This window comes from Thunnus albacares, chromosome 13 (assembly GCF_914725855.1).
Source record: "Thunnus albacares chromosome 13, fThuAlb1.1, whole genome shotgun sequence".
NCBI classification, from domain to species: Eukaryota; Metazoa; Chordata; class Actinopteri; order Scombriformes; family Scombridae; genus Thunnus; species Thunnus albacares.
In genome coordinates this window covers 15,647,370-15,852,987 of record NC_058118.1, presented here as the reverse complement: position 1 = coordinate 15,852,987, position 205,618 = coordinate 15,647,370, and the positions used below count along the sequence as shown (strand labels likewise).

The 205,618-nt window shown below is 39.9% G+C and overlaps 7 protein-coding genes across 13 annotated transcripts; 5 read left to right on the top strand and 2 right to left on the bottom strand.

Annotated features, from left to right (window-relative positions):
* The first annotated feature begins 11,608 nt into the window (after positions 1-11,608).
* On the top strand, positions 11,609-64,843 carry rxfp2a (relaxin family peptide receptor 2a). Of its 3 annotated transcripts, none has more exons than XR_006406914.1 (21): positions 11,609-11,898; positions 25,498-25,641; positions 30,362-30,439; positions 31,745-31,850; positions 36,227-36,298; positions 40,379-40,450; positions 41,380-41,451; positions 42,725-42,796; positions 45,016-45,090; positions 45,898-45,969; positions 48,782-48,853; positions 49,868-49,942; positions 54,174-54,245; positions 54,348-54,419; positions 54,546-54,775; positions 56,683-56,828; positions 58,464-58,559; positions 60,178-60,346; positions 61,243-61,461; positions 61,676-62,327; positions 62,529-64,843. XR_006406914.1 is itself a non-coding variant. In XM_044371545.1 (21 exons), the coding sequence occupies exons 1-20, from the start codon at positions 11,814-11,816 to the stop codon at positions 61,939-61,941; spliced, it is 2,265 nt and encodes a 754-aa protein (XP_044227480.1). In that variant the 5' UTR covers positions 11,609-11,813; the 3' UTR covers positions 61,942-61,960; positions 62,529-64,843. The 3 variants fall into 3 exon arrangements, 2 of the variants coding, with proteins under 2 accessions (XP_044227480.1, XP_044227479.1); XM_044371545.1 differs by having other exon boundaries at positions 61,676-61,960; XM_044371544.1 differs by having other exon boundaries at positions 61,676-64,843.
* A 10,593-nt stretch (positions 64,844-75,436) lies between these two features.
* fryb (furry homolog b (Drosophila)) lies at positions 75,437-126,765 on the top strand. Of its 4 annotated transcripts, none has more exons than XM_044370615.1 (67): positions 75,437-76,151; positions 88,639-88,832; positions 91,083-91,136; positions 91,285-91,424; positions 91,899-91,989; positions 92,576-92,655; positions 92,759-92,839; positions 94,413-94,581; positions 94,927-95,019; positions 95,125-95,223; positions 97,952-98,053; positions 98,638-98,741; positions 99,202-99,310; positions 99,920-100,006; positions 100,603-100,774; positions 100,884-101,016; positions 101,220-101,327; positions 101,491-101,617; positions 102,297-102,410; positions 102,572-102,736; positions 103,002-103,088; positions 103,205-103,464; positions 103,676-103,865; positions 104,257-104,381; positions 105,161-105,218; positions 105,617-105,708; positions 105,986-106,158; positions 106,362-106,522; positions 106,628-106,738; positions 106,878-107,032; positions 107,349-107,448; positions 107,589-107,760; positions 108,309-108,565; positions 108,659-108,805; positions 109,118-109,286; positions 109,440-109,530; positions 109,669-109,742; positions 111,029-111,179; positions 111,908-112,011; positions 113,210-113,301; positions 113,432-113,525; positions 113,681-113,900; positions 114,129-114,250; positions 114,545-114,732; positions 114,867-114,961; positions 115,086-115,284; positions 115,376-115,597; positions 115,781-115,979; positions 116,119-116,216; positions 116,477-116,647; positions 117,092-117,232; positions 117,355-117,540; positions 117,691-117,855; positions 118,219-118,293; positions 118,405-118,575; positions 118,808-118,816; positions 119,239-119,433; positions 119,648-119,785; positions 119,874-120,088; positions 121,236-121,440; positions 121,599-121,748; positions 121,876-121,974; positions 122,100-122,183; positions 122,530-122,547; positions 122,781-122,891; positions 123,251-123,486; positions 123,873-126,765. In XM_044370615.1, exons 1-67 carry the CDS (start codon positions 75,905-75,907, stop codon positions 124,129-124,131), a joined length of 9,303 nt encoding a protein of 3,100 aa, XP_044226550.1. In that variant the 5' UTR covers positions 75,437-75,904; the 3' UTR covers positions 124,132-126,765. The 4 variants fall into 4 exon arrangements, with proteins under 4 accessions (XP_044226550.1, XP_044226549.1, XP_044226551.1 ...); XM_044370614.1 differs by having other exon boundaries at positions 114,099-114,250; XM_044370616.1 differs by lacking the exon at positions 118,808-118,816.
* A 228-nt stretch (positions 126,766-126,993) lies between these two features.
* Positions 126,994-128,798, bottom strand: zar1l (zygote arrest 1-like). The gene is made up of 4 exons (XM_044370613.1): positions 128,193-128,798; positions 127,991-128,083; positions 127,815-127,889; positions 126,994-127,449 (listed from the first exon to the last, which is right to left on the bottom strand). Exons 1-4 carry the CDS (start codon positions 128,772-128,774, stop codon positions 127,306-127,308), a joined length of 894 nt encoding a protein of 297 aa, XP_044226548.1. The 5' UTR covers positions 128,775-128,798; the 3' UTR covers positions 126,994-127,305.
* Positions 128,799-130,399: 1,601 nt separating this feature from the next.
* Positions 130,400-167,709, top strand: pds5b (PDS5 cohesin associated factor B). The gene is made up of 35 exons (XM_044370610.1): positions 130,400-130,505; positions 143,689-143,816; positions 144,276-144,479; positions 144,891-144,977; positions 148,681-148,778; positions 149,747-149,873; positions 150,247-150,327; positions 151,045-151,185; positions 152,090-152,205; positions 152,612-152,706; positions 153,819-153,964; positions 154,625-154,776; positions 157,605-157,718; positions 157,891-157,972; positions 158,072-158,120; positions 158,263-158,402; positions 158,794-158,909; positions 159,113-159,218; positions 159,669-159,829; positions 160,029-160,152; positions 160,445-160,603; positions 160,789-160,857; positions 161,116-161,252; positions 161,503-161,626; positions 161,769-161,973; positions 162,906-163,020; positions 163,379-163,511; positions 163,611-163,730; positions 164,137-164,199; positions 164,306-164,451; positions 164,764-164,836; positions 165,873-166,291; positions 166,448-166,528; positions 167,423-167,519; positions 167,643-167,709. Exons 2-35 carry the CDS (start codon positions 143,709-143,711, stop codon positions 167,673-167,675), a joined length of 4,221 nt encoding a protein of 1,406 aa, XP_044226545.1. The 5' UTR covers positions 130,400-130,505; positions 143,689-143,708; the 3' UTR covers positions 167,676-167,709.
* A 4,161-nt stretch (positions 167,710-171,870) lies between these two features.
* On the top strand, positions 171,871-182,078 carry kl (klotho). Its single transcript, XM_044369669.1, has 13 exons — positions 171,871-172,705; positions 173,708-174,138; positions 174,254-174,333; positions 174,451-174,613; positions 175,215-175,320; positions 175,883-176,032; positions 176,557-176,792; positions 177,342-177,537; positions 178,023-178,201; positions 178,897-179,004; positions 180,015-180,120; positions 180,301-180,427; positions 181,339-182,078. Exons 1-13 carry the CDS (start codon positions 171,989-171,991, stop codon positions 181,671-181,673), a joined length of 2,934 nt encoding a protein of 977 aa, XP_044225604.1. The 5' UTR covers positions 171,871-171,988; the 3' UTR covers positions 181,674-182,078.
* A 1,031-nt stretch (positions 182,079-183,109) lies between these two features.
* Positions 183,110-186,890, bottom strand: rfc3 (replication factor C (activator 1) 3). The gene is made up of 9 exons (XM_044369673.1): positions 186,700-186,890; positions 185,439-185,576; positions 185,049-185,116; positions 184,729-184,826; positions 184,333-184,514; positions 184,104-184,240; positions 183,910-184,008; positions 183,752-183,821; positions 183,110-183,632 (listed from the first exon to the last, which is right to left on the bottom strand). Exons 1-9 carry the CDS (start codon positions 186,784-186,786, stop codon positions 183,441-183,443), a joined length of 1,071 nt encoding a protein of 356 aa, XP_044225608.1. The 5' UTR covers positions 186,787-186,890; the 3' UTR covers positions 183,110-183,440.
* A 96-nt stretch (positions 186,891-186,986) lies between these two features.
* On the top strand, positions 186,987-205,052 carry LOC122994904. Of its 2 annotated transcripts, XM_044369671.1 has the most exons (6): positions 186,987-190,156; positions 191,044-192,137; positions 195,386-195,520; positions 199,614-199,793; positions 203,210-203,240; positions 203,851-205,052. In XM_044369671.1, the coding sequence occupies exons 2-6, from the start codon at positions 191,199-191,201 to the stop codon at positions 203,868-203,870; spliced, it is 1,305 nt and encodes a 434-aa protein (XP_044225606.1). In that variant the 5' UTR covers positions 186,987-190,156; positions 191,044-191,198; the 3' UTR covers positions 203,871-205,052. The 2 variants fall into 2 exon arrangements, with proteins under 2 accessions (XP_044225606.1, XP_044225607.1); XM_044369672.1 differs by lacking the exons at positions 203,210-203,240; positions 203,851-205,052 and adding an exon at positions 198,522-198,581 and having other exon boundaries at positions 199,614-199,701.
* The last annotated feature ends 566 nt before the right edge of the window (positions 205,053-205,618 follow it).

Below are 205,618 nucleotides of genomic sequence, written 5' to 3'. Positions count from 1 at the left end.
CTTGACATAGCAGAGGACGATTACGCTATAGACCAACGAAAACCTGGTCTGTCAATGGTGCAATGTTTCACTGTTATTTTAAGGGGGCATTATCAAGACAGTAATATGCAGCTACATAGGCGGGTGCACAACGCGCGTGCACTCTGCTTTTTACACACACACGGATGTGCAGCAGTGCACAAACATGCAAAAGATGACAAATAAAAGGATTACAATGTAAAAGATTATTATTGTATACATCAACATATTTTAAAAAATACATGTTATAATGCTTAGCCATAATATTTATCAGAATTAGCAAATCGCAATAATGATTGATAAAATTGTCTAATCATTTGACCAAATCGTGGCAATAACCGTAGATATTTAGACAGATGGACAACAACGGATCAGACAGAGATTAACTTTCCTGCTACATTAATACATGATGACATGAGGAACACATGAGGAAATAAATGAGGTGAAAACAATGATTAAACAAAAGAAAGAAAGAAATCTGGACGGCTTCTAGATCAGGGGTCACCAACGCAGTGCCCGCGGGCACAAGGTCGCCCGCAAGGACCACGAGGCATGTTCTAAAAATAGCACTGGTCACAATGGAGCTCTGTCTAAAACATTTTTGTTGCTTTACTTTTTGAATCAGAATCGCTTAATGCAGATCTTAAAATGACGATATTTAATATCAAAATTTTAAAACAAAAATGTTTTATGTGTATAACGAACTCTGGCCTTTTCTGGAGTCAAAGGTCAATATTGCGCGCATGTCAACGGTCAACACACCTCTTTCCTGACACAGTGACGCGGTGCAGCGACGATGAGGAGTTACTTGTGCTTTAGCCCCAAAAAACATGGCAGAAAAGCGACAGAGGACATTGTGATTGGGAGGAAGAGTTCTTTTTTTACGTCAGTCAAAGAAAAATGTGTGTGTCTTATTTGCGGGACGACTATTGCACAACAGCAAAGCGGCACAATGTGGGTAGACACTTCAGTACGTGTCGCGAAAGCTTTAATGCTAACTACCCACCCGGCAGCGCATTAAGGACACTGAAGCTTTGGACAAACAACAGTCTTTTTTCACGAGGCCGGTGAAAAAAATCACAAAAAGCAACCGAAGCTTCGTTTCGAGCTGCACATTTTTTGATAAAGAACAAGAAAGGAGGTTTGTAAAGAAGCTATGATGATTGTTGCTAACACAGTCTTCAAAGATGAGAAGCATGGTCCCGATGTCATCTCTGCCCTCTCCGATGTCCAACTTGGAGCAAGTACGATGGCTAGACGAGTGTCATCTATGTCCGAGAACTTAACAGAGCAAATGGACCAGGATCTCGCTACGTGCAGGTGGTTTAGCATCCAGTGTGACGAGTCGGTCGACAGCACCAGCACAGCTCAGCTGATGATATCTCTACAAAAGAAGACACTTCTGCCCCTGAAGACAACAACGAGGGGAATTGACATCTACAACGCGGTGAAAAGCTTCTTCGTGGAGAAAAAGGTGCCATAAGAGAAGCTGGTGGTGACAACAGACGAGGCCTCCGCCATGACGGGCCGGTATGCAGGCTTCATTGCGCAATGCAAAGGTTTGATTAATGATTTCCTTGGCTTAAAAATATTAGAAGTGATCATTTGCACTACAAATATAGCAGGTGTGACCCCTGACTTTCAAATGTTGGAGCAGATACACATAAATAAATGTTGCATGTTTAAACACATGTTTTTCTTATTGTTGTGTAAATCATTGTGAATAATTGTGGGGAATAATTACCATTGACATGTGAGCAGTCTCTTCACATAGTATTATTATTATTATTATTATTACTACTATTATTATTATCATTATTATTATTACTAAACAGTGACCCATGCAGTTTTGTTATTTAGAAAGTTTGTATCAAACAGGTCCTGTTCGCCCTTCACACTACTCATTGCCCATGAAGAAGCCCTCTGTCTCAAAAAGGTTGGCGACCCCTGTTCTAGATGCTGCCAGCAGCACGATCAGCACCTTGGAGAGCTGATCAAGTCCTGATAACTGTGTTAATGATTCTTTACATGATTAAAATTAATGATTTAATTTCTGAACAATATTTAACAAATATTCTTTAACAGTTTTGAGAGTACAGTGATCAGGTTTCCATACTTTCAGCAACTAAAACCCAGCTGATTTGACCTGTTACTCCATGACTGAACAAAATGATTTTAAAGAAACCAAAGCTGTAATTAAAAAAATAAACCTTTTCCAAAAAACCAAACGAAGATAAATTTGCAACAAATTAATGAACAGGATCTTAAACTGGTGGTCTGTGGCTGACCACAGGGGGGTCCAGGAGCAGCCGTGGCTAGTGTGCTCGTTATGGATCGTGCACTTTCCCTTTGCGCACGAGCAGATCTGTTGCCTCTAGTGCTCCTTCTCACTACTTGGCAAATGCACCGTCATAATAGCAATATGCGAAGGTGCAAGCGCACCTGGCTCTTAAAGGGAATGGGAGATGACACTGTGATTGATTTATTGCATGTTACGCCGAAAACACACCCATGATTAATAAGGAGACTATGGACAACCCCTTTCGACCATTTTTCCGCCGTTAAAATAGCAACAGTGGATTTAGACACATCCTAAATGCAATTGCACCATGCGCTTCAGACCATGCGCTTTAGATCGTTAAAATAGGGCCCAAGAGATCAGAATTATTTCTGTTTTCAGCTCTCAGAAGTTCATAAATGTTGATCAATGCAACAGAAAACCAAAAGCATTCCCTTTCCAGCTGTTCACAAATTTCTCATGAATAAACATTGGCTTACATGTTTGTTCTTTTTATCTTTAACCACAAGATCAGACACACCTTTGCGATGCATTGAGTGCAATGAACCAGTTTAGTCTCTGTGTGCACATTTATCCTTCCAAATGTAATCTATTGCAGATGGCGAGGGTTGATCCCTGGTAAAAGTTAATGTTGCTGTTTTCACTCACTATGGTAATTGTGAGCAGACAGACAGGGGTTTTTTTTGTTGTGTCTCTGGTCTCTTTGGAGGCTTTAGAGCCATCTGAGTCCTCCACTGACACTGACCAGATGCAATGGGAGTTTCTAATATATGCGTTGTATGAACCCATCCAGTTTTCTGCCACCAAGAGGCTTCGCTACAGCTGTATAGCCACAAGGGCTCCACATATTTCAAACTGAATGTAATGAAATATGCGACATATTCTGAGGTATGGGTGAAAATGGGAATTTAGGTTTTGTCTTGCCAAAAGGCTGAAGTAAAGGTTAATGACTGTAAGTGAGTAGTTTTTTGTGCAGTGTTACTTTTTGGGAAGTTTTAAAAATTATTATTTAGTTTTACTGTGATATACAGAACTTGAATTGAGCTTCAACTCGTCAACAGACATTTTAACCATGGCTTGTTTTTGAATTGAAATGGGATGATAAAGCACAGCTACAGTTGTTAAGTGTTTTATTATTGGTTTATTCAAAGTACTTTCTTCCTACTAACATGCACTAACACTAGTTTCTTTCTTTCTTTATTTCTCACATTGAATCTTTGTACATCATAAGCACTGCAGGATGGTGCTTTTCTGTATTTTAGGATGTTAGGATGTATGCCATGTGTGGACTATGTCTTGCTACTGATTGTTTCTCTTTCTTCCTCAGTGTGTACTTTTTAACTGTGTATGTTAAAGTTTGTGCTCACACTGAAAACCAGTTTCCCTCTAGGATAATACAAAAGTTAATCATAGTACCTGATGTGCTTTCCTGAACGTCTGTCAGTCCCCCTTTAAAAAATAAGCACTAAAACTTAATAGTTAATAGTTAAACAGTTTTGTTAAATAATCGTTTGCATTTTCTACATCAATAAGCATCACAAAAGCAACTAGTCATTTTATGTGTGACGGCTGAGCCAAGTCATACGACCTCATCTGTGGTGTGGGCTGTTTTAGACTTTCAATTCAGACCATATGAAATGAATGGATGTACAAAGTAATACTCCAATCCCAAAGAGATGGAGCAAGCACCCCTGATCAAATACTTTTCTAAGGGCACTTCAGAGCCTCCTTGGCAAAAAAAAGAGTCCCTATCGTCCATGAAATCACACATGAAAAGCACTGTTATCCTTTTGGAACAGATTTGCATTGAAATGCTATCATTTTGGCTGATTCTATCAGGCGCATCACAAAATGATTACATCTGTCAGTGAAACACTTTATTACCCCCCCCCCCCCCCAAATTTACATCTAATCTAAATGTAAACTAGATCTTTGGGGTGCATATATTGACAACTATTAGAATATGATTAAATTGAGAATGGCTATTCAGGCTCCTCAGAGGGTGACTCCTTGTGGTTTTGATGACTTGAAGTAATGGCCAAAATAAACTTATGGATCAATTATAACTTTGACTTTGTATCTTGTGCCATTATCATGCTGGAAAACAGATATCAACAGACAGCCATGAAATGTATCGAGCACATTCATGCTCCCTATGAGATTGAGTATTTTGCATTTAATAACTACATGAGTGTTCTTTTTGGACGAAATGTGACATTTTTGCTTTGCTGTTTTTGTTATTTTTAACTCAAGCAAAAAACAAACTCATAATACAAAAATGTCTGTAATGATCAAAGACGAGGGGATGGTGCAGGTGGTGCATTTTGTGTATGTGTGTTGGTTGTTGTTTTCAGGGTAGTTACATGGTCAACACAAAGCACCCAATTCCTGGTATACATATTGATCTTCTTTGTGAATCAAATAATTTTTCTACCAACAACTTAACTGGTAAGTCAACTGTTAAGTCAACGTTCATGACTTACTAGGTTTAAAGCTGCACTTATCAATATTTTATATTATTAAAAATGACTGTGTAAATGTGAAATGTGTCACTCATGACAAACTCACAGAGAATTATCACTCTACTCTGTTCACCTATGTTCTACAGAGCTTTATAGAGTCTTTCAGCTAATTGTTTTGGTTTTATGACGCACAACTTTAATGTTTTGTTTCACTCTCTCAGCTCTCATCAGTTTTGTTTCCAGAAAGTAGCTGGTGAACATAGTGGAGCATTTGGCAGCTTAATAGCCAGATATTTCTCTCAGGAGATGCTGGAGACCAAAACAGAGGAGAATGTATAATATGTACTCAAAGGACACTAAATATTCATTCATTCATTTATTTATACTGCAGAGAGAGAGAGAGAGACCCTCATTTACAATGATTTCGAGTCAAATTACATAAATAAAGAAAAGGAAAAGAAAAACAAGGAGATAAACCAACAGAGAAAAGGCAATACCACAGTTAACTGAAAAGAAACCATTAAAATGTGCAGATAGATAAAGATAATTAAAATAAAATTCAGTTATGTAAAAAAATCTCTAAAAAAAACATTTCAAATAGATTAAAATAATTTGAAATGCAAAATAAAATACATTTTTGTAAAACAATTGTTAATAGAGGTTGGGAGGTTTAAGACCAAGTTTCTAAAATGTCCAAAAGATATGAATGTGATTTTGAGGAGGTGCTATAATTTGCTCCAGGAATCACTAAAGTGCACCAAAGTTAAAAGCAGCCTTTCCAAGTTCAGACCCGACTCGTGGAACATGAAGCAAGAGCCCATCTGAGCAACAAAGTAATTCTGAAAGGTAATATGGTAGTTTTCCAATAAGGGCTTTATAAATAAAAAGACATCAGTGAGTATCATGTCTCTCTTGGAGAGAGGACCACCCAACCACCAGTCACCAGTAATAAATCTCAAAGCAGAGTGACAGACTGAATCCTGAGTTTTAAGAGTGGAAGAGGATGCATGTCTATAAATCACATCACTGTAGTCCAAGACTGACATGAAAACTGCTTTAACAACTCTTTTTCTACAGAATGTGGGAAAGATGGTTTTATTTCTGTAGAAATAGCTGACCTTTTGCTATTGGTTGGTACACAAGATTATCTGTATGAAATTTGAAAGATGCCAAGATAATTATATTCTGTGACTCTCTCAATCATAAGTCCATTTGAAGTAGCAATATGAAGGTCATCATAGTCTATAGCTCTGGCTCTGGAAAATATTGGACTCACATTCATCAGGTGTCCAGAGACACAACTCCAAATTAATGATAATGTCGCTCTGTAACTGCTGCTAATGAGTTCACCCTATCACCTTTATGTCAATGTTGTATTTAAAGCAAGCGGGTAGTTCCAGGTCTGAAAAATGAATTGACAAGTTGCTACCACGGCGACAACGTTGATTACGTAACTTAACCATGACGTAACCCCAGATTCACAGAGTATAGGCGTAGCCATAGCCGTTGCTATTTCAGTGTGTTTTCAGTTCATGAAAGTTAATTGTAACATTTTGGTCACCTAAAAAACTCTTGTTCAGCGTTTGGTTGTAATTAAAGACCCTCCAGGGAGTCGGATGTTCAGTTTTTCTGGTAAGTACATTTTGTTTTAATGGTTTAAACCTGTTTTTTGCTAGCAAAAATTAGCATTAGCATTAGCTTTATCACATTTAACCATACACTGCAAATGCACCATGCTAACCAAACTAGCAGATAACGTTCCAAAATGGCTCCAAAAATCCAAGATGGCAGTCAAAATGTAAACCTTGAAGCTTCTAAACCCAAGTCCACAGACCAATGGGTGACATCACGGTGGCTACATCCATTATTTTTATACAGTCTACGGTTTACAGCTTGTTGCACTGCCCAAAGTGACCAAAAACAATCTCATCATGCAAAGCCATTATCGTTTGAATCTTGATCACACAGCCTGCATTCTTCTTCTACGCTAGATGTAGCAAATTGTTCTTTCTGTGATATCAGTGGGAAAAAACAGATGTAATGGGGTACATTTCCATCTCTAGGCCAATAACAAGAACAACTGTTGCTCTAGAGTGTCATCTCCCAAGGAACATGCTGGGAAATGTTGCTCTATGCCAGCTCCTTTTTCTTAAATTGGGTAATTTTGCAACTCAGTCCTGCCGCCCAACATCATGCAGAGATCACAGAAGTCTGTCCCAAGGCTGGCTTATCCACAGAAGTGACACTGACAGCTAAATTACAAGATTCTTTTTTTCTGCCCTTTGTTGACATCTCCCTGCTAAAAAAAGTTTTAAGTTTATATATTTAAAAGGGCAAGTCTCTCTTCATCGCGCTATTATCTGATCCCCTGGGTGACTCGATGACCAGTGAACCAGCCAAGTTTCTTTCATCTTTTTTTTCACGCACGCACACACAGAGAAAGAGAGAGTAAAAGTAACTTGAAGGCTTTTCTTTCAGCTACATTAAAATTTCTTCCTCTACATTCTGCATTTCTTGGGACTTGGTTTCGTTTTGTTTACTAACTGTAATTTAGATAACTTAAATGAGAATAACAATTAAATTCAATGTCGCCCTGTGAGTTAAGTGTAGAGTAATCTGCCATGTGATCTGATGAAACAACATAACGTATCCTAGAAAAAGCCTCATCAAAGGATGAAACAACCTTTGTGTTGCAGAAAGACCTTCAGAGTGTGTGTGACCTCAGTTTGTGTGAGCCTTTGAAAAGAAATAATGCATTTCACAAAATCACTAATTCAATCCAGGCTTATAAAATTCACACACACAGCAACGTGCAGTAGAATTTTTAAATTATTTTTTCACAAACAGAACATGAAAACAAGAAGGGTAAATGGACAAGGCCAGAAAATTGAAAAAATGACTCACAGATTGAGTCTATTAATCTCTATTTCCATCATATCATGCTGGTGTAACGGGGGACTATATTAGCCTCACAGTTTATAACGCCCCCGTTAACTTTCCTTTATACCGCTGATAATAGTGACAGCCTACAGTCTCTGCGTTGTGTTGTGATGATGATGGTGGACTAATGGCTGACAGTTAGTTACATCAGTTGACTCCAAGAAGACACCCAGACAGCTCCGATGTCGATTCAATGATGTCTGTTTATTGCTTACAAGTACTTTGGGATCTGGGGGATACAAGCCTTGTTCCCCTGGTGATGGGCTTTATAGCTGCATTGTTAGCTTGGATACAATGTAGCCAAGTATTAAATATTAAATATAAGATAACAGCATAAAATAATGAAAATAACACAAATATGTACACCTTACAACTATTAAATAAAGGTAAAATTACTGACATATTCTATATTAAAAGATTTTGTGACCATTTAAAGCGCAACTAATGTATTTAATGTAACATGCAAGAGGCACATGTTACACTGGGAGGAATTTTTGGTTGAGGTCAAATATTTAGACTTTACAGTTATAACAAATAATAACTGGCAAGTATCACAGCACAGGTAGTTCCGGTAAAATGATTATTGTTTAGTCCAGGGAAATAAATTACCATCGAGTCCGAGGCAAAGCTACTACCAGGCCTCAATTGCCATCAAACAAGAAAAAGTGTGGGCCTCACCTGGACCATGATGAGTTCAACTGCTTTGCTCTCTGCAAACACTTCACTCCCCCGCAGCATTGCTTACAGGTTATCATTTAATGTCCATCACGGATTGAACATAAACTTCCTCGCCATTACCCTCTCTCTTCTTCCTCTTCCTCCTCTTCTTGATATTTGACGACCAATCAAGAAAAATTACAAATTGTTGAGGACATTCATGAGAGGCCATTTTTATATGCAACTTGCTTTTAATATCAGTCACACTAAGTCAACAAGTAAAGCAAAAACATGGAAAAGTATCTGTGAAAAGATCTTGAGATAGAAGAAATATTGAGGTAATTAAGAAGACGGTATCTACTCAAGGAAATGATGCCAGCTGATGTCCTTAGAGTATGTACCTGCATGTATGTCTTTGATTGTGGCCTTGCTTTAATGGTGCCAGAGTGATTTATTTATTTTGAATGTCTTTTTATGTATTGTATATGTTTCATTTAGTGCTTGACATCAACAACATTAATATTCTCCATTTTATTGCTTTGCATGCTATCTATTGTGTTTCTGTGTTGTATGTTTTAATTAGTACCTGACAATGTAGCATTAATATACATCACATTAATATTATTTTTTCATCATTGCTTTGCATGTTTTTGATCTATTTCAATAACCGTTTGAGTTTTTTTTAGAGTGACCATGTAGCATCAGTCCAGGGACCACAGATGAAAGAAAACCTTTTGGGTAATTGTGGCACCTTTAATATGTTTGTTCACATGCACTGTCCTAAAATAAACCAATAATAAAAGCTGGTGATCCATCCCAAACTGAGACAACCTAACCAGAGGTAGAGGGGGTTTAAAGGGACAGTCTGTCCAAACAAAACAAAGTTGCTCATATACAATATGTACAGTAGTATACAAAAGAAAGATATTATAGTCTTACATATATGTTGTGTGTTAAAATAAAACATTTAAAAAGCTTTTGCTTACTTGCCAAGTAAGCAAAAGAGTCACTCCCTCTTGGTTCAAATCTGCCACAGGAAGCTTGCAATTCACTAAGTATATCAAAGGGGCATGTTGCCTAAAGGCCATGGCTCAGAGTCTGATTTTGTTAACATTCCCATAAGCCCAACGGCAGCTCTGGATCCTCCGAGCAAAACAATTCGCAGCACTGAAACACGTTTGCAGTGAGCACAGTTAAAACCCTGCTGCTGCTGCTGATGCTGCTGCCAGCCTGTAAGACTAACTTCTTTGTGTCATATTTTGTGAGAGTATTCATAAAAACTTTTGGTGAGTACACTTTGTACAAAAACTCTCTCCCTGCTCCTTTGGATGACCCCATGTTCACATCAATGATCTCTCTCTTATAAGCTTTGAAAGCTATGAAACTCAATCGAATCTGCATATAATACCACCCAAAACAAACATGGCAACACAATACGGTGATGAAACTTTGATTAACATTAATACTAAAATCTATAATTGAAAAACAAAATGTATTAAACCTATCTCAGCCAAAAAGTTGCTAGTTTTAATTTAAAGTGGCGATGACATTTCATACGTACTGGTTATGATATTAACATTTATAAGCATTTGAAAGGAAAATGTCTCCAATTAAATATAATAAAGCTCAATTTTGGTAGGTTTTCCAAAGCGACTGAATTTCACTTTGGAAAGTTGTGCTCATGTGGCCCAACTTTATCTCCAAACTGAACTGTGCTAAGGGCACAGTTGTGTTTGTGGTAAATTGTAAAATATCTGGGCAGCTTCCCCATTTTCTTTTTGGCTTACAGTACATTTTTCCCCCTAAAGAATTGTTATTTTCTGTTCTGTAATTAATCAAGATATTTCATGCTCTGTGGGTGTAATTTGGCAGTTGTTTACTAGCTAAATTGCTTAATGAATAATCCCTCTGACAGGAATTGCACCTCATTGGACATTAAATGGACTAGTTCAACTTTTTGGGGAATGCACTTTTTTGTCAAGAGTCAGAAGAGGAAATCAATACCACTCTCACATCTGTCCATAAATATGAAGCCACAGACAGGGGGTGGTCAGCTTTGCTCAACATGAAGACTGGAAGTAGAGGAAACAGCTTAACTGGCTCTCACTTAAGGCAAAAGAGTACCTCTAAAGCTCACCAATTAACACGCTATATTGCAGGGTTTTTTAAAAAAAAAAATCCATATAAAGACCAAAGTCTAAAATTGAAATCTCGGGATTTTATGGAAAATAAAATAAACCATAAACCACAGTGTTCAATAACTAAATAAATATAACCATTACTTTTGACACTTTGGTTTAGAGGAGCTGGTTTGTTTTTTGCCTTTGGACAGAGTGAGGCTAGCTGTTGCCAATGTTTCCAGTCTTCATGTTAAGCCAAGCTAGCAAACTACTAAACTATCTGTCTCCCGCTGCTTCCTGACCTTATACTAAGCTAACTGCCTCATATTTTTATATTTAACAGATATAGTCAATTTTATTTGTATAACCCAATATCACAAATCATAAATTTGCCTCAGGGGGCTTTACAATCTGCACAGCAATAGCCTACAACATCCTCTGTCCTTAGACTCTTGATTCAAATAAGGAAAAACTCCCTAAAAAAAAAACCCTTTAAAGTGATTTTAATGTTCTCACCTCTCTAATAAGCACATTTCCAAAAATGTCAATCTGTTTCTTTAAAAATGAAAAATATAATAGGCTACCTTTTTTAAGATCACAATAAACATTGTTGAATACAGAAATATCCTCTGCTTGTGGTCCTAATTTGCAAAACAAAAACCTGCTCGTGCAGTGAAAAAAAAAATGAAGATGTTAGATTGGAAAATGCAACATCAGAAGCAAAGGAGTGTCTTCCTCCGTGCTGCTGTCATCTCCTCTGACCACACAGCAGGCTCCCCTCAGGCTGGAGGAGCCAGCAGGGCTGCAGTCCAGCAGGTAGCCTACTACTATAAATCCACTTCTTCACTGATTTCACACTTTGAGCTGCTTGGGGCAAGTGACTGAGCCTCTGTTAGTGTTTAATAATGTACAAAAACTAAAAGAAGAAGCTTTATAATAGATAATAGATATTTATAATAGAGAGGAAGACAAGAGGCGGCGGACGCGTTTATCTTGTGTGCGTGCATGCGCGCGCGTGTGTGTGTGAGAGAGAGAGAGAGAGAGAGAGAGAGAGAGCGGAAAAGTAGGTGGCTTCACCTGAGTCTTGACAGTGTGGAGAGGATGTGGCTGTTTTTGCGCACCAACTCGGTTTTACTTTCTGCGCTGCTGCTTCAGCTGATTCACCCGTTTCCGTAGTTTGGGCTCATTTTTGTGTGGTATACTCTAACATATCGGACCGACTGGGACTTATCCTGACTTATCTGTGGTGTGGCTCGGGGTTTTCACTGGGGGAAACCTGTACCTGGATTGATCTGAAGCGTGAACAGCCGGAGCGACATGAGCGCAGGAAAACTTCTGAGCCTCAGGATGGACGTGCCTGTCATCATTTTGCTCATCCAGTTGACCCATACTGAGATTATAGGTAAGAAAATTGAGTGGGATACGGGTGATTAAGATCCACAAGAAATTCTTTTATAGAGTTGGCTTCCTTCATGATATGTTTAGTGCTTTTGCATCACTGGAGTCATTCTGTTATATTGTCCATTTCGTTATTTTGGATTGGATTATTATTTATCTTCTCATAGGTCATTTCCCATATTTTTATCACAAGGTTTCTATCACAAGGTGTTTGCCAGTCTTCTTACCGCACAATATTTGCTGTGCCAAAGCAAAAATGATTAAAGTATTTCATTTTAACTCATGTTACACGTTTAGAGAGAAAGAGTCAGAAGTGATAATGAATCACACAGTGAGCCAAGGGCTCTCCGGGATCCCAAGTAGCCCTGTTGAAAAGAAAACTATTGTGGAAACACTAAAATACAGGTACTGATATGAGATGGACAGCAATTTTATTTATTTGGAGAATTGTGCAGCAAAAGGTGAAAAGGCATGATTTTTTTTGTTTTTGCAATTCTGGATAACCACTGTCCTCTCAAGGATAAAGAGGAAAAACCCTGAAGTTGAGGATAAATCCTGACTTCCCTTTGAGGTGCTTATTAAGGTCTGGATTAGGTTTAATACGTCAATAGTAAATATCCAATAAATATGAAAATATAATAAATGTCATATACTGATATTTGCTTTGTTCTCTGGTCTCATCTTAATCTGTAAATTGTTGTTCATTGTTGGGGGGGTTTGACCATCATTGGGGCAGTTGAGCTGGTAAATATCACAAATATCCAATTCACGCCTTGTTCTTTAACATCAAAAATTCCCACTCAGACGTTCTCCACCTCCCTGTCTGTGACTCATCTCCAGGTCTGCTATTGTGTTTTGGATAAGATCTTTTGTGCACATATTTCTTTGGCGCTCACAGAGGGATAATGAGACCGAGAGGACGGATACGTCAGTGTTGTTCTGTTCCAAACTGTGTTTCAGTTTCTGCTTTTGTACAATTTACAGCTTACACAGCTACTCAATCATGAGTGGAGGACTCTCTCAGGAATTTCTAAGGAATTAGTTGTGATTGGTAGTACATTAGGATGCCAGAAAAAAGGAACACTCCTCCTGTTGATGTTACAAATAGCTCAAAACACCAGTCTTTGATTTTGTTCAGTTTGGTAATTATCTGACTGATCTGATTTAATCGCTTCTTCACATCCTCTCATTCAAAATGTTTTTTGTTTTTTGTACCACCACAAGATCAAAGATGATAATTAGAAAAGTAAAAAAGGTAAAAACGGATAAGCAGCAGAGCAAAAATCAACTATGTATCGATAAATAGTGAAAAATGTCGAAAATAGGGATGACACAGTGTCCTAAAACGGTAAATACATACAAATGGAAATCAAAAACTAAGTCACAAATGTTTTAATATATTTTAAGAACAGACTCCATATTTTTCTGAGTGAGTTTGAGGAGCTATGTACAATAAACGGGTGACAGAGGAAATCTTTGACTGAGTGTCAGGGATGTTGTGGAGTTTATCTCATTAATCAGGATGCTTTGACGTTCTCTGGGACTATACTGTAGGGGAGGAATGGCAGTGAAGAAGGGGACCTCCAGTCATTCAATTCAGTCTTTCCAGAAAAATGTGAGATAACAAGCATGAGAAAAGCAAAAAAACATTTGATGTTAGATGCGGAGAGATCTGCATCTAACAGTCTTTTCTGTCTTTAAGGATACAGATGAGAGGTTGACTTGCAGTTCATATGGAAGATCATTAAAACCAACTTATTTCCAAATATTTCTAATTTTTATCTTTACAGAGTAACCTTGCAAAGGAAATAGTTAATTGACATAACATTTGACTTGCAGTTTAATTTATGATTTTAGAGATAATTATATAAAATCTTTATCAGTATGCTGCATTTTTAGGAAAAAAGGGGAAATGTATTTTTAAAAAGCAGTTTTAAAGATTGTGATAATGGAAAATAATTATCCACATACAGTGGAAGCATCCTCCGGATTGGATGGCTATCGAGGATGTCAGTCTGCGTCATTTCTTGCCTCAGGTGTGAGAAGGTTCTCTGCCTGAGAGGGAGGTGTTGTGTCGAAGTGAATCTGCTCCTCAAGGATGGGAAGACTCCTGAGAGGCTGGTAGTCTGACTGAAACAGTCTTTTCTATTTTGGTGTCGGTGTAGGCGGAAGCTTTGTCGGATGGCCTTAATAATTGTTATATATATTTCCTTTGCTCAGTTGAGAGATGGGGGTATAACTATAAATGAATTTGCATCTGTTTAGAATCATTCTCAGAAAGGAAACAGAATATAAAACACCTGATGGAAGTGAAACTCTCTCACAAAGCCACTTATTTACTTTTAGTGGGCTGCTTTCTATATGAGGGGGTATTATTCTAACATTGTCAGACCAGTTCTACGCATCCCAACCTGCAACATCTACTATAGCAAAGTTACAGCAGCAGATAAATTAGATCTGCAGATGTAGACGTGGCAATGTTGCCGCGAAGAAGCAACAAGGAAATTAGCAGCTGCAATTTGAACACTTTCATCACTTGCAGGTAATGAGTACAGCAGCAACTGATATTAAACTGCATTTTTTTTCGCACCAGCATATTTATCTGTTCTATAAATCACTTGTGTTCTCCTTTGAGGTAAAAAAAAAAAAAAAGGAGACATTTATATATTATATTTTTTTGTTTTATGATGGTGCTCCATATACTTTAATTTGTCAGAATACCATTTGCTCTCTGTCTACATAAATGAAGAACTTGTTTCCATTCACACAAACACGTCACTGCTACACAACACAAGAGCCACGGATTCTGAACAAGAACCCACATCAGCTTTCCTGCTAAAGTCTCCTTATAAAACCTACAAACATGAGCACACAACTTGACCTGCACCTTAGCTTGTTGAACTTAGCTTGTTCACAGAGTGCAGGCTAGATAGTTAATTAGCTGTTAATTTAGATGCTGGTGTTGTCCTTATTCTTCAACACCACTGCTGACAAACTGCTGTCTGCTCTTGACTTGTAAGCTACAGTGAAAGTTTATTTACTTTTTCTCTCGTTCCCCTACTAGAGCTCATCCCTGCCAGCTGCTGTCATTCATGAACATTTCTGATCTTGCCGCCAAAGACATTTTTTTTTTTTTTCCTTTTAACAATTTAAAAAAAAAAACAGTTAAAAACATACTGACGTTATTTTTGACTGCAGAAATGTGATTTCAGTTGGGCTTAAAGATCAGGATCTTTGACTTTTAACACGTACAAGCTGTTAACTGTTCAACAATTAAACTGTTAAAATAAGATAATTAGTAAAAACAACCATGACATCCCTGCCAGGGACCATTGTTGCATGTCAAACTAATCTCCCTCTCCCCTTGTCCCCTTCTGCCTCCTCACTAGCCCCTGTCCAGTACAGGCAAAACTGCCAAAAAAACCAAAATAAAAACCCAAATACTTAAATTAGAATATAATTCAGCTTCTGGTTGTAACACATCAAATGTTAATATTTGAAGATTTTGTAAATGGATTATTTCTTTTGGGTTGTGTAGTATTAACTGGACTAACAGGTAGTTTTTTCCATTAGACTGAGCTTAAGGATGAGTATTCAGACTGGCATTAACACTGCATTTTTGTTGCTCAGTTCTCCAGCACACTGGATTTTGAAATAAATAGTGACAGTGAGGGTAAAGTGCTGTTTTTCTGTTCTGAGCATGTTTATAGTCATATTGGATGAGCAGTGAATTTCAGCCCTATCACTCAAAGTGAAAGGCAGCACTTAAACCTTATAGTGGGTGTTTTATTTCAAATCCAATGTGCAAAAGCAAAAACAAAAATGATCACTGTCCATGCACTTATATTGCTTTCAATCCCAACTTAAGTATATGTTGAGAGAGAGAGAGAAGCAAATGCACTCTGAAAATTAAGTTGCAGAATAGTCGTGAACTGCTTTGATGTAATATTTTCCGTTACAGCATTTTTAGTGTCCAATTTTCTCCTAAAAGATCAAATGGGATTCAACCTGGACTGATCCTTCTCTTAACTTTGAAGCTATTTCTGTTTAGAAATCTGGAGTCACTCACTATAAAATAAAAAAAAAGTAACATTACAGTGATTATGAAGCTTTACATGTTAGTGCCTGGATATGTACTGTACATTTCAACAAAAAGATTAAACTTTAAAAAAAGCATGCAGGCATACAGCTGAATAATATGTTCATTTAATCCTGAAAGTAAAAAAAATTGTTGGATCACATTTCGTATAAGGGAAAAGTATCAAACTGCACAAACCGGTGTTTCTTTGTTGTAGACTGCCTCAGTGCTCAGTGTACTTTTCCTGTCTGTTTTGATACATGGCATCGTTGTAACTCGTTTTACAGCTGAGGTCCTTGTAAGGGATTTATTGTGTCAAAGTATGTGCCTTAACTTCTGTAGACTGCAAAAGGACATCTGCTTGTTGAAGCTTGTTGATACCTGGTAGGAGAATTCACTGTGTCCAATTTGGTAGGAGGTCATCAACGAGTTTAGCAGTGTAAGGCTATGTGCTTTATTATTTTACAATGTTGTTACTTTCTCACTTTATTACTTTATTACCCTCTCTCTGTCAAATTCCTATTAGGACATGCTGTATTTAAGCTGAGACTGTTTGGTTGTTCGGCAGAACGGCTGTGTGCCCTTCTCCATGCTGGCATGTTCGAGTAAAGAGAGAAAGATTCATCACTCTGTGTTTTTAATTCTTCAAAGAACTTCAATTTTTAAGAAATTCTCCTACATCCTGCAGCCACATCTGTGCGCTGGCCCGTGCATGGAATAAACGGTTACATTGCGGATGCCATAGGACTGTGGTCACTGCGCTGTGAAAATCTAGATAGTGATTCATTTCTGCTGCTGTCTTCCCATATTAGAGAATGTGTAGAGAATAAAACAAAACTGTTTTATTTTAAGTCCGATAAAGAGTTACTGTGAAAAGTGATTAAAAAAAGACACGAGCCACAGATAAAAGCAGAACAAGGAGTTTCTGGTGTTTGTTTGTTTCTGATGTTGCAACTTACCACAGGCCTACTTTGACTAATCAAGAGTAGCTGTTTGGAAAATCATGAGGACTTTGTGTTCAAGGGAACATTGGCTGCGTACTATGGTCAACACATTACAGTAGGTACTGTAATAACCACTGAGGTCACATTAATCGCAGACAAAAGCATTTGTTACACATGAAAGAGGAACATTGCAGACTTTAAATATCTTTGTAAGGTAGCTGTTTCTGACATTCACTCATTAGTCTGCCAACCATTCAGTTGTGTGTTGATTTGTCACAAATGATATGCATTTGGGCAGTCAGCTTTCTCTGTGAAAGCCACAACTCAGTGAAATGTCCTACCTGATGATATGAAGATGAGCTGCACTTCCATCAGTACGTTCAAAACCAAATTAAAAAATCAGCTAAAAACTACTTAGCTCTATAACCACTGACTCTAAATTTCATCTCATGGTCTTCTCATGAACGCAAATAATCTTGCTTTTAATTTGACAAGCTTACATTATTAATTTCTAGTTGACATTGTGAGTGTTTGTGATGTGCTATTGTGTGTAGCTTTGTATTTTGTATCATGTATCCTGTGTGCTTTTTGCTTTGTACTGTTTGTTATTGTGCTGTTATATGTTTTAATTGTAAGGGACTGCAGATGAAAATTAGTTTAAGCTAACTCTGGTGCAGTATATCAAATGTTGACATTTATGTTTAAAACTGTACATTGTCCCAATAAATACAATACACATACATTTTGACTTGTGAAAGCAGAGTGAGCACAGCTGTAAATAATAACATTACATGCCATTGAGTGAGTATCCACGAAACCAGAGCCCTGGAACTGGCTCGACTAAACGTAGTGTAGCTGTCACTGATGTTATTAATTCTACGTGTGCTTTTCCTGCTTTGACAAGTCAAAATTTCTGCTGTGAAAAGGGTCTATTACAGCACTGCTGGAGAATGATGATGAGATTGAAAATCACATTAAGGAACAAGAGCGTCCCAGTTCTCTTTTAAACCTTTTCCACAGCTTAATTCTGGACCATCAGAAGCAGCTGGGCTTTGCTTTAATAAACCAACAGCCCTCCAGTAAATTTCATCATCAGTTAGATGAGACTATAAATTTTGATGCCTATTTTACACTCTGATATGCTGCTACAGTTTAAAAATTAACAATAAAGTTGTTTAATTCCTGTTTTGCTGTTATTTTGTTGGTGGGAAGGATTTTGATCTTGTAAGTTGTTGACATCAATGAAAGATGACAAAATTAAGAGCTACTTTTAGGGACTAATGATTTAACTAATTCGATTTTCTGTATGCTCACTTTACGAGAAAAACATTAACCATACATACCAGTACAGTACGTAATCGACACAAGCAATGAAAATCTTTGAGTGAAAGTTAGAATTTAAGTACGCACTTGTCCACACAATCCTTCGCTTTTATGACTAAAACACTTTTTTCCTAAGGATGAAGCAGACAAGTCATTGAGGAGATAATGTTATTTGCTGGTTAAAGAACGCCAGCAGTTCAAGAAAAAGTTTTAAAGATTGTTTTTATTATATGTCAACTGAAAGAAGGCAACAAGAAGGGAGTAGTGCTGCATGTTCCTCTCGCAGATGTGAGAAGGCCCTTTGTGTTAGTTGGTGAGCAATAATGAGGGATTTTATGTTTGGCTTGTTTTACAGACCAGAGAAACAACAGACTGCAGTAAACACACAGCCAAAATAACTGTCATGCCAGCTAAAGAGTCTTGTGAAGGACTCATGTTTTGAACACGAGTTGTGAAGCGTTTCTGCTGTCACACCAACCACCTGGATGTCCTGCCTCACCAAATCCATAAACCTCCTCTTTGGCCTTCCTCTTTTCCTCTTGCCTGGCAGCTCCATCTTAAAGGTTTATGTGAAGCCTCATTAAAACCAGATGAGTATAGTTATGACAGATAAATGAATTCTCTGCCCAGTCACACTAGTTTACAAGCTTTGCATGCATTAAAACATGGGATGCAGATTACTGGTGGCACAGAGGTAAAAGTAAAGATGGTGAACTATCAGATAAATCCAGATCCTGTTTTGATCATTTTAGGAAGGAACAAATCACTTTGGTCGAACTTTAGGTGACAGCTTTGATGGACTCTCTTCATTGAAGAGGACTAGGTACATTTGAAAGTCAAGCTTAATGGATTTCAGAAAAAAAAACCCTAATTTTTCTCATCTGGTCGTGTGCGACGTGCTTTGTAGGCTGTGTGACTCAAACAGCTCTCCCAGGGAGGGACGGGAGGAAACTTGGGTTCTGTTTTTGACAGAAACACAGATGTTGTCTGTGATTGTTTTTGTTTTTGTTTATATATTCATTTATGGAGCATAGCACTAGTTCAGACAGAGCACTGAAGTTACGCTTGTTTCAGCTGATTGACCTCAGCTGATTTCATTATGCTGTGAATGCGTAGATTCTGTTGACACTATCAGACATTCAAACTGGAATGTGCTGACAGTGACCTGAACTGACACGAGTTCCTTGTTAAGAAACTAGTGAACCAATTAGACAATTTTTCACATTGTAGGCTGTTAATTCTCATGAAATAAACACTAGCTAACCAAATTTCTGGCACAAGTTGTTGTTTGTTGCTATCATAATGATTTAGCTGCTGAAATGTTGTCGTAAACGTAGACGTAATTAAGCTAAGTGAATGCTTGCAGTTAAAACAAGAATAACTGCAATTTTATTGTTGTATTTTTTGTACTATGTTGTGTTGTAGCTAACTCTAAAGAGTAAACTGATGACAGACACATTGTAGTGCAGCAGTACTGAAATAAGGAGCTAGATAGAAATGTGTTAACAACATAGCTATGTCATGTTATGTTGCAATATTTTTGCAGAACAAAAAAAAAATTATAGTTAATTAATACAGTTTGATTACGAACAAATACTGCATCCCTGTGTTTTTCAAACTCAGAAAAACACTAAGACAGACACTGGTCCACCCAAAAGACAAGAAAAGCAATCTAGTGTATGCAGTCCAGTGCATTGAAGAATGCACAGATTTGTATATCGGGGAAACTAAACAACCATTAAACAAACACATGGTTCAATACAGAAGGGCCATCTCCTCAGTGTTAAGGGAGTAAGAGGAGATGGACCCAAATGCAGGAAGCAGGCAGTACGAACTGAAGAATAATTACTTTATTTTAGCTCAAGCCAAACTGTGTGCTGTAACCGGCCTGAAATAGACAATGCTGATCTAGCCCTAATGTCAATGAGGTCCACACCCTTCAGGAATGGGTAGACCAATGACAATACCAAGTAATTCAATACTAGGAACTTGTGCTGTCTTTGGAACTGAATGCTGTACATTACACCTGATGACAATGCTACCATACAAGAAATGACTAACCATTTGAATAATATTGCTAAGACATTACAAAACCCTGTCACCACTGGTTTATTTGACTGGCTTAGGAAAAGTTAAAGGCATTGTCTGATCACTGCCTTCCCCTTTGATTACTACCTTATTTACACACACTCTGGGTCAGCTCATCGGCTCAGATCCTCTTTGTGTCGGTCAGTTCACCAGTGTGCCAGCATGCTTCAATAAACTCACAACACTACAGCAAACCTCTGAACTGGAATTAAATTATTTCTTCAACAATTTCGTGCCATGACACAGATGGCAACATGCTTCGACAGAGACTCCTTTTTCCAGACCAAGGACACACCAGTGACCTGAGAATCCAAATCACACTTAAAGGGGTCCTTTTGAAAATCCAACTATTGTTGCTGTGTGTTGTTGGAGGTCTGTGAAGCTGCAGTCCCAAAGAAGTAGACACCATCCCGGATGTTTAAGTAAGTTTGCTGTGAGGTTGTGAAAGGGGGTTGATGAAGAGGTTAAGAGGTTTACTCTATAGAGATGTTTAGGGATGCTTGCATTTTTTTATAACCTTGGAATTACTTGGTTATAAGCTTTGCTTGTCTCTTCTTAGATATGAATCTCTCTTCTCAAGGTTTTAACATTTCAGGTAACAGAGATAGAAAATAGAAAATGGGCAATGAGAAATAAAAAAGACCAGGCAGTAGAGTCCTGTGATTCTGATTTAGAAAAGACTAGTCCACAGTGTTTGGAACACTGAGTGAAAATTGGCCTATGCAGGATTGGTTGGGGTATTAGGGATGATTTACTCTCCCGGTACTTAAGGATATATTTCATTTTTGTAGGGATGTCATTTATTCTCCTTACATAAACGGAAATGACTTGTATCTTCTGAGTGGATTAGAAAGTGAACTGTGGAAAAGTGTAAATGAAAGTTTTTTTGAAGGGACTTTACAGAAAGATAATGGAAAGTCATTTGTAGAGGGTCAGAATGAGTTAACCAATCCTGTAAAATACATGTATGATAGTTGGTACCAAGAGCATAAAATTTGTTGCAACACAAAAATAAAAAAGTAAAATGTGATAAACAAAAAAAACATTACAGGGAAATAAATGCTTACTTAAAGCCTAGTTAATTTCACAAATAAGAAAGAGAAGAAAACACAACACAGAGTTAAACTAGTGCAACAACTAGAACAAAACAACACAGTGCAGAGCATAAAAAACCTCATTGTATGAGTCCAAAAACACCAAAACAAACATGAATTATTAAATCGAAAGAGTGTTACTTAATGAAGAAAGATATGGTGATCTGAGACTACAGCAAAAACTGCAAAATGTTTGTGGATCAAAATGTTAATGGTTTTCCAAGTATCTCACTACATAAGCAGAGCAAGGAGGAGAAAAATGGCAGGAAGGAAGTTAAGACAAAGCTTTTGGAATAAAGGTCATTCACACCTGGACAAAGTCACCTCCTGGGACAAAGGCATTGGGAATTCCTTCCATTGTGGTGAGCCAAAGAACACCAGACGGCATCTATTAGAGACCAACCAAGATGACACAACAGCTGTGTTAGCAGCCCTAATAGACCAAAATCGACCCACGAGTGCAGAAAAGGGGAATGTGCATGATGGAACAGTGTGTCCCCGTCAGGATGGGCTTCCTCCTCTAATGACACTGGTTTAATTAGAATTGCTGAGCTAAAACATAATGCCTCCCTGCCAAGGATTTCACATCATCCTTTTTATCAGGAAAAGAGAGAAGGCATTTGACCTGTAATTCAATCTCTGCTAAACCAAGGCATAATAGTCTATGCAACAACTGACAACTTGAGTGACTACACTATAATTGACCTTTGCAGTGCATTCTTCTCTGTTCCTCTACATAAAGACAGTCAGTATTTGTTTGCATTCACCTTTGACGGACAGCAATATACATTCACAAGATTACCCCAAAGGTACACTGAGTCACCCACAGTCTTCTCTTGTGCCTTACACAGTGATCTCAAAGATCTTTTTAGTTTCCAGGAGGTTCTGTCCTTATACAATACATAAATGGCTTACCTTTCACCTCTCCCTCTGCCTCTGCTTGTGAGACTGACACAGTGGTCCCTCTCAAGGCTTTGGCTGTGAAGGGACACAGAGCTTCACTTAAGAAGAGTATCTGGCTCTACAATGGTCCTCACTCCCTCCAGAGTAAAAGCCATATTAGGGGTGCCCGAACCCACAAATATGTCACAGATGAAGACGTTTTTAGGAATTGTAGACAATGGATAATGGATTATGCATCACTTGCAGCACCACTCTAAGACATATCCGAACCATCAGCCTGTACTCAGCGCCATAACTGGTCACAACAAGCTGATGAGTCATTTAACAACTTGAAACAGGCATTGTTGTGAGTTCCCGTTCTAGGGTTTCATGACTATAGCCAATCTTTCATACTCTTTTCACATGGTAAATGTGGATTTGTGCAATCTGTTCTGACTCAGCACCATAACTCTTCAGCTGCACTTCCAATTAACTAATTTGCTGATATTGTCTTAGGTTCTCTACTCACAGTCATGGTCCCACATGATGCGCTCACCCTGATTACCAGAGAGGCACACAGACATTTAACAGGGACCAGAGAGGCGAACTTCATACTAACACTCACTGCTCCACACATTACACTTAAAAGATGTTCTATTCTTGAGAATGCTACACTATCACCTACAGAAGATGCTGGTGATCCCCATAAGTGCGTAGATGTCATTTCATATTCATCTAAACCTCGTCTTGACCTTTCAGAAACTCCTCTCTCCAACTCTGATGTTCTTTTCTACACTGATGGCTCTGCTTATAGAGAAATTGAAGTGCCATACGCAGGGTTTGTGATAATTTTTCAGTTATTTAAAGCACCGCCCAGCCACCCTCAAGCTCCACCCAAGTAGCTGAGTTATATGCATGGTGAGAGCTTGTCACCTAGCAAAAGGTGAAACTGTTACCATTTACACAGACTCCAAATATGCCTTTGAATGTTGGCATGACTTTGACATACTGTTGGCGAGGATTCATTACATTCTCAGGGACAACTGTTAAATATTGAAAATTGTTTGGTGAATTGTTAAATGCATGCCAAGTACCCATCTATTGCTGTGAAGCCCACACAAAACCTGATGATCCTGTTTTATGATACAATGGTTTGGCTGAAATGCAGCCAAAGCAGCTGCCAAAAATAGCATTCCTGTCCATGTACAACCCTGTCCTCCCATACCTGCCAACAATCTTGATAGTGATGTAGCCCTCATACAAGAGAGCACTGATGTGGAGAAACATAGATTATCACTTTCTCATGGATGTAAATATGTAAATGACTGTGAATCCACAATGACGTGGCCATGTTGTGGCTTCCACACCTCTATGCCTGTGGTTAACTCACATGTCACCTGGCCTGTCACATGTGGGCAAAGGAAGCATGTGTCAGATAATCCTAAAAGGTTGATATGTTTTAGTGCCCGTCTTGGTAAAAACAAATGAAAAGGGTGACACATCCTTCCCCACATGGACTCTTAAAAGCCTAAGTGTGAAAAAATTGTGAATGTTTTCTATATGTGTGATGATGTAAATGGATTCTCAAGTTGGCCAGGAGCCTGAACTTGCAGAAACAGCCATCTCGGCCTCCCTCTGTGCCAGATATCCCAAAATTGTGATTTGAATGAGAAAACGATCTTTTTCTACTGTGACCTAACTTCAGCTGTTCAGCCAACCTATTCTTAGGTAGAGACCATCCAGTTTCCACCAAGGGACAAACCATGCCATAACATCCAACTAGGAGACTGGGTCTGCATCAGAGAGCTGCACCAACAAACGCCCTTAAAACCCTGCTGGTCCAAACTGCAACACGTCCTGCTTACCACCAACACAACAGTCAAGTGTGAGAGTTGTCCCACTTGGGTCCACGCATCCCACTGTAAGTAGATACCTCCTCTGTCAGGCACCAGAAATCGACAGGATCCTTCCTCATCACCTATAGAGCCACAGAATGTGGGCTGCTTCCCTGAAAAGGACCTCATCCTCTGAAGGACAACACAGGCCCCGGAGTCCTAGAAGAAGCCGTAAGACACCCACAGCCATCAGAGGAATAGAGGAGCAACACAGGCATCAGAGTCCCAGACAAGGCGCTACACACCTGATTAAGGCATGGAGAATTCACACCAGAGAGAACAAAGGACCAGCAAAAAGCCTGAGTGGATTATACATAATGAACAGAGAAATCCACAGACACCACAAACGGGACCTTTTCAAGAGAGACACTAATGCATATAAACAACAACCCTCAACAAACACATACCTCCAAATGGCAAAAATGGTAGCTGATAATAGTCCAAACTCTAAGAATTGTGTGATTGTTTGATTGTTGGATTTGCTTATTACTACATGGGACACTTGTAACATGCTACACCTATGAACACTGTGCGACAACACAACCCTGGAAAAACAGTACAGACCATGTTGACACATCCTCACCCTTGGGGACCCTTTGAAGTTCTGCAAATAGACCTTATTCATACGCCAAAATGTGATGAATATAACAGTATTCTTGTATGTGTGGATATGTCCTCAAACTGCTTGCAAGAAGGCTGACTCTGCTTCTGTAGCGAAATGCCTGCTGAAAGACATTGTTCCAAGATACAGCATTACACCGAGCATCAATTCAGACAAAAGTCATCATTTCACTGGACAAATAATGACTGAACTCTGTAAATCACTGGGGATTAAACAAAGATTACATTGTCCAAACCTCCCATAGTCAGGAGGGCTGGTTGAAAGACAAAATGGTATGAAAAACAAGCTAGCCAAACTGTGTGCTGAAACAGGCCTAAAATGGACAATGCCCCCTGCAGATTTGAATGCAAATTCCACCCCCTCCTGCCTTTTGTTTCCATTTATAATTGTATCCCTTCCCTTACCCTTTGATTACTACCTATTTACATACTGTCTGTCACTGCTGTTACTGTATAACAGTGCTTCTCTGTCATTGTTCATGTGTCGATCAGTTCACCAGTGTGCCGGTATGCTTCAATAAACTCATAACACCACAGCATACCTCTGAACTGGACTTGAATGATTTCTTCAACATTGCCAAGTCACACTTTTCCCTCATATTTCTAAGAATAAAAACCTTTGACTTCTGAAATTTTTTGCTAACTGTAAGTGTAACTTTTTTTCTGTTTCTCCCTCAGCGCTGTTGGCCAGCAGGGCAGAAGTAGAAGTTGAATGCCCCCTCGGCCAGTTCCCATGTGGGAACATGAGTGAGTGTCTCCCTCAGGCTCTGCACTGTAACGGATATAAAGACTGTCCGAATGGAGCGGACGAACGGCGCTGTGGTAAGTGTGTGTATATTAAGTAGAATATGGATTGTAAACTTTAGAACTGGGGCTGACAAGGAGCCCTCAGAGAACGTTTACAGTGATTGAGAAATACTGACAGCAAGAAATAAATAATGTTTATTTTTTACTTAATAGTCTTGTCATCCTAATACCCAATATCTTATCAGTCTTATCAATTTTCCATTAAAAAGGCTTACTACATTCCTTCCCTCTGGCACACACATAATCTAGTGCCAACTTGTGCCAATTTGCTCAAACCAGATATTAGTGTGGTCCCAACAAGAACATCTGTGAAATGTTATAATTTTGAAGCCTCAAGTCAGAAAAACAAAACAAAACAAAATCTACATTGATTGCACAGAAAGAGTAAAACTAAAGGTCACTGCAGTATAATTTTACAAATATGCCTTTTCATAGTACACAGAATGGGAAAGTTTGATTTTATGCATCCGTACAAGTGAGAGCCAGAGAAATCATCCAGTCTACAACGAATGTCATGATGCAGCGAAGCCATGAAGTAATCTGCCCCATTTAGTACACATACACATTTATGTGAAGCTGGCTTCTGAACCATGACAGCTTAAATGTGAAACAAGATTAGGAACTGAGCTGATGATACGCTTGTTGCGATGAAACAGTTATCAGGCGCTCAGAGCAGTCTTTGAGTCATAGTAGATTTAGCAAATGAGGAAAGGAAAAAGTTTCAGATTTTGACTTGGTTTCATATTAATCAGGAATGCCTTTGTATCGAGTTTTGAAAAGCAACAGTAACCAGTAATTTCCCCATTTATTCATTTTGAATCACAAAGGCAGTCTGTTTCTCTTCACTCTGATGTTACCACATTTTGAAAGTTAAGTTAAGCAATACTTAACATAACACACTGGAAATCTTGCTCTCCTGCAACCTCTCAGGATCCTTGGCCATCTTTCTAGAGTATGAGCCACTGAAAAAACCTCCTCACTGCACTCTCTACTCTCTACAAACTAACTGAACTGAAGAAGAGGAAGCTGGGCGTGTAACACTGACAGCCAATGGAGCATAAAAAAGACTGTTTACACAAGAGCCAATTAGTCTTCAAAATCTACAAAAATCTACAAATATAGTCCACAATCCATCATTGAACCTTTTGTCTTTTCTCACGCTTTTTCTTTTGCAAAGACTGGAAAACATTTAGGTATATCAGCATCATATCAGCTGAAATTAAAAGTTTGGCTGATCTCTGGTTAATGTGCTCTGTGTGCTGTTTTCAGCCAAAGATTATTTTAAAATGAAAAGATACATCACTCTGTAACACCACTGTATGACTGCCAGTGGACTGTGTGTGTAGTTTCACACAGTGGAGAGAAATGATCCCACAGATCAGCTCATGTCAATTAAGGAAGTTCCCGGTTAAACTTAGATTCATATCAGCATGTTAATCTAATCAGTGTAATATTTCCTAATCAGGACATTCAGTATTTGGAGTAAGTAGTTTGCCAAGAACAGCAGGCTACAGCAGTTAATTGAATGCGTCAGATACATGTATTTAACATTTCATTTGTCATATTTCTCATCTCATTTTCAGGTTGTAGATACAGGTTGTGAACATTAATTAGGCTGCCTGTTTTTCTGTCTTCTCAGCCAACAAAAAGTGATTTGTCATCTTTTTGTTGTAGTTATTTTAGTCTTTAGTTATTTGCAAATGTTGAAAAGAAATGTTGAAAAGAAATGTTGAAAGAGATTTTAAAGGATTCAAATTTGATAGAATACCACCCTTGTCATTTTCTGTTCTTGTTTGAGACCAAACTCTGATATTGACTGATATATCAACCATTATTGTGTTAAATATCTATTAAACTTCAAAAAATTGTTTTTATGTTTTGGAAAATAGAAAATATTTGTTAACTTTTGGAGAGTTAGATGAGAAGAATTATACAGCTCTCATCTGTCTGCTAGCTTGACAGAGATTGAGAATGAGCCATTGATAATTAATATAACTTCTTACTCTGTGTGCATCTTCATCTTCACTGGAGGCCTAGACCAGACTGATTTTTATTAATTTAATATTATATTGTAAATGTTTGTAACTATCTCAAGGATACTCATACATTTTTTTCCTGTGCTTCCTTTTTAAATAACACATCAATAGGATCAATATTCAATGTGCTACTTAAATAAACATTTCTTTGTAAAACACACTTAACGTATTTTAAAAAACGTTGTTTTGCAGAGTTAGGGCATATTTTTCATATCAGCCACATCAAAATTAGTCTCAGTCTGGTGATGGTAGTGCCTTCCTGCCAGTAGCCGGGAACCTATTCTATGCTTCATTACTTCTCCTCTTCACTGTCCTCCTCATTGGGCAGCCTGTCCTCACTGGTGTGTTGTGCAACACAAAAAGGATTTGAGAAAAAAAGCTCAGCAATAATGGGTGCCAGGCCCTTTCACAGTATGCAATACATCATCTCAACCCTCAGTAAATGTTGGCTCTGCTGAACACTTTGATCAGAGTGCTGCAGGGTCTCTGACATTCGGACTTGGAATCCTTGTTTAATTTTGGCTATTTCTGCATATACCGCAGGGGATCTCATGTAATTGCATATGTTAGTTAAAAAAGCAACTTGCTCAGCACGTCTCTGTCTCTTTGAACTGCAGAGCAACTGGCAGCTACATCTGCTAAATACCTGTTTTTTAAGCCAAGCTCGCTCATACAAGATAAAAGATCAAAGGTCCAATAAAGATGCATTACATGATGATATGTCAGTAAAAAAACATCCAGAAATCTGTACATGAACAACATTTCTGTATTAATGGCAGATGTGACACCTTCCTTAAGTCCTTAAACTTGAGCATAAAAAGGTGTGATGTTCAGGCGGAGACACTAGTGTAAGTGTTCATCAATGAGTCTGCTGCGGTGAGTCCTACACTGCATTCATTGTTGAAAATGTTCGATTTAACAATTATACTCTTGATATCACGACTTCAACTGGTTTAGTTTTATGGTTCTTACCTCTGTGTTTGTGGGATTGTTTTGTTTAAAACAAACAAGGCTTGTTTGGTGTCATACTAGCGTTTTGCTTTCCCATTTCTCATTATGGCCGCTGTTTCATTGCAGATCAAGCACAATGGTCTTGTACTTCTTTCAGGAAAAATGAATACTTATTTCTCAGTCCAGTCTTTCTTAAATGAATGCTTTTCACTGTGAACCTTTCTTCTTTTGTATCATCTAGTTTGAACACGCCATTTTACTTTTTTTTAGATTTTACTCAACCGAAGCACCTACATCCGACAACAACATTGCTAATTGTGGTGACTAGTGGGCGGCTGAATGATAAGAGCTTGTAGATATACAGGTATATGACAGCTGAGGTGATAGTCATAGTTGTGTGTCATTCAAAAGCAGTTTGGGTGAAGTTGTGATTTGAAGTGAGTGAGTGACGAGTGAACAATCCTGTCGGTGGGAGTGAAAAGTAGAGGACAAGTATCAGATGATAGATGTGGGTTGTTTATTTGGTAACTTATCTCAGTCTGATACAAATTAAAGCAGCAATACACAAAAGGGAGTGCCATAGCATAGTATTGTTTCTTGAACACCAGTGTGATCAGGTTGGATATGATGTAGCATGACGATGTTGTATTATTGCTATTATACCACTGTCATAGTTAACATAATGATTAGCCGTTCAGACAACTACGACACAAAAAGCTTAGTCAGAGTTTATTTACTGGAGATTACAGAGGGGGAAATGGTTCCATAAGAAAAGATGAGAAAAATATAATAGAAAAATAGAACAATATCCATGAATTACGTCTGCTCATCTTCACCAGTGACTCTTCAAAGCTGGTTTTTTATCTGTGTTCACTTACAGCCTTCAGTGCAGCATTACAGAGGCTCACAGAATGTGCTGGCTTCCTCTCAGAGACAACATGTTTGACAGGATGTTTGACAGCTCCAATTAGCTCACCATTATGAAAGCGATGCAAAATCTCTTTCATTATTTAATCATTGTTTAATCAGACGGTCTCATTAAACGACATCTACGCCTGATTGGAGGCTCGTTCAGATTTTCAAAGCCAATTAGTCTGAGAAAGTTGCTTTTTGCTCAGTAGAAAATAAGAGTGTGTGTAGTCTTGCTCATGGCTGTTGATAGGTTGCTTGGTTACAAGCATAAAAGGTAAATGCTGGACGGATGCTTAAACAAATGTGGTGGGAGTGCTTAAGTTTGACTAATTGACACTGATTAGAATATAAACCAAGCACAATGTGAGGTCTGACCTTACTCTGGTGTAATTATGTGTGACAGTTGCTTAGACAGACTTTTGTAAGTAGTAGTGATTTAACCAGATCAACAACTTTGTATAATTGATCCCAGTAACATAACAGGTAGATTATTACATTCAACAATATTTATAATCAAACCAAGTCCGTGCAGAATTTTTTTAGTGTATTTGTGTATAGTCTCTTTTAGTGTATTTGAAATGACATCAAAATAAATGTATTAAAACTTCAGAAAATCACACCAAAGCAGCAGCGCTTCACGCTTTAATTAAAAGATGATATCTGACTGGCCTCTATGCTGTGTGATGACAGTTGAAATTTCTCAAGATTATCTTCCACATTTCCTCAGCCTATCATTTTTCCATTGGAATCAACATCATCCAGATGATTGTTAGACTCTCTGGATTTTATCTTTCTCCAGTGTTCAGATAATTACTGTTTCTTGTTTGACTTTTCAGGGGACAATATTGGTTGGGCGGACTTATTTGGCCGAACACTACAGAATCCCAGTCCTGTGGACTTCCTGGATGAGTGCTGTAAGTGTGTGTGTGTGTGTGTGTTTATGCACATCGGAGTGTATATGTCTTAGGGCTGCAACAATTATTTTCATTATAGATTATGTTCTTGATTAATCAATTGATGGTTTGGCCTAAAAAAATGTCATAAAATAGTGAAAAATTCCAAAAACAATATCCATAAGTCCAAGATGACGTCTACAAGCCAGTTTTCACATTTGAAGAGCTGAAACTAGACTGAACTTTGCTTGAACTTTTAATCAATTATCAAAATATTTACAGATTAATTTTCTGACCATCAATTTATCAATTAAAAAATAATCATTTCAGCTCTAATCTGCTTGAAATTGTGTAAGTACTTACTTTTTGCATGTGTGTATGTCTGTGTGTTCAGATTTATCAGATTATTACATAATCTTTTATGTTTAACAATGTATAGGGACAAACAACAAAAGATGCGATTCTAACTTCATTGCCTCTCACTCCCTATCTTTGTGCACCTCTTACAACATAACCTACTACAAATAATAACGAGCTTCTGCCATGGGAAAAGGTATTAACATCATGTCAGCTTCATCTAATATTTATACTGGTTATCTTGTCTTGTGGTGAAGCTTCAGACAAACTGGTGGACGATAAAGCTGAAATGATTAGTCAATTAATCAAATGTTGATTGATCAAAGATTAATCCACAAGAATTTTGATTAAGGATGCACCAATCCAATGTTTTCTTTCCCAGTGGAGATTCTGATACCTCAGCACAGTGTATCTACCTATACTGATACCAGTATACCAGTCCGATGCCAGTATTCTCCTTTTCCCACAACAAAAAAGCTGAATACCACACTGCAAAGAACTCACGGGGATTATTTTTATGAAAGGTAACATGATACCAGAGATTCCTGAGAACTGGTGGCCTCCCTTAACGTAATTCATATATCTGACAAATGACAAAGAATCTGTATTTAATTTGGGTCACTCACAATACCCATTATGATTAATATGGTCCATATCAGTACCGAATACTGATCTAGCAGATCAGATTGGTGAATCCCTAATTTTTAATTATATAATGTTTGTCATATACTGAGCAAAAATGCCAAACATTCGTTGGTTTCAGCTTCTCAAATGTGAGGATCATTGTAAATTGGATCACATTGGCCTTTTGGGAAATTACAACTGGCACAATAGGTTCAATGTTGTGCCCTATACAATCAATTCCTTAATAGTGAAAATCCATGAATGCAATTATAAAATGTTTGTGTGTGTGTGTGTGTGTGTGTGTGTGTGTGTGTGTGTGTGTGTGTGTGTGTGTGTTGTGTGCAGTCTTGCAGGAGTATCCAGAGAGTTGTGACTGCGTACTGACAGATGTTGAGTGTGTGGAGGTCAACCTGCAGGATGTTCCACCACTCTCTCCAAATGTTACCTGGCTGTAAGTTTCCTCTGATTGTTTTGACGGTGTGTGTGTGTGTGTTTGTGTGTGTGTGTGTTTGTGCTTCTTTTTTTTTGTGACAACCAATTTGAGTTCAAAGTGAGAAGTATCCATAGTCCTCATGTCCTCAAGGCTATTATAGGTCAAAAACCTGGCTTCAGTTTAGATTAGAATTGACAGCGCTGTTGTCAGGTTGTTGTTTCTGATCTTGGAGATGTAGTAACATCAGGAGAGTTGATAATGAAAACATTTAATCTTCTTGGGCAAATAGACAATTTTAAAACAAATCAGTACAAGTCTAAATTGCAAAGTTGATGTCTGTGATTGGATCATTTTGAAGTGAATGAAAGTTATCATTTAATTCACAACAGGAATTCTGACAAAAGGATCTCGTTGAACAGAGAAATGACCTGAAAAATGAAAATGAAAAGCCAAATACCACAACTCTCAGATGAATAAAGATTATCGAAATGTGCTCTTTGTTGGATTTTGCTCTCAGCTATCTTTGCATTCTTCGCAATTGTTGCTGCACACCATGCTCCTGTTTTTTGACCTTTCTGTGGTATCCTTCTTTGTTATCACCTCTCTCAACAAAATGTCAAGTCTGAACCCCAGACGTAATGTCCCTGGTCTTGTTTGTGCTGAAAATTAGTTTTTTATCACAAATTTTTAGCCAGGGCAGTTATTAAAAAGAAAGTCCCTGCATGTGAGTGCTCATCAGTGTTTTGGCAGCTGTAAACTCAGTTGGACTGATTCCAGTGTGGTGTTGTAGCCATCACAACCTCAGAGCAAAGCCAGCGAGCAGAGGTCACACTTGGTGACACGGTCTCCATGGAAATCTGCCTCCTTCTGAGCCCACTCCACCAGCAGGGGAATCCTCAGACCAGCACCCAGGACCAGCAGGACCGTCCACAGAGCAAGAAGCTTAAAAATATATATTATTTTGTGCTGAAAAATCAAACATAGAGTTTCGCTTTTTAGTAATTTGGTTAGGGAAGAGCAGTTTGGTTATTTGTCCCACACCCTCTTTTTAAAGGAATAATTCAATATTTTAGAAAATACGCTTATCCACTGGTTACATTGCAACCCCTTTGTGACAACAAGTTTCCCACATACTCCCAGTCTTTATACAATTCTAAACTAATTGACAACTTGACCTAGCCCTCAGCTTCTCTGCATATGAAAATTCATTCTAGTTTGAGGCCTTATTGCTGAATCATCCATTCTTTTTCAATTTGATCTCCCATTAAGATGCCTCGCACTATAGATTTCTCTGTTTCCTGAGAACTATGAAAAACACTTAAATTACCTACTGAGCTCCTAAATGTCAGCTCTCTAAATCAAGGTGTTTATTTTGAAGGATTTTATTAATTGTAGCTTCATTAATTTCCTCAAATTGGCTGAAAATGTGTTACGCACAGATTATTATGCCTCATTTATGCCTCATTTAATGAAGCCACCCTGTTTCTCCTCAATAACTATAAACTGGGATGGTCAATAAAATTTCTTGTCTGCTTCATCTTTACTGTCAGTTAGCAGCTTCTTGTTCTCTCTGTACTGATTTATCTGCCTGTGCTCCCAGAGCACACTGACAAACTCTACAGACTTTGTTTGGTTTGTTTGATCGTCTACAGCAAATTTGTAATTTATAATGACTCACACAATACAAGCTAACACTAGGATCTTTGGGGACTTTTGTACTTTCTTCCAGAGGTCATACCTGACCTTTGTACGTTATTTCAGTTTGTTTGTTTGTTTTTTTGGCCTTTTGGCCTATTTCTCATTGATATGTCAGTTTTGTCTAAAACTGATACCTTCTTACTTTAATTTGTTTGGGATTGTTAAGAGTAAAAACATATGTTTCTCTCTGTTTTGATGCAAACCCTTAGTTTCATGTTTAGTGTGTTACTGTTGTATAAGGTTTTACTGCAACTTTCTCAGTCAGAAATCGATGTTCATGCTCCAGTAAGTAAAGGACTGGATGCTGCTGACAGTATCACCTTGCTGCTGTTTTATCTTCTTTGCTGCTTTAGTAGTTAAACTGAATATCTTTGGGTTTTGGACTGTTGATCTTTCAAAACAAGATTATAACAGGCTTTATTCACTATTCTCTGATGATTAATCAAAAAAATAATTGGCAGATTACTCGATAATGAAAATGACCTTTAGTTTCAGTCCTAAAAATCTGTTTATTACTCATCTGCGTCACTGGAGGAGCTTTGTCGAGTCTGACAGCCATCAATCATCAGAGTAACCTCAGATTGAGCTTGTAGAGGACAAAGTTTAAAAGAAAAGCCCTGGAGGTGTGATCTTAAACTCACTAGAGACTAAAAGTGCGGATATCTTGGCCCCTGCTGCATCAATTTTTATTATTCTTCCTAAATTTGTGTCTCTCCCCCCCCCCCCCCAAGATTATAGGATTACAATAAAAAATTGCTTTAATGCCCTTTTAGGTAAGTCAACTATTTCAGTATTTGTGGATGATTGTGCTGAAAGCATGAAGTGCTGACATTTTTGCAAATATACAACAGTTAATCAAAGGTGGACCCAATTTTCATTTTAGCGCTTCTTTAATTTTTGCAAAAATGTGCTTACACTCGTCTGAGTCATAGGCCTTGATATCATATATTATGATATCATATTTTAAAAAAACATGAATAGAAAGTCTACATCAGTTCAGATATTTTCCTAAACCAAATCTCCTACTTTAATGGTTAGAAGAAACAGACAATGGATAGATGATCTTAGCTGTATGGCCTCTTTGTTTTTATAGTGTAAGCTTTTTACGGCTGTGTATAATGGCTGCTGCGTCAGAAGCCTGAGCTCAATCTGACCTTCAGCAACATGATGATGGCAGTCTGTTCGAATGTCTTATTTGATGGAAACGCATCACAAGCAGTTGTCTCTCTGCCTGGGACTTTCTTACCCCTCATTAAGTCTCTTTTGAAATGTAGTATTCAGCAGGGCTTTATTCTCAGTCTCTAATTCAAGTTGCTCCCTGTCAGCAGTTTAGAAGGTGACCACCTTTTACACAATGAAAGTTAATCTTAGTTTTCTTCAAATGAACTCAATTTAGAATAAAGTTATATCATTCTGACCATGACAGAAACCTGATTTGGAAAAACTTGTCAGCAATTACAATCTGAGATTTGAGAAGAAGACAAAGAGCAGTTATAGGCAGAATAGATGATGATGACGATGATGATGATGATGATGATGACTGTAAATCATCAGAAATGTCTGTTTCTCTCCCACTCAAGCTGTTTCTTGCTTAGTCTGAAGATTTAAATTGTTTAAAGGAACAAGCTACATGTAAGAAAAAACATTTTACTACGTTTTCAGCAGGAATATTATTGTATATCATCAAGCCATAAAATGTTTCCTCTGAAAAGGAGGTGTTTCATTTGTGAAAGTACTGCATATATAAAATGTATGATTAGTGTCGTACTGGACTTATCAGCATTTAAATGCTTTTTGCAGTTAAGTTTTTTAAGTCTTATTACAGAACACATTTTGATTTATTTTGCAAAATCAATGTGTGTGAATGTGGAAGTCCATTGTCGTATTTACAGTGCATTGATGCTGTCGTTGTGGTCTTTGCTGACAGTTTGTTCCCATTTGCTGGAGATTTGTTGCTCTCTTTATCTGTAGTGTGCATAATGAATGGTGCATTTGATTTTATTACCACTTTGTTTTATTGTTCATCAAATCGATTTTGGTGGGGTTTTTTTTTTTACAATATTTGTTAATAGGTAACTATATCTATATATTTTTGTGGATATGTGTGTGTGTGTGTGTGTGTGTACAATGAATATGTGTGTGTGCATTGTATTAATTTTAAATAGGATATTTTGGTTAAATAAGAATGAAACAGCTCTTTTTTTTCCCTTTGTGCCACTAATGTTGTGACCTGCTGCACAAATAAGTTCAATCTTATTAGAGATTCAAACAAAGATGATTTACTTGATTTTCAGTGTAACTTCTGGGCTCATCCACCGAGACCTTACTCTCCTTTGAGAAGTCTGGTGAAAGCTTCAGTTTGTGCGTTCGTATGTTTGTGGGTGGGTGGGACGTAAATAAGTTTCAGCTATGCCGATATTATGTTCTGTCCTTGTAGTAACCTTTTCATTTTCCAAGACAGTGAACCTTTTCAAGTCTTTGCTGCGCCCTCTCAGACAGATGATGCCTCTATTATTGTGGACATTTGAAAGCTCTTACAGGCCATTTCTGAATAAAATATCAGTAGTTTAGACTCTCATGAATGTTTATTGCACATTCAGACCTTTTGTCTTTTTTCTCTCTCTGCCTCTTTGTCTGTTTATGAGAAATATGCAATGTGTTTTGCTAACTGTGACATTTCATGGCTTCTGTTACAGGTCGCTGAGGAGCAATGAGATCCGAGTGTTGTCTGATTATGTCTTCTCAGAGTATCCTGCCCTGGAGAGACTGTTAGTATATATTTTGCTGCTTTCCATATCTTCATAATATACACTATTGGTTGGTTAAGTCACTGTTCATGTGTGTCTACATTCAGTGTGTATTTTGTGGCTACTTCAGGATCTGTTGTTCAGTTATTTCAAGACATTTTATTCATCATTCCAACTCCAAAGACACAGTTTATAACCATTAAACTGTGTTTTTATTGCTTCTGTGTGATTTACCAGTTTGACAAATTGAGCGCTGAAATCAAAAACAAAAATTAGACACATTAAAATGTATAATGTGCTGCCACATCAACATGATCTGGCTTTATTGTTATTCCAGCTATTCTCTCTGTTGGCAAATCTGACTAATTGACGGTTTTAATGCTTTGACATGATTTTATTGAGATGCATTAACTCTGTGCAAGTCAGACATTTGTGTCTTTTGAAAAATAGTTGTTTTCTTGTATAAGTGACTGGCTTTCTCTGCAGACTGAACCAGACAAACTGCTATGATTATATTGATTAAGTTATATTATAGTGATTATATTATATGAGACAAATTTGTAGTCTAAGCAAATATAAAATGTACATTTAAACTTTGCTCATAAGTCTAATTGATAATGTCGTGCTGTTAACTGATGAGGGAACCAGAGGGGCAATTACTGGTCTTTCTGGCATCTTCAGATTTTATTAACTGTTTTAATGTGCAAATAATCATTTAATAAATATATTTAATAAATATAATTGATGCACATGCACATTGTGATTGTAATGACCACTGTATAAAATTCACAGTACCCCTTTGCTAATGCAGTTTTTATTGTTATCTCTTAATCATCCTGGGTTCCGTATTTTACTCCTGTGAGTTGCATCATGTCGCCTTTAAAAATGCACCGAGAAAACTTTCATAAATCATGCTGACAAACACTAAGCACAGGCAAACTATAAAACAGCAACTGCAAAAAGCGGAAGCGCAGTTGTCACAGTTAACTCTGACATAAAGACATCTAACATGATGCTTGATTAACAGAACTACAAACTACAGCTGTTGAGTTAAAACCTGTGACAGTCCTAAACAGAAATGAAATGCATTGCACAGCTTGTTATTTTGTTCACCCCTGTTGGGTCATCCTGCTTCATGTCTGACGTGGATCAGTTCATCTAACTTTAACAGCATCCTGTGTATTGATTCAGATGTCAGAATATCTTGTTCCTGTCACCCATTTTAACTCCACCCACACAAGCTAAAATTCACAAAAACAAAGACATTTTAACTTTCAGTAACAGATGGTAGGATGTCTGCCAGAAGAATATTTAATAGAGTTTCAAACTATTTGGTAATCTATCAATTACTTTTCATAATGTCCCATCTCTGTGTGAATGTACGTGTTTGTGAGGCATGTTGGATTAGTGTTGGTGAAGAAACAGAACTGGTTAGATTTCTACACGCTATCAATAAAAAATCAAATATTTCACATGTACAGTTGCTGATAATACTGACAAAGCTGTCAAGCTTTCAGCACATTTACCATGATCATATTACATTTCCCCATATACTGTAGTTCACCCACACACTGGTATTATGTTCTTTTTGAAATTTGTGGCAAGTCAGGAGATTTATTTTGGTGCTTAACTTTCAGGGAGAATATCAGCAGAAAGGAAGATCAGCACATAAGCATTATTCCCATTCTGTTGCTTGATGTGCAATAAAACTCTTCTTCATGGTTTTTATTACCTTAGCTATATTTTTCTCATTGTTATAAATTGATCCGAGGTAACATCAATCAGTTTGTATGTTAAACCACCCAATATCACACAGTATAACATGTCATCATTAATGAAGACTTACTGGCTGCTTAAAACCCTAAATGGATCAAAGAGTTGCAACTGTGTTTTTGGTTTTAACTGGCTTTTGAGCAACACAAGAGTAAGTGTACTAAACAAAAATGAAACTGACAGGATTTCTGTAGTGGCGTTTTTGTGCACTAAGTGTCCTCGTCCCTAATTACACCACTCATACACTTGCGAGTTTATTTCCTTCTTTAGGTAGCATTAAAAAGCTTAGAACTTGAATGAACCATTAATCTGGGAAGGTTTCTCAAAACGTCCAGTCAACTTTTACTCACAGTGACACTTTTAGCAAGGATCCGTGTGTGCTCTTCATCTCGGTTGGTCTCATCCAATTTTTCTGACAGTTATTTTGTTCAGGTGTTTCTACAGACCCATCTGCTCTCCTCAGATTGCCTCTCTTTGTTGGCAACCTTGTTTTCCTTCCTTAAAATAAGTTTTTACCTTTCTAGATTTATAGTGACTTGGCATAAAATTGGGTACCTGGATGTAAACGGCATAAACATAAACGATTTATCTTAATTAATCTTCCATTTTCTTTTGCTGCATAAGAAGAACTTTGCATTATACAGTAGTAAATGAGTGGCTCCTAAATGATTTATCCTTAAACACACATCTAGATTCGACAACAGCGTAAGTCTGCAATACTCCCAATGTCATAACTCTCTACATAAAAAAGTGAATGTTAACGTTTCTAAGGTCTAGATCTAAAAACTGATGCTGATTTTGCTTTTGCTGTTATGATTATTCAACTTAAACTTTGCAAGTGTCAAAAACTGTGCAAGTGAAAAGAAAGCAGACATCTTAAATCCATTTGTTTTCTATAGAATTTTTAAAGTCTGATTAAATATTTTTGTCGTCTATGTACAGTTGACCTACTGTTGTATGAGCTTTAAAACTTTTTCTGGATGGTGTGATTCTCAAATAGAAATAATACAAGATAGAAATGAAAGCACTTGCACTCCATCAAATAGGATATTATGAACTATAGAGACACATCATTGCAAACTGTAAGAAAATGACTGAAACAAGATGATCTTAAACAGTCTTGCAGCATTTCACTACTGATAAAAAGAAAGAACTTAACTAAAAAGGTGTACTGTTATGATTTAATTCACTTATATGCAAATATTCCACAAAAAGACAACAATCCTACATTTGTAAGTATCTCATTTCTGCTCCTTATCTGACACACAATTAGCTAAAACCTCCTTTAAACAATCAGAACTTAACAATGGAACCAAATCTTTTATACTCTCACAGAAAAACTCAACACATGTGGAAAACAAATCCCAGACACTCCACAAACTGAGCAGAAAACTGCATATTGTTACCTCTCAACATGATTGGCAGTTGCCTGATCAGCCAACGGAACTGAAGCCACAAACTAACACTATTACTTTTCTAAAAAAGACTGTAACTAAAGAAACATTTATCTTGCCAGTGGAACATTAGTCTTCCTCACACTGTAGAAGAATAATAAAAGTCAACTGGACAGCACTTTATACAGCTACAATTCTGCACCTTCTCTTGTCAATGTTCATACTCTTCACATTTGTACTCTTTAAAACTCTTGCATGTTTAGATGGTGACCATGAACAACAACGTCCCTGGTTTGAGTCTGATCAGGGACCTTTGACGCATGTCCTCCCCATGTCTCTCTCTCTTTCTCTCTCCTTTGTTTCCTGTCATCTCCCTACTGCCGCTATCTAATAAAAGCATGAAATGTACCACTTATTTTTTTCAGGGTTTCGTCCTTGTGCTGCATGGGTCATTTAGCAAGAAGATGTCCAATGACATTGTCAGTGATAAGTTGTTTTCATTAAGTAAGAACATTCAAAAACTTTTTCACTTGCCTGAAGGTCATGAAAAGTAGCACATTTCTGAACTATCATCACCGCGATCAAACATCAATCATTTCTGGCTTCTGGTTATTAGTGTCTTTTTAAGTGTTGTTATATGCAGGTGAGCAACAAATTGCCATCCACTGTGTGTTGATGTGGAGAATTTGCTGATGACTGTATTATCCTGTCATTCTTACTGAAGTGCAAAGAGGAAAAGAAATGGCTGCGCAGTGGATGATAATGATGATATTACTCTTACAACAGCGTATTAATCACTTTGACATTCGATGTAAGTGTGCCTAAATGATGTTTATATGCATGAGAGAGATCAAGAGCTCGAGTGGTTAGAGTTTCAGATGAAAGAGCAAAGGGAATAGTTTTCCCCAATGGTGATTCTTTTCTCTGTTCCCAGGTTTCTGCAAAACAACAGCCTCCAGTTCATATCCAAACATGCCTTCAGCGGCCTGTACAATCTAAAGAGGTTGTGAGTATCTGCTTACTTCATCAATGAAGCTGCACTGTACTAGTCTCTGTTGAAGTACTTGCATGGATTTTATTTCCCTTTTGCCCTTTTTAGAAAAAAAAACAGAGGCACATCATCAGCTCATGTGTTTTGAAAACGCAGCAAAGTTGTTTCACCTCTATCATTTTGGTTTTTGTGTGCCATGAACATATTAAGGAGAACAAGTGTGTTTTCTACCTAAACTTTATTCAAAAACTGCACTTATGAAATGTCGTGCCAGCCAGTGTATTCTGTGTCACTTCATGTCTATTCTGATTGGTTTGTTTGTATACGTGCTTCGTAGCAGCAGTCACATTGTGAGAATCTGGTGTTAAATTTCTGACACTGTCAGAATTTTGCCTCAGGTGGTCTTTGGTCACCAAAGCTCCATATACAGCTCCAGTTTGATCTAGGACACTGTTTTGGATTAAGTTCCAAAGATTTTACCACGTTTCTCTCACGGTTGTCATCTCTCATCTTAGAAAGCCCAAAATCACACAGTGTGAAGGGGCCTTTACACAGAGAAAAGAGGCCTCATTGCAAAATGCTTTCCACTATCATATTCTTCAACCCCAGGCTTTCCTTTTGACACTGTGCAAATCTTAAATAGCGAACACAGAAGAAAACAAAAGTGAAAGGAATAATATGTTTACTGCAGGCCACCTGCTCAAAGTCAGAGGAGTTGTTGAGAGTAAATAAGTTACTCAAATCAACTCAGGGTGTCAAAATCAGAAAAAAAAAAGCTGCAAAGGAAGTTCAAAAAGTTTTATCCGCAGTTAGAAAATTCTTTATGTTGGTGTCTGTAACTACTGCTTTAAAACATAAGGACTAAATATGTTTTTGTGCACTGTATATATCACAGAATATCTTCATGCATCCTCTCTCTCTCTGCTTCTCACTCTTTCTCTCAGGTTTCTCAGTGAGAACTTGATATCCTCGCTTAGTCCTGGTGTGTTCAGGGACCTCCATCAGTTACAGTGGCTGTGAGTAATACACACACACACACACACACACACAAACATAGATGTCTACAGTATATGTATATGTGAGAAAGTTATTGCGCTGTGCACGCCACTGTGCTCATATATAAATGGACATGGAAGGACACTGTGTGGCTGTTAAAATAGACAAGAGCACAGTCAGAGACACACAGAGTAGTTTGGCAGTCATTATGCGTCTGTAAGGGGAAGTCATCCTCAGTGTTGTGCTGTCTGGTTTCATTTTGAAAGATTGACATATACGTGCCTGTTGTGTCCATACTCGGGTATCCTTGTAGGCATGTGGAATTTCACTTTTGATGTGTAGTTTAGGGTCCCTCCTGGAAAGAAATCCCTATTGATGTGCTTAAAATCATCTGGCTTATCATCTAAGGTGGAGAGCTGAGAGAGCTGCATTTACTTGAACCCATAATGAGTCAGAAATCATATTTAGCTGGATTGAGTCTTATTTTACCTGTGAAGTCACATTAGAGTCAAGTGTAGGCTTCTATATAACAAAGATGCTTTTGTGTTCATCTAATGAAGTAAAGAGCTCAGAGATGTGAGTTATTTTTTTAGTGGGCCAGATGTTTTTGCTGTCTTTAAGTCTGTAGCAAAGTAACGGACTGCGCTGCACTGGTATCTGTATTTAACAAGTTCAGCTCATCTAGTCTTTCTACAAATGTGTCAACCAGCTTCCAAATAGTAGAGCTAATGGTACAGTATAAAACTGATATAAAATATCTGAAGATCTGTATGACTTTTGTGAGTCATAGAGATCTAGCAGCATTTCACATCCAGCCAGAGAGTAAGCGATCACCAGAAATCACCAGAAAAAGGAGGCAGAGTGCAATAATGACAGGGTCGGCAATTCAATACCCAGTTCCCATCTTGGCCAGTGTCCTTGGGCAAGATTCATCCTGACAGCACCTTATATGGTAGCTTTTGTTGTTGCTGTGTGTGTGTGTGTGTGTGTGTGTGTGTGTGTGTGTGTGTGACTGGAGGAATGAGCAATAAAACAATATATATAATTGGCCATTTACCTTGGATTTCTGGATCTGTGCTCCTGTTTGGTGATGGATTTATTATAGATGACGTTACCTTAGAAGGATCTGTTTAACTTCAGACTTGACCATACATGATATGAAACAGTAGTAGATGGTATCTGTGTTTATTTGTGATATACTGTATATCAAACAATTCTTTTTAATAACAATAAAAACAAATAAGTCAGTGATTCAAATGACTGAATGATTTAAAAGGGGTTTTTTTGTGCCAGGATGTTGGATCATAACCCACTAAGCAGCTTGTCCCAGGACACCTTCATTGGGCTCCAGTCTCTCATGTACCTGTGAGTTGCATCATTTTTCTGAAAAATCTCCAGTATTCACTGATTTCTAATGTCAAATGGATCCCAATATTTTCAGTGAGATTTCACTGAGATTAGGAATTTATCACATATCAGTAGTGCATATGTATATATATGTATATCAGTATAGTGTGAAGAAAACCAATACCTACTTTTCATGAATAATTGCTAACCTGAAAGTACTCAATAAAGGAAAATAGTCACAGAAAGGCTGTTTGAAGAGATCAGACCACAAATATATGTGTCTATTAGTTTTAAGATATACTGAATGTCAGACGTCAAACAAAGGTCAGACAGTAATTCCATGTTATAAAACTATTCCATTATTGTGCTTAGTTCACCAAAAATAGGCTTGGATAAGTTGTCTGTGTTTTTTTGAGGCATGAAGCAAACTGGACCTTTTTTTCAGTTCTCTCTAATCAAGTTTCCTCCAAACTCTCAGAGGAGATCAATAATCAGTCAGTGGAGTCTTATGATATCAAAATAGCAATTAAGTTTTGTTTCATTACATTTCATAAGTCAGTAAGTCTTAAAGCAGTGGACCCTAATAGTTTTGATGTTGTTTAGCAGTCTTTGCTCTTTCTGTTTTCCTCAAAAATTCACATCCATCTTTGATTTCCATCCTTGGACACCAAATCACACTTCTGTCTCTGTCTTCATCTGTTTATTCTCTTTATCTCTTGCCACTATTGTCATTTTCCTCCTCTCCATCCAGTATCTACTTCTCTGACCAAGCCTGGATCAGCCCTTATATTGTTGTTTATACAATAGTGAGATTACTGTATTGTTCTCCCAGTCTTTCTTTGTGTCTCTTCCCTTTAAACTGTCATCTGCTTTCCATCTGCCCACAACTCTCTACTTAACTGTTTTTTTTCTCGCTCTATTCAATAGGTATCAATTTCAATAAATGTCTTTTTAATGTTTATGCTTAAAAGATAAAAGCCTTGTAAATGTGCTCCCACTCTGTCTGCTTCTTTAAAGAGTGTTTATACTTCTCAGGAGTGACTGTTAAGACAGAAGTATCCATATTATCTCTCTTTTGATTTCTCCGTTCATCAGAGGAGAGTCCCTGGTATCTGGTTCGTCTCTCCCCACATTTGTCTCAAGTTTTACCACCCGAAATATTAAACTGTTTTAAAATCTGAAAACCACTGCAATTTTTCAACATCTAGGGACATTTTACTCCATTTCATTTTATACTTAGGTTTATTGCCAACCATTTTTCAAACAAGGCATTTAGACTGATTCACTACCTCCTGGACAAACATTTCTCTTCATTTCAGCGCCTGCAGAGACTTGAAAAGAGATTTGAAAATAATTGGGATATGTAATCCATTACCCTGAACAATTTGGGAATTATTATTTTGTGTATTTCATTACTGTTTGGTAATGCAGTTGAAATTCTTCATGGTTTGGCTGCTGATGAACCCAACGGGAAGAATTTTCAAAACAGTTCCTGCTGGGAAACTGCTATATGCCAAGATAACACGGAGAACTTCGACATGGAATAAAGTTGACAAAATATGGTAATGGATCACTTATCTCAAGCACATTTGAAGTCTGTCAAAGTTGATTTATTTTCATACTGCAGTGAAATTAAGGGAAACCATCAGCTGCCTGGAAGGAAGGAAATCAATCCAAAAATAGTTAACGTTTAAATCATTTAATGTAAAAATTTTGTAATGTTAAGTATGATTTTTAGTAAAAATTAGCTTAATTATACATTAGTACTGTTAGATATTTAGATGCTTTAGATACATAAATCATTAAATGTTGTTATTGTCGTTGCATTAGCAGAAATGGGATTCCTTTGCCTACAGGACAATGATCGAATGACATTATTTATTCATATTGTTGCAGCGCTACTGTTTGTTAATAACTTAGACATCAGTCAAAATGTTCATGTAGTTAGATCAGCCATTTGTTTGACTGACATTTAATTTCCTGCTATCTAACAAATTAGTCACTGCATTGTTTTTAATTTAGCTGTAGCGCTCTATTTCCTCATTTATTCTCGTCGGCCGTTTCTCTCTTTTTGTAAACAGGTCACAGATGCTTTGCTTATAGGTATACTGTACAAACTGTTCATGAGAGTTCAAATACCACAATGTATCATCTCTGCTCTGTCATGGTGAGAACTCTTGCAGTGCAGAGTTTCACCTTTCTTTTGTTTTTGTCACATGTTTTTCTTCTTTCTTCAGATCCATGGTGGACACCTCGCTGCAGCAGCTTCCTTACCCGAGTTTCTGTCAACACATGCCTGCCTTGGACTGGCTGTGAGTCTGCTCTGACAGTGTGCTTGTGTGTGTGCAGGTGTGTAGCGAATGTGTGTGGTTCAGTAGAAGTCTGTGCTCTAAAGAATTTACCAGATGGACGGATGTGTGTTTGTACTTGTGTGCATACTTAAAAGCAAATGAGGCTGGTAAATAGAGGTGACAGAAGGTTGCTTAGCTGTAAGTATGAGGATCAGATGAATATTCCTCTCGAGAAGTGTAGCGTCCTCAGCTGATGTCGCCGTGGTCGGTCAGCTCGACCAACTATTTTTGGCCAGTGAGACTGGAGACCACCAGCCAGATGAGCCTGACACTAATAATGACCTCATGCTTTCTGTTCTCACGTCTGTTGGCAGCATGTTGCTGATCAGTGTTTATATCCACTTATTTAAATTCCAAAGCAATGTCTGTCACTGTGTTGCTTTTTCTTTACCTGTTTGCTCTCATTCAAACACAAACAGCAGAAAAATATTACACTGTAAGTGCAACAGCTTAAAAATCTATCAGAATTAATCAATGTTTTTATTCATTAATAGAATTTAACTTGCATTAAATTCACCTTGGGGTACCACCCTTCAAAAAAGAGAAAATTGATAGCCAATTAATCAATTTTGTTTCATCAAATATGTTAAACTATCAATTTGGAACTCTGATTAATAATTAAATAGCTAAATTAGCTAATTAAATAGCTGGTAAAGGTTGAAGTAAAAGTTCAGTTTGACAAAATGAAATGGACTCATTCAGTACTATGCATATATGTGATCATAAATACACATGCAAAATAAACATGCTATGTTTTCCTTCTTTCAGGGATCTTGAGGGAAATCTGATTCAAACTCTCAACTACTCAATCTTGAAGACATGTAGCAAGCTTGAAGTACTGTGAGTATCCTACTTACAAACATCTTCATAAAAATTCAAGTGCTTGAAACTGAGTCGCTTTTAGGTGTTTACAAGTGTCATAGTATGTTTCCATACTATTTTTACTACTCTGCATGTTTGCAGAGTCATTACAGTTAATTATTCTGCAAAATGATTATTAATTTAGATAAAATAAATGTTTCCCTTTTGGTAAGTTATTGAAAAGTTGGGTATGTCAGACCTCTGGCAGACTGTGAATCTTGCAACTTTAATATTAAAATCATTACATCTTCAGGACCATGAATAAACAAACTGTTGGAGCCACACTTATTCTATTATTCAATTATCATTGTAAGTAAATAGAATTTAATGTGCAAAAAATATGAAATTATAGACTTTTCTTACTTTTCATCAACTGTTTCATCATGCAGAGTTTGGTGCAGCTACTGTAGATATTGTAGATAATGTCTTTTTTACTGTATTATCAACTGAATCATAATGTTCATGTAAAATTTTCATATGAAGCCCTACAAATTACTTTGCATTTTATGTCACTCTCTCTCTCTCTCTCTCTCTCTCTCTTTCTCTCTCTCTCTCTCTCTCTCTCTCTCTCTCTCTCTCTCTCTCTCACAGACACACACACACACTTGTCTACTTTTATTCATTTCATCAATTAACATAATCAACAGCAAACACTCAGCAGCGTGCCCTGTTCAAATTCATTACTAAGAAATGGGTCAAACAAGGACAACAAATAACTGCAGGCACAGCAGAGACCTGCAACCCTTTCACCATCAATCAGTGATTAATGTAATAATATTTATTTATGTAGCAACAAAGTTTAAAAGTTTGCTTTGCAAGGACAGAGGTTAAGTCGGGTCTAACAGGATAAACAGGATTAATAAACAATTTCAACAAATACTATCATTTTAATTAAAATAATGAACTGAGTTTTAATGTGCGATTGAATAGAAGATGCTGACTTGGCAAGCCTGAGGTGATGAGCCGAGAGGCCTTTTAACCAGAAAGGAAAACCTTTACAGGTGCTGATTCAAAAAACAAACAGTTCTGCTTTGTTATGTTTATTTGACAATGCCTGACAACGATTCTTATTAGAGTGAAATTGTTAAATTAGATTTGTTGGGAGTGCTATCAGTACAGCGTGCAGATCTTTTGTCTGACTTTTTCCTCTCACCAGACGTGCCCTGCCAGAAGAGCAGTGATGAGGCTCAGTGGGCGTTTAAGCTGAGATGTGCCAGTAGACAGGAGCACAGTCACTTTTAAAGATTACAGGCAAACACTGAGGGGTAACGAGGGCTGGTGCACTGGCAGCAGCATTTTGCACTAAATCCCAGCATAAAGGGAATTACAGTAACCGAAGTGTGTTCCAGATAAATGCATGAGTGACATTTTCAAGCTCCTAAATTGACAAAAGAACCTCAACATGATTGTACAACCTTGTCACAGTGAACATCAAAGGAAAAGCCAGAATCAAAAACTACACATAAATTATAGTGATCAGACAGAGAGTAAGGTATCCAGACTAGACCTGAGACTTTTTATAGTTATGCAAGGAAAAAACAGGAGGATTCCACATTTGGCATCATCCAACTGAAGGACATTCATAGACATCCAACACTTGATGTGTGACAGACACGACAAGATGGAGGACACACTGTCAGCCTCGCTAACAAACATAAATACAAGCTGTCTGTGTGATGTTCAATCTGTGCGACAGCGTGAATGACAAATTGGTACTTAAAAACCTTTTGTGTGGAATGTTTCCACCAAGCTATAAAGTGCTTCCCAGTTCTAAAACATTAATTTCTCTTGGATAAAAAACAGAGACGTTGAGTCTTGGAATAAGGATCTGCAGTCTGCATGTAGTTGTTTGATGCCATCTGGTGCTATTTTTATTTTTATGAATGTAGGAGCTCCCTCACGCAAGCTGGTGTTGCTTGATGTTCAGTGTAATCATGAGTGACAGTTGCCTTCACAAGGGTGAGTGAGTCAGTTACTTGTAATGTCTCAGAAACATATACTGCCATAGTTTAAAAGCCTTGCTGTCTTTTGTCTATTTGTAAGTTTTTTTCATTAGTGTGGTAGCAGAGAAATGGGTCTGTGTGTGTGTGTGTGTGTGTGTGTGTGTGTGTGTGTGTGTGTGTGTGTGTGTATGTGTGTGTTCCTGCCACACTGTTTTTTCATTTTAAAGCTAGACCAATGTGACGTGTCCCTCCATTGAACACATTTCTGATCATTTGTGACGCCTCTCTTCAACATGTTCAAACTCAACAAGAATTTGTGATCATAATATAACAGAAAGTCATAAGAAATCTGTGTTCAGATGTCATGTTGACAAGTGAAGGTCGTCAATGTGGCTGACATGGTGATCCATCAAAAGGAGTCTGAAAGTGGACATACGAGAAGAAAGTCGACAGTTTGGCCCAGGGCGATGAAGTGAAAGAGCAGTGCTTGTTTCTGTTTTATTGGCACTCTTAAGATGTTTTGAGTATAGCACTTATCTGACATGTGCTCCAGTGCTGCTCACTGCACAACAAGTAGGCCAAATAGTACTGAGTTTGAATATGTGAATGTGTACGGGCAAAAGAAGGTGAAAAAAGTTTTATATATGATGCAGAGGCTTTTTTTTTCAGGCAGAGCTGTTTGAGTCAGCACTGAGTCAATGTTACTGGAAGGAGCACTGTGGGAACTGGTAGCCATTTATTGCAACAAATGAGATTGCATCCAGGCCCAGCAGGGATCCACCACAGGGGTTTTACACACCACTTTGCACCACTCGGTATTGTTCTTACAGCACATCTGTCCTGTTCAGATTACTGATGGACAACAGGATCAGAAGAGTTCCTGAAAACACCTTCCAGTCTCTGTTGAAACTGGCTGAACTGTGAGTAACTGCATCTTTGTTTGAACTTTTTTTCATTCAGTTTATATAATCAATACAGTTTACACCTACTGAAATGAATTAATAAGTGGTTTGTCTAATCAATCACTTGTTTTCAGTGGAGATTAAAATGTCTATTTAAAGGTCTTAAACTGCTCTGGTGGTGTCGGCACCTTATTGCTGATTGAAGATGGATTTTTCGCAGCCTGACTCAAATTTAATGAATTTTCTGAACCAGCAGCAGATCTTTGTCAATTCTGCACATTTTATTTAAAAGGCTCAATCATAAAAACATGAAACAGTGAACATTTCCAGCTCATTTATTAAACTATGGGAACTGCTGTTCAGTATCACAAAGTGTTTAAGATGAAACAATTCCCCAAATTTAATTTTTATTTAACCATTCAATAAAATTCACTGGCATTCTGAAGCTGATAGTTGATAAAGTTAATCCTTGTTCAAGGAACAAAGGTAGTTTTTGTTTTAATGTACATCAAAGTTTGGACTGTAAATTACTTGCAGAACAACAAGCAGGATGAATTAACAAGTGAAGTGAAAAATAACACAATAGAATTGCATAAAAAGTAAACTGAAAAAATGGATTATATTATAATGACACTACAAATATTATGAGTATTTAAATGATAAAAAGGAAATAAAACATTATCAGGCATGTTAATGCAACCTATAAAAAGTAACAGATGGATGTTCAGTGGTGTTAGAGGAAATGTAGGCTTGTGCTGCTGAGATATATATTGTATATGTTTGTGATGGATAAATCAGTTTTGACAAAATGCTCTTATCCATCAGCTATGATGGCCAAAGGCGTTTATTAATTTGATTCTGCCGGGTTATTGCTTTGGTTTAATAAGTGTATTGTACCCATGCCTCCCACTACCCACGTTTGATCATGAATGAGTAAACTATGGATGTAAATGAATCTGCACGTGTCTCGTCTTGTTTTTGGCTGTAGAACTACCATTTCCTCTTTTTTTTCTTCCTTTTTTCCTTTTTTAGGAATCTGTCCAGCAACAAGATCAGGGAGCTGCCGAAAAACACCTTTAAGAGCCTTTCCAAGTCGCTCCTCAAACTGTGAGTCACTGACAGTCTTGCTCCCATGGAGACAAGCTTTTCATTATGTGAGGATTATAAAACGAGGGGATTAGGGGGAAATGGAGAATATTAATTATAAAGACACCTCATGAATCTCCAGTTTAATACTGGATTCAGAGAACGTTATTTTATTTTTAAGGTCTCACACAGGAAAGAAACTCAGACAATTTAAGGGAGTATTCTACAAAACAAAAAATCAGTGTTTTGCTGGACCTAGCTGTCAGAGATGTTATGGTGGTGCTGTGAAAGCATGGAATTGGTACACACAAGTGCTCCACCAAGTTTGTAGTAAAAGCCATGAAGAATTGGTCTTCAGAGTCATGTCATACTTGGATGAAATAATGAGTGCAAGTATTATATTTGTTCCATTTTGGAGTCAGAATCAGGTTTTCTGTGTCTAGCTGTGTCTGAATTCTACAAAGTCCATAAATGCTGCAATGATGCAAAAATGCAAAAAAGCATGTGAAAAGTATGAATAGCCATGAACAGAAATATCAAAAATGGAGAAGGTCCCCACATGACCGAACCTGTCTTGTAGTTCTGTGCATCTTATTGTTAAAAATATAATATTAGGGACTAGAGTGGAGTAATAGAGTGGAAGAATATTCTCCATGTGATGGAAAATTCAGTCTCCTATAAATGTTTATGGACACACTAATAAGAAATGTGTTTTTATGATGACTAAACATATCAGCTGCCTCCATTGTCAGTTTGCTATCCTCACAAAAGTGTAAAAAAGATACTTTTGAATCTGAACAAACCTTGGACATTTTGAAAAAGTGTATTTAATAACATAATGACAGATCTGTTTTGTTAAACTGTCCCTGCAGGCCTTGCATGCACAATACCAGGGACCAGGAGGTAGCAAAGCTGAGATAAATGCAGCGATTAGTAATGTTATTACTTAACAAGCCCCCCAGGATCATCGCCAGGCTGTGCACAGATTTTGGTGTGGCTGCCGCAGTCAAAATTGCAAGTCACCCGAAATACTTTTTCGAAGACACTATCGAAGAAACGGCTGTAATAAAAAAAAGAACATTTACTGAGCAACACAAACATTGATAAAATTGCAATCACAGTTTGTGCTGCTGAGCTGAATAAAAATTAAAAAGTCCAGAAGAGTTTTATGGATTTATTGTTTTCGTGCCATTTATGTGGGAAGGGAGTCATCATTTGGAAGCTGTTGGGACTTTTTTATGTACACAGTGAGTAACGTTTACTGGAATAAATGGGAGCTATCTTGAAACACAGTATCCATTTCTTTTGCTTTGTGTTTACTTTGTGTGTTTTATAGACATAGAGTGGTTATACTCGTTTGTCATAAAAGTAGGTAAGCTCCCCCAATTAAAGTGGAGTCTGACGTCTCACACAGAGTTTTTCTTTTTGTTTGCATGGTCTGCTCAGCTGTTGCATGGGGCTAAAGAGTAATTGGTGGATTGGATTTGTGGTCCCTGGTTGGCTGCTGCCCAGAGTTACCAAAGTGTGCAGCAGTCTGCTTCAGCCTATCTAAAATTTCACAGGAATAAAAGTATGCAACAATCTGGCAAGCTCATCATTAGACAATGTGAATCTTTATTTTACCATCAATTGAACACATCCTTCAACATTTCTTTCTGAAAGATATGTTTTAAACAAAAAAAATATGATGTGGAATCTACAAAAACATTTATATTCAAATGTAGCGTTTCATCTCAGTCTGATCACTTTGTTTCATATCAGGATGTCAGTTTTGAGCAGGAATCAGCATTATATTCATCAGCTTTTTCTCTTTCTCTCTTGAGTTAAGCAGCTTTGTCAAAACTTTTTAACCGAATTGAAGTGAAATTTTGTTCAGCATGACAAAGGCAAAATACCCACAGAGAGACAAAACATGTAAAATTCACATCAGAATATAATGTTCCGGCAGTGATTATGACGATGACGATGGTCCCTCCCTTCCTCCCTGCCTCAACACATTCACACATACAAACAATATTAAACACAGAAATGAAGAAACACAGAAAGAGTTTGTTTGCCACTTGCTTTATTGATCCATAAGTCCACTGAAATTTTGCCCACCAGTGTCAGGTCCATCCCCTCTCTTGCTAAGAGATTCTTTTGGATTTTCCATGACTCAGACTGAACTGCTACAACATCGAGACAATTATCAACGACAGCCTGCACCTTCAATTTCTTTAAATGATGCCTAAATTTGATGTGATTTTATATTATTTGCGCCCGGTTGTAGGTAACCAGAAATGTAAGTCTGGCAACAAGCACATCACCATTACAAAGTCAGCATGGTGCATTGAATCTTCCTCTCCTTTTCCTTTCTCTGTGTTGACTTCCCATAAGTGTTAAGCTATCAAAATAAAGTGAGAATCTATTGACAGCACAGGCCTTTGTGTCATATTGTGAGAATAATTTGACATCAGTCTAGTCTGCAGGAGTGATATCTGTGCCAGCAGCACTTTAGAGGTTTGCGGGTTGAATGTCCCTGAAGTCACATTCAGAGAAACAATAGTCTGTTCACATGGCCCCTATAAAAGGATGTTTACTCGAGCCCTATTTGTAAAAGGGAAGCTGTGTCCTTCATCTGTGGCCGAACTGAAAAACAAATCATTACTTTAGTCAAACATTCAAAGCCATTATAGAGACAAAACAAATACTGAGAGAAACCCTGTGTTACAGCCTCAGGGGTCATTTATTGCCATACAGGCCCTACATAATAGCTGATGAAGTACAAACACATGCTCTCACAGACCAATGCTATCACTTCAGACATAGTCAGATGTGAATTAATTTAGAGACTATACAAAAAAACAAAAAGCATGAAACAGCTGTGTAGGATATGAATGCAGTGTTGCAAACAGTAGCTAGTATATCAGGGAATATTCTACTATAAGCAATAAATGTAAGTAAGTAAGGAGGTACTTTTGATAGATAAGTCGAGTGCTAATTTGTTTCATCAAGGTGGAAATTCCAAACCTCAGGAAATCACTTTCTTACTTATTATATCAGATGCTTTGGCACTGAACTTTATTAAACCCACTTTTTTATTGCTTTTTGCCCTGTTAGTCTCTGTTGCGGTGTTTTTGACATTTTGGTTTCAATGCTTTGATGCATGCTGCATTAAGTTGCATTTTAGAAAATATCAGGGATAGCGGGTAAATATGCAAAAGAAAAATAATCAGAAAGTGATTAATGTCAGCAATTTTAATCAGCAACCAAAAGTATCCATGCATACTGTATATTGTAGGTTAATAAAGGCACAGTTATATACCTTTATTCTAATAAAGTGTATATAATATATACCCTATTGGACACACCTTCCCATTCAATTGAATGAGAAAATGTGTCCAAACTTTTGACTGGTACTGTATGTATAACACCATCTAGTAAATGTGATGAACAATGGAGTCTGAACATAGTGTGGACTAGGGGTGTGCCTGAATGCAAATACGTTATTCAGCAAAGCACAAATAGTTGTTTTTTTTACAAATATTTATTTCGAACAAACATTTTAAAAATTATGTGTTTTCAGGAATAAAAAAAACAAGTCAAATAGCAGGTCGGTTACATCACTATCTCAGTCTCTCTCCTCTGCTCCGCTGTTACGTCTATCAGCAGGTCTCAACGAGGGGAGTCACATCCACCTGCTACATGACGCACGAAAAGTGCAAAGCAATAATCGCCTTTGAAGTTCTTCCCTACATGTTACACGGTGTGCTGTCTCTGTGTTATAGGTGTATAAATAGGTAGAGATCTGTCTGCAATGAGGCGATGAGTAAAGTTTTAGCTCAGTAGTCAGCACAGTCGTCTTTGATCTGGGAGACTCCAGTTCAAGACTCAGTGTGGGGACCTCCTTTGTAAGGTAGTTTATTCATAAATACTTATTGTAACACTTTAATTTTCTAAAATTAAAAGCATATTGCAAACAAAAACAGGATTTTTAAACCTCTTTCCACTTTTATTCGAATACAAATACAAATGATTTTGCTGCCTCAACAAATACAAATACACATACTTGGCTCTCTGCACATCCCTAGTGTGGACTAAGTACATAATGCATTCTGTATCCAGTGTGAAGTACGATTGAACACAGGAAGTCATTGGCCTTTTTCTAGTTAAAAAAGACAAAGACCTCTGGATTTTACTGTCATTTAGCCACACGTTATGTTTCACGCCTGCAGCCTTTATTAAGTTTGTCATCATCTGTTTCTTGTTGTAGAAATATTTCCCACAATCCCCTTCTCCGCATTCACCCCAGCCACTTCAACCACCTGACACATCTTCAGTCTCTGTAAGTACACACACATACACACACACACACACACACACACACACACATACAAGCTGCTTGCTGCGGCCTGTGCGGTGGTGAAATATGTTCTGTTTTCTGTAGGGCGCTGGAAGGGCTTGAGATACCAGATATTCAGACTAAGATGTTTCTGCCTATGAAGAACCTCTCCCACATGTATGCACAATCCTATCACAATCCTCACATCTGTCATCACTGAATAACCAAACATGATGTCTCTTAATCCTTTCATCTGTGTCTGTCATTGTTTGTTTAACTCTGTCTTTCCCTCTTCTCTTCCAGCTACTTTAAGACGTTCCAGTACTGCTCCTATGCACCTCATGTCAGGTCCTGTAAGCCCAACACAGACGGTATCTCCTCTTTTGAGGACCTTCTGGCTAACATAGTGCTGCGGGTGTCTGTGTGGGTCATGGCCTTCATTACCTGCTTTGGTAACCTTTTAGTCATTGGCATGCGGTCGCTGATACGAGCTGAGAACAACCTGCATGCTGCCTGCATCAAAGTCCTCTGCTGTAAGTAAACACTCACTACAGCACAAAACCCTTCAGAAAATACAGGTTACACTATTTACAAATGCAGAAATACTTGAATAAATGTAACATCTCATGGATTCATTCTACGCTTGAATCTTTGCTATCTTTTGTCAGAGTAAATCCTGTTAGTTTTATGGAGAAGACTAACTTTCAGGGAGGAAGATGTGGTTTAAAAACACTGAACAGCATGTCAGCAGGAGAGTAAAGGACTCCTGGATCACAGCTCGGAGACCAGCAGAGTTCAGTGGCTTTAGTGGCTCGTTCAACTTCCTCTGTTGTCTTTGGCTGAAGTGCCCCTCAAACAAATCATGTAGACGATCTTACAGTCGATACAAATACCTTGGGACTTTTATGCCTTGTATGGTATGAAGATGAATTCCCCGGCAAGGACCCAAAGCAAGATAAATTTCTGTTTTGTTTTTAATATCTTAGGTGAGCTAAACTGTTAAGATATATTTATAAATTCAGATTTGAAAGGATAAAATAACAGACAATAGAAGTCTTATTCCAACACAACTGTGGATATTGATTCAGAAAACTTTCAGAGAATGTTTTCACTTGTTTATCTGGGTATGCAGTGTAGTTTATCACAGAGAGTTTGCTGAATAAATCAAAGGCAAGCATTTAAAAAGACACATCATGGATATTTATTTAAAAAGGCTTTTCTGAAAATTCCATATACCCATTTTGATTGCCTTTTTAACTCACATTTTGACTTTCCTCCCTCATTGTGCACCATTTGTTTCCTCGTAGTAAGCTCTCTTTTCTTTAGTCCTCTTGTGCCACTTTTACTTATATAACCCTCATCGTTCTCTGACTCTCTTTCTATGACTCTCCTGTTGAGCAGATTTTAATGGAGCGGAAAAATACAAAAAAAGTGTTGAAGCTTAAAATAAGTGGTGGCTTCCCTAACAGCACAATTAGTAATTGCTGTCACTGGGGGTCTCTCAATCAAAAAAACAACAGAAGACGGAGTGTGATGACGGTGTGAAGTAGTGTGGGATCATGGGACTTGTTGTCTTCATTGTTAAACACGCAGAGGTCTCCTCCTCACCAAAACAAACAGATCCGGTGATTGAACCAGGTAAAAACACCAAATAAAGCAGATTGACGTTTAAAATCAGTGTTTTTCAATGTCCGGTAGGGGCTGTGAGCCAAGCTGCTGTTAACGTTTGCTCAGCTTGTTTCTCTGATAAACTAAGATCATGACGTCCAATGACTAAAATCCTTCATCCAGTTAAAAGATACAGTTAAAAAGATCTAAAAAGTTTATCATAAAAATGTGGCTTAAAACTGAATAAAAGTCCATTTATGACAGTTTCTAGCGGGCAACCATGATGCTGACATATTGTCTTTTATGTGTACACTCTTTGGTAGAGGGCAAGTGGCGGACAACCACAGTGCTAACGCATGCATCTTGTGTGCACATACTCTTTGGTAGAGGGGGTATGACACCACTGACAGGCCACCAAATGAAACGGACCATTGCTTTGATTAAAATTACTGATTTCTCTGGGTTTGAAAATTGTTGGAAACATTTGGGATAATGAAAGTACACAACTCAACAAAACATATAACATAGGTCTAGTTGTTTTTAGACATTTTAATGCGGAATAGTTACATATTAAGCTTTAAGTCTTAAATTAAACTCAATGACTCACCTGCTTTGTCACACACATGCACACAGTGACATCCAGACGTATGTGTGTGACCCATGCCATTGATTACTCTTACCTGCTCTGGAAGTTAAAAATAATGTTCTGTGGTGTGTATTTTAACGAGAAATTTGGCGTCTGGCTGCAGGAAGTGCCAGCAGCAGAAACCCACAAATAGTGCTTCTCTCTCTATAAATGGACTCATGTATGTCACTATCTCTTATCTTTCAGGCGCAGACTGTCTCATGGGAGTTTACCTGTTTTTTGTTGGAGTGTTTGATGTGAAATTCCGCGGGCAGTACAATCGTAACGCCCTGCTCTGGATGGAGAGTGTGGCGTGTCGGACCATTGGATTCCTGGCCATGCTCTCCTCAGAGGTAACTTACTATAGATTAACACAAACAACCACAAAAAACCTACATATGCATGCAGCCACACTCTAATCTGCTCTGTGCAAATGGGAGCTGTGACACGCTGTATGCACTGCAATATTTATTCAAAAGATACTGTATCTGTGTTCTTTGTAAGCTGCCAACTGCACTTACACACTCTTAAATTCTGCTGATGCTGCTTTTTCACTGTTCCCATATCAGCCAATGCTGATATTGCTGCTCCCAACATTTTGTCAGTATCCAGATATAACATCCGATTCTAGTTTTCATTTGGGAGAATTTGATTATCGTCTGTTTCTGCTCATTATGCCTCCATGCCGGCGATGAACGCAATATCTCTAATTTCATTACATTTGCCACTAACGTCCACTGAACACTGAAGAATGAACTGATTAGAATTTGGTGGTCAAAGGTCAAGGTCACTGTGACCTCACAAAACACATTTTTGGCCATAACGCAAGAATTCATACACTAATTATTACAAAGTGTCACACAAACACTAATAGGATAAAATTAAATGATGACATTTTGTATCCAAAAAGTCAAAGGTCGACTTCACTGTGACGTCATAATGTTCTGCAAAAACACTTGTCATTATTCAACGTCATAACTCAGAAACAGAGGGGGAAATTGTGACCATATTTCACATTTGGTCGGATACTGAATTGGTGACACTAATCTTGGATGTCCATCTTGAAACTGTGGTGATTGTCTTCTGTGCTGCCGGGTTGAAGATGTGTGTGAAGCATCCATGTTTTAGAATTTGTAGTTTCTTTGCAGAAACATCCATATCTAAAGCATCGTCTGCTGTCATGGTTACAACTTTGTTCTATCAGAATCAAGCATGTGAACATATACAAGGAAAATACACTTGATGTCTTTTATTAGATTCTTTCAAAGTCTTCACTTCAAATATTATGTCTGGACAGACATGCAACTTGACTGGTTGGCAGAGGCATACAACCACAAGGCAGTATTTCTAGTTAGGCCATGTTGTATGCCTTCAGGGAGTGACAGGGTCACAGCCTGTCGATACATACCACTATTTCTTCTCAATAAATCTGTTTTACTGGTGTTGGTGTTATCTGACTGACTCCGGGGATGCATTGATCCCACTTTTTCTCTCCCTTTACCTTTTCTGATGTGTTTGCCAATACCATACGGATCTAATACCAGCACTTTTCTCCCCAAATTTTAAATCTGTTAACTTCACTACATGGAACTCATTTTCAGATCATTTTTATATAAAGATCACATGAAGTGAAGCACTGGTGTGGCAATATGAATGGATTTAACTAAAAATAGAAACACTGAATTCTATGACAATATTGACAAAAAAAACCTGTTGACTTAGTGTTGACTTTCAAGTTTTAACTCAAGCACTTGAATGCACTAACAAGGAGGAGTTTTCAATAAATCCTTGTGACAAAAATAAAACAAATTAATGGTAATAATTTATCTAAAGTAAAACTAATAGTTTATCTAAAATAAACCCATTGTCGATCTGAAAGGAAGGACATCATTCTAAAAGTTTATGGCATGCTTTTGCAAATGGTTTTCAGCAATGTTAATGAGTTAATGGATGTTCTTTTAAGACTTATAGTGAGTGTTTTCCCTCAGGTGTCTGTTCTCCTCCTGACCTACCTGACTCTGGAGAAGTTCCTGGTCATTGTCTTCCCTTTCAGCAATCTGCGCCCAGGCAAACTTCAGACTGGGGTGAGCTATCAAACTATCTACTTATAAAGAAAGGAATCTCTGCCTGTATGTCTGTATGTCTGTCTGTCTGCATGTGTGTCCTTTGTGTATCTTGACAGCCGTTCATCCAATCGACTTCACACTTGGCAAGTGTACTGCTGAGCACCCAAGGAAGTGCTCTGTAGAGTGTGAGGTTGTTTGGATGAACGGTTCTCAAGAAATATATATTTGCTTCTTCTTCTGCCTGTGGAGTCAACAAGCGGAAATACAGACTGCGCCACTCAGTCATTGCAACCCACATTGTGGCCGGAGGTGGGATTACATACATACTGTTAATGACTTGAAAAAGTTTAAGAGATTTAAGATCTACTATTGAACTGGGCTCTGACTTGCTGAGTGGGACAAAAGCACACACCCTACTCAGTTAAACTGCCAGAGAGAAAAGAACAAGCACAGACAGGAGAAAAAAACAGAAGCAGAGGCAGTAAAACTAGTCAATGGGAGCCCCAAATCAACCAATTGAAGGCCATAAACTGGTTCTATGGTTCAGCCTCAGTTTAGTCTCACTGGTGAAGTTTCTGTCTGGATTTAAACCATTTAATTGATTAATTCCTTATCATTTTAATTGATACGTTTGTCAATGGATACATACGTACGCGGTTCACGAGAAAGAATAAATAATTGGCCCGTCCTGAACAGGTACATTTTGAATGGACACTGCACTAGTATTACTAATACAGGGAAAGAATTTGTTCACTGAATTTCCTATTTTCACATAAATTTGATTGGATCCTTTTTAGTTTTTTTTATGTTGTTTTATATAGAAAATCCCCACAGAAACAGCACCAGACTTAAATACTATCCAGCTATTTGATGTGTAAAGTAATCAAGAACCATAACATGTGAAAACATTGGATTTATTCTACTGTAGTAGTTTTCTTTTGAAAAGAATGCTCTCTTCTGGTTCAAGTGTTTTGCTGAGCAATCAGTCAGTGTACTTAGGTTGAAGAACTCTGTGTCCTTTGTTGTTGCAAAGTTTAGAATGATGAGAAGTAGAAAATTATACTGCAGAGCAGATCCTAATACCAGTAAATCAGAGTCAGAAAAGCTGAGTAATGTGTGGAGGTACAGCATCTAAGCTTTGGGTCAGACAGGGTCCGCAACAGCAACTTTATTTTTAGATCACTGCAAGAATCAATGTAAATGACACTGCAGTTGACTCACCTTGTGCGTGTGAAAACATCTAATTAGGAATTCCTTATCAAGGCTGAGATTAAAAGATTTATCAAGATTTGCATCAAATCAGTAGTTAATTTTTGACAATTTTACCCTTCAGGAAGGAAACAAAACCCTGGAGCACATTTAGGGTAATATTGGTTCAGTTTCATCAAATGCTGTGTTGAAAAATTGAATGATCACATTAAGATTACAAATGATAATGTAAAATACATATACATATATACTGTATGCTTTCTCAGAGAGTCCTGATGAAGGTACCTTACAGCTCCATATACAGTTAATTAAATGACAGTGACAGTGAGGAAATCCAATGTGTCATCACCAAACTCATTTTTCATTGTGTACTTTGAAGAGCACTCTGCTAGAAATCCTAACAGCATGTTTTTCGTCCCCCTGCAAGGTGGTGCTGGCCTCTATCTGGCTACTGGGGTTCATCATTGCTGTTGTTCCCCTAATGAATGAGGACGTGTTTGGAAACTACTATGGACGTAATGGGGTCTGCTTTCCCCTGCACTCTGACAGGCAAGAAAAACCTACTGCCAAAGGATATTCCACAGGGATTTTTCTGGGTAAATTGAAGAAAAAATTGTTGTTTCCTGAAAGCTCATTTTATAGTGAATTGTGCTTTTAGGAATTAACTAAAATGTTGGTAGCATATTTGTTTGTTTTTGTAACACTTGAAGGTACCTCCAAATATCAGCAGTCTAAATTAGAGAGCAGGGTGATTTCTATACCATATATATACTGTATATACACACATATTGAGAAGGGGAAATTCTCTTACACCAATAAATAAAACTAAAGAAACTTTCATGCCCTAAAGATGAAGACTACACACTGAGATAAAATACGCATCTTTTTACTCCAGTAAGCCATGCTGTGAAATATGAAATTAAAATCTTTCTACACAGCACTAGATGAAGGTCAAATTAATTCAGTATTATTTGTATGTAAGGATATACAGGTCAATATGATGCAGCATTTCATATTTTTTTTTATCTTGAAAGCTTTAAGAGAAATCTGATGCCATTTTAGGCGCAATGTCACTGTGTGCCAACCAACTAACTAGAACAGGGAACAGCATTGCACCTCAGATAGGGATATAACACAGCAAACACCTTGGCTCCATCAACAATGCATGATTAGCCTGGCTTCTTATTACTCAGTGTTCTCACTGAGCACCGGTGGAAGTCTGGCAACAATAATGAATGAATTACGGTGATATCCTGTCTAAAAGGTTGCCAGTATTTACATCCCTAAGGTGTTAAACTAAGAATCCTGTGAATTAGTTCATGAACTGCCAGTTTGCCTTTAATCACTAGCTTTTCTTTCTAACTGTATGCATGAACATATGTAAGTCAGTGTACAGATAACTGTGTTTGAAGAAGTGTACTGTATATATTGTAGCTGCCTGCCTGTGTCGTATGCACATTTTTGTGTGTGAATAGCATGTGCGTTTCTTTAGGTCTAAACCTGGTGGCATTCCTGGTGATCGTCTTCTCCTACTCCAGCATGTTCTATTCCATCTATAAAACTGGCATCAATGCGACAGACCTGAGGAGCAGACTGCACAGGGATGTGGCTGTGGCCAACAGGTTTTTCTTCATAGTGTTCTCTGATGCCCTCTGCTGGATTCCCATATTTTTGGTGAAAGTCCTCTCACTTATGGAGGTGGAGATACCTGGTAGGAAATGAAACAGCACCCTGCGTTTTAGGTTATGTTTACATTTTAAACTTTTTTCTGTGCAACTTACAATAAGCATAATGCAATAACTTTAATATCATCAAGAATCAGCACACCTCAGTGTTCTACTGTATGAACACTTTACTTATGGAATAACATCTACAAGTATGTAATGCTTAATAATAATGACAACTTTCCTCCTGTTCATCTTTAGGCACCATTTCCAGTTGGTTAGTCATCTTCATCCTTCCCATCAACAGCGCCTTGAACCCCATCCTCTACACCTTGACCACCAGCTTCTTCAGGGAGCAGGTGGAACTTTTACTCTGTCGGTGGCAGAGGAGACACACCTTGAAAAAAGATCGGAAAAGCCTCACCTCCTCCACAATCTTCATGGAGACGTCACGGGCTCCTTGCTACCATCCACCAGCCTACCTCCAGCGTGTGTCACTGACCAGCGCAGATCCTCGCTATGCCTGAGGGAGGCAGGAATCATTTTGTAAGCTACAGGCTGAGGGCCTATTATTAGTTGCATCTTTTGACTCATACATGACAATATTGCACTGGCGCGTTTTAATAACACTGACTTTCCAAATGGACTGAGCTGTCGCATCATGCCTCTGACATGCTCCATATTTGTAAAAATGACGCTGTTGTCCAAAGCAGCTTACATATTTTTCCCCAACATGTATCCATAAGGAGCTAACTGGGGTTCAGTGTCTTGCTCAAGGACATGTGGACAGGAGGAGCCAGTGATCAACCCTACAATTAATGGATGACCCTCAGTACCACTTGTTGCCCCTAACAACAAGTAAAGCCATTTAGCCTGCATGCTTGCTTACATGGCCAAACTTTTGATGTTCCAGGTACAGTAAAATGAAAATAGGAATAACAAAGAAGAGGAGATGGGTGAAAAAATAAATGCCAGCATATACTGCACATCTCACTGCCACCCTGTGGATGATCAAAAAGGAATTAAAATGTCTCAAGTCTACCAAGAAAAGTGCTTTTCAATGTGTAATATCCCACATATGCCAAATTTTACTTTTGTGATCCCTTGTCAGCAGGAGAGGAAGCTGAGTGACAAGCAGCCAAATATCACCCAAAGACTTTTTTCTATGGAGTGACTGAAGGATGAAGCTCACCTCATCAGACGATGAACTAATAAATGGGTACAAGGATGAATTGTTTCTGTCTCAACAAATACAAACGAATGAGCCTTGTTTTGCATAAAATGAAGCACTCAAACATGGTTTTTGGAATTGTAATGCTGACATAAATCAGATGCTAATCAGCAGTTGTATTTCCGTCTCATTTAATGTGCACAAAAAACAATGCGTATTTGAAATTCAAATGCCAAAATCCTGCTTGCATTGTTTTTCATCCACCAATATTTAAATGCAGTCAATTTTAAAGCTAATTTTAACACCATATATACCAAATAATCCATGACAAATGGATGGTTTAAGAAAGTCACACATTCTGGTTAATTGTCATGTCAGTAAAACCTGGGAAAGCCCACAACCAGGGTACGAACTACAGAGGAGCCAGGGGCAGATTGGCTCATCTTAATAAGACATGAGCTCCCCTGAAAACATGATTTGTGATATTTTGGGGGGTTTTCTAAAATATTGACAATATGCTATTTTTGCCATGCATTTCTATTTTTCTGTTTCTTCATCATCATAGATCATGCATAAAATGAGGCTATTACCGATGTATGATTCATGCATGAGAGTAATTCATCACTGATTCACTTGAATAAAGATACCGGCATGCATGCTGTTCTTGCCATCACCATTGAAGTGTAGCTGCACAATATGATAAACCCCCCCCCCCAACAACTGAAGCAATGACAGAAAAGAACAAAAACAGAAAAGAAAGACAGCAAAACACTTGGAAGAACAGAGAAAGCAGAGATCCCAAAAGAAGAACATGGAGAGCAGAGAAAAAAGTGATATGTGTTATAAGTGTGTTGCACAACCAGTGTTTTAGAGGAACAACACTGGTTTTGTCAGTTAATTTTGCCAGGTTGCAGCTCTGGTACTCAGTGGTATTTGTGGCTTCTGGAAGCAGCTGTTTGTTCAAATTTCTGCTTTTTTTTGTTGTCTTTTCTGCTCATGCTGGTCATTTCTGCTACTCTGTCAATTAACAGACTTACTGACCTTTAAAATAAGCTACTGGTAAACTTTTTTTCCTGAAACACCCCATTCCTAAAGCCTCCTCTACAGAGAAATGTAGAAATGAAGCTGCAAAGGAAGGTTGACATGTGATTGTGCAAAATGATAATGTAAATATTTCTTTTAACATCTTGTAACATCTTTTTCTTTTTTTTCCTTTTCATTAAAATTTTGAAATTTGAATTTTGAAAACTGAACACAGTTTTACACTTACCACATTGAATGTGGTAAGTGTAAAAATGACGATGTAAACTGGACTTTTGCATTTGAATTATGTCAAAATGATGCATATATTGAATATAAATAAAATGTAATTGCCAATGTGAACTTAATAGTTTAAGTGTAGAATTTTAAGGCTCTGAAAATATGTGTGACACTCGACAATTGGAGAAAAATGTGAGAGAAAGAGACGTAACAATCACTGAACAATCACTGAATGTTGTGCATCAGTTGTGTGTAGCAGCAGCTATCTTCCTGTCCTCTGCTGACTGCAAACTGATGTCAGTTTTGCCATATTTTTATCTTGTTGTGATATAATGGGTGGAATCTTAAACTTAACCTGTGCCTAATGGCTCCTACTTGTTTAATACATGCAGTCTGCATGTACAGCACTATATGTGTTCTGACTCATTATGAACCTGAACCAATATGCTGCAGCATCTTTATACTGTTGAGTCATACTTTTTTGTTGTTGTTCTAACCTCCTTATTACCTGAGTGACCTGGGCTGGATTTAAACCTTTGGTTACAGCATGTCACATTATTTTAAATCACTAATCCATACACGAGGAAGTTGTTTGATTCAGTTTTGTTGTGCTTGTCAGACGTCACCTGGACTGTTTTAACTTTTATACTGATATATAATATGCTTTCATTTTTGCTGCCTTTAAACAGTTGCTTTAATTCAATGACAATCATCACACAGTAACAAATGTAATAGAGAAAGAGGATTAAGGCGAAGAAAGTTATACAGATGAAGATAAGAAGGTGGTTTAATGATTGTACAAATTTCTGGAACCCCCACTGATGAGATAAGGACTATCATGTCATATTATACTGGGCAGATGTGCAGATGTTTATTTCTGTTGAATAATATTTGGTACAGGGTATTGTCTTCTTAGTGTATGTTCTGTAAATCACTGTGTTTGTTGGAGTCAGGTTGGTGAATTTTGTGTTTCCTCACAGAAATGGCTCTGACTGAAATAAAAAAAAAGAACAAATTTGAAATACACGCGAACATTTTTCCCTTTTGAGTGAGAAAAAAGTTACCTGTGCCCTAAAAGGAACACAGCAGAAACCATACACACACACACACAATGTGATTGTGAAACAAGACGTGCTGAGTCTGCAGTTCTGTTCTAAAATTATTAAAGCTCCATAAAAGCACCCAATAGAGAACTAAAGCACTGACCAACTTCCCTGTTTCTTTCATCTGCTTTTCTTAAAAGCTGAAACATGAAACTTTTATATTTATATTCCAAATTAAATAAATATATAACAGTAGAAGAGCAGTAGTTGTAGACAGTAGGGCTGCAACTAACAGCTATTTTCATTATTGATTAATCTGTTTATTATTTTCTTGATTAGTCATTTGGTCTATAAAATGTCAGAAAAGAAAGAACCTAAAATATCTTGTTTTGTCCCGACTGACAGTCCACAACCCAGAGATATCCAGCTTACTATCATAGAAGACTAAAGAAACTATTCTAAGAAAATATTTTCATTTAAGAAATGACTCAAAGCCATTAATCGGTTATCAAAATAGTTGGCGATTAATTTTCTGTTGACTGACTAATTGTTGCAGCTCTAGTAAACAGTAAAATATTGTCATTTTAGTCGAGATAAAACTATCATTTCCCTTGAGCAGTCAAAACATAATTAGAGCTGTTAGTTTTTTAATATGAATAAAAGTTAAGCATGCAATTACAGGACTATGTTATATAGAAATGTATGAATGAAGTATATAGTCCAGTGAATTAGGGTTATGACATGTAGAGGTTTTTCAGTGACAGAAATTTTGGGTTCGGAATTTTAATAATCTCGGAATATGGGATACATATTTGACAGAAGGTGTATAAAAACACTTTATTAAATGTATAATAGGAAGGAAGTGCTCATTTGGATGTGTGCATAATAAGCCCATTAAAGAGGCTGCTTGAAAAACTCTATTTCATCTCGTCATTTGTTTATGCTGCTGCCTGTGGTAAACGTGTCTGCTATGCTACAACATGTCTACTCCATATTTTCTTCTACAGCCCTTTCATTATTTGATTTGGCTGCACCTGCGGCGCTCAGCATCCTTTCATGGCAGGTGTCCTGCCCTTGGACGAAGGTGCGCCCCTAGCGACACATTAATGGACACCGCCACCAACCAATAGAAAACGTTCCTTGCCTCAGTTTCCAGATCTTCAGCATCTGATTGGTTGCTAGGGGCGGGTCCCTGTCATCCCGAGCTGTAGTGCTGTCAGCCGGGGCGGCACGACTCCTGGAGGAGAGAGACGAGACGGATTGATGAAAACAACCCACTGAAATCACATAAACAAAGACTCCGGGCCAGGAAATGATCCAGTAGTCGCCAAGGTCGACGCAGAAAAGGTACAGTTCAGTTTAACGTCGCATTAATGCTGTGCCCGACGGTGTTTTCGTGCCACTGTGTTGACTACAAAGGCAACCGAGCAGTGTCTTGATATAACATCGATATAGCCGTTAACTACCACAGGGGCTTGTACTAGCTCGTTGGCTACCGAGTTAGCTACAGACACAGCTTGGTTATAGTGGTCGACACCCATTATGGAGAAGGTGATAAACCTAAACACGCTTCCACGTCTCCTTGGTTGCACTAATACAACGAACAACGCCGCGTTGCTTTGTGAGGAGGCAGATTAGTGAAGCAACAGTCTTTATCTTATCGGCGACGTTGGTTGTAAATACACACTTAGTGATGGCGGTTGAAGAAAATGTGCTACTCGGCATGTTAGCTTGCTAGGTAGCTTACAATAATGAAATACCAAGTTATCATTTTTAATTCCTAACGAATACAGCTTGAGGGCATGAATAAAAATGTATAGTCTCGTACTGTAACACATGAATGTCTGATACCATGTCTGACCCTCTGGACCGCTTTACTATGTGGTGTTTTTCCTCGTTGTGTAAATGAATAGAAAGTAGTGTTGTGGATTAAAACGCAACCTTCAAATGATCAAATTTAAATTGATACTGTGGCGCGCATCATCCCGCCTCAGAGTGTCTGTGCACTTTCTACAGCTGAGGTGCTCAGGATTCAGTTTGAATATGTTTTGACAGAAAGCCATTGGTTGAACATGTTTTATTTAGATGCACTCACAGCCAGACAGACAGCAGGCAGTACAATGTTGGCTCCTTCATTTCTTTTCATCTGGCAAATCAGAGTCATCAGGTATTGATTTATAGTAACCTTCTTGACATTTAGTTATGAAGAAGAGCCACATAGTAGGATCATCATACCTCTCCCCTTAGTCTGTTCATACTCCTGTTTTTTTTTTTAGGCCCATTCCTCCTTATTCCTCACCCTCCCTCCCCTCCTCCTTCTTCAATCACACTCCCTCTCCATCTCTCCAGCTGTTTGGCACAGCCAGCCAGCAATGGCGACCCAGATAACTCCATTGTTCTGGGCTTACGCTACAAGTAACACACACACAGACAGCATGTCATGTGTGTCACAGCACTGTGCTTCTTTGACACTCATCCCACTCCTTTCTTGCCCCAATTTAGAAAGACTTATCCAGAGGAAACATGCCAGATCTCTCCTCTTCACCAGTCATAGTTCTCCTCATCTTCAGCATTAGTGTTGTTATAAAGTTGATACCGACTTACAGCATTTTTGGCAGGAGACTGATAATACTAAAGAGTTTTAAAAATGAGAGCTGTAATGATTAGTGGATTAAGCAAAAATTTACTGGTTCCAGCTTCTTAAATGTGAATATTTTCTGGTTTCTTTAGTCTTCTATGATGGTAAACTGAATATCTTTTGGTTGTTTTCTGACAGTTTATAGACCAAAACGACTAATCGATTAATTGAGAAAATAATCAACAGCTCTAAATGAGGGAAATTAGTATTTCCTACTGGCTTTCTTTAGATGTACTTTAGTAAACCTCTCTTATAACATGTATGTTGGTAAGCTTGTGGAGGTGTATTATTATACAATAGGTGGACCACTTGCCCGCAATAGCTACCCTGCTCTTGTACTTCGTACAGTATGCACACCACACCACTGGAGTGTAGCAAAAATTCAGCATTCATCTCCATTCAGTTCAGTATAATGAACATCAGCGGGATTAGTCAACACTCTGCATGTTAATGCTGCGTCAAAACTTCTAGCTTCAAAATGTCAACCAAAAGACTCCATGAATGCACACCACCATGCATTTTATAGCTTATCCTGTGGGTATTTTTAAAGGGTCAGAGAGTTCACTTAACCCATATAATCCTTCAAGTGAAAACATTTCAAAATACTTGGCACCCAAGCATTAAGACTTGTTCCAGTCTGACCCAGAGGGCCTCCTTAATGCCCAGTTCAAATTGAAATGTGTCCATTCTGATCCTCAAAGCTGTATTTTTTTTGTCATGTGAGTGTAAATGGTTGAGCTCCCTCAAGCTGTACAGTGCATTTGTAGACTGTTAAGTCCCACCAATCTTAAATCTGTGCATTTCTTTCTAGAGCTGCAACGATTGATTGATTAGTAGAGTGGGAGAAAATGAATCACCAACTATTTTTATAATCAATTAATTGTGTTAGTCATTCTTTAAGCAAAAAGGCCAAATGTTTACTGGTTCCAGCTTCTCAAATGCAAAGATTTGTTGCTTTTGTGTGTTTTTAAATGATCGTAAATTGAATATTTTGGGGTTTTGAACTGTTGGTTGGACAAAATGAATCAGGGGAAACACTATATTTGTTTTCCTCATGTGATTTCCTCACTTATAAACTGTATATATTTTATGGTATAATATTATTGCATAATGGATATGCTTTCTACACCCTATCTTGGAGGTTAATTAAAGTTAGTAATTATTGCGGTACAGTGTAAATGTGATCATGCAGCGCCACTACTTAATTCTTTTTGACAGTGGTTCTCAAAGTGGGGTCTGGGGACCCCCAGGGGTCCTTAAGGAGGTTCCAGGGGTTCCCCAGCAAAAAGGCAGATAACTATTTAATTAGGCTATTTTGGTCATGGGTTTGATTCACGTTCTGTAATAAAACATCTAACATCTAGCAAAAAATCTCAATGGGGTCCCTGGGATAAAATCTTATCAAATGGGGGTCTGTGTTCTAATTTGTGTCAGTTTAGGGGTCCTTAACGTGAAACAGTTAAACCAGAAAACCACTGCTTCAAGGAAAGCCCCGTGCATTTGTCTGTGATGAAACACTGAAGTGTTTGTGCAAGATACAAATCGTCCAACCATCTAATCAGGGATGACATAACCATAACGCCCACTATAATATATTTATCTTTTTGTCATGTTGTCTTTAGTGTGACAGGAAACATGGGGTGAGAGACAGAGAAAGGGGGCTGTGGGTGTGATGTGACATGGCTCAAACCAGGAACACTGCAGTGACACAGTTTCATATGTGTCACGCCTCAAGTTCATGTTTTCTTGCATTACAGGCACATTTTTATCCAGTGACACAGTGCACTATTTTTGCTCTGTTGCTCAGCGACACGCGCAGGCCACTGGTTCGTTAGCTCACCGTGAAAATGGTCCCGAGCTTCCTCTGCATGTTGTAAAGGAGCAGAACCGTGTTTGACCCTCCCACACTCTTAACTGGTGAACCTCAGTCAGCTGGTGAACTATCTATCTTTACTTGTTCATCGTTTCCATAGATACCGCCCGGCACCTCACTCCCACTGGCTTACACAACGCGGTGTTACTGCCAGGCACACAAGTCCACACATATACTGAGGCGAACACACACACATTCCTTACTATCCCACTCCCTTTCTAACTTTGCCTCAGGTGCTGTTACAGATTAATGTTTATTTTATGAGCGAGTTCTTCTGGATATTGCTTTAAGAGTAGCATAATACTCTTAAACCGGTCCGATAAGTCTGATTGAGCCTCATGTTGACGTAATTACATATTTTTTAGTATAGAGTTAATTTATTTGTCTCGTCTTGCATATTTTTTTCTCCACATGATTGGTCAGGGAGTGTTATCTTACTGCTGTGAGATTTGATAGAGCTCTGAGGCTGTTAGCTGATGCATTAGTCTGCACAATAGGCTTTGTTCAGACTGCAGGGAAATCAGATTTGTTTCTCAAATCAGATCTTTAAGACAGACTGTCTGCACTGTTATTTGCAAGTGATCGGATTTGTGTGTCTAGACATCACCAACCTATCTGCATGGGTTGCTGTGGTAACGACGTAGGCGTCAGTAACAATGTACGCCGGTGACACGGCTTTCAGACAGTTTATTTCAGCGTCTGTCTACGGACGCTCATTGTCTGTGTTGTCATCCATATTGCTCGGCTAGTAGCAGCATCGATTCTGCTCAGCCGCTCTGATGCACTTCCGTCACTCTGTATTTGACGTCGTTGTTGTGTGTCGCATTGCGAGTGATGCAAAAGACACTTTGAAATCCGATTTGAGCGAGCTGCCAGAGCGTCCGCACTGACACGCATCTGTAGAAATCTGATTGGAATCACATTTCAAACCACCTCCAAATGTGACTTGGCATTTCATGTGGGTTTTTTTTGCTGTCCAGACTTTATGAAATCAATTTGGATACAATCTGGATATGCTAAAAATGGATTTGGGCTGGCAGTCTGAACAAGGCCTTAGAGACCGCAGTGATACAGTATCACCTAACAAAACTCTGTATATGTATGGACCCGCCGATGGGCATGCTGTAATGTGTGTTGCATATTTCCCCTCCGTCATTACGGAATCGCAATAATTGACAGGTTTTTAATGTTGCTTTGATTTTCTAAACTCTAATCCTTTAGATAAATAAATTACCAAATGAACTCAGAATGTACTTTCTCTGTTTTATCTTTTTAGAACCCTTTACCAAGTCCCAGAGAACTCTTATCTAATCTCTAATCTCTCTAATCTTTGTTGTGTGCCAGTAAATAACCAGGCCTAGAAGCTTTGTCATTGCAGTGAAGAGAGACTTAAAGCAGTCTTTGCTCAAGGACAGCCAAACAAAACAATACATACAGTAGAGTATAAAGACAAACTAGCTAAAATAATGTGTGAAAGTGTCTTCAAAACTACCCTCCTGAATCAGAAATGTGACTTTATTGCATAAGCAGTATTATATCTCCAATGGGCTCAAGGGGGCACCATTGTAGAGCCAGTGTGCTGGCTTGATGATGAAAGGACAAAGGTGAAGGGCATCTGACTGTTACTGTGGTTACTACTACTACAAACAGCTGTATCAGCAGTGGTAGTGCTCATAGTCGTAGCAGTTGTATTATCACTACAACGTGTGATAGTATGTGAATATTTAAACTTGATGAATTTCATATGAGATGCTGCAAATAATTTCAATTTAGTTTCATTACCTACTTCTCCTATTCATTCAGCAATTCAAGTGAAGGAAAAAAGGAAATGACACTGCTGCTCTGGTACCTGCTAATGATGATGACACAGCTTTTAGATTGACTCTTTAGTCCAATGGTTCTCAAAGTGGGGTCCGGGGACCCCTAGGGGTCCTTGAGGGTGCTCTAGGGAGTCCTCAGCAAAAAGGAGAATAATTTATTTTCACTATTATTCCATTCATAAGTAACACAATGACAGAATGTATCAACATGTAAAAGCATAAATCTTATTAGATGGGGGACTCTGAGACAAATCTTATCAAATGGGGGTCCGTGATCAGTTTAGGGGTCCTTAGTGTGAAAAAGTTTGAGAACCACTGCTCTAGTCTCCTCAACAAGCCGTGGCAAATAAGTGAAAGACAGAACTGCAAAGAGAAGTGAAAGTTAGTTTTACTTTCACTCTCAGAGGGCACATGTGCAGCACACTGAGTGCACTAGTCAGTCAATGCAATGCCAGAACAAACATGCAGTAAAAATAAATATATATATCAGTTACTGTGCTTGTTAAAAACTGTTTTAGGAATGCACCAATTTAATGGCCAAAAAACCCTCTAAATCATTGATTTATAATGTCAGTAATAATATAATAAATGATTAATGGATGTTAAATAAAAGGTTGCTGTTTGCACATATACAAAGACGTTGCTATGTAGTACAAGCTTTAACTGACAAATATGTCCCACTAAGAATAGTCTTATTTTTATTGGTACTGGTGTTGTCAAGTACTTAAAATATAGTATGTACTTAATGTACTCTAAATAAATCTCAGGCTCCAACTGGGAACAAAAATGTTGGGGATACAAAACTGCGTTGTTTCTAACAAAGAGATTCTTGTGGTGAGGCGCACTGGTATTAATTTTACATTTCATCCCTGTCAACCCCTGAACTGCTTGTTTGAAGTGCATAAGCCAAAAGTAAACTTGTTTATGCCCTCAGTTCTCCTGTTAGACCGGGTTGCTGAGCATCCAGGGCGGTCTGGGCAAAACTGTGAACATGACAACATATTTGAGTGACAGGGGAAATAAAAGGTCTCCGAGGGTGCAATTGAAATGATTAGTAGAGGGATGAAGACATGGTGTAGTATATTTAAAGGCACAGTTCGTGACCCAGACTTGAACCATAAGGTACCACCACCCAAATTCAAAACATAAGGTTTGAAACTCTTATCACTCTCGAATTGAAATTAAATTAAATTCATCGAGAATAGGATGAAGATAATGAAAGCAATGAAGTAGAAAAGATCAGATGAGAAAATGAAGAAGCAAAGGAGATGTTAATGATAATTATAAGCACCAAAAAGTGATCTTGGCACATTCTTCCCTTGCTTCCTTTTAGCCATTTCTGCGTGGGAGGGGAAATAGTTTTATATTTCAGACAGTATGTGAGGCTCAACTTTTGTCAAGTCACTTTTCCCCCATTACCAGCTCCATATCCCCATCAGCAGGGACATGTTTCTGTTTGAGAGAGATAGAATAGTGACTGAAATCATAATTAAGATGTTGTTGCTTTTTACTCGGCATTTCAGACTAAAAACAGGCTATGACCCTGTGGTTTGTGTGTGTGTTTGGATGTTTTTGGTTGTCCCAGCCAGCCAAATCATGTCTGTACAGTGGGCGGAAGGTGACTCTTAGCTCACAATTTATATTTAGGCTGATTTATGTGCAACATCTGCTACAAACTCATGAAAAAAATCTAATAAAAAGGGAATATTTATGATGATTAGTGTTGTATGTGGCATGATAATTGGCCTCCAGGGATTTTTGTATATTTAAATAATAAAAAAAAACCCTTTATCTGGGGGGATTTATTTAGTTTTTTATAATGATTAAGATGTATATTTGAATCTGCTGCAGCTCACACAATTGCAAACCCATGTAAAAACAATCAAGTGAGTCATTTCCACCACATTGTTATAAAAACAGAATACAAAGGGAAGAATAGATTGGATTATCTTGGGTGTATGAAGAGTGAGATTGACAGCTTTTGACTTGCTGAGTATAAACACAACTGACTAATCAGGTCAAGCAAACAAGAGCGACAAACCTGAGTGGCTTGTCAGAGAACCCCAGTGGAGTCCAATATCATCCGTCATTCACTGTGGAACCAAAGCCAGTCAAAATATCAGAGATTTTATATATTTTCAGCCAGAACATTGCAGACAGACACCAGATTCAAAAAAGGATAATAGAAAAAACATGCGGTTGAATAGATTTGTCACTGTCACTGACACCCTGCTTCTTTGTTTGCCAACACATTCCTGAAGATGATTGGTTAACACTGTGTGTTTTCTCTGATTGGTTGGCCAGAGTTGTCAGTTAATGAAAGGACAAAAACAATCTCCTGCTTGTGTGTGTGTGTGTGTGTGTGTGTGTGTGTGTGTGTGTGTGTGTGTGTGTGTGTAAGAGCGAGTGCGTCTGTCTTAATACTTGGCTGTTGTACTCCCCTAGGGGATGGCACGCCTCTGTAACTGACTTTGGCACCGTGCCTCCGTCTGCTTGTTTGCCACCTTTAACTATTTCCCTGCCGGATTTAAGTAAGCATCATCATTGTGTTTACAGCCGACTTTGCCCTTTGCCTGTCTGCATGGTTGCAGTAAAACGTGTTTTACCTGCAACCATGCAGTAAAACGTGGCAGATTGTTAAAAATGTCCCTTTTAACATCTTGCTTAAAATTATAACCATCTAGACAGAAGTGAGAAGTTATTTTCTCTCAATATCAGTGAAGTGATCTGTCTAATTTTAGATAAAGGAAATCACATTTGAAGAAAGTGAAAATACCTGATATTCTTGCCAGATTTTTTTTATAATTGATCAAATCTTGTGCTGTACACATAAAGCAGTTATGACAAATGTACAACCTAAACATCACAGCATACACATTTCCACGTGACTCATAATATTTACTTCAAATGTGTGAACTAAATTCAAAGGAGGATATGAAAGTTTGGTTGTTTTCACACCTACACACATGAGCTCTCGGGTGAGGTGCTCAATGGAGCTGATGTCATGACAATAGTGGCGTAAACAACGAGAAGTCACCTCAGGGTAGGTGTCTCCTGAGATATAACTATCCTACCAAGAGGAAACATGCACCTTGAAGAATTTATACTGCTCTAGAGTCTGTCTTGTGTGTTCAGTACAGTTACAGTTCTGTGAAGCAATTGTTTGTTAAGCATTTGAAGTGTTGGGGGGGGGGGGGGGGGGTTGGGTATGTCTCTTATGTGAGTATTGAGAGGGAAGTTTGTCCTGATTTAAAGGACCACATGCAATTAGGGCTAGACCAAAACAGTATTTCCTGTAAGATTTGTTTTTTGTAGATAAGAGTCAGTGAGGTCATTTGAGGTCTAGATTAATTCTCCCTTTTCAGATCCAGGAAGTTTTTACCATCAGAGAATGGCTTTTACTCAGCTCTTTACAACATGACATTGTATATGGAAAGCAGTTCTGTACATGCAGTTTGCACAAGCTCAGTAAGACAGATGGGGTTTTTAAATGCTCTTGAGTGCAATGCTCAGTGTTTTTACAGATAGTGCTGCCTAAAATGTATTTTTAAAATACATCTGCTCAAGTTTAACAGCTAACTTTCACAAAAAAAACATGTTCTGTCTGTCCCAGTGTTCAGGAGTCTTCCTGTTTGTGTTTGGCTTTGTTTCCCTCTTCTGTAAAGGGGTGTGTCCGCACTGAGTAATCCTACACCATTAACACATCGAGGTTACTGTAACTGGCTAAACAGCCTCGACCAGTGAGCGCAGGGACTCAAACTCTTACTCACACCCACATGCCATGTGTTGGCTGTCTGAATCGAGCAGATGCATGCCATTCTGCCGTGCTTTGCTTAAATGTGAGACGGAAAGGATGGAAGAAGAAGAAGGAAGCAGGTGTGTGTGAGAGAGAGGACGGGAGGAAGAAATAGTTTTGTTTTCATCGCCAAGTACTTCTTACTGACGGCTGGGGGGATAGTTGGGGGGAGGAAAAAAAAAAGAGAAAAAAGAAGACGGTGAGAGAGGGGATTAGAGAACCACCCAAACTTCCCAAACCACCCAATCAAGCTGCGTCTTTGGAATTGGATCCCTCCCTTGTTCACCACCTGAGAGCGGAGAAACACAGCTGTGCCTCAGAGACTCACAGGAGTGAGAAACACAGAGAGAAACAAAGAACAGGTGAGAGCAAAAACAGGACACAGAAAGAGAAGAGACTTGAACTTTTACAGAAAATAAAATCTCCTCTCAAACTAAATACAAAACAGAGATAGCTTTTTCTTTTTTTTTTAACCTTAAGCAAGAGAACGAGAAAGAGACTCGGGAGAAGAGAACCTGAACTCTCAGGAGAGCGGCGTATCTGGAACAACAAAGCAATGATCTCACTGCCTCTCTGGACTGGATAAACTTGACAAAGAGAAGAAAGCCAAGTGAGAAGACATTGGATACCAAAATGTGGACATAAAGGAGATGAAGAAAGTCAAAATAAGGATTTTAAGGACTGTCTGAACAGTCTGTTTAAATCTTTTTTTTGTCTTTCTACAACAAGACTTTTTTTAATGAATGTTTTATTTGTTTTTTTCCTGCTGAATCTACTGTTGAACCATCATGTAGCGTCTCCCTGCTAGCTCTGAGGACGACCAGGCTTTGGCAATAGACTACCGGCAGTGGGTTAAACTCTTGCAGCTCGTGGAGCCGACAGCAGAGACATGTCTCTAGAAGATGTAAGAAGCACTGCCAGCTTTGGGGCTGAGAGTATTGCTTCAGACCATGCCGATGGCCACTCTCTCAACCAAAGTCAGGACCAGGATCTGGAGAACCAGAGCCAAGGCCAGGATAAGATTGTTCTGGAGCGTATTGCCTCTCTGTCGCTGGACATGTTTGATCCCAGCGACTTCACTGGGAGGTTTACTAAGATCCAGCCTAGATCCAGAAAGAGGACAAGGATCATCAGAGGTAGGTCTTTTGTTTGTGTTTTTAGGAGGTAATATTTGAGTGGACACAAAAGTAGACAAGGAGAAAATGATCAGCCTAGGAGTCAGTGACATGCAAAAATTTGGTTTTGTAGTAATCACGGTGTGTTTTGAAGTGAGTGGATAATGCAAATTTCATATGACCCGAGGGTTTACTCAGGCTGGACATGGTAGATCCAGCTGAAATAATGATGCTCAATTCCTCCACTGGAATGTGGGCTGGGTTGAATCCACCCTGGGATTTGAAAAAGTTTGAGATCTCTTACTACCTTTCTAGACCCCCTCCGTCTCTCAGTTTTTGCCACAACAAAGGTTGTCCTTTGCTGTGACTTCAGGACTTGACAGGTGTCTCTGCTGTGGCTTTGTAGACCCTGTGAAAAGTGAGACCCTCTGGGTCTTGAGAAAACAGCAACAGATTACTCCACTAATCCTTATTCTACAGAATGAGGAAAAAGACTATGTGGTTCTGGCCTCAAATATAAGCACAGTGTTGTTTTTTTTTGCCCAAACCACTTGCCCTTTCTCAGCTTACCTTAACTTCTGGGAATTTCATGTCCAAACACTTCCAGCTGTGGGAGAACGCCAAGACCTCAAGTAGTCAGTCAAAGTATAATAGAACTGGGCGTATGCTTTCAGAATATCCATCCACAACTGCAAAAACTTGCACAAATGCAGGGTCTGCCATCAATAATCTTAGCAAGAGCACCATAATGAAGGCTTGTATTTTTGTACAATTGACACACTTATTGTATCTTGAAAAAATCTGGCCTATCTGAGTCTGAACTTGTAACCTTTTAGTTGCGAGATGATCGTTTTATCTGTGAGACTCGCCCTCTGCCCTTGTCTACTCAGTTAAAGATCACAGTAATATCAATTGATCTCTCAACGGACCAATAGGTCCACTGACCTAAAAAGAGGCATAACCCAGCATTCCTAGGTTACCCACAGGGAATAAAGAGTTCAAGGCTGAATGTGTCTTCACAATAAACTCATGACACTGAAAGGATTATGTCAGGGAGACGTGTAAGGAAAACCCAGGAGTAATGAATTTCAAGATAACAGAATGTTAAAGGGTGAAAGGGAGTCATTTCGTACCTGACTATACATTTTTCAGTGGGATTTGGCTGAACTTCAAAAGAATAATTTGAGCTTACTTGCAGTGAAGACAGAAATGTGGGCGGACAGTGAAAAGGGGAAATTTGGAGTGAGGTAGTGCCTGTGAAACAAAAGTACCACCTGCACAAACATGTCTCTCAGGAAAATGACTTCACAATAAATGAGCTCATAACTCATAAAGGTCAAATATTCAACACAAGAAATGCCACAAAATTGAACATCATGGGACTTTAATGCTGTCACCACGTGCACTACTGAGGCTATGATGTTAGAGGGGACAGGTATGCCTGGCATGAAAACTGCTGACACACACACACACACACACACACACACACACACACACACACACACACACACACACATTCTTCACAACAGTTACCTATTTGATCAACCCAGCTGTGTCAAGGAGACACCACTGTGTGAATTGTAAACCCAAAACATCTCTCTGTGGTTGTGTGTGTGTGTGTGTGTGAGTATGTGTACGCATCTGCTGCGCTATGATGGACCACTTAACACCCACAAGCACATGTCGGCTGAATATTTGAGAAAGACACATTAGTGGCTCATGTTCAGTAGCGTTACTGTTTCATAGATATACTGTGATATATGTGGTTGAGTCAGTGGAGGTAATCAGAATAAAGTGTGTCACGTTAACCCTGGATCTGAATAAACTGGCCCATAATGAATGAAAGAGGTGCTTAAAAGATGAAGTCACTCAGTCAGAGATGTTCTCCTAGGAAGAGATGCCACTTTCTTGTACTGTTTGTCATGTTCTTCTTCTTCACTTTTGTGCCTGGTGCCTATGCTCTCAGAGGAAACAATCTGTTTACTCGCGGTTCGGCAGTTAGAACACCATCTGTGTTAAAGCTGCAATGAGATGATCACCAGAAAAAATAATCGCCAATTATTTTGATAACAGATGAATCAGTTTTAGTAATTTTAAAGAAAAAAAAGTTAACATTCTCTGGTTCCAGCCTCTCAAATGAATATAAGATAATACAAATAAGTACTTTTATAATAAATATAATATAATAATAAATATGAATATTTTTAGTACTCTTTGATAGTAAACAGAACATCTTTGGATTGTTGACTGTTGGCTGGGACAAAAAAAGACATCTGAAGACGTCCCCTTGAGCTTTGGGAAACAGCGATCGACAATTTTCACCATTTTGTGACATTTTATAGACCATTGATGAATGGGGAAAATAATTGACAGATTAATTGATAATGAAAATAATCATTAGTTGCAGGCATAATCTGCATAAAAGCTCTGAGAAAACTGTTGCTTCAGTACTAAAACTCCACATTGAATCAGTAAGGATGCTAAGTGCTTGACGTCGGGCCATTAAAAAAAAAAAGATTTCTTTTTGACTGCCTGCTGTGGAGCAGGACTCTTCTGTTGTTTTATTTCAGTAATCATGTAGAGCTGCAATCATTACTCCATTAATCGATTAGACAATTGACAGAAAATTAATCGCCATATATTTTGATAATTGAGTAATCGTTTTTGAGACAATTTTTAAGAGAAAATGTCCGAATTCTCTGGTGCCAGCTTCTTAAATGTGTATATTTTCTGGTTTCTTTAGTCCTTTATAATTTTAAACTGAATATCTTTGGGTTGTGGACTGTTAGACGTTAGACTTTTGGTTGTATCTTGGTAAACAGTGATTGACATTTTTCACAATTTTCTGACATTTTATAGACCAAACAGCTAATCAATGAATCGAGAAAATAATCAACAGATTAATTGATAATGAAAATAACTGATAACGAGTGGTTGTATATTCTGATAAAACTGTTGCTTCAGTACATAACTAAGGATGCTAAACACTTGTTACCAGGTTTTTGACTATTTGAATTTTGAATTGTCAATTTGATTGATAACGTTTGTAAAGAAAGAAAATAACCCGTATCTAGAGAGGCCAGTTCAGTTCCCTGCCCTCAGTATGCATGTGTGTGTGTGTCCATCTGTGCATGTGCTTCGGTGAATACATTTTGATCTATGAAACTGCTGAGTATGACTTCAAAATTAAGACTATACACGCCTTTAATTTAAGATGACATGGAATTCAATGGAATTTATATGTTGTGCATTTGTGTGTGTGTGTATGTATGTATACATGTATGTACTGTGTGCTGTGCGTGTGGAGGAGTCACGTTCCAACAGCTGGCATGCCCAGGCCCCTGCCCAGAATGTGTGGAATCCTGGGAACTCCGCAAGTGCGTGTTTATTTTCATGATTTTTATTTGTAAGCTGAATAAATGTGCGTCGCTCGGCGGCAAATATTTCCCTGTTGTCATTGTGGGTCGTGAATTTGACTAGATTTTCATATCTCGGACATGAGCTGCACTCCAACAAACACTTTGCACTTGCACATTTCTCTGTCCAACCCAACAGCTGCTCCCTCTTCATAGAGAGAATGTTGCGTTTACATCTAGAGAAGCTGAAGACCATTTGCCAAAGAGACAAACTACATCTTAATTTGCCATTTCATCTCGCACGAAATGGCATTTTGCTCACACATAACAACTCAAACCTTCTCTTATAATCCTCACTTTCTATTGAGGATAAAGAGTGACTGTCACAGAGACGAGGTTGCAGTGGGGTTGAGATAACAAACAAAAAAATGTAGTCAAATATAATTTTGAGTTGGAATTCAGGTACTTGGTACACCAGAAAGTGGAGATACTACACAGAAAACATACACAGAAGTTTGGACATTTTGAAAACTATACATACTTGGTTTACTTTTTTGGCCTTGATTGTCTTGATTCAGTAAACCCCAGCCATCAGGAGTGCTAAGCAGGTTAACACCAAGGCTGACATTGTTATTCTCAGATACTGTTTGGCCCAGGACTTTAATAGAGTAAGCAGAAGTTGCAGACAGGAATAGGCCTGCAGTGGTCCTCTGCTATATTTCTCCTCCTTTGAGATTAGACTGTAATTGACTGTTAATGTGAACCAGGCCATCCTGTGCTCTGTAGCTCTCCTGTGAGCTGTAGCTTTGCATGATACTGTATCGCCTCCTCCCCGCAACCCTTCTCTCACCCTCATTTCCTCTCCCCCTCCCTCACCCGTTCACATGTCCTGTGGCACTTCCGCAGTTCATCCAGGGAATTACATGATGACCCTAATTATCCACTTGTACTTCCACTCTTCACTCACCCAACCATAGCGTCGTCGCCAAGATGACCATCATACCTTTCTGCTTAGAAAGGCTATTGTGAGAACAGCCAATATGTGAGTGTTTACAGTGGAGGGCAGATAATTTGTTTTCTCTAAATGTGTCTAATTGTCAGAAAATAAAGTTCAAGCTCTCTAAAAGAATTTACCATCAGCCGCAAGCAAAGTGCTGGTGAATGTTTGTGTTGGCCTTTATAGCTACTTAAGGAGGGAAGTAACTAATTAAAAATCGAGTGAAATGGTAAAGCAGTAAAAGTGTTTGGATAGAGATGTTTTTTATGTGAGCCCAGTAACAATATTTTTCAGCCCACTAAAGTCTCTAAATCTAGGATAAGAAACGGTAGCTGACTGTTTTACTTAGATTTGACTTCTTAGGCCGCAATTCACACCATGTCTCCATCTACTCTGTGACATTACACGACTCAAAACAGCAGAGATGCCGCTGCATCTGCTCTCTGCAGTTCACCGGAATTCATTTGGCACTTGACAACATTAAATATTGATTGTTTGAAAACTATATCTGCAGGATCAGCCAACGTCATGCATCATGGCACCTGAAGTGAATCCAAAACGTTAATTTACTGGGCAGGCTGTTCATTTAGATGGGCAGACTGCCCAAACAATAACATTGTATGAAAATGACTGCCAGTGGGCAAAACAAGTTAATTGGCTGTGCAGCACCACCGAGGCCCAACAGCAACAGGTCCATCTTTTCTGTCAGGTTTTATGAGACACAGAAACAGCAGTGCCTTTAAAATCTCAAAGTTGTAATGGGATGGAGGAGTTTTTAATTCACTTAGTGTTCAGGTTTCCCCAGTTTTTCAAATGTGCAACCTCCAGAACCCTCTCCTCTACCATCAACCCAAACCTAGAAAGTAGCAAATTGGTGCAACAGACACAGCAGGCCCCAGGGGGAAGTTATTGGAAGCACAGTTGTGTCTGAGTATTTGCAATCTTTTGTCTCCAAACTGCCTTTTGAATATCTTAGTTGTCTTTGTCTATGTCCCAAATACTGGATGTAAAAACTAGAGTGCAGGGTCACAGTCCACATTGCTAATTCTGCCTCTTTAATTTGTCATATTTGGTAACAAAGCTGTAATATTCCTTGAATGAACACACCTGAATTTGTGTGATTTGAGTTGCTCCAGGTTTGATGGTCTTCTGCTCAGTGGGCTGGTGGTTGCCTAGTTGGACATTTGTGAATCCCAAAATAAATTCTACATTATTAAGGGGTCTTGTTCCTTTTCATCTCCCACTTGCTTGGAGTGTTACAGGGGGGATTATAAACGCTAACTGCTGTGAGATTTTAGACTTTACCCAGTGGATGATCATACTACAAATATTCACACATGTTGGTTACAGACAAATCCATGGAATACCTCAGGAAATTATATTTCCTTTGTTGTGTGGGGGCTGCAATGTATTATTGCAGTGCCATCTTTTGACCAATAGGGGGACATTGTATATTGCTGTGTCTCACCTCCACACAATATACAAATACTATAAAGTATACACTACATACTGTACTGATCTGCATAGTATACTTTATGCTATTTTCATGGATGTAACTGTTTGGTTCTAAGAGGAAATTATACATGTTCTAAAATATTTCTGTAAAAAGGAAAGCAAGTTTTTTTTTCTTAGATTTTCAGTGTGAACACGTACATCGTCGAACGTAGGACTGAGGCAATGATGCCGCTGACCAGTTATTATTCCTGGTTATTCGTTGGTGCGTGCTGCCTGTCACTGCTTCTCTTGGCTCTCATTGGCCGGGGCGGGCCTGCAGCGTGCTCACTCAGCATTTATTGCAGACAGAGCTGGACAACAGTGATCAGCCTCTATCTGTTCTTTGTCTGTTTCATCTTAATTACTCTAATATCTCTCCTCCTAGTGTCTCTTCATTGCCCCTCTTTCAGTATTTTTCTCTCTTCCATCTTCCCTCCCTGTTTTCTGCGATCACCCTGTGCATTGCTATCTGCTGTGTTTTCTCTCCCTCCCTCTCTCTCTCTCTCTCTCTCTCTCTCTCTCTCTGTCTTTCCTCTAAGAGGATTGGCTGCTTGCATTTACCAACATCTGTGTATCACTGTCCTGAGAGAGCAAAACAGAGAGGGGATGGGGGGTGTTAGCCAGCAAGATAGCAACACAGAGTGCAGGCAAGGCTGAGTACCGCTCTCTTTTTTTCTTTCTCTCTGACACACACACACACGCACACACAATCTCTCTCGTGCTCACACACACACAAACAAACACACACACACTCAGCAGCAGACAGCCGCAACATCCGCATCGCTGGCTGCCCACCCGCATCCGTCTCTCCTTCTCTCTCGGAGCGCACTCCGCTTTCTCTCGCTTGCTCTGTCCGCAACGCCTCATCCTGCCGTCCTGTCCTCCCACTGCTGTCTGTCACCGTGGCGACATAGCCTCTGCAGCCATGGCGACCAGCCAGCAGGATTCAGGCTTCTTTGACATCAGCATCAAGTCTCTGCTCAAGTCCTTGGGAGGGAGTGAGTACACATCACAGTTCTTGTTGCCCGTACGCCAAACAAATGCGTGATATGGTCTGCACTCGTATCAGACCGACTAGTCATCAGCAGATCTCACCGTGTATGGTCTCTTTTGTTTTCGTATCTGTGTGTGTGTGCTAGGAGCAGTTGGAGTGGTTGGGATTGAAAAGCAAGAAGCATATAGCATGATCCATGCTGTCAATATTTGGCAATGTTATGTAATGGAATAATGGAAGACGAGGTAGAGAGAGAGGTTAGCTAGGGATAAATCTGACTCCTCAGCAGTTTTCTGTATTAATTATACAGCACATTACTCAGCAAAAGAACAAGTCAGTCTTTGACTTTGATATAATCTCTGTGTTTGTTTCGTTAAAAACTAAATATATAAAACAGATCTGTATGTTTACATGTTATCTTTTAATCTGGATCCACAAAGAATTTGATCAGTCACTTTGTTTCAAATATGAGATGTTTAAATGTGGATTTAACTATTTCATGTTGTGTTGACAGTTCAAAAAACTCAAAGCCCTTAATCAATGACTTGATCTGTGAGTCTGTGTTTACCAAACAGAGGGTGAACCTACTGTACGTCACACTGAGACAGTCTGGGATGGACTATTGCCAACCTGTCATACTGTACTGTACTTTCCCCCATCTTTCGGCAGTGGGCTTATTAACCTGAGAGATTACAGTTACCAGGAAGCACTGCTGTTTTATTGCACTGAGGGGACGCTAATATAATCATCACCATGTAGCTTTTAATTTACCTTTACTGTAACATCAGTGTTGTCTTGTTGATAAAGAGGATGCAGAGATTAGCCAGCAGGCTCTCCCATTGTTTCCACATATTGACTGAACACAGCCTGCGTTAGCTGTCATTTATTGAAAAATGGTCTTTGTCTCGTCTGTGGCCCTTTCATTAGATGTAATAAAAACGTTTTGCTGTGTGTGTTTTGCTGTTTGTATAACGGATGTGTGCTGAAGGTTACTGTCAGCAGGGGTTATGTTGGTGTAAGGGTTACAGAGGAACTGCAGGGGATGTGTTGATGGCTTCTTCTCAGCCATTTCTAATGATGTAATAATAAAAGAAAAGAAATCACAGGGCCCATGATGAGATGGTGTGTGCTATAGGACCAAATTCAGTCATGTGTGGGCTTGTCAAGGCTCCAAGGTCATAAGAACGATGGCAGTCAGTAGGCTAGAAAGCCAAGAAACAGGCCGATAAGTCCATGTTAGGTTTCTATTTCAAGCATAACTACTTATTGAGTAAAATCACTGGATAAATAGCTGACTTCATTTAGTTGAGCTGCTCCATCTCCTGCCAGCCTAAGTAAAATAATAATCATGTATAGGCCTACACATACACACAGACACACACACACACACAGTTGGATCAGATTTTATGACAGGATTTATCAGGATGTTTTCTATTTTCCACTTTTGAGTTTTCAATATCACATGGTATTTATAGTTAAAAGAACAACCCTCAGTCTAAATGTAAACAAAAGGGGTTGCCCCACCATCAAAATGAAAACACAGTATTATAATTTCCTGAAGCTCTAAAGGATTAACATCTGTAATATTTGTAAGCACATGAGGAGAGGAGGTCTAAATTTTGAATATTTATTGTGAAACATATATATGTCAAACTTTTCAATTGTATAAGTAAATATACCTGTAATGTATGTGTTCAAAAATGACGTATTTACTATAGTGATACAGTGTTGTTGATGTGTGCGTGTTTTCAAGAAGTACAAATCTACCCTTGCACTTAAAGTTTTCACAACAAACTGACTACAGGTCTTCAGTAAAATGCAAGCATCAATAACACAAAGAGTGTGTCAGCTGCCTGCTCTGACAGCATACAGGTTTGGTTCTGCTGGGTCTTGTCGAGGACATTGGGTGTGTGTGTGTGTGTGTGTGTGTGGCAATTGTCTAGAGACTCATCGCAATCTACCAACCTGTACAAGCAGCATGGGATTGATTTATGGTTTTCAACCTCAAAAGACTTATCTTTAACTATCTTGACCTCATTTTCAACCTCTATTTGATGTCTAATGGCGTCTGCGTTCTGGATGTGGCAGGGTGTGCACATGTGTGTTATCACTCTGCACTCACAATGCACGCAACTCGTGATTCACCACTTCAGTATGCTTGACGTGATGGACTAAGGCAACTCTGAATCTAGATGTTTTTCTTTCGTCATTGTGCTGTTTTGTCCATCTTCATGTCTCATTCTTGCTTGCACTGTATGTTAAATAAGCCTTTTAGGATACAGAATGTAATTAAACCTACATAGACTTTTATTGACTAGACATGACAGATTTCTGCTGAGTAATCTCTTAAATTGCAGAGTCATGTAGATATCTACATGGGTCCCGGGACCTGCTCTGTTGCCCCATATTGACAGCTCTATTGGACACGCTACGTCTTCATACTCTCATCTCTTCACCCCACACACACACACACACATGCATGTACTTTTCACACGAGCACACACACCTTAAATTCACTGAGAAACTGTGACGGATTATCTCTGTTTAGAGTCAACCTTATATTCACCGAATTAGATTAGTGCCATTTGCTTTGTAGTTTAACCACATTACTTAGTTTTCCTGATATATCGCTGTCTGCCATGGAAAACTGCCACGCACGTGTGTGTTTTTCTGTATGCGTGTTTGTGAGTGTGTATATTTGCGTGTGTGTGCACTTGTGTATGAGTAGGGGTCAGTGGGAGTGGTGGGTATGTAAGAGAGTGACCGCCAGGGCTCTATATATAGCGCCTCCCTCCTCCCCTCGCCTCTCTCTCGGGGCAGTGTTGAAATTCCAACCCAACACTTCTGGTCAGATCTCCACAAGGAGCAGACTTTACTTAACTGCTACTGACAACTAAAGGACAGCCACAAAACCACTCTCAAAGAAGCACTTTCTTTCAATACAACTTTCCAGTGAGCAGGCGAGGATTCCAGGGTCGCCGGAGCTGTCGCACAGAGAAGTGATGGCAGACCAGAGGCGGAGCAGAAGCCAAAGCAGAAACTGATATTTGGTCTGTAGGCTCATATAGCTCTCAAGCATGGGGCCCTGTGCAACCTCTGATCTACCCAAGCCTGTCCCGGAGCAGTACAGTGGAATATTTCTCAATCCCTGTTGGTAGAGTTCACTCTCGACGGAATAAAGCTGTTATTCTGAGAAGACACTTTTGCACTATCTCGTCCTCTGTGATTGCAACACTTTGAGCTCTGCGGCATCTATTCATCTTCACTCTTGGTTTCACGCTGGCTATGGCTCTTCCGGTCTGTGGATACAGCATATCTTCCTGTTTCATTTCGATTGAATGTAGGAAACAGCTGTGTTGCTGCTGTCATGAGAGTCTTCTCTCACACGCGCAGGCCCACTTTTTACCTGCCTATCATTTCCTGAAGGATGGAGCTTCACACTTTTAGCTTTGGTTAAAGCTGCCCAGTGCCTAAGCCAGACATTACTGTGGATGCCTGCAGTTGCTGTCATGGTGGAATAGTTGGATAATAAAGACAAACTTCTTCTGTGCCACTTCATCTCCTGCAAGGATTTACTTTTATTTGTCAATCATGGGAGCTGTATTTTACACCCTGTAGACAACTTAGCTACCTTTCCTCAGTGTCCCATTCCTCCTCCATCCCACTGTCTCTTCCCATTTCACCCACCTTTACCCACTGTATCCTCGGGTACACCGTCTGGCTGTCTGCACCATGGAAGTGCCAACTAAATGGAGCAGGGCTAGTGTCATCAGCTTCATAAAGGGTCTTGGTAAGCGTGTAAGGGGTGTGTGTTCATGTGCACGCATGTTTGTGAGTGCTCGGGTTTCATGCAAACAGGTTGCTGCGTATGAGGCCTGGGGTGCCTTGTCCTGTCCAGGAATTAGTATTTACGTCACCCCTCTAGTGAAAGAACCAGGGTCAGGTCACATGGTCATGAAAGGTCATCAGTTCATCAGACCAGACAGAGTTGTTAACTCACACATTAGCCACTTCTGGGAAGTGAATGATTGCTTTGGTTCACCTTGCGGAAAATCATGCATGTGCCATGCAGAAAAGAACATTGCCAGTAGTTGCTGTAGGAGTGGAGAATGCTCTTTGTTTTACACACCTTTTGTGTTCTCAGGATGTTCAGGGAATCAAACAGGCAAATGTGCTACAGTCACACAAGCCTTCTTTGTTGGCTGCTATTGCAGGCATTGCTAAAAGTGTATGTGTAGGTGTGTGTTTGGGTTTTTCCGTAAACTGTATCGGTTGACTATGATTCACTGTCATCAACAATAGTCCACAGTGCAACATGTATCTGTTTTCCACAAAGTCTTATAGTGCATACTGTCTGCCACCGTGGAAATGTACTGCTTCTTAAAGTGATGAGTTTGTACTATTTTAAGGACATGTCAATATTCTTAGAGACGAAACAGGAAATGCCCCCGCCCATTATATCTGTCTGTCTCTTACTTATGCCCACTCTACATTCCACACACCTCTCCTCTCCCTGTCTATTTTTCTCTCTGCCTTTTTATCATTACGTCTGGGGAGAATTTATAGTGCCCACTCGCCCTAATGATGTAATCAGAAGGAAGAAATGAAAACATGTACAGCCCAGTCGCTGTGTTTGTGTGTGAATGTCCATCTGTGTGCCTGGATAGTGTACCCAGGAAAACTTGGACACATTCAGCTTGATTTAGTCATGGCGGCAGAGTTTTAACCTCTTCCACAACATACTGTTTTTCAGAGGCTGTAGCAGGCTCAGGGGGTTTTAAGTTACAGTGAAGATATTGGTATCATATGAAACTAGATGACCTAAGGCATCCATTGGTACCAACTATGTCATGTTAGCTTGTCCAAAGTTAAGCTAAACTTTGGTGATAGAAAATCTGGCATGGCCATTTTCAAAGACGTCCATTGACCTCTCACCTCAAGATATCTGAATGAAAATGGGTTTTATGGGTACCCACGAGTCTCCTCTTTACAGACAAGCCCACTTTATGCTAATCCCATGCAGTTTTTGGTAGAAACCAATTCTTGCAGTTCTTACAGAAATCTCCAAATGTCAAGTTTTTGATACCACATCACAGCATGAATTTGTCTATGGTGTACCTTAAGGTTTTGGTGTCTTAGTGTGGTATTTTGGAAGGATTTTTGACCATTTTTATCAATTCTCGAGTGGTCAAAAATGCTTAAATTTTGCACCAAATCTGTGTAACAAATGGTATCAACCCAAAAATTTGCTGCAACAACTTATGAGACATAATTGAGCGTGGGAATAGCCATCATATACTTCCATCATAATGATGTTCTAAGCCCTTATACACTCTAAACTTTCAAAATGTGAATAGGTGCCTAACCAAAACACCTATTCATATTTTGAATTTGACCTGCTCTCTCCCCCTAAAGATCCCCTGTCCCGCCAAAAAATGGGTCTCTGGTAATGAGTGGGAGTGGAAGAAGTTAACTTAACAGACAGCTGAAGAAAAAATAGAATGACATGATTCTGACAAGGACAATTTCTGTTCGTTCTTGTACAGGGAGGATCTTGTGTGTTGAAGATAACATCACAATCACAGAGCTAGGTGTAGAATATGCACCTGTTTGTAAAAAAAAACGTGCATAACCTTAGACTGACTGACTTGTCTTGACCCCCCTCAGCCTCTCCAGTGGGACTGAAGCCACCTATCCCGCCAGTCAGTGGAACTCTGGGAGAGAGGAAGGGTCCTGTCGTCATGGCGCCCGTCAACGTGGACCCTGAGAGTAAGCCGGGCGAGTTCGTCCTAAAAAGCCTGTTCGCCAACTTCACCTTGCTCTCTGAACGCAAGATTCGCATCATCATGGCCGAACCACTGGTGAGTGACTTTGCATCAATTTCTCATCTGGTTTTGTCTCAATTTTTCCAGCCCCTTCCTCTCTCAGGTTACAACATCATTCAAGTCATTTTGGACATTTTATCTGATTGTGTTATGTGTATTGTGTGGCTTTTTACGACAGTATATGTGGACTTTTTTATGCAGAGGAAATAGTATATCCTTAGCATCCTAGCTTATTTATTATATAATCTAATTTACAACAGACTTAATGCATTTACATTATCTATTTCTCTTCAGGGTTATGGTGGGTGGAGCATATCCCAGCAAGCACTTGGCAAAAGTCAGCCTAGCACAGTACATTGCCAAAAACATTCACACTTGCAGGCAGTATTTTACCTGAGCTAAACTTTGAAGGAAACCCATGTAAAATATACAGACTCCACCTGGAAGACCAATATTTGAACCTTTTTATTCTGTAATGCCACAGAGCTAAACTCTCAAAGACTCAGTTGTCCTAAATTTGAAAAGCCTATTTTATATATCAGCAGACCTGAATGGTAAATGTTAAGACCTCAGCTTTTAGAGGGAAGTATCTCTTTAAGTTTGTATACAGTAATAGTATAGTAGTATAATACAGTACTGTATTATTTTTGCTTCAATTTGTTTGACTGCAAAAAATTGTGCTGTGACGTCACTCATTGGTTTGTGTACTGCCGTTTTGAAGCCTCGAGTTTAGCGATTTGACCATCGCAATCTTGGATTTGAGTGTCGCTATGTTTGATTTTTGGAGCCAGAAGTGACCATATTTGGATGAGAGGGTGGAGCTGACCATAGTCCTAGCTGCTAGCTTGGTCAGCATGGTGCATTTACAATCTATGGTTAACAGTGATAATGCTAATGCTAATGCTAATATCTGCTAGCAAAAAACAGGCCTATAACCATTAAAACAAAATGTACTCACCGGAAAAAACTGAACATCTGACTCCTTCGAGGGTCTTTTATCACAACCAAACTCTGAACAAGATTTTTCAGGCGACCAAAATGTTACAATTAACTTTCATGAACTGAAAACACTGTGAAATAGCAGCAGCTACACCTATACTCTGTGAATCTGGGGTTATGCCATGGTTATGTTATGTAATCATCGTTGTCGGCGTGGTAGCAACTTGTCAATCACAACATAGCCACGCCCTAAAGCATATGCTGTAACATCATGCTGTATTGAAGAAGATTTGATACTAGCGATTGAAACCATAAACTTATTAGGAAACTGTTTACTGTGGTAATAAATCAAGTGAGAAGTAGAGTTATTTTCCCATGGTCTTAAATGAAAAAAACATTCAAGATGTCCAATATTTAAATAAAATCTTAAAACGTATAAAATATTCAATACTAAATTGTTAAATTGAAGTGTAGTATGAAGTATACCTTCCTCCTTTAAACATGGTAGTGAATGAAACAATAGCCTGTGTCCATATCATCAAAACTTGATGATAACTTAAAAACATGAACACGTCTTGTCCTGCTTAGCTTACCTTGTTGAACGAACCACCAAAAAACATTCACGGGGGGAAAGTGCACCGCTAACGTCAGTTAGCAGCTAGACAGTTAATTAGCTGCTGAGTTGCAGCACATTAAACAGTGTGTAAACATACCTGCAGATGTCACTTCGGACCTTCTAGATGCTGGTTTGGTTGTTGCTCTTCAAAATCCCTGTTGGCGACACGCTGTCTGTCCATTACTTGTACTTACAGCAATTTGTTTACTTTGTCTCCAATGAGACATTAAATTTTGTGGTTAATCCGCAGTTTACATGCATGCCAAACCGTGGGGGGCGATCCGTATGTATCATGGATCAACTACGCTCCGTTACACCACTAATTCAAACACTATGTAGATGTTTTGGATTCACATATTTGCATTTTTGCTGCCTGCAGGAGTAACCATATACTGTATGTGTGATTCACTGTAACCTAACCATCAAGTTTCTCATATTACATTTTTGTTTCACTGACGAAACGTGCCAGAAACTGCTTCTTTCAGGTTACTAGTTGAATTAGGGTTTATTGGTCTCCCCAGATAAATCCACATGTCAGAGCACAACCCAAAACATATAGTGGTGTTTAGAGGTTTGGCCTTTTATGTCATAGTTTTTGTATGTTTCATGAAAGGAACGTAACAAGGTTGGCTCCTAAAGCACCTCGTGTAATGCCAGGTTTCATAATAAAATGTCTCCTTGTTCTTGTGTCTTCTAAATATTTCCCCTCTGTCTTCTTTCTTATCTAACAGGAGAAGCCGCTTAACAAATCTCTACAGAGAGGAGAGGACCCACAGTTCGACCAGGTGTGTGTACCTGACATGGACACATCATCACCAATATGTGATGCTCCTTTTTTCTCTGTTATCCAAATCTAGCTTAATTTTGGGAAGGGGATTAACGTCTCACTCTCTCTTCTCTCTTTCTTGCTCACCTCCACCTGCTCTTGTGCAGTTGATCAGCACTATGAGTTCTTTAGCAGAGTACTGCCTGCCGTCTATCCTCAAGACTCTGTTTGACTGGTACAAGAGGCAGAACGGCCTGGAAGACGAGTCTCATGAATATCGACCCCGGGCCAACACCAAGTCTAAAAAGTGAGAAAACACAAACCACACACACAGTCAAGCTTTTTTTGGCATCCGTCTGAGAAGTTTGAATAGATTTCTAAGACAAAAAAATTTATATTTACGTAGTACCCTCTGATCCTGCCACACAAACAGCTGAAAAAATAAACATAAAACTAAACTTCCATTGAAAAAATACACAATTAAACTGCACAAGCACTACAACTAATCAAGAACTGAGTGTTGCTCTCTATTCAGAAGTTTGTCCCTAAATCTGAAACAAACTGCACACTGAGTACACACAGTTACTTAGTTAGCCAGATGGTGCCTACAATTAATTTATTACTGGAAATTCAATAAAAGCAATATCTCATGTGTGACACATCTGTGAGCCGACTTCAAAGGCAAGAACAAGAGTGTGCACCTGGGCCCCAATACAGGATCCACACTGTTGACAGTGATCATAACAAATAATGCCTGTCTGTCTCTCTCTGTCTGTCTCAGTGATGAGCAACAAAAGGACTACTTGTTGGAGCGGAGGGATCTGGCAATAGACTTCATCTTCTCTCTAGTGCTTATAGAAGTTTTGAAGCAGGTGAGTTTCAGTTGACACTGTGTTTTTACCTCCTCAAACGTATTAGCATGAGTGGGTATAACCTTTAAAAGAGGAAAGTCTTCTTCTTCTTTGATTCACAACATACTTGATATCAGTCATCCAGATGCAATATTCCCCAGTTTACTGATTTGAAACTGTAACCAATTTAAAACAAATGTCATTGCCTGTGTTTGATCTAGTCATGATGAAAGAAAACACAATGCAGCTTCCCAGAGCAATGTGTGTGAGCAAAGTAGGAAGGAAGAGCACATTTTATTTGGACATACTGTTTGTTTTTTTGTTTTTTATACTCTTAACAACTTAACAGTAACTATACCTCTCCCACCCAACCCACCCCATCATCTCTGGTGGCAACAACAACTTGAGTTAGAAAAAATTAAATAAACAATTAAATGCCAAAAGGCAGGTTTGACTAGATGAATATCTGAAGGTATAAAGTTTTTATTAATGTATGATATTTATTTTTCGTATTCTCAAGCTTAGCTAAAATGTACCTAATTGATTAAATGTTTATATCCTTCATATTTTACAAAAATGCAAAATACAACTTTTTCTCTCATCCCAGATCCCCCTTCATCCTCTTTTGGATGGACTCATCCAAGAAGTTATAAACTTGGCCTTCAAGCACTTCAAATACAAGGAAGGGTAAGAATGACAACATGTAATAACACAAATAATTATTTAGTATTATTATAATATACAGCGCTAGATATGATTGATATTATTTTTGGTCTTTACTTTTCTTTAGGTATCTTGGACCCAACACAGGCAATATGCACATAGTGGCTGACCTCTATGCTGAGGTAGTGGGAGTTGTTGCTCAGTCCAGGTACTGTAGACCTCCATTAATTATGCAAATTAATGTTTTACACTGTATGTGTGTGGATGGGTGCATACACATTACATGTTTGTATATTCAAAGTGAGTTTAACGGTAGCTGTCATTTAGGGTTTTTTTTCCAAGTAGCGTGGATTGTTTGGTGTAAATTTTGGTAATCTCCAACTTGTCACATAAGTAAATTCTTGTAGAAACATGTTAACTGAAGTTCATTCACTATAAAGTCATTTTGACAAATAAAAACATAAATGATTTACAGGCCTTCAAAAACCCCCCCGCTACAATTGCTTTTATTTCAGGTGTGACCATCACTTTAATATCTTCACTGCAGTTATACATTTTTAAATATTCATTTTGGAATAAAAATTATTTTCTTGCAGTGAAGCCAGAATTGTAATCCAGGTCATGTTGCATCTGTAGGCTGTTTCATCAGGGTGGAAAATTGAATGTGTAGTTAGAGTAGCTACCTGTCCTCCCATTGACCCCATTTTCAGCAGAAATAGCAATTACAAACTCTGTCCCTCTGTTTCCAGCAGTTATGAGAAAAAGAAACAAATGTTTGCTCTTCCCAGTAGTTTGGTTGTGTTTGTTTGTGTGTGGGTGTGTGTTGGTAAATAGGTGTCTTTGTGTGTGTGTGTGTGTGTGTGTGTGTGTGTGTGTGTGTGTGTGATGGCAACTGAGGATAATAACACTCCAGAAGATGATGGTCCTCTGTCTGTGTAATGTTGTGTGTGTGATGAGAGATGAGCACTGTTCCCATTTTGCAGGAGGTTATTACTGTGATAGAGGAGATGGGGGTTCACTGGGCAGCTTTCACACACACACACACACACACACACACACACACACACCACACACACACACACACAGACCAGCTGAGCCATCACATCATTTAACACAATCATTGATCTTATAATGGATCAAAGTCAATACTCTGAGATAGTAAATCTAGTTTAGAAAATGTAGACTATCCTGTTTTTTGGATGATGGGTTTTTCCACTTGATTAAGTTTCCTTGTTGACTTCTAACTTTCTTTAAGGTCTTTGACATTTGGTTAATAAAGTACCCTTTTCAGTAATATTTATGTGTAGTGCATTATTTACACTCAGGGATATGAAAAGGTTGAACACTCACACACATAAACAGTCTGAGCACATGCTTTATCCTCGGCATCTCAGTGTATCTTATTTAAACACTCAGCATTAAACAGAAGGTTGATGACTGTTCCACTTACTTAACTGCTGCGGCAACCCCTAAAAAAAACGCAGACACATAAGAACGAGTGCATCCACACAAACACACACACATTCCCTCCGCATCACCCCTCCAGATGCCATTCTAAATATAGACCGGCAGAGCGCTGTTAGTGAAAAATCTATGTGGTTCACGGGTACGTACACAATCACACACACAAGAATACGCACATACAAAAAAAGTTATCTACACATGACACAATATTAGCCAATAATTCCAGCTGAGTCCTGGATATGAAAACATTCATTAAAACCCAGGAGAATAAGGCAACTGTTCACATCTGTTTGCCATTTTTTTTTTTTTTTTTGCAGGTTCCCGGCAGTGAGGAAGAAGTTCATCTCCGAGCTGAAGGAGCTGAGACAGAAAGAGCAGAGCCCCTATGTGATCCAGTCCACCATCAGCCTCATCATGGGACTCAAGTTCTTCCGCATCAAAATGTACCCAGTGGAAGACTTTGAAGCCTCCTTCCAGTTCATGCAGGTAGATGGAGCAGAAATCATCCGCTAGCCTCCCTGTCATTTATATGTTAATAACAATAAATGACAAGAGGGAGTGGTGTAGACAAACTCTTTCTCTGCAAACATTCATGTCTGGAAGCAGTTTAGTGCAATCATAGAGTCATCCTATTATCTACTGAGAAGTTACACGGAAGTAATTAGGGGTTAAGTGAATCATTTATTGGCCCTTTAATGGTAATTGCTGTTGTGAGAATGTTTCTCATTTCCTTCCCCCATTATGAATCGAGTATTCGAACCTGTGACTTTGTATTCACGATCATGAACATACGTTCTTTGTCTCGCTGCCTCTCTCTCCTTCTGTCTATAGGAATGTGCGCAGTATTTCTTGGAAGTGAAGGATAAAGACATTAAACACTCATTAGCTGGACTCTTCGTGGAGATACTTGTGCCTGTAGCTGCTGTAAGTGCATTTCAATGTATTGCTCAGTCTAAGTAATGTAAAGGCAAAATATATAGAGAAAATATATAGAGACCTAACTTTTGCATCATTTGTCCTCCCAACCAGACTGTGAAGAATGAGGTGAACGTACCGTGTCTACGAAATTTTGTAGAGAGTTTGTACGATACCACGCTGGACCTGTCCTCTAGGAAGAAACACTCTTTGGTAAGTTTGGTAGGAATAAAGGGAGATGTTTTATTCCGTGTTCTCCACTGCTCATATATCTTCATTTCCTTTCCATTACCAGCTATTGGTGAAAGCACTTACTGTAACTCTCCAATATGTGGGCTTTTATCTCTTCATGGGAACGAGACAGGAGTGCAGTGAGCAGTGCACAGGCTTGAAGAAGGGCCAGATGGGCAATATTTGCCCACAGCGGGGAAGCAGGGAGGGAGAAACAGCAAATTAGATGCAGTACATCTCCCTTATTAAGATAGTGGTGTCACACGAACAAGCATGCTATAAAACTACACTGTTTAATTGTCAGGTCTGGTACAAAAATGTCTCTTTACCACGGCCTACAAGTTTTAACCATGAATGTTAAGGAAATGACAGAAGCAGTTCTGAAAGAGATGCTCTCTTAGTACCAGTTTCCTCTCTATTCCTTTCTATCAAGTCACTGTAATTTAACTTAAAATATTATTTCCTTAAAGTGAGCAAAAAATTCTGCCATTTGAACAAGATTTTTAAAAATTGTTTCCAACGTATATACAGATATTTTTCAAGTGTTTATTTTTGTCTATTTTAGTAGCTTAATCTTTCTTGTTTCAAGATGCATACACTAATTTCTAGAAGATTCTTGCAACAAGTTGATTTAAATTGAAATAGTCTTATTACACTATAAGATTTTTTCACAGGTTTTAAGAAAATAAGGAAGAAAAACTGACATTTCTTGATTAAATTGAGATTTTTTTGTGGTGCGTCAGAGCTATGCTAAGCAGTGCCGTTCCCCCTTAGTTGTCTCCAAAATGTCACTGCACCTTTTGTTCTCACAGCCGGTTGACTGAACCGTTGAATAATACAAGATGACATCAGACTGCCGTGTTGCATTATTGCTGGTTGCTGTTGATGTGCAATTTGCGCTATGTGCATGGGTTCCTCAGGCTGAGACTCGTGTTCTCAGGGCTGCAGACGCGTCACTCAACCAGTATGGATGCTTCCTCCGACAATTTCCCCAAATAGTCCAGGTCACCCATGCATTCCAGACTGAAGCTTCACTAAACACTCGACACACCTCACTGCAAACATAAATTTTCTTCACTTTTTCAAAGCGAACAATGCAAAACAATAAGCTGCCATGTCAGAGCAGGATGGACAGACATGAGAAGAATGACAGTAACGTGGTGCATAATTGTTATTCTTTTACATTCTGAGTGCCTGAGTGAGAGGAGACACTGAAATGAGAGAGAGAGGCAGATAACAAATAACTGCTTTGATAAGGAGTGACAGGTAACCGATGCATTCGTCAAACCTAGCATTTCTACAACCATTCATGACAAGGGTGTACCTGAACTCACACTAATCATTAGCAAGGCATTCATGTTCAAGAATGATCTGCATGCATACTGTAAAGGGCCCTTCATAGTTCACATTAGAAACCAAGTCCACTTTCCTGTATGTGAACTTTGTACTGAAAGCTTTGATATATTTGTCTCCCCTATAAAGAAGTAAAGATAATGTAAAGATATTAACACTGCCACGAAATGAGAGTAAAAAAAATCTATTCCCAAGTGTTCCATTTGCCCATAAATTAACTTAACTTAATTTGTTTGTCTCGTGAAATCCATTAACAAGTTAAAGCGCAGAGAAAGAAGCGGTCTGTTGTTGAATTTGCTCTTTAAATTGACTTGATTCCAGAGAGGAGGATGGTGACTGAGAAACAACTGGTTAATGAGGGATTTATGTGGTCTCAAATAATTGGAACATGATTGCAGAAAAAATGTTAAGCTTAATCTAAAATAATGTAATTGCCTGTTGTTGATAAAGGACAAAGGAAGAGCTCAAAAAATAGATTTTAGCTTAAAATAAGAAATTCTCAAATGTGTTTTGATCAACCCTCTTTAAAGGGGACATATCATGTTTTTTTGCGATTTTCTCTTATTGTTACATTATTATAATTTTGGATATTAAACATGGTCAAAGTTCCAAAATTGAAGGTGAACGTTTGTAAAAATGCTCCCTGAAAGTCAAAAGCCCAGTCTTCAGCCAAGTCACCTCTACTTCCCCGTCAAACTGACATCAGATTGTTTGCGCATGCCAACAAATTGCCGTCCATTCTGTAGCCTTTGTCGCTAAGATTGTCGCTAAGGTTTTTCCATGGGTTGCACACATTGTCCACTCACATATTTTGGATCGGATTTCAGCTGTAACATATACAGATGTACTTGAGAAATTTATTTTGTCGAGTAAAGAACTGGAAAAAGAAGTGAAATCCAAATGCTACTGTTTGTTTAAGTAGCCTTCAGAGCCGGCCAATCAGAGCAGAGTGGGCTCATCAGGAAGGATTACTTAAAGAGACATGAGCTGAAACGGCCTGTTTCAAACAGAGGCTGAACTGAGAGGCTGCATAAAGAGCCAGTATAAGATAAATAAGATTTGTTTATTTTTAAACTGTAAATCATGCAAATATGTTCCAGTAGAGCCTCAGAATAGAAACATAGACCTGTAAATGTGCATGATACGTCCCCTTTAAAAGATGGTATGTCTATAGAGCAGTAAGTAACTCAAAAAAAGAAAAAACTGTTTCAAAGTAATAAGAGGTATAGTCAATATAGAAAACTGGGAAGGAAGACATTCAGTGAACGATGAACTTAAATTATCCTGATACATAACTACTTGTCTTCTAAAGCGCCTTTTACAAATGTCTCCCATCTGTCTTCTCTCTCCTCCACAGGCGCTCTATCCTCTGGTGACCTGCCTGCTGTGTGTCAGTCAGAAGCAGTTCTTCCTCAGCCGCTGGCACATTTTTCTCAACAACTGCCTGTCAAACCTCAAGGTCAGCCTTTCTTTCTATACCATACAAATGTAAGACTTACTGTAGTAGAGAGTAGGAGTGTCCGGGACCAGCCAGTTTACTTCTCTGTTGTTGATTGATGGTAATACTCACACAATAGCTATGCAGCCTGTGCAGTAAATTTCTGCCCATGGGGAATGATTTTGCCAAACAGTACACACACACAACACTGAACTTCACACAACAAACTACTGCACCAGCACTACCAACAACAGTAAAATCTTCAATCAGTATGTACTGACTTGACGGAAACACTGCAGGTAAAGAAGGCAGTGATTAATGGGGGGTTATAAACACTCCTGTTTGAAGTTTGATTCACGACCAACGCTAAGAAAGTAACGTATGTACTGGACAGAGTACATTTTCACGTGTCCATAAGGTACAGTATGTAAGGAATGTCTGGTGGAGTAGCATTGCTTTTCTCTCAGAAACCTTGTTTGTCTTTTAGGTTGAGAGTTAAACCGTGCAAAACATTTTTTTTGTCACGTGGAGCTATGTGAAAAACTGTACCTGATGAAACACAACTGTTTTGAATTAATTTTTGTCTCGCATTTGTGTGAATGCAGAATAAAGATCCCAAGATGGCACGTGTGGCTCTAGAATCACTCTACCGCCTGCTCTGGGTTTACATGATCCGGATAAAGTGCGAGAGCAACACTGGAACACAGAGGTAACAACAACATGCAGTTACAAAGTGCGAGATGTCATTTTAAACGTGTTACATTTTTAGTATCAATATGTAATTTATCACAAAATTATATTACCTTTCAATTACCATGAACAAATTACAATACAAAGAAAATCCTACCAAGAAACTCTTCACATTTTAGCTCTGTTTTTTCTTCTTCTTTTGTGCTGTAAAATTATGTCGTTGTGATGTTAATGTTTTTAGAAGATTTAAAAACAGTTCTAAAAACTGGGAAATGCTGAGTCACTCTTTTCTGTTGTGGTGTTGTTTGTTTAGTTTGGTAATTGCGCTTGTTTCTTAAAAGTGATGTGGTAACAATTTGTTATTGTCAAAGGTGACACATGTAATGATTTTACTCATGTATTTATATTGTGTCTCAACACTCCCTCCTCTCCACTCTCTGACTGTATCTCCTCTTTCCCGTCTCTCCTGTTATCTCCAGTCGTCTGACGTCAATCACCTCCACGCTGTTCCCCAAAGGGAGTCGTAGCGTTGTGCCCAGAGACATGCCACTTAATATTTTTGTCAAGATTATCCAATTTATAGCACAGGTGTGTATGACACTCACATAAATACACCAACACGCTCACAGCTTTAGAATAAATACATGAGAAATGACGTGGAGTCTGTTTTGTATACTTTTTTGCCAATATTTATTCTGTGCTAGTCTCTGCTATCACTGAGATAAACAAACATTTATTAATCTAAAATTCTTAGTTGACACAGTTGCAGAAAATGGTCAAAAGCTTATAAAAAAAGATTATTTTAATACCTACTCCCGTAGTTGCTCTGATAATACAGGATTACCAAGAATGTAGGCCATCAGGTATTTATTACATTTCACCAGTATACATTAACAAAATTGATTACATTTCATCTAGTGGCTGTATGAGAGGGTGATGTTTCAAAAGTGTATACACTCTTGACTATTTAACAGCTTGTATGTCATTTAAAACTGAGTGGACCTGTAGGGTAAATAACTCAGATAAAGATAAGTGAGACTTATTATCTCCATTCATTTTTTTCACTTTTTTTTGTGTTTTGTCTCCATATAATCAGTAAAGTGATTAAAATTTGCATAAATTGTGCATCATACCTGCTGCCTCATACTACATTAAAAAAAAAAACCTGTCACACCGGCATGTTTGTCCTCTATTCAGGAGAGACTGGATTTTGCTATGAAGGAGATCATATTTGACCTGCTGAGCGTCGGGAAACCTGCCAAAGCCTTCAGTCTCAACCCAGAGGTAACGAAAGCAGACACAGACGTTAAATCATGTGCACACAATTACGCGCAGATCAACAGTGTATCTCTTGGGTGTGTTACAAGGATGAGCATTCCAGTTTGGTTTTGTTTTTTGTTTTTTTTTAGTCAGCGAGGCAGGTAAAGAACAGTATGCTCTCTGTTGGAACGTTGAAATGAAATGCACTAGTGGACTGAATAAACAACATTTCAGCTGTAGTGAAGTGATGCACTCAGGGTTTATCTTATGCAATGTGATAACTGTGTTCTGGTTATATAAACACTCAACCAATTATTATTACTCAACTATTGCAAGTATGCTTTGGATAATTTTTATAATGAAGTCATTAGGATTGTGAGGTCATATAAACCATTCATCATACACATATTGTTGTAGTAAGTGTAGATTGTTCAACTACTTAAATTACAGATATTGTAAGATCACTTCTAATTAGGAAAAACAATTCCTGTATTGAGCAGCACTGAATAAACATTTATATAGGATGGATTCTGTCATGTAGCCTTGCCACAAATTAGCCATTGCTCTTGATAAACTTTTTGGACATGTAGTAAAGATGCTGCGCTTTATCTTTGTCCCAGCGTATGAACATAGGTCTGCGGGCGTTCCTGGTGATAGCAGATGCTCTGCAACAGAAGGACGGAGAGCCTCCGATGCCCAACACAGGAGCCACTCTGCCCTCTGGAAACTCTCTTAAGAAGAAGAAAACCTATCTCAGCAAGACCCTTACTGAAGAGGAGGCCAAACTAATAGGTTTGTGTGTGTGTGTGTGTGTGTGTGTGTGTGTCTGCAGGCATGAGAGCTAGTTTAATTTGTATGTCGTCTCTAATTCCACGTTATCGTCTCTCTCTGCTTTCCACAGGCATGTCCTTGTACTACTCCCAGGTGCGAAAGGCTCTGGACAACATCCTCAGACACTTGGACAAGGAGGTGGGTCGTTGCATGATGCTCACCAGCGTCCAGATGCTCAACAAAGAACCAGAGGACATGATCACGTATGTTAACTACAAAGTGCAGCATCTGTTTTTTCAGCCTTGATTGAAATGAGGCTGTTTTAGTGACGTGTGGCGTTTTGTACATAGCCTGACAAATTATCATTTTTGCAAAAATGAAATTAAACAGCCAACTTTCCTTGTTCAAGCAGATTGTTTTCTGAATAAGTGTTAGCATGTTTAAAGTCCCACTCCATTTCTGACAGTGGTGAAAGGAAGCCTAAAATCGACCTGTTCAGGACATGTGTGGCTGCCATTCCTCGTATCCTTCCTGATGGCATGTCCAAACCTGAGCTGATTGACCTGCTCTCACGGTGAGTTAGAGACGGGAAAACTTCATTTCTTGCTGGCTAACATGTCGTAAAATGCTAATGAAGTCGTACAACTTCATCAGTTAATTTGGTTATTTGGTTTTTATATCTGTCAGCGATATCTTATTCATTCAACTTTGTTCATATGTTGTCATCTATCCCTCAGACTTACGGTGCACATGGACGATGAGCTTCGTCTCATTTCCCAGAACTCCCTGCAGAGCCTGCTACTCGATTTCTCAGACTGGAGGGAAGATGTCCTGTTCGGTTACACACATTTCCTTTTGCGTGAGGTATAACTGACAGAGACCTGCAGCTACTTAGAGAGTACAACTGACAGTAAAAGATTATATGCAGCATTTGCATTGGTTGAACTATGCTGATTTATTGTGCACATACATAATTGATAAGCACTATTGAACAGGAAAATAGTAACACAGTTTGAGAAGATAAGCCTTAAGGTCCTTAAATCATCAAAAAGAAAAAAAAACCTCGTTTTGCTGCTGGTTTTACTACTTTTCACTGTTCACTGATTAATGCATATTCAATCACATTTTGAAATATCATAAAAAACATACATTACTAGTTTACACCAGCAAAAATTGATTCAGAATTACAGAGAATCTTCTTTTCATTCTTTTTTAATCCAGATCAAATTTACACATATGTAAATACAAAACTGTCTACCTCAAAGTAGGTTGCTACCACAGCACTTTTGTGCCTCTTTTTTATGTGCATATGAATTGTTTTAACCAGGAGACATAAAACATTGCCTCTAGTTCTCTCTCTCTCCATGGTTTATGACCTAAGTAGATTGATGTAGTTTACACTTGAAAATTATCATTTGTGCTACAGGAGGCCTATCAGTAAAAATGCCACTGGAGTGATTCATAACTGTTTTCCTTTCTGAATTAACAGCATGCACCAACATGTGCAGCCATTCTATAAATGTCCTTCTCCAAACTCTTCCAGGTCCAAGACACACATCAGGGTTTGCAGGATGCATCTGTAAAGCTTCTTCTGCAGCTGCTCACACAGTGGAGGTTAGCTCTGCAGCTCCAGGGGAAGATGCGAGGTGGAGTTGAGGTTTGTACGGTTTGTCAATTTCGCCACTTGTCCAGTACTGTAACTACACGTTTACTTACATGTCAGACAAGGTGAAATGCGGTTGTATTTGTTGCTCTTCGGGTTCTAAAATGTTTTTTCTGACTAACTTCTCTTCCCTCTTTGTCTTCCCTCTTCATCAGGCCAGCACCAGACTGCCAGATCGAAGCCCTCATTGCTCTGTACTCCATGCGGTCGAGGGCCTGGCTCTACTGCTCCTCTGCTCATGTCAGATCAGCACGAGGAAGCTGGCAGTTGGTGTGTTAAGAGAAATACGCTGCCTCTTCACAGCTCTGGGACACGCTGAGGTACAGCACAAGACAATATTCACCAGCTTTTTAAACACTCATGTAGATTTTAAGTGACTGACAAAGCAGAGTTGAAAGATAAATATTACCTAAATGAAACAAGCATTTGGTGGTAAATTTGGGAGGAAGGAACATGAAAACAGTGGGACAGAAGTAAAGCAATCTGATCGTGATTAGAGATGCAGCATATGCAGCCTGTGAATTCTCTCACATTGTATGACGCTGCTATAAAAATAGCTGCCTCTATAAATGTCTTCCCCTCTAGGATGATGACAAACCCATGATAGAGGTCATGGACCAGCTGAGCCCAGCTGTAATGGACAGCTTTGTTCATGTGGCTGTTTCTGACTCAGTAAGTATATTTGTGATAAGAGTGTTGATTTTATTCTCCACAGCACAGTACATCAGATCAATTATTTATAACACAACCTTCCAGGTCACTTCTTAAATTCTTCTTCTCTCCCTCAGTCCACCTTACCACTGAGCCACCATGTTGACCTCCAGTGGTTGGTGGAGTGGACGGCTCGACTGGTGAGCAGCTCATATGACGTGAAAAGCCCGAGCCATGTCTGGATCTTCGCCCAGTGCATGAAGGACCCCTGGGTGCTCTGTCTGCACATCTTCTTGCGGCAGGAGCATCTGCCCAAACACTGCCCCATCGCTCTGGGATATGCCTGGCCCTACGCTTTCACACGGCTACAGCTGCTACTGCCACTGGTTGACCCCAAGTACATGAACACATATTCATTTTATTGTATTTTTTAGGCATTTAAATGTTAATTTAATAACCAAAATAATAACCAAAACCAAATAATCCTCTGAAAAATGTTTATGGCAATAGAATTGATCATGTATCTCATACAACAAATTATACGAGTCTATGAAAGATTAAAATATCTGACCACCTACCCCTTCTCCTTTTCACCTGTCTTTCTACAGCAGCCCAGTAAATGCTAAGAAGACCAGCACAGCTGGCTCCAGCGACAGCTACATCTCTCTGTGGCGCAACTACCTGATCCTATGTCTTGGTGTGGCTAAGCCAAGCATCATGTCCCCCGGTCACCTCAGAGCTTCAACTCCAGAGATCACTGCCACCACGCCTGACGGCAGCGTCACCTACGACAACAAGGTGTGTGTTTGTTTGTGTGAGAGTAGGGTTCATATAAGATATAGGGAACTAGAAATGTACTGCATGGGATTAGTTAATAGTTACCAGGTCCTTAAAGTGTTGGAATGGCACAAATAGTCAGGGAAAATATTCTATATATTGCTGCTCTGTCCCGATGCATGATGAATAGGGTCTAAATTATGAAGAATAATCCTCAGGTAGAGATTCATATTGACACTGTCATAGCATAAAGCCTATCAAATATTGACCAACCCAGTAGAAGAAAAAAAAGACTTTTGTAAATTTTGGATCAGTTTAAGGCTGTTAAATGTTGCCCCCAAGTATGAATATGTATGGTTTTGATATGTTTCATTCTTATTAATTTGTGTTTTTGTATTTTTTTATCGCACAGGTGATAGGCACTCCCTCAGTAGCTTGGCTTTTAAAACAGCTGGTCCCACTGATGAGAGCTGAGAGTCTGGAGATCACAGAGTCTCTGGTGTTGGGCTTTGGATGCACAAATGCTCTGGTCTTCAGGTACTGAAACAGGAACATTTATAAATACAATGTTACACACAGCTCACATCATTAAACTCCGACTTGAGTCAAGTGCTAAATATTGTTTTTACCAACTATGGGTGCCACATAATTCTCAGATGACTGTTCAAGAATCATAAAAGATGTGAGCTTTTGCTTCGGTAGAGAATAAACACACAAAGCCTGAGTGACAACTGTATAGATTTAGATTACAATAGAAAATGGATGATGTGCTAGATTTGGTTCTTATCTCTTACATAAGAAAGACGGGATTCATTAGTCTTTTTACGCTCCCCTCTCCCATTACTTATTCCCATGTATCTGTACATTCTCTTCATAACTGAGATGAGCCGCATGCCTCTCTGACATTCTGAGAAGAAAAACAAAACGGCGTCACTGATGTAGGAAAGGAATTCTTAGAGGGACAGAGATGTATCGCATTTTTTAAAGGACAGAGGTTCCATTGTGAACAGGAGGTATTTCATTTTGAAGAGATTAACTATTTTTAACCTGAAATGTTTTTCAAAAGGGTGCTCATTGTTATTAAAGAGATTAAGGTCTCCCCAGACAAATTTGTCTAACATTACTGTGTTTGAGGATTAGTGGTTTTAGGACATGTGACATTCGGGTTGCACAAGATAGATATCTGTTACAAACCATTCTATTTTCTCATGTCAGTCCGTCATTTATCTACAAGGAAGGAAGATCAGTCTCATTCAGCAATGAAGAAATCAGTTGTTTTTTTGGTTTTTACCCCTTTTTATCCTGTGTTTCTACAGGGAGCTAGTGGAAGAACTCCATCCATTGATGAAGGAAGCACTGGAACGTAGGCCTGAGGTAACACACACAAACACAAAGAGGGAAAGTGAGAGCAGCACTGAAACAGGATGAGCTTAACTTTATTGATCCCAGATAGGAAATTGGGTAAATTCAGTATAATGTTAATCCAGAGTCACCAGTTAACACAGTGTAGAAGTATATCTTTCATGTTACATGTAGTGTACACTCATACATAGTAATTATTATTTATTACAATGAATGAAATGTTCATGTAAAACTCCTAATGGAAATACTAAAGTTGTACAGGTATAAACAAAACTGCATATGTATATTTAACTAATTTAAGTAACAACACTGTTTAAATTACAACAGCAGAATTTACTGTGTTTATTTAAGAACTTAAGGAAAATGTAATAGCAGTAAATTGAAGACCTGTTTGTGTTGTTTGCCTCCAGAACAAGAAACGCAGAGAGAGGAGGGATCTTCTCCGGCTGCAGCTGCTGAGGATCTTTGAACTGCTGGCGAATGCAGGAGTTATCAGTGACAGGTAGCATACATTTAATCTATGTAGTGCCTTCTAGTTGTTTTGGTTTTGGTCTTCTTTATGCTATATACAGCAACTCTGCTACTGCTGTTTGCTTATGCAACATAATGCTTCATGTTTGTCCCTGTTGATATATACACATATTTGTTGAGGGAGCTACAAGCCATCAGTCATTTTATTGTTACAACTTTTTCTCACAAGTTTCTTTCTGTAATTTCTCAACTGCTGAAAAAAAAAGATCTCTATGATTACTAAAGTTAGATTTCCTTCTCTTCCGTAGCACTAATGGAGCACTGGAGCGTGATTCCCTGGCATTGGGTGCCTTGTTCCTTGAGTATGTGGACCTAACCCGGATGCTTCTGGAGGCTGAGAATGAAAAGGAGCTGGATGTGCTTAAAGACATCAGAGCCCACTTCAGTGGGATGGTGGCCAATCTCATCCAGTGTGTTCCTGGTAAATCATTTTGTTACTTTTTCATGATATTATTTTTTATTTATAATACATTTGTCTTTCATTAGTAGCAGATTTAGCAGTCTTCTGCTGCCACAAACTAAATTTACACACCTCTCAGAACAAATACTCATGTTCAAATGTTCATATGAACGTCTGTCTCCTATTTTGACCCTTCATGTCTCTCTCTCACACTCAATCTGCAGTCCACCACAGGCGCTTCCTCTTCCCTCAGCAGTCACTGAGACACCATCTCTTCATCCTCTTCAGCCAATGGGCCGGACCCTTCAGTGTCATGTTTACTCCCCTTGATCGTTACAGTGACCGCAACCACCAGATCACTCGCTACCAGTACTGCGCTCTCAAGGTAAGCAGTACCCTCTGTGTTTTTTTATTCCTTTTATTGTATTCTACAGAAACATTAGTGGAAACTTTAATTATCTCTTGTTATATTTTGAACTTTGTCACCTAGGCTATGTCAGCAGTTCTGTGCTGTGGTCCGGTTTTTGACAATGTGGGACTCTCTACTGATGGCTATCTCTACAAATGGCTTGACAACATCTTGGCCTGCCATGACATACGGGTACGTCAGGTTTGAAATTTTCTAACATGAACATGCATATTTTTCTTAGCGCAATAAGTTATTTGAATCTCAGTTTGCTTATTCTGTTATGCTTCTTTTTTGCTGTTTCCTAATTGTGGATAAAACGTGTTTGCCCTAGGTGCACCGTCTGGGGTGTGAGGTGGTCATCCTGCTCTTGGAACTGAACCCAGACCAAATCAATCTGTTCAACTGGGCTGTGGACCGCTGCTTCACTGGATCGTACCAGCTGGCATCTGGCTGCTTCAAGGCCATCGCCACTGTCTGCGGTAACAGGTAGGGAATCATGCATTTGTCAAAATCTGCTCTGTTGAAGATCCACCTGCTCCAATAACTGCGTATAGCTTCTGACCTCCATGCTTGAGAGTTTAGGTGCAAATAAAATTTCAATAAATAAATTGTCACATTATTATTATTAAAATAACATATTGAGAATGACTTATGCAGCATGCTGAAAATGTTTTTTTTCATAATGTACTTACAAAAGAACTGTACATACATGGTATTCTTTTTGTTAAAATGTGATTCCCTGCATACTGTCCACTCTGCTTTTGTCCAAATGTCAATTAACCATTTCTCCTTTTTTTGCCAGGAATTACCCATGTGACCTAGTCACGTTGCTCAATCTGGTGCTATTCAAGGCTTCAGACACTAGTAGGGAAATATATGAGATCTCCATGCAGTTGATGCAGGTACATACACTCATACAGCACACAGAAGACAAAAACACAGCTCAAATGATAAATATGTATTCATCAAAAATAGAACACAAGCATGAAGCCGAATCATGACAATGCATTTTGACTGTAAAGAATATATAATATGTCTGCAGGTGCTGGAGTCTAAGCTGTGTGCATACTCTAAGCGAATGGTGGAGCAAAAGCCTGGTAACATTCTGTATGGCACACACGGCCCCCTGCCTCCCCTGTACAGCGTCAACTTATCTCAACTCTCCATCCAGCTGGCCAGCATGTACCCGGAGCTCACTCTGCCTCTCTTCTCAGGTAAATACTTTACTTCAGGGTGAATCTGTACACAGGTTATGTAGTCAGTTCTTTTGTAGAACTCTGTGTCGGAAAGGATAATGAAAAAAAAGATCTATACAGGGAAAGTGAAAACAAGATACAGAAGTACTTCACCCAAAGTGCAGGAAACAGCGCCAAGAATAGAAACCCATTAGATGTGTTTTGTTGAAAGTAGTACATCCTAACTGCTGACCCAGATGTAAATAGAGGCTCCAACACCCTCCCCACTCTATCATATTTTAACAGCAAACACTGGATATCAAATTAAGGAAGCAAACGTGCTCCCAAAATGCTGTTCTTTTGTGACATTAGTGTCAGCTGTGCTTCAAGAGTGCCCATTAACCATTGAAGCAGACAAGATGATCTTTGAACCCTCATAGCCAAAACCCCCAAAAGATCATTTTTCTCCCTGAGTCAGTTACATTTGCTGGATTTCTGATTTTACTGAACACCTTTTAAAGAATGCTCAGCACTCAGGGCACTTACAATTGATTTGATTTCCTTTGACTTTGTTTTTGCCCGAGCAGAGGTGAGCCAGCGTTTCCCAACCACCCACTCCAACGGCAGACAGATCATGCTGTCCTACCTGCTACCGTGGCTCAGTAACATTGAGCTAGTGGACACGGGGCTCCTCCCCCCTGCTTCAAGCCCCTGCACACCAGAGGAAGAACCTCGTGGGCAGGCACACAGCATGGGTCTGTGCCCCAGTCTGAGAGGTAACGGCTGGGGCTCCCTGCAGGCGACCTCGCTGGTGCTCAACAACCTCATGTTCATGACAGCTAAGGTGGGAAGCAGTGTTTGTGCATGTATTTGAAATCACTCTTTCTTTCCCAATGAACTCTGCCTTTAAACTGAATTTTCCTTGTTGCATCACCAGTATGGAGATGAGGTTCCTGGTCCAGAGATTGAGAGCGCCTGGAACGCTCTGGTGTCCAACGAGAGGTGGAGCAACAACTTGCGGATCACCCTGCAGTTCCTAATTAGCCTGTGTGGAGTCAGCAGTGATACCACACTGCTGCCTTATGTAAGTATAGTCTGCACACACCAACACACTGCTCTATAGTCATAATCATGAAAACTGAAAGCTGTTTCACTCTAGAATTGAATTTGGATGACCCTTGTAGAAGATCCTTGTTTTCTTAGTGATTTACTGGTAAAGTAATGTAATATACAGTATAATGATATTTCAGTGACTGCTATAAAGATACTGGGTCATGCATGTCATGATGAGGCACAACAAAAAATAAATAAATCTTAATAAAAAATATTGTAAAAATATGCAGAGATAATGTGAAGTACACGGTATCTCCAGTTGATATATATGTATCTGTTTTAGATCAAGAAGGTGGTGATCTACCTGTGTCGCAACAACACCATCCAGACTATGGAGGAGCTTCTGTTTGAGCTGCAGCAGACTGACCCAGTCAACCCTGTGGTCTTGCACTGTGACAACCCTCCCTTCTACCGTTTCGCTGCCAGCAACAAAGCATCGACCTCACAGACAGGTGGGAGGAGAGGTCCCTGTTATACTCTGTGATATCAGTTGATAATTTAATCTCAACATTGACTTTTAGTTTGAACTCGACAGATTTTTTTACAGAAGGATGGTTGACTGTTCTGTATTTCTGAAGATTATCTTTGAAATGTCTCATGTGTAGGCACCACCTCCAGCAGTAATACTGTGGTGGCTGGTCAGGACAACCTGGCAGACACAGATGAGAACAAGCTGGTTAGAGAGAGTGAAGAGCGGTAAGTATTAATACATTTTTATATTTGTGTTGACTGGAGTTTGGCAAAAAGATATCTTTTTATGCAGACTTTTCAGTCATGGAATACAACTGTGTAAATCTAGAAATTTAACTTGTAATATCATGCATTTTGTTTCAGCAGGGCCAGGGCTCACAACAGACTGGAGTCTCGCTACAGCAACAGCTCTGGAGGCTCCTACGAGGATGAAAAGAGTAAGTTGTCTTGGTTCTCATGAGAATGAATGCACGAACTTGCTGGACTTGTACAGTGTGTACTCACAAACAGCACAGAGGGATTCACAGCCGTCTGTTATTTGGAAAGAGCTCCAGGACACGGATTCTTCTTGTCAGTACATAATGTTCACCACTTTAACCTAAGACTCTTATGATAATCATCTCTAATTCCCTCCATACAGACATAAATATACAGATTGACAGTTTTTAGAGTGAAGAAACTAACAGGGATTCTAGACCATGAAACAAAAACTGTCCACATAGTAGTAAGTGTATATCAAATATGTTATTTGGACTCGAGCCAAGGCCCACCACTGTCCCTTATGACACGGATACAACCTCAACCACAGTGATGGTCTATCTTTAGCAAGCATCTGTGTTAGGGGGATTCCAGGCGTGAGTCTGCCACTCTTGTCCTCATGTGACTAAGCAGGGCTGTACCCAGCCAAGTACAAGGGTGGGTCTATTTCTCAAAAAGCGGACTTGTCTTTTCTGAGCAGGGGATATAATCACTTAACCAAGCCAGCGTCTGACCTGATACAAATATTTTACTCTTGTAAAGTCATGATAATTACATATTGTTTTATGTTATCAAGGACTTTACGTAGAATGTCATTATGTGACTCAGGATATACATTGTTGTTTTTAAAGGAAACATTTTAAGACATTTTGGGAAATCTGAATCTATTTCCGAAAATGTCGAACTTTTCCTGTAAACTGCATATGAAACATAACATCAACACACATAGACAAAACACCATTGACATAATATGAAATCTTTAGTTTAATCGTTACTTTTATTTGTCATTACAGTAAGTACGTTTCAATAGGTTCTGCTTCCCTTCTGATTCCCTCACTCTGTTTCCTATGTTTAGACAAAAAGGTGCTTTTTGTTTATACTTACCAAATGAAAATAAAATATAGTATTGTATTAGTTAAGTGTATTTGAAAACTATAGTGTCAACAGCTACTATCATGCTGAAGAACCACATTGTTGTTGAAATACCTGGACTGTGACATAACTCGTGTTTGGAATAACACAGGTTTTTAATTAGCTGTTGTGGTGTGGTTAAGTAATCTGTAACATGAGCTGTTTGGGGACTTTTTTGTACTAACAGTCTATGGTCTGAGTATTTTAAATTGATTTTAAATAGATATCAGTTTAGCGAGAGATGGCTGCATGTCCTGCATTTATGTGATAGATGTTTAATCAGGTTTAAGTATATTTTTATTGACTAAATCTTGGGATTGTTTTGTTTTTATAGATGACCCACTCCCACCATATGCCGGTTGGCTGCTGGGCGTTCTGGAGACCAACCATCCTCAGCCGTTACCCATGCCCGTTAACGGAGGCTGCTGGGCTCCTCTGGTTGACTACCTGCCTGAAACCATCACACCTAGGGGACCACTGCACAGGTACACACAAACAGACTCACAGTAAGAGCGATGATAGTAGTTTTTACTATCAGCAGTGTAGCCGCAGAGTCAGCAGAGCAAGGTATTCTCTCACACATACCCATCACACCTCCTCACAGATGGTCTGATAAACTTCAGCACGGAATGAAACTGAGCCAGCTTACTCCGTCTCTAGTATGTAAAGAATGAATATTAAAAGGGGTTTGCTGTTTTATCTTCCACATCTCTCTCAACACTTCAAAAACCATTACTTCAAATGAGATTATATATGTCTGTCTTGGAATTACAGGTTAGATTTATGAGGCATATACGAGAGTTTCTAAAGTCAATGATGTATCTGCAGTTCTCACAATTCCAGCAAGATATACACAAAAACTGTTTCTAGTATAAGACTAGAATGAATTAATGGAAACCACTTTTTTTCCACAATTCATGTGTTAATTGTCTCAAGCACCTCCTTTAACCTGCTAATACAGATCTTCTTTATGACTTCAGTAAATTTAAGAGGTAAAACCAGTTAGGAAAACAAGTTTTCTTTTGAGTGTACTTGTATTTTTCTTTCACTGATTTGATTAAAGTTAACCTATAATTACATCTTTATACTGAACTATCAGAGAACAGAACCAGCCACTGAAAAGGATTCACATCTGACAGGTATTACTCCTCCTGGACACTCTAGCAAGTATTGTTGATTGTGTTGTGAACTTTGTGTGTCTATTGATCCTCAGGTGTAACATTGCAGTGATCTTTATGACTGAAATGGTGGTGGACCACAGCGTGAGAGAAGATTGGGCTTTACACCTGCCTCTGCTACTACATGCCCTCTTCTTGGGTAGGAGTACAGAACATACACATATTACACATAACTCAGTTTTGGTATGCCTCTAGCCTGTAACTGATTAAGCGTGAAAATTTGGCAGAGGAAAGAAGAGTGAGAAAAAAGAAAACAAACAGCCTAAATGTACCTGTCATGTGAATTTTGACCAGCTGTATGTGATATTATATTTTTGAGAGTGATATACCTTTATGAAAAACTGGACTAGCTCGCTGATCAGCTGTTTGAACTCTCCCGCCAGTTTTATCTCCCATTGAGGGAGCATGTGGTGAATTTAAAGGAACTTGAACTAAAAAGATAAGATCTAAAATCATCTTTCTGTGTCTTTCCAAAGTGGGTGTTAAAACACAAACACACACACAAAAATAATCTTGAGGTGTGTAGGTATTTTTCTGTGACGTCCAATAAGCTCATAGCGTGACAGCTTGAGGTTTTATCTCCATCCCACACAGAGGCGCAGTTCAGGACAGACCGTTCTTTTGTGTCACCGCAGACACAGACATTCCCCAGGGCCTGCATTACGACTTTATTATCTAACATGTGGACACATGCCTAGCCTGTCAGCTGTGCAGAAATATTTTATTACTTACTCTGCATATTCAACATACTTAACCTCAAGTTAAGGCTGCTCATTATCATCAAAGCAGCTGTGTCACTGTGCACATGATGCTGTTGAAGAATTCAATGCTGTTGAAGATGTGTTGTTTTCTGATTTTTTTACTGGTTGTGTATCGGCATAATTGCCTGCATCCAGACCTTTGAAATCCGCCCACTCCACCAAGCCGAGTTGACTGATTCTGTAACGAGTTGACAATTATGTCTGATATCAGGCAATCGGCATAAATGTTCTATTCATAGTAACATGCATACTGTACTTACAAAACAGGAGATACTAGCTATCTGGTTTGGATTTATCATAGCAACCACTGAAGCACATCAAGCTGATGCACTCGTAGACATTTAAGAGACTGTAAACCAACATTTCTGGGTACAGCAACAGTATCTAGCAATATTAAAATGATCTTAATATATCTATATATATATCAAATGTACAAATGTCAGCATCATTACAAGCTAAAATCTAAAAGGTATTTATTTATTTTGCTTTATTATACATCTGCACCTGCCTGTCACTACACAGTATTCTCTGTCTAATCCTGTCCTTGTCTTACTGAATATGTATTTTATTGGCCAGGTCTGGACCACTACAGACCAGAGGTCTATGAACACAGCAAGCGTCTCCTTCTCCACCTTCTCATTGCCCTCTCCTGCAACAACAACTTCCAGGTTAGAGCGGTGTACTTGTTATTTTTGCCATTTTAGCCTGAGTTAAAAGTGGATTCACACTGTGCACCCATCAACAGGGCTTCAGATAAATACCCTAGCCACTGAAGACATCGCCTTTTTGTGTTTACAGGTAATAGCCTCAGTACTGATGCTGACCAGAGAGATCAGTGATAACAAGACTCTCACCATTAAATCCAGCTACCACACAGAGTATCAACAGTCACGTAAGTAGAAAATACACTAATTTAGTGATCCTGTGACATAGGAAAACAGATGAAAACATGTGCTGAAACAATAGAGTACATAACAACATGGTACAGCTGCAGTGTAATATATTAACAGTAGATTTAATTCTGTATACTCTGTATACTGTCATCAGATGCACCTGACTTCCTGCGAGAGTGGCAAGCATCTCCAGTGGTGGATTCCGGACTCAGCTCCACCTCCAATTCTTCCTCTGCCAGTCTGGGTGGCGGCAGCACTGCGGGCAGTGTTGGAAATTTGCCCCTCGTAACACCTGACGACCTGGAGGACCTTGAAGATACGCCCAACGAGAACGACGAGAAGACAAACAAACTTATTGAGTTCCTCTCCACCAGGTACGCAGACCCCCCCGGTGATGTTTCGGGCAGTTCTAGTGGCAGTGCTGCTGGATTTTGTTGTACAAATGTTCAAGTAGGTGTGTGTTTGTGAAGTGCACGGGTGTGTGTGTGTGCGTGCGTGAAAATCTCTCAGTAGTGCACATATTTAAGTGCTTGCGTAACATATATGTGGTGCTACCGGTGGTGGGTATACAGTGCTTGGAGTACTGTGTTGTTGTTGCTCAGAGCGTTTGGGCCGCTGTGGGTGCACGAGGACATCACACCGAAGAACCCCAACTCCAAGAGCACAGAACAGCTCTCCAACTTCCTACGCCATGTCGTCTCTGTCTTCAAGGAGTCCAAGTCGGGTGAGAAACCTCTCATGTTTGTGCCATATTTCTTTCACTGAATAACAAGTAGTATAGGGGCTCACCAACAACCTTATTTTAAAAGTATCACATGTAGTATATGAAGTATATGAAGCAATCCACCAGAATTCCAATCCAACAGATATAGACTGCAAATCTTCTAAACAATGATGTCATTTGTTAAAAGTAATATCCGTAATCTCCAGAAATGCAGTAGTAACTTACTGATGGCAAACCACTGCATGCATGTTTGTGTGTATCTTTATGTGTCTTTGTACCCGTTTGTTTATACAGACTTCCACCTGGAGCAGCAGCTGAGCGATGTGGCCTTACAGACGGCTCTATGCAGCTCCTCACGTCACTATGCTGGACGCTCTTTCCAGATCTTCAGAGCCCTCAAACAGCCAATCAACAACCACGCTGTCTCTGACCTGGTGTCACGCTTGGTTGAGGTGGTGGGAGAACACGGAGATGAGGTGCAGGTAAGAGAGAATAAGATTAAGGACATTTATGAGAGAACTATTCCAGCACTTTACACCCTTAACCTGCTTAACCTGCAACCATGTTGGTGATGATGCGCATGCTTGTTCAATTCAACGACTTGTCTGTGTTTCAGGGCTATGTGATGGAGGTGCTGTTGACCCTGGAGTCAGTGGTGGTGAATCTAGCAGAATGTCTAAAAAACAGTGACCTTATGGCAGCTCTAACCAGGTAGGACTCTGAATTTAGCCAGCGTTTATGTTGATCAAACTCATGTCATTCCTAGTTTTTGATTCCATGGAAACCATACTCAACTATATTCACTTTAATCATTTTTGCTGTGTCTGATTCATAGGACGTCTTCACCAGACTTCGTGACTAGCGACAAACTGATGAACAGAAAGAGCACAGGCCAATTGAACTTCCCGGGCCCGGGATTTGCTGGTCTGTCGTCACAACGCCACCAGCGCTCCTTCTCTGTCCCCAAGAAATTTGGCGAGTGTGGCTACCAGTCGAGTGATCCTCCTCGCAGTGCAACTCTGGATCGCATACAGGCAAGACAGGAAGATTCTTGCTGAGTCATAATGCTTGAGGTGACTCATTGAATACATTACATTTCACTAATATCTTATTTTCAATCTACAGGCCTGCAACAATCACGGCCTTTCGCGAACAGGAAGAACCCCTGGGTCCTGCACATCATCTACCAATCGCATTGATCCCAGCGTTCTCTCGGATCCTGCTCATGTTTCCCATCCTTCATCAATACTGGCCACAGTCTTCTGGGTGGCAGTGTCACTCATGGAGTCAGACTTTGAGTTTGAATATCAGATGTCACTTCGCCTCGTTCACAAGCTCCTATCAAAGGTAGATGAGATTAAACTTACTGATTGTAGAGGGGAAATGTATGTAATTGTAGCAGCTATCAGCACTGTGCAGTATTAGTGATGATTCATGCTATATGACTTTATCTACCTTTAAAAAAATGCATTTCAGGAGGACGCTACTACTTTCCAGCTTCAGTTAAACTAAAAAATCCTTATTTCCCAGGTGCCCTTAGACAGAGCAGAGAACCGCGAACGCCTGGAGAAGCTGCAGGCTCAGCTGAGGTGGAGCGGTTTCTCTGGGATTCAGCAGCTTTTGTTGAAGGGTTTTACCTCCCAGGCCACTTCTGACCTCACCCTGCAGCTCTTCTGCCAACTCACGCCAGTCTCCCGCGTGCCTGTTGTTGACAGCTCACAGTCTATAGGTAGGCACTGGGGATCACAGTAATTCTCATCCTGTATTATTTTATGATCTTTTAAATCTTTGTTAGCTCAGTCACTGACAAAGTCTAGTTTTTATTTATGCCCGGTAGTGTTGAAGTTTAGCCTTCCCTCTCTCTGCAGGTTTCCCTCTAAATGTGCTGTGTCTGCTGCCTCACCTGGTGCAGCACTTTGGCCATCCAACTCAGTTTTGTAAGGAGAGCGCTGAGAGGATCGCACAGGTACCATTCAGTTCTTCTCTTGAGCTTTACTTTAGTAGTTTACTTGAATATCATTTGGTTTATGATAGTTTACTTTTAGGTTAGGGCACACTTTATTAGACATTAAAGCAAGCTTGTCAGAAAAACAGCCATGAGAAATAAACGTGCAGAAAAGATGCAAAGTTGAATGCTTGAGGTGAGATGAAAAGCCCAAGGGGCTTATAAAAACATCACATTCTGCCTCTTCCTCTCTCTCTCATCGTTTTATTTCCCTCCCTCAGGTGTGTTTGGTGGAGAAGAACACAAAACTGTCCCATTTGGCCCATGTGATGACTCTCTATAAGACACGTTCCTACACACGGGACCCTTTCTCTTGGGTCAGTGTGGTTTGCCGCTACCTTCACGAGGCTTTCTCTGACATCACACTCAACATGGTCACCTATATGGCTGAGGTACGTGCTGATGAATATGATGCATTATGCATACCTTATTTTTAGGTTTACATAATTAGCTTTCCCCGAGGGTTGCTACAAGAATACACAACCAAATATTTGGCTCATTGCATTTTAGGATATCAAATTTAGATTTTAGATAGTTAGGATGCAAGTTAAGAATGTTTTCATGATATATGCCGTAATCTTGTAGTTTGAAAGCTTAAAACAAAATCAAGGAAAGCACTTCAAGTGGTCCATTTGTCCATTCATGTGTATAGTTCATATTGATATTTTGCTGAAAGATGGCAATGTTCAGTCATCTGGCAGTTGGTTAAAGGATGATGCAATCACCTTTAGTCTAGTATAACTTTTGTAACTTTACATCGATTGACATTTACAAGCAAGGCAAATTTTGTGGCTGCATGCTTTGTCGCTCACTGACTGTCACTCTCTATCTCCTAGCTGCTGGATAAGGGCCTTCCCAGTATGCAGCAATCTCTCCTCCAGATCATCTACTGTCTGCTCAGCCACATGGACCTGACCGCTGTACAAGTGAAACAGTTCAATGCTGATGTCACAAAAACCATTGAGAAGTTTGTCCAGGTAAGTGTCCTACAGTACTTTGTGCAAGCTTAAGCTTATTCCACTGCTACTCTGTGTGTTATTATGTGATATAAAGTGTGCACTACTGTGTCTCTTATGCTGTATGACATGTGACTTGACAGACAATACACTGGAAGGACGCCTTAAACATCTTGAAGCTGGTGGTATCGCGCTCTGCCAGCCTAGTCCATCCGGTGTACGGCCACACGCAGGGTGACCTTTCCAACCTGGAGGTCAGCAGGGTGTGGGACGGTTCAGCCAAGGCTCTGCCTGGTAAAACACTGGACTTCACTTTTGACATCTCTGAGGTGAGGAAGAAACTGTTGCTGAAGCTCTTTAGGGTGCCCACCATCCACCTACAGTACAATACTTTTTAGAGATAAGATGTCATAAATGTTTGTGATATTCAAACCATTCAAACATTTACATGTGGGCCCGCCTCTCGTTTTCCTTGACAGACCCCAGTGATTGGGCGTCGGTTTGACGAGCTCCAGGGTTCAGGGGGTAGAGAGGGGAAGGCCAGAGCCATGGCTGTAACCCGCAGTACTTCCTCCACCTCCTCTGGATCCAACTCCAACACCATCCTGGTTCCTGTCAGCTGGAGGCGACCACAGTCATCTCAGGTAGAGTTAGACCCTACCATTAAGGTAGGCATCAAACTATTTGATCTGTCACAATTTTAGTACATTTGTTGTAATATTATGGCAACCAAAAATACCTCTACTTGATATATCCAATGACATACGGGCTCACAACCCTCTTTGTTTTGACATCAAAGTCCTCTGCAGATACTTGCCCTAGTTGAATAGCATTTACAATAGTTTTGTATATATGTAACTGTCAACTGATTTATGGTTATTTGATCTTCTGAAGCAATTAAAAATGAACAAGCCAAGTAAAAGGAAATTTGACAACAGACAACTGAGTTTATGTCAATTCCCTCTTGGATTAATACTCTTTTATTTCTCGCTGTCTTTCTCGTGTAGAAAAGAACCAGAGAGAAGCTGGTGAATGTTCTGTCTCTTTGTGGACAAGAAGTTGGACTCACCAAGAACCCATCTGTAAGCTTGTTTACGCTAACTGTAATGTCCGCTTGTTTATGGTGAACAAATTTATTCAAACATCATTCATTAAATCATTCATTAAATACCTTTTTTGTTCCTTCTCATCAGGTGATCTTCTCATCATGCGGTGACCTGGACATGATGGAGGTGCGAGAGAGCGGTGTGTCATCAGAGGAGGGCGGAACCAGAGAAGACACGCTGGATGACACCGCCAGCGAGCAGCAATTCAGGGTTTTCCGAGACTTTGACTTCCTGGATGTAGAGCTGGAGGACGGAGAGGTGAGATGTGCAGAAGGAGTTTATTGTTTCACTGCTGTTGGAGTAAAATATTGTCAGTTACTGATTTATAGCACTCTCTTTCTCCTTCCCTTTTACCTTTAACACAAGTTTCATTTTATCCACCTGTCTTTCTTCAACATCAATATATTTGAAACGTATTTCTCTGTCTCTCCTCCTTGTCTCTCTCTCTGTCTAACTCTCTGTGTCTCTCTCTCTCCCCCTCGCTGCCTAGGAGCTCCAGGTAAGGTCTCTCACACTTAGCACTTACATTAGCTTTTATCAGAGCTGTGGTGTTGCTGGCTTCTTTTTTTCCGACTAAAAAAAAAACAAACAAAAAAACAGGAATATCGTGCTTCATTTTGCTCTCACAGCTTGGTTGCAGAACAACATATCTGACAATTTCGCTGTCTGGCATAATGGAGATAAATGATATTGTAAAATGTTTATGTGATAAAGATAATCATATTGAATGCAAACCGCCTTTCCAGCATATTTTTATGCCATGAATAACAGTTCATTTTGCATCTTATGCTTGTCATCAGACGCTCTTAGACAGCAACCATTCATTATTGTGACATGAGTGTTCTTCTCACAGCAGTGAAATTCACTGCTACCATTGTCTCGGCGCTCGTCTTCCAATGTTTATGTGTGTGTTTTATCTAGGGTGAGACTGTCGATAACTTTAATTGGGGTGTGCGTCGGCGATCGCTGGACAGCACAGAGCTGGGTGACCTGTTGGAGGAGAGCCAGCATTCAGGCAGCACTCCCAGTCTGGGTCACGAGGATCCTCACGATTCAGACGAGTCCTCAGAGGAAGAGGAGTCTTCAACTAGCCAGAGCCTCTCTCACTCTCAGCTTGTGCGTAGCATTAACTGTTGGATCAGTACAACATTAACATCCACTACAGCCTGAAAACCTTTCAATTGAGAAAATTGTTGTAATTACCTAATTTGACAGAATAAGTCAATCAAAATTTAAAATCCTATTCTCTCCGTGTGTGTGTGTGTGTGTGTGTGTGTATGTACACATACAATTGTAACGGTGGTGTCCCTGGTTTGACTTCCTGTTCCAGACTAACCCCTCTCCATCAGAGGAGACCAATCACACTGATTCTCTATCTACTTCTTGTGACACATCCGTTGACCCACAATCTCTCAATGCCACCACGCCGGGCCAGGGAGCACTCCATGATGATCACAGTGGCCTACATGTGAGGAATAATACACATAAACATACAAATACATATTTCTACAGATATATCCGTTACCAGCTGTAACTTATCATCCCTGTCCCCTCAGATGAGGGTGTGCGGTGAAGATGAGGACACTCAGGCCCAGGATGACGAACTGTCACTGAGCACAAATGAGCTCCCACACGGCTCAGACTGTGGTGAGAGCTTCACCCTTGAGTTGCCGGGGCAACCTCAGGATCAGCTGGCCAATCTGGACCACAGGCTCAACGCAGACTACTGCCAACCACCGCTGGACTTTCTAGACCCCAACTGTCTGCCCAGGTGAATGTGACAGAACAGGAAACCTTTTATCAACTGGCAGATTGAGTGACAATTTAAACCTGCGCTAAATTGCACTCAAACACTTATTTTAATCTGTTTGGAAAACCATAATGTTTGTGTAGACAGTGTAAGGCTGACAATAGGCTGAAACCTTGAAGCAACTAGATCACTAAATAGAAACAGTGCTACATACATGGGTAATATAAGGTTGCATGTAAATTCACAGTATTTGTCAACCCCCTACATGCTGTATATGATGTCATATCCCTGCTTGTTAGAGTAAGTGTATGAATTAGGCATGGGATGATATGAAAACTTCAAAATAATTCCAAAATAATTGCGATTAACATTGTTATCCCGATAATCATCAAAATATGTTTAAAACTCTTAAAAATGGCACTAAAACATACTGGAATCACTTTACCTTACATTTTGTTAAGAAACAAATATTTTTATTGTATCATAGGACACAAATCTTATTTTGTGAACATAATTTTTTAGTGAAAAACAAACAAGGACAGATTCAGACTCTTGTCAACACCCAGCAGGTAATCACAATGAAAAAATCTACTTATCAACCTGATATCCAAGCATTCACATTCCAAGCCTTCAGCCATGGTGAGGAATGACTGGAAAGACGTGGGCTCCCCCTTGTGGAAAATAGCAATTCAAAATAAATCAGGGAACCACTAGGACTACATTAGTGAGCTACACAGCTTTTTCAAGTCACTCATGAGGATATTCATGCTCATGTGAGGATATTCACAATTATCCCAATAATGGAAATTCACAATTAAATTATCTTGAGTGTTTCTATCCAGATATAAGATAAAACCTTATACCCTCCCACCCGTAGTCTGAATATTCTTTTTCTTTATTGCTGCAGTTTGTGTTTGTCATATATTGTGTATTGTGTATGAGGTGTCTGCCCCCTGTAACTCATATATTTGATTAGCTCTGAAAAACAACTTCATACAAACACTACCAGATAACCACATCTACATGGCACAGAATCTATGACATTATCCACCTCATATTTTCCCATGAGAAAGCCGGGCACTTGATTTTGATATAAAAACCTTTTTTTTGTGAAGGTATCAAAACCTTGTTTTGTGCCCCCATTTCTTTCCCATTTCCATGGCGACAGCTTACGTGATGATGTAGATGACTTGGAAGACCTTGGTTTTCCTCCTCCTCCCTCTCCATTTTTCTCCGCCATCTTGGCAGCATTCCAACCCACAGTGTGTGACGATGCTGAGGAGGCGTGGCGTTGTCATATCAACCAGCTTGTGACAGACTCAGATGGGTCCTGTGCTGTCTACACTTTCCAAGTCTTCTCATCTCTCTTTAAGGTAAATCACAGAATGTTTTCTTGAACTCATTTCTGCTTGTGACTTTTTTTCTCTGTATTCATTATTTAAGCATCAAACAACAGCTTATACCCAGTAGGATTTACATGCATGTGTGTGCAACAGTACAATAATTCCTCAACCTTTTTTCCCATTCCCAGAACATCCAGGGTAAATTCTGCACCCTGACGACTGATGTTGCCACTTACCTCGGAGAGGGCCTAAGGGGCATCGGATCAAAGTTTCTCAGATCCTCACAGATGCTAACCACATGTTCAGATTGTCCAACAATCTACATTGATGCCGACACTGTGAGTATTGCTGCCAGAAGTACAGTAATTGACTCGGGGAGAGCTGTCATTGATTATGTTGATTGAATTGCCTTGATAGTCTGGACTCATTTTTTCACCTCCTCCTTCTTCTTGTCGATCTTTCCAGATCATGTCTTATGGTCTGCTTGAAAAGATGAAGTTCAGTGCGCTGGAGCTGCAGGAGTATCTGGATACCTACAACACCAAAGAGGAGGCTGCTGTATCGGTAACTCAACCTATATATGTTATTGAGTTAATTATTTAAATGATGTTTTTCTTTCATACAAATATGTGACTAACAAAATATTCATCAACCCTCCTCTTTTTCACTTCTTCTTTTTTGTCCTTCAGTGGCTGAGGAACTGTAAGGACACATTTCCCAGGTGCCCCGGTGACAGTGTGGTTACCTGCCAGCCTGGAGACTCAGAAGAAAAGGTACGGGCAACTTGCTTACATGTTATTTACTGAGGTCCAGAGTTTACAGGCAAACACACTGAACATCTGGGTAACTTCTTCATCCGTGCTTTCATATCTTTGACTCTCTACAATTTTGTCACACTGAAATGTTTGCTCTCTTTGCACGTTTTCTGTGTTACCTTTCTTACCCTAGCCAAAAAGGACTAATTTGAATTTGAAGTGGCTGGGTTTTTATACACTGTTCACTAATTCACAGTAGCTTGACTGTGTATATTCGTGGTTTATACTGTGCTGCGCATGTGTTTGACGCTTTGTCTTCCTCTCACCTCACTCTGATGCCCTAACATGCTCTCTCGCTGTCTAGCAAATGGAGTCTCTTGCAGTAAGTTCTCTTAAAAGTTTCTTCACTTCACTGTCTTAGATCCCTTTTTTAATAAACTTCTTAATTTACTTTGCACGAGATAATCAGTTAGTCATGTTATTGTGTGTTTGTGTTCCTCTGCATGTGTGTGTATGTGTGGTGTGTACCATTGAGAATTTGTGACTGTACCATAGTGTCAGTGTGTCTTCTGCTACTGATGAATCTGACTTTGTTTCTTCATTAATGTCTTCTAGCAACTGGAGCTTTGTCAGAGGCTCTACAAGCTGCACTTCCAGCTTCTTCTACTCTTTCAGTCCTACTGCTCGCTCATTGGTCAAGTTCATGCCATCAGCTCTGTGCCTGAGGTAAGAGGTTTGACTGTTGCTTGTGAAAAATGCGATGCTTTCACAGTCATTGTGATTGATAGCAACAAAAGCCTAACCAATACTTGATTTTTAGGTCAATACCAATGTTTGGGAGTTAAAAAATTGTATATATTCACCAACATTTTTTTTACAAACAAGCCTCAAATTTTGTTATTTTCAAAAAAAAAAGGTCTGTGATCTTTACTAAATGTTTTAAAATGCCACTGACCTGAACAAAACATTGGTAAAATAAATCTTTAATATTGAATTTAGTATTATAAATGTTTCATCTGTGATTACATAAAAGCTCTCATACATGCATGCACTCAACCACCGTCTGTTTCCCTCCCACCTAATAGCTGCTGAACATGTCTCGAGAGCTTACCGACCTGAAGACCAGCCTGCAGGCGGCGGAGGCAGCTGTTGCCAGCGACCTGGAACACAAACACTTGGCCCACACTCATGCGCACGCCAGTCAGGTGGCAGCCATGGTTGTGCCCAGCTTCCCCACCTCTGAGGCAGCAGTGAAGGCCATACTGGAGTGCCTTAAAAACCATGAGTTCACCAAAGCTGTCCGCTACATCCAGGAGTGCAGGTGAGTAACGTTTCTGTCTATAAAGCTGCATGCTACACTAGATAAAGATTACCAGATGTCACTGTTACTGCTTCCTTCAGAATTTTATTCTTAGTAGGACGGGAAAGAGTCTGAAACATCAGTGGTGTGTTTGTTAAAATAAACTGTTGCTTCATACTCTATAGCTGCAACACTGACTGCTGTTATCAGAAATCAATAAAGTCCAATACTGTACCTAATCAAAAACAAGTGTATGATTCTTATCCAACATACATCACTATGACATCACCACCTCTTCTTGCTCTCCTCTTCAGAAGACACACATGTACAACATACAGTATTTTCTCTCTTTATATCCACCTGTCACACTGACATCGGTACAACTGCTCTTATTTATCTTGTTTCAGGAGGCAATGGCCCAACGGAGTGTTTGGTGGCAGCTCAGAGAGCGAGGTCCAGACACTCCTCAATGTCTACTTTCGCCATCAGACACTGGGCCAGACGGGCACCATTGCTCTGGTCGGTTCCCGCCAGGACCTCAGCCTGATCTGCTCCAAGCTGCTGGAGCTCAACGGGGAGATCCGCGACATGATCCGCCGCGCCCAGGGTTACCGGGTCGTCACAACCTACCTCCCCGACTCCAGCGCGTCCGGGACCAGTCTCTGACAGGACCTCAGGAGCCCCCCGCCCCCTCCTTCCCCACCCTTACCTCCCCTGCCGCTACAGCCTGCGACCCCTCCAAAACCACCTCCACATCCTTCTCTGCAGCTGAACCATACGCCATCTCAGTCTGCTCTTACAGAGGAGGCCCAGCACCCACATACATGGCCGCTGCCTCCTCCTGTCTGTCTGCTTCCCCGGCTGCAGAGCTCCAGACATATTCCTGGCTACCACCCTGCACAACACTAGCACCCGAACCATATTCACACCATGACCCGAACCTTTCTCTGCTCTCCTCATCCTCATCCACTGCAGATTTCGATACCTCTTTGCTTGATTTTCCCAAACCCCCAAACCTGTTCTCATCACACAGCTGCTCGGACACACCAGGCCAACAAGATTTTACATTGCCGCTCACACAAGAGCCGGGCAGGAGTTATCTTGATGAGAACACTAGCGTTTATTATCCCTTCAGAGGACACTCATCGCATAGTTCACCACTGTTACATTTACACAGCAACAAACACCCAAGATCATCTGTTACATCTAACACGCTCCCCACCGTAGCCTCAGAACCCACCCTGCTTACATACTCTGACACAAACGCATCACCCATTGCCCCTCAGGGCTCCCATCTCCCCCATTTCCCCCGTTCTCCATACAAACACTCAAGCCAATCCCCAATTCTACACCCAGGCCACGATATGGTCTTAACCCATGGCCCTGCACGCTCTTCCTCCCTCCTCCCCCTTCCTCCGCCTCCCCCACCCTGTCCCACCAGCCCAGGAGAGGCTGCAGCATGGGGTTGTTGTTGCTCCTTCGGTGGAGCTGCTACACCCTTATCTCGCTACCTGGGGAAGGTGGGGCACGCCGCCCTGCCCCTACTGAAAGTAGGGGGGCTCCTGAATGATGAACCGTCAGACGTCCAAACCTGAGACATTAAACTTTTTCCATGCCAGAGGACTTTTAGAGCTTAACCCTCTGTGAAGTTGAGACAGAAATACCCGAAAAAACGTACACTTACAGAACAGTGACCGATATCCCAGACATGATGGGATGTGTCACTGAATCCACTGGACACTACAGATTGCTGCCTGCTGTTAAAGATGACCTGATGTGATTATATCCGAGCGCCAGCTTCGCTTTATGGCTATACGTTGTAAAATTGATGTGCTCCTAATTTAAGTTCTGCTTGATGGTCATCATTCAGCATTTGATCTGCTCTGCACATGAGGACCTGTGAAAGCTCTTAGCTCGGATTTCTAACTTGCTTCCCAGAGGAAGCAAAGAACTGATTGAACTTACTGACTGTTGCTGCCTCCTTCAGGAAGGACCTAGTTTGCTGGTTGTATCACCAGAGACTGTGAGGAAACTACCCGTGACATCACTGGTCAAGTTTTCGCTATTGCACTAAACGGAGTTTTGATATTAGATTTTTAAAAATGTTACAGAAAAGGAGGTTATGTTACTGTTTGTTTTGTTACCGTGAGAGAAAAGGCTGTCACTTTCACTGAGAAGGAAAAGCCAAAAGCCGGGGTAACTTTTCTCTCCTTATTGTGTCTACTGTTTTGAGACCTCCTCTGGAGGAAACTGTGCAATGCATGACCCAGTTGAATGCTTTCTACTGTACTAGCATCCCTTTTGCGCCCTAAAAAGTCTGACCTCTCCAGACCGACTGAAAAGACTGATCGACAAAGAGCGGATGCAGGATATTTAAGCGTAATTCCTTATGCTGCCCTTTGTCTGTTTATATTCTGTATCAGTGAACAAGCTTGTCTTCTGACTACTGTTGTAAACATCGGTAGACTAATCATGCCATTATCTGTGCACGTCGTACACTCCTCTGTGGCTAGTTGTTAGCATCATTAGTGGGTGTATACACTGTATAATTCTCACTGTCCTACACTGTAACACGTTGACCTTATGCGTTCACATGCCAAGAGGATGGTGCATGTATACACACGAATATTTTGTCTCTGTCTGTATACTGTTAATAGTTATGGGCACACAACCATTGTAGCATATGTTTGTGTGTGGTTTGTAGTTACCTTACACGTAAGGGAAATGCTGACATTCAGCACTCATTGATGTTCAAAACAAAACCTGTGCTACTACTGAAGTCGAACACTTCCTGTCGTCAGCCCTTTTTTTGTGACACCCCACACTCCGTTTCCCCTCTAGCAGTTACTTGCCCCTTTGCTGTACAAATCTTTTTCCTATTTATATCTGATCCGCCATAAAGCAACACTCATTCGACTTAGGTTTTATATTGATGTTTGTTCTCCTAAATCAAACTGCCATGCATGCATCTTCTGTGTACTGTATGGAGTGTCTGAAATATTTATTAACAGAATCATATTTTATCTGAAAGATATGTTTGTATGAGGTACAAAAGGGAGCTTTAAGCTCATGCGGGTATGTTTTTGGTTTTTTTTTTTTCTTTGTTTGTTTGTTTTTCCTGTGTGTGGGAGAACGTGTGTGTGTGCATGCCAAACAAGAAATTGCACATTTTTAAAGCTTTTTAGATGAAGACTGTAGTTGTTTTTTTTCCACCTTGTAAATACTTTTACAGCCTTTGTGAAGTTGTTTTGAGTTGATGCTCTGTACAAGTTGGTGTCAAAGTAAAACATATCAAAATTGTTTTTCCTCTGGATTTCATTTTGCAGCCCTTCACATCACATTTTTCCATTTTAAAGTAGAGCTGCAATGATTAGTTGACAGAAAATTAATCGCCAACTATTTTAATTGTTTTGAGCCATTTTCAAGAAAAAAAAAAAAGGGTCTAAATTCTGATTCCAGATTCTCAAATGTGAATATTTTCTGGTTTATTTAGTTTTCTATGATAGTAAACTAATGTACAAAAATATCTCAGGTTTTAAGATGCAATGTTTATTTCTTTTACAAAAATAATTTCATGTTAAGTTAAGCACCAGGATTAATGGAGGGAAACAAAGACAGCCTTTTAGAGAAGTTGCTTCAAATAAACGACCAAATCAGAGATTCAGCTACTTGCTGCTGGGAGAATAGGTGAATCTCTTCAAGTCAGTTACTTGATGTAACTCCACTTGTGACATGTACAAGAACTATACGTCTGCTGGCATGGCCTCAACTTCGAAGACGAGCCTATAGATCTACATGAAGAGTGGGTGATTCCAGACCAGAGCAAACATGCAGGGCGCCTCAGACGATGTATTTGAAGCTGTAGGTGGCGTCACAGGACAGCCTCATGCCCTTGCAACGACAACACAGGTCCTGGCGGTGAGGCCTCCTCATGTTGATGTGTCTCTGCTTCTTCTCACAGCTGCAACAAGTCTGAGAGCAGCCCTGAAACAGATGGGAGGCGGAAGAAAGAGACAGGAAAGTGAATGAAAGCGGTGAGAGAAGCAAGAGCAGAACAAGTCAATCTGGGTATTTATGACCCCTGTTGAAGGAAGGTTTTAAGAAACTGAAACATCTTTACGAGACTTGATCCAGTTTATATGAGAACTAACATAATCATGCACTTCTAACAAGTTTCAACCATCAGGGACATGTGCAAAGCACCAAATCACACTGCAATATAAAATGAAAAATCAAGATTCTCCACACAGCACCTTTGAGGCTTGTTATGAAGTGGAGTTCAATACTAAATCCAAAGTGTTCAAATGATATTACAACATTTCATCTTTGAGCAAGACAAGAAAATGTACCTTGCAGAGGATGGACTCCACTCTGTAGGGGTTAAACCCCACCTGACACTTCCGGCAGAGCTGCTTGTAGTACACCTGACGAGATTATTTTGGCATTCTTAATAAGAGTACAGACTTTGCCAGACACAAATCAGTCCATGTTAAGCCATATGTTGCAGTAAATAACAGACAACTACCTTGCTGGTTCCAGAGATGCACCATACATAAGCACTCTCCCACCGGATGTTGCACTTTTTGCAGTGGAAAAAGCCATATCTCTGCTCCAGGAACTGATGAAAATGACATTTTCAGTGATCATTTGTGCGCAGACATGATGAGGGTAGATAGTGAATGGAAAACATGTATGCTATCATCAAATTCCCAAACACAGGAACTCACCTGAAAGTTGGAGCCCTTTGAAGACCGCTGGGAAGCGGTCCTGAAGTCCTTCACTGTGTCCTCGCCGCTTTGATCCGTATCCTTGTCAGACTCCGCATGTTCAGCGTCTTCGGCCTCTTCCTCACTTTCACCATCGTCGCAGAGTTTCTTGAGGGGGATCCTGCGGTCAAACACCGGCGAGTAGATGGAAACGGGCCTCAGGAAGCGCAGGTTGCTCACTGGCGGTGTGCTGTACGGCGCCTTCCCGTCCTGATTGAACAGATCAGGGCTCTTGGGAGACTTCGAGGGCACTGATTGATCCCCTTCCAGGCAGAACAGCGTTTTGGGACCCAGCGAACACTGGACGATTTGATCCACTTTGGCATTTACTTGCACGCCGCACTCTTTTGTGTTTGCTTTTTTGGCTGGAGCTGGCAAACTGGGGTTGACTTGGGACAGGATGGCCTTGCAAAGCTCGAGGTAGTTGAGGCCTTGGGGGGTCATGAACCGGCCCTCTCTCTTTCCCCAGCCGCCGCCGCCGCCGCCCTGAGCCGGGGGAGCGCAGACGTTGTACGGTGGAAACGTGGGCAGGAACCCCTCCATCCTGGAGCCATGAAACCAGTCCAAGAGCTCCCGCTGTGATTTATAAGTAATTACATGTGGTCATAGTTGCAGTCTTGCAGCACTAATTGGTTAATTGATAACAGGGGCGCGCATGCGGACTCTATTCCGGGTGCTATATAGCCTACAAAAATATTTAACATCATGGAAAGAGACTTCAGCTACAAGTTTAAAAAAAAAAAAAATCTGTATTAAATATTGTGTCCTCATATATTACACATTCAGAGGCAATTCAGAGAGAATTGCTGTGAAATGTTATGATATAATTAGAGATTAAAGTAATTTAATTTAATTTAAAGGCTTTTAATAAGATGCTCTGTGTTATTTTAATGTGCTGGCACCAGGCTGCTTCATCTAAAAATAACATAATAGAGTGCACGGCAACCAAATATTATATTGAATTCAGTTACCCAAACTCTCATTCAGCAGCAAAATTTCAATGTATCAATGCCTTTCTAATTTTCTGCAGTATTAATGGTTTAGATTTGTAAGGTGCAAAACTGAAACATTATATTGGAGCTCCCCCTATAGCTCATGTTGGCCAGAGACCCATCATATAGCCAAGGCAGGGGAAGCCCCTGATCTTTGAGGCATGTGTTAGTTGGATGTTCTGTAAACCATTTTAACAAGGTCTTTGTGGTAGTTTGAAGTCGTGGATTTTTAAGGAGAGTCAGTGAAAGCAGTAAACCCCCCGAAAAATAGCAAGTGTAATCAAATTAAATGAGCCTATGGGCTAAAATAAATGAGGAACATATGTTCTATCATGGAAAAGTGTCATGATATGAGTAAATAAATAAACAGGCCTAGGAAATGGAAAATGAATGGCTCCATAGAAGTCTAAAATGTGTCTAAGACTAAGGTTTCATAAATACAGGCGCCCAACTTGATGAAAAGCCTTAATAGGCAGTGACACCTTTTAAAATGAATTGCACTATTCAGAAGCAGTAAATGTGAGGAAATATGAATATCAGCCAAATGACAACATTATGTTTTATTAAGACTGTCTCATTTATGAGATCATTTTTGCACCCTCATTTGAAACACGTCTGTTGCTTCGTTCAAGTGCTGTCGGGAATACTGAGTTTTCAATTTCAAAGCGGACGAACACAGCAAGGCAGTAAAGGCAACTTACTGTCAAAATGATACTAATGCAAGATTCTCTGTACTCTCTGTAAACACTATTATGTCCCTATTTCAGTGTCTGTTCAACTTTTAGCCGTGTCTTACTTTTGCAACTTTGCAGATAAATATTTAAAACCCAAACTAGGGCCATTTATTTTCTCCTTAGTTTGCCCCATCACGTCATTCCTCATTGCTGGATGTAAAAATAACAATTTAATAGAAGGGAACTAATATTTTATTTAGAGGGCGTTTTCTTTTATATCAAACCGGTAATATTGCAACACAAATTACTTTCCGAGCAGCACTGGGTAAACAAAACCCTCTTTATATACAACAAAATGTGTGTTTGGGTATTGAATAATGTCGAAAATGGTGAATTAGTAATCGTTTACATGAAGTAAAAGGACTCTACGAGCAGCACTTGAAGGGCCCATTAGGTCTACATGGACTCAGTCTATAGGTGGCGCTGCGCACTCACTGATGGTTTGAACCCATGGGCACTGAATCTATACATATTGGCGCCATTTTGGAGCTAGGAGGGGGAAGAGAGCTGCAGAGGAGGACACGATTGATCACAATTCACCCTAACAGGTAAGAAATTGCATAAATAAGCAAGCCGTTTTGATTGAAATGTTGCAATATTTCCAGGGGCTGCTGCGAATAATGAGATATGACCCGGGATGTGTCCGCGGAGTAGCCGGGTTTCCAGCGGGAACAGGGGGCGCGCAGCCCGCCTTGCTCGCCTGTGTTCTCGGCAGCCGTGTCCGATTCACAGCGCTGGTTGACCTGGTCCTGCGGCGCTAAATGGTTAGCTAGTGAAATACTAGCCCGTTTTCTAGACTTAATGTCCCGGCAGCATGAGCAAACTATGACTCGACGTGGTTGTATGACTGGGGTCGGGGTATCGATAACGATATAACGGTAGTTAGCCGGGTGTTTTGTTCGGTGCAACGTTAGTATCTGTCCGCCCTCTGTCACTGAGATTGCTGTTGCTAACGCGTTAGCTCGGCGACGCTAGCTGGCCAGCGAGCTAACGGCAGCTAACTAGATTAGCCGCGGTCCACATTACAGCAACAAGGCAGTCCGGCTATACTACAGTCCCTGGCCTTCACATGCTGCTGTATCATAACAATAAGCACCCCTGCTCATAAAATGTTTTCTTTCTATCTTCAAGCTAACGTTAACGCTACGTTGTAAATCATTTCAACCTAATAGTAACCCGGTGGCTGCTCCGATGCTAGAAATGATTTTTGTGGTGGACTTTTGGGATTGCAGAGACATTGTTTCGTAGCGTAAATGGTTTATTTAGTGGTCGATCGGTTACATAATCGATACATATAGAGGAATACACTACCTTTTATGTTGAGAACTTAAGTGTGATAAGTGAAAGCAGCACACCTGGTCTCGTGCACACGTATTGTTGTTATTATTATTGCAAACAACAAAAGGCTTTAAGCGATAAAGGAGCGGCTGTACAAAAAATAACCCAAAGACAAAGATAGGAGTTATTTCAAGGAGTGCACGTTATTTCATGAATGCACCTCCAGGGTGCTGCAGTGCATTTGTTTTGACAACTGTCAGCCTGTGATAATTGAATGGTGTCATCATCAACGTTGCGGATTGGTCAATGCATCACAGGTTGTAAGAGGTCTTTGAATTATCTCATCATATTGCCATGAAATAAGTGTTTTGGTTATAATACAGTTGTTTTGGGGGAGGTTTGTTCTCGTAGCACACTTCCAATCGGTACGTTTCAAGACAAGTTTCCTATAAAGTCAAGTTGGATTTTTTTTTTAATGTATCAATCAGGTTTATTGCCAAGTAGGTTTGCACATACAGCGAATTTGTTGGTGTTGTTGTGACAGTAAAATATATATATGTATATATATATGTATATGCAAAATTAAGTAATCCTAGATAATATAAAAATGTGTAAAATATACTCTAAGTGAGAAGAGCTGCTGCAGATTTAAATATTAAATGGAAGAGAATGAAATGAAATGTACAAAATATTGACCAGGAGTGACACAGTTATGCAGTGTGCAAATGATGATGATGATAAGTTGTTTAGTTGTGTTAATGTAACAGAACTAAACAGTTGTGCTACATTAGTTGTGTTGTGTTGTAATACGCCAGTTGTGTTAATGTAACACGCCACATTAGATCAGAGGTCACAAATAAGATGTGCAAATACAAGATTATGGGTTTTTTACATTAATATAATGTGTAATGTCCACGGGAGGGATCGAGTCTTTGTCAGTGGGGGTCCTGGCCCTTGCTGATGAGGCCAACTGCAAATGGGAAGAAACTGTTCTTGTGGCATGAGGTTTTGGTCTTGACAGACCTCAGCCTCTTGCCTGGGGGGAGCGTTTCAAAACGTTTATGTCTGGGCTGGGAGGGGTGGACCATGATCTTTCCTGTTCGCCTCAACATGCTGGAGGCATGCAGGTCCTGGAGGGACGGCAGGTTGCACCCAATCACCTTCTCAGCACAGCTGATGATACGCGGCAGGCTGCCTATGTCCTTGGCAGTTGCAGCAGCATAGATGGTGAAAGAGGAGGTAAGGATGGACTCAATGATGTCGGTGTAGAAGTGCACCATCATTGATTTTGGCAGGTTGAACTTCTTCAGCTGCTGCAGAAATTACATCCTCTGCCGAGCTTTTTTTGGTGAGGCCACTGATGTTCAGCTCCTACTTGAGGTTGTGACTGATGATTGTTTCCAGGAAGCGGAAGGACTCCACAGTGTCGACGGGGGAGTCACACAGGGTGATGGGGGTGGATAGGGCTGCATTCCTTCTGAAATCCACAAACATCTCCACTGTCAAGTTGTTTTGTCTGCGCCAAGTCACCAGATGGTCAGTCTTCCACCTGTAGGTGGTCTCATCCCCACCAGAGATGAGCCCAATGAGGGTAGTGTCATCCACACACTTCATGAGCTTGACGGTCTGATGACTGGAGGTGCAGCTGTTGGTGCACAGGAAGAAGAGTAGAGGGGAAAGGACACAGCCTTGAGCGGGAACTGGTGCTGGTGGTCATAGACTGTAAAAAAAAAAAAATGCATGTAGCGACCGTTACATCATCCAATGGTTTGTGGACTCTCATTTTGAAGCCTCAAGTTTGTCATTTGACTGTTGCCATCTTGGATTTTAGAGCTACAAGTGACCATATTTGGATGAGAGGGTAGACCTAATTTTAATGCTAGGTGCTAGCTTGATTAGCACTCTGCATTTCCAGTCTATGGTCAATTGTGATAATGCTAATGCTAATTTTCACAAGCGAAAAACAGGCTTAAAACCATTAAGCCAAAATGTTCCTACTGGGAAAAAATGGAACATCTGACTCCTTGGAGGGTCTTCTAGTACAACCGAACACTGAATAAGACTTTTTAAGGCAACGAAAATGTTAGTTAACTTTCATGAACTGAAAACACACTGAAATAGTGACGGCTATGGCTACGCCTCTATTCTGTGAATATGGGGTTATGCCAACCAACCAATGTTGTCACTGTGGTAGCGACTTGTCAATCACAACATAGCCACGCCCCAAAGCATACCTATGCTGTATTAAAGAAGACTTGAAACTAGCGATTGAGACCATAAACTCATTAGGAAACAGTTTACTGAGGTAATAAATCAAGTGAGAAATAGTGTCATTTTCTCATAAACTTCCATACAATCAGACTTCTTTTTGGAGGCACTGGAGTTGCCCCCTGATGGCCATTAGAGAGAACGCAGGTTTAAGTCACTTACGCGTGGGCTTCACTTTTCAGACCTCGAGCTACCCACTTGTCTGGGAGTCAGAGACATGTTCCCCATCGTCACGTGCTGCTTCCTGTCAGACAGGAAGTCGGTGATCCACCTGCAGGTGGAGTCAGGCACATGCACCTGTTTGTTCTGTAGGTGAACTGCAAGGGGTCCAGGAGTTGGTCCGTGATGGTTTTAAGGTGGGACAGTGCAAGGTGCTCAAAAGACGTTATTATCACAGAAGTCAGGGGACGGGTCGGTAGTTGTTAAGTTCTGTGGTCCTTGGTTTTTTGGGGATAGGGATGATGGTGAAGGTCTTGAGGCAGGCTGGTATGTGGCATGTCTCCAGTGAGGTGTTAAAAATGTCTGTGAACACTGGAGATAGCTGATAGGCACAGTGCTTCAGGGTGGAGGGAGAGACAGTCTGGTCCAGCTGCTTTATAGTGGCTCTGTGTCTTGAACAGCCTGTTAACGTCCCTCTCCAGGATGATGAGAGTCGTCATTGTGGTAGGAGAGGAGGGGGCCCCTGAGGTGGGCAGTTGTGGAGAGGCCCGGGCCCCTGTTGAGGTGGCGGAGGAGGAGCTGGTGGATGGCGTCACGGGGGATGGTGTCCGGACTGTCCCATTGTCTTTCAAATCAACAGTAGAACTCATTCAGGTCTCGGCCAGGAACAAGTCATTAGTGGAGTGAGGGGCTTTCAGCTTGTAGTTGGTGTGTGTATTGATTTATGGTAACATTATCAGATAAAATTTCATCCTGAATCACTTTGCAGCAGTTCTGGTCAGAGTTGGTTTTGGTAATTTGTCTGTCGCCCTTTTTAGATGTAATGCAGGTTATAGCCCTTCATAGGGCCGTTGCAGTAGCTGCAATATTGCAGTACCGCAGTGGATGGCAAGCAACTGCCACAACCGTGCTATGTTCACGTTTTTTCTTTTTTTATGAGACTAGACCCTTCTTGTTTTACACTTCAGTCTGTGTTCATTGAATGTTTTTGGGGCTCCTCTGGTCTGGTCTGTCTCTGGCGGCTCCCACGGTCTGGTCTGGCAGCTTGGGAGGATCCCACCAGCCGCACGCAGTGTCACGCACACTAAGCGCCAGCTATCTGGCACCTAGCCCTCATAACAAAGCCAGGCTTGGGGTGAGCTGACTGGGGGTTGGTGCTGATGTTCGGTAGTTAAAAACACGTCTGTATGAACATTTTGACTTGGTTATATGTTTAAACTCTCCCGGGTCACCACACAGCCAAGCAGGCTGCCATTTAAACTGCGAGGTCAAGTAGTTTTCCACCAATCATACAGTCTCTAAAGGCATGTCCAGCCAGACTCCATTCATAAATCCCAGGTTTAAGGGGACTTGGCTGTAGGCCAACATTGTTTCCTGCACAACACAATTTAACGTGTTTTCTCCGTGTTCATCAGATACTGCTGCTCCATTCGGCTGACTTAATCAGACTAACATACATTGAATTTCACAAAAAAAGGCATTAATACCGCATAGACCGCATACCACGCTTTTGAGCCACCCTGGATCTTCCTTCACTGCGACAGCCTAAGCCCTTCAACTTTATTTTTTCCGACTCAAAGGAAAACTGAGCAAAATTATGTATGGTCAAATTCTTGCTCTACAAAGCCACAATGGTAGCCTTAAGTATTTTCTCTGTGGTGGTTGGCCTGTGTTGAATGGATGCAGAAGAGGAAACATTCCTGCACTCACTGCCCACTGCATAATAACCGTAGACATGTGATTCAGCAGTGTTGTCTGTTTGTGGATAAAATGTCTTATGGTTCCCTTTGCAGTGTGGCTTCTTCGGAGGTTTGCTCCAACATCGTAGTCTCATTCTCATACCCTTTGGACTTATTTCAAACCCCCCTTCTCTGCTTCATTGTTGTTCCTGGCCGACCTTCTTAGAGTTAGAGCCTCCATTCAGAAAATTTTGTCAAGAGCTTTTATTGTCACATGCACAGCAACACAGTGGGTGGCAACATTGAAGGCAGTGAAATTTGGCTTCTTTGAGCTCAAGTTCCAATTAGAGTATATAATATTTACAATGATTTTTTTTTAAAAAAGGAGAGAGAGAGAAGAGAAAGACAAGAGAGAAATGAAAAAATACACAAATATACCTTATATTGCACATTGGTGCGCAAGTGTGGTATTGCACATAAGTGATAAATTAGGTTTCCATCTGGGGAAAACTTAACTCTTCTCCCGTTTGGCCTCCCTCACTTTGTGTTTGTGTGGTGCCCATATGGAGGTCGTTGAGTTCACCATTACAGCCAGCTGCCGTCCAGTCTTCTCTGTTTGCAGACGGATACTCTCTTCTCCTTGATCGCCCACAGGGTTAAAACCAAGGATGACTGTGTCAAGGTTCGATTTTAGGTTAGAAGGAGTGCTCTGAGTCTTCATATTTGTGCTGGCAGCTGTGTTAAAGGGCTACAGCGGTGACAGCAGAAGCAGCAGAAGATAGAAAACCATCAGTGAGGGAGGGGGGGGATAAATGTGTTTGACTGTGATAAACAAGTAATGAGAGTTGAAAGCAGCCCATGTTCAAGAGGTTTAGCATAGGGTAAAGCTTGCCTGTGTGAAATTATTTGCTGCCGCCTCTTATTCAAAGTGAGATATTCCCTAGTGGATGGTATTCAGACAGTCCCCCCCCCCCCCCCCCCCCCCCACTCTCTCCCGTTGAGAAATACTCTACCGTGATTGGCAGAGCTCTTAGTGTGTCAGCGTGGTAGACTAAGAGAGGGATGGACTCATCTTTGGCAGCAGCTGTGGGGTGGAAAAGAAGGTCAGAATCGAGCAATTTGGCAGGCTGCCAGTGTCCAGTGTGTGTGCATTTGGCTTTGTTATGGCGTGCGTGCATGTGTTTATAAAAGCTGAAGTACAGCTGCAGAAAATTGTTTGGTCGCAATTCAAAACTCAGTATTGCAGTCTGGCCTCTGAATCAAACCCAGCGAGCGCTTTTGTCAGACTGTGCAGATCTACTGACCCACACTGTTTCATAATAATCAATTCTCCTTCAGTTAGAAAAGCAACATAAATTGTGAGAAATCACAAACAGAACAGTAGTTATGGAAGAAAAGTTATCTGTCTGTTCATTTTAAGGCTTTTAGTACCAGTGTGTATGCAGTGCCTTCACTAGGATAGTAGTTTTGCCAAGTCCCCTGGGAGAGATGGTTTTTGGGGAATTAAACATGGAGCAAGTACTTTTTTTGTCCAGTATAGGGATGGGAATTGAAAAGATTATATTGATACCAATGCCATTATTGATTCTGCTTATTGGTCCAATTCTTTATCAACTCCCTTATTGATTCCTGATCATGTTCCTGTTTGGGGGAAAAAGGTAGGCCTACACAGGTTTTCAGCATCATCAAAACTGTTTTATTATTTCTGAGTCTGAACACAGTGAAACAAGCGTAAAAAAAAAGGCGTTCATGTTAATCAGATGTTCAAGAGCTCCACTGTTTAACCGCTGTTTAATTTGGAACCGGTTCTCGACTCCCATCCTGAGGCAGCAGACTGGAGCAAGTGATTCTACTCAGAAGGGATTGTTTGGAGATCAACCCAACTTCCCTCAGTAACCCAGTACTGCCCCCTACTGTCTACGCTGCCCTCTAGAAACAGGAGAAGGACATTCAGGCTACACAGCACACCCCGACTCTGAAAGCCCAAACAGAATACTGCCTACAGGGCAGTGCCTTCAGTGTAGGTTACGGCAAGACCAGCAACTACACACAACCTCAATGTGTGACCACCATGTCTGCTTAATTATATTTGAACATGTTAAAATAAATTACAATGCTCCTTTTCTTAAAAATATAACAAAATATAACAAACATATAAAACTGGCAATTCCTCTTTAGAAAAATAGGCTTGTATGCCTAGTAATATTTGAATAAATAATTATACTCCTTTTCACAAGGGAATAAGCTTGAACCAAATGTAAAACTGGCACATAAAGTCAACAATTCTTCTGCAGAAAAATGAGCATGTCTGATTTCTTTGGGAGGATCCTAGATCTCTCTGGGCTAATGGTGTCTCCAGCTGTGGAGAACACCCTCTCAGATGGGGTGGAGGATGCCTGAACACACAAATAGGTTTCTGAGAACAGGGGCAGTGTGTCTCTCTTCTGCCACCACCAGAGAGTAGGGTCAGCTGATACAGGGGTGGGAGGCAGGCCTCTGTAGAGCTGGACTTGTTGCTCCACTCTCTCACTGATGGACTGGATTGTCTGTTGGATTGTCTGCTGTAGCTTTGCGGTCTTCCACTGCAAACAGTTCCTCCAAGGCTGTCTTGTGTTGCTTTAAGGGTGGAGTCTGAAAATAAATAGACCATAGCCAAGTGGTTTAGTCTAATGGTTTGACTGAAGTTTCATATTTCAATGCATGCCATATGATCATCATAATGAACTGAGCTTACATAGTCTTCTTCTTCTCCTTCTCCGCCTCTTCTTCTTCATCACACTGTCTCCATGTCTCTTGCTCTGATTGTTTGAGAAGAAACTGATCATGTAAGTACCAGGCATGGAACCAAAGAAAAGGTATCGCAATAGAAATGTGCCACAATCAAAAGGATTGTCAGTCAAATACTTCTTCTGCCACTGCGGTATTTGCTGCTACTGCTGCTGAGCTCAAACTGTCCCAGATGGCATCCTTATCCATTTTTAACTTGAATTTCGAGTCCATCACTGCGGCTTCTTCCAGGAATGTCTGGTCTTCATCATCCTTAATTTAAAAAAAGGAAAAAGGAAGACACATCCATGTTAAACAATCTGGGAAAAATGTGACTGCCTGTGAGCTCCTTTTAGCGTCTGTGATATATCTGCCATGTTCATGGTGATTGAATAAATGTCGGTACACACGTTACAGTACCTGGTAACGTGTGGAGAGATCGGTCCAAATCTTCACCTTGATGTTCTTTGTGTCCGGAGTCCTCCACCTGGACTGAGTAATGGCCCTCCAACTTCCGCAGAATGGGAAGAATCTGACCACAGGCTGGACTTATGCCACTTGAGAGGCAGCAAGAGCAGCAGTCTGCAAACCAGAAGCCTTTCCCTGCCACAGGAACCTGGAGCATTTAACTACTTCCTTTCCTGGGCCAGGTGCACCTCATTGAGGACTGGGTGGAGATGTGCAGCATTGACACTCCTCTGCCTTTCTGAAGTCATCAGTGTCCATTTTTCCCACCAGTCTGTAATAGTAAATAATTATATTTCATAAGCAAATTAACACAATCCTCCATAGGATGGCTTTACTAATCCACAAAGTTTTAAATAAGCCATATTGAAATAGTCACATAATCCCCCCCTTACTTGTCCTTCTCAGTCAGCTTCCTTAGCTATGAGTCCATGACTGCAGCCTGAATGGTCGCTCGAAGAATCTCCCAATCATCAAATAGAGGGAAATCCACCATGTCTTCACATCTAGAATGAGCGTGTGCTGGGGCAGGTCTGAAAAGCAAAGTTAAAAGGCACATCTGTATGAGCCCATCACACATAACAATAAATGTTGCATAATCATCATTAGTTTATCATTTATAATCTTTTCATTTATCACCATGTGTTAATTGTATATTAGAATCCAATGAAAGTAGTATTGAATGTATTCTTACTGAGGAGTCACTGCTTCTTTGTGAGGACAGTTTTTGCTATGAAGGATATCTTCATCCATACAACCACTGTGCGTGTTCTTGCAGCCCAGTTGGAAACAGCGTTGCACTTGTGAATTTTCTGCTACATACTGTACTTTTTATCCAGAAGAAATAGCACAGTTTATGTCTGCCTTAAGCTGTACATCAATTGACACAAAACTAACCTCTAGGCAAGCAAGAAACCGAAACGAAATTCTGGTTCTTCTACTGTTGAGAAAGGGTGCAAACCTTTCACTACAAGTTTTGTGACTGCACCGTAACACTCGTTCACCCTTCCTTCACTCATTTTCCCTCTCTGTGCAGCAAGCGTGAAAGGGTTTTGATGGGCGAGTCGAGCTGGCTGTAGCCTGAGAGCTAGCTGTAGCAACAGTCTGTCTGTCATCATCTAACATGGATGAAATAAGAGAATATTTGGACAGCATTTGTTTTCTTAGTCAAACAAAAAATCTGCTAAGCCTGCCTGCATGGCGCTAATGTTATTATAACAGGATATTTACGGACGTGCTGCTCAGTTGGGAAGCAGTGGCACTCATACGTACCATGTATGTGTCAAATACATAGCATTCTTGCAATTTAAATCCATGTTGCATAGAAAGATGTTTCAGCATATTGCTTGTTTTCAACCTTTACTTGAAATTATTATTTTACAGACATTACAACTAGCACTGTTGTCGTCTTTCTTCATGGAATGAAGCCACGCTTTGAACCGTTTCTTCCTCTCTGCCAAAAGGAATTGATAAGCTCTTAGAACCGGTTCTCAACTGAAATCGGTTCTCAATTCCCATTCCTAGTCCAGTAGCCACAAATGCTGGTGCATTCCACATAGGGCTTGGCGATATGGCCAAAAATCACATCTCCAAACCTAATTTTTTGTAAGACAGCTGAGCAAGAATAACAAATGGTCTGCACCACCTGAAAGTCTGTCAGCATTAAGCATAAAATGCAGGTTATCCCACACAGCTGTTGACTGTCGGCACCAGATGCTTCAACTAAGTAGAGCACCTCCAGTTTGATAATCAGTTTCAGCACAAATGCAGCAGAAAGGTTTGATCACTAATTGATCTGCTGCTGTTTGTGATTCTTTACAAAATATCAGCCTGACATCTGCAGACTACTGCTAGCTATGCTAGTTAGCTATGCTAGCTAGCAGCAGTAAAGTATCCAGTGTTTCCCCTATAATAGTACAGGCCTGGTGGGCCAACGAGAACCCACGCCAGGCCAAAAAATAATTTTTTAAATGTCAAAAATAATGCCAAATATCCATTCATTCACAAATCAATAGCGTTTGGGAGTCGCTGAGCAGGGCTGTCTCGAAACATGAGTTAACGTCTGTGTCAAGTAGCGTAACTCCTTTTTAAGAAATAGGGCAGAGCGTAAGCAATTGAGTCGTTAAGCGAGAGAGCGAGCGGCAGAAAAATAACAGTGAATGTGAGCGTAGCAGAGGAAAGGGTTAGCAGTAAGTTGACAGTCTGGAGGTAAATGTACAGTACACGCTACAGTGTGTCAGTTAATAAATGCTGCAGCTTGTCAAGACCATGAAAAGTCATGTCTGTTGTGCTGGATGCCACTAAATTCTACACACTGGTCCTTTAAGATAGAACAGAAAATCTAAAAATCTGTTGAACTAATACTTAAAAATCAAAATTTAAACAAGTGGTGCTATAAATTGTCACATAAAAGGAATATTGAGTTACATGAGCCTACAATTAGCCTTTGTCAACAATAAGACATCTTTTGAGAGGAGTAACTGGAACTACAAGACTCCTTAAATAACGACAGCAGTGGAGCTGGGTAATGATCTGGAAAACAGAGCGGCAAGGTATGCAAATATCTGTGTAAAGAAAAAAAAAAAAATCCACAACCCAATAAGGCCATGAGGTTGGGATTTGTCAGGAGCTGTTTTTAACTTTCAGTGGTAACTCGCCAAAAGTAATAAATGCATTTTAACACATTCTTTCCACATGCTTACCCAAGAGGGAGCATTCAAATCCCTGATGGTGAACAGCACAGGCTCAATATTCAATAGTTTTTCTGTATGATGCACCTTCATCGGCCTCGTTTTGGGGAAGTCGACACGTAACACCTCGGCTAATCAATTTCCTGTGGGAAATCCCCTCCGTCGTTGTCACATTATGGTTGCTCAGTGGCACTGTATACACATGGCATTGACATGCGTCTTTGTGATGATGCAATCACAAGTGGACGGCGCTGAGTAGTAAGTCCTGCCCTCGTCCTAAATCGATAGTGGAGTACTTCCTCGTTTTATGAATGAAACGAGACACGAGTTGAATCAGCCGCGGTGTCTGTGTTTGACCAATTAGCAACGGTCATCCCTTCAAACCCGCCCCCAAAGTTCCTTTACTTTTGGAAAGCACTACCACCCCAGCAGGGACTTTTTGGGCGGTAAAACGATCTCCGTGAAACTCTCTTCAAAAGGTTTTTAGTCCCTGGGGAAAGTTCCTGCAGTTGAAATGTGGATGTAGTGCTCAATAGAGTTGCAGCTAATGATTATTTTCATTATGGATTTAATCTGCCGATTATTTTCTTGATAAATCGTTTAATCCATGAAATGCTAGAGAACAGTTTCATAAAACCTAAGGTGATGTCATAAAACTGCCCGTTTTCTTCGACCAACAGTCCAAAATCCAATGATACTCAATTTACTCTCATATAAGACGAAGAATAGCAGCAAATCCTCACAAATGACTGGCCAGAACTTGGAAATGTTTGGCATTTTTGCTTTAAAATGACTTATTACTCGATTATCAAAACTGTTGCAGATTATTTTACTGTCAATTGTCTGTTCAATGCAGCTGTGGTCGTCTTTGATGGCAAACTGAATATCTTTGGGTTTTGGACTGTTGGTCGGGGAAAACCAGCAATTTGAAGACGCCACCCATAGCTCTAGCAAATTACTTTGTAATTTTCACTATTTTTAAACATTTGATAAACCAAATAGTTAATTGAGAAAATACAGAGGCGTTGTGTGTCTCTATATGCATATTGTATGAAGCTTTGGATGGCTTTAGAAATCGTTAAATTATATTTGCACAAGTAATTAACATTAGTGTTAGCTTGTCCTTTGCTATTATTAGGAGCTAAATTGTTGGTTTTGTGAAAACAAATTTGCATCTTTCAGACACTGGCTTGCAGAGAGCACATTAACCAGACAACAGTTTCAATTTAGCCTTACAGAATTACAATCAGTTGGTTACAGCCAGTAATTAATGGGTAATATACTTCTCACATTAGTTTGATCCATTCAAAGTTTTATTTTTGTATTATCTTCCTCATAAAAAATATAAAAATTTCAACATACACGAAAAGGTTATCAAAAGTCATAAACTAAAGTAGAGGATAAATGGCTTTATTAGCTGTTTTGAGTCACAACAGTCTCGTAAACTGAGATGTGAGTAGTTATGGACAAAGACCAGACAAGGACATGAGGCTGGAAGAAAGTACTGGTTTGGTTAATGGCACCGTTTCTGACACTGTGACTTTGGCACTGTGTCTGAGGCTATTTTTTATATTGTAGACCTGTAATTTATTGGTCACAAAATGTTAAATATTGTCAGTATCTGTCACACTCAGTTCAGCAAGGTTACGTCCCCCATTATACTCAAAACTCCTGGGGAGAACCCTCAACCTTGTTGCTGTAATAAATGATATTTTATCATTCCCCACTATAAAGTATCAAATGATGATTTTTTTTTTTAAATACTACACACCCAGCTTTTCACGATGCAGACTTTATTGTATATTCATGAAGTATGAGTCAGGCTTGAGGGAGTGGAAGTCATATTCCTGGGTGGACACACATCTGCCCTTTTTAATATCTTTTTAATTGACAAAAAACAAGCAGCAAGGTGAGACGGGCCAGTTAGTAGCTGTTGCCAGAAAACAGTATAAAGTGCAACATGACTGATTTGGCTGTGAGCTGTGCACTAAATTGAAAGTCAAAGCACATTTGGCATCATGTGAATGCCCTAAACATGAATTGGGTGTAATCCTTGTCAGGCTAGTGGCTGCGGTAATGAAACGTGGAACACAATGGTAGCAGCAGCTCACAGTGAAAAGTCAGCCCGCTCTCTGAATGCAGCAATTTCATCCTAGATTCAGCTTGTGGAAAGCTATTACTGTGCTGTGAATACCTTGCTGAATATTTCAGAGGTTGCTCTATTGCAGATTTTTTTTTTTTTTTTTTTTTTTAAGCTTTGAAGTATTAAAAAGATTTGCCTTGGGATCCAAATAGTTAACAATATGCTTCTTCTTGGGTTTTTTGTTGTTGTTGTTGAGGTATCGCAATTCTTCAGGATTCTTTCTGTTCTGTCTGTCTCACTTTTTTCCCCCCACTCTTACCAACATTATTCTCTCTTTCCTCAGGCAGTGAAGAGCTAAAGAGGATGGCTCACTCTAAAGCTCGAGCCGCAGACGGGAAGGTGACCTACCCCCCGGGGGTCAAGGAGATCTCTGACAAAATCTCCAAAGAGGAAATGGTCCGCAGGCTCAAGGTCAGTCCCTTTCTCTCGTTCTGCCTCAGGTGTGTCTCCACTGTTTACTGAGGGACGGTGTGTCAGGCAATATGATGTAGTCACATTTCTAGAGACATAATATCATTATTTCCAAGATGTGTGTCAAGTTTTGGAAATTAGTAATAGTATCTGAGATCAGATTCCAAATTTTTAGACATTTTTTTGTTTTCTGATTCATATCACTCTAACTTGTGTTATACTGTGGGATCCATTAGGGAATGAAAACCAGTCTTCATAAAAATTGTAGTTCTTTTTTTCCTTTCTTGCAGTTAATATACATTTTTAAACATTTGTATAATAATGGTGGTATGTCATTATTCGACTTTGCCGGGGTGTAACCGAACACATTTTTCTGCCTAGCTGTCGAGCCAACCTAACCACTAACCTCTGGCATCTCCTCTCCCCATTCAATATCCCTCCACCCCGCCCCGCTTTCAGATGGTGGTGAAGACCTTCATGGACATGGACCAGGACTCTGAGGAAGAGAAGGAGCTGTACCTGAACCTGGCCCTCCATCTGGCTTCAGACTTCTTCCTCAAACACCCAGACAAGGACGTGCGTCTGCTGGTGGCCTGCTGTCTGGCAGATATATTCAGGATTTACGCCCCGGAGGCGCCCTACACCTCTCCAGATAAACTCAAGGTATGGTGATGAGGATTTTCACCAGAATGACTCACTGTTTAATTACATTAACCCTGTGGCATCTACTCTGGAGGATTCACTTAACACTAACTGACATAGTAATTTAATTTTGCTAAAAAACAAAACAAATACTGTCAATATTGTGAAAAATACTACAACATGATATTTTAGCCATAACATCCCAGCCCTTTCCTTCTTTTGTTGTATCCAAATTATAAATTTTGATGTTTGTTTTATACTGGACTAACAGATACTATTAGTCATCTGGCTAGTCATTTTGGCTGAAAACATTTTGTTGTTCGCTGTATTTTTAACTTTGTTATGCTGCCGTTAGCAGACGTGAGTTTTGCTGATGACTACAGCTGTGTGTGTGCGGAGCGTTCACCATCTCCGTATCTTTCTCGTCTCCAGGACATTTTCATGTTCATCACCAGACAGCTCAAAGGACTTGAGGACACCAAAAGCGCCCAGTTCAACAGATACTTCTACCTGCTTGAGGTGTGTTATCGTGTTACTGTGTGTGTGTGTGTGTGTGTGTATCAGTGGGAAGGTTGGTGTTCAGTAGTATTTCATTGAATCTAAATCCAATCTGAATCTCCACAGAGTCTAATTAGATTCAGCTTTAAAAGAATTTTTGAACACTTTTTTTGGATGTCTGATCAATGTTCACAACCTGTAGCTACAACTGAAAATGAGATGAGCAGCAGAAAATATGAATTGTTCATGGAAGCTATCAGACACATTGAAATAACATCTGTAGCTTATTTACACTTTGTTTTTAGGGAAGATGATGTTGGTTAGTTGGTGGGTCGGTCCACCATTTAGCTGAAATATTTCCACATCCTTTAGATATATTGCCATAAAATTTTTGTACAGACGTTCCTCTTTCCCAGAGGAATCTCTCCCTGACATAATTTGAGGTTTGGACTGAGTGAAATATCTCAACAACTTGATTACCATTGAAATTCTGTACAAACAGTCATGCTCCCATCAGGATGAATCTCAATAACTTTAACGTTCTCCTGACTTTTCACTATGAGCTGCCATCAGGTCACAGTTTTAATCTGCACAGTGTTTTGTTTTATGACCAAATGGCTGACGTTGATGTTGTAACCAGTGGAAGTGATGATGGGCTAAAATGAGAAGCTTACTACCCAGATGTTTTCTGCATTGTTCATTGCAAATTAAAAGAGCGAGGAGAGTTAAAAGGCACAATACAAGTTTTTTTAGTGTTGGAGGTTACGCCAACCCTAATCAGTGGTTAGGTTTATATGCACATAGAGAGCTCAGTCCTTAACCTGGAGGAAGCCACTTGGTTTCGGGGTAGATGCAGTTTGTAACGGGTGACTGTTGCCTGTAAACTTTAGTTTTCACTGTACAAACTCAGACTTGCACAGTTGATGGAACATTTTGATGGTCATAAGTATTATTTGTTCCCTATGCATCAGCACTAATCTGCTGTATCTGCCTGAAATGAGAAGCCAGTTGCTCTTTTTTTTTTTAATACTTTTTAGCTGGTTGACTGATATTTTATTCAAGAGTTTATAAATGGCATCAGCGATACTTACAAGGTTAATGTGAACAGCTTAACCTGTGCAGGACTTGAGGTTGTTTATAGCTTGTTGACTTAACAGCTCATTCTGTGCACATTACGAGTTTTGTTTTATCTTTGTTTTATCCTGGTCCTCTGAATAAATTTGCTGATCCATGTGTGTATATAAAAATATTGTATAAAATAAATAATCAGTCCCTCCAGGATTTTGCAGAATTTTTTTGTGGTTGTTGCGATCAAAAATGCTCGATTTTGTAGCGGCTTTTTTCAAAAGTTGCAATGCAATTTGCAAAGGTTTATGTGGTGTGTGTGTGTGTGTGTATGTGTGTGTGTTCAGTGGTAAAATTGCAGGAACTGGCAAAAATTGCAAGTCGAGGGAGAAAAAAAAATTACGTATTTGTTTTTTTGTCCCCTCCACCTGAGCGCGTGATGCGACGACATGTCACATTTGTTGTTATGATTAGACTGACACAGGGAAGTGCGACGATCGGTAACCTAATTCTCATGATAAGACCACATTTCCCACAAACCCGGCACTTCCTGTTTTGCCATTTTTTCTGGTCAGCCCAAGGATGTAAGAGCCACTGCTCAGTCTTGCAGCCAATTTTTCTGAGCGGCCACAGGCAGTATTGCAGTGAAAAACCCCCCCTGTGGCCCAAAAAAGCATTTTCCCCATAGACCACCATTATAAGAGACATCTTTAAAACTGTTGACAGGACACCTCGAATTGCAAAAAAGGTCAATTCTGATTCTTTCTTTGAGTTTTTGATCCATGGAGGTTTCATATTTCATATTTCCTCGATCCAAGAAAAGTGATTTTAAAAATCTGTGACATCACCACAATGTAAAGTCAATGGGCTGAGCCAGAACTCACAGGCGGAGATTGGTTGAATTTGCATTAATTATTGCGATTGCAACATCACTGTTGGTAAATAACGTGAAAGGCGAGTGTAGAAACGCAGAGGAGGAAGCAGAGCTGACAGGATGACATGCACTCTCACCTGCTGTGCAACAGAAGCTTATAGGAAACATGTTCATTATATCTGCAGAGATCAGCTAGTTTTGTTTTCCAAGTCTTTCAAGCTACGGCAACCTGTCTGTCTGTCTGAATTTATTTTAAAAATAAGTCAAAATAAATGATAAAAAATAGTGTATTCCTTCAAAAAAAATTAAACCCTTCAGTATTTTTTAGGATCCTTCTTAAAAATGTTAGTCTGATGTTCGATGTCAGTGGTTTGATTTAATCTTCAGCTTGTGTGTTTCTATTTTCTGTCAAAGTGTTTTAGATTCATCATCATTTGCACCAGGAAGCAATTTCCTATGAAAGCAAGGAACAAGTTGAGTCAAATTGAAAGTAAATATAGTTTGTTTGTAAGTTTATTTCCCACTAATTTAAGATGGTGATTAAAAAGCCAGCGTTATAAACGGAACATAATCGGAAGCAGCTGTGAGATGTAAATTGCTTTTCACTTCATGACACAACAGAAATACAGATTATAGCTACAGTGGCCATGAAGTAGTATAGAAAGTCCTTTTCAGAGATGAACTATGTAACATTACTGGCTTCGTCTGTTAACATGATGGCTTTTTGTCATTCACACACAAGTGTCTTTTTGTGTTCATGTTCTTTACAGCTTCATTCGGACATGACAGGATACTTACGGAAAGAGCCACAATACTCTCCCCCCTGCTTCTTACAGTGAATCCACTGATGCCTTTTTGCATCAGTTTCATCATTTAATGTTATTCGATATCGAATTCTGCTGCCTATTTTTATAACAGCCGACAAAGCACAAGCATCAAATGACATGCAGTTAAATTGAGACCGTCCTTGTTCTGTTTTGCTGGATATTTATTTATTCATCCATGCGGTTGGCATGAATGAAAATCAAAAATGGAGACAGAGTGCTAGTTGGATTATTATTGTGGTCATATTGAGGTTACCCCCTTGGCCCCGATTTTTAGACTCCCTTTTTATGGAATCTTCTCAATAACTTAAAATGGTTTTTCACTGTGCGTCATTGTTTATTAAACTGATTTTATTTGTGTATAAGAGATGGAGACTGAGACAATAAATGTATTAGCGATTTTAGAAGGCGGCAGAAGACACACATTTAATCTCTCTCTCTCTCTCTCTCTCTCTCTCTCTCTCTCTCTCTCTCTCTCTCTGCTGCTGCTTTACACAAATCTGACAGCATTCAATTTAGACTTCTTCCATGTTGACAGGAAATGTTACAAGTCCTGACCTAGTAAGATTTTTCTTTCATGACTTTTATATAGAAGTGACTCAGGCGTTTATTAAGACATGAGATGGACATGTAAAATTGCTGCCATCACATTAACATAAAGCGGTGCATGTCTGAAAAGGGGCTTAAGATAAAGTTGTTAATATAAGCTGGAATGGAAACCTCAACTAATCTCAAACACAACGCAGAAAGCAGTTGAAAAGTCTGTATGAAAACAGACTTGTTTACTCTTCATTTAAAGGCAACTGAGTCTGATTTTGGTTTTTTAGCAGATTATCATACACTAAACACATTGGCAGTCAACCTATAAGCAAACATGGCTTTCTTCTTTCACCTTCCCAGCATGCATCTGCATCGTAAATGACATTATCACTAACATCCTGCCTCCTCTCTTTTTGTTCAGAACATAGCGTGGGTGAAGTCGTACAATATCTGCTTTGAGCTTGAAGACAGCAACGAGATATTCACCCAGCTTTACAGAACACTCTTCCAGGTCATCAAGTAAGTCCATTGATCAAAGTCCACCTCAGTGTGTCTCTTTTTTTGTATTTGTGTGTCCATATTCATCACGGTGTTTGTCCTTGTGTGAGTTTGTGTTAGCTGGATTTTATTTTGGCTGCTGCGGCAATCCTAATGACAGAGCTGATCCCTCAAAGCCATCTCTAACACCTCAATATGTCTCTGCCGCTACATCATGAAACAGCACACTAGCAGTCCGGGTGTCTCTGTTGCCCTCCCTCCCTCTTCTATCTTTTCCTCCAAACCCTCTTCTCCATTTCACTCTGCTGAACACAACCTTGAGGGCTGAATTCTGCAGTACAGAATTTGGCTCTTTGCCATTGGAAGAAAAAATTGTGGTGTGTGTGTGTGTGTGTCAAGGTTGTGCTAGCATAATACTTTTTTATATATTTAAGAAGTATCAAAAGAGCTTTGCTTTCCATTTCAAATGTTTGCAGTGAGCTAGAAGATGTAAGGGAATGCAGCCCCTGATTTTTGTGTGTGTGTGTGTGTGTTCCCGTGTGCGTGTGTATAAGTGACACCTCCAGTGAATGGGAGGTAATGAGACTAGTAAAGCCTGCCAGTGTTGAGGACAGCAGTCGCTGAGATACAAATCTAGGTAATAAGCTTCACCTCCCGCTGTAATGCAGATCACACCCACCCTCTGTGTGATCAGAGCATTGCAGTCAGTTTGCAGTCGGTTTCCAAAATAAGAGATCCACCAAGTGAAAAACACAAATGCCGGCCACCAGCAAAGTCAATCTGGTGCACCAAAAAATGACTGATTCCTGTTCTCAAGTGGTGACCCTGCTAAAACTGGCAAAAAAAAGAAATTAAAAAAAAGAACATTTGACACTTATTAGTTTTAAGTTACTGCCTGAATGGGAACCAATGTAGAATATTATATCTATAATTAAATTATGCAGGGGTGCCATTCTTGATCTTTGACCTTCCTCACCTTGTTTCCCTAGCAATGGCCACAACCAGAAGGTGCACATGCATATGGTGGACCTGATGAGCTCCATCATCTGCGAGGGGGACACTGTATCACAGGAGCTGCTGGACACCGTGTTGGTCAACCTGGTGCCGGCACACAAGGTAAGTGACCAACATGTGATTTTTGACTACACATATTTAAGCATTTCCTTTCATAGATACGCACACATATAGTCATATCATGAACGTTGGAGCCACTACAACCTGAACAAACTGAAGTGAGTTGATGTTGTTAGTGGACTGAGGCCAGTATTATTTTCTATCTCCTGTAATTCAATGAGACCCCTGCAGGTGAGAGGAGGTAAAGCAGCTTAAAGAGTTTGTGTACAAATATCTGTGGACATCTGTGCCTTCTATAAGCTTCCTGACGGGAATCTTCTGAGTGGGGAAAGAAAGATGACTTCCTCTTCACGTGTTTAGTTTTTGTTCTTTTGACTTTCTGTTTTACTCACCAATTTTCTGTCGGTCTGTCCAGAATTTGAATAAACAAGCGTATGACCTGGCCAAAGCTCTGCTGAAGAGGACTGCTCAGGCTATCGAGCCATACATCACCAATGTAAGATTAAACCTTCGACACGCTATTGTTTATCTTATGTCTCAAGCTTGAAAGCGGCTGTGTGTTTGTGGAGCTGAATTTACATCTTTTATGTCTTTGGCTGGATGGAGATCATTTTTCTGGCTTTAACGCCGGATACCTTGCAGTTATGTACTTCCTGTAATAGTCATAAAATTCAGGAATAATACTTGTCACAGCTTTAACAGTTGTTGATAAATCTGTGCATACTGAAGCGTCAAAGCTCGTCTCATGTAGCCTAATGGGAAGAGCATGACACTAACACTGCCAAGGTATTTAAACCATGGCCAGCCATGCTAGAAATGTCTTGGCACTGCAAGAGGCTCACATCTGAGTAAATGATGTAGCAAATTGATATGTTGGACATGAAAATCAGCTGTTGAACATAAAACATTCGATGCATCCCAATATTAGTCCCGAGGCAACTTCAGTGCTGTAAGATGAGATTTAACTGGGACTGGTAGGCTGAAATGGAGAAGAAGCAAGCAAACAGTATTTTCTTCACAAAGATCTCACTGTTTATAAATGAACTTGTGGTCTTTTGTCGCCCATCCTGACTTTCTCCTGTGTCCCATCAGCTAATTTAATGTTTGGGTTTAGATGCAGAGACATACACAGAATGTTACATGTCACAGAAAAGTCACACAGATTCACTTTTTCCAGTAATCATTATTCCTCCCTCTCTGTTGTCTTTTTCAGTTCTTCAACCAGGTGCTGATGCTGGGAAAGACCTCAGTCAGCGATCTGTCCGAACACGTTTTTGACCTCATCTTGGAGCTCTATAACATAGACAGTCACCTGCTGCTCTCAGTGCTGCCGCAGCTCGAGTTTAAACTCAAGGTACGGAGAAGCGCACGCTCTTTCAGTTTGGCATCGATGTACTAAACTGCTTTGTGCATTCCTTAATGCATAACTTCAGTTTTTTATGAGCATTTTTGTAAGTTGAGTCTTAGCATCTCACTTTTATGATATCATGTTGTCAGTATCGTTGTTTCATTTGATGCACTGCAGCGTACAAGAACATTTTCCAGATAAATTACATTATCATTATTAGATTTTATGTCTTGCATATTGCGATATTAGTAGCAGTTATAAAGGTAGAAGCAGCTGCAAAGCTTGTGTTAATATTAGTATTGTGGTTTTCATCAACACACCAGACTAAAAACCTGAATTCTCTGACCCATTACCCACAGAATTGCACATTTTTACCTTCTCTGCGGGTTTGTTGATTCATATTAGAAAGATAAAGCAGTCAGCCAGTCAGCATAATGTTGCCTCTGCAGTGTCTCATAAAGGCATCCTGCTGACGGATAACGCTCATTAACTGTTCAGAGTGAGTGTAGGTCACTGCTGTCTCCTCAAAATAATAGCTGCGATAAAATCTCTCCCCCACAGACTCTGTCTCTCTCTCTCTCTCTCTCTCACCCTCCCTCTTTTCATCTTTATCTCTCTTCGCCCGTTTCTCTCTCCCAACTGCTTTTCCTCTTTTCATCCTCAGTCCTTCCCCCTCTCTACCTCTTGTCTTCCTTTGTCTCCAGCTCTCATTGTACCTGCTGTTTCCTCTTCTTTGCAGCTCATTCTAAAACAAGATTGATTCCAAAGAAACCGCTGCCTTCCTGTGTTATGAAAATGGGGATGTTGCCAATGTAGTTAATGTAAACGACTTGGCGCATTTGTCCATTCGACACAGCCAAATTCTGTGCATCATTTCTCTCTCTGTTTCTCTTTTCCTCTGTCTCTGCAGAGTAATGATAATGATGAGAGGCTGCAGGTGGTGAAGCTGCTGGCTAAGATGTTTGGAGCCAAGGACTCTGAGTTGGCTGCACAGAACAAACCACTATGGCAGTGTTACCTGGGCAGGTGGGGCTTCAGTGTTGTGGCTGTGGCATCCACAGATCCATAAAAAAATCTGAAAAAATCTTAAAATACCCCTAATTGATATTGATATTGATGTTAATCTTTGCATCAGCTTAATCGCTTTGCTTTTAACATTTAATGCCTTGTCTTATTTTGTCAAACACACAGTTCTTAATAGTTTCAGAAATGATTTTTGCTTTATTTAGATTGAAAAGTGCATGTTTGTGACTTGTTTCTTGGTTTATGACTCTTATTTTTATGAAAAAGTCTTAAACTTGAGGTCCTGAAACATGCAGTATGTGCATGCAGCCAGTGCCTGATGGCTCATGTATGTTTTTTACCTTGATGGATGTGTGACTGTATCACCTTAAAGAGTTGCTGACGTAAATGCTTTTTTCCCCTCCTAAAGATTTAACGACATCCATGTGCCTATCAGACTTGAGTGTGTGAAGTTTGCCAGTCATTGTCTCATGAACCATCCTGACCTGGCAAAAGACCTCACAGGTAAGTCAACCGAAATTTCCTGACTTAAAAGCAGACAAACTCTTTTGAGAAACCTGATCCTGTGTGAGAGAAAGTGTATCCACATTTAATCCACTGCAGTCAGTATTGAGTTGTTTTGCCACTATATGGAGGTGATGGCATGTTAATAGCTCTTTTCCTCTCCGGGAACTTAACAACCCGTAACCTGGAGCCTCTTGTAAGGACTAGGTTCTGCCTCTTTGTTTACTATGTTTTACAAACCACAATGCTTTGGATATACTTCATTGAAAAAAAGGCACCGTATGGTTACATTGGAACAAACATCATTTTTATACGCTGTTTGGTTAACGAGTGTGGCGAAAGCAGTTCAGTTATGGGACAAACAACAATGGAAAATGTGGCACTGAAATAGATTTTCTTTTGTATGTAATGACTTTTAAACGTCAGCATGATTAAGTTACTTTAGTGGGGAAAAGGCTTATACGCACTGTTCAGTTATACAACACTTGTACACTTACAAGCTCCCCAATAATAAATTAGGAGATTATTGTTGTTCCTTTGTAGTGGTAATTTAGATTCAATGAGGAACAATGAAGTATTGAGTATTTTCTTTGTGTCTGAGGCATGGATGTATTATAAGAACTGGATACCAGAGTCCAAAGTGGCACTCATTCACTTCAATGAAAATTGTTTGGCTATCACATAAGCCAAAAAAAAGTTTTCCAGCTTTCCAGTTTGCTTCCGTGCTGCGCGGCCCACTGCACATGCACGTCAGTGTTTCTCCAGCTCGGCCCATAAACTTCACGTTATGATGACATCACGTACAAAAAATCGCACTTCTAGACTTCTAGACAAACATAAAACAGTAGTGGATTCAAAATTTATTTTATAATTAACCTAGTTTTCAGTTCAAGACTTCCTGTCAAAGGATTCACAGACGTCTCTTATAGTGGTGGTCAGCGGGGGGGAGGGGGGGGGATGCTTTTTGAGTCGCAGGGGATTCTGTTTGTTGTAGTACCTTTGTTGACCACCGGGACAAATTGGCAGCAAGGCTGAGTGGCAGCTCTCTTAATACATCCATGCTTAGAGGTGGCTGGTTCTCACGTCACATTTGTTCATGTTTTCTTTCACAGAATTTTTGAGGGTCAGATCACATGACCCAGAGGAGGCCATCCGCCATGATGTCATTGTCTCTATCGTAACTGCTGCCAAGAAAGATCTGTCTCTAGTCAATGATGCGTTGCTGAACTTTGTGAAGGAGAGGACTTTGGACAAGAGAGTAAGTGGGCAACTTTTTTTTGCCTGTTTGCAACACTACTGTTCTCATATTGATTTTCAGTAAGTTTCATGTAGGCCTGGGTGGCGTGGTAAAAAGGTATTTTTTTAATATCAGTCTATATTGAAAAAATATATATAGAACCTGAAAATGACCAGTGATCTGTTTCATGTTGGACTTAAAGTAGTTTTAGTCCAAGCCTCTTTTTGGACTGTTTGATCCGCTTTGTGTCAAAAGTGGGCTTTAAGTAATCAAAGTGTCGGCACATCACTGACTTCTTGATACCTCGATTATCCACCACAGCTCTTTACTTTTAAGGTTGCTGTTGTTTTCTGCGTCGACGGTTAAGTTTCCTCTTTAGGATTGCTAATCTCTCTTCTCTAACTAGCCTTCTTTTTATACCAAAACAACAACATTTGGTGTGTTTAGCTAACCCAGCTGTGCCTATTTTGGGAAGTGGGCTGTTCGTTCCTAGAGGACTGCTCTATGTTTGGTTAGAAATAGCTTCATTGCTGTGATGTGATCACTTTTAAGTACATTTTCAATCAGTGTAGCTTACCAACAATCACCTCATCTCATAAAGCTCTCATTTGATTTGTTGTCATGACTGAGAATTTCTCTTCTTTAATCTTTTCCCGTCCTCCTTCATCCTCGGCCTATCAGTGGCGTGTTCGTAAGGAGGCCATGATGGGCCTGGCATCAATCTACAGGAAGTACTCGCTGCAGGGAGAAGGAGGGAGGGAGGCCTCCAAACAGATTTCCTGGATCAAAGACAAGCTGCTCCATATCTACTACCAGAACAGCATCGATGACAGGTCTGTGTGCATGTTTTCCTGTTTATATTAAAAACTTAGAGCATCAAAAACAATTCCTTTCCAGATTAGACTCTGTGTGAGTTGCTTGAACACAAATTTTCTGTTGGCAATGTACTGCACTTAATTGTGTTTGAATGTATCTTGTTCCATAGATAATCAACTGAATATAGATAATTAAATCATATTGACATATTTTAAAGTGGCAAACACTTTTCTCCCATCTCAAACAATAAAATCAGGTTTTTAATTCAGTCCTTCAGAATCCAAAGAGGACTTCTCACTGGACTCAAATCATTTGTAACTGCAGTGTGACAATTGTAAAGGGGAAAAAATACCATAGAAGAAGAGATACCAATTCGACCGCCTACAGTAGCTGCGGGGCACCATAATGCAAAACAGCTGTTTTCATAAGCAAGTGAAATATGTGGGACTTGTTTTCTTATCATTTAAGCAGTCAGACACAGTACAAAGCAGCATCACTCACTTCACTTGTAACTGGAAAATTGGTTTGTTTTGTTTTCCACCTACACATTCACAACACGGAGAGCTTACAGTACCTCTCTGGGGGTTGTTGAAAGTAATTCTACAAAATGTCACTCACTGAAATAGAAGTAAATGAGCTACGTTGAGGCACAAAATCCTAAATGACAACACACACACACACACACACACCAAAAAAACCTCCAAAAAACATCACAGTCTCAGATCTAACTGCAGAAGAGTATCTGAGGTAGTGTTGTCACAGTACCAAAATTATGACTTTGATAAGATACATACCTAAATATGTTGATACCAATACTGAAATTTTTAACAGCTTGCAAGTTATGGTAAAGTTAATGTTACCAGTGTGAATGTTGCGTTTGCATATAGAGATGTTTGGTAAGTTAGCTAAAAAGCTGAGCTACAACTCCAATGGTGAAAATAGTTTGTCTGTCACAAAATACATCACACTCGTCTGACTTCTATTTGAGGGCATGTAATTATGTTATATCAATCACATTTGCTAACCTGTCGCTCTTTGAATTCCTTGAACAGGTCAGCATGTCTGTTGGCAAGATGCTTTGCCAAGTTGGATGTGTTGGCTCCCTTGGCCTGCGTAGATTTAAAACAACTTTTACAGACAGGCTTTGTGGTGTCTGTTGGCTTACCCTGACTGCCGGCTATGTAAGCGAAGTGCATATGAGAGAAAAAAAAAAAAATCGGTTGGCACGTCCGCTATGCCTGCAGGAAGTGGAAGCAGAGCACTGCACACACACACTGCCCTGCTGTTGCACATCAACGCATCTCATAGGAAATACTAGGGATGCACGATAATATCGTCACGCCATCGGTATCGGCCGACAAAGGATTTAAATTTAAATATCGGCATCAGCCCAAAATGAACATTTCTGAGGATTTGTTCCCTTCTCTTCTGTAGCCTGGCTGTGTTTCCCTCCGCAAGTTCTACTTCACTCAGCTGCTGGACAGACCCGCTGTTTCTTCCCACCTTAACCTGAATAACAAAACGAGGCTCGGTGCTCCAGTTGGATCCACACGGAGATGCTGAGGCTAGCGGAGGCTGGCTCACTGTGCTTCCTTCCGGACATGCTGCGGTTAACGCTAGCCCCAACTCTCCTTGTGGATCCAACCAGAGCACCGAGTCCCGGTTCGTTATTTAGGTTAAAGTGGGAAGAAACAGCAGGTCTGTCGGGCAGCTGAGTGAAGTGGAGCCTGCGGAGGGAAACACCGGGACCTCTAGGGTGAAACAGTCCATGGAGGAGCTGCTGTGTTCGGCTGCACAGATAGGAAACACCTCAGCTGACAAGGATGTACCACTCTGTTTGAAAAAAAAACTTCTTCTGCTTGGTTTATATCTGTGGTTGGCAACCAGCACATTAGGTGCATTATTACCACCTTCTGCTTTGGAGTGTGGACCAGAGATTAAATCCTACACATTAATCCTGTCTGTCTAATAAACTCAGAGAAAACTCTACCGCTTGACCCACTTGGCAGGTTCATTAAAGTTTTAACGCTGAGCTTCTGAACTCCAGTCTTCCTAAGTTCTTCCTTCATATATTGTCTGTCTTGATCATACTTTGTAAAATCTATGATTGCATGCGGAATATGCGATCAGCAAAAACACTGTCATTCTTAAAGTACCGCTACTAATAAAATGGGGTATAGTACTATTTTCTAACAGCAGGGTCTTGCGATGCCTTTTTAGTATCGGTATACCGTGCAGCACTAGTCTGAGGGTGTAGTTGTTTTTTGAATCACTGCTGCAGTGGAGCTGCTCAGTTGCCAACAGGAAAAGTCTGTATTGTAACAGGCAGTTCCTGAGTGTGTGAATGTGTGCAACTGTATGAAAGTGAAGCAGGGCACCGTGGTTTTACTTGTGCATGATCAGTAAATCATGGCTCTAGCAGGTCCATAAAATTTTATTTAATTTTTAAAATGTAAGGTCATAAAGCCTTGTTTCTGTTTTATGAGAGGTATTACAGTTTGAGATATTGACCTATTTAATGAATTGAATTAATCTCTGATATACAGTATGTGGTTAGAAACTGTGAGGGACAGTAATCTCATTAATGCACAAATATCTGAAAAATATTTGATCCGTTGTATTTGTTCAGCGGCATTTCATGGCAATTTTGTTCCAAGGTGCCTTCATTTCTGACCACGGTGTAGATAATCCTATAATCCTACAAATGTAACGGTGGGTTAATGACTGCCAGGACTCTCAACTCAGACTCTTAAAGAGGAAAAATAAACATTCAAGGTTAGTTTCCATGGATATTCTTCATTTTTTACCTAAGTTCCTCCTTAAATTTTCCCCTCCTTGTCCACAGGCTGCTGGTGGAGCGGGTCTTTGCCCAGTACATGGTTCCTCACAACCTAGAGACCACTGAGAGAATGAAGTGTCTTTACTACCTGTACGCCACCCTGGACACAAACGCTGTCAAGTAAGTCTTCCTCACTTCGCACACATAAGATCAACAGCAATTTTCAGTCGTGTTTGTTGTTGAACTGTTAGGAAGAAAGGCTTTGCTACTGTACAACTACCCCTCCTAATAATTAGTTTCCCTCTCCATCCTTTCTTTCTTTCTTTCTTTCTTCCCCCTCTGTGCCTCTCAGAGCTCTGAATGAGATGTGGAAGTGCCAGAATCTGCTCAGACACCACGTCAAAGACCTGCTGGACCTGATCAAAAAACCCAAGGTAACTCTGACTGAAGCACAAACAAAATCTTAGGGAGGCTGATGGATTAATGTACCCTTGTCTCGTGTTTCTAAATTATTTTTATGTATTTTATTATAGTCTGAAGCATCCAGCAAGGCCGTATTCGCCAAAGTCATGGTCATCACAAGTAAGGAACATCACCAAATTTGTTTGTGACTCTGTCTGCTCTGACTTCTAATGAAACTGCTGAAACAGGATGACCTTACCACTCTGGTTTCAAATCTGTTCCATGCAGACATCAGCTTTTAATTAATTCTGTGTGTCTACAGGGAACCTGCCGGACCCGGGCAAAGCTCAGGACTTTGTGAAGAAGCTGGCTCAGGTCCTGGAGGATGACGAGCGAATCAGAGATCAGTTGGAAACCTTGGTCAGCCCCAGCTGCTCCTGTAAGCAGGCTGAAGTCTGCGTGGTGGGTATTGATGTTTCTATTTTAACTGGTGCCCTTGAAAGTCATGGTAGCCTGGAAATTGTTGGAATCATACATATTGTACCATTGGATAAAAGTATTAATAGGAAATGGCTCTAAACTTTTCAATTTTCTGTGTAGTAGTTCTGTTTTTAATGGTGGTGTCAAGCACTGAATCAATATTTTGATTGGTTATTAGAGCCGGTGCAGATTGTGAATCACTCTTCTATAATTGTTTACCTGAAATGTGTAAAATCTTGATTTAACAAAATACTCCAACCTTGTAGACCTGACAGGTGGCTGCACAATCTTTTTATAGTTTAATTGTTTTTCTGTGTGGCAGCTTGGTCTTGTGTGTGATTATTTTTTCATCATTTGCTTGTCATCTCTACAGCGAGACATCACTAAAAAGCTCGGCAGCCCCAAACAGCCCAGCAATCCGTTTCTGGAAATGGTTAAGTTCCTGCTGGAGAGGATTGCCCCAGTACACATCGACACAGAGTCCATCAGGTACTGTGTGTGTGTGTGTGTGTGTGTGTGCGTGTGTGTGTGTGTGTGTGTGTGTGTGTGTGTGTGTGCGTGTGTGTGTGTGTGGAAAGGCATACAACACAAACTTCCAAGTCATCACATTAATACCAAAGACAACAAATGCCAGTGATGTGTGTTTCAGTTGTACATTATTTGACCATTTTCTTTCACTCTTTGTGTTTCAGTGCTTTGATAAAACAGGTCAACAAATCTATAGATGGAACAGCTGATGATGAGGAGGAGGGCGTTCCTACTGAAGAGGCCATCAGAGCAGGACTGGAGCTGCTGAAGGTAAAAACCTCAGTGAGAAACTCCACACTGCATATCTGTATATTTACTAAATGTAACAGGTTGTAAAATCAAAGCAGGAAATGTCACTTCATTATATAAATTATAGTCTCTATAGTTCTGTCTGTACGGCTGCTGGGTTGAATTGATGTTTGCAACTCTAGTAATCTGTGAATTAAATAGGGTATTATTATCTTTTCTAGTAGAGTGAAATGAGTGTGAAATGACAGACAAGATAAAATGAACATTCATTGATGGATAAAGCCCCCTCCCACAGTTTTGCCCTGAAGGTGGGGCTGAGTGATAGAAACACATTCGTCACATTAATAATGACGGCGTAAAAACGTCTCTCATCTTTCCAGCGAGTTTATGTTTCAAGTTTGCTTTATTAATCATGATTGAACATTATTTATGACATGTTATTCAGCCGTTTGACTCTTTTCTTCCACACAGGTACTGTCGTTCACACACCCGGTGTCGTTCCACTCCGCAGAGACGTTCGAGTCTCTGTTGGGTTGTCTGAAGATGGATGATGAGAAGGTGGCTGAGGCCGCGCTGCAAATCTTCAAGAACACTGGGAGCAAGATGGAAGAGAGTTTCCCTCACATCAAATCGTACGTTTCATCGTCTGATTGATGCATCAATTCGTTATCTAGCTTATAGCAGGATGTATGAATGCGTGTGTTTAATCATAGATAGAAGTCACTGTTGTTTCTTCATATTTCTCCCTGAAGTGCTCTGCTCGGAGCACGCTGAACTCTTTGTGACTTATGACATTGTTTTTAATGGTGTTCTCCTGCCTGCTCCCCCAAGTGTTTTGCTGCCGGTACTGCAGGCCAAAGCTAAGAGAGGCCCCCCTCGCCAGGCCAAGTATGCCATCCACTGTATCAACGCCATGTTCACCAACAGAGACACACACTTCGCCCAAATCTTTGAGGTCAGTCACATTTTACACACTTATAAAATAGTACAAAAAAAAATCATCTGTAGCTCCTAGTACACCATGGCCATAGATCTCAGTTGAACACCTTTATTGCAGCTAGTAGAAATAATGAAACTGATTAATCTGAATCTTGCTATCTCACTAAAACATGAAGGATAAACACACCTTGTTCTTTCAAACCTGAACAATTTGACAGATATAATGTGATGTTCATGTTTTCGTCCACTATGCATGTCTGAAATGTTTGTCTCTTCTCAGCTGACTGTGCGTTTATGTGTTTCTCCAGCCTCTACACAAAGGCCTGGACCCCGCTAACCTGGAGCAGCTCATCACTCCTTTGACCACCCTCGGCCACCTGGCTCAACTGGCCCCAGAACAGTTTGCTGCACCGCTCAAATCGCTAGTCGCCAACTTCATAGTGAAGGATCTGCTCATGAACGACAGGGTACACACATCATATATACAGTATATACACATCACATATACCAGGCCCATGTTTAGAACCTGAAACTATGCTGCTGCCTGGTCCCAAAAATGATTCATCACAGTTGTAGGATCAGTATTTTTGTTGTCAGTCTGTTCATATATCATGTGAAATGAGGCTTACGGTATTATTTGTGTTGTCTTTAGATCCCAGGCAAGAAGACAACCAAACTTTGGGTTCCTGATGATGAAGTGTCCCCTGAGACTCTGGCCAAGGTCAGCAGAGACCCTTTTGAGTGTCATATCTAACATCATCCAGCCTGATTGCTTCTTCAAAAAAATTTATATAATCTTTGTAACTTAATTTTCTGCCCCTTCTGTCTAGTTTGGGTTGTTTTTTATCTTTTTCTTTTATCCAAAGAATACTTTAGTCATTTACTGAAGCAAGTAATGAGAGGATGTTTGTTGTCAGTTCGATTAGTGTAACTCCATCTTTTGTTGCCTAAAAGATGATTCTGACCTTCCCCCCCTCAGATCCAGGGCATAAAGCTGATGGTGAGGTGGTTATTAGGAGTGAAGAACAACCAGAGCAAATCAGGCAACTCCACCCTGAGGATGTTGACTGCTATTCTACACAGTGACGGGGACCTAACAGAGCAGGGCAGGATGGGGTAAACAACAAAGCCTATACTTCTTTTATTAGACAAACTCAAGGTGTGTGTGAGTGTGTGTGTGTGTGTGTCAGCCTCTTGAGTAGCTCAGAGAAAGCTTTGTCTAATCATGTAATTTTCAGTGAAGCGCTGTTTTTTAATGGGTATTGTGGACCCCAGGGGTATGTTAGGCTTTAATCCTTTAATCATTAACACATTTTCAGATAAATAAAGTATTCCTTGTTTACTCTTGTCTCCTCTTCCCCCGCAGTAAACCAGACATGTCGAGGCTGCGGCTGGCAGCAGCGTGCGCCCTGCTCAAGCTGGCACAGGAGCCTTGTTATCACGAAATAGTCACACTGGAGCAATATCAGCTGTGTGCTCTCGTCATCAATGTAAGAAACCGCCACAAGTCTCCTCTTTTCATGCAAAGCTTGTGCTCTTTTTTTTTTTTTTTTTTTTCCCATATTTCTCATCATCCTTCCTCCTCCTAATCATCCTCTCTGTTTTCTCTGCATTTTTCTCTTTGCTCTTTAGGACGAGTGCTACCAGGTGCGACAGTGTTTTTCTCAGAAGCTCCATCGGGGTTTGTGCCGCCTCCGTCTGCCACTGGAATACATGGCCGTGTTCGCTTTGTGTGCCAAGGACCCTGTTAAAGAGAGGAGGGCCCATGCACGCCAGTGCCTGGTGAAAAACGTCAATATACGCCGGGAGTACCTCAAACAGCACGCTGCTATCAGTGGTAAAATAATAGAATAAAATCTAATTTTCAGAAGGTTCATTTTATTGTGTGTTGATAAGTGACAAAAGCAGCTACAACATATCTGTAGCATGAAACAGGCCTTACTTTATTTATAGAGATGCACTGATATGGAATTTCAGGGCCAATAATGATAACCAATAATTAACCGTTTTATTTGTGGCTGACACAATAACCAGTGATATTAATCTTATAAATACAAAAATGTGAGGAAGACCATAGATATATATTTTTATTGACAGGTTTATTTTTCCTAATACAACAATGTTTAGAGCCTTCACCAACCCTACAATAAAGAAAATACAACTTTAGTTTATCATTTTAAGATTTAAGTTTAATCCACAGCCAAGGCTTCACATTATTGTCTAAAAATTACATTATCAGAACAGTGACAATAATTTAATTTTCTTATTGGCCAGTTGTACATCGGCCACCAATGTATCATGCATCCCAAATTGCATATACACACACACACACGGTATATTGGTCGGGGAAAAAGGAGTTTAAGGGGCTCTGTGGAGTTTTCTTGTAAACAAATAAGATTTTAGGAGGGTTACTCAACAAACTGCATAATGTGTATCCCTGAGGTGTAACAAAAGTGTTGAATGCATTTCTTTCCTCATAAAACACTTTGCAAAGCCAATTTTTTTAAAAAGTATTTTAAATGCTGAATCGTTTACATCTGTACTAGCACAGTCTTCTTCTTCGCTGCCTTTCTTCCACCCGTTTGCACACGAGTACTCAGGCAACCACTCAATCAAAAAAAAAAAACACAGTATAGCGCTAGCAGAGGTCAGAAAGTCCACAGGGTATCTTTTTTTATAAGATCTCTTGTCTTTTGACCAGTTATCACGAGCAATGTTGTGATGAAGAAATAATGATGTAATGTTTACTGTGTGTGTGTGTATCAACAGACAAGCTGTTCTCTCTGCTGCCGGAGTATGTGGTGCCCTACACCATCCACCTGCTGGCGCACGACCCAGACTACGTCAAAGTACAGGACATCGAGCAGCTCAAAGAAATTAAAGAGTAAGTAGTTAAGTGAAAGATTTTGTTGACACTACTGACGATGAAAGATCTGAAGAACTCTTAAAAAGATTTCACGTGTTAAAAAATAAATTGCCACCCATGTGGAATATTACAGCCTGGTGTTTGAGTACATGCAGCTATGTTGTGCTACACTGAGCACTAAATAATGTCAACTTCTCTTTTCCCCCCCACAGAGAATAGTCGCAGCTATTACTATTTTTTTATTTCCATTAACTTCTTAGACATAGAGCTTAAAATTCTTTAGATACTGCAGATTCATTTTAAGAGGAAAATGTGACAATATTGTGGCTAAAATTAAAAAGTCCCGCATGCTGATGTGAAACTTCCTCCTTGTTAGGGCTCTGTGGTTCGTCCTGGAGATCATCATGGCCAAGAATGAGAACAACAGCCACGCCTTTATTAGGAAAATGGTGGAAAACATCAAACAAACAAAAGACGCCCAAGCCCCCAACGATCCCAAAACCAACGAGGTACAAACTGCACCTGCAGCTTCACGCACAGCGAATATAAAGTGTGTGTGCAGTATGTATTCATCATGCTGGCAAACCTTTTGTGTCTTCCCTGCACAGAAACTCTACACAGTGTGTGACGTAGCCATGCACATTATCATGTCAAAGAGCACCACCTACAGCCTGGAGTCCCCGAAAGATCCCGTGCTGCCCTCAAGCTTCTTCACCAAACCCGACAAGGTTGGTGTCTGCACCCCAAAACATTTCCAGAAGATCTTTTAATATTTCCAGTGAAGCAGTTTCTCTTGTATGTGAATAGTTAAGCAATAGCTGAGCTGAAAATAATATCTGCAATGAAAATGTATTTGATTTTGTCAGTGTTTTGGGGTTTTCTGGTTACTAATGCATATGCAGCTCTTTGTGTACATACAGCATAGTAAATTAAAAGATAAACAAAGATTATTTTGGTAGCTGGTAGTATCCTGGTGTTTGTAAATCACATGCTCGCTGCAGTAGGAATTCTCAACAGGGCTGGCACACATTTTGACTAATCAGATTGTTTTCAGTCTTTTTTTGTGTGTGTGTAATAATTGTCGTTGCTTGTGCACAAACAACCTCTCTGACACGAGATTTCTTCCTGTTTCAGAATTTCAGCAACACAAAAAATTATCTCCCACCAGAGATGAAGTCATTCTTCACACCAGGAAAGGTGAGCTCAATCAAACCTCTGAAACGGTAACATTGTTGTCGCACTTAATTAAAAAGCACATCCCTAACTCAAACTCTTGTCATTTACCGTTCCTCTTTTCCCAAAGCCCAAGTCGGCTAACGTTCTGGGCGCGGTAAACAAGCCGCTGTCGTCGGCAGGGAAACAGCTCCAGAGTAAAGCTTCTCGTATGGAGACGGCCAGCAACGACGACTCCTCGTCCAACCCAGGCTCCCCACAACGCAGCAAGACCAGGTAAAATAAAAAATAAAATGCACACATACACACTTATATAAAGACTTATGGTGCCATGTTGCTGAGTAAGACACTAAATCCCCTGAAGCTGCAGATGTTCAGTAGTTCTGATTTATGAACCTGCATAAAAAGTACTCTGGATCTAATTATTAACATAATGGAAAACGATGAGAACAAATTTCCTCACAGCACAGTGAATGTGGAGTTTCACTGATATATGCTCAGAGAACATGCAGATGTCTCACATTGAGTTGCAGTTATTGTGTTTTATGTTTATAAAAGAGTAACAATTATTAATCGCTGTGTTTTTAGGCATGACAGCACAGAAATGGACCACAGTGAAAACGAGGACATCAGCCTAAAGCGAGCAGACAGCACGGATAAGGTATAAAAACATCTTTAAACTGAGATATCTACCGTCATCTATCTGGTCATTATAATAGATGAACAGTGTCAAAATGCTCTTTTCAAGGTCTTAAAAGCCGCATTATAATCGAGAGAAAATGAATAATGTCTTTAGCTGCAAGGTCACCGTGTCCATGTTACTGATGAGTTTGTCAGACCAGTCTGTGTAAATATCTTCTGAAAGCTTGTAAGCCAGTAATCATACTCAAAATATCACATTGTCAAGTTATTTGTTCAACTATTTGATCAAAACTAAATGAATTTCCTAGCCATAATCTTCTTGAAACTGTTCCTCCCTCCAGTTGGAGAGATCATCAGGATTGTTATTCTTACATCAGCACAACTCTATTTCTAGGAAATGTAGCTTATTTTCCTTCCTAATACAGCAGTTTAGTCTTAAGAGCAGCTATATCACCAAAATGATAAACAAACAAATATAAAACCTTTTTTCTTTCAATCTTAAAGGCTAATTTGGAGAAAATAAAGAACAGTAAAAAAATGAAAAAACAGTCTGACTGCACAAATGACACGGTAGCCTGGGACGAGTTGAATCGGGCATGTTGCTGTGATGCAGTAAAGTGTCGCCAGTCATAAACCCTTGTGTCGCTGTGTTTTGATTCTCCTGTGCAAACACCAGCTGGATTTAAGTCAAGATAGGATTAGCAAGTACACATTGTGTAAACTGTCATTAATAACAGCTTCGAGACCTCCTGCATCACCTTTTTGTATTCTGAATCAATAGTGTAGCTTTCCTCTACAAAAAGTCAAAAATAAAACCATCTTCTATGTCACATAAATTCCAAATGTTTCACAGTAGCGTTTCTCAGTATATGATTGCTTTCGGAAACCAAAAACCAGATAATTTACGCTTTTCCTGCTGAAACCACCATCTAGATTCAGGAGTGATGTTTTAAACTCATTGAAGGTTTCTGACTTGAAAAACTGGTTCAAACAAGCGACAGCAGCACGCCAGTCAACCCTCGTCAACCATTTTCTTCTTCCTTTTTTTTTTACAGGATAGTGAAAAGCCCCGCGGTCGCAAACGGGGTGTGACCTCCAGCGACGACCAGGACAGTAAACCCAAGCGAGGCCGCAAGAAGGCGGCAGCCAACACGACCGCAGTGGCCGAGTCCGAAGACCAGTGGGACGAGGACAATCGGCCAGAAGACGAACAGAACAGCCCGCCGAAAAAAGGACGCAGGGGTCGGCCTCCGAAGTCTGCCGCTCCCAGTCAGGACACGCCTTCCAAAGGGAAGAGGGGTCGAAAGAAGGCGGCCCCTCCTCCGGGGGACGAGGAGGAGGAGGAGGACGAGGAGGAGGAGAGGGGAGAGGAGGAGGTGGAGGATGAGGAGGAGGAGGATGACATGAGCAGTGAAAATATGGAGGTGAAGACCAAAGGAGGAAGGCAAGCCCGGGCGCCACGGCGGTCACAAGGGTGAGAAGAGAAACAGTTTAGCAGTAAATGCAGACTGAATGAGCTTCACTAACAACGTCTGCTGATGGCACTCAGATTTCTGTCAGCAGCATCAATTTATGACTCAAACTCTGGTGCTTTTTGTTTTGTTTTTTTTTCTCTCTCTCTGCTCAACAGCTCAGAGTCAGCAGAGTCCACACCGCAGAAGAGGAGAGGACGTCCACCCAAATCAACTCAGCCACCTGCCAAGAAACCAGTGTAAGACGTTCACTAGCACAAACACACGTTTATCGTAGTGAGGGATTCAAAAGATTGTTTTTTTCTTGAGAAAAGGTCTATTTATTGGAAATTTCCCAGATTTCTGGATGCTCTGGGAACTTTTTTCTCAAATTAAAATGTCAGTAGGTCATAAATAACCCTTCAAGTTCAACATAATTTTCTTAATCATAATAAATAAGCAATATATCGTCATGGTGGCTTAAATAAAATCCAGTGAAAAAGACTAAATTTCCCGTCATGTCGTCTTACTAAACTGCTTTTGATCACACACGTACAAACCTACAAAATCCACAGTCCTCTTTCTGTAGAAAAATGTATTTAAAAGTTTATCTGAAGCTAATATGAAGCTTCAGCTGACTAAATGAATCAAATCAAGTCAATATCTTTCAAAGTTTAAAAGTCTTCTTAGTGCCAAAGTTGTTCTTTTTGTTAAGATCCTTCCACTGCAGCTGAACAGGGAAACACTGTGGATTTTGTTCCCCATCACTTACATTATAAGTACATTTAAAGGGGATGTGAAATCAAGCTCAGATATGTTGCCTTACTCATGTTGCTGCAATTTGTCTCACTAAATGTAGTCATGTGATAAATGAAACTGATAAATTTGATACATGACTGTATCATACTGGCAAGAGCAATGTGTGACTTACTGATTCATCTGCCAAAGATGCATCTTATCAGCATTTTGGCACCTGGTGGGTGATATTTTGCAACACTGTGAGCCAGTAAATCTTCTTCTTGGAGCTGAACTAGGCTGTAACTTTGTGTCTTGATGTGCGACGGTGGTGTGTCGTCATATTTCTGCATTTTCTGATAAACCTTAATCATGTAAGGGTAGTCGTATCGAACACATATCCCCTCTGTTATATCCAGGCGCGGTGGACGATCAAAGGCAGCTGCTGCTAAAGACGACTCTGAGGAAGAAGATGAAGAAGAGGAGGAGGAACAGGAGGACGAGCCAACACCGAAGGTACTCAAAGTGTCACATGTAATCCATTTGTTGGATTTCTGGGTTTTAGAGTAACTTAAGAAGTGTGGAACGATTCATGAGCTCAGTTTTCACCCTACTTTAATTTTTCTTTCTCTCCTCTAGGGTCGCAAGAAAGCAGCAGGGCGAAGAAGATGAGCTAAAAAAAAAAAAAAAAACAAACGATGGAGGACAAAAGAAAACGGCAGCGTCTACTCTAACGTCATGGAGGAGTGACGTAAGAAAGAAAAAAAAATGGACACTGAACTTTTTAAACTTTTCATACGCCGACGCTCCTACTGTTACACAAATTCACACACTTGCATATACCACACGCACACTACATCAGTACATCTGTATCATCAGCTGTGGGTTGTTGCATTGTGTTGCATTGTGATGATGTTCGCCACATTAAGTAGAAATAATTTTAACAGAAAAACAAACAAACAAACAAAAAAAAAAAAAAGCTCATTCTTGTAAATAGTCTCTTATGTCCGTTTCATGTTCTGTTGTTGTGTTTGATGCTGACTGGGGGGATGCTGTAAAGCCTTTACCCGCTGATATTATTAAAAGTGCTCCCATAAAGCAATATTGCTTATCAATCCTCCCTCTGTGTCCCAATTTTAAAAACTGAAAGAGATTAACCATTATCTTTTTTTTTTTTTTTTTTTTTTTTTTTGTGACGTTAATTGTGTCATTTTACTTAAAAAAAAAAAAAAAAAAAAGGAAAAAAGAAAACATACATTTTTGTTTACAGCTCTGTATATTAATACCTTTTTTACCATGTATTGAAAAATTAAAAAAAAAAAAAAAAAAAAAACGTCAGAAACTGTCCAAATGTAGAGTTGCCTCTGGAAAAGATTGTAGTGTGCGTCTGATTTTTAGGTTTGTACTTGCTGGTAGACAGAAGTCATGAGCAGCTGTGGTTGTAATGTTCGTCACTGCTAACTTGGCTCCACATCCACCCAGTCAGATCCTCCGTTGTATCAATATAATTCTCTATAAAACCTGACACGGTTGATTTCTCTTTATTTCACATTAAGGTCTTGGTTGAAGGGGTTTGCTTGTCAACGTAATCGAGCTATGATGCCTTCAGGTGTAACGGGACATCAGGAATTTTGAATTACAAAATCAGCTCGAAGCATTTTATTTATTTATTTAAGTATTGAGGTAACTCTTCCCTGCATATTGTACCTTTATTAACTTTGTTCACAGGTGAAAAGACATCGAGCCCTGCCATACGACTGAAAAAAAAAATGCAGTGAAAATGCTCTAAAGGTCCAAATAGTCGTATGTTTCCAATCAAAAAGTTCTGAATTGTTCTGTTTAAAGCACCACATGGCAGAGAGAACTTGGCAGCTGTAACTGTCGGAGTCGAAAGGTAACCTGACACACCAGATGGTTCATTACACAGAAACCACGTGAGAGGTCGTCCTTGGAAACTGTTTGGAAAAGGGCAAGTGCTTTCAAAAAATACTTGGCGGGTGATTGGATGAACCATCTGTCATCACCGTCTTACCTTGCGAGGCAGCTGGATTCGCAAGATCACGCAAGAATCCTCATAAGATGCTGATTGTTCCGAACCGCCGGCGGTTCAGACACAAGCGCGTAACTTGAAGTCTGATGAGATGGATTCTCTGGTGATGATGTGATCTTGCAAATCCAGCTGCATCGCAAGGTAACTCAAAAGGTTTTGTTTTTTTCCTAAAAATTGCTTAATTGATGACACCACTTTCTGTGACAGATGAGTGTTGTCAGGATGGAGAGAGTCTGTGAGATGACCGGAAAGTGTTTGAGGTATTGATGCCAGATCGTTTTGGAGCTGATCATCATGAAAAGTACAAATTATCGGTCGCTTATTCACCAGCGTGTACAAAAACACAGCTAGTGAATGCTGAGGAACAATTTCATTTGATGCAGATATTATTTGTTGTCAGGCCAAACACAGAAAAAAGAAAAATGGACACAACACCTTCTAAATGTTTTGGAGCTTAGCAGCCTACCAGAAGGAATGAATCCATGCTTATAAGGTGTAGCGTCACATAACACAGCACGCACTTCATGTTTGATGTGGATAGAAACTGACAAACTAAGATGTTTTACCCAACTTCAAGTTTGGTTTTGATCAGCATGTCAGACAGTCTCCCTCTTTTTCCACATCTCCAAGTTCAGAATTATCCGTCCTGTATTTGAACAGGCACTTATCTCATTATTTGACTTGTGTAAAGTGTTGACTTAAACCACACAGACAGTCCAGTCACAAACAGTTTGTGCTTTAGGGGCTGCTAAGCATCACTGGATGGTTTTCTTCCTGTGTTCTATATGGAGACTGGCAGCACTCTGCATTGTTTATGCATGTACACTTGAGATCTGAACTTTCCAGTGCAGCTCAGCCTGATGGAAAAAAACGCCCACACACACACACACACACACACACACACACACACACATCACACTCTGCCGCTGGTTATGATCCATGACTGGCCATAATCACATGCTGCTCAGCTGCCAGGTGAGTCTGTTTCCCTGTTTCCGATAAACCACCTGCCTGTCGAGGCAAACTCAATGAATGACACCATCCTTCACCTCTGTCAACCAGAAGCAGCCAACAACAAACATGCACATTTTAATGACACATTTGATTGTACAATAATGATTTTAATAGCTTAGTTCTTGATTTGAAGAGCTGCTTTATTGAAGAAATCCCTCATATCATTGAACATGTGTCATTAGTCTCAGTTTCAGTGAGAGAAGTTAAAACTTTGAACTGCCAATTGCTTGATTCTGGGAGAAACTTTTTTTTTTATAGAAATAGGCATTGGCAGCTAAAAAGTATAAATAACCAAATTAAGAAGTCTAGGAAATACAAAACCTGTGCAGGAAAGGATTACCAACAAAATATAAACCTGTCATGAGAACAGCAGTGATTTAATAAGTAACCAACGTGCTGAATCTAAATAAAAACTCAAAAGTCAGATTTAATTGCCCCAAAAGTTAAATTCACAACCAAACTGTGTGAAGGTGTCACCTCACCTTCTGCCCTCAAGGAAACTCTTCTTTTTATCCATTATTAAACATACATGATGAAAAAGATCTTACATATCTTGTCATACTATTCATTTATTATGTGTATATGCATTTTAGGGCTGCAACTAACAATGATTTTCATTATTGATTAATCGATTAGTTGTTTGGTCTTTAAAATGTCAGAAAATGGTGAAAAACGTTCACTGTTTCCCAAAGCTCAAGGTGACGTCCTCAAAGATATTCAATTTACTGTCATAAAAGACTAAAGAAACCAGAAAATATTCACATTTTAGAAGCTGGAATCAAAGAAGTTACATTTTCCTCTTAGAAAATGACTCAAAACAATGATTTGAATATCAAAATAGTTGGTGATTAATTTAATAGTTGGCAGCTAATCAGTTTATTGACTAATCTTTGCATCTCTGGTTTATAATTATCATGCATTTGGCAAAATACCTGCACCTGCTGCCAGTATTTCTCCTTTTCTGTATTAGTTGCAACTTTTGTAAACAAATAATCAAATTTTGACAAATATTCCTCTATTTGTTTATTCTAAAACTTATAGGTGTTCAATACTACAGACTTCAAATCTCTACTAGACCAGAAATATCCTATTTTGACCTGAGGTGCAAGCTGTCAACTTATTCCAACACACACACACACACACAGTCCAGCAGGCTCATACCTCCTCACATATTTATGCAGGTGCTATATGGACAAAGATGGCCGGCAGTAAGAGGCCTGAGTTTCCAAGCAACCGTGCTGAAAGCAGGAAGATAAGGAAGTAATGTGACCGTGGTGCAGCAGGGTACACTGACTCTGCTGTTTGCATATCTTCTCCTCACCCCCACCTCACCCCTCTCTCTCTCTCTCCCCCCCATCATCTTCTGCCTGCACGCTCCTGACTTGAACTTGATGCAGTGAGAAATGCAGATTAGGTTTCTTTTAGGGTTTTTTTTTTTTTTTATCTTTATGTGACATTTACATGTAGTTATGAGGTGATCTGCCAGCAGAGGATGTATGATAATGGTGCTGTAACTGAGATCATATTAGGGGCTTTTTGCACCTGGGTCACACTTCTGTCCTCTGAATGATTTGTTTTCAAAGTCAAGTCAAACTGAGGCCTCATCTGAGCAGACCCCAAAATAAGAAATGAATATAAGCACCCTTCATTGATCTTTGAGTTACTACTGAGACTAACGTGCCCCTGCTTTGCAAAAGATTGATCATTTGGGGCTCTTAACATCGTGCTGTGCCCGTAGACCTTCGTGCGTCAGGTGCTTTGGCTAATAATTGATAGATTTAGAGAGGTGGCGTGTAGTGGGTTCACAGCTGGCTGGCTGCGCTCCACAAGCCGCTGTTTAGTCACTGAAAAGCCTCCCAGCATGGTTAAGTGAAGATCGGAGTCAAAAACTGGACACCTGAGGCCAGTACTGACAGGCACCATGAGTGGTTTGTTCGCCCTTTTGACTTTTCTCGCCTTCACCTGCGGGGCCGCAAAACCCAACGCTGGTTTGAAAACGTGGGGACGCTTCCGTAAGCTGCCTTATCCAGGTGACGAGGCTTTCCTCTACGATACCTTCCCCAATAACTTCATTTGGGCGGTGGGCACGGCTGCGTACCAGGTGGAGGGCGCGTTTGAGAAGGATGGCAAGGGGCTCTCCATTTGGGACACTTTTACGCGCGGTGGGAACCGGATGGCCACGGGAGACGTGGGCAGCGACAGCTACCACAACATCCACGCCGACATCCGAGCCATCAGGCAGCTCGGGGTCAGCCACTACAGGTTCTCCCTCTCCTGGTCGAGGATATTTCCCAACGGCACCCGCGGGAGTTACAACGAAATCGGCACCAACTACTACCGGATGCTCATCAAGCGGCTGAAGGAGATCCGTGTGCAGCCGGTGGTGACGCTCTACCACTGGGACCTGCCGGATCATCTCCAGCAGAGCCTCGGCGGCTGGAGCAACCCGGAGCTTGTGGGGATTTTCAAGGACTACGCCGATTTCTGTTTCCAGACTTTCGGGGATGATGTGAAGTATTGGATCACTATTGATAACCCGTTTGTGGTGGCGCGCCACGGGTATGGAACAGGAGTGGTCGCTCCTGGGATAAAGAACGACCCTGATCTCCCATTTCGGGTTGGACACAATCTCCTCAAGGTCAGAAAAGTTCGATTTTTTTCTTTTTAATTATTATTTTTTCTTTTTCCTTGTCATATATCAGGAATGTTTGCAGCTTTAATTTAGTGTATGGAAGTGATCATAATTTCCTGCCTTATCAGAGAGAGAAATCTTTAAATACTAACCCCTTTAGCCTGTCGCCAGATATCTTAGTCTATTTATTTGTCATCTTTCTGTCTCTTGTGTTCTACTGTTTTTATTGTTTTACATTCTGTGGCAGAAGAAGTTTTAGTCATTTACTTGAGTGAATGTAGAAACATCACAGTGTTTAAGGCCTGCAAAAACAATATTTACGAAAAGCATTGTGCAGAATGGCCCTTTACAGGGTGTTAAATTATTATTGCACATTTGGATGATTGTGACTGATCCATTAAGGTATAAGCAGCATTTTATTGTCACAGCAGGTGGAGAAAACAGCTTTATTAATAGTTGGATAGTTTAATCTACAACTATGCATCATATTTTACAAGATTATTGCATGTTTTGGATAAAAAAAAATTTGATGAAAAGTAACTTTATCTGTCTAGTAAATGTAATGAGGGTAAAAAGCAAAATATTAATAAATGGTGTGAAAGTTAAAAAGAAGCATAAAATGGAAATTTTCAAATAAAAGTACCTGTACTAAATACTGTAGTATGCTTGAGTACAGTAAACATACTTAGTTACCAGTTAATTCTACACTATATTATTGTTTTTATTTATTATTTCACTTTTATAATTTCTTATTGACCCACTAATCTTCTAATGTTTTTCAATCTTTTCATTTGAATCTCTATTTTCTTATTTCAGTGTGAGGAAGTCTTCCTGTTTTACCGTCTTATTGGTCTTATTAGTTCATCAGTCCCCTGTAAAGCTCTTTGAACTGTGTTAACTTGTATGAAAGGTGCTTTACAAATAAAGTTTGACTGATTGATTTCCTTCATTTGGTCCTTCTCACCTCTTACCTTCTCTTACTGCCACCTCTCTCTCTCTCTCCTCCAGGCTCATGCAGCTGCATGGCATCTCTACAACCGCCAATACCGAACACGGCAGCGGGGCAAGCTGTCCATGGCGCTGGCCTCTCACTGGATCAAGCCCAGTCGTACCCGCCTGGAAAGCCTGCGGGAATGCCAGTGCTCCCTGGACCATGTCCTGGGCTGGTTTGCCCGGCCGCTGTTCACAGACGGAGACTACCCCCCCTGCATGAAGGCGAGGCTGGGCTCACGGCTGCCCTCCTTCACCCAGGAGGAGAGGGAGCAGGTGAGGGGAACAGCGGACTTCTTCGCCCTCTCGCACGGAGCGGCCCTGAGCTTCCAGCTCATCAATGACAGCCTGAAGTTTGGACAGCAGGAGGATCTGGACCTGAGGATGCTGCTCTACTGGGTCAACGCTGAGTACGACAAGCCACCCATCTTTGTGGTGCAGAGTGGGTGGTAGGTTTACATGTTGATTTGTCTCCAAGTGTTTGATGTTCTCGTGTGTTCTCCTGTGGTCCTGGTGTTTGCTGTGTTGTGGATCATGTCTCTTTTTGACTGCTACTTGACACAGGTACGTCCTCGGCAACACCAAGACAGAAGACCCAAAACACATGTACTACCTCAAGAGGTTCATCGCAGAGGCACTTAAATGTGAGTGATAAACGTAAACATGAACCGTTTCACATGAAGTTGGAGTAAAAGTAAAGTGAGGAAAAGTAAGTTGACGTCCTCACATTGAGCTTGAATCCGTCTGTGTTTGACTTACAGCAATCGTCATAGATGGAGTGAACGTGATTGGATACACCGCCTGGTCCCTGATAGATGGCTTTGAGTGGCACAGAGAGTACGGGATACGACGGGGACTTTACTATGTTGACTTCAACACTCCTGACATGAAAAGGGAGCCAAAGACATCTGCCACCTTTTACAGGTGTTTACATGTCGTAATGTCATCAGTGGTGTTCGTGACAACGAAGGCGAAACGCAGAAAAACTAACTCACAATAGCTTAGTTCTTCTATTTGTCCACCACAGGTAAATCATTGCAAGCTTCAGTGTAAGAAGCTGACGGTTGACTCAGTTGAAAAGTATGAAAAGGGGGGAAATCTGCTCCCTTCATTCACCTGAAGTGTTAAGTTAGATATTAACTTTATCCAGCTCAAATTGCCCAGTAATTGCCACATTTTAACAAAAAGTAAACAAACCCAACCACTAGATTATAGATAACAGTCCCAATACTGACAGCAAATGTTTAATCATGTTTTAAATACAGATGTGATGACCAAGATATTGTGCTAACTTGCTTAAATTGTTCTGTACATTATAAATAACATGAAACTATCAGAACTCTTTACATGTATGAACATTATATGCCACTAGTTTCTAAATTTGGAAAGTATGGTGTGATACAACCGCAGTTATGGTTTCAATTTAGCCTTTTTGACACATGTTGTGTTGCCTTACAATTACAGAGATAGTTTCACTCTCAGCACAGCTCCTCTTGAAGTGATGATTATTCGCTTTTTCCTAAAGAAATGTCATCCAGAGGAATGGTTTCCCTGAGCAGCCGGAGAACAGACCAGCACAAGGAGTCTTCCCGTGTGATTTTGCTTGGGGGGTGTCTGCCAACTCCATACAGGTAGGGAGGGTGGAGAGTGTGTGTACTGTATTTGCAGAGGGATGGGGGGAGTTGTGGAGGGTCAAATGTGCTAAAGTGCGGAGGTTGGATAATAATAAACGAGGATACTTCCTTAGAAATAGATAACATTAACTATGTATTAACTTTGGTTTGGAGATTCAGTAAAAGTCTACCTAATATTTGGTGAACATTCTGTTTTACTTTAATTCTACTCATTAATTTAGGACTTTAAGTCATATTTATTACTATTTCCTTCTCTGATTTTGTGTCGCGAGAGAGATAAATGAAAAATAAATGAGAATCTCCTTGTCTGAGTTACATTATGTGCCGTATATTATTTTTCATGGTGAAAGTCCAGTTCAGGAACAGCCACGACGATGCATTCTCTCTTAATCATAAACCACATAACCTCACACTGACTGCTGAGCTAAACAGCACAGGGACTGACTGTTTTTATCAAATTTACCCAATTGGCCTTTATTTGCATCTGTGTGTACCAGGTAAACACGGCGTTGTAGGGGAGGCAAGTGCATGTTTACACTGGTTTCTCTTCATGTCGTAGGTGGAGACCACGCCCAGCCAGTTTGCAGACCCCAGTGTTTATTTGTGGAACATCTCCAACAACGGAGAGCTGATGAGGCTGGAAGGCTTCAGTGCGCCACCTTTACGCCGAACCACACACTGTGCTGATTACGCCACCATCCGGCAACAGGTGGGTCTGTCTACCAGTCTGACATTTCACTTTTGAGTAGTTTAAGTACAAATTAATCCCGGTTCAGCCTGAAATACAAGTACAGTTAAAGTGCATAGGTGGGAAAAAGCACCTATCAAACACATTTGACAGTGTTCATCAGTTCAAGGGCATCCCGAATGCAAAAAAAAGACAAAGAAGAACAAAAAACAATAAAGCTGCTAATTTATATATATATATGTTAGCTGCTAGCAGTAAATATATCGTCATTTAAGCATTTTTGTCACTTGGTGTACATATTTGTGAAATGGTGAAGGTCTGAAACGCTGCAAGAACATGAGAAGACTTTCTGGTATAAAACATCTTGGTAGTAATTGGTACATATTTGTACTTTTGGAAGTATAAATGATAGTTCAAAAACTTATTTGCAAGAACGTGTCTATAATTGCCCCAGTGACAAGCTTCTGTACTAAAAAGGTACAATTTTTAATAGGATTGTATGTGTATGTGTGTATGTATTTTTATCCTCTCCTTCCTTTCTCTAGGTGGATGAAATCCGGCAGGTGGGTGTAAACCACTTCCACTTCTCTTTGAACTGGTCGGCTCTGGTGCCGTCAGGCGACGTCGCTCGTCCCAACACCACCCTGCTGGGCTACTACCGCTGCTTCACCCGTCAGCTGCTGCAGGCCAATGTCACGCCCGTGGTCACTCTCTGGCACCACACTCGCCAGCGCAGCAGCCTGCCGGCCCCGCTGGATACCGCCAACAAGTGGCTGAACAGGTCTGATACAGTGACCAGTACATATTATACATGAACAATGAGACGCTTTATGACCCTTAGAACGTGGAAATCTCCTCAACACCCAGAACCAACAAACCATCCCGATGATGAACGGTTATGAAAATTTATGATAATTCACAGATTGCTCTGACGTTAAAGTAAATATACAGTGATGTTGCGGGGAACATGCTGTCCCTGTTGCCACCAACACGAAGCCATCTTTTATCACTTACTGCCACGGTGTCAGCTGCCATCTGCAATTTCCTTTCCCTGTGATAAAGAGATAACACTAAGCCTGGTAATCACAATATTTGAAATCTCATTGAGAATCAAATCATATGATGTAATGGCATTTTCAGCTTTATTGGCACAACATGTAGTGTTGTTAGGATAGAAATCTGCTAGGCCATAATGACATTCCAGATAAGTGATCATGTAATTATAAGTGTTATAATATATTGTATGTTTGTTATATATTGAGATGAAAAATTATAAAAAAGAATGTGATATCTGTAGAAATAAAATTTACACATTTGACTTGTCTCTCAGGGAGACTCCAGACGCCTTCGCAGACTACGCCAGACTCTGTTACAGAGAACTCGGTGCCCACGTGAAGATCTGGATCACCCTGAATGAGCCTAATGATGAGATGGTGAGCTACCAGGAGGGCCATCAGATGCTGCGAGCGCACGCTCTGGCCTGGCACGCATACAACGACGAGTTTAGACACGTGCAGGGCGGAAAGGTCAGTCCCACTGTTGTGTTGAGTCTGTAGATTCTCATTTAAAGTTTATAGATTCATATGTGCCTGTAAATGTTACACCAAAAGTTGTAATCTGCAAGATTCTCATTGTTTTTAAATTTAGAAATATTTGTTGCATTAAGCAGTCTTTGCTGTTTGCATTTGCCAGCACATGAACATCTTTTTATTGGATTTTCTGCTCTACTAAGGAAATTTGTGTGTAGGATTTCTTTTTTGTCTCCCATGTTGGGTCTTGCTACTTCTGCTACTTCTGTTTATTCCGAATTGGTGATTCTTTCTGGTGTAATTGAAATAAAATGCACCAAAGTTCACCATGAGCTAGCTTTGACAATGTGTTTTTTTACAGTAAATACAGTAAATGTAAAGGCTTTCATAAATTACGTTCAGGTTGAATCAATTCAGTGAATAGGAGAATGAAAACACTACAGATGATCATCTGTGCTGCCATGTTTTGCGTTGTGTGTCAGGTGTCTCTGGCTCTGCACATGGACTGGGTGGAGCCGGCTTTTTCATTCAGCCGTGAAGATGTGGAACCGGCTAAAAGGGTTTTGGACTTCCGTGTTGGCTGGTTTGCCGAACCGATCTTTGGCAGCGGGGACTATCCTCTGGGAATGAGGAGCTGGCTGCGTCAGCTCAACTCTCTTGAGTACAACTTCATTCATACTCCAGACTTCTTACACAGTCTCTTTGTTAGCTACAGAATAAACATTGCTGTTTACAGGCACAGTAAAGAAACATTTTCAGATCATTTAGCCAGTGTAATTTGAGGTGTTGATGTATTTCTGGTTGTAACAAGATTAAAGGGTTTTGAAATAAGTTGGGATTAATCAAAGGTGTAATATTGTGAAAATTCTGAGAGATGAAGCACTTTTTACATTCATTATGCCCACATGATGAATTGTAGCACAGCCAGCAGGTCAAAGTTTTCACTAATCCAGTAAAATATCTCAACATCAACCAGATGAATTGGCACCATTTTTTTAAAAAGATGAAAGAAATTGATTGATAGATTAAAGGATGAAGAGATTAAAAAGTATGGAGCAGTTTTCTCTCTCTCACCTGCATTGTCATGCAACAATAAGATAACTTTATCTTATTTAGTATAACTTATTGATTATCTAAGTCTTGATTTGTGAAATAAATAGAAATCAGAACCTCCATGGAGGTAGAAAATCAGTTTAAAAGCTCATGGAATACTTTGGCATTAATATTAAGTTAACACAATTTATACTCAATGTGTTAAACCCAAAACCATCTACCAACTTGGACTTCTTAAATACCACTGATACATCATACCATCTCCTGTATTAAATGCCATTTTTTCTGTGTGTTTTTCCGCAGCCTGCCAGTGTTCAATGAGAAGGACAGCGGGTTAGTTAAGGGGACATATGACTTCTTTGCCATCAGCCACTTCAGCACCAAGCTGGTGACTCATGCCAAGGAAGACTCGTAAGATAAAATCATCTCCTTCTCTTGTTCTTTAAAGATCATTTTTGCTTTTATTTAGATAGTGACAACAGCACCCTTCACAGTAATCATGAATTGAACGCTTCCTCCAGGAAATCACAATCTTGCAATCACAATAATTAATGCAAATTCAATCAATCTCCGCAATATTTGCGAGGGCTTGCAATTTTGCAAAATTCTTGCAATTTCTCTGCATTAAAGGTGCTACTAGGAAGATTTTGACATCAATATATCATTGTTAATTTAATGTCCATACCTTGCAATGAGAATGGAAGACAAGTCCATCAATATTCTCTATTTTGTATTTATATTATGTGCAACCAGGTCGGATTCACAGGAGTTCTGCTGAAGGTATTACGACACAAAGTAGCCTTTCCAAACAAAACTCGCTTCATCAACAAAAATATCTTCTTATTTACAGTTAGCAAAATTCTTCAGCCTCTCCTCTCATTATCAAAACAAACTGCATGCTGGTTGGCCGGAAAAAACAGCAAAAAAGGAAGTGATGGGGTTTATGGGAAATGTGGTTTTATCATGAGAATTAGACTACCAATCGTCGCACTTCCCTGTGTCAGTCTAATCAAAACAACCAATGTGACATGTCAACGCATCGCGCATTCAGGTGAAATCACACAATGAAGAAAGCGAACTTCTTTCATTTACCAACAAAAATAACTGCAAAATACCATGCAAAACAATTTCCAAATGTTTTACATGAAAGTGGAAGCAAACTATTTTGCACAAAAAAACCCCGCAATTTCTTCCTCGACTTGCAATTTTTTGCCAATTCCTGCAATTTTACCACAAGAAAATCACATAAAACTTGCAAATTGCATTGCAATTTTTGAGAAAAGCCATTACAAGCATATTTGATCACAACAATCACAAAAAATCTTGGAGGGATTGGCATTACAACCCATGAGGAGAATGTGGGTTTTTTTTTTTTTTCTTTTTAATGATACTCAGCTACTGTATCATCTCCATGTCTGCAGGTACACCTACACAGCAATGCTGGAAGTCCAACACATGATAGACACTACATGGATTATGTCGCCCAGGCCTGTTGTGCCCTGGGGCCTGAGAAAAGCCCTCAACTGGGTAAGACTGTTTATTTGATGGCTGGTTGTGATGCAGACTCAAGTCATCATGTTTGTTCATGTAACACGTCTACTGCGACGTGTTACCATTGCTTAAAGAGTTTTCATACTTACTGAATCACAACTCAAGTAAATTTTTGTTTCAGTGCGATAAACTAACATTTCCATCATGCTGTGTAAGGTGAAGGAGCACTACTGTGATGTGCCAGTCTATGTGATGGCCAACGGGGTCCAGGAAGACCCAGCCCGCTTCAAAGACAGCCTAAGAGTCTACTACCTGTACAACTACATCAATGAGGCACTGAAGGGTCAGACTGTTTGGATATTATTGAACTGATTTAATGCACTTGAGCCAAATATTGTCATCACTGCACTGTGATTAATCCTTCAGAGTGGTAGAAGTTTTTCCCCCTTACTGGTCAACAACTTTCATCATATTGCCTCTGTAGAGCTTAATTATTAGACAGGTATTTAGGTCACTGACCTCTGAATAGTCAGCTGCCTCAGAAGCACCCACACACGCAAATATAAACAGAGATACACACTTTACACTGAATCGCTGAGTCAAGGTTACTGTTGCTCCAGTTACCTGTCCTTGTAAAGTTTATGAGGTAACACTCAGTGGAGACCTTGACTTGCAGTTTCAGACTATTAGGTTCACATAGTTTTGTATAATGTTGTAGTGTGTGCTGGCTTCACTAACTGGCAACCACCCACAGAAAACAACTTGCATGTATTTGTGTCTAAAATACAAAAACAACAACAACACATGAAGCATTTGCTTATTCTGCTTTATGAGATCTTTGACTTGTTCCAGCTAAATATTATTTATCAGGCAACATTTTTGTGTATTTATGGTGAGAGGAAAATAAATACATAAAAAGGACAATAAATTCTGACAAATACCTTGTAGTTACAATGTAGTCAAACTAACATCAATAATAATTATGAGCCATTTTCCATAAATTATAACTAGAAAAATTGTTTATGAGAAACATATTTTAATAGTGTCCAAATGGGTTTAAAATAAGCAAAAATTCAAAAGTACATGGTATGAGAGTGGTACTTGTAATTAGCATACAGAAGTTACTTTCCACAGCTGTATACTATTACTACTTTTCCAATCTACAAACTTTCTGTTCTTTTTTTTACAGCTATCACCCACCCAACCAATGAAAATTAATCCTAACAGCTCACATGTTCCTCTGTCCCACCTCAGCGTACACTCTGGACGGCGTAAACCTGAAGGGCTACTTTGCTTACGCCCTGAGCGACCAAAGGGACCCCGGGTTTGGCTTCTACGGACATGTCCATGAAGAGGTCATCGTCAAGGCCTCTCTCTCCAACTATCACAACATCATCGAGCACAACGGCTTCCCCATTCAAGGAGCTGCACCTCAGCAGTGTCCCAGGTTGCCTCAGCCCTGCTTAGGCTGCCACGTTCTGGTCAAGAGGCCTGTGGTGGGCTTCCTGACTCTGGTGGGCTCAGGGGTACTGATCACCCTGGGCCTCATCATCTACTACACAGCCAAGAGACACAAGGAGTGTTACTGATGATTGTGACTGTAGGAACTTTTTCTTCTCAAAAAATTAGGAAAAAGTGTAGAGTTCAGTCTTGATGTCAATCTTAAATTTTAGTTCTTTTGAACTTTTTGTTAAATGAAGTCTGAATTAGGAAAATGGACCAATCATCCTCACATTTTATTTGTTATTTAATGTCATGTAAAGTTGATGTAAATATGTTACAAAACCTGCTAGCCACCTTTTACAGTTTATAAACCCAAAATTGTCACAATATTCTTGATATTTTTAGATAATTTTCCAAACTTACACGCTTCTCTGTTTTTAGAATATTGCATAGTGACTACGATGGAGTATCAATTTTATAAATGACTAAGAGTCCAAACTTAACCCTCCTTCCACTAAGGCTCAGACGTGGAGAAGATAAAACAAGAAAAAGGACTATGAAGCAAGTATCTGAAACCACAATCACAAAGGAAGCTCCACAGACTATTTAATTTAAGTTTTGGCTTATGTGACTGTATTAAGTGAGATCTGACAGTCGCCTGGTTAGTTTTGCAATCAATGAGGCAGCAAATTGTCCAATTCCACATATATTAAATTTCAGATACAGAGCCATCAGTGCCATAAACATTCAGCATAATAATGGGAAAGACTGGATACTCATGACAACTTATGAAAAACACAAAAAAACTCAGAGGAACTGCGTTCAAATCCTACAAACAGCTGCAGATGGGATGTAATACAGTAGCATTAAAAATGATTTATTTGACTCTATAGACAAAAGTTGCACATGACCAGTTTCAGAAGATGTTGAAGATCACAGAGCTACCTTATCAAAACTGCTTGTTTGAGAGTTGATGCTGTTTAGAAAGTCAAGGGTCGACCATTTTTCATTTTTTGCTGAGACCCCTTGCACTCCACTATGCTGCTAAGGTTTTCCCCATAGAAGTCAATGGAGAAGTTACCTAAAAGAAATCATTTTACATACCTGTTTATGGGTGGACAGAACACCTCAAAAGACTTTTTAACATATTTGTTGAATAATGTGACTCTTATTTTGACTAGCTTGTACAGTTTTGTGACTGTAATGACTATTTGGTTATTTGTGCTTAGTGCTCAGCTTAATAAATTTGCTTCAACAAGCAGGTTAAAAAAAATATTGGCTGAGAACCTTTTTTGCACGTCGTCTCCAGTCTGACGAAAACAAAAAAAGCTTCTGGTCCAGTCATCATTATCAAAAAAAATAGTAGAACCTGTTCCTGTGTAGAATTAGCATTACTGTACTTGGAGCCTTAGTGCAACATCAGACAGCACTGTAAGGCAGTGTCATGTTCTCGTCATGCTCCATCAGGTTGAGGTGACAGGTCTCCCAATGTAACATCAAGTATTAAATTGCAATTATTCAGCATTTTGTCCATTCATGGTAATACAATCCATGTTATGTCAGATATCCACAGAGGAACAGCTCACTTTGTAAACAAGAACTTTATTGTAATGTTATGATGTACATTTTTACAAACGATTACCTGCTACCGCCACTATCAAAACTGCTATTTTAGTATTTAATATTTTACACCACTGGAGCAACAATTCAAGGTTTACACATTTTATAATAGTGCCAAGTTGGTGAGGTCAAATGTGTCATTATCACCATGATGCCTTAAAAAATACAGATGTAATTCTGATTCTTTAAGTCACTGATACAGTTGTTCGGGCGAAAAGGCAACATATCAGTAAACCAATAAGGGCGATTGAACCTTGTTGGGGAAAAGTATCTGTATTTGAGTCCATTCAGAGTCAAAACATCATGGCATCCAGACCATCTTCCATGAACTTCTTGTAGATGGCCATGAACTTGGCTGTGAAGGCCTCTAGGTGGTAGATAGCTTTGTTGCCCAGCTGCAGTCTGTGTTCGTAGTAAGCTGCCATGTGGGCCACCTCCGTCTTCAGCTGGCCATCGCAGTTACTCAGCAACTCTGTGACCAGGCCCTGTTGGACGATTGAATGAGGATATTCAGCAATTATAAAAATGATAACTCATTACCTTAGATATTACTAAAATAACCCTTTCAACACTTTGATAGGAGATGAGGTGTAGTGATCAGTACCTTCATGATGATGTCAGGAGGGATGCAGTGAGTCAGCAGCTCGTACAGCCGGGCTCGGACCTCCAACAACCTGGAACAGAAAAAGATGGCGATTCAGCATTAAAATATCCCCACAAGTCTGATTTACTCCTCTCTCTCGCTCTCTCAGCCTGGCCTACCTCTGAGGGCTCTGCTGGCTGACGATGGCGTTCGCAGTTTCTCTGAGGTAAACCTCCCAGTCCGTCTCTGGGACGTCTTGGTCCACTGAGAATGGATACCTGGGGAAGGTTAACACAGGCTAAATACGCAGATACTTTTCAGAGATGATATTCCACACTAAAGAAGAATGATAATAAGGTTTGTGCACACTTACTGCTGCACTCTGCAGGCCTCACACATCAAAAGGGCTTTGCGAAGGTTGCGGCCAGACTTCTCGCTGATCTGCTTGGCCAGCTCGGGTGGGAGGAGCAGACCCTCCTTCTTACAGACTGATGTTAGAACGTTACAGACCTGGAAAACAGGAAAAACACATTTCAGGCACTCAAAGATGCCATTTTCAGATATTTACTAAAGGATAAACTAAACCACTTAATCTGTTTTACCTCTTCTGTGCTGGGCAGAGGAACTCTGATGGCCAGACAACGACTCCGAATCGGCCCGATGACTTTGGAGGTGGAGTTAGAGTAGAGGATGAGACGGCAGGTGGCCATGTACTTTTCCATTGTTCGACGCAAAGCATGCTGGGCGTCCTTCGTGAGCCTGTCCACCTCTGTGAGCAACACCACTAAGAGCAAATGTTCCAATTATTACAGAGGGTTGCATCAGGGAGAGCTAATTCATAAGGAAATAATGATCCTCTGTTGATTGATTTTTCTTAATTGTTTTTAAATGGATGATTAAATAAGCATACATTTATTTATCCTGTTAGGACAGTTGCTCTAAAACATGGACCAGCCTTTACAGGTTGAACTGGCACAAAGCGATGTGTGTGTTTTTACCTTTAAACTCTCTCTGGGTGCTTGACTGAATCTGCTGAGACTGAGCCACGGTTTTAATCAGCTCTTGAATCACCACACGGTCCTGGTTTCCTGCATCACTGTACAAGACAGAACAAAATACTTAAGTCACATAATATATGATTTTTATGCCTTACCTCAACCATAAAGACCTTTTGATAAGTAGCTACAGCTGTCAAATAAGGGTAATAGAGTCAAAAGTACTTTCATTCTCTCTGAAATATAGTGAAGTAGAAGTATAAATTAGCAGAAAATGAAAAGTACAAGTACATCCAAACTATACTTCAGTAAATGTACTTTACCTTGCGTTTACTTCCAAGTGATAGTTGCTGGCTATTGTGTTGATCTCAATTTTCTTCTTTGAGGGAGCCTGGAGACAAAAAACACAAAAGAGTGATGTAACTAAGCCTAAATGTGTGTGTAGGTGTGTGTTTGGAACTGTGTTGGTTGACCGATTCACTGTCGGTAACAACAGTCCACAGTGCAACATGTGGATGTTTTTCATTAAGTCTTGCTTAAGTTGTCACAGCACACAGTCTCTGACGCTACAGAAATGTGCTGTTTCTCAGAGTGATGAGTTTGTTCTGTTTTAAGGGCACGTCAATATTCCTTTAGACATGGTTTTAGACAGTAGTAAACTAAGATTGAGGAGAAACTGCAGGTGTGTAGTATTTCCATATTGGCCCTCTCACCACGATGGTCTGGTGCTCAATGCGAAGCTTCTCCACCCCAGCTCCATACAGCTCCCTCAACAGGCACATGATGCGGGTCTTCTTCCCCGCACCCGATGGACCGTACACCAACAAGTGTGGGAAGTCGCCACATTGAACCTGAAACACACAAACATTCACAAAGAGGTTTTGGTTGATAGTTAAAACCTCACTGGACTACATGGTTTCATGACTCGACCACCACTGAGAGTTTTGGAGTAAAGTGTTGCTTGATAAAAATAAATAGTCACACTATATTCACAAAATCTCCTGGTGTAATAAATGCTTTCAATTATGTGTCATTAGGTATTTGCTCGGCTTCAGAATCGACAGGGCACATTATGAGATGATTCTAGTAATTAGGGCTGCAACTGATGATTATTATCATTATTAATCAATCTGCCACTTATTTTCCAGAGTAGTTGATTAATTGATTGGTGTTTTTTCGTGTAGAAACGTCAAAAAAAGTGAAATATGCCTATTTCAATAGTCCCAATTGACATCTTCAAATGTCTTGTTTTGGGCGACCAACAGCCTTAAAATATAAAGATATTCAGTTTACTATCGTAAAAAGAAACGCAACAGATCCCCACATTTGATATGTTACTAACAGAGAATTGTTGGCATTTTTGCTGGAGAAATGACTGAAATGTTGAATCGATTATCAAAATAGTAATCATGTCAGCTCCACAAGCAATCATGACACTCAAGACCAGTATTTGCTGGTTTGGAGTGGGACAACACTTGCAATCTGAGTTGAGGATTTTGATTTTAGAAACTGCAGCTTGACAATAAATGAGCAACACAAGGTCCAAAGTCCATCAAACCTGAACATATCCGCTGAGGAAGACCAAGAGACGTGGCTGAAAGCTTTGGAGACACCAAGTAAAGGGCACCTTGTGTTGTGAGTATGTTTTATCTAGCATTTGATGGACATTTTTCACAATTGTTTGGCAATGTGTTGATCGAATGATGAATCGAGGATGAAAACAATCGTTAGTTGCAGCTTTATTGCGAGTCACGTTAATGACGTTAACTTACTCCCAAACAAGTGATATGATGAACAGTCAGTGCTTTGACTATTAAACTAGCTTCAAATGATATTTACACGCAATTAAATGAATAAAGTTATCAAAGACTGACCAGCACTGGAAATCATTTCTCTTGGTAACACAAGCTAAACTAGCTAACTGTTGCTGCTGTTAGCCTGAATAAACAGCGAGCATGAAGAAGTTTCTCTTACCAGATTTTTCAGCTGAACTGCTTGTTCTTTATGATAGTCTAGTTTCCCGAGGGAAGTCGGTCGATATTTGTCCACCCACAAACTCATCGCGTTATGAGTTTAGAGACTGTTATTGTTCGTGTTGACAGCAGACAACCTGCAGCTAGCTGCTGATCTCCCGCGAAATATCATTCACACAACCCGCGCTGCTGTTTCCTCTTCAGCTACGGCGAGTCAACGGGGTCAAAAATGCTGCAGGAAAAAAAAAAACTTTATAAGAGCTGGACAATAATGGAGAAAAGGTGCTTTCCATCGGTAAGTGGCAACATAAACAGCAGCCCTGTGACTGATAACGACAGACTGTTCGTGAATGCATTTTAACAGAGTGTTATATCATAATGTAGGCTACTAGTTTTATATAACACTTTTAGTAGCAGTATTCTGCTGTGCAGTAATGTTGAAGGGACACACAGTAGCTGGATACCGTGGAGCTATCAGCTTCATATTGATAGATAGATAGATAGATAGATAGATAGATAGATAGATAGATAGATAGATAGATAGATAGATAGATAGATAGATAGAGCCAACACATACAAGAGGAAAAAAAAACATAAAACAAAGACAAGCAGCACCGGACACATGGATGACTAATGTGTTTGACCAAAAACAAGGCAATAAAAACTCCACAGAGCAAACAAAGAGTAAAAAAAGACCTAACAGCCTAACAGGCAGCAGTAATAAATAATCATAAAGCACTTAACGTCACTGAAAAGCTTCACTGCAGCAGGCACAAAGGACCCCAATTGTTCTGTTCAACATCTTAATTATTGAATTTGTCTCCTCCAGCAGTCCACAAAGGATGACCTATAGAGTTAATCTTGCACGACCTATGTTGTTTTGTCCAGGTATAAGTAAGGATTTGTGCTTATCTCAAAAAAAATACAGCACAGGACAGCTGTGGACAAGACATTTGTGTTGTTGGGAGAAAGCCGGGGGCAGCAAGGGAGTTTATAGGAACCCAGCAGCTCCCTGGGGCCCCCTAAGAGGATAACCATATGTAAGGACAGTAGAGGAAGGATTGCATCTATTCTGTGTTGCAGCAGATATGTAGGTGTTTACACTTAAACAGTCTGATACCACCAAGGAATGTGAGACAGTTAATCCCATGCAACAAAAACTAAATATCACAATGTCACCACGGTGTCATGCCGGAACAATCAAGATGGTGCGAGCTGGCTTGTGGGTTTTGGTTAGGCTCATCTTGTGATTGTTAGTAGCATATATTTTAGTCTTCTTCCTAAATTTGTTGCTTTTTGTTAAGGAGTTCCAATTAGATGATCTTATTCTATGATCACCTTCTTATCAACATTCTGTAGTTAAAAAAACAAAACAATGATGTTGGAAATAATCAATTCAGGCTCATATACAAACATCTGGTTCAGTCATTGAATATTTCCTTCACCACCAGATGAGACAGTGCAGAATTTTAATACCATGTTTGCTGTAATTCAGGTTGGAAAGGGCATTTTTCTTTGCTTATCTGATTCTATATGCATGTGAATGTTTGTTGTCAAAATTAGGTTTTGCTGTCTTTCATATTTCACATATTATCTACTGTACAGTACACACTGTCAAGATAATACAGCTTACATAGTGTTGAAGTATATCTGCAGCTAGTCTATATATACATTTCATGTGCTTTTCTCTCAGTGGTACTCCCTCTTGACTGTGGAGTTTAAAAAAAAGACACTGTAATAGGTCATTAATATATTCCTCTTTCTTTTCCCATGTTGTTATATTGTGTCTTTGTCTCACCTTTTTTTTCTTTTTCTTTGCCCCGCTTTTCTTCAACCTGACCCAGGTAACAACACCTCTCCATGACAGGAATGTTATATATGGAGGAGCGAGTCTCAGCAGGTTGGCGTAGCTTGTATTTAAATGCATGTTTGAGTTAAATTAATGTGCATCCATCATCACAGCCGCAATGTCGCACTGTGTAACATCTGGGGCAGGTCGGGGTTATCGAGTTCCCTCAGGCAACTTTTATAAAAATTTAGTTCATTCATAAGTATCGGTTCGATTCTTGTGAATGAGTGTGTTTTATTAACCTTATGACAGTTCAACTAGTATAATTCTGTACGATATTTTTAATAGTATGTCATATTTTGGGGAGGAAAGGCATTATAAAGGGTCACTTCACCCTAATACACACAACTTAATCTGGTTTGTGGTTTTTACATTTGAGAAACTTGATAAAACACAGACCTAATTGGGAAAATGATCAGCTGTCCATCTCCAAGCAGAAGATAACAGTTCACAACAAGGTAAATGCTAAAATATATATATTTTTGGACAGATGTAATTTTGCTGAGTTTTAAAAAAAAACTACTTAGACCTCTGCAAAAAAAGAGTTGATCTCCTTTGATTTGTATTTGGATGAATCACAGCCAGTATCTTTACACTTCTGAAGCTTTCTGGATAGTTAAATAACACTCAAAAAAACAAGTTTTACTGTGTCTGTGGGTGTTGAAACAGAAAGCATAATCAGCACAACTTCACTCTTGACTCCAAAGAGAAGCCTCCACCTTGACCAGATCTTTTCTCCCCAAGACCTGGAGGGACAAACAGGCCTCAACAGGCAAAATCACATCCTCAAGGTCTTCCCTCCTGACCAAAGACATTCCCTCCCAAAACATGAAATTCAATGTTTGCTGGCAAATGTGTGGAATTCCACAGTCCATCGACAGTTTTGTAAGGACCATAAGTCCTTCCTTGTTGATTAAGGCTCACAGCGGCTTTGCTTTAGTTACAAAAAGAATATGAACTGAGAGATTTGGAGAGGATAAGAACATGTTTAAAGCATTACCTCATGTGTTGTCGAGGAATGTACTTTTCAGGTGAAAAATCCTTTGCCTTGGGCCATATTATACAGCAGTGAGTGAAAAGGAGGAATGGGGAGGGAGAAAGGAGCGCCACAGACCCCAAGCCCTTTAATCAAAGTCTGCACGTACATCTGACTGTACGTGCAGCTATTTAATCAGTTTGATCATTTCTGCAAAATAACTTTTTATTTCCTTTGCTATTTCTGCATGATTTTTTTTTTTTCTCCCTTGGACGTGCTTGCATTCACATGCACACTCCACACATACTTGATCTCTTTCTACACACACACACACACACACACACACATGCACATACACTTACACACTTGTACAAATAGCTCAAACACCTGCCTGTGGAGCTCCCTGTCTTCTTGCTGAGGTAATGTAGGAGGGAAAAAAAGCATTCCTCAGCCCTTTCTTCTTCTCTCCTCCCCTCACAGCATTTCATGTCTTTTCAGAAGTAAACTCACTCTTTCTGTATTATCGGCGTCATGCAGCGTACAGTATAAGCACCGAGTTGCCTTTGCTGGATACTTCTCAGACTGCCGTCGGATGTGTTCTTGGATGACACAACTTCTGTACAAAAACATCTGGTATGTTGAAATCTTACTGCTTTTCTTTAGAGCATCCTTTAGTTACTAAAACGTTTTACTCACGAAACAGGTCAAAGTTACAAATGCTTCTCTATGCTAATTATTGAGAATTTACTGGGATTAATTCCAAAGTTATTAAGATACTGTACTGTAGTGTTTTTTTTCATAGAGCAGTTGACACATTGCCCACACAAAAGTGGGAACAAATAGCTCTTTGTCTGCAAGTGTGTAGTGATGAATGAAACTCTTGTTGGAAAGGATTTGTGTATTTACATATATACACTGGCTTTGTTTATAATAGAATTTTCAGTATTCTAACCAATTTTTTTTAAAGGACCCACCACTGCATGTTTAAAAGACAAAGAAAACATGGCAGGCAAGGAAAGGGTGTGTTGGCTGCAGCCAAAAATATCCACCAGGAAAAAACAAGTGTTTGAGCAAAATACATTTGTCACAAAAAAAAAAATCTGACAGCTCCAGAGTGGTGCGCTGTAGGGTTCCACATATCCACACATTTGGATGTTTTCTGCTATTTAAAATGATGTCATCACATTTGGCATCTTTTTTTAAAATCTTAAAGCTTATAGTATTTTGGAAGTGTTACCAGTAGAATTTAAATCCTGAATTAAAATTTTAAACTATTACATGTTTAGAGAGAAAAATGACTGATTGTCCTTGAGAGAATGGACCTGTCTCAGCAGCAGTATCATCAGTCTTAAACATTACGCTTAAGTCCATAAGCAAATCCAGACTTGAATCTAGACAGATATATTCATTTACAGAGATATATGATACTGTATTATGCATGCATATTCTTTATAGTGTGCACATGTGTAAACATGAATGAATTTGCCCAAAATGTTTTTCTCTCCTTCTCTCTTCAGCAGGTATCAAAGAAATGTGCCAGGACATTCAAATGTGAGCCCAGCTGTAAATATCCAGTTGCAGCTTCATTTTAGTGGCTTTACCTGAACTGTCAATTCATCAGGCTCTGTTTAAATGAGCCAGCACTGTGCTTTCCAAACTAGAAAAGACTTAACAGATGAGGACTGGTTCCCTGGTGATGCATGAGGGTCCAGTAGCTACCTTGCCTGTTCAGCAGCAGCCTTACAGGCATACTTACCCCGAGGCTGTGGGTGACCTCCAAGGTCAAGTTCCCCTTCTGACTCAAACCTCCAACAACAAACTGAAAACCATGTCTGAACCTGCTCCTCTGCTACACTGTACTCCGGATTCCATGGCCAGTCATGTTCAAAGCTTTACAGGGAAGGAGCTGCAGATGGCCAACAGCTCCCCCTGTGATCTAACTAAGCCTGACTCAAAGCAGAATGGACACTGTGATTGCAGCTGCAGTTCAGACACGGCTCCTGGAACAGGTGGAGATAGGGAGGTGTCAAGCCTGGATTGTAGAGCAGCTGTTCATATTAACTCTCAGATGGAGGCAGAAAAATTGAAACATTGTGAAGCTACGTTACCTCAGCAGAAAGAAGGAAGCCCCTCAGAGGCCTCCTCTCCTGAGGAATTTCTTTCTGCCTTTTCACCAGGCCTGGATAACAGTTGTGGTAACCATCTGTCACCATCTGTGAGTGCACCAGAGGACTGTTCACTGGATCTGCTAAGAATAATAAAGCACAAGCCGAGCGCCATTGTATTCTGTGATCATGACTGTAGTGCTGACAACCAGGTGATCTTCCCCATTGAGAGCTCTGACGGCGGGGAGTCTTCTTCATCCACCAACGAAGCGGGAGAGGGTGACGACGATGAGGAAGACGACGACGATTTTTCGGAGGCCTTACAATATAAGGAATTCCTGGTCAGTCGTCGCCGTAGAAACTTGAGCAGGAACAGGAAGTGCTTGAGGAAGAGACAGGATGCCCAGCCTAACAGCACTTCTGGCTGGCAAAAGCCCACCAACAGGGGCAAACCTGAGTTCACAGGTAGCCAGGAGGAAGAGGATACACCACAGAACAATGGAAAACAGGTAAGAAAAACAAGACAGGAGTAGAGCGATAACAAGGCCAGAGACACAGGTTTCTCCAGCCTTATTCACTGTGTAGAAGAAAGCAGTTCAGTAGCTGCATGCCTGTGTTACACTACACTGCAAATAGATCTTCTTCACAACAAACATTTGACTGGAAGCACATGAACTACTAATAACATTAAAGATGGCTCAGTTTTATTCAAGTGTCCCAGATATGACAGTTTGACAGTGAGCCAGTGTAACTGATGTTATTATTTACACCTGTGCTTTTCCCACTATATGTCAAAATGTCTCCTATGAGAAAGGCCTATTTTTTTAACAGTAAAACCTACTTGCACCACTAGAGGGCAGCAATGTCAAATTGTTCTCACAGTAAATGCTGATTGTCCTTTAGTTGCTTGAAGTATTTTTTTTCAATTGAGGTTCTTGGGTGTTTTTAAAAGATTTTATATATTGTAAATGTGAATTCTTGTGAATTTCTGAATGCTTCAGTACCATCTAGGAACATGTAAAGTATGTTTCAGTAGAGTAGCTGTGTGCAGACCCATTCCTGTATGGGTTCAGGCCAGGGGTCACGATAGCTCTTTGTACACTAGATCACAGTTCATACAACTTTGTTAAACTAACCAAACATGGATATTTTGCCTATTAGAGCATCCTGGTGGTCAAAGATGCATAGATGCAAAAATGCGTGCATGTACTGTACAGTAGTAGCAAGGTTTGATTCCAACTGTAGCATGTCGTCCTCCTCTCCTTTTTTCTCCACGTGTCCTGTCTGTCTCTACTGCCGACTATCAATAAAGGCGAAAATGTCTGTTAGTCAGATAAAAATGCAAAAGCTGAAATCTAGAGTCCCCATACTATCTGCTTTTCTACGTATTCTACCGGCGATAAATGCGTTCACAATCATTTAAATTCTTTGGTATTTGAGTTTTTGGAAAAAATGAAAACAGTGTGTTTATGTGTTTAAAAAAGGGGAATCCGAAAAAGGATTAGTTTGGCAGGTATACCTTCAATCATAAATTCTTCTCATTTTTCCCCTGGCCCGTGCTGGCATCTCCAGCTCCCAGCATGCTTCTGTGCCAGTAGACGTCCATTAGTGTGAACGTGCCCCTGACCGCGTTCTCACACCTGTCAGAGCGGCCCTCAGTCACAGGCACGTTCCCATAACAGTCCTCTGGCACACTGCACACTGTTCTCCACCGTTGGCCAGAAATGAAAGGATTTCTTCTCCCCGTGCTCCTTTTGTGATGGCGTTCTCAGCGTTTGACCAAGTAACTTTTAAAGTCACTTATTGACAGGCCAACGCTCATTTGAATACCTGTTGAGTCAAAGAGGCCCCATTGTGGTTCTACATTCTTGGAATATCTTGGCTCAGGCAGTTTCGTCACACTCCGTAATATGGGTAACAACTTTGCCAAATGAAATAATTTGAGGAAATTAAAGTAAAAAACAAGCTATCAAAATGCACTTTAAAATGTTAAAGTGGAATGAGTCTTGAGTTTGGTCTCAAGACAGTTTTTCTATTATTATTTCCCAGTTCTGTAGGTGCGTTGATCACTGGTCTATGGCACATTATGTCATGTTCCAACCGAGCAGAGTTTGTCTGCCCAAGTTGAAATTTTATTTTTTTTCTTTCTTGAGTAGACAATAAAGATCTGTTTTAAAAATTGAGGTGAGACTTGAACGTAAAGATTTACCAGTTAGTCACTTCACTTTATGAATTACTGTAATTTAAACTGGTGTACTAAACTTAATAGCAGGAACGGGATCAGAAGTGAAGAAACTGCTGCTTACTATATCAAATTTCAAATTATAGCATACGTCCGCTGCATCAGAATAGACAACACCAATGGAGATTTACAGGTTTAAATCCAGTAGATTGTTGTGATCCTAGAAGCAGTTGTCCATGTATTTATTTAGCTGCAGTGACAACATAATACTGTTACATGCACTTCAAATACCTTTCACCTCAAAGAAGCAGAGCATACATACTGTATAGATCCAAGTATGCACTTCTTTAGCTATTCATATTGAGACAGTAATAGGTGTCTTAGCCTTCCCAAGACAGTTCAAATAATGAAATGGGGTCTTGTAGCAGACATACCGTGATGCATTAAAAGCTTCATCCTCTGTAAATAGTTAGAGGGACGCCTATTAATATTTCATGAACTTTGAGAGCACTCTGCTGTGAAAGTGAGTGTGTCTGCGTGTATGTGTATGGTGTGCATTTGCGTTCACATTAGCACATTTCCACTCTGGGCCACTCTGTGTGCGCGTGTGCGCGTATGTTCATGTTTTCAGTCACTCATGCCACTGAAAAGCCTTCCACTCCCAGTGCTCTACCCTCGCCCCGCGTCTGTCCCCCATAGTGAGGGTAAAAATAGCACCCTGGTTGCACATAGACAGCCCTCTGTGTCCCTGTGTGTAGGAATCTGGAGATGTGGGGGCCATAACACACAGGAAATGGCTTTACTGCCAAGCCGTTACTGCAGATATTTTTTAAACTGGTCAACATGATGGGTTTAGGAATGGGAGTGGACAGAAGGGTGTGTTTGTGTGCGTGAGCGGGTGGGTTGAGTGGGTGAGGCACAAGCATGTGTGTATGCATGCATGTGTGTGAGTGAGGGGGCTGTTTTTGGACTTCAAGCTCCTCAAAGGGGCCCTATGTGCTGCTATCAGCCTCTGGGACTCTGGGATTGGCAGCGGAGCCAAGAAACAAAGCAGTTTGTTCATTTCCTGGAAGGGCCAGCGAACAAGTGTCTCAGTCAGAGTCCATGACCAATGGGTGGAGAGGGAAAGAGAGGGAAAGCGAGGGGTTTAAGTATGTGCATAACTGAGCTTTATGAAATGGACAACACATTTACATAACGTACATTGCTGTTTTTATATGTTGTAAATGCAGCTTATTCTTCACTGGCAGCTATCTTTATCTTTGGCCTTAGTTTTTCTCTTCTATGAAAGGCTTCTGTCTTTGCTGCTTTACAATAATCTCATTGAGAAGGTGTCACCTGCTCCATAGTGTGGGGGTACACTGTGTTCCCCTGGCCAGGCTGAAAAAGCTGTTCATCAGCAAAGAGCCTGGAGGCAATGAAGGTGGATGAGGAAGAGGTGTATGTGTGTGGGGTTAGGTTCAGCAGACTTCTCTGAGACCAGCATAAATGAAAGGCCTGAGTGCAAGGTTAACCCCAGAGTTTGCCCTTGAGCCATATTTACCTGCATGTGTATCTTTTGACCCGTATGTTCAGGCTGCTGCGTGTGACTCCATGACCCTGCTGATGAAAAAGTTGGATCAGCTCCAAGACGAGATCCAGGAAGTCCAAAGCGCTAACCCCTCTCACTCAGACGTGACCAAAGCTGACCAGGAGCAACAGAGCACGATGGTAAGTCAGGGACAGTTAAATCAAGTCAAGTCTGATGTATTTCATGGTGCCTTAAACTGGATTGACCTAAAGCGCTTTACTAGGACTAAAGGACATGAAAAAAACCACCTAAATGAACAAAATATAAAAAGACCATACCGCTTGCTGAATATAGAATTTCAGACTTATTCAGGATGTAATTTTATGCAGATGTTCCACGTAATGTTCTTCAAAGTATGAATCATTCGCTGAAAAGAAGACAATATCAAATTGACTGTTTTGAATGGAGCCTGAAGAGAGATTCAGTTCAAGACAAGAGATGCATCAAATTTCTAACTAATCAATACAAATAGTTGCTAATAATTACTTAAATGTGATAAACCATACCTCAATGGGAAATAATAGCTTTATAAAACAACGTCTTTAATATGAAAATTATATTCTTTTTATCACCAAAAATTGGGAAAACCACAAAGATTTTAATTGTCTTCCCTGACTGACATTACAAAGTTCACTAATTGTCCTGTTGTCATACTTCAAGAGGAGAAATGAGAGGACACAGTGATACATGTGAGAAGTAGATTTAAATGTGTGAAAATATGATATTACAACTTTGTATCTTATTTTCAATCCACACTCAGTTCAGATATTGACTTACACACTTGTAGATCTTTTCTTTAATGAATTCAAATTAAGGACACAAAAGTATTACTATTTTTTGAGTGGAGAACTTGCTTTGTCATAAATAATAACCTTAGAAGAGGGTACCTTCAGTATTTACTATAGATCTCATAAATGGATTGCATCGACTGTGAAGTAAAATTAAAAATGGATGGCATGTTGTTTTGATTAGACTGCAGTGAAATTGTACAAAATTCTTGTTACTTTCAGTAATATATTGCTCCTTTTTTTTAAGACAAAGCTCATAACTTTAGCAATATTTTACATCATACCATTTGTGGCAACACACGCACGCACACACACACACACACACACACACACAAGCAAAACCTACCATTAAGTGATCATGTTAGACAGCATCCCTACTCTGGGTTTGCGGGTTGCCAGGCTTGCAGTCTTTCCCTCTGTTTAATATGGGGTAGATTAATTAGGAATAATAGTTTGAATGGTTTCCAAGCCTGTTGTTTTCCACCATTAAAGCCTTTTTATAAATCAGGTGGGTTGTGACTCGTCTGGCATCCAGCTGGAGGCAGCATTAATCCCCCAGAAAACCACAGATAGTAAGTGCTGAGGTCATACCAGTTTACTGTTATTTTATTGGTTCATTTAACATCATTTCTGGAAGAAGAACACAGTTGGTGGATGGCTCCTGTACTGTGCTCCTCTGCTTTCCTCTCACAGGGCATTCCAGCTGCCTCATTACGCTCACCAAGTGCAAATCTGGTAACCTCAAATAGCTCTTAAACCAACAGCACAGAACTTTAAGAATTCTTATAAAAAGGCTGTATTTAATCAAGCTAATCTTAATCAAACTGTCTGGCAAGCCAGGAAAACAGCAGTAAAACAGACATTTTTAGCTTCGTGTATCACATTCTCTGTCAACTATTTTTATATAACACTACGGGAAATTTCATTTGCAGTGAGGGTGGGATTTTCACAGCAACCCATTGAGGTAAAATCCACAATTCAACACTATATAATGATCAATAAAATAAAATTATTTAAAAAATTAAGATCAATTAAGTTCTGCCTGCTTTATAGTGGAAGAAGAGATGAGCAGAGAGCCTGTTTACCCTAAAAATGTCAAATATTTATAGGGTCATAAAGATTAACTGACAGTCCAAAACTGTAACGAATGACTGATTATTTTGTGTTTGGGCAGTAACAATAGACAAAGTTTGGGTGCACGGCAGAGTGATAATGAAGTAATATTTGTTTGAATTAAAAATTGAATTTACCCCCTAACCCTTCTTCTTAAAAACCCTCAAGACATAGAAAATATTGCACTTTCTTTTCATACTCTGCTGCTCTAACAATGAACTTTTTGTCAAGTCAGTGAGATATCTCAACAACTATTGGATAGATTGACATGTAACTGTGAACAGACATTCATGTTCCACAGAGGATGTATCCACTTTACATTGGTGACCCCCGACCTTTCCTCTAGTACCACCATAAGGTTGACATTTGTGGTTTAGTATGGATGAAATTTGGTACAGCTAAACTACCTGCTAAACTAATGACATTCCTATCAGCTTCAGCTGTACTTCGTGTGTAGTGCAGGTAAATGTTAGCATGCTAACATGCTAAACCAAGATACACAGTAAGCGAGCATGTTAGCATGTTTACAATAGCATTTAGCTCAAAGCATCTCAGTGCCTAAGTACAGCCTCACAGAGCCGCCTGCACGTCTGTAGACTCTTGTCTTCTTTTCTGATGAATGACAAATTTGGAAATACAGTCACGCCAAAATTGTAAATTTAGATTGGAAATTCACTGACTTTCATTTTGAACTGTACTTGTTTTGGGGACACGGTGTCCTTGGTGATGTTATCTAACTGTAATTAGTAACAGCATCATACCATCTCTATGATCGAAATGCTTTATGGGGTCATGAAGGGAATTTTCTACACAGGAAGGCTTTGTATGTTCTGATGAAGGGACACATGCATTTGTGGATTGGATACTTGGGAGGAAAAAAACCAGCGTACTGTTTATGGAAAAAAAAAAATGTCATTCCTCCTTCACTTTCAGTCATACACACACACACACACACACATACACATACACGCACATCCATGTTATCAGCTCGCCGCTGAGAGCGGGAAGCACAGCAGCGGGTCTTTACAACTAAAGTGCGTAGGCCACAGTAGTTGAGTCATGAGGTCAAGCAGGGGTGGACTTTCCAGTGTTGTCAGTGAGCGGAGATACAGAGGGAACGAGGATGGACTAGATAACGGGGGGGATTTTTCTGAATGAGAGAAGGGCAGACACATCATCAGCAGTGTCTTATATCTTCAATCACTCCACACCAACACCAGCTCCACTAAATACTCCACAGAAACCAAACAGAGATACAGAGAGCTGCTGAAGAGACGGTGACATGAAGACAGGGACTGGGGTAAGAGACTAGAGGAGACAGAGCTACACAGAGATTGATATTAAAGGAGATACTGTATGTGTTGAAGTTTAGCATAAAAAAACCCATTCATTTTGAGACATTACTGCAATTAATTTATGCAGACAAGACAATAAATGAGAAGAACGGGCAGCAGTTTAAATTGTATGTTAATCTTCTTGACAGTATTGTGGTTAAACAGAAAGAGAGTGATGTTCTCATAGTTCTCTGTTTTTTTACAATGGCAGACAAAAAAAAATCATGTGACAAAACAAATTTAAAAAATGTATACAGTCTTTGGTGAAGCCAGAGATAAGAAAAAGAATATATCTGTGAATATGCCATCATTTTGAGAAACCCTATAGCAGTAACAATACATGCTGGTATGATTGGCTACCAAGCATCTTGGCCATGATGATATTTTTACAAATAATGTATAACAATTGAATTGATTATAAACTGATGCTGGATGTGGCACCATCAAAGAGCAGATGTGTTAAAGAAATACATCTTATTTTAAATCTAAGGCAAGTATTTGCCTTTTGGCTGACTTCTCTTACTCTTAACTTGAAACAAACGTTAGCTTTAAAGCTGACAAGAACAACTTCACCACAAAGTTAACTCAGCAGCTGTTCTGCAGCTTTTGATTGTATCACATGACCTTCCTAAGCAGACAGAGAAAAATGCAAATTTCCATTTTTTTTCTGAGCACTTTAAGGATTTCTCGTGCATGTTGGCTTAAAAGTTACTGAATGGACCTTGTGATAAGAATGTCTCTGTCAATTACAGTTTCCAAGATCAAGGATGAAATCTCAACTTTTAAGCCAACACAGCTGAGAAGTCCTTCAAGTGCTCAGAAAAGAAAAAAAAAAGATCTGTATTTTATGACAACTGGGGAAGATCGTGTGATACAATTGAAGGCTCCAGAACGGCAACTCAGTGGCGCATGTTGTTTTTGTCAACTGCTGTCTCAAAGGCCAAGAGTGAAGGCCACCTCCTGTGCCCCATCTGACTTCTTTTTCTCTGTCCTTCCAGGGTTCTCCAGCTACGTGCAGGAAGGTGAGCCGAGCCCTGAGTCAGGATCAGGGACCCTCCAGATCTCCAGACAAACCTGAGCCACTGACCAGGCGCCGCTCGCGCCCTTTGACCCGCAGCAGACCGCTGACACGCTCGTCCCTGTCGTCCCCTACACATCTCCATGCTCGACGGGCAAGGGTGAGTCAGACTGTGTTGGGAGCGACTGACAGTGAGCTTTATGTTAACAAATTGTGTGGTTACATGTTTGGACTGACTTTGCAATGATTGTCACATTCAAAAATGAGTAAGCACAGTGAGTGTTTCCGATTACTGCCTGCTAATCATTGACTACACATATGACAAGCTGATTGAAGGTTATTTGGACAGATACAGGGAGGAAATTGCGCCACAAAATTAACTCTCTGTCCCAAATTCTTTATTGAATCACAAATGCAACTAGACTACAGTCTACTGCATCCTCTCCCACGAGAAACCCACTGTGACCTAGAGTTTACCTTCTGATTATATCATCAGGTTACCACTCTGAAGCTGATATGGTGTCTGTGATTTACCTCGGCTTGATCAGATTACAGATTTAGTTCAAACCTGCAGTCTTCCTCGCTCATGTCTCACTCTTTAGAAACAGCGTGCACAGCGGTTTTGGTGCTAAACAACATCTAACACTTTGCAGCTGACCCTGCAGACAGCTTCAGAGACTTGTCTGATTGATATAAATTGATCAGTTAACCGTCTGAGGAGATGTTTCAATGTCTAGCAAACTCAATTTATAACATCTCTGCAACAAAACTCAAAGCTTCGACCTGTTTTGCGTCGTATAATTTCAGTCAGTGAATTTTTGTTTTGTGTGCTGAAACAAAATGTTTGACACTGAACATTGTCATAGCCGCTTTCTTTGTAAATACGTTGACCTCTCATGCCCTTTTTTTTAATCTCTGCACAGTGCTTCTTACATCTTCTTGTCATAAATTGGGAATATTTACCCATAACTCTTTCTATTTTTATTTTGAAAACCTCAGTTTACTCTTTTCCTCCCTCTCCTCTATCATCCTCCTTTATCATCCTCCTCCTCCCTCTCTCTGGGCCTCTGTCCAGTAGGCATGTTCCCTGCTGTTGTGTAAATAAGGTGAAAGTGAAAGGATGAGCTCTGCTCCATTCAGCAGTATGCAAGGTCATCTTTCTCTCTGTCAGCACTGCGGCAACAACTGCCACAAATACCTTACTGCTCAACAGGTAGAACTGTCAAGGCAGGTGAAGGGAGACCTACCATCATTTATCAAGAATACATTCATCTTTTAAAGTCGACCTCTAAAACAATAATACTGGATTTTTCAATATAATATTATAAGTTTGCTCTTGACTTTGTGAATAGTAGTTTGATAAAACGCTAAAACTCAGGGTCTTTGCTACACTTTGTGCACTCCCAGGAAACATTTTTTGATGATTTGCAGGACCAAATTTAGTTAAGAATGTAATATTTCTTTTAGAGATTCCCATTATATCAACAGCTTTTAAATGATCATATTTCAATATACTGCAGGTCCTATATACATGTTGAAACGTTGTCATTTTAATGCTGTTGAAACAGCAGCTATACTGTATGTAACCTAGAAATGTAAAACACTTTTCAACCAGATATATCTCACTTTCTTATAGACAGGAGTTGGCTTCTGCACAAAGAGGTACATGCCTTTCAGTTGATCCTGAAGTGTCAGAATTATTAGTTGTGTATGTGTGAGTGTGTGTGAGTGTGTATGGATGTGTAGGTAGAGAGAGCAGCAGGGGCCGTGGGATCAGACTGATGCTAAGGAGTGGGTTTGTTTTCCCCTAACCGTGACTGATATAGTACAGCTGTCCAAACTGACATGGACACACACACACACACACACACACACACGGACACACTCACTCAAATTCACAGTGTTCTTCTTTTCTCTAAATTTAGAGCACATTTTGTATAAAAGGTATTTGTTCATTTTTTTATGACTTGTAATTGTTTTCTTGATTTTTTTTTTGTAATAGATGTGGACAGAATGTGACCAGAGTTTTATTGAAGAAAATTCAATATATTAGTCACTTTAGAGCATAGATTGAACCTCAGATCATAGATTGAACTTGAGAGGAGACTTGGAATGACTGGATGACTTGAGGTTGTAATTTGGAGGAGTTAGTAGTTTTGGATAATTCACCCAACTTAAAGTATGAAACCAAACTGCAGCGATATTTTTGTGCACCCCCAGACTCTCACTGGCATGTGAAGATGAGATGTGCGTAAGATAATGTAGCTATGAAGCCATCAGGAACTGATTACTTGGGGAGTTTATCTGCAGACTATTGATTTACACAGAAGACTTGAAATTTGTTTTCTATTTCATAGTTACTTTTTGTTGAGCCTCTGATTTTAGCACTAGTTGCCAATAGTTGACTACTACAGTATAAATTCAAACCAATTCTTATAGCTTAATGCTTAATACATTTGAATGACTAATGGTTCATTCTTGCTATTTTGAAAAAAAAGATCTTAAACTTACCGATGTGAAGCAAAATGTAAATCATTGCTTTCATAGGAAATTCAAATATTAGTATTTTATTGTAAACTTGAATTGGCAGGTTGTTTGTTTAGTCATTTCCAGTATATGACCTCAGGGCTGAAGAAAACACACAGGAATCATTCAGACACATCTGTGTAACTGCAAAACTGCAGGTGCATCATTTGGTAAATCCCAGCTTCTGAAGATGTTTTGTTACAGTGTCTGTGTTGGCTTAATGTTTCACACACTGATAAGGAAATTAATCTGGGCTTCTTTGACAGATTGTATTAAGTAGTTTGTCAATTCCTGTGGATTTAGGGACTTTTTAAGGAGTGCGTATGTGTGTAATGTTCTCTTCAAACTTTCATTTCCTGTGTTAATATTCCAGCAATTGAATATTTCAGTCATGTGTTGTTGGTGGATTTTACAATTAGAAAAAAAAAGGACACATAAAGCCTCACGTTGCTCTTGACCTCACATCAGGTATCATCATCTATTTTGATTAAATTCATATCCTCTTTTTCTCCTTCTCTCTTTCCCAAATCAGCTCTCAGACTCTCAAAGGAACACAGAAACACGCACAGAGACACACATATGCGGCCACAATATCGTTGCCAATTTCCTCTAATTTAATTGCATCATTTATTATGATTTCAAGTGGTTTTCCTGAAGGCGAGTCGGTCTCATTCATCAGCGGATGTCAGCCAACTAAACAACATATCCCTCAAATGTGATTTTTCTTTTAATTTAGATGAATCTCAGGTTAAAATTCAAACAAATAAGCTGTTAGGGCATGATGGGTTTTCATATGATAGTGTAGCTCAAGAAATCTGTCTCTGTTGATTGAACCAGATTTGAAAATTGGGTCATTTTCCCAGCGTATCTGCTTCTGCTGTACACGGAGAGTTTGTATCAGGGAAACTGAGTCATCACCTTTGGCTGATATTGAGTTTACATTCTCCAGGGCTTGAAAGTGTTCATATGAGTCCACTAAGTGTTTGTATATTTTCTTACTTTTGTTTTGGTACTCACTGTGTATTTCTTCTCCTTTTTTTTTCATGTCAGGCTGCGGCAAAGATGACCAGCGGATCTGCAGGTAAGATGACCCTTAAAGTGTGAGTGTGTTTGTGTGTGTGAGGGGGGAGCCAGTCTGCATTCAGTATCCATTCTGTTGGATTGTTTGCATTCCCGCTTTGGGATAAAACTGGACTTCTGGGAATGTCTCCCACAGGATTCCCAGCTAGTATGTCAAACCTCAACCACCCAGAAGTAATGATATACTGTTTCTACTATAACACACACTCACACACACACACACACACACAGTCTTGGCTGTACACATACACAACACATGCATATTCAGGTGCATAAACACGGATATTCAGGCAAGCTCATATAAAAAACACAAACACTTTGCGCTTTCAAGTGTTGGTTTGGTGGAATTTGTTGTTTGATAAGACACATAAGCTTATCACCTCCTCACCAGAACAAAAACAATGTTTTTCTCATTAAAAATATGCACTGTATTAAAAGGTACATCAAAATAAATTTAATAATTAAAGGAACATTAATTTAATTTTTCCCCTTGGTGTTAAATTTTTCTCTGTTTTCTCTGGGACTCAAGTTCCAAGAGACTGTGATACAACAGTCAGAGGAGATGATTAATGAGTCCAACTCTGACCTCTGTCCATATCTCTTATCCTCAGAGTGTGTCCCTTTTGACTGACATGCACAGGCGTCATGGCGACTGTAGTTAAGTGCAACCCACGGAGATGTCTTGGCGACAGGGTCACATTTGCTGCACTGCAGGATTGTTTATTTTTGTGTGTTTTGTATGTGTCTGTATATGTGTGTGTGTGTGTGTCTGTGTGTGTGTACATGTAGTAAGAGATGGAGTGTCTCCGATGTGGCAACCGGGGTCACATTACTGTCAATGATAGTCCATGGAGGAGAGGTGCAGTGTGGGTAATGAGGCCCCAGAGGCTGCAGGGAGGTCAGAGGTGACGCTGTCAGCGGCATACGACGAGGGTGGGTGAAAGTGTGTGTGTTCGAGTAAAAAACATTTCATTACTCTCTCAAACCACTACAAACACGGTAGCGCTGAGAGAGGAGTGTCGATTTGTTTCATTTGTTTGGGCTGTCGTGCTTCAGGTTTGTTTTCTCACTTGATTTTCTCCTCTGATACGAGGAAACACGTTGACAGAAACCCTGTCTAATCAATCAGTGTTTGTCGGCCTGTGTGGTCTGTGTCTTAGCTGCAAAAGGACAGGATATGATACGGACATATCTCTGCTCACATAGTTGACATTCACTCTCCCTGTTTATCACTCTGCCAGATAAACAGGGAATTCCTCCCAGGACTGGTGTTACCTGTGTTTTCTGCTTATTTGGTTCTACATTTCTGTAATTATCCTCAACATGTGATGTATTTCTTTAGTGTGACAGTTTTCGTGAATGTCTATGGGTGTGTGTGTGTGTGAGAGAGGGAATGCGTGCCATGACGGTATGTGGTTTAAATCAAATCTGCCCTCCAGCCACCAAGGAAAATGATTTAATCCCTGCAAAGACGAAAGGATTTATGTCCAATACATTTCTTTTTTCTGGAGAATTAATATGCAATAACAGAGGAGTATTTTTATATAGATGCTTAATCGCTTTACATGATTTGAAGTTTGTTTGTATTTCGATCGCTTTCAATCTTCACCTCCATGGTGCCTGTGCTGTCTCGCCTCGGTCGTACTGCACATGTGCAAAAACTGATTTTTCTGCATCTTAACTCTCTTCTAAAGTTGAATTAAGGATTAGGATAAGGTTGTTTCTGATGTGACCTGTCAAATAACTGTAGTGCCCTAAATAAAAAGTGTCTCATTGGTTTTACGCTCAGTCCTCATGCAAACTGCTGGTTAGGTTACTATTGTCCAACACTTTTATAAAGAAGGATGTGGTTTGAATCAGCTTACCAAACCAGCAAAGTTAGGTACAGTACAGTAGTACAATATAGTACAGTATATATTGTTGATGAGGACAAAATCAGTCTTGTACTGGTTTACACCAGCTGTTTGTAAATCCATCACTAAGTTCATGTGTTAAGTCTTTCTTAAGTTCTTAGTAAATAATAGCTACACTTCAGTAATGTGAAAATCAGTTGCTAGGAAACATCTGTAGCGCCATCCAATAAGAAGCAACCAACTGCAAAAACAGGAAGTCACCGTAGCATCAGAAGATAAACATAACTTCCAAAAATAACAGTTTTAAGGGCCAGAAGATAAAATAAACATAACTTTGTGAATAGGTATGACTGTTTTATTTCTATCTGCATTCCAGGAGAAATGTGTGCTTTAGCATTAGTAGCATACCTGTCAACATTGGGCTTTGAAAATGAGGGAGATTTTCCGGGACCCTAGCTGACCATAATTTTTACATTATGAAAAAGGTTTCCTCTCTCCCTTTACTGCCTGGTCTTTGTGGCTTCTT

What these genes read in the sequence shown, in the direction of transcription:
- rfc3 (XM_044369673.1), bottom strand. Translation starts at nt 186,786, where the DNA reads ATGAGTTTGTGGGTGGACAAATATCGACCGACTTCCCTCGGGAAACTA. An exon ending in TTGAGCACCAGACCATCGTG is followed by an intron (nt 185,117 to 185,438) that starts GTGAGAGGGCCA and finishes TTTTGTCTCCAG; the next exon opens with GCTCCCTCAAAGAAGAAAAT. An exon ending in CTCCTGACATCATCATGAAG is followed by an intron (nt 183,633 to 183,751) that starts GTACTGATCACT and finishes ATCGTCCAACAG; the next exon opens with GGCCTGGTCACAGAGTTGCT.
- rxfp2a (XM_044371545.1), top strand. Translation starts at nt 11,814, where the DNA reads ATGAGCGCAGGAAAACTTCTGAGCCTCAGGATGGACGTGCCTGTCATC. An exon ending in CTGTACAATCTAAAGAGGTT is followed by an intron (nt 40,451 to 41,379) that starts GTGAGTATCTGC and finishes TCTTTCTCTCAG; the next exon opens with GTTTCTCAGTGAGAACTTGA. An exon ending in ATGAAGAACCTCTCCCACAT is followed by an intron (nt 54,420 to 54,545) that starts GTATGCACAATC and finishes CTTCTCTTCCAG; the next exon opens with CTACTTTAAGACGTTCCAGT.
- fryb (XM_044370614.1), top strand. Translation starts at nt 75,905, where the DNA reads ATGTCTCTAGAAGATGTAAGAAGCACTGCCAGCTTTGGGGCTGAGAGT. An exon ending in AGGACCCACAGTTCGACCAG is followed by an intron (nt 91,137 to 91,284) that starts GTGTGTGTACCT and finishes GCTCTTGTGCAG; the next exon opens with TTGATCAGCACTATGAGTTC. An exon ending in TCTTCTCATCTCTCTTTAAG is followed by an intron (nt 121,441 to 121,598) that starts GTAAATCACAGA and finishes TCCCATTCCCAG; the next exon opens with AACATCCAGGGTAAATTCTG.
- LOC122994904 (XM_044369671.1), top strand. Translation starts at nt 191,199, where the DNA reads ATGAGGACTGGTTCCCTGGTGATGCATGAGGGTCCAGTAGCTACCTTG. An exon ending in AGGAGCAACAGAGCACGATG is followed by an intron (nt 195,521 to 199,613) that starts GTAAGTCAGGGA and finishes CTGTCCTTCCAG; the next exon opens with GGTTCTCCAGCTACGTGCAG. An exon ending in GATGACCAGCGGATCTGCAG is followed by an intron (nt 203,241 to 203,850) that starts GTAAGATGACCC and finishes TCTTATCCTCAG; the next exon opens with AGTGTGTCCCTTTTGACTGA.
- zar1l (XM_044370613.1), bottom strand. Translation starts at nt 128,774, where the DNA reads ATGGAGGGGTTCCTGCCCACGTTTCCACCGTACAACGTCTGCGCTCCC. An exon ending in CAAAGGGCTCCAACTTTCAG is followed by an intron (nt 128,084 to 128,192) that starts GTGAGTTCCTGT and finishes CATTTTCATCAG; the next exon opens with TTCCTGGAGCAGAGATATGG. An exon ending in TGGAGTCCATCCTCTGCAAG is followed by an intron (nt 127,450 to 127,814) that starts GTACATTTTCTT and finishes CATCTGTTTCAG; the next exon opens with GGCTGCTCTCAGACTTGTTG.
- kl (XM_044369669.1), top strand. Translation starts at nt 171,989, where the DNA reads ATGAGTGGTTTGTTCGCCCTTTTGACTTTTCTCGCCTTCACCTGCGGG. An exon ending in TGTCTGCCAACTCCATACAG is followed by an intron (nt 175,321 to 175,882) that starts GTAGGGAGGGTG and finishes TTCATGTCGTAG; the next exon opens with GTGGAGACCACGCCCAGCCA. An exon ending in ACGCCACCATCCGGCAACAG is followed by an intron (nt 176,033 to 176,556) that starts GTGGGTCTGTCT and finishes TCCTTTCTCTAG; the next exon opens with GTGGATGAAATCCGGCAGGT.
- pds5b (XM_044370610.1), top strand. Translation starts at nt 143,709, where the DNA reads ATGGCTCACTCTAAAGCTCGAGCCGCAGACGGGAAGGTGACCTACCCC. An exon ending in CCCCTGAGACTCTGGCCAAG is followed by an intron (nt 160,858 to 161,115) that starts GTCAGCAGAGAC and finishes TCCCCCCCTCAG; the next exon opens with ATCCAGGGCATAAAGCTGAT. An exon ending in CATTCTTCACACCAGGAAAG is followed by an intron (nt 164,200 to 164,305) that starts GTGAGCTCAATC and finishes CTTTTCCCAAAG; the next exon opens with CCCAAGTCGGCTAACGTTCT.